General features: G+C 40.5%; 1 protein-coding gene across 1 annotated transcript; it reads left to right on the forward strand.

Annotated features, from left to right (window-relative positions):
• Nucleotides 1-14,497: 14,497 nt before the first annotated feature.
• On the forward strand, nt 14,498-225,387 carry LOC136857510 (sodium-coupled monocarboxylate transporter 2). The gene is made up of 13 exons (XM_067136219.2): nt 14,498-14,618; nt 45,815-46,030; nt 98,975-99,134; nt 144,561-144,678; nt 146,769-146,836; nt 154,081-154,232; nt 156,140-156,280; nt 159,921-160,029; nt 168,439-168,548; nt 182,163-182,346; nt 212,439-212,525; nt 213,084-213,253; nt 224,486-225,387. Coding segments are annotated over exons 1-13 (1,758 nt in total). The 5' UTR covers nt 14,498-14,616; the 3' UTR covers nt 224,727-225,387.
• The last annotated feature ends 62,971 nt before the right edge of the window (nt 225,388-288,358 follow it).

The raw sequence follows: 288,358 nt of genomic DNA on the forward strand, positions 1-288,358 counted from the left end.
GAAGGGAGAATTTTTGTAAGGAGAAATGATACTTCTAGCATTATACATATCAGAAACATAGATGATGTCTTAGCTCTCTCTTCCCCTTAGGTATTAGGTAAGCTATTTACTTGTAGGTACATGAATAATCCACGTTATTTTTTATGGAAGGTTCTGAATTCCAACTAAGTGAACTACAGGAGATTACTAGCAAAGATGGAACTAGAATTCTATACATCAACTCCCAAAGTATTCGTAATAAGTGGAGTAATTTACTTTATACAGTACAGGAAGCACAATATCCTGAAATCTTTGTAATTGTTGAAACATGGGTTTCCCCTGAGGAAGAAAAATATTTCAATCTGAATGGATATGATGGTCACTTTTGCTCTAGATCTCATAATAGGGGTGGTGGAATTGCCATTTATATAAAGGAACCGTATAAGGCTAACGTATTATTATCTATTAACAGTAATGCCAGTTCATATAGTATATTATTAATCGAGATAAAGGGTTTTGTGAATGACATTCACTTAATAGCAGTATAAAAAACTCATACCAAATTTTTCTAAAATGTTTAGAGTATATTTGGAATAAAGGGGGTAAAATATTTTGTATTACTATAATATAAATAAATTAGAACAGAGTCACATATCTACTGAGCTTCAGAATCTCTGTGGGTGTTATAATCAGAGTTCATGTAACACTCTCTTTCCTACTAGAATTTCATTGACAACTAGTACACTTATAGATCATTTTTATGTAAACAGAGTCTGCAAATATAAATGATCTGAGTGATCACAATTTATTAATTTTGGATATTAATGTTACACCCAAATGAATACACAAAGAAATTATGTAATGCAATCTACAAAATATCATGTCCCATCTATGGAAAAATACATGTCTCAAACGCCATTAAATGAGGAGGATGGCTCGGATATCATAACAAATAAATTAATGACATATTTTGAAGGAAAGTACTGCTTTAGTTAAAAATGAAAGTCCTAATGTAAATAAGAAAGTTAGACCCTTTTGCCCATGGTTTACTTCAGAACTGTTAAATTTAATCAAACAAAAAATATATATTATAAAATTAAAAGACAACAGATGAGATTTAGTATAGGATGTGACTATATTTCACAGTAGTTAATACAAGACTATAAAGACATACGTAACAGGGTTGCTATAATGAAAAGAGATCAAGAAATTAATTATTATATCAATAGGTTAAACAGCACAAATAATCAGTGGAAAGTTATTAATAATATTTTAACAACTAATAACTGTAACAATGAAGAAATACAACACAAAGTAAATGATAAGTTGGTGACTGACTCTAGTCAAATTTCTACTATATTTAATGACTATTTCACTGATATGGGTCTGTCTTTAGCTAAGAATATTCCTCAGTGTAAATACCCTCACCTTGAACCTGGCCCATCAAACTCCTTGATTTTAACCCCTACCAATGAAAATAAAATTGAACAAATAATTAATAATCTTAAAAACAGTTGTAGTGTTGACTGATTTGGTATTAGTAATATTCTTATAAAGAGACTCTCTAAATTTCTTATACCTCACATCACAAAATTAGTTAACAAATCTCTATCAGAGGGTAAAGTGCCAGCCAAACTTAAAATCGCCAGAGTTGTACCAATCTATAAAGGCATGGATAAATTTAATGTAAGTAATTACAGACCAATCTCGGTACTACCTCCTTTATCTAAGATTTTAGAACAAGTGGTTAAAAAAAGATTATTAGATTTTTGTTAGACAATGAATATTTTTAACAATTTCAGTATGGTTTACTACCTCACTCGTGTACCAGTAATGCTGTTGAGAATATTATTATTAAACTACAACAAGCTTTAGACTCAGGTATGTTAGCAGCTGGTTTATTTATAGATCTTAAAAAGGATTTTGACACAGTTGATCATAAAATTCTATTACATAAATTAGAAGTAGCAGGCATTAGAGGTATTGCATTGGATTGGTTTGTTGATTATCTCTCTAATAGGGAGAAGTTTGTTACATGTAATAATACTCAGAGTAATGTAAGGGTGATATCAATTGGTGTGCCTCAGGGTTCTGTGCTGGGGCCTTTATTGTTTCTTATCTTCATTAATGATATTGGTCACCTTAAATTAAATGGAAGACTATCCAGTTTTGCTGATGACACTAATATTTTTTATACAGGCTCTAGCAATCATGAACTTGAACAAAATATGCAGCAGGATATTCGATTACTTGAAACATGGCATAATTCCAACCGATTAACTATAAATCTAACAAAAACAAACTACATATATTTTCATAAACCTTTATATGTACTAAATTTGGATGAAAATCTGCTTTTCTTCAATCACAGAGTAATAAAAGTGCACAGTACTAAATTATAAGGACTGATTATACATGAAAATCCGTCGTGGAGTAATAACGTGGAGACTATTTGTAATAAAATTATCCCTGTGATTGGTATCCTAAGTATATTGCGATATAAGTTCTCTCGTGGGTTGTTGAAGGGTAATTACTATGCTCTTATTGAAAGCCACATCTCTTATATGATACATGGCTGGGTATGCTGTAATAAAGCATTATTTAGAAAGGTAGAGGTCCTTAGGAAGAGAGCACTAAAAATAATTTTCAAACTGCCCATTCTGACACCGATAAAGATCTGTATAAACATTGTAATATATTATCTCTTCCAAACCTCCACATAAAGGCTTCTATAAAATCTATAAAATTCAAAACAAATTGGCCCGCTCAAACACATCAGTAATTACTAATTCACAGATTCATAATTATGAAACAAGAATTATTTATAATATTCCCTACAATCAGATTCATTCCACTAGTTATGGTCAAAATTCTCTTTGACATTTTCTATAATTATGTATAACTCGCTTCCAAATAATATAAAAATGTTACCAACTTTATCTATCTTTAAGAGTAATGTAATTAAATACTTGAAGTAGTATGGTAAGTATGGTTAGAAAGCTTTGTCCTATCTTATCTATTACATCATGTTAAATTATATACTTACTGTATTTTATTTTGTAGTTACATTGTGAATATAGCTGCCCTTGTAATTTATTTGTATTGCACCAAGAAGAGCCTTTGCTCAGGTGCCTATATTGAAATGAAATATAAAAAAATAAGCCCATGACGACTGAAGATGACCTAAGACTGTCCCAGATGTTTCCGAAGATGAGATTACGCTGTGAACCCAAACACAGCATGTCCTAGCCAGCTGGACATGTGGCAGCAACAATGGAAGCAGGAGGAATGATACGTCATTGCAATTATTCCTTATGTGAGTAATTCAAATAATTTTTTTTTTTTTGTAAAGTGCTATTCTGTATGTTATGTTTCTTTATTGAAATATATATATATGAAGTGCTGTCTTAAGTTTTCCAAAGAAGTGATGTTACGCGAAAAGATAACCAAAGTAATGACGTTAGAGGTTATTAGGTAATCATCTAACTGTATGACAAATCCACTGATGTAGGAAGTGGTTAGCCAGTGATAATTTAATTTTACGTTCGCAATATTGTCAATGCTGAATGAAAATAGGTTAAGTTAGCTTCAATGCAAATATAATGCGACATTGTCGTGAACATTAGGTTTACATTAGGGCATGTACTGTTAAGCTGAGATGAAATGAGAACGAATATAGGATACAATAACATCGTAGCAAGATATATGGAGATATTTTGTGGAATTTTAAAAAGATCGAGAACAGAATGGAATAATCAGACGGATGGCTAATGATGACAGGGTAACGTACGTCAAGCTGAGATGAGTTAATATGTTTATTGTAATGTAGAGTGAGACATGAGATGTGTAATGTGAAATGAGTAATTTATATGTGAAGAATGGTAGAAGGTTATGATGAATAGTGATGGTGATGAATATTGTTTCGTCGTAAATGAAGTTATAGATTATTTTGGCGACGATATTAGGTCAATTTATGTAATTTGAGATAGAGAATGGTTATAATTCGTTCTCAAATGACTGTTAATTCTTCAACAAACCATATATAGTACTAGTTACGATCTAGATAACGTTCCTATGTCGACACCTACCTATTAGATCATCAAATAATTCCAGATAGGAAGAGAAGCACAAATGTAGCCTATATCTATACGATTTTTATAACCACAAATATTCTCATTCAGAAAAGGAAAGCTGGGAAGCTTATTTAATTGCATTAATCGATATCACTGGTAACTTTTATTTATAATTGAAGGCTGATGGTGATTGATAGTCTTCTTAGAAGCTAGATCACTTGATATCCAGCAGAATCTAGTTAAATAATTGTCAGATATGAATGATAGCACAGCAACAGATTACATATAATTACTATGTGGGCACTTAAATTAATTAATTAAATTAATTAATTAAATTAATTTTTGAGATTAATAATTATTTAAATGAACAATTTACGTAAATGGAGTAATGACTTAATGAATTATCTTTCTCCCCATATAAAGTGAAACATAATACCAAGAGCTTTGAAGTGTTTGAAGTGTTTCAGATATTTGAAATATGTGAAATATTTAAAATATTTGTATTTCTTGAGAAAGCATTTCCTTATAACAAATAATTGAGAATGGACTGCTACTGTCAAATGAATCTATCGTGCTACGATGTGATTAGGGAATATTTAAGTAAAAGCAAGTAAGAGTTTTGGAAACATTTTATGCAACGTTTGAGAAATATGATAATGCGATTTTAATTTTATTCATAACTTATTCAACACAAAGAATTTGCGTCAGACACATTTTTATAGCTCCCAATCCAGATTGTAAATATTGTGTACATATTTATTATTTTTTATTTAGTTGTAGGCCTCTAATTTGAAAATGTTTTAAGATTAATTGATGAGACACGGAGTCAGTTGTTTACTATTTATTTCTTCAACATGATATTCAAAATATTTATACCACTTTCCTTATTTTTAATAAATAGTATTATATAAAACTTAATTATTCTTTCAATGACTTCCTAGGATAAGTATTTAGTTTTAAGTGATTGTCAGTTAAGAATTATAGTAAGTTATGCGGAATCTGACCAGATTAAGAACAGGAGACGTCCGTTGCGTAGGTTAGGTTTATCCGACAGAATACCCCGGCGTTTTTCTCTCCATGCGGTACTCATAGCCCGGAAATTCGATTTACTTGGAAACTGATATTGATATTGTATTCGAGCTAGCCTGGAACTTACGCGACTTGTCCTGGACGCGAGAATGGTGCAGTAGGCTATATACCCCGAAACCTTATCAATTTCAGCTGCTTTTCTAGTTTTTTACTTTTGTATCTTACTGTAAATGTCACTGTTATCATAGGTAAATTTTAATACTTCTTTAGTATTAGTCACTTCCCCTAACTGGACATTATCCTTGTAACCAACAATCTTTACATGCTGCTGACTAAATACTTCTGCCTTTTGAAGATTCTCGCATACACACTCCCCTTGTTCATTAATGTTTTCTGGAATGTCCTTCTTGGAACCTGCTTCTGCCTTTAAGTACTTATAAGTACTATTCCATTTATATATATATATATATATATATATAATAAGAGTCTTGTCTGTACATTGCTCAGAATTTGAAAAGAATGGTGTCTCTGTATCGGCCATGTCCACAGTAACAAGGAAATGCAATTTTTACTTTTCCGTAATTTCTGTCTGTCTGTCTGTATGTATGTATGTATGTATGTATGTATGTATGTATGTATGTATGTATGTATGTATGTACACGCATCACTAGAAAACGGCTGAAGAGAATTTAATACAAATCGGTATGCAAAGTCGGAGAATAAGTCGCTACAATCTAGGCTATAAATAATTTTATTTACGCTGAGTGAAATGGTAGTTTAGGGTCAAGCCAAAAATGTATTCTTAAATATTCACTGTATTAGTGGTCCTATCTCACTGAAAATTTGTATGCAACGTCGGAGAACAAGCCACTAAAATCTAGGCTATACATCATTTTATTCACGCTCAGTGAAATGGTACTTTGGTGGAAGGCCTAAAATTTAATTCTCAAATAATTATATTATTAGTGGTCGTATCGATAAATACTACATAATGAAACTCATATAGAATTAAATTTCCGGCCATTTATGTCTTATACATTTTTACCGTACCAGATGTGATAACACAGATATTCATGAATTTGTATTTTTGTTGCTAAGTCCATATCAACGCCGAGCCACGAGAAAATGGGTGAACAGAATTTAATGAAAATCTGTATATAGAGACGGCGAATAAAGAACTACAGTCTAAGCTATAAACAATTTTATTCAAACTGGATTAAATTGTAGTTTAGGGGAAAACGCCTAAAATTGAATCATTAAATACCTATGTTATTGGTCCTATCGAAAAGTACTACATAACAAAAGTTACAGAGAATACAATTTCTGATCATGTATATTTTATTCAGTTTTACCGTACCAACTGTGATATGAGTGGTATTTCAGAGTCGGAAGAAAATTAAATGTGAAGGCCTACAATATCGAAAGCTCCTAACATTGATGAACAGTAATATTACATTGACCATTGTTAGTGGCGGTGTTCTTTATCTCTTATGCTGCCTCTCAACTCCTGCGTACCGAGTATAATAGCCTGACTGATTACTGGCGGAAAATAGCCGGGGAGTTTGAAAACTTTCTTCTTTCGCATGCCATTCCTTTGGTTCATATATTTTCTGATACAGCTGATACGTAACTCACCGGTTCATCATAGTATTCCAGCTGTTCGATCCCTATTCTGATGCACTGTTTTGAACGAGCAGTGTGCATATTCAAGGCAGAGGCCCACTTACTAGTAATAGTATGGCCTGGTCTAGATTAACATTTTAGGCCTATTCCAAATTATAGCACCGCAATTCACTAAATGACTCAAAATTCAACCCTGAAAAGTGCCGTTTCTTACGAAAGGCTTCTTCCTCTTAACATTTATTAAATTCTACATTAATTTTATTCCAAATTAGCAGTGAAGAGGGGGTTTCTACTCTGGCTTGGAGGAGAAATTTGCCTCCAAGTTAGATATATTTTTCCACCGCCATTGTAGTGAATTGATATTTACCGACTCATCGTGTACTCCTAGGAAATAGATTAGTAAAAGGGCATGATTTTTACCCTGGGAGTCTACACTATTTGACCTCCTCCCCACCGAAAAGAAGACGAAGAGTGTTCACGGATCACGGCTGTCTGCGGCTTGGACTGTAATATCGGAAGCTTAGACCTGTTCGTTAAAAGTGAGAAAATGTGTGGTTTGTGATTTGATTGAGTATTTCATACGAAAGCATTGCTTTTAATTGCGCCATTCCTACTGACGTCATTGTAATGTTTGTTCATTTGAGTTGGGAAAACCAGTAAGACAGTCTTTCTGAGGATGTAAAAATGCAGGTGGAGAGTGAGTGTCTACCATTAAAATGAAAGCTTCCCAACCTTATTGTGACTGATGGTATGCAAGCGGGTCTACCATTACAGTGAAAATTCCCTAACTCAGTCTTCATATGAGAAAAGATATTTGGTGACATCGCCGTCGCGTTTCTAGGGTAACGTTAAGAGCTTTGCAATTTAATACATTCTTGCTCACAACGTGTACACTACCTAACCTAGAATTCTGTATCCAATGTAGAATTCCGTAGCGAAGCACGGGTACATCAGCTAGTTTTTTACGAAAATTTGTACGGCCGCCAATTAAGCTTGCCATCATGTTATCCTTAACTGACTTCGCATGCAATGTATCTTCGTTTAAAGGTGGTCATATACACAATTTTTCTGAAATATCACATTTTAAATTTGTTATTCCATTTTGTAGGAAATTCCTTCTAGTTTTTGAAAATGTCTGATTCATAAATATACCATTAATATTTCATGTCAAACTAAATTATTTACTGTGAGAGGGCGTGACCGTTCTGACTGATAGCCTTCATGTCTCGCATATCAGCAGATCTATAAAATGCCTTTCGAGCCTAAATTAAATTTCTCTTTAAATTCCCACTGGTTTCTGTCAAGTAGCATATCGTTCTTCACTTGTTTCATATTAGTGCAGGTGCATCCCACCAGAATGCAACACTTGTCTGCTCCTGATATGCTTGCTAAGTGTCAGAATGGCAAGATACAAAATAATAATGAGTCGTTCAATGGCACCATTTGGCTGCGGTGTCCGAAAACCTCCTATGTTGGTCTCATCACATTAAAACTACCTGTAATTGATGCTATATGTCACTTTAATTGTGGAGGACGAATAGAGCTTCAGGCTATGAAAACAATTAACATAATTCCTGGAAAGTACATGGTAAACTAAGTGAAACGTTCAGACCAACTTTGTATTTCAACATGTGCCAGGAAGTCTACTCCAGAAGGGAAGACGAGAAGGAGGTACCTCAGAGTCCGGACAAAGATAAAGGAAGACCATACAGCTTCCAAGGAAGGGCGTTTGTATATCCCAGGAGGTTTCTGATGTGATAAAAACAGCATGTGAGTGAAAACATGCTAGGTAAGCTTTAAATTCGATTTACTCATTAATTCATTTTCTGACATTTGAAGTCATTCAAAGTGCTTCAACTTTTGTCACAGAAATGGTATCTGAATGATTTTTATTTTAACCTAAAGATAATACATGTATCTATATTCCCTAGCACTGAGAAAACGATATCTGTAAAAATGTAATTTTAACAACTTTTAAACAATTTTGTTAAACAAAATTTGAAGAATCTTCAATTTTACGTTAGTTGTGACTGATTCAAACAAAAGTGGTAGCGAACATTCCCCATGTAATGTAAATTGCTTTTATTCAAAGTTCATGGATTTTGGTTTAAAAAATGTGAGAGATAGACGACTTTAAGTACCCCAGTGTAAATAGCAACAAATATATTTTTATAAACAATTAACATAAAAATAGTGTAAAATGAAGTTCAGAATCTCTTAGTTTGATCATGCTGAAACAACATAAGAATTCAACATTGCTAGAGATTATTCTTTAAAAAAATATTTCTAGTGTATATGACCACCTTAACGTGATTCACCATACACCATGTCCAATATCAAATTTTGATTAGCACAATGTGAATTCTACAGTTTTTCCACTACGGTGATAAAAGGAAACTCACTTTTTATGATGCTTTTAAAATTACTCCCTCGCTTCTGTATGTTGAGACAGTGATTTCATAGATCTAAAATCAATGTAAACTCAACTGCCACCGTGGGATCAAAACCAGTCTAAATACAACTGAAAATCGCACCAGTGTTACCAATAACACAAAACATAGAGTGATGGTTGAGGTGATTATTGTTCTAAGAGGAATTAGAACTTGACAACTATCCGCTAGATAACACTAATCAGAGAGAAAAAATGGAAGGAATCCGACACTTCGAAAAATGAAGGTATCCGCCGAAGAAAGACTAGGGTCACAAAGGGCGTGAAAATGAAAGACTCCCTAGGCCTGAAATGCTCTAATACCATGGGGGTTGGAAAAGAACAAGTGTCGAAATATGTAGGTCACAAAACATTGAAGGTTAAAGGCAAAGAGTATTGAGAAAATTGTAAACGTGGCGCTTTCTGGAGTACATACCTGTACAGTAAACAATGTAGCGTGAGATATATTGGCCAAGCGGAATCACAAAAAAGCGGAACATTTGCGTGTCCCTAATAAAGCTTTCTGGACAGCAGGATATTTTGACAAAAACTGGACTTTCCAGAGAAAAGCGGGACGAATGGACACCCTAAACACACCGTGTATATGTTTATCAAGATAGTATAAACGCTAATTCTTTTGTCGCCACGACAGAAGGATTTTATATTTAGGCTGTTCCAGATTCCTGTTCTAATGTTTATCACCGTGTAGATCATTTGCATAACATGATTGACTGTGGAGTTACAATATCGCTTTTGCTACATCCGCCATCTTCAGCAGAAATCCGTCGGGAGAACATGACGTCCACAAATTTCGATTGTGACCGGTTGTGTGAAATTCGAGGGTTAACTCAACAAATTGTAAATTAACCAAACATCCAACGTACTAAAACTCTCGAGGAAAACAAAAAGAGCAAACAAAGGCAAACGTGGCTAAGATAAAGAATGCGGTTACAGTGACAATTAACTGAAGCTAAAACGGTACGTTTGGAGAAAGATGAATTCAGAAAAGTTTAGTCACAGGCGAGGGAGTAAGAGAGAGAGAGAGAATAATGAATAAATTTGCAGATCTAACATAAGAATGATATCAGACGATGCGGAGGAAATGAGACAGGCTAAGTTAATCATAGGGGACGAGGCAACCATTGTTTCTTATTACGCTCTTTCAACAGATCAGCTACGTATAACGAACAACAAATCACCTTTCGCTAGAAAAGGGATCTTCTTGGTATAGACTTCCGACAATGCCAAGCAGTAATTCCTCACTGTCAAACAACAGCTGCTCCCCAGTGAAGTTTTAAATATTCTACTTTATGGATCAAAATAGGCCTAAAGGTTTAGCTTCACTGAATGGCTCCTACAACACTGAAGCGGAGAATTAGGACAAGTGGCACTATCGAGGTTCAACAAAAATGGATTTCGAAAAACATTCAAGATTCATTAGGTACTTCTTTTCACCCAAGTGAGAGTAAAATACTTTATAAAGTACCAATTTTTGTGCCCAAGAAGCGAGCAAATTAACATGTCCTATCAATAGGTTCTGATTAGTTTGATAGGTGACCAAATAACGTACATTATCATTGACTCCATACAGTATGATGAAGTTAATAAGGCTGGTTTGTGCAATGGAACCAGACTGACTCTACGGAAGCTGAATAAAAAAGTCGTTCATGCTGAAATTTAGACGGGCTCAACTTCAGAAAGATAGTGTTTCATTTCAAGAATAGATTTAGCTCCTGTGAATCCGGGTACACAATTTGTTCTTAAATGGTGGAAATTTCTTCTAAATTTAGATTTGTATGTCATAATGAAAAAGCTACCAGGACAAAATTTAAAGTTTGGATAAATCTCCCCACTCCATTCTTTTGGACAAGTTGTATGTAGCTTTATAAAGAGAACGCAGATCCACTGACGTTGAAGTAAAACTCCAAGCAACAACTGCACCCAATACGATTAGTAAGGAAATACTGTAATGCCTGTTTTGATTACATTCGAATGCCGTGTTAAACTTGGAATTTGCAACTTTTATTTGTGAGATACATTTAGAACATATGATTACTTTACAGTCAGGCTTACGTGTCATAAATATTTCAGTTATTATTCGTGAAAGATAACTTATTACTGTGCAAAATATTGGAAATATTATTTTGTCGATGTAACAAGTTTTACTGCAAAACATTTCACAATTACCTCCTCCAAATTAAAAATTGAACCGGCCTTAATGAATTATCTGATAGATAAGGTTTAATTGTCTACCGGCTTGACCTTAAACACTGATCTCAGTAAATTCTGTTCATCTGCTATCACGTAATCAGCCAACATGCATACTGTAAGTAATAATAATAACTAGTGGACCCGTACTGCTCCACTGCATTACTTAAAAATAGGTCGGCTAACTCGTCTTGATATGCTTGTTCCAGTCATATTGTTTGTTCTGCACTTTTCAATAGTTTTATGATTACTTAATACCGATACATAATAAGTAATGTAGTTGATAACACTTCTTTCCATGCAATATTCCCCGTACTTCGACCATTCGGCCGTATCTAGACCATAACATTTTAAAACGATCTTGCCCGAAATAATGTAACATTACTGGCCGTGACTGAATACTGATTCGGGTAAGTAGATACTTTTTCAAGAGTTTGTTCTTGTGCTTTATTAATGGTCATACAGAAGACTAGTCAACGTGATACCTTCCCGTCTTTACGTACGTACGCTGGTTTCTCTTAGGAGCATGTAAGTTATTAGGAACGTTCTGTCATCTATTGGAAAATGTCAGCAAATTGAAAAGTATCTATCAGAGAATAAATAGTATTCTTCTATAATCACAGGAAGTGTTTACTCTCTGGCTTGTCAGGTAGAAATTAAACATGGCTGCATGCAATGACATTACTAAGGAAGAAAATCACACAATATTGCACTATTAAGGAAAGTGTTAGCCGCTTAGCAACCGCGAAGAATAGAACGTTTTGCGTGTTAGGGTAAGTCTTCGCCTGCAATTATTGGAGTGATCATTTAATGATTTGATTTTAATATTACTAAAAAACTAAAAAAAAAAAGACTTATCAATCACTGGCAGTTCATTCCGGAGAGAATAAAACAGAAATGAATCAAAACGGCCCAGTAATCATAATTTCGTGTGGCTATTTCTAGCCGAGTGCAGCCCTTGTAAAGCAGACTCTCCGATGAGGGTGGACGGCATTTGCCATGTTATTGTGGTGGAGGATAGTGTTATGTGTGGTGTGTAAGTTGCAGGGATGTTGGGGACAGCACAAAAACCCAGCCCCCGGGCCATCGGAATTAACCTATGAAGGTTAAAATTGCCGACGAGGCCAGGAATCGAACCCAGGACCCTCTCAACCGAAGGCCAGTACGCTGACCATTCAGCCAACGTGTCGGACATCGGCCCAGTAGAACGGACGGACAGAATTGCCAAAGCTATTTTTAGTAAACTCGTTTAATATATAGATAATAATAATAATAATAATAATAATAATAATAATAATAATAATAATAATAATAATAATAATAATAATAATAATAATAATAATAATAATAATAATAATAATAATAATAAAGTCAATAATAATAATAATAATAATAATAATAATAATAATAATAATAATAATAATAATCGTATGGCCTCAGCTACCGTGTGCAGAATTTCAATTTGACGCCATCTGGCTGTCTGCTCGTTAATTTCGGCGTTGCATTTTACTCTAGGCTCACTAGATGGCAGACCGAGTAAAACGAAACTCTTTTTGGGCGTCTATGGCTGAGATTTAATTAATTTTGTCGGGTAAACACCAAATGTGTCACCAGAGATCTTTTACATGCCGACATCGTACGACATGGAGAGTCGAATGGACTTTTTTCCGCCCTTCGAAAATCCGACTATCTCTGCCGGGTTTGAAACCGCTGTCTTGGGATCCGGAGGCCGACACTCTACCACCGATCCACGGAGGCAGCTATAATAATAATAATAATAATAATAATAATAATAATAATAATAATAATAATAATAATAATAATAATAATAATTCCTTAGATACTGTGGTGGAGGCCTTCTGAATTGGTGCCTTCTAAGCTGCGTGCCTAGCAAATTTCGACATTCCGATTGTGCTACAATCTATTAAGGAAATAGGAATTCAATTGGAACGGATCCTATCACTGATTTAATTGTCCGGTTCCATGGCTAAATGATTGGCGTGCTGGGCCTTTGGTCATAGGAGTCCAGGGTTCGATTCTCGGCAGGGTCGCCTACGGGCGTCAGATCAAAAGACCTGCACCTGGCGAGCCGAACGTGTCCTTGGACACTACATGCGCTAAAAACCATACACCATTTCCTTTTTTACTGATTGTGAGTTATTGCAATTCTGTCCGGTGGCGTTGCGTGTACCATGTTGCCAGCAACAAGTGGATAGGCGAGACTTTTGACCATCGATCTAAAAGGGACTGCATAATCGGGGATCGGACCCACGGACTTAGGATCATGACCGCCACTCTACCATTGCTCCACCGAGCCAACTAAACAGACAGGCAAACGGAAATTATCGAAATTTAAATATTGAATTTCCTTAATTAGTGTGATTAGCTGTCACCCCCGGAGGGCCGGGTTCGATTCCCGGCTCTGCCACGAAATTTGAAAAGCGGTACGAGGGCTGGAACGGGGTCCACTCAGCCTCTGCAGGTCAACAGAGAAGAGGTGGGTTCGATTCCCACCTCAGCCATCCGGGAAGTGGTTTCCCACTTCTCCTCCAGGCAAATGCCGGGATGCTACCTAACTTAAGGCCACGGCCGCTCCTTCCCTCTTCCTTGTCTATCCCTTCCAATCATCCCATCCCCCACCATGGCCCCTGTTCAGCATAGCAGGTGAGGCTGCCTGGGCGAGGTACTGGTCATCCTCGCCAGTTGTATCCCCCGTCCCAATGTCTCATGCTCCAGGACACTGCCCTTGAGGCGATAGGGGTGGAATCCCTCGCTGAGTCCGAGGGAAAAGCCAAACCTGGAGGGTAAGCAGATTAAGAAGAAGAAGAATTTCCGTAATATTCTGGACATAACAACTCACGCACACAGACATTTTTTTAAAAGAAAATAGCGAAAGTACAATCAAAAGTGTTATTTTATTTAGGTTAATGCTATTTATTTTAGATTAATATAAGAATAAAGAGCAAAGCAGCTGTACCTTACCAGAAAAGTAAACACGGTTGGAGTTTGGTAAACACTCAAACTTATTCGACTAGTATAGAATTATTCTTTCGCATGAATATGTATTCCACATCTGAACAGAGAACCGGCCTTTTCTGGATCTTCATGCTTTTATATTGATCCTGTAACTCGATTATTCAAACAGAAGATAACAATAGTGCGAACACATGCTAAGAACAAGAGCAAGTCACTGATAAGGAGCTGAGGACCTGCAATGCTGTGCAGTTGGGACGTCTCAGGTCCTCCGACAACATCCAGCTCCCAGCAGCCGACAACATGTGAGTACTTCGTTCCATTACAATAAACGTATATTCAAAATACATCCTCACAGATTTTACCTGCTAACAACGGAAATATTTCCACTAACACGGACGCGAGATTTAAGTGACCGCTTAATAAAAATGTCACTCTGGAGGATATCTAAATAAAGGCAGTCAAAGCTAATTTCAAACTTAAAACTTCTCTCTAAACTATTAAAAGTCACATTATAATTTTTTATTGATTTTTAATAGAGATTAGAAGTTGCTATCGAAAGTCGGCGAACTGAATTCTTTACATCGTGAAAAGTAAGCAAAATATTTGTAATTATATATCCTATTTGCGCCTCGAAATACCCTTGTGTGACAACGTTGGGGGAAGAAATACTGACCCACAGCACAGATATCACAGATCGAAGATTCGTTCATACATTACTGAACCTTAAAACATTTCTGGTCAGAGCTCTAAGCTGAAATATTATCCCATCGCGTTTTTTCTGGGCGAAATACGATAAGTTCTTTATACATGATAAGTTAAGAATCCGGGAATCACTACATCCAATGTTATTTTAATGTTTAAAATACTTAGCAGACAAATTAGGAGTCCCCATTCTACGAAAAATGTAAAATTAAGCAATTTCATCAATTGAAGGGCTAAAGATCCAGAAAAGATTTTAAATTGTGAATCATAGACAGCCCTATTATACTAAAAAGGAACAGATTTCGAAAATTACTTCCGGAGTAAATGCAGTTCCAGAAAAGCAGCCTAAAATCCTTTTTTACTCATTTCCTTTTCTATTCAAATCCTAATCAAATTAACTTATTTACCTAATTCTTTGTGTAATGTGTTCCTAGGTTCAGTATCCCGAGGCGTGTTTTAATTTTTTGAACAATGAACGCACCGAATGTAGTAATAAGAGCTTGAGTGAAACACTGCATTGACTCACATTAGCGCTCGCAGTGGTGCTTATGTGAAACAATGCATTGACTCACATTGGCGCTCGTAGTGGTAGGAAAAAAACCACAAACTGCTCATCTAATCGTCCGGTTAACGATGTTTAAGGAAAGGACTGTAATTTTTAGGAATAAATAAGGAAAATCTTCTCATAAGTCAACTTTATTTACCTAAAATCCGTAACTCATATTCCAAGGACGTTTTCAACATTGCATTGCTTGCCTGAAGGCACCACATTGGGAGTAGTACGACCTATAAGTAGTACTTTCATATTAATTGAAATAACGCACTCAAGACATTGCAGTATGTTACTTATCTTGAGTAAATACTGAGTAGGTTAGACACCAACATGGTCTAAATTTTGAGCTTTGTTAATCGCCATACGAATACCATGACGAATAGGTAGCTGCCGTTTGTTGAAAGAAGGAGAATTCTCTGTTTATTGCTGTTTGATTGATGACTGTAATCATAATTGCTCGACATATCCTTTTACCGGTAACTATTTCAAGTCTAGACTGTTGTCAGGCGTATTTCGTAAATATCGTTTCACACCTTAAATACCTTCAGAAGTACTAACATTTCTTAATATAATCACAACAGGTCCGATTTTTAACGCGAGGAAGTGTGAAGACGAACCACTTAATTCTAATTAACTGAATCGGAAACCAAATTAGTCGTTATTCTAGTTGTTTATTGAAGTGCTTGTGCTCACAATTTAAGGACAGGAATTCAAAACTCTGTGGTCTGCCGGTGATATTGTTATTCTACCTGAGTTTGCAGAAGATCTTGCTGAATGATATGGACACAGTTTTGGAATACAAGATGAAAATAAATAAACGTAAAACAAAGTAATTGAGTACAGTCGAATTCATACATTCCAGAAAATACTAGATAAGGAAATGAAGTCTTAAAGGAAGTAGATGAATATTGATACTTGCGATATCCAGCTTCTCGCAATTTAATTTTCAATACGTAACCACCGGTTTGCGCGAGAGTAATAGCATGGTGTACATACACCATGGCTAAAATGCGCTTGTTGGGGTATGATCATTTCAAACGTTATTTCAACACTTTTTGATTTAAATTTGTTCGTATACGGTACTTTTCTGTTTTGTAATCGAATAACTTATTATAACTGTGACTTCAGTATCAGTTACAAAGTAATTAATGAAAAATGTAACCAATTTTAAGTACGAATATCTAAGTGGTGTACGGTTTCGTTTACAGTTCACCAGCTTAGCCATTACAACGGGAGTCAGTCGAGTAATATCTATTATAATGTTCATTTTAGATAATCTTACAATCCCTGTGTTCATATGATGACAAATAAATGCATTAGTTCTACTTGCTATAATTACATTTATATAAGTTATTCTTAGGTTTTACATTCCATTTGAGGGGCCGGAATGTTTATTTCGGCAGGCGGGTTTGTTACGCTCCTGTGTTTTGCACCGCATTTTCGCCGCTGTTGAAACGAACTGACCACCATTCACTGTACTGACATCCACTGTGTCATCCCAGCGCACCTTCAGTAATCTTCGGCGTGTATCAATGGTTCGGCAGTGATAAATTAACACATCTCCGTTTCGTACGCACTTCTGTGTCAGAGGCAGTTTTAATACGATGGTCTGTTGTACCTACCTGTTGAACTACAACCAAACTAAGAGTACATTGGCAGGAAAGTTCAGCCTTAACTTAAACACTACCCACGTTAGGCCCAGATGTTACATATTAAAGGAAAGAGACAGGATGCCATACATACAGAACTAATTTGTATTTCACAAAACATTGCATATCATTCACGATCATCAGCATAATTTATAAATTGTACCACAATGCTAGGGATGGACAGCAATTCTGTGCGGCTAATGCTAATTCTGAAAGTGGAAAGTAGTACAGAAATTTAGGTTCTTGTTCATATGGATAGGAAGTATATTGATCCATTTGTGTTCTGGTGCTGCAGAAGGATATTGCAGATCCCTTGGACAGCCAAGAAGACATATGTATGGGTCACTGCAAAGATCGCACCAGATGTATCACTTGAGGCAATCATTACAAGTTTACAGCTGTCATATTTTGAACACATTATGAGACGCTCTGATTCGTTGTAAAAGGAAGGTGGCGGGGCCTCGGATACGAGCATAGAGACGGATAGACTCCATCAAATCCAACATGAGCATGTCGCTGAAAGATCTGAATTATGTAGCTGAAGACCGAGACATCTGGAGGTAGACCATCCATGCAGTCGCCGCCGAATTATTGGCACCTGATCATCGTCTTATGGATACTGCTGTCGTACAAGCTGCACAGCTCTTGCTACTGGGTTTTTAAATGTTGTGCTAGAGCTTGATGTGGTACGGGGAACGTTAAACCTGAGGAGCGATAGAAAAACATTGCTGTTTTGTGATGATTTAGAGAAAGCATTCGACAGGGTTGACTGGAAGTTATTATTATAAACTCTGAGAACGTTGGGTCTTGATTGAAGGACAGATGTTTGCTTTTTAACCTGTATAAAGCCCAAAGAACAGAAATAAACATCGATGGAATGGCAAGAGAAGGAAGAATAAGAGGAAGAGTTAGGCAAGGCTGTCCATTATCGCCTTATCTGTTTAATATCTTCATAGAATTCGCTATTAGGACAGTAAAAGAAAAAACCAAAGGGATGTATTTTAGTGGTAAACGAATTCATAGTATTCGCATTGCAGATGATATTGAATTGATAGCTGATTCAGAGCACAAAACGACTAGGATGCTCGGTATATTAAACAACACTTTAGATAAGATTAGGCAAAAAATATACACAAAGGAAACGAAAATGACGGTCGTTCAGAAGGAGAAGACTGAATTTAAAACAAACATTAAATTAGGCTGTGCAAAAATAGATCAGATTAAAGAATTTTGTTAACTGGCTAGTGTTATTACCAATGTTCATCTGTGTCTGACAAAAGTCAAATGAAGAATTCCTATGACAAAACAAGTTTTTCAAAGCAGAAAATATCTATTGTTAAATAAGCTCATAGGAAGAAATTTGTTCAAACCTTTGTTTGGAGTGTGCTAACGTACGGTTGTGAAGCCTGGACTTTGGGAAAACAAGCACAATCAAGACAAGAAGCTGCGGAGATGTGGTTCTGTAAAAGACTGACAGGGACGAGTTGAACAGAAAAGAAGACTCATATCCAAATCTTGAATGACGTTAATGTGAAACGAACCTTAATTTATTCAATAGAGCAGAGGAAAGCTAAATTTCTTGCACACGTCCTACGACATGACAACTTTCTCCATATTGTCCTCATACCTTAGGAACATATTCACTCAACTGGGTCACGATGAAAAGGAATGCTGAAGGGCGTGGGATGTGGCTTTGCCTTTAGATAATGGATGGATCGTGTAACAAATTGTTAAGTCATCCATCTACACTAGTGTCCAAAAGTTAAGCATAAGTTACGAGTAAGCAGGGGAACAATAAATAGACAGCAAATCGCACGACATATGCACCTGCCAACCTTATGTGTTCGCACTATATAGGAAAGGAGTGTTCCCTGCTTTGACTAGCGGCGTAACCGCAAGGTAAACACAGCCAGTGCCTGCACCGCATATTCCTTCAGTCGTGCTTACCCTGTTATAGTATGCGCAGTGTAGCTTCGTGGTGAACGTGACAACATAATGGCACAACGACGCCATTTGGGCCCCGTTTTGTACGGTAGAATACTCGGCCGCCAGAACGCAGGTTAGGCACAGACCAAAGTCGCCGTATCCTTGAATGTGCCACAAAGTGTCATTTCCATGCTTTGGAGATGATTTCAAGACACAGGAGATGTTAGTCGTAGGCCAATACCAGTTCGACCAAAGGTAACCACCCCACAGCAGGACCGATATCTGGTCTTAACTGCCCGACGAAATCGGAGTGCACCTGCAAGACAATTGTCGACGAAGCTTGCAGCCGTCTCAGGCATTGCCGTTTCCCCGCAAACTGTTTACCGAAGGCTCAGAACAGCAGGGATGTTTGTCCGACGTCCAGCGCTGTGCGTCCCGCTTAATCCAGCACAGAGATTGGCCCGTTTACTGTGGAACCGTCAACATCGAAACTGGACCATGAACGAATGGAGGCATGTGCTCTTCACAGATGAATCCCGCTTCATTCTGGAGAACGATTCCCTTCGCACATTAATCTGGAGAGAACCGGGTAGCCGATAGAACCCAAGGAACATCGTGAAACGGGACCTGTATGTTGGTGGTGGTGGCACAATGGTGTTGAGCGGCATCATGTTGAATGGCCGTACGGACCTGCACATTTTCATGGGTAGTCCAAGGAACACTGTTAACGCTCGGAGATACAGGGATGAGGTACTGAGACCACATGTTCGACTCTTCAGTGGTGCGGTTGACCCAGACTTCCTCTTAATGGACGATAATGCCCGACCGCTCTGGTGAATGAAATTCTGGCTGGGAAAGACATTCATCGCATGGACTGGCCAGCGAGGTCTGCGGGTGTGAATGCTATGGAACATGCCTGGGATGCATTGGGGAGGCGAATTACATCCCGTCAGCCTCCATCAAGGACCCTACAAGACCTTCGCATTGCCCTTTCGGAAGAAGGGGATCGACTGCCACTCTTGGACCGTCTGATGGAGAGCATGCCACGTGACTGCGAAGCATGTGTGGCCGTTATGGGTAATCGTACACCCTATTAACGGCATATTTTGTTGTGCAAGGCATTGTCAAGATTTTTAGTTGTTGCTAAAAGTGTACCTTAGCTATCAGAACCTTACGGATACTGTTTGTTTGAACAAGTTGTGTGACATATGGTGTGTGATTCAGCTTCCGTTTGTTCAGCAATCCGTCTGACATTCTTATCAGGCGGTATGGCGTCGTTTAGTGATTATGTCTAACTTTTGGACACTAGTGTACCTTACATATTTGAATTTATTCACGTCAAAATACAATAGCAATTTCTCATAGGATACCATGACGAGTACGTGCGTGCTAGTTTTGAGATGTAGGGACCTAAGCTAGTGTTCGGAACTACGACATGACATGACATTTATCTGAATCTTCCAGTGTGGATTCCAAATTCCAGTTCCATAATGACAACTTACGTAAATCCAAATTGCATAACAACAGAAGACAGTAGTCATGGTTTTAAGAAGGGGAGGAAGACGAGCAGGAACAGATACACTCAGTTACGAAGGCTCACCTTTAAGAAATATAAATACTTTTAATATCTCGTAATGATGTTCTAGAAAAATGGGACTACATTTACAGCTCACGTAAAAGAAAGGACCCTGGCAGTAATAATAGCAAGAAAGGGCATCGTAGTCAAATATCGATAAAAACAGCATTTCCGTCAAAAAATTACACCAATCGTGACCTATGGCATTGAAATCATATGAATCTTCCTGAAAAAGAAAGACCTAAAAGAGATAGAAACGGTGAAACAAACACCCTCAAGACTTGTATATGGATTGACTGGAGAACTTCATCATTGAGGTCCTACGACATTGTTTGACTCTTACAATATACATTAATTCAAATCGAGGAAGACAGACATTTGGAGTGACTTTTATACAACGGATGTAATGTGAACAGACAATTGGTGCCAAAGTTGTTTCGATCTCAGGAATACCGTGACTCGAGCAGCGGTCGGTAGTTTCCATCAAAAGCCATGTGTTGTACTCAGTTTCCACGAACTGAACCATGTGCCGATAGTGTGAAGAGTGCCCGAAGAGTTCTTGTTTTCTGACAAAATTATTAAGCGGAAAAGTTTATATTCCTGCACATTGTGTGCTTTTCAATTTAATCATAAAAATTGCAAATAATATTTAAATACTGTAACCAAAACTTGTGTTATAATTTTCCGTATACTCTAAATAACATATCAGCTCGTAATTTACTAATGCAATATTCGATTTCTCTGCTGAACTGCAATGAGGGCGTAGCCGAATGGCAGATTCCATACCTATTATTTTCGTAGTCTTTCCTTAAATTATTTCAAAGAAATTGAAAATTAATCCAACTCGTCGCATGAAATATTATTCCATTTATTAATGCCTCTTCCTATGAATGAAACGTTATCCCAGTATATCCTCTTGAATTCCAAATACATCCTCATATTAAGATCTTTCCCACCTTCAGAAACAACATTCAAGCTCATACGTCTACTAATATCATCCCACGGCGACTCTACATTAGGTCATTACAGACCACTCAACTATTTTACCAAGTGCAATTAATTGAATTTGTGTATATTCTCGGTATTTATTATCATTTACCAGGTGTATGCATAAGTCTTTTCCGATTTCACTAAGAGACGGCACCATCGAACAGTACGCAGACTATGAATTTTGACACATACGTCAGTTTTTCGTCTGACATTAACCTACCAACACACACAATTTCAATCCACCACACACTAGATTCTGTGTTGGATCGTTCAGTGATCATATCCACGCTTGTGCCTGAAAAATAACATTTTCGGCACACACTGCTTTCCTCATTTAATAACTAAAAGGCTTGGAAAGTCATCGTTTGCTGGTAGAAACACATGGTAAACACGCTCCATCGATCATAACATGGTTTCGACAATTTAAACATGGTGATTTCAATGTGGAAGTCAGTGCAAAGACAAGAATTGCAGGTGAAGCCCGGAGAAACCATTAATGCACAACGCTATCGCCAACAAATGACAAATCACTCATTGATCGAAAGACGACCAGAATGGGCTAGAAGACTTCTCAAAATGATTTTGTTACACGACAATGCTTCGTCTCACACAGTAAAATCAGCGAAAGACGCCTTGAAATCGCTTTGATTCAACATTCTTCCGCACCCGCTGTACGACCCCGACCTGGCGCCATCTGACTATCGCCACTTCGTATCAATGGGGCACGCGCTCGCAGAGCAGCACTTCAGGAGTTTCGAGGAAATTGGAAAATAGATCGACGAATGGTTTGCCGCAAAAGACAAGCGACTTTTCTGGCATGGTATAAAATGGGCGAAGTGTCTGGAAGCCGAACTTATGCATACACCTGTTATACGTGTATGTGAATATATCAGGCGTGTGCCATACTTTCTACTTATAAATGTCCCGCATGCACAAGTGATGAATGGGATATCTACTGATTTTTACAGGGGCACTACTACCAGCAGCCGGGTTACGTCAGAATATGAAGAGATAACAACCGTATGGTCGCTCGCAGCATCTTCCGCAGCGCTACCCTTTGCATTAGTAAACTTCATTCTCGACCTCATAGTACTAGGCTGGTGTATGGTGGGTTAGCACTACATTTGCTGGCTGCATATTGGCGATGGCTAGAGTGTTCACCAACGACGAATGCACAGACATCACTTTAACCTATGAAGAACCTGGTCGCAATGCAGCCGAAGCTAGCAGACGGTATGGACAAGAGTTTCCAAACAGACTTCTGCCTTCTTCACACGTATTTAGCCGAACAGTATTAGTGTTTGTTTCGTACAAAAAACTCTTTTATAGAGTGGAATGTCTGCACGTGCATAAATTAATAAATTCAATTTTCTTTTCCGCATCTTTGGCGTATTTACAAATGCACTCTGTTATGGAACGTGTGCAGTGAAATTACTGCTTTTTATTTCACAACATCCGAAATACAGCACGTTGTAGTGCTCCTTCGAAAACAAGAGGTTAGGCATTCCATACAAGACTAGTGCATGCGGGACGTTTGTAAGTAAAAATGGTGGGGCTCGCGGGCCGCCTGGTACATATTTATAGGAATTTCCTTTCGTACAGTTTTCTCGTAATCATTCCATTATATTGTATTACGGTAGTTGATAACAAGAGCTGAGAGATGGAAATGATTCGCAAAATACGCCTTTCTTACTGGAACCACACCTTACGCCATTCTCAGCCTTTGACAAATATTGCCGAAGGTTTCAGAACTCTTTGAAGGGCAGGTGAAGCACTTTGTAACCTGCTAATCTCTCACCTCAAATGAAAGCGACCTAGAGGAAGACCAACGTACACATATCTCAAGTAAATCCAGGAAAATACCGGAATGGGAAATTACATAGCAATGAAAAGGGCTGCAAACAACCGATCAGCTTGGCATGACAATTGGACTGATGATGATGATGATGATGATCAGTAAAATATTATTTCAGTCCGACTCTTTGACTGACTTCCGGGCAGGTCGAAGATGTTAGTGACATATGTCTCCGGTGCTGAGTGTTACACACAATACGCAGCACCACAGAAAGAGGCACAACCCTCCGTTCAGGAAGACAATCCAGCCGCAAAACCTCCAATCCAAACACAGCAGATATCTTTTTACTTACCGTATGGCCTTTAGTACCGTAAGTGTCCGAGAACATGTTCGGCTCGCCTGGTGCAGGTCTTTATATTTGATTCCATGAGCGACCTATGCATCTGGATGTCGGACGGTGATGATGATGGGGTAGGGAAAGCGTGAAATCCGGTGTCGGCAAGTAGCCTACTCCTGTCAAATAACACCAAGGGGTCTGCTAAAGGTTTTACTCTCCATCCGACGGACGAATCACCTTCAACAGTGTCATATATCCTTACTACAGATGAACACGGTGGAGAGGTTTGAAATTTAATCCAGACTTTTGGCACGCAATCTAGTGATAGCACCACCCTCTTCTATCCTGCCAGCCAACATTCTGATGGTCAAATTTGTTTCGACGAGCGGGACTCGAACCCACTAACCATGGTGTCAGGCAATATAGACTTCACACCTTAACAATCATAAGCACCAGGTGGGCTACAGCACATACAACCCAGCGTCTTCTTCAGAAGCCAAAATTAACCAGAATAAGACGAAATTACGGGGTCTGCCTGTCTATGACTTTATGGATCGAGATATTTAGTGCCCGACGTGTTTGTCTCCTGATATTCTATCTCTTCTGGTGTGCACTCAGTCAAACAGCCAAAACTTCAAGGATTGTTTTAAGTCCATTAAATCGATATCCTTTGATAGGCTATTCCAACCAGACCCTCCTTTCAAAGATCTCTAGAGTCAGAACAACGATCCCTCTAAGTAATTTGAGTTTCTCTGTTTGCTTGCTTTTATACTCTTCCGAAACACGCTCTACTAGGAATCATGAGGGGAGAAAGAGAGGAAATAGTTTCGTGTGTTATTTCATGGACTTCTACTGTCAGCAGAAACCACTGAGAGAATAATGAACCAGAGGTAATTTTCCCTAATTCAGTGAAACCACAAAATGGTCGTGTAGTAAATCGCATTGTTACAGACGATACTCATATTACCTCAACAAGCGCAAAGCTCAGGCAATACAAGGTAACAGTGAGGACTCGCGGCCGAGACGTTGAGACTAGAAAGACATCGGGCAGAGCAACTGGAGAGAGAACGTAAAATTCCGAGAAAGATATTGGGGACAGAAAGAGGAGATAAATAAATAAATAATAAATAAATTATTTCGTGTGGCTATTTGTAGCCGAGAGCAGCCCTTGTAAGTCAGATCCTCCGATGGGAGTGGGCAGCATCTGCCATGTTTAGGTAACTGCGTGTTATTGTGGTGGAGGATAGTGTTATGTGTGGTGTGTGAGTTTCAGGGATGTTGGGGACAGCACAAACACACGGCCCCCGGGCCATTGGAATTAACCAATGAAGGTTAAAATCCCCGACCCGTCCGGGAATCGAACCCGGGACCCTCTGAACAGACGGCCAGTACGCTGACCATTCAGCCAACGAGTCGGACGAAAGAGGGGGTGAAAGACAGGAACGAAGATCAAGGGGCCGGGCTGAGTGGCTCAGACGGTTGAGGCGCTGGCTTTTTGACCCCAAATTGGCAGGTTCGATCCCGGCTCAGTCCGGCGATATTTTAAGGTGCTCAAATATGTCAGCCTCGTGTCTATAGATTTACTGGCACGCACAAGAACTCCTGCGGGACTAAATTCCGGCATTTCAGCGTCTCCGAAAACCGCAGAAGTAGTTAGTGGGATGTAAAGCAAGTATCATTAGAATTTATTATCATTAGAAGATCAAGCGATGAACTGTACCGAAACATGAGGACGATCTCCGAATAAATAAGACCCAAAAGAGCAAGATTTGATTGACATGTGATAAGGATGGACACGGATAGTAAGGGAGACAAAGGGTAGGAAATACGGGAACTAAGTGGGTTGTCTGGGGTATGATGGGGATCAAAGTGGACAGGACATAGAACTGGGGAAATAAATATACACCAATCATTATGCCAGAGCTCAGTGACAGAGAATGATACAGGAATAAGGCAGAGAAGCACAAGTGGCGGAGACAAGAGGAGAAGGTACTGAAAATATCAGTTGAAGAACGGGAGAGGAGAGAGGGGATGAAGAGGTTCTGGGAGGAAGAGAAGAAAACCCAAACCATTACAGACCTGCCCGTGGCACTACAAAGGTCATAACGAAAGAAGAAAAGGAAGAGGAAAAAGAAATGAAACATTTTTTTGTTCAACTCTCGCCCACCATACCACCCAAGAGTTTGAATTTGTAACTCAACTAGTACCAGAGAAAAAGGAATTACGGAAGTTGTAAAATAAATTATTATCATTATCTTCTACATATTATGAGAGTTTACTAAATAGCTTTTCCAAATCCATCTGTCCGTTGTACTGGACCGATTTGAAAGGCTTATCGTCGACTTATTTTTAAAACCTCGTATGTTACAATGTTCTTCCTACCCATTATATTCCTTAACACTGGTCACGCCTCCCAGCCACATATTTATATGCAATCCATCACAACCTTTTTCGTAGTGTTCATTTTCCTGTGCACGTGTGTAAAGGAAAATGGACCTTAGCATACCGTATTGTGGGGATGTTGTCTTCATGGCGAATTTAAGCACTCCTACAGTTTAACGTTAAGGTTCATTTTCCTTTGCACATAACCATAGGAAAATGAACACTACGAAAATTGTTCTGAAGGACTGTACATCCATATGTGACTGGGAGGCGTGACGAGTCTTAAGGAAGAAAATGAATAGGAAGTGGATTGGGAGATACGAGGTTTTAGAAGTAAGCCATCGATATAATGTGAATAGAAAATAAAAATGCCTGCAATGTAAAAAACATAAATTTAGTTTATCAAAGCCTAACATATGAATGAAATCAAACACAAAGATGATTGTCTCGTATTTTTGAAACACAAATTTTCGGGGGGAAAAGTTTGGAAGGACCTATTGGTCCATACTCTTCAGACGCTCAACTCACAAGTTAAATTTTTTAAAAAATATACTACATTCGAGTTGAAGGACGTAATGTTTTTCTTGTGGGTTTCAATATTCAGCAGTTGAAGTTGAAGAGAGCATTGTATCGTCAAATGCTATGGTAAGATGTCCTTCACTTACACCCAGTTTATCGAGGAGGCGTTAATATACTTGACTTTACCTTTTTTGAATATATTGCACAATGGTCCTTGTTCCCCTTCAATAAACAACAATTTCGTACCTCTTTTCAGCAGGGTGTGTTTGCACACTACAAAATCACGAGCAAAAGAACAGATACCCGCCACAATCAGTAAGTGGTCACGTGATATGTGTGCGCCGAGCTATTGAGCATGTGGAGTAGCGGCATTTTGGAAATTAAAACATGGAGGAGTTGTGTCACTTTGGAAATTACTACAACTTTTTGATGCCATTGTAATCACAATATACGCCACTTTGAAAATAAATACGTTCCCACATGATAAAATATTATTGTGGGAATACATTTCCATTTAATTACATTCATTTCTATTTAATTCTCTCCAGAATTATCTGCCGGTGAATCAAGAGACATTGATAGGTCAACTTCAAGTAATCATGAAATCAATTCATTAAATGATAACTTCAGTAATTACAGTCGAAGGCAAACCCTAGCCCGCGATACATTCTGTACTTAGCAGGTTGCTAAGCGACTAACACTTTCATTAATATTCTGATATATGTGATTTCCATCCTTAGTATACACTTCCTCTGATTACTGAAGAATTATATTCCCAGCTAGATACTATTTGATTCTCTGACCTTCCCCAGGTTCTGAACAGGCTCAGCAGCTGGCAGGTGGTTCCTAATAACTTACATGCTACTAAGAGAAAACAGTCTACGTACGTACAGATGGAAAGGTATCAAGTCGACTAGTCTTCTGTATGACCATTAATAAAGCGCAGGGACAATCTCTTGAAAGTGGGTAGTCTATTTATCCCAAAACATTATTCAGCCACGGCCAATTGTATGGTGCATTACCTAGGGCAAGATCGTTTGTAAATGTTAAAGTCCAGATACGCCCGAATAGTCGAAGCACGGTGAACACTGCATGGAAGCGAGTGTTATAAACTAAATTACCGGTATTGATAGTTCAGAAAACTATTGAAAAGAGGAGGCAAAACAATAGTACTACGACAGTCATATCAAGACAAGATATCCGACCTACTTATAGCGAATGCAGGTGAGTAGCACGGTTTCACGAATTATTATTATTATTATTATTATTATTATTATTATTATTATTATTATTATTATTATTATTATTATTATATTATTATTATTATTATTATTATACGTTTTCAAAAATGTTGATGCAATTTATGGTTGGAATAATAAGATTGTGTGAACCTGATTTACACATTTTTGCCTCCATTTCTAATGATTATACTAAGTACTAAGTACTAAGTACTTGCCCATTTACATAGTCTACAAATTCCAGTCATTCAACTAAATGGCGTTGCTATCCCATTCTGTAAATCAGTAAAAAGCCTTGGAGTCACTATAAATGAAACTTTAAACTGGGATGAGCATGTCACTAACGCATGCAGGAAAGTTCAGTCATCACTTCATCCCCTTAAGATTCACCAGACCGTATTACCTCTCAACTTAAAAATAAAACTGGTTCAAACATTGATACTTCCCATTTTTAACTATTGTGATGTTATGTTGCTAGACGCTATCAGTGAACAAAATAGGAAATTGCAGAGATCTTTTAAATCCTGCATTAGATTTATTTTTTCATTGAATTTTGCCTCGCATGTATCCTCTTTTTATGCACAACTTTCTTGGTTAAAAGTAGAGCAGCAGAGAAATCACCATGTATCAACCCTTATCTATCGACTCTTTACTGAAAATATACCTGAATATCTCTCCAGTAATTTCCGTTTTCTATCTTCCTTTCATGACCGTGACACGCGATCTGGGTCAACAATTGCAATACCTCCACATCATACATCTGCCTTTAGTAATTCTTTCCTCGTATCGGGCGCTAGAATATGGAATACTTTACCTCCTGAAATTAGAAATTGTTCCTCATTAATCACCTTCAAAAGACAGTCTAAAGATTTATTCTTGAATACGTAGGCTATATCATGTAGTTATGTGTGAATGTGTAAGTGAATGTCTGTAGCAAATAGTTTCCAAAAGTTTACATAAATTACTGTTATATTATATGAATTCCACCTAGAGTAGTTATTGAATTTATTTTTCTAATTATAGACTTAGGATGTAATCTTTTAGTTTTAGTCTATATTAAGTTATATTATATTATATACAGTGTGTTAAGTTTGAATATTAAGTTTGTATTCAGTATTAAGCCGCATAATGTGGTTAAGTGTAAGAGAGGGCCAAGAGACCTAACTTCGCCACAAATAAAGATATCAATAAAAAATAATAAGTAATGTTATATTATTTACAGATACTCTATGTCAATGAAGGATTGCCTGGCCGAGGCGGTAAAGACATGCTCGGTTCGCCCGGAAGGACGTGGGTTCGAATCCCCGAGAAACGAGATTTCCACTTCCGGAAGTGCATATGGCCCTGAGGTTCACTCAATCTACACCAAAAATGAGTACCAGGTTCATTCCTGGGGGCAAAGGCGACCGAGCTAACCACTCTACCCCATCACGTCCCGAGGTTAACAATGGTGGAAGCCTTTACTTTCTACTCCTCCAAGGGCCTTCATGGCCTGTACGGAGGTGACTTTGCTTTTTGCTTTTACTTTGCAATGTCAATACTTGAAATACGTCAAATAAATTCATGTAACTCGCTCATTAGCTCTCTCTTTCACTCCACACGTGCATACTTTATTTCTCTCTCATCCACACTCGGTCCCTTTTGTCTCTTTTTCACTCGCACTCACACATACAGGCACATCTCTCTTTCATCCAATATAAAACATACTCCATTTCACTCTATCCGTTTTGTCAACTCGTTGTTTTCACTTTGCGACAGAACTCAAGAAGGAACAGCTGTTTCATTTCAGCCGGAAAGATGCTCAAAATCCGAGCAAGGCGGCACTAAAATCCCTGTAAGGTAGGCAGCTGTTCTTTTTAAAGTAGGGGACGGGGATACACCTCCTGCTTTATTCGCAGAGCAGCAATGCAGCTGGAAAGGACAGTTCAGATTGACTGGATGCGTATTTACGCAGATATTTAATGGGTGGTAGTTCTGTTCGTTAACTAGTCACCCCGCTCAATTTTGAATATTTCCAGCTTGTTCATATTGTGGGGGCGCTAGGCAGGAGGACTCACCTCAGAGATGTGAAATTTGCAGGATATTACTCTTCGTCTCACTCATCGGTATCTACTGATATTTAAAGTCAATTTTGTGATCAACACTATTTAGTATTATGTGCGTTCACAGATGGGAAACAGAGATTAGCCGAAATATGTCAGTGCTCTTCCTTGTGTGCATGGGGCTAACTGGAGTCTATGAATTGTAGATAAAACGTTTGGAAGATACTTTTTTTGCTATTTGCTTTACGTCGCGCCAACACAGGTAGGTCTTATGGCGACGATTAGATAGGAAAGGCCTAGGAATGGGTAGGAAGCGGCCGTGGCCTTAATTAAGGTACAGCCCCAGCATTTGCCTGGTGTGAAAATGGGAAACCACGGAAAGCCATCTTCAGGGCTGCCAACAGTGGGGTTCGAACCCACTATCTCCCAGATGCAAGCTCACAGCTGTGCGCCCCTAACTGCACGGCCAACTCGCCCGGTTGTTTGGAAGATAAATAAATAAATTCATGATAATACATTATACAACTTCCTTAATGCTCTTTAATATGGAACATCGTAGAGTTACAAATTCCAACTCGTGGAAATTAATTAATTAATTAATTAAATAAATAAATAAATAAATAAATAAATAAATAAATAAATAAATAAATAAATAAATAAATAAATAAATAAATAAATAAATAAATAAATAAATAGTCTGCCTCCGTAGTATAGTGGTTAGCGTGAATAGATGCCACCCCCCGGAAGCCTGGGTTCGATTCTCGGCTCTACCACGAAATTTGTAAAGTGGTACGATGACTGGAACAGAGTCCACTCAGCCTCGGGAGGTCAACTGAGTAGAGAGGGGTTCGATTCGCATCTCAGCCATCCTCGTTTTCCCGTGGTTTACCACTTCTCCTCCAGGCACGTGTGGTAGAAGGGGGTTTCGATTCGCATCTCAGCCTTCCTCGAAGTTTTTCCCTGGTTTCCCACTTCTCCTCCTGCCAAATGCAGGATGGTACCTAATTTAAGGCCACAGCCGTTTCCTTCCCTCTTCCTTGTCTATCACTTCCAATATTCCCATCTTCCCCACAAGGCCCCTGTTCAGCATAAGAGGTGAGGCCACCTGGGCGAGGTACTGGTCCTTCCCTCAATTGTATCCTCCCGACCCAAAGTTTCACGCTCCAGGACACTGGCCTTGAGGCAGTAGAGGTGGGATCCCTCAGAGAGTTCGGGGGAAAAGCCAGCCCTGGAGGGTAACGTGATTAAGAAAGAAATAATAATAATAATAATAATAATAATAATAATAATAATAATAATAATAATAATAATAATTGTTGTATGTCCGGCGCTCCCTTCTCGCTCCGCCAGCCAGCTACACGCGCGCCAAGTGTCATTCTTCTAGCCTCGACGCGCAGCCCTCAGTGCGCGTGCCTGGACAGTCGTGTGTGTACTATAAAGAGGAACTCCCAGCCTGTCCTGATGCCCACTTGCCCCGGTGTCCAGCTCCAGAATACACCCTACGTCGAGCACGGAGGCTACTCCTCTTGAAAATGTGCTTCGGCCAGGTGGACTGAATTTCTGGCAGTACGAGGTCTCACCTCTGGTCACCGCTCCTCTTCCGCTGCCCATATCCAGTCATACTATTACATACCGTTATATTTCCCTAATTAATGCAAACTCCCTTGGTTTCGCCAAGTAAGAATTCTTCCAACATTGAACTTGCTTTTATGAACTCAGCAAGGAAGGACTTTCCAAAACATTTATGTCAGTACTTCTGATAGTTTTCGACTATCGACTTTGCTATCACAAGGACTATCTTTTCGAGATAGTAGTGGATGTAAATACTGCAAACTTGTATATAGTGTACAAAAGATAGACTCTTTCTCAAGATTCCTAATTCATTTTGCTTCAAGTTAAATTTCATTTTATTTGTGTAAATAGTGTATTTTGCATTTGAAGCGAATAATAAAGTTGTGTTTTGTAAATCTCAACCTTGGTTACAATAATAATAATAATAATAATAATAATAATAATAATAATAATAATAATAATAATAATAATAATGAGTTTAACCCAGAATGTTAGGAAACGTGCCACAGAAGTTAACGACGTCCAGGAGAGAACAGTTATGAATTGCACTGGGTATTCAGTTCATTTCACTCTTTTACTTATGCATTAATATGCTCTCGTCCCAATTGGTGGCTATCCGTGACTGGGAGTGGAGAGTGTTTATTTATTCATTCATACACGAACACAATCATGAAATCATTTATCTACAAATTCATATAGAAATTCATTCAATTAATTCAAATGTACGTTGTAATTGTAGGATTCTGTTAAAGTAAGCATAACAATGCTTGCAATAAATTATATTATACTTAATTGCCATCTTGCTCACATAAAGACGAGAGATGGACGAAACCAGTACACGAGTGGAGACCTAGAGTCCAAGGGAAAGATACCGGACTGATGGGGGTAAATACACCGCCACTACTCCTAGAAACTGTGACCAGAAAGGTCCAGTACTGCATGAACCGTATCGAGGAATTTATGTTCTAAGTGATACCTGTGCTGACGGTTAGTATTTCTACCCTCAACATTATCACATAGCGGTATTTCGAGGCGCGGGATGACGATATACGGAAGATAGCTGGAGTTCACTAGCGGAAAATTGCCATAAACAACTACACCTAAGTACCTCGCATTTTCTTGATTTTTATAATTGGCTTAACGTCGCACCGACACAGATCGACATTATAGTGACAATGTGATAGGAAAGGCCAAGGAGTGAGAAGGAAGCGGCCGTGGCCTTCATTGAAGTACAGCCCCAGCATTTGCCTGGTGTTAAAATGGGAAACAACAGGAACAGGCCTACATCTTCAGGCCTGCCAACATTGGGGCTCGAACCCACTAGCTATGATGCAAGCTCATTGTTGCCCGCCCCAAACCGCACGGCCAACTCGAGGGGTCCCAAAAATTTACATGAACGAGGCTTAAATGTGCCACACCATTTCCACAGAATTCACTGATGACAATTTTAATCTCACTGCCTAAACCCGTCTTGGGTACGATGGAGTGTGGTTTGTGCCCTGTATTTTCTGGTATGACCTACAGTAGGTCAGGTTTGTTATTTTCACTTGATTTCGATAAGTGTGAGGATCACGGAGGTATCAACAATGCTGGTACTTCCATGTGTTATACAGCCAGTCTCTGTAAAAGTGTATCTTACTCGGTCAATTGGTGTATGCCTTTCGGTGGGTTTGGCTGACTAGTATGTAACAACATCAGTTAGATAGCTGAGGAAAGCAACGGCAACTACCCCACTCCTTATTTTTCAACTATACGTCTTCAATTATATGTACTTTCACCATCTATGACAGCTGGTGACTGATGCGTTGAGGATGCAGCCTGCCTTCCGGCTGACGATTCAACGTGCAGGTTAATCTCCTACCGTGTCACGACTCCCCCATTAATTACAACAGATTGTCTATCTTACTTCGTTGTACCCACTCAAGTCAGGACTAAGTGATATTGAACGAGAAACGATATTTATGTCGCTGTTACAGCAAAACCTGGAATCTCCCAATGATCTTCCCATCCATTACCTTCCGTGAGACTGGTCACACATCCCAGCTACATATTTATATGTAGTAGCGATTATTTATGTTATAGGAATGGTTTATTTGGTCTATGTTCTTGTTTGACGATAGAACATTGATTGAGAATTAGAAAGGAAGGTACCTCCAAATATTGGCAAAGAAATATACATAAATGTAGAGTAATATTCATTATTCTAAAGTACTAAGCAGCAGTGGTTAGAATAAGTATATCGTCGCTGCCGGGACAAAACCTCCTATGTGAAATAATTTTAGCTTAGAACTTTGGCTGGTAAGGTTCTGTCATCTAAGGGGCAATATTGTGTGCATATTGTCAAGGCATTCTCGCTCTTCATAATGTATGTGCTGCGGGTCAGTATATCTCCAAAACATTATCACATAGGAGGTTTTGTCCCGGCAACGACGATATGTTTCATGAAATTAATGGAATTCAAGAGGTGTTAAAATATCGGGGATAGAACTAGCCTTTGGGTGATTAGGCCGTGTGCGTTTGCAGAGTTTCAGCCATCCTTTTGGGCTCATCAGTTGGATTAGTACGCCCCTCTAAGGCTCTGCTTTTGGCATTCAAAAGCTGTGTTTAGATTTCAGCCCTGATGTACTGAACAACATGAGATGAAAATCGCGTCTTTCGCAACTCATCTGAAAACCTAACCAGTCACCAAACAATCCTCAGTCAAAATGTTCCAGTTCACGAGATACTCCTCTGTAGTGAGGTATAACCTGCTGATTGGTGTGTGTGTCAGACAGGTGAGGGTTCACAGTTCTCTCTCCCTCGTCTCAGTTCTTCTAACAGAGCTACTTTCCACATGAATGACTTAGGGATCGGATAAATAACATTCTTTCAAACGCTCTTCTTAAGGAACCCAGTGCAAGGCGGGCATATGTCTACAGCCCTCCCTGAGCATTCCCTCATTTACTCTCAGATAGTATGTTGACTTCTCCTAGGTAGAGTAAAACTCCCCATCGCTTAAAAAACAGTGAAATAATGTTAATATAACTAATTAAATCAATCCCTTCCTGACGGTTCAAATCATGCAATGACTTAAACCGCTCTTGAACTGAAAGGAATCATTGAAGTGCATGTGTTTATTAAACAAATGTGTTTGATTGAACGTTATCTGTTAGATGCCAAAGTTTTCGGTCTACTTTAGAAACTTATTTCATTTTCCTCCAACAGTTCCAAATCTCTAGTAATTCCATAACATTCATTTCTGTCCATCTCCTCAAGAAATCTCATATCAGCTGTGAGCTTGCATTCGGCAGATAGTGGGTTCGAACCCCACTCTCGGCCGCCTTGAAGATGATTTTCCGTGGTTTCCCATATTTACGCCAGGCAAATGCTGGTGCTCTACCTAGAAGGCCACCGTCACTTCCTTCTCACTGCTAGCCCATTCCTATCCCACAGTCGTCATAAGACCTATCTGTATTGGTGTGACATGAAGCAACTTGTAAGAAAAGAAAATTTGATGTCTCTTGATGTTTTGTTTTGAATTCTCTTTTAATTTTTCTGGTGACGTACTCGTGAGAGCCCCTACGTACAGGCTAGCACTCGATATTGTAGTCAGTGTTATGTAATAGTGGTCCTGAATTCATGATACACCCCATACTCACTAAGAGAGTAGTGCTCTAAATCCAAATTCATTCTCTAAAAGGATTGTTTTAGACAGTGTTTTTCAGTGCGCACCCAAAATGTAGTAGACAGAAAGAAACATTTAAGCATGTATCGAATGTTCGAGTAATAGGTTTATAGGTTATTCATAAACACTTGTTTTAATGAAGGTAGACCTTAGTGACTTATGTGAAAGAAGAGACTAAATGAAGATATATCGGTAGCCATTGAGCCCTGGCTGTTATGTTGGACTATTTCCCCTCAAAACAAGAGACAGTAAAGGTTTCCAACATTTACTTCTTGGCAGGGGCGAAGCGTCAGGGGAGACAGGGTAAACTGCGTGTACCCTTAACATTTTGTGAAATAAATATTATCTAGTTAATTCAATTAATTTTTAGAAGATTCATGACATTATTGTATTTCTCGCTTTATTTATTTACGTCTCCCTTCGGCAATGCTAAGGCTCGCGTTAGTTACACAAAGCACGTAGGCGAAAATTGACGCTGTCCATTCTGTGTATTTTCCCTTTAATTTTCAAAGTTTTCAGGTAGAGCAACACTAGCGCTATCTGTAGGTACTGACTGTGGAACTATGACTTTCCTACAGCGGGATGTCTCCGCCCAGTACACAGACTTACCAGCGTCTCTTCTTGCTCTCATTGGCTAGTACTTGGATCTCTCTTATAAAGGTGCTCTTATTGGCTACCATCTTAGACATGCTTTTAATGTTATTAATTTGAATTTACTTTATTATAAGACACGTCGAAAAATAAATTAACAATATTTAAATACTAAGTATAGTAAACTCACACCTAATAAATGAATAACAGCATCAAAACCCTTCAAGTACGTGCATTTTCTAGCCTGCCAATATTAGTTGCGGTATTATAACACCAACAACTATTGGCTTCCAGTCTTAATATGATACTCCAGAGTACGCATACGGAAAAAAAATGCTTAACTTGATGGTGTATATTCCGTTAAAGTCAGTTTCTAGTGAACGCGCTATGAGTGCATTCAAATTAATTAAAACGTATTTAAGGAATTGGATGACCAACCAGAGGCTGTCTAACTTGGGAACTCTAGCTATAGAGAAGAAATTTCTGTGGAATCTTAGCAAGACGCCTGACTTCAAGACGAGAGTAGTAGTATAATTGGATGGTTCGGGCGCCTCCTCCCGCGGGAAATTTGAATTTTGGCGGGAAATTTGAATTTTGGCGCGAGATTTGAATTTGTAAACAAAGCCACGTGCTTTTTGACAGCTGTCAGCGACAACAACGCATCGCTAACCTCATTGCTGCCATCTTGACGGGCCTAAACCTCAGTGGTACCAACTTAACCTAACTAGCGCGAGGTAAACAAAGCCACGTGTTTTTTGACAGCCACGTGCTTTTTGAGAGACAACAACGCATCGCTAACCTCAGTACTGCCATCTTGACGGGCCTAAACCTTAGTGGTACCAACTTAACCTAACTAGCGTGTGGTTAACAAAGCCACGTGCTTTTTGACGGATACGTGCTTTTTTGACAGCTGTCATCCGCCATCTTTAAACCACAGAGCACTGTGCTGCCCTCTTTATCGTAGTAGATGTAAAATTCGTCACCTGTCATCGGCAGTGCTGCCATCTTGGCGGGCCTAAACCTTAGTGCTACCAACTTAACCTCACTAGCTTGAGATAAACAAAGCCACGTGCAGCTGTCATCCGCCATCTTTAATCCAGAGAGCATCGTGCTGCCCTCTTTAGCTACTTACTTTTGAAATGTGGTACGTCACAGCAGTCATCCGCCATCTTGCATCGCAAACCTCAGTGCTGCACTCTTTAGTTTGAAATGTAGTGGCGGTAAATTCCACGTGCTCTTGTTTGGAAACAAAGCCACGTGCAGCTGTCATCCGCCATCTTTAATCCAGAGAGCACCGTGCTGCCCTCTTTAGCTACTTACCTTTGAAATGTGGTACATCACAGCTGTCATGCGCCATTTTGCATCGCAAACCTCAGTGCTGCACTCTATGTAGTGGCGGCAAATTCCACGTGCTCTTGTTTGGAAACAAAGCCACGTGCAGCTGTCATCCGCCATCTTTAATCCAGAGAGCACCGTGCTGCCCTCTTTAGCTACTTACCTTTGAAATGTGGTACGTCACAGCTGTCATCCGCCACCTTGCATCGCAAACCTCAGTGCTGCACTCTTTAGTTTGAAATGTAGTGACGGCAAATTCCACGTGCTCTTGTTTGGAAACAAACCTATGCGCTTTTTTGTCAGCTATCATCCGCCATCTTTAATCTAGAGAGCACCGTGCTGCCCTCTATGTGGTGGTGGTAAATTCTACACGCTTTACAAACCCATGTGCTTTTCTGACAGCTGTCAACCGCCAGAGAGCACCGTGCTGCCCTCTTTGTACCGGTGACAAATTCCACGTGCTTTTTGACAGCTGTCATCCGCCATCTTGCATCACAAACCTCAGTGCTGTACTCTTTAGCTAGATACCTTTGAAATGTGGTGGCGGCAAATTCTACGTGCTCCTGTTTAGTAAACAAAGCCACGTGCAGCTGTCGTCCGCCATCTTTAATCAATAGAGCACTGTGCTGCGGGCAATTTCGTCAGCTGTCATCCGCCATCTTTAATCCACAGAGCACCGTGCTGCTCTCTGTAGTAGCGGGTAATTTGAAAAGTTCTGTTAGCTGTCATCCGCCATCTTTAATCAAGAGAGCACCGTGCTGCCATGTTTAGCTAGATACCTTTGAACTGTGGTGGCGGCAAATTCCACGTGCTCTTGTTTAGTAAACAAACTCACGCGCTTTTTGTCAGCTGTCATCCGCCATCTTACATCGCAAACCTCAGTGCTACACTCTTTAGTTGAAAAATGGTGGCGGATAATTTAAAAAGAAAAATTCTACAGCAGCCATCTCTCGACGCTAACTGCACAAGATGGTGGCTATACATGACTCCTTAAAGGTGCTTATGCGAGATGATCGCTATACATAGTTTCTTATGAGACGCCCTTGGGATGCTTGCGCAAGATGGCGGTTATACAAGGCTCCTTATGAGACACCCTAGGGATGCTTGCGCAAGATGGTGGTTGCTCTTATGAGGCGGCTTAAGGGTCCTTGCACAAGATGGCTAGAGACGCCCTAAGGATGCTTGCGAAAGATGGCGGACGCAATATGGCGGCTATTCATAGCTCCTTATGAGACAGCCAGTACTCGATACAACATGTGATCAGAACATTGATTGATGTGTTCAGAAAACACAAAATAAGTGATCAAGACTAGAATCGAACACTGTACTCGATGTCGTTAACTTCAACATGTGATCAAAACATTGTTTGATGTGTTCAGAACACTACATAAGTAGAATCGAACGCTGTACAACATGTTAGGAGATACCTTTGTTCTAAGAAGATCAGATTGAAACATAACAAGACTAGAATTGAACACTGCACTCGATACAACATGTGAACAGAACGTTGATTGATGTGTTCAGATCACTAAACAAGTAGAACCGAGCACTGTACAACATGTTAGGGGATACCTTTGTTCTAAGAAAATTAGATTGAAACATAACAAGACTAGAATCGAACACTGCACTCGATGTCGTTAACCTTAACATGTGATCAGAACATTGATTGATGTGTTCAGATCACTAAACAAGTAGAACCGAACACAGTACAACATTTTAGGGGATACCTTTGTTCTAAGAAGATCAGATTGAAACATAACAAGACTAGAATTGAACACTGCACTCGATACAACATGTGATCAGAACATTGATTGATGTGTTCAGATCACTAAACAAGTAGAACCGAACACTGTACAACATGTTAGGGGATACCTTTGTTCTATGAAGATCAGATTGAAACATAACAAGACTAGAATTGAACACTGCACTCGATACAACATGTGATCAGAACATTGATTGATGTGTTCAGATCACTAAACATGTAGAACCGAACACTGTACAACATGTTAGGGGATACCTTTGTTCTAAGAAGATCAGATTGAAACATAACAAGACTAGAATCGAACACTGCACTCGATGTCGTTAACCTTAACATGTGATTCGATACAACATGTTAGGGGATAACTTTGTTCTAAGAAAATTAGATTGAAGCATAGCAAGACTAGAATCGAACACTGTAAGAACATTGTTTGATGTGTTCAGAGCAAAAGTACAACTTCAATGATTTACCTCGTGTAAAACACACACTGTGCACATATCGCATAGCTATCTCGCCTATCACTTGCCTAGTATGAAAATCAAAAACACACTGTGCACATATCGCATAGCTAACTCGGCAACACTTCAAATGATTTGCTTAGTACGAAAATAAAAAATCTATACCGCGTAGCTAACTCGTTCATCACACTGCTAAGACGCTTAGTAATTGCAAATACACTGATATATGTCATACGAAAATCAAGAAAGCATACTGCGTAGCCAACTCGCTCGGGTCACTCGCTTAGTAATTGCAACACGACTAGAACACTGATACACGTTACTCTTTTTCTTTTTCTCGAAACACACACACACACAGATAAGAATGTTCCGAGATACTACATACTTACATGTTAAAAAAAATAGGGGGATGAAAGATCATAAATTATACGTACACATGTTGTCTCCTCCAAGTTGTAAGACGAAATAGACGCAGTACTGCAATTTGCCGCCACCACAGTTCAAAGGTATCTAGCTAAACATGGCAGCACGGTGCTCTCTTGATTAAAGATGGCGGATGACAGCTAACAGAACTTTTCAAATTACCCGCTACAACAGAGAGCAGCACGGTGCTCTGTGGATTAAAGATGGCGGATGACAGCTGACGAAATTGCCCGCAGCACAGTGCTCTATTGATTAAAGATGGCGGACGACAGCTGCACGTGGCTTTGTTTACTAAACAGGAGCACGTAGAATTTGCCGCCACCACATTTCAAAGGTATCTAGCTAAAGAGTACAGCACTGAGGTTTGTGATGCAAGATGGCGGATGACAGCTGTCAAAAAGCACGTGGAATTTGTCACCGGTACAAAGAGGGCAGGACGGTGCTCTCTGCGGTTGACAGCTGTCAGAAAAGCACATGGGTTTGTAAAGCGTGTAGAATTTACCACCACCACATAGAGGGCAGCACGGTGCTCTCTAGATTAAAGATGGCGGATGATAGCTGACAAAAAAGCGCATAGGTTTGTTTCCAAACAAGAGCACGTGGAATTTGCCGTCACTACATTTCAAACTAAAGAGTGCAGCACTGAGGTTTGCGATGCAAGATGGCGGATGACAGTTGTGACGTACCACATTTCAAAGGTAAGTAGCTAAAGAGGACAGCACGGTGCTCTCTGGATTAAAGATGGCGGATGACAGCTGCACGTGGCTTTGTTTCCAAACAAGAGCACGTGGAATTTGCCGCCACTACATAGAGTGCAGCACTGAGGTTTGCGATGCAAGTTGGCGGATGACAGCTGTGACGTACCACATTTCAAAGGTAAGTAGCTAAAGAGGGCAGCACGGTGCTCTCTGGTGGATGACAGCTGCAGGTGGCTTTGTTTCCAAACAAGAGCACGTGGAATTTACCGCCACTACATTTCGAACTAAAGAGTGCAGCACTGAGGTTTACGATGCAAGATGGCGGATGACTGCTGTGACGTACCACATTTCAAAGGTAAGTAGCTTAAGAGGGCAGCACGATGCTCTCTGGATTAAAGATGGCGGATGACAGCTGCACGTGGCTTTGTTTATCTCAAGCTAGTGAGGTTAAGTTGGTAGCACTAAGGTTTAGGCCCGCCAAGATGGCAGCACTGCCGATGACAGGTGACGAATTTTACATCTACTACGATAAAGAGGGCAGCACAGTGCTCTGTGGTTTAAAGACGGCGGATGACAGCTGTCAAAAAAGCACGTGGCCGTCAAAAAGCACGTGGCTTTGTTTACCACACGCTAGTTAGGTTAAGTTGGTACCACTAAGGTTTAGGCCCGTCAAGATGGCAGTACTGAGGTTAGCGATGCGTTGTTGTCAATGACAGCTGTCAAAAAGCACGTGGCTTTGTTTACAAATTCAAATCTCGCGCCAAAATTCAAATCTCCCGCTAAAATTCAAATCTCCCGCCAAAATTCAAATTTCCCGCCAAAACTCAAATTTCCCGCGGGAGGAGGCGCCCGAACCATCCAATTATACTACTGAGAGTAATAGATATATTTGCCGAAATGAAGGACAGGCGGATTAAACTCATTTACAAGAATATTGTTTAAGGTGACTTGTACGAACAACTATTTATTTCTTATTTCTCATATTAAATCTACATAACAATGACATATATTGCCATTTTTATTCTAAAAGTATGCTGTTATTTGACAACTTCCGCGACCTATTTCGTCTATATTTAAAAATAAAGCAAGTGCACTTAGGGTTATTGGTTGTTATGGGGTTTGTCTTATTTTCAGAGCCATTAATATAATACCGAATACAAATGTATTCGTCGAAAACAAAATTTCATATAATAATATGATTAAAACAGTTTAAATAAAAGAAATCTCTCTCTACCCCCTTACTTAGTTCACGCTTCGCCACTGCATCTTGGTTTCATAGAACGTTATGTAGTAAATACGAAAAATAATGGTCTAGTTTTCCGAATAACACGAGTGAATGGTGTGTAATACTGACGGCTCGTTATTGGCTACATTCTTTATTTACATTAGGAGCTCATTCAATGCAAGAGCTTATTCAATCAGTGATGTTTCGAATAACGAATAGCATATTGTTCTACAATATGGTAGCCTATATGTCGCCCAGTGCCCTTTTGTACGCGAATATAGCAGCTATTTCAGTGAGTTATGGCTTATTTGCTGATCGGTATTGAACATTGCATGTATTCATCTGTTAACCTTTACTATTGCTTTGTATATAGTTCACGGATATTCCTATCTTAATCCACCTTCTACTGTATTAGGTACAAAATTCGAAAAGTCTCAGAGCACCGGAATTCAAGTTGATGGTAGTAGGAACAAGACAAAAATAAGGAAGGGAGTAACACAGGGGCTTTCTTTACAACTCTCTTTGCCCATTATTTATATTAAAGAAGCCATTACTGCACGGAGGAAAATTATTACACAGCGTAAGATGTGCGGATGACATCGCTATTATTTACAAACCAGAAATGGACATGAAGATGAAGAAAAGCTTTAGGCAAGTTGAAGTTCAAAACTAAGACAAAACTAATTTCAAGACTAAGACAACGATGGTTGGCAAAACAAATAATAATAATAATAATAATAATAATAATAATAATAATAATAATAATAATAATAATTGCCTAGCGTTTGCGGATGGCCTAGCAATGTTAATCCGAAGCATTTCAACAGCCCAAAATCAGATGAACTTCTGAAAGAAATCTTTTAAAAAGTCAGACATGACCTGAAGTGAACAAACACCAAAATTCATGGAGACAAAATATGGCAAATATAAACCAGTATCACAATTTAAGTATTTTGGTGAAACAATTCATAAAAGTGGACTCTAAACAAAAGGTAATGAAATTAGATGCCTAAAAATGGAAACTCCAAGCACACAAAACTAAGACATTACAATACAGTCATTAAAACAGAATGACTTTATGGGTCAGAGAGGCTAATTTTGAGCAGAAAAGCAGACTTGGAAAACGTTGATGAAAACGAACGCGAAATTATATGGAAAAACCAAGGCCCTAAATTCACCAACAGATGGGAAATCGACCAAATATGAGGCAGACAGGAAATAAAACAATACAGAAATATTCGCAGTGATACTAGAAAACGCAGGCTCAGATCCTATGGACATATTGAAAGAATGCTTCTAGGCAAACTTATTAAACGAATTCTGTGCAAAAAAGAAAACATCCAAAACAGACACAATGAAATGGATTGGCGAAATAAAAACCGATTTGCAACAGGCAGGAATTACACCAGCAGATCTCCTAAACAGATTAATCTTCAGATCCCAAATTCACAAATGGCAAGTTGGCCAAGAGGAAAGACCAAAGAGGATGACTGGAACAACCTGGCCTGAAAATAGAAAGGAAGACCACACTACAGTAAAAGAATGAAAGAAATATCGGAACAAAAGAAGGAAAATGCACGCCTGTAAGTGCTTTGCGTAGTCTTAATGGGATTATTCGCGTATATACATCCTTTATTGAAACACAAAAGGTAAAGGGGATCGCCCGAATGGGGATTAATCTTACTTTATTTATTAAAATACTTTGTTCTCTTGTAACACGTCGTTAGATGATAGTTGGTACACGTTTGATAACATTGTACACATACACATTTGTCACTCGGGCTGTGGAACGTTCTGATTGACCGTATCTTATGGTGGAAACTATAAGTCTCGTTATTATGTGACTTTGATCTTCATTTTCGTTCGTCCATTTTCTGCCCATCATGGTGTCAGTAATGTGAAAGTCTTGCTCGACCTCTCTTCTGTTTTCTTGTCTACAATCTAATAGGTGTGTAGATGGTCCTGTAGCTGGTAATGAAAGTGTCATCCTAAGATCCTCTGTGTAGAAGGATTCTTTCGCTAGCTCGTAAAACTAACCTTGTAGGGGCCATTTTTCCAACTCTTACGGAATATTTTAAGAAGTGCGACTTGACACACTCTGTTCTTTTGAGATTATTGATTGTGAGGTGATCCCATATTATTTCTATACCATGTCACACTGGGTGAGATGGACGTATAGAATAGTGTCAAAGCTGTAACGAGAGATAGGGCTGTTAGATTTCTGATCTAATACATGGATCTGATGGCTTTCGCTAACCTCTCTTGTATATGATAGCTGAATGATCTTCAAGAAGTCTGGAGGGCTATACACAGCTGATTGAATTTGTTCACTACGGTTAGTGCTTCGTTGCATAACTTGACGGTGTCTTTAAGAGTAGATTTTCCGACTTTCCTAAATGTCATTTGAACGTTAATTTCAAACTGATTTTCATTTACCGATTTTTATAGTTTTAACAATATTGTACGTAATTCTAGTTTGTTTGAAGGTCCTAATACCATGTCATCTGCACAGAGTAATAGCGTCGTACTTGGGGTGTCCTGAATTATACTGATAATGTCTGCGTGGCGATATTGAATAAAAGTTGGCTTAAAGGATCTCTCTGCAAAAGTCCGTTTGTCTGCCTGATGGGGCTTGATGCGGTAATGCCATCGTATGTACGCCACAATGTGTTCCGAAAGAGTTGTTATCGGTCGTAATTCATTGGACAAACTTTTGATTTCCTTTCATCATCATCAATGTCTCACTCCAGTCGCCCAGGTGATATTCTGTATTAGTAATTAATAATAAGACTTAGAGAAAGCGAACACGACCGAATTTCGAAGTTCTGCTAGTTTGGAAGTATTATCACTAGGGCTCGGAAGTTGAAGACCTAAAGAACGCCTGTAAGCAGACCTAAAATGTCCAAAAAGGACCCAAAAACGACCTGTAAAGAGACTAAAATATCCATAAAAGACCTAAAACTGACCTGTAAAGAGCACTGATGATGAATGGGTTGCCTAATAACTGATTTTCAAGGGATATTACTGCCTGCAGGTTAATTAGGACAGAATACGAAGAGATAACAACAGGACGTCCGCTAGCGCTATGATCTTCAGCGCTACCCGTCAAATGCCCCTTTTCGAACGCTCATTAGTAATCTGATAGTTTGGTAGAGTTGCTATCAACGTATCGAGAATGCCTGGTGGGTGTTCAGCAACGGCGAATACACAGGCATAATTTTAATCTATGAAGAATCTGATCGGCATGTAGCTGAAGCTCGCAGACGGTTTCGCAGGAGTTCATAAACAGCCGCCTGCCTTCTACACAGAGTTTGCAGTTAATGGATCGTTCAAGGCACATACAAGCAAGCTTGTGGTACAGTGGATTGTCTATACGTGTATAAATTAATGAGTTATTCAGCTTTATTTTCTGCATCTTTAGCGAGTTTATAAATGCACCCTGTTTGAGAGCGGGTGTAGTCAAATGACTGGTATTTGTTGCACATTCGAAATATAGCACGTTGCAGCGCTCCTTTGTAAACAAGCGATAAGGCATCCCGTTCATCATCAGTGCATGCGAGACACTTATTAGCAGAAAGTATGGGGCTGGAGGGTCGGCGGGAATTTAACTCCTTTGCAATATGTTGTCGTAAGTGCAGCTCGTCAGCTTCGCAGGGTCCTGAGTTCAATTTCTTGCTGGATCTTGTATGATTAATTTATTTAGCTCGGTGACAGTGTGCTTGTCTTCTTCTCAATAATCTTCTCTTCGCATAACACACCACCAAAGAAACACAAAGTACTGAATAGCTTCTCTGCGTGATTTTGGCGTTAGGACGTGCATACGACCTTAAGCAAGACCAAGACCACTTGTGTAACAGACTTTGAATACAGGACTCCACCATATTTGATATCAGAAGAAAAGAAAGGTTATAGCTCTTTTATTACATCATGTGGCGAAGACGTGAAGGAAATCAAGATAAAGAAAAACAGTAAAACAATAAACGTGCTCCTTTTGCATCGTAACTGTATACTGTATTATATGACATACATATGCAGGACCTGAATGTGAAATATTACTATTCCAGGACCATCAACGCTACACTTGAAGGCCTCCTGGCGACGGGGTCTATACACTTCGGCTGGCTGGACTACACCGTGTTCGCACTCATGCTGGTGGTTTCTGTGGTGGTAGGGACCTGGTTTGGGGTGTGTGGTAAGAAGGACAACATAGCGGCCGTCGACTACCTCATGGGAGGGAAGTCGATGAACATCTTCCCTGTCGGCGTGTCCCTGGCTGCCAGGTAAGCTCCTCACTTTATCCTCACACTAAATTCACTGTTCACAAGTACTGCGAGATGAAACAGAACCAACACACAGGCGAAACCCTACGTCGGAACTAGCCTCGCGATATCAGGAACAATATAATGGGCAATTCATTTTCTCAACTACAGTATAGTGACATATCTAACGTTTACATTTTTTAATGAATTTTTACCAGTTTTTGTGAGGTATATATTCTCTGATACAGTAATGTCGCCAACTTTCAACATTGTACCCATAAAACATTTCGTAGATTTTTTTTTACTTTTACTTCATTAGCGTCATTAAAACAGTTCCTGGCATCATGCATTTTCCATTTCGCACCAAATTTTACAAAAACTTTCTGGATAGTTACGCTTGCAAGTACTAGTGTCTAAGTTTGTTGTTTGACAAATATATTGTCATGTAGAATTTTTTTTATGTAATGTTTGTTTTTTAACATATGTACTCACAACATTGCGAAGGTCAGAAATAATTTCGAATCACCTTTCACCGTAAAGTGGACATTATCTTTAATGCACCAACTATCTGACAACTCCTGCGTAAAATTTCACCTACATGAGAAGAAAATTGTATGTTAAGTGAAGAAAACATTAAGATTTTTCTAAGCCATAAACTGCAAACTAAAAATCTTCGTAGCCATAAGACCTATCTGTGTCGGTGCGACGTAAAGCCCCTAGCAAAAAAAAACTTAAAATCTATGCAAATTCACTCACTTTAGAATAGTGCGCCCTACAGACTTCTTTCTTCTCTCCTTCAGTGATATTTTCATCACCTTCTTCTCTTTTCTCGGCTCTTTGCTTTCACCTGAGCTCTTTCTCCTGCTTTGTTGGGGTGTGTCCAGTACACAATGGCACAAATAAATGCCAGCACAGCGCCATTTGAAGGAGACGCTGTGGATGTTAAGAATGCCGGCATTTAATTTAATCAGGGTTCATTTCATTGTTCTAAACTCAGTTTCGATATTTTTCTTGAAATTCCTGAAATTTCACTATAGTGTCTCTTTACCACCCATATCTGACTGTCCTAGAGCACAACGTGAAGTTGGTGGATGTTGGTTATAACCATCACTCGTCACATTCCGTGCACAGCATGAAAATAATAATTTCACTGATTGTCAGCTCTGAACTCTTCAGGTGTGTAGAGTATTCCCAGACTTGCTCTGACCCAGGGTTTTTCCCCAGACCAGTGGTTCTGAAACTGAGGTACGCGAGCATCAGAGAATAAGTGAACAAAATGTTAAATCTATATATATATAAAATACGTTTATTATCTGACAATTGGTCATAATATTTGTATCGGTTGTGGCCACAGTAAAAAGGATATGCACTTTTAACTTTTCCATAATTTCTGTCTGTCTGTCTTTCTGTATGGATGTACAACATCACGAAAAAACGGCTGAAGAGAAATTAATAAACGTCGGTATGTAAAGTCGGAGAATGAGCCACTACAATCTAGGCTATAAATAATTTTATTCACGCTGAGCGAAATAGTAGTTTATGGGAAGGCCTAAAATTTAATTCTGAAATATTTATGATATTAGTGGTTCTATCGATGAATTCTGCATCCGATCCGATCATTTATGTCTTATACATTTTTACTGTACCAGCTATGACAACAGAGATATTCATGAATTTGTATTTTTGTTGCTAAGTCCATATCTACGTCGCGCTACGGGAAAATAGGTATAAAGAATTTATTGAAATTCAGTATACGTGGTCGGGGAATAAAAAACTACGGTCTAAGCTATAAACAATTGTGAACAATTGAGTACCGACTGGATGAAATGGCAGTTTAGGGGAAGGCACCTAAAATTTAATTTTTAAGTACCTATGTTATTGGTCGTATCGAAAAGTTCTACATAACAACAGTAAGAAAATACAATTCCCGATCATTTATGTTTTATTCAGTTTTACTGTACCGAATATGATAATAGTGGCATTTCAGAGTCGGAAGAAAACTAAATGTGAAGGTCTACACTATCGATAGCGAATAGAATTGACCAACTCTGAAATGTGCCGTTTCTTAAGAAAAGCTTCTTCCTCTTCACTTTTATTAAATTCTACATTCATTTTATTCCAAACTAGTAGTTAAGTTGACCATTGTTTGTTGTGATGTTCTTTGTCTCTTATACTGCTACTCATCTCTGATATACGAGATTAGTGCTGCGTACCGAGTATAACAGCCTGTCTGAATACTGGCGGGAAATAGCAGGGGAGTTAGACAACTTTCTTCTCTAGCATACCATGCCTCTGCATACCATGCCTCTGGTCCATACATTTTCAGATACTGCTGGTACGTAACACACTGGTTCATCATAGTATTTGAGCTATTCGACACCTACTCTGACGCGCTGATTGGATTGTTCAGTGTGCACAATTAACGGAATAATGGCGAGGCTCATTTATGACCTGAACTAGAATTGCAATTTCGATCGATTCCAAATTATAGCACCACAGTTCACTAAATAACTCAAAATTCAACTCTGAAATGTGCCGTTTCTTAAGAAAAGCTTCTTCCTCTTCACTTTTATTAAATTCTATATTCATTTTATTCCAAACTAGCAGTTACCCGCGGATTCCCTCGCATAGAGTTCGTAATTTGTTCAAAATCGTTCCTCGGTACTGTACTAAGACATTACATGAAAATCTCTAAAGAATGCATTAAACTCACCGAAAAATTGCGTTTCATTTACCCCAGAAACTTCTAGTAAATTTTACGAAAAAAAGTACGTGTTTCATTATTTTTAAACGAGATTCGAAATACCAATTTTCAAGTCTGCAACATCCTTAGCTTTCTTTCAGATATAAGTATCAAACCCTTGGTGGTCCATAAAGGATACCTACCTTCCTTACCTATCAACGATTAGCATGAGATCTGTCTCTTGGGTCGTTTCGGGCTTTTCGTCACTTGCTGAGGTGAGGTGAGATTTTATATTATTGAATCTAGCTACTCGAATGAAAGGTCTATTCAAGAAATGTTTTGTGTTTATTAAAGCGATAATTTTTGAAATCAATATATAATTTGGACTCATCTTGTCCAATTAACACCACAATAATTACAACACAGAGGAGCAGAATACTCATTTGAGCCTTTGACTTGACTGCCTGATGGACATCCTTACTAGAAACCGTTGTCACAAATTATGAATGAAGGAAGGAAAGTCTGGAAATCCTCAAATTCGGCTTCCATGTGAGACTGTATGTACCATCTTAATGATTCGTGATGGTCCAGCCCTCGTAACACGAACTCTGGACTCTGGGTATAATTAAGGCAGTCCAATCTGTGTTGTGCCACACAGTGGTTGTACGGCATGGACCCATAATTGAATCGATGGGTCCTGCGACTATGTCATGGACCGACATCTAAATTTCTAACTTTAAAGTCATTGTGGATGATGACCGCAAGGAAAATGATGCTACAGTGGCATATGGCCTTAATCTAAGTCGCTGAGGTTGATGACCCCAGGACCATCCAAGTTTCTAAGCTGAAGGCTAAACACGATTAAGTTACATCGGTTGATGACCAAAGTTCCCACTTTAATCCAGCACATTTAATGCTCAATCAATCAAAGTCAAATAATACAACAACAACAACAACAACAACAACAACGCTCACAATACTTTGTGGCAATAAAATCCATTACCTTCGGATATGTCCCCTTAAGCGTTACGTTAATATTTGAACTTTCCCAGAAAAATAAACTAAGATTACCAGAATGAACCCTCAAGTTATTCACTTGGTTTTAAGTTATTTCACAAATACGGTTTCCACTGAGTTTAATAATTTAATAAGTTTAAATGATTTTATGAATCTTAATTAACAACAAATTCTATCTCCGAGGACGAATGGTTTCTTTCACAAGTCCCTACTCAAATTCTGACGTAATTAATTTTAATTCATGTATCATGTTCATCGTCTTTTGTTATCGTGCAGCTGGAAGGAAATTTATATAATTTATTTCCAGTATTATACCTTGTTTCATGACATCACATTTTAAGTTTAATCTAATACTAGCAATTATTAATACTTGGATAACCCTAATAATTAAGTACAAAACAAAAATCTGCATAAGTAATTCGTCGTAAAATGTAAGCCAATTTCTATGTCATATCCAATCTTGACATTTCCGTAAAGCTTTGTGCACCCCTCAAAAATAAATCAATCACTACTACCGTCCTTCTATTTTGGACACCCTAGAATTGGCTAACTTCGCTCATTATAGTCTAAGTTCGTGGTTTCAAATATACATTCAGATCTCGGATAATAAAATTACTCTTATCTAATAACCTACACGTTACTCCAGGGTCGGAGGCAATGTAGATTAGTGTCGATTGCCACGCGGGGGTAGCGGCTTCGGGGGGCCCCCAGAAAAATAAAAAGACAGGCAGGTTGTTAGCAGCTGTCCAAATACTAGCTTACATCCCTAGACTGTGCTTACACCAAGAGTCGGGCACGGAGTCACGCCTCTTGAAAATGTGCACAGAACTGGTGGACTAACGCTAGTCAGGAGGTTTCACCTCCAGCCTCACCCTATCTGCTTTGCATGGCTCTATCACTTGATACATTTTCTTTATTGATATCAGTTATATCGAATTGCAAACTTCTATAGCTTTCTGCTAGGACTCTTCTCATGATCAACTTAGGCAGTCAATTATAGGGATATTGATTTACATTGTGTTCTGATTACGAGAAAATTATTGTACATATTAGGTTAGATTTGTATATATGTATCATTTTTCCACGACATGCTCAAACTTATTCAGATTACGGAATTAATGTATATTCAGCAAAAGAAGCAAGTTAGAGGAACTTTTATTTTCTACAGAGTAAAAAATCTTCAACACTAAACATTTTATTTGTGTTGTACAAATCTACTTCTTTGTACACAACACCTATCACTTACAATTTTCGCAGCCCCCACAAGGCCCCTATTGAGCATAGCAGGTGTGGCCGCCTGGGCGAAACACTGGTCCTCCAGCCCAAATATCTCACACTCCAGAACACTGCCCTTGAGGCGGTAGGGATGGGATCCCTCACTGAGTTTGGGGAAAAGCCAACCCTAGGGGGTAAACGGAATAAATATATAAAAACCTCCCAACATTATATAATTTTAAGTCTTGAAGGAACAATGCAGTGTTGGTGAGTTAGAGGTAATTGATAAGACTCACGATTCCTACGCAGTGACATTGATGCTGTCCTGACACTCATATTCACTTAACGTCAGCTTGATAAATTTCATCACTTGTCTGCAGAGATCGTGGGTCATTGGATGCAGAGTGGGTCTCGGCCCTCAAGCGGCTATGGCTGGTTCATGGTCCAACAGTTTTGCATTCTGACCGGCCGACCGAGCAGAGCTATACCGTGGCTCTACGCCTTTGCATTCGGTAGACGGGACAGGGCTGGACCTCACGGCTGGCCCCAACCGTCGGTTGTCCTGAGAATGGTTTTCCGTCATTTCCCATTCTGCACTAAGGCGAATGCCGCGACAGTTCCTAGTATAGGCCAAGGCCGCCAACCTCCTCACCTTCTCCGAGCATCTTTTTTCACCGTAACACATCTCCTGGCCGGAGATATGGCGTTACCGTCTAAGAGGCCCCCGCTGAAACGAGTACGCATATCTATTTAAGAAGGAGCGTGACTGAGTTCAAATTACTTAATTTTAACTGACGTAAAACGTAGCCCGTGTAAAAACTGCAGTGAGGCTGAAGAGGTGTTCAAGAGTTGTTCTCGTACAGTTCCACGAAAAGTCTTCTCCTTGGTGGTTCTTTCCCAACTACTTAGGGTCAGCATAGAGTATGTGAACAATCGTGGTTGGAAGGCAGGATTATCGTTTCATATTAATGTTAAATAAGCACAGTTTTTTACGGCAAGAAGCCTTTCCTGACGCCAGCCACGTGTTGAAGAACGTGTTCATTATTGCGTGATATGTTGTATGTGTATTAAGATGGACAAACACATCCAGTCCCCGAGCTTGTGGAATTAACCACATCTAGCCCAACAGGAATCGAACCCGTGTCCCTCTCAACCCAACGCGAATGCGCTGATTCTTGATCCTTCAGCTAAGGAGCCTGACTATTATTATTATTATTATTATTATTATTATTATTATTATTAGTAGTAGTAGTAGTAGTAGTAGTAATAGTAGTAGTAGTAGTAGTAGTAGTAGTAGTAGTAGTAGTGAATTCTCCCAATAGAATATTGAAAGACGTTAAGCAAATAACTCAACAGATTCTTCTGTGGATTCTTCTTGTTGTTTCGTCTAGTTCCATGGCTAAATTGTTAGCGTGCTGGCCTATGGTCACAGGGGTCCCGGGTTCGATTCTCGGCAGGGTCGGGAATTTTAACCGTCATTGGTTAATTTCGCTGGCTCGGGGCCTGGGTGTATGTGTCGTCTTCATCATCTTTTCATCCTCATCACGACGCGCAGGTCGCCTACGGGAGTCAAATCAAAAGACATGCACCTGGCGAGCCGAACATGTTCTCAGACACTCCCGGCACTAAAAGCCATACGTTATTTCATTTCTTTCTTGTTGTTTCAATAGCCTTTCATTCTTTCCGAGAAAGCTTGTTTACGTTCTTCCGACCACTTTGGCCTCTGCTATTTTTATTGTGGTTGTTCTGATATAGCTTCCCAGTTGTTTTCTTTGTGCGTAATGAAGTCACTTTCTAGAATGCCTGTTCAATGTTTGCATTTTTGAGGTCCTTTCGAAGTTAGTTAAGCCAGAGTGTTGAGTTCTTAAGTAAGGTTACATAATCTATTATCGTTGTTGTAATAATAATAATAATAATAATAATAATAATAATAATAATAATAATAATAATAATAATAATAATAATAATAATAATAATAATAATAATAATAATAATAATAATTGTACCGGGTGGTACACCTTCACGCCGCTAATTCAAACTTTGCGCCAGTTGAAACTCCTCTACTGGAGGAAGTCTGAACTTTATCTACTGTGTTAATTCTCAAGTTTCCCAGAAGATGTCCCTACTTGTAAATTTTGAAGTTTCTGAACTGGGTCGTTTTCGATGTATTTTTGTTTTGCCTGTAGTAAGAAGTGTGGACATTCTCTTCCAGATGGCACTACTGAAGGACTACAATTATGCCCCCTAGTGCGAAATGAAAGAACTGTGTTTTTGGAGAAATTTTTAATTCATAAGTTTGTTCTTTGTTAAATTTCTTTCAGTTATTGTTTAAGTTGGCAATATTAACACTTTCTTTCCGCCAGTTTTGAATTCGACCAATAAGGAATTTCTGTAATTAATTTTCCACCAATAATGTGTTTCTTCTTCTTAGAGTGTAGGGGTTTTCGTTGTTAGCCAATAAAATGATTGTGGGCGGGTGTCCTCATTCCTGAAACGCCTCGAACTTTCCACGAGGGTATATAAACTGCTGATTTTCGGGTCTCCGCGCCACTTCAGTAACATCTATCAGTGTGTAAAGTACGTAGCAGGGGGCGGGAAGCGCCTCTTTTTTCGGGCAGCAGTTCAACCACCAGGTAATGGCCTTCTAATAACTTCTTTTCTTGCTATCTCAGCAGAGTAACTCTCGGGGCAGGTCCGAAGTCTTTTACCATGTAACCTTCCTCTAAAATGTAAAGACACTTGGTATCAAGTCTATCTTTTTAAACTACATATTGGGATAGAGAGTGCTTAACCCTCTCGAGCTCCCACTCATATTGCTTTGAGGTGAACTTATTTTCACAACCGTTTCTCCCCTTCTAATGTAATGTAAATCGTTTTCTTATATAAGTCACCTCTTTAGGATGGGATTAGCCCTTGCGTTAGAGGCCTAGCGCCAAGTAGGTTTTAAATAAAGTGTATTAGGAGTGCAAGAACGCCTCCTCTCAAGTTGGTATTTTAGAGGCCATGTAATTGACCTGTTTCTTTTCTTAATAGACCTCAGTAGGTTGGGTATTTTTACCCCTGTTTTCATATACTTGGAGGACAGCTTGAAAGTAGAGTTTGGTGTGGCCTTTGATAGGCTTGAACTTAAGAGCGAGTCTCTCTTTCTTAAAATTTGTTTCTGCGTGCCTCAAGGAGGCTTTACTGTGTAATTGTGAGCAAGAGCTCCTGGGCATGATTGGGGTCTTCTGCCCCTTTGTTGAATCTTGTATATAGTAAAGTTGGACTCATTGCTCAAGAATTATGTGTCTGGCTCTCGGAGCCCAAATCCTGTAACACTGTAATTGTACATTTTCGATTGGTTGTTTGCTACTCTGTACCTGCACCTCTTGTTATTTCTTGATTTTGCAAAGAAAATATAACCTTGTTAAATTAACTTTAATTTCGTATTTTGAGACCTGTTCACCCCAGCACCTTCTTTCACCTCTGCACATCCACAATACTCCGTAACAGGTGGTAGCAGAGCGTGGTTGAATGGGTCTCAATTTAGCCCCTTTTGACGGCTAAACATTGCTTTGCTTTCGAACTCTAACAATTTTCTCAGTTGCTGGAATTTTTTGATTTTCCTTTTGCAAAATTGTTCTATCATCATGTCCGGCCCTCGCGAGGTTCTTCATCCTTTCTATTTGCGTAAAGAGGAATTAATTTACGAACTAACTCTTAGAAACGTTCAATCTGGAGGCCCGGTTGCAGTCGACTCCTATAAGCTAAAAGATTCCCTTGATTTACCTATTACCATCCCGACTTTGGGAGAAAGAGAGATTGACGATGCTCTCTCCACGATTAATGACAATACTACTGAGCTAGCATCTGTAGTTAGTTTTTTGAAGTAAGTGATCCATCTCCTAATCAACTCAAAAGAGTACAGGCTAGGTTGTACCACTTTTATAATAGGGTATCTGATCTATTGTCTCTGAAGTTAAATGACCTTCAGGGTAAGAAAGCTAGTGCCCCTGCTGAAAACTTGTCCGAAATGTCTAGTAAAGTTAGTCAGTTGTTATCTGGACCTGCCATCCCTAAAGTCGACCAACCTATGGTAGTAAATATTGTTAGTGGGGAGGATTCCTCGAAAGACGAAGGAAGTAGTACTGAGGCGACAACCCAATGTACATCTGCCCCATCAGAAAATATGTCAGATCGTCGCAAGTCCATTCCACCCTTTGTGTTAAATAATGCTCCTTCCGAATCTGCTTCTCCGTCACTTAGGCCCCTTCCTACTACGTCTCAGGGTTTCAGCAGTTTGCCGCATCCATTAGCAATGTCGCTTAGAGGTATTTCTAAGTTTTCGGTTAACTCTACAAGTGACGTAATTTCATTCTTAAGGTTTTTAGTTGAGTTTCAGGATCATGCCCTCGATTTTTCTCTTTCTGCTTGTCAAATTTTGCAAATCATCTATCCCTATGCAATTGGTGTTCTCTCAGACAAAATAGTAAGAGCCATTGCCGAACAATCATCTATTGAAGACTTCCACGCCCACTTACTAGCTAACTTCATTCCGGCTAGGGCAAGGTCCTCACTTATTCAGAAGTACTATTATCGTGTACAGCGGTTGGATGAAAACTTGGCAGATTTCATACAAGACATTAAGTTCTATACCAGGGTGTTTGCTCTTCATTTTCCTGAAGATCAGATTGTACAGGCTATTGTAGAAGGTATTTCACCACCTTACCGATCATACTTGTGTTTTGCGTCGCGTCCGCAAACTTTCGCTGAGCTAGAAGCTATGGCTGTATCGGCTGAAGGAGTTAGATACGCCGATTCCTTGCGTGTTGCGAAAGAACCCCCTCCTTCTTTTAGTAATCCTCAGCCTCCACCTCGCCGACCAGTCACACCCCGTAAATGTTATGCTTGCGGGTCGGCTGACCATCTTCGGAACAAGTGCCCATCAATCAAGTCTAGTGGGACAAGGAATGGAGCAGGGTCATCTCAAGGCTGTTTTAAATGCGGCGCGTTCTCCCATATTGCTAAGAACTGCCCTAATACCAACAGCACCCCCTCTTGCTCAACTTCGGGTGCAACTTCTAACAACAATCAAAAGTGACTAGTGGCTTCGGCTGAGTCGACTAATCCATCTTCCCGAGGCTCAGCCCCTGGTAAACAGGTCGAAAATTTAGAGAAAATTCAGTCTCCAAATTTATCTTTTGAATGCCCCAAAGAATGTCTTAGGATTGCGCCGGACTCCCCCGCACCCGTACCTTTTCTCAAAATTGAGTTAAATAATGAACCTGTAACAGCTCTTTTAGATTCAGGCAGTGTTTGTTCAATTATTTCGGCTCAATGGTATTCGAAATTGAAATCTATTTGTAAACTTCCTGACTATTGCTCATCTCCTGTTCAATATGTTTCGGATAATTCTTCTCCATTAGAAATTTTAGGTTCCTTAAAAGACAAAATTCGTATTTTTAACTTTACTTGGAAAGTTGAATTGTTTGTGGCCAAGCGCTTGTCTTGCCCCATTATATTGGGAGCTGACTTCATTTCTCACACTGGTCTTGTGCTCGATCTTCAGAGTAAGTCGTGCACATTCAAATTTGCCTCTAATTGTAAAATCCCTTTGTTAAAGTGTAGCTCTGTATCATGTTCATCTATTTCGCCTCCCCAGGATGAGATGTTGTTAGACCTTAGTCATCTACCTGAGGAGCAGGCTGATAGTATTCGTAAGTTGTGTCAGTCGTTTCCAGAGGTGTTCTCTGATACTCTTGGTGTCACTGACCTTATTGAATACAAAATTGAGGTCACGGATTCGATTCCTGTCCGTTTTCCACCTGATAGGCTATCTCCACCTAAAATGAAGGCTCTGAAAGAAATCATTGATGAAATGTTAAAGGATGGTATTATTCGGCCCTCTAAGTCAGCGTATTCTTCACCTATTTTTCTAGTCCCGAAACCCCAAGGTGGCTTCAGGCCGGTCATTGACAATAGGGCTCTTAATCGGAAGGTGGTTTTACAATCTGTGCCCCTTTCTGACCTTCATTCTTGTTTTTCATGGTTTCGTAAAGCTAAATTCTTCACCATCTTGGATTTGAATCAGGCCTATAATCAAATTCCCCAGGCTGAAGAGTCTAAACACCTTACAGCGTTTGCCACGGATTGGAATTTGTATGAATACAACCGTGTGCCTTTCGGGCTCTCCACGGGAGCAGCTGTACTCACTAGACTGCTAGATAGGGTCTTCTCCGACATCAAATTCGAGTACTTGTATCACTATCCTGATGATGTCGTCGTATTTTCGGAGACTTTTGAAGAACATATAGATCATCTGCGAGAAGTTCTCAATCGCCTTCGTAAGGCTGGGTTAACTGTGAAGTTGTCCAAGGTCGCCTTCGCTAAGCCTTCAATGTCATTCCTAGGGCATATTGTCTCGCCCGATGGTGTTGCAGTCGATCATTCTAGAACACAGGCCGTCCGTGATTTTAAACCTCCCAAGGACATCAAATGGATCGCCAGGTTCATTGGTATGGTGAATTTCTTCAGGAAGTTTATCCCTAACTTCGCTAATAGAGCGGCGCCCTTGAACCTTCTCCGTAGGAAAGGCATCAAATTTGAGTGAGGACCTTCTCAATAAGCCGCTTTTGAAGATCTTAAATTAGCTCTCTGTAATGCCCCTGTTCTGGCTATGCCCGATTTCTCCAAAAATTTCATCGTCCAAACCGACGCGTCGTCGTCGGCGGTAGCTGCAGTCCTTCTTCAAGAGACTGAATTAGGGAGGCGACCCATCGCCTATGCCTCTAGGATTCTATCGGCTCAAGAAGCCAAGTATTCCATCTATGAGCTCGAAGGTTTGACAGTCTTATTTGCCTTAGAAAAGTTCCGTCTCTATCTGGAACATGTTAAATTCGACTTGGAGACGGATAATCAAGCCCTAAGCTGGGTCTTAGGTAGGCCGCGTCGTACTGGTCGTATAGCCCGTTGGGCCATCCGAATTTCCCTTCCAATTTGACGTTAGGCATATCAGAGGTACCGGTACTGAAAATGTTGTTGCAGACGGACTCAGCCGTATGTTTTCCAACGACGTCGAGATCCATGAACCGGTCGATAGTTCATCACCTCCCGAGTCCATACTATCTGAGGTTAATGCCATCTTAACAGATGCTCCCATGCTCTTTAGGGACATTGAGAAATACCAACGTGAAGATCCGACGCTGGCTCCGATAATGGAAACCCTTTCTTCTGGGGAACATGTTGTCCCTTATGTACTGAGGAATGGTGTTTTATGTTGCCCTTCGAGGCATGATAAGATGATGAAAGTTGTCGTTCCAGCTGTTCTTGTACCTATGATCTTCAAGTACTATCATGAGACCCCATTAGGGGGGCATCTAGGCATCTTTAAAACTCGTGAAAAGATTCGTGAAAGGTTCATCTGGAAGGGTATGGACGGTGAAATTCGTGAACTAGTAAAGGCTTTTAAATCCTGCTTGATTAGTAAACCCACCATGTCTACCAAGGTAGGCCTTTTGTCTTCTCATCAAGCGTCGCGCCCAATGGAACGCCTGTATATTGATTATGTAGGACCCTTCCCCCAGTCAAAGGGAAATGCTAACAAGTTCATCTTTGTATGTGTAGATGGTTTTACAAGATTTTCCTGGTTATTTACGACTAAGCTGGCTACCGCTCAGTCCACCATTACTTGTCTAAATTCAATCTTTGCTTCTTTTGGTCCGCGTAAATATATTGTGTCTGACAATGCTAAGGCTTTCACATCTAATTTATTTCGTAAATTTTGTTTTGATCTGTCCATATCTCATGTGACAACGTCTGTTTATTATCCTCAACCATCTCTGGCTGAACGGGTTAATCGTAACCTGAGGTCCGCGCTTATTGCCTATCATCATGAAGATCATTCTAGGTGGGACACGTCCCTGCATTGGTTAGCTTTTGCTTTGAACTCGGCTGTTCATGAATCACATAAATTTACTCCAGCTTCGTTGATGTTCAAGTTTGTTCCCAACACGCCGCTCTCTAACCTCTGGTCTCTGAGTGACATTCTAAATGAGACAATAGATCCAGATAACATTAAGGATCTTTGGAAGAAGGCTAAAGCCAATCTTAAAGTGTCTCATGAAAAGCTTAGGGAAAGATATGATCGTGGACGGAGACCCACCAATTTGAAGGTAGGCGACCAAGTGATGGTCAAGAATTTTGTTCCCGCGGGCAAGCTTGCCTGTCACAGGTGAAACCGGTGTAATTTCTGTGCTAACTTGCTTCATATAATTTTGAAAGAAATACGAAGGTTATATTTTTGTTTGAGGGGTTTCACTTTTAAGGCCTTCTGCCCTTGGAAGCTGTCTCCCTGTATATAATCATTTTTGTAAACCTTCCCCGACCAATTAAACTGCCATCCTGTCCTTGCCATGGCCATTACCACGCTCCCGTCTCCTGCTCAACAACACACAGTGGCTTTTAAATGAAATAAATATTTCTACGCCGCTGGCCCCTCAGCTCCACCACAATGAATGTACCCTAAAATCATTCTGGTCCAACAAAATTCTGCCGCCGAGCTTTAATATTTCAGTGCTCCCGCAGCAGCCCGGCGCCGTACCGCCACTGAGGTGGGGTAAGGGCCCGCCCTTCTCCAGTGAGGCCAACCAGTGTACGGCGAGCCGGAGTCCTCCTCCCGGCCAAGGCTGATGTGCGGCGCACAACCTGCAACTCGCCCGCGACCTGTATGTTCGCCGCGGGTGCGGCGTGCTTCAACTCCACTACTCCTCTCATAGTGCGGGCGAGCGGTATCTCAGGGTACTTGAGGGGTCCGAGCGGCCTCCTCTGGACACAAGCAGCAGCGGCCGGTCTGGCCGTCTAACTTAATCAACCTTGAATATATATTTAATCAGCTACATGGACATTTAATATCAACATTACTACTATTTTTGAATTCAACGACTATATCTGGTGGACTTAGAAAATTTTTCTCAACTTTCAAGAATTAAAGGTTTTTCCTTCTGAATTCAACTTCTACAAGCACAAAGACATTACATCAATAGTAACCAAAAAAATTTTGAAACTGGATCCAATCATTTTAAGAAAACTTTTTGGTAAATACTTCCGCAATTAACTTCTATATCAACATCATAACTTGGACCTTATTTTGAAACAAAAGTTTATGTTCTTCTGTGTTATCCCTTGGAGGAACTTTTGGGGGGAGAGGTCTGTACCGGGTGTAACACCTCCACGCCGCTAATTGAAACTTTGCGCCAGTTGAAACTCCTCTACTGGAGGAAGTCTGAACTTTATCTACTGTGTTAATTCTCAAGTTTCCCAGAAGATGTCCCTACTTGTAAATTTTGAAGTTTCTGAACTGGGTCGTTTTCGATGTATTTTTGTTTTGCCTGTAGTAAAAAGTGTGGACATTCTCTTCCAGATGGCACTACTGAAAGACTACAATTATGCACCCTAGTGCGAAGTGAAAGAACTGAGTTTTTGGAGAAATTTTTAATTCATAAGTTTGTTCTTTGTTAAATTTCTTTCAGTTATTGTTTAAGTTGGCAATATTAACACTTTCTTTCCGCCAGTTTTGAATTCGACCAATAAGGAATTTCTGTAATTAATTTTCCACCAATAATGTGTTTCTTCTTCTTAGAGTGTAGGGGTTTTCGTTGTTAGCCAATAAAATGATTGTGGGCGAGTGTCCTCATTCCTGAAACGCCTCGAACTTTCCACGAGGGTATATAAACTGCTGATTTTCGGGTCTCCGCGCCACTTCAGTAACATCTATCAGTGTGTAAAGTACGTAGCAGGGGGCGGGAAGCGTCTCTTTCTTCGGGCAGCAGTTCAACCACCAGGTAATGGCCTTCTAATAACTTATTTTCTTGCTAGCTCAGCAGTTTAACTCTCGGGGTAGGTCCGAAACCTTTTACCATGTAACCTTCCTCTAAAATGTAAAGACACTTGCTATCAATTCTATCTTTTTAAACTACATATTGGGATAGAGTGTGCTTAACCCTCTCGAGCTCCCACTCATATTGCTTTGAGGTGAAGTTATTTTCACAACCGTCTCTCCCCTTCTAATGTAATGTAAATCGTTTTCTTATATAAGTCACCTCTTTAGGATGGGATTAGCCCTTGCATTAGAGGCCTAGCGCCAAGTAGGTTTTAAATAAAGTGTATTAGGAGTGCAAGAACGCCTCCTCTCAAGTTGGTATTTTAGAGGCCATGTAATTGACCTGTTTCTTTTCTTAATAGACCTCAGTAGGTTGGGTATTTTTACCCCTGTTTTCATATACTTGGAGGACAGCTTGAAAGTAGAGTTTGGTGTGGCCTTTGATAGGCTTGAACTTAAGAGCGAGTCGCTCTTTCTTAAAATTTGTTTCTGCGTGCCTCAAGGAGGCTTTACTGTGTAATTGTGAGCAAGAGCTCCTGGGCATGATTGGGGTCTTCTGCCCCTTTGTTGAATCTTGTATATAGTAAAGTTGGACTCATTGCTCAAGAATTATGTGTCTGGCTCTCGGAGCCCAAATCCTGTAACACTGTAATTGTACATTTTCGATTGGTTGCTTGCTACTCTGTACCTGCCAATCTTGTTATTTCTTGATTTTGCAAAGAAAATATAACCTTGTTAAATTAACTTTAATTTCGTCTTTTGAGACCTGTTCACCCCAGCACCTTCTTTCACCTCTGCACATCCACAATACTCCGTAATAATAATAATAATAATAATAATAATAATAATAATCACAGAAGATGTCATCTGGGATCGCAAGGCTTTTGGGAATCTGGTTGCAAAGCACACGTTCACGGAAAAGGCTAAAGGAACCACAGGGAAACAATGGACGGAAGAACGCAAGAAACAGCATAGCGAGTTCATGAAGAGATTTTGGGAGAAGAAGAAAGGAAAACCATCATCAAGCTAACAAGTTCCAACGCGCTCTGTATTCGGGCATAACAAAGAAATAATAATAATTATATTAGTAATAATAATAATAATAATAATAATGTTATCTGCTTTACGTCCCACTAACTACTTTTACTGTTTTCAGGGACGCCTAGGTGCCGGTAAATCTATAGACACGAGGCTGACATATTTCAGCACCTTAAAATACCACCGGACTGAGCCAGGATTGAACCTGCCAATTTGGGAGCTTCGTGCTGAGAAACCAACCAACCAACCAACCTCTACAAAATATCCGATAACGGAATTAACCGTACCTCACCTCGTCTGAGATCGATCAATCAATCAATCAATCAATCAATCAATCAATCAATCAATCAATCAATCAATCAATCAATCAATCAATCAATCAATCAATCAATCAATCAATCAATCAATCAATCAATCAATCAATCAATCAATCAATCAATCAATCAATCAATCAATCATTTACGGCTGTCGTCCATGTGGCAGATAGCTAGCAAAGGTTTATGTAGCTTTTTCTTAAATATTTTCAAAGAACTTGGAAATTTATCGAACATTTCCTTTGATAATAATTTGTTTCAAATCCTTGTATGAATATTTGCCCTAATTTGATCTCTTGAATTCCAAATTTATATTCATATGTCATCTTTCCTGCGTTTAAAAGCTCCGCTAGGCTTACTCGTCCACTAATATCATACCATGCCATCTCTCCACTGATAGTTCGAAACACAGCATCAGCGACACTATCCAGGTATTTTGTTTCCGAAAGGAACGAAAATAAAACGTGCGCAGTTACAAAAGTTTTCTGATATAGCTATATGGGCTCTCACAATACGTAACAAAACTCGCTTAGTTTCGAGAAAGAAGATATGAATATCGTCACTGTTACAACAAAATCTCGTACCTCACAATGCTCTTCTTAACCATTATTTCTCTTAACCCTTTAAACATAGTCGTCACAAGAAGTAACCTCCATTTTAGTGTTCATTTTTGCGCAACCTGCATAGTGGTTTCACTTCATTGCCATCTGGCTGCACTCACTGATCATGGGCAAAAGTAGGAAAATGAAGGTCAAAATCCTCGACCTGGCCGGGGATCAAAGCCAGGACCCTCTGAACCTAAGGCCAGTACGCTGACCATTCAGCCAACAAGTCGGACATGTATAGAGTAATGATAGGTCTGATGTTATTATTCTTGCTGTTTTGTAATATAACAATTTTAGGTGAGTTTAATTGCTTTGATTGTCGGTTATAGTAAATGTAGAACACATTCAAATGGCAAGAGTATGTTATTACTCTGTGACTTTTTCTGGTATCTGTACGATCATGTGTAAGTATTTTATGTATTTATTTAGCGTATGATAACACATCACATTGCATATAAATACAGTAGTAATACATAATAGTTACAGTTCGAAGTATTTACAGATTCAAATTATTTACATAGTCAACTCACAAGGGTGAGAGCAGAAAAAATTCTCTAAGTTTTCCCCGGTAAGCGGTAAGAGGGCACTGCTCCATCATGTGCCGAACTGTTTGCTTCACAGCACCACAACTGCACGCTGCCGAATTAAGTATTACCCATTTATGGAGGGAGTCGGCACATCTGCCAAGGCCAGTGCGAATCCTGTTGATGGTTGTCCAGGCCTCCCGTGGAAGGTCAAAATCCTCTGGTTTGCTTTTCAGCCGTGGTATATTGTGATATTCTGATGGAAGACTGGATATCCGTACTTGCTTCTAGGCCTGGAGCAGATTAAAGTTAGCGTCTGCTAGGTTTCTGGCTGTTCTAACAGGTGGGTGTCTAGATTTTGGCCTGTTAATAAGAGCATTATTCATTTCACCATGAATTGGCAACTGACTGTCGTTAGTTATTTTCTTATAATCTCGTAGGAGAGCATTTTCCTGACGGAGGTGAGGTGGTGGAATATAGGATAGAACAGGTAACCAGAAAGTGGTAGTAGATCTCTGCGGCAGAGTACACAAGACCAAGAGCTGAAGACCGGAGGGTAGATGCTAATGATCCCCAGGTGGTTCCACACAGCTTCTGTAAGATGTTGTTCCTTGATCGTAACTTAGCAGCCGTATTCTGAAGATGTTTCTTGCAGGGCAGATTTCTGTCAAGAGTAATCCCTAGATGTTGTGGATATGTTTTGTGGGCAATACAAGTGTTCTCAAACTGAACATTCAGTTCACGATTAGCCATTTTGTTACTAAGGTGAAGTAGTTTCAATGCGAAACCGGTATGGGAGTAGATGTTTGTAATCATTTAATATAATCTACATTTATTTTTCATGCAGTATGGCACTAGAAGGCATATTATTCTTCAGTATAGCACAAGAAACGATCCACACCGCAACAAATGGGTTTGCAGCTCGTTTATACTTGCAATTTGTCTCAGTGAGGAGAAGAATTGCTTTCTTGCATATTACACCAAGCACAGTTTACGAACAGATAAGGATGAAGCTGATTTATGTTTCTAGTTCTCATTATTCCCAACAAAACACCAGACTAACGAGGCTAACAACAGACATAATAGCAACAATAAATGCACCCTCTTTTCTGAATATGTATAAGTAAAATGTGTAAAATGACATGCATAACAAAGGTAACAGCGTTATAATCTGATACGTGATAAATGCCTGTACGGTATAGTGGTTTCGCCTTGTCACCACCACTTTTTAGACCTCATTGACCCAATTTTTCAGAATTAGAGTATTTTTGGTGGTTCCTTATCCACCAGAGGTGTTTTTGCTGACAAATGTATTTGGTGTTCTTTTTTTTTAGAATTTGCTTTACGTCGCACCGACACAGATGGCGACGATGGGGTAGGAAAGGCCGACGAGTGGGAAAGAAATGGCCGTGGCCTGAATTAAGGTTCAGCCCCAGCATTTGCCTGGTGTGAAAATGGGATACCACGGAAAGCCATCTTCAAGGCTGCCGACAGTAGGATTCGAACGCACTATCTCCCGGATGCAAGCTCACAGCCGCGCGCTCATAACCGAACGGCCAACTCACCCGGTTTTTATGTTGTTAATCCAAATTGAGTGCTTCAAAGGGTTAAAAATGGTCACACCTTCCAGCCACACATTCTATGCAGTCCATCAGAACAATTTTCCTTGAGTTCATTTTTCTATGGTGAAGTGTGAAGAAGAATGAGCCTTAAATACATCAAACTGTAGGAGTGGGAAATACGTCATGCAAACATACAATCCTACAGTGCGGTACAGTAAGCTTCAGTTTCCTTTAGGGGTAAACGTAGGGAAATGAACACAACGAAAATTATTCTGATGGACTGAATGTCCATATGTGGCTGGGAAGAAAATAAGGAAAATAATGAGTAAGAAGAGTATTGGGAGATGCGAGGTTTTGCTGTAACGGCGACGAAATTTTCTATACACCGGCTTGTACCTGGATTGAACACAATACGCTCACTTGTCTGTTCCTTCCCTTATTCATCAAATGCCACTCTGTCAGGATTTAACTCCCAGTGGAACATGGATGAGGAGGAATCTGACCATAGAGCGCGAATAAATTGCTGTTAAATGCAGTGAACGTTGAAATTCCCATTCGATTCAATTAAGCGATCAGATATTGTCGAGAAGGCAGAAAACATGACGGGGTGACCACATACAATATGCAATCTCTCGGACACACGCGACACGGGATGGTGATGTGATGAAACTGTAGAGGACACTCTCATCAACAAGCACTGGGCCACTTGCAGACTTCAGATCTCTGGTGAAGGATTTCAAACCTACCTCCTAAATAATCAGACGAAGACACTTACGTGATTAAGGGTGATCAAGTGACAGAGGGCGTTATAGAAGTGACGGCAATCAAAGCATAGTTTAAGTTCAAACTGTTATCATATTTTATCCAAATCACCAGCTGACGTGCCCGTGCTTCGCTACAGAATGACCACGCCGCAGACAGCCGTGAACACTCCTCTGCCGTACACACGGCTCACTCCAGCCAGCACCTCAGAGTGGGGATTGAATAGCTGGAATACTATGATCAACCAGTGTGTTACGTACCAGTAGTTATCAGAAAATTTATGAACCATAAGAATGCCATATTAGGATAAGAAAGTTATCTAACTCCCCAGCTATTTCCCGCCGATATTTACGTAGGGTGTTTTACTCGGTACGGACCAGTAACCCCATCTATCGGAGATGAATGGTAGGGAAAGAGACAAAGCATATCACTGCAAACAATCGCCAACGTGATGTTATTCTTGATCAATTTTATGAGCTTTAAATATTGTAGGCCTTCACATTTAGCTTTATTTCGGCTCTGTGATATTATCGTATCTAATGCAAATGGAGTCTTTCATTCTTTCATGACTCCCTCGATCGTTATACTTAAAGGGCGTTCATTTACGATTTTTCTCACTTTGATAATCATCTTCACAATTTTTCTTGTCGATATGGACCAATGATCACAAGGGTTTACAACTTAACCCAATTTGTTCCGGCTGTTCCAAAAATGGAACATTTCTTAAAAGCTGTTGTGTAGGTATACTGGATCATTTTGTGGGAATATTTTACTTCACAACGTTTGAGTTAGCAAGATTGTATTGCGTTGAGCGATAATCAAGTGTTTCTGAGCTGTTTGTTTACAGATGTGTGCTTTTAAACATGGCTTCCACATCAGCAGCGTGCTTCATAAACATGAAACACATTCTCGTCAATGTAGTTGTGGAAATTGAAAGACTACAGTTGTAGTTAACCGAACATAACATTAAAACTGTATTAATCAAGTTGTTAATAACTTTCCTGAGCTGTAACAATGTCAAGTTCCATTTTTGGAACAGCGGGCACGAATGACATGGGGTTTTATCATTGCTAGATTGTTCCACTGTTGACACTAAGGACATGAGTATTATTGATGTTTAGAGTTGTTATAAATTTCTTTCTATTTTGTCATCCAGAAATATTGGGATTCACACTATTCTTTTCTGTTTTGCTCTAGACTGTCACTTTTTTTTTTTTGCTAGTGGTTTTACGTCGCACCGACACAGATAGGTCTTATGCCGACGATGGGAGAGGAAAGACGTAGGAGTTGAAAGGAAGCGGCCGTGGCCATAATTAAGGTACAGCCCCAGCATTTGCCTGGTGTGAAAATGGAAAACCACGGAAAACCATCTTTAGGGCTGCAGACAGTGGGATTCGAACCGACTCTCTTCCGGATGCAAGCTCACAGCCGCGTGCCGCTAACTGCATGGCCAACTCGCCCGATAGACTGTCCGTTCATGATATACAAGAATGTCTGAATGAAATGGAGACTGAAGCTGTCATTTTGGACGCAGATGTGTTTACTGGGCCGCCGGAGAATTAGGGTCAGATGAAGATAGTGGGGATGTAGCTGCTCAAGATATTGATAACTTATCGGGCAACCAGCTACGTTGTCACGCGGAGGCAACTGTAGAGAGAATCATAGACCTAGAAGTTGTAGATATACATTTAGGTTCGGATGAGTGTAACAGTGAACAGGCTAAATCAGAAGAAAAGTGTGTCTATTTTGACGTACGCAGTTCAAATACAAGTCAAGGAGTCAGTACAGGAAACGCAAGGCCAAATATTGGAGTTTGTATAGGTGGGTCCGTAGTTCTGGACATGGTGTCATTATTAGCGAAGGACATCAGCTATAATATTTACTTTGACAACTACTTCACCTCAATCAAACTTTTGGAGGAACTCTAGAAAAATGGACAAGACGGGCTGAGTGGCTCAGATGGTCGAAGCGCTGGCCTTCTGACCCCAACTTGGCAGGTTCGATCCTGGCTCAGTCCGGTGGTATTTGAAGATGCTCAAATACGTCAGCCTCGTGTCGGTAGATTTAGTGGCACGTAAAGAAACTCCTGCGGGTCTAAATTCTGGCACCTCGGTGTCTTCGAAAATCGTAAAAGTAGTTAGTGGGACGTAAAGCCAAAAACATTATTATTAGAAAAATGGACATATTGGTACGGGAAACGTTCGTCAAAACAGGTTAGGGGGAGTTGGGCTGATGAATGTTAAAGAGTTAACCAAGAGGGGAAGAGGATCACACGATTAGTTAACCGACGCTGAAGGTGGGATTACCCTTATCCAGTACAATGACAACGACATTGTTTAGTAGGCTCGACTCAGGCAGGAGAGTTAGTCTTCTTGGAACAGCAGAAAGGTGGAACAGATCACTCAAGAGAAAAAGTGATGTTCCTCAGCCGGCAACAACAGTGAACTACAGCACGTACATGGGTGGCGTTGATCGCATCAACGAAAATGTTGGGGTCATTAGTCTCCATAAGGATGAAGAAATGGTACCGGCCATTGTTTGCATTTCCTCTAAATGTGTCTGCAAATAATGCTTGGTTGATTTATCGCTCTTCCAGAAAGTATGAAGTCCAACCACTTGATTGATGGCATTTACTAGGATAGCTGTACCATATGTACAAAAATGTAGTTCGAGAGCTTCTTTAGGCCGATAACCAAAGCAGGTCTGCCCAATAAACACAAGCGTTTCAGATGAAGTGCGTTTCACAAAAAAAAAAAAAAAAAAAAAAAAAAAAAAAAGATCACGCAGTAGCTTCCAGATGCGCACAGTGTATGGAAAACACCACAAAAATGTGCACGAAATGTGGCGTAGCACTTCATGTCAACTATTTTGCAGCATTCCATGGCATGTGAGACAAAGACTAAAAACAGAATGAAGGGAAAAGACTTCACCGCTGTAGTACAGTTTTTATCATGTGAACCTTCCTTACTAAAGACAGCAGAGCTTGTGTGTTTGTTTCTTTGTTTCCATGCTGATTGCAGTATTTCCTGTGTTTAAATGGTAAATAAAGTGTGTTTTTTACTTTATTTAGTCTTCAATTGAGGGCCAATAAATGCAAATGCATGAAAACTCACGTAACTGCAAAATTCGTTGTTGAAGAAACACACTACCCGTTCATGCCCGCTGTTCCATTAATGGAAAAAGGTACCGGTACTTAGAAATTTCGTAAGATAATTTTAACACAATTACTGCAGTTTTGGGATCCTCTATGTGCAAACGCGTAATAAATTATTAAAAAGATAAAAAGTAAAATAATTTGGGAACAAATAGGTTTTAAGACAATCATGACAAAAACCACCCCCAGTTAACACGACTGAACAATAGTTCCATGTTAACAATTCTCGGCGTTGATATGAACATAGCAACAAAATTTCAAATTCATGAATAACTCTGTTACAATAACCAGTACGTTAAAAATATGTGATTGATGGGAAGTTTAATTCTATACAACTTTCGATATGTAGCATTTATTGATAGGACCACTAATAACGTAGACATTTGAGAATTCAATTTTAGGCCTTCCCCTAAACTACCATTTCATTCAGTGTGAATAACATTCATTATAGCCTACATTGTAGTGGCTCATTCCCTGACTTTAGATACCGATTTTCATTAAATTCTGCTCAGCTATTTTGTAGTGATGCCCAGACAGACAGAAATGAAGGAAAATTAAAAAGTGCATTTCCCTGTTACTGTGGGCAGAACAGATATTAAAATACCATTTTTGTTACATTTTGAGCAATGTACAGACAAGACTCTTATTTTTATATATAGATTATTTCAAGTGTCTAACAAATTCAGGAGTGCAACAATTCATAGATAGTTCTTTTACTTGCCGACATCGCACGACATGGACTTTTTCCGCTCTTTAAAATTCAGACTACCTATGCCGGGTTTAAACCCGCTATCTTGGGATCCGGAGGTCGAGACTCTACCACTGATCGAAAGAGGCAGCTTTATTCTCACTGTCACGAACTGTAACTTGCAATCACAATCACAGTCAAAATCACAATCACAATCACTCAGTGATGTATTCGCCTCCACTCTCTATGACCTTCTGCCAACATTCAGGTCGCAGTTGAATACCCCGCCTGTAGAACTGTTTTGGTTTTGACTGGAAGAATTCTCTTAGCCATTGGACAAGAGAAGCTGTCAGGTAACAGCTGCCCCTGAATGTGGTTAGAAAGAGAGCGGAAACGATGGAAATCTTAGGGGGCAAGTTCAGGGTATTAGCGAGGATGAGGAAGAGATTCCCAGCCAACTTCAGCAATCACACCTTTGGTCAATTGCGCTGTATGCGGACGAGCGTTATCAAGGAGCAATAAGACTTGTTGGCTTTGTCTTTTGTTGTCAATAGCAACGGCAAGCCGTCTTAGCTGGTCACTATACACAGCAGAGGTAGTTATTGCGTTTTTCGGAAGAAGTTCAAGGTGAAGAATGCCATCTTTGTTTCACCAAACACATAACATGATTTTCTGTGGATGGACACTCTCCTTGGCATGGGATTTTTTTTTGATGGGCTGAGCCACTCTTTCCTTTTCTTCGTGTTGACATACAGGCAACAATGTTCGAAAGGAATGCTTCGTACCTATCACAAGCCAACCGGCGCCGGGCAAGCAATGACGAACAGATGTTTACTCGTTGATTTTTGTTACTGTCACTTAGCACATGAGGTACCCATATACCCAATTTATGTATTTTACACATCGAATGCAAATGACGTATCACATTCAAAAACTGGCACCATTTTCCGCCTTGTTTGACGAGGATTCTCATGAAGCAACCCATTCAAGCGATTTTCGTCAAAATCTGAAGGTCTTTCAGAATGTGGATCATCAGAAAAGTCAAACCGTCCTACCCAAAAGTGGGAAAACCATTCTTGTGCTGTTATTGAGCAATTGCTTCATTCCCGTACACTTCAAAAATGGTTCTCGCAGCTCCTGCTGCACTGGATCCTCGGTTAAACTCAAAGAGTAAAATGTGTCGGAAATGCTCACGTTTCTCAACTTGACATTCCATATCCGTTTATCTGAAGTATACACAAATCGGCCTAATACGTTCACAATCAATAAAGCCTGTGTTTCACAACACAACATCTCCAAAAACAGTTAAAACAACGAAATAATGATAAGAAAGCCCTTCACACATTGTTGTCAACCCAAAGGATACCACACGAATTAATGCATCGATGCTATATTTTGGTCAAACAAGACGGATTACAATGACACTTGAGTGAAGGATCAATTGATATAATATCAAGAATTAAATAGTAATATTCATTCAAAATCGGCGTGAGATACTGACACGTAGTGAATGGGATAATCGATTCATTTTACTGAAGCAAGTAATTTGATTCCATTCACGTTACTAAGTCGATATAGTGATCCGATTCACGGCACATTAAGTTCACCGTCCCTATTACACATGTGTAGTGTGAACTGATACGACAGCAGCAATAGCATTCAATGCTCGCTGCTGCCATATGGTCTTTATTCTATGAACTGCTTTCGTATGCGTCATCCAGCTTTCAGATTCAAGTTTCTACTACAACCAGTTCTTCGCATCAAGTTCTCATGTTACGAAGCATAAATTACACAGAATTGGTGTATTAAAATATATGTACACACAATCATCAATGATCTGCATTTAGGGCTGTCACACAGATAGCAAATTTCCTATGAATTGTTTGCCTAGTATTTTCTTAAATGATTTCAAAGAACTTGGAAATATCACTGTATTCTCGGTTTTCTCATTGAACATCATTTTCGTTAAGTTATTGCATCAGTCGGCTTATTTACTGACTGTCCACGTACATCAGTGTTCTCGTGATTCGATTATTGAAATTTTGTGCAATGATGCAACATACGAATTGAGAGAATTTTCAGCTGTTCTTCCCTTCATAAAACACTTTTGAACGGTCGTGAGCTTGACTTATGGTCATAGGGTAGGCTAGAGAACTGATCAACTCAGAATGTCAACTGATCATTACAGAATGTCAACTGAATTATAATACGAATATTCATTAAACTAATGAATAGAACCTACTTACTAGCTACTTTGGAATTATTACTACCCTTTTAACACTGCAGCCAACGGCCGTAGCCGTGTTGAATCACCGGATCCCGTGGGCGTGGTCAGGAGTTGGATGGGTTGCCACGCGCTGTTGGTGGGGGGTGAGGGAATGAAGAAGCGGAAAGGAACTGGCCACCATACCGCACGTAAACTCCGGCTCAGGAACACCTCTGTGAAGGCTCGGACCTGCCTTCGGGCAGTATAAACCTTACCTTTAACATTACAAATAAATCAAACTGTTATTTGAACCTCCTTGCAAGAAGAGGACAGTGAATGCATGTGATTATTATTGTCAAACGAGCTGACAGCGGGAGTCCGTTATAGCATACGACTCTGTCAGTGTGCTATGGCTCTGTATGTCTATCCCGTAGTGGAAGTTCGGCTCCCCGCCAATGTCCACTGTGCTGATAATGAACCATGTGCGCGCTGTGTCTCACTGATCCGTGAATGCGCCACTCAGCACTGTCTGCTGCGAGTCAGCTGAATCGTGTGCCGTGAGCTCGCCGTTGCTGCGATTCGATTCACTCGGACAGTTGAATGAATAGATGCACTGATTCGAATTACACATTCTGCGGGAAACACCACTGACAAGATACTTGATGATAAACATCATCGTAATAATCATTTTTACGACTGATCAGCTGCCACCAAGGCTGCAGAAACCATAGCAGTCGTTTACCTAGTATTTTCTAAAATGAGTTCATACATATATACCCTCATGATTATAGAATATTCTGCCTTTCAGCGTTCAGTCTCTAAGCCACTGTGCACTTATTAAACGCCTCCACAATCCTCTGTTTATAATTATTTCTGTGGCCGCGGTTTGTTTCACACCTTCTATCATTAAATCATTAGAAATTGAGTCTAACCATCAACATTGTTTTGGTTTCCCTCTGAAGATGATTTTCCGTGGTTTCCCATTTTCACACCAGGCAAATGCTGGGGCTGTACCTTAATTAAGGCCATGGCCGCTTCCTTCCAACTCCTAGGCCTTTCCTATCCCATCGTCGCCATAATACCTATCTGCGTCGGTGCGACGTAAAGCCACTAGGAAAAATCTGTCTCCCTGTAATTCTCTAACCCTTCATAGCAGAATTCATTAATCTTCTAACCTGTCCTCCTTCATTCGCCTCTAATAACCCCTAAACTGAATCAGTTTATGCGTACAGCTTAATCCATCGAGTTCATTCCTAATTTTGATGATGACTTGGTGTTTGCATCGAACAGGACAAATAATAGCCAATGTCGGATTAAGTTCAATTTTTGTCTGTTCAGCATCAAAGGAGAATGAATTGGTGGATTCTCTCTAAACTTGGAATTTAAATTTAGTATAAGGGGGAGTAGGAACTTAGATAACTTTTGTTCAATAAAATCGCAGGCTGGGGCTTCAGAGAGGGCCTTAAACATGAAACTTGATGTATCTGTTTTACGCTTCATTTTACAGGAAATTTGGTCATGAGAAAACTTGTTTACAATATTATCGTCATATTTTTGTTTTCTGTACATTTTACTGATTAACTCAAAATCAAATAAACATCAGTGCCAGTCGTGTGGAACATTAAGTCAACAAAACCCGCTAAGTAGCTCTGTAAAGAGAATTGTAATCCAAATCATGCTGGAAACGTTTAATGACTTTGTACATACGTCCGTAGTCTAAATTATTATTATTATTATTATTATTATTATTATTATTATTATTATTATTATTATTATTATTATTATTATTATTATTGAAAATCCATAGCCTGCTTCCAGTCTTTCGACCGGGTCAGCAGTGGAATGAATGAACACCCCATCTGGCGGCGAGGATAGTAATTATGCCGGCTGCCGAAGCCTGTCACACTCCTCTGGGGCAATAATTAATGGATGACAGATGTAGTGAAGTGATATTGGAGAGTGTTGCTGGAATGAAGGATGACTGGGGAAACCGGAGTACCCGGAGGAAAACCTGCCCACCTCCACTTTGTCCAGCACAAATCACACGTGGAGTGACCGGGATTTGAACCACGGAACCCAGTGGTGAGAGACCGCTGCCTGCCACTTGAGCATCGGAGGCTATTATTATTATTATTATTATTATTATTATTATTATTATTATTATTATTATTATTATTATTATTATTATTATTATTAATGTATTTATTTATTTTCCTTAAATTTTACATGTACATTCTAGGAGAGGTAGATAGAGAAAGGGCAAGCTTACATGGAAGTGTCTCCATCCCCACCTGTATGTTAACTTAAACTCTACCAAATATTTACATATGTGAAGATAATTTTAAATTTACGTATTTACACTCCAAACACTGTAATCTTAGAATAATAATTATCTTCATTTATGCTATGCATATTACAGTAAGAAGACTCAGATATATTTACCTTCACTCGTACCCCTGTATAAAAACTCATTCAAAAGCACTCCCATACCCACACACACATTGGCCCACATTCAACACTGCTTGCACATGTCATTCTTGAATATATAATTTATACAAGCTATAGACATCAAATATGGGTTGCTGTATAAACATACATTTTCTTTAGTGCGTGGAGGAAGTGAGGAAGAGGAAGCAGTTTTACTTCAGATTGTAGAAGATTCCAGAGACGAGCAGACTGTGCGTAAAAGCCTTTTAAATATGGAGTTGTTTTGGCGAGGGGAGGAACAAGAGTAACTCCTTCGCCTCTCATAACAGAGCAGTAATTACGATTCCGGCGATGGAAAGGGGAGAGGTGTGTACTGTCTGTCAGGGATTTTTTAAAGAAGGCTACAAGTGTTTGTTTACTTAACGAGTTCACAGGTGGCAATGAGGAAAATCAAGCAGTCCAGTAATGCACAAGGTTGAAACCGAAATGACCACAGAGATTGGGTAAACGAGTAGCTAGTTTTTTGCTAGTTGCTTTACGTCGCACCGACACAGATAGGTCTTATGGCAACGAAGGCATAGGAAAGGCCCAGGAGTTGGAAGGAAGCGGACGTGGTCTTAATTAAGGTACAGCCCCAGCATTTTCCTGGAGTGAAAACGGGAAACAACGGAAAACCATCTTCAGGGCTGCCGACAGTGGGATTCCAACCCACTATCTCCCGTATGCAAGCTCACAGCCGCGTGCTTCTAACCGCACGGCCAACCCGCCCGGTAAACGAGTAGCTAATGTCACGGCCAGCCGCATCATAATCTCAAGAACAAGTTGTAGGGTGGATAAAATGTCATCCTGCACCTGCTAACTGATTGTGCCATCAACGACAGGCACTACAGATAGTAAATAACAAAAGATTTGAGGTAAATTATTCTACCAGCAACGTGTCTGTGCCTATTCTCTCCGTCACCAACTCACACGGATTGTGTGAGCTCTGTAACCACGAGCCCCAGAGGCTCTGAACTTTGGAGCGTGGGTTGGCGACCACGGGGCCCTCAGCTGAGTCCTGGCATTGCTTCCAGGCTTGTGCCAGGCTCCTCACTTTCATCTATCCTATCCGACCTCTCTTGGTCAAGTGTTGTTCTCTTCCGACAACGACACTATTAGGTTTGCGAGGGCTAGGGAGTCCTGCATGTTCACGCCCTTCGTGGCCCCTGTCTTCCTTTGGCCGACATCTTCATTCTTCGAAGTGTCGGATCCCTTCCATTTTTCCCTCTGATTAGTGTTATATAGAGAATGGTTGCCTAGTTGTACTTCCTCTTAAAACAATAATCATCACCACCACCACCACCACCTTTAACCACGAGATCTTCGTCCAGGCTGCCCTGGTCGTTCTACCGGTAGTTTCACCGTTACTAGTGATGCCACAGTTACTTCTTTTGCTCAAAGTACGCACACTTACCACTGTAGACGCCTGTCTCGTCTTGTCAAGGAAGTGGTGGCATTCCACATATGAATCTTCGCTTTTATGGCGACAAATCATTGTTTAAATTCTACTGACAACATTCAGCAGCACACAAAGAACATTGGTGCACTAGAGAATGGTATCAACTTGGTCTGGAATCTTCCTGTCAAAGACTACACCAGTTGGAAATTGAAAGCATGTACTGCTGAAACAGTGACCTGTAAAGGGTTAAATTTCTATTTCTATTTCATCCTGTGAAGGTTTTTCCAGAGTTCAATGTTACACTAGGAAGATATTCTATTAAATCGAGTGGCCGATCTACCCCTTATTATTTAGCATTACGAAACCCTTCCAACATGTTTCTCCTTGAGGCAAATGTGCTTGTGGGCCAGCAATGTTCATCAGCATGGAACTAGGAAATGAAAAACGTATATCCACCGATTTCCCAGTCCAATCCTACGGACAATTGTGTAAACAGGCGAGTTATTGCATCCACAAATATCGCATGTAGCCGCAATACGATCGAATTACTAGATTATGTACGTGGTCTATACGGGTAGAAAGTTAAATGAACATCGTAAACTACGACTGAAAGCTTTCGCAAAGATCGAATTTTCGAGGTGGGAAGGCCGTAGTTTAGTAATACGCACAGCTAGCAAGATCTACTTTGTCTTGGTGACTGAATCGGTAATATAACATCTGAGTATCGGAACTGGAGTGTTTGGAGTCCAGCCCTCGACAGTTTTCTTTGAACGACAGAATGTGCCCTATTATGACAGGAACACTACAGTCACTCGCATAAGTATTCGTCCGCGTTCGTCATGTTAGGGCAATAGCCCACAGCACCAATACAATAAAGAAGTTAAATGTAAACAAGTAATATTATGTTTTATTTGCCATCTGAACAGTTGAGGACAAAATTTATAGAACCCTAAGCGCTGGCATTTGGAATAAATAAAAAAACAATCGCACTGCTTGCAGGAAAGTCGCGTTGCAAAAGTATTCATCCACAATAAGAACTCAAGGAATGTTCAGTCATTGCCTAAGTATCAGAAGCGCGTCGAACGTCCTTTGGAATCAATCACGGCTTGAAGGCGTTTCACCATGGATGTCACCAGTTTTTCTGTCACTTCCGGACCTATTTTGTGCCATTCTTCCATGAAGGATTGCTTCAGAGCTTCTTTATTGGGAATACGCTGCTTGCTCAATTCACACTTTAATTTCGCCCATAAATGCTCTATGGAGTTTAAAGTCTGGGGACTGGGGTGGTGTCTGCAGCACATGAGGTGTATTGTAGAGTAGCCATTCCCGAACAACCCGAGCAGTGTGCTTAGGGTCATTATCTTGCTGGAAGAAGTATCCACTACTAAGACCTAATTTTGCTACGCTGAGTGGTAAGTGTTGCTTTAATATATTCAAATATACCATCTTATCCATCCGTTCAGGTATTATACGGCAGTTGCCTACCCCAGCCGCCGACATACACCCCCATAACATTATGGAACCTCCTCCATATTTTACGGTTGGTTGCAGATTTTGACTTTGGAGCTCGGCGTTCTTCTTTCTCCATACACGTCGCTTTCCAGAGCAATTAAATAAACAGAATTTGCTCTCGTCCGTAAACAACACGCGTTTCCAAAATGCTGGTGGCTTCATAACGTACTGTTTGGCCAACGCCAGCCTCTTCTTACGGTTCACCTCACTTATCCAGGGCTTCTTCCAACTTTTACGCCTCTGCAAACCAGCCCTGTGTAACACACGTCGTACGGTGTCGGTACTGATGTTCTTCCCAGTGGAGGTTTGTACTTCTGTTCGAAGCACAGGTGCAGACACATGGGGATTTTTCTGGACGGTGCGTATAATGCTTCGCTCTTCGCGTGCTGTCAGCTTCCTTGGCCGCCCAGGTCTTGCTCTGTTGAGTACAGTTGCACTGGTCTTATATCGCTGAATGATACTTGCGACTGTAGTTCGCGGTATTCCGGTTTTTTCAGCAATTACTCGTTGTGAATGACCAAGTTGGTGGAGTTGAATAATTCGTTGGCGTTCAACAACAGTTCGTTCCCTTATCTTACCCATTATACTCAAGGCACGCACTAGATGTTAACTCACCGACACTGTCCGTATCACTGATGGACTGAGCTTGGTGATGTGTCTCATTTCCTCAATGCTGGGTTCGTTCTACAAGACAGTGCACAAGGTGGACGAATACTTTTACGTTGCCATTTCCTAGCCCAACCACACTCATTATCATTTACTAACTAGTATTGACGTGCAAGATGTATATTCTGCCGGTATTATTGTACGTATATATTGCATATGCACTGCGTATTTGTTTCTGAACGTACCCGAAGCCTTGTAATGCTTTTTTGATGTTCAGTATATGAACAGGACAGATGGACGAATACTTATGCGAGTGACTGTATGTTTATCCACACCTGCCAGGTCGCATCACAGCACGTATTCACTTACCATGTACTCCAGAATTGACTACATTGATATGTTGCTAACATATGGAGAAACAACTCGGAACGCATTCGAGTCGCAACGCCTGTATCACGAAAGGTTTCCTGAAGGAAGATTTCTGACTACCATGGCCGACCATACCGACTCCGAAATGTTGAACAACAATAGTCCATTATGAAGTGTAACGTAATTTTAAATATTAATGCACTGACATCTACAATAAACACTTCATACATTTCACAAATAACAGTAAAATACCATACTTGGTGGTCAACTGGGGCGATTGCCAAGATACTTCCTGTTAAAGGTGCTCCTATAACGCCTTGCCAAGTGAGATGCTGTTTTACGCTGTCTGGAATAATCATAATATTCGTACGCGGACACTTGCACGACACACTAACAATAGTCAGTTGTATGTTATGCGAATATTGCTCATCATTACATTTCACCCGTATCATCTGCAGTTAAAACAGCAGTTGCGCGGACGTGATTTCGATACTCGAGTGACATATCGTCAATGGGCATTAAGCAGTGTGGCCAATGATGCAGCATTTTGTAACAGTTCTGTTTTCATATGAATAACGACTTCACATCAACGGCACTGTGAACTGACACATAATGAATCTCGACTGATTAAGACAGGGCGTATTTCAAGTGCAGTGGGGAGTACATGTCTTATGGGGGATCTTAACCTAGTACCTAATCGGACTATATTTCTTTGCAAGCCATATGAAGAAAGCATACTGCCTTGATTTTCTTCAAAATGAACTCCCAGAGTTGCCGGAGAACGTGCCATTGCTCAACCGATTACCAATGTGATTTCAACAGGATAATTTCCCACCTTACGGGTCAATAGTCGTCCGTTCCCTGACCCACCGTATCATACTATTTTTACTTCTTCGAGTGAGGTCACTTAAAGCGGGTAATGTGTGCACAGGGGTCTGAAAATCCTGGTCGCCCTCGGCAACTGATCACCGAGGCATGCCAAGCTGGTATACCACATATGTTACTGATTATTTTTCCAATTTGTTTTGCGTCGCATAGACACAGATAAGTCTTATGGCGACGATGGGATCGGAAAGGCTTAGGAATGGGAAGGAAGCGAACGTGGCCTTAATTAACGTACAGCCTCAGCCCCTGCCTTGTGTGAAAATGAGAAACCACGGAAAACCACATACAGGGCTGCCGACATTGGGGTTCGAACCCACTATCACCCGGATGCAAGCTTACAGCTCTGCTCCCCTAACCGCATGGCCAATTCACCCAGTCACATATTACAGCGAGCAAGAATATCTCTAGAATATCGTGCTGAAATCTATAGAAACGTAGGTAGTCAACGTTTCAAGCAATGTCTGTCTGCTTCCTACCTACACACCACCATTTCGTAGTCCAACTTGGCTACGTAACATCGGATTAAAACTGTCCTTACCGAGCTCGATAGCTGCAGTCGCTTAATTGCGGCCAGTACCCAGTATTCGGGAGATAATAGGTTCGAACCCCCACTGTCGGCAGCCCTGAAGATGGTTTTCCACGGTTTCACATGTTCACACCAGGCAAATGCTGGGGCTGTACGTAATTAAAGCCACAGACGCTTCCTTACCACTCCTAGCTCCTTCCTGCCCCATCGTCGCCATAAGACCTGTCTGTATCGGTGCGACGTAAAGCAACTTGCAAAAAAAAAAAAAAAAATAAAAAAAAAAAGTCCTTTTCGAGACTAAATGAAAATACACTCGTCGGAGCAAGTATGTGGTGGCCATATCACATCCACTGTAAACGGTGAAGAAAACAGTGTATCAAGTGTATCAGGCAGGCAATTGAAGCAGTCTTCTGGCAGCTTGGTTCCACAGTAGCAGTGATGCATGGTTTAGCCCCGTTAGCTACGAAGATGTAGAGATTGACTAGCATATTTGGAATCTTTTCGTAGTCCTTATAGACACACCCTGTTCAAACTTCTTGTAGCGATGTTCGCTGCTGTGTTCGTTTCAACCATTCATTATAATTTATGTCATTAAAATAACATTGGCGCTAATGATTTAATCTACATCCGCGAACATGAACTCAGTGGTATGTAGGGTCATTTTCCAATGTTATTGCTTGGCTATGATTTCCGAGTCCACTGAGTTGCGTATTCCTAAATAAAATAAGGGGTGGACGGGACACTCGGTGTATTTCATCTACAGAGCGTCCTTCAAAGTAGATTCCAATATTTACAAAGCAGGCAGCACGCAAGAAACGAAGGAAGAAAGGTCCTATAAACATTGGTTACAAACCCAATAAGTTCGGAGTTACGGTCCAGTACAACTACTATCAATTATCATGATGTTACAATGATTTACAGAGGGTCGTATGCAAAATAAAATGGAAATACGTTCCTATGTAAACACTAGTCCTAAACGACTACAAATGTGGTTCATGCATGATAAGGCAGCGGTCCATTTTCATCTTAGGTTTTGGTGCCACCTATTATGGATCTTTCATAGGCAATGGTTGGTCGAGGAGGGCCAATACCTTGGCCTTCACGTTCGCCTGATATTTAAGGACTAAGGTGTATGCGGTCCCCAAATATGATATATAAGGCGTGATCAAAACGTTTCCGTTTGGGGGCGTTGCTGTGGCGGACATGCAACGTAGCGCGACTGCGATGCGGTTATATAAGCACGGACATGTGGGCAAAGGGATTGGTGTGGCAGTCGTGTCGTGCCGAGGTGCGTGCGTTAAATGCGACCACGTGAACTGTGGTGACGTTATTGCCAAATCCATCTAAACAGGACCAACGTACTGTTATTCTGTTCTTGGGTGCCGAAGGACAAACACCGGTGTACATCCATCGGAGAATGGAGACTGTGTATGCGGCAGCCTGTTTGTCGAAAACCACCGTTGTGGAATAGTGCACCAAGTTCCGTGCGCATCGCGTTCCGCCACATGATGCCGGTCGATCTGGTAGGCCAGCCTCATCCATTACGTACACCTTTAGGACACCCGCCCTATAGTCCTGATCTCTCCCCATGTGATTATCACGCCCTCATCCCCCTCAAAAAGGCTTTGAAAGGACGGCGCTTCCTGTCTGACGGGCATGTGCAGCAGACGCTCACAGACTTCTTCACGCAGCAGGATGCGGTGTTTCGCTACGCGGGGATCTTCAACTGCTGCGTTGGCGGGATAAGTGCCTCAATGCTCACAACGAGTTTCTCTGTTTGGCATCAGATTCAGGACTGTGCGGCCCTCGAACGGAAACTTATTGATCGTCCCTCATAGATACACTCGGAGAACGCCTGTTTAATGCCTGTGATGCACTTCGGCAACAGCCAGGGGTGTGATTCCATGCGACGTAGAGTGGAAGGTGTGTTGCAGTGGATGCCCGTCACATGTTGTGAGGAGTAGATCAAAGACATTCTGATCATTGATGGTAGTGGTAAAAGACCATAACCCCGGAGATATTGGGTTTGCGACCGATGTTTATAGGAAAATTTTTCTTCGTTTCATGTGTGCTGCCTTCTCTGTGAGCATTCGAAACTTTTAAAATGACATTCTGTATGCATTAATATATAGACATTTATAAATGGTTAGTTTAGATCTCAATTAATGTAACTCAATTGACGTTCGAGTATTTTCAAATACCTACATGACGTAACATCGCTTTGCCAGAAAATGGTTGTCATTCACAGAATGGCTCTGCGGGCTCCTTTATTCAGCTAGCGCTACATGCCACATTAACTAAACTCAATAGCACTCATAATCTACTCATTAAACACGAATCTACAAATGAAATGGCTCGTGATACATCCGTTTTAAAATACTGAGACCTGGAGATGGAAGTAATTACTCTTAAGTATCATCGGACAAAGGGTCTACGTTATCAGTAGAATTGTGCATAGCTACGTCTGTCACGATACTGCTGTGTAACGAATGGACTCTATTTTATGGGAATAGTTTCTGAAACGGGGTCTGTAATCCCGTGGATTATGGAAATTCCACCGCGCACCTGCCGAGCGAGGAACACGAACAGACAAGAGTGTATTCGTTACCTCTACAAAGTCTCCGTAAATCTAGTTGTGTTCATAAGAACTTCATGGCATTTCAGAACCTATACGTGAGAATAAAGGTTTTAAATTGCTGACTATTGTTTAAAGAGGAAATACAATTAAGAAATCAGCCTGTCTTTATGTTAGTTGTTCGATCATTCGAAGAACGAAGCCATTGTGTCAAGATAGAAAAATTCCAGAAAAGAACAGTCCCTAGACCTCGCAATCCTAATACTGTACCGCCGGATTTGGAAGAGAACAAGAGTTGACCAAGGTGGCTCGGACAAGATAATTAGTCCCCAAACTAAGCGAGCACCTCGGGACTTCCTTTTAGTTGCCTGTTATGACAAGTAGAGGGTACCTCGGCCATCCATTCCGTTTGGGAGTGGGACGTGGGTCATCAATAATCCATATTTTCGTTCTGAATTTGTTAATATCCTTTCCTCAATCCAAACTTAGAATTTGTGGACCACTTTCACCTCCCATTCAGCGTAAAACCCTGTTCTCAATAAAAATCAGTACTGTTCTTTAAAAGCTGAGGAGCTGAAAGGAGTATTTACCTCCAAATGTTCGAGGGAAAATATTTTCTTTGTGAGACCTCATTTCAGTGGGGTAATGCATTAGTCTGCGTTTTACTGTTAGCGCTATTAACTTACAGGAAGAAAGTTTTGATTACCTTACATCAAAATTATACCCGAAGTTTTGGAAGAAAGATTAGTTTTTAAAAGTGAAATTTTGCTATTTACGTCTTTGTTGATAAACTAACAGGTAAATTCCCCTTGCGGGCCAATGGCACAGAGTCGGCCTGTGGATTACAAGATCGCTGGTTAAAACCCAGCAGCGATACTCTAACCCTGAAGTGCGAGGAAATGTCTTTTTACAAGTTGATTTTCAATTTGATTTACGTCGCACTGACACAGACAGGTCTTGTGGCAACGATGGGATAGGAATGTCCTAGGTGTGGGAAGGAAGCGCCCGTGGCCTTAATTGAGGCATAGCCTCATCATTTGCCTGGTGTGAAACTGAGATACCAAGGAAAACCAGTTTCAAGTCTACCGACAGTGGGGTTCTGACCCACTATCTCCTGAATGCAAGCTCGCACCTGCATCACCCTAACCGCACGGCCAACTCGACGGGTGGTAAAATGTCTATTCGACACTCCATGTTGTACGATGCCGGCAAGTGAAAGATCTCTAGTGAGACATTTTGTGTTTAATTGACAAAATTAAAAGTCAGCCATACTGATTTACTTTACCATATGCTACAGCAGAAAGAAACCTCAAAATTGACACGCAGGCAACCTAGATGGGGTGAAATAAAAATACATGCACAAAGTAACTGAGGTCGTACGATTATTTTTAACCAAGGGAGATACTCTTTTATCAGCAATTGTATAACCACATTTTGTGTCTTTATTATGCTTTTTCCCTGTGACATCCTTGACAGTTTTCAGGAGGGTAATAAAGTTAAAATAAAATAAATCATAGTTAATGCCAAAGGGTGGGCGAAGTTTGTTCGTCTTACAGTTTCAGTGAGGTGAATCCAGAAAATGAACCTTAAAACAAAGAGTTTTCACGTCCTGATATTTACCTCATCTTTTGGTTACCATCATACATCTTCCCTCCCCTGCCAACCATGTGACCTTGCCGCGGTAGGGAGGCTTGCGCATCATAATGAAGCAGATAGCCGAGCCATAGGTGGGTATCTGTCGAAAGGGAGGTCGCAGCTTTTCGGAAGTTGTAAGGGTGGCAGCTTGGATGACTGACTGCTATGGCTTTGTAATAATACTCAACATGAGGTATCTATGTTGATACTGCTGAAAGCAATGGAAAACTACTGCAGTAACTAACTCCCGAGGAAATGTAGCACTTTCTGTATGAAAGATGCACTGATGGTGGCTTCTTCCCGAATAACATATTCCTGAGGTAAAATAGTCCCCCATTCGTATCTCCGGGAGGGGACTACACGAGACGTGGCAATCATCAGGAAGATGGATACTCACATTCCTGCGAGTCGGAGTGTGAAATATTCAAAGTGTGAATCGTTGTGGTAGGTTAGAGAATCTGAAACGGGAGATGTATAAAGTTAAATGTAGTTTGTATCAGCGAAGTACGTCTCAGGAAGAGTAGGATTTTGGGTCAGGCAACTGCAGAATTATGAAGAGATAGATGATTTAATACAATGTGTAAAAGATGACGAGAATCTAATTGTGATGGGAGACTGGAATGCAGTGGTAGGCAAGGAAGATAAGGCAATACAGTAGGAAAATTCGTATTGGGACAAAGGAAAGGCAGAGAAAGTCGGCTAGTTGCATTCTGCCCTTGTTGTAATGTAGTCCTTGCCAATACTTGGTTCAAACACCACAAACGACGGCTGTATACGTGCATGAGACATGAATACACTGGAATAGACTTCATTATGATTGGGCAGAAATTCAGAAACCAGGTGTTGGATTGCAAAACTTTCCCAGGAACAGACGTGGACACTGACCACAACTTGTTGGTCATGAAGTGCCATCTGAAGTTGAAGAAATTGAAGAAAGGAAGGAATACGAGAAGACGGGATCAAGACAAGTTGAAAGAAAAGAGTGTGAGGGATTGTTTCAAGGAACATGTTACACAAGGACTAAATGAGAAGGCTGAAGGAAATACAGTAGAGGAGGAATGGTGATAATGATGATGCTTGTTCTTTTAAGGGGCCTAACATCGAAGGTCATCGGCCCCAAAGGAAGAATGGACAGTCTTAAAGAATGGGGTCTCTACGGTTTCTGAAGAAATGTTAGGAAGAAGGAAAAGATCAACTAAGGATCAAAGGATAACTCAGGGGATACTAAACCTGACTGATGAACCATGAAAGTACACGAATGCATGAAATGAAGAGGGCTGAAAAGAAAAGAGTAGTAGTGAGTCCGAGGGAAATACCAATCGATTAAACGGAATAACGAAGAAACAAAAACAAAGTGAATATTTAAAATTGGTATAGCTTAAGGAATGATAATTGAAATAAACTCGTGAGGTCAGCTTCCGATTCCCGCCGTTGGTGTAACACATAGCATTAATAAGAAACAAAACAGCGCAGCTAACGTACAAACTCAGTGGTTCTAGATCACGTAACAGACTTGCAGTAATACGAGTAGTTTTCTCCTACTTACAAATTAGTTGTTATACTTTATTTATTTATTTATTTATTTATTTATTTATTTATTTATTTATTTATTTATTTATTTATTTATTTATTTATTTATTTATTTATTTATTTATTTATTGACTTTAGCAGTGAAGAAGTTAGCGCTCATGGCCCTCTCTTACACTTAACCACATAATTAATTTACAGATAATACACATACAAAAGAAATGTACTGTTCTATCATAAAATCAAAGATAAGCTAAACATTACAGATTTGGACAACATATAATGAAGAAAGAAAGCAGTGTTCAACAAATAAAATAGAATAAAATTCGGAGCGTAAAGATAATTAGATAGAAACAAAGTCATAATGAAAAAGTAAGATACAAAATGGAAAAATAAGCAATGCATAAAGAGAACACAATAAGTAATAAAGTACTGTAAATGGAAATATAAGTTTGGCCATAAAAATGATCTATGTACATGAGTAAGAAGCTAAATATTATGTACATTACACTATAATAATAATAATAATAATAATAATAATAATAATAATAATAATAATAATAATAATAATAATAATAATAATAATAATAATAATAATAATACATTATCATTATAGACTGTTATGTCTTTCAGCGTCCAGTCTGCAAGCCTCTGTGAATTTACTAAACGTCGCCACAAGCCTCGATTTGCAACTAGTGTTGTGGCCACATTTAGTTCTACACATATTAAATCGTTAGAAACCGAGCCAAATCGTCGTCTTGTTCTCCCTCTACTTCTCTTACTTTCCATAGCAGAGTTCATTATACTCCTAGGTAACCTATGCTCCTCCATTCGCCTCACAAGACCCCACCACCGAAGCCGGTTTATGCGTACAGTTCATCTATCGAGCTCATTCCTAAATTAGCCTTTATCTCTTCATTCCGAGTACCCTCCTGCCATTGTTCCCACCTGTTTGAACCAGCAATCATTCTTGCTACTTTCATGCCTGTTACTTATAACTTATGAATAAGATATCCTGAGTCCACCGAGATTTCGCTCCCGAAAAGCAAAGTTGGTCTGAAAACAGACCTATGTAAAGAGAGTTTTGTCTGGGAGCTGACTTCCTTCTTACAGAATACTGCTGATCGCAACTGAGAGCTCACTGCATTAGCTTTACTACACCTTGATTCAATCTCACTTACTATATTACCATCCTGGGAGAACACACAACCTAAATACTTGAAATTATCGACCTGTTCTAGCTTTGGATCACCAATCTGACATTCAATTCTGTTGAATTTCATACCTACTGACATCAATTTAGTCTTCGAGAGGCTAATTTTCATACCATGCTCATTGCACCTGTTTTCAAGTTCCAAGATATTAGACTGCAGGCTTTCGGCACAGTCTGCCATTAAGACCAAGTCGTCAGCATAGGCCAAACTGCTTACTACATTTCCACCTAACTGAATCCCTCCCTGACATTTTACACCTTTCAGCAGATGATCCATGTAAACTACGAACAGCAAAGGTGAAAGATTACAGCCTTGTCTAACCCCTGTAAGTACTCTAAACCAAGAACTCATTCTACCATCAATTCTCACTGAAGCCCAATTGTCCACATAAATGCCTTGATTGATTTTAATAATCTACATTTAATTCCATAGTCCCCCAGTATAGTGAACACCTTTTCCCTCGGTACCCTGTCATTTGCTTTCTCTAGATCTACGAAACATAAACACAACTGCCTATTCCTCTCGCAGCATTTTTCAATTACCTGCCGCATACTGAAAATCTGATCCTGACAGCCTCTCTTTGGTCTGAAACCACACTGGTTTTCATCCAACTTCCTCTCAACGACTGATCGCACCCTGCCTTCCAAGATGCCAGTGAATACTTTGCCTGGTATACTAATGAATGAGGTACCTCGATAGTTGTTACAATCCTTCCTGTTCCCTTGCTTATAGATAGGTGCAATTACTGCTTTTGTCCAGGTACCTTACCAACACCCCACGCTAATTTTTACTATTCTATGAAGCCATTTCATCCCTGCCTTCCCACTATACTTCACCACTTCAGGTCTAATTTCATCTATTCCTGCTGCCTTATGAAAATGGAGTTTATTTACCATCCTTTCCACTGCCTCAAGCATAATTTCACCAACATCATTTTCCTCCTCCCCATGAGCTTGGCTGTTTGCAACACCATCAGGATGATTTCGTTTTACATTGAGAAGATGTTCAAAATATTCCCTCCACCTCTCCAGTGATTCCCTGGGATCTATTATGAGTTCACCTGAATTACTCAAAACACTGTTCATTTCCTTTTTCCCTCCCTTCCTAGGATTCTTTATTACTCTCCAGAAAGGTTTCACTGCTGCTTGACCTAGTCTTTTCAGGTTATTACCAAAATCTTCCCATGACTTAACAAATAATAATAACCACAACCACACAACCTATCATACGTCATCATACACACGAAACAAACAGCGGTATTCAACAGGTAATCTCCACATGCTGTCTTAAATTTCGATATTGAGTTAGAGTTCCTGGCAGCAGCTGGGAGTGAATTCCAAAGTCGTGACACAGCCACAACGAAAGATCTGTTATATATTGAAGAGTGGTTGACGGGAATAGCGAGGGAAGTGCCAGATCTAGTGTTAAAATTATGGAATGGGGATAATAAATGGAATTTTGAAGAGATGTATTTGGGTAAATTTTCCTTCTGATTTCGATATATCAACGTAAGTACTTGGAATTTCCGTCGCCTGTCGGGTTTTAGCCAGGAAAGAAATGTGTAGCTAGGGGTTATGTGAGCATCGTAACTCAAGTTAAAAACAAATCGAAGACTAGAGTTCAATGCTCATTGAAGTTTCATAGTTTATTCACGGGTCGCATCAATGAGGACAATGTCGCAGTAGTCAAGTATAGGTAGTATCAAAGTTTGGAGTAGTTTTATCTTTACGTCTTGTGCCAAAATGTCCTTATGTCGTTTCAGAGGGTGTAGCGTCGCGTACATCTTGCTACATGTGTTTCTTATGTATGCAGACCAGTCAAGAGTTTCAGTCAGGGGCATACCTAGGTTCTTCACTTCCTTACTGAAGGGGATTACCGTGGTATTTAATGTCACCGGAGGAATAACATAATTTTTATACATGATGTTTAATAATTTCTGAGAACCGATAATGATTGTTTGAGTTTTCTGGGGGTTGAGGAGGAGAGAGTTTTCACTGGCGTACACACTGAGTTGTTGAAGGTCGGAGTTAAAATCTCTTATTGCATTCGATATATCATTTATATTACCGTGGCAGTAAATTTGGAGATCGTCGGCAAAGAGGTGATATCTATTATACTTTATTTTAGAGGAGAAGTCATTTATACAGAGGACAAACAAAAGGGGACCAAGAACAGAACCTTGGGGGGGGGGGTTCCTGCCTTCCGGAGTCGCCACTGAGAAGCAGTATCTTGTACTGTAACACGTTGCATGCGATCTGTAAGATATGCGGTGAAAAATTTTAAAGCAACATTATGGAAAAACGATTTGAGCTTCATCAGCAATGTCTGGATGTTTATCGTGTCAAAAGCACTGCTGAAGTCAAGGAGTGTGAGTATTGTCACTTGTCTTTAGTCCATTGCTTGTGTGATGTCCTCAATCACTTTGAGTAAGGCAGTGGCTGTGCTAAGGCCGTTTTTGAAGCCAGATTGCAGCGGGTCAAGAAGAGAGTGAGCTTGAAGGTATTCCAGTATTTGCGCATGTACCGACCGTTCTAACGCTTTGGAGAAAGCAGGAAGAATCGAACTGGGACGGTAATCGGATAGGAGTTTCGAACCTGGAGTTTTAGGAAGTGGAATTACATTGGCGTACTTCCAAATTGTCGGTAATGTGCCGTTTTTGAGACAGTAATTAAAAATATGGGTGAGAATGGGTAGAATAGCGCCAATGATATTATGTATGAAAGTAATAAGAATTTCATCGACACCGCTTGCTTTGGATTTAATAGAATATTTCTTAACCTCATTAGTGCTGACGATACGAAAGGCAAAGTAGAGGCGATTTTGTGGGACAGGTGCTGGGACGATATTTACGTGTGGTCTGTTAAGTGGATTAGACTGAGCTCTCTCTTCCGTGAAATACTCATTTAAATCGTCGAGTGGAATGTCAGGTACCTGAAGCTGTTCATGTGTTTTTTCTATGCCCATGGCTCGGAGATGCCTCCAGGCACTAGCCGTGTTTAGGTTACTTACTGATTCACGAACATATTTAAATTTAAGATTACGGATGATTTGTTTAGCTTTATTCCTAATTATTCTATACGGTTCATAGTCATTTGGGTCCTGAGTACGTTTGTAATGTCGGTAAAGAGCATCACGTTGAGATATCATATTTCTAACTGCAGGGGTTAGCCATGGATTTGGTTTGCGGGATATTCTGTTCTGTCTTTTCGGTGCATGTTTGTTGTATAGATTGTGTATTAAACGAATTAAATGTATTTATTTTTTCAACGTCAGATTTAAAATACTATTCCACGGAAGATTGTGGGTATCGTGTTTTAATTCATAGATGTCAATATTCTTCATATTCCTGCACGTTATATACCTAGGTTTATATTTTGGAACGCGAGAGCTAATTTCCTAAGATTTCTAGGCAACTTTTGAAGTTTTATTGAGTCTAATAGACATTTAATGCAATCCCCAACTCGCAATTGTCAGATTCATGAATAGCCGTGTCTTGATCTAAATGTTTTATAGTGGATTCGAACACCACTGTCGGCAGCCATGAAGATGCTTTTCCGTGGTTTCCATTTTCACACCAGGCAAGTGCTGGTGCTGTACCTTAAGTAAGGCCACTTCCTTCCCACTCCTAGGCTTTTCTTATCCCATCGTTGCCATAAGACCTACCTGGGTCGGTCCGACGTAAAGCAAATTGTAAAAGTAAGCGTTTTTTTTAATGTAGCGCACTTGCTGTTATTCTCTCTGTGTTCTCAGTCTGTCAAAAAAGTAATTGATTTGTAAAGTATAATGATTAAAACACATTTTTCTTCTAGCACATAACAGCAATCAAATAGGCAATTAATTGGTAACCGGTCCCACGGTCTAGGAGAACTGAGTCTGACTCTTACGGAGAGACCACGGGTTCGATTCTCGGCCAACATTTAGGATTTTTACCTCGATCTGAGTGGTGGTTCGAGGTCCTCTTATTCTACATGAGAAAAATTGAAGAAATATAACATTTATGTCAAAACCTGAATTAGCAAGCCATGGCCGGACCACGTGACCTGGATTCAGTCACACATGTATCGTTGGTTGTAACGCACGCGAGTGCGGTTAAGGAAACACAGTTAACTGTATCTATTGTGGTAATAATGAACTTTGATTAATTTATATATTTATAAGTAGCGAAGTTAAGGCTTTTGGCCCACTCTACACTGAACCACCTTCAATGTTAAACGTTAGATTGTCTTTTCTTACAAATGCATAAGGTGATTATAATGATGTCGATGAGGATAGGATGGGGAGTAGCTTTTAGCGAACAATCTGCTGAGAAGAAAGGGGGTATATGATGACAAATTGACATAATTTTTTCTGTAACTAGTTGACAATGGGTAATAATGATGATTCTAATACTATTTAAAAACAAGCACGTACGATATGACATAATAATACACCATTGGTTGTAGAGTTAAGAAAATAATACTCCACGTGGCTTAGTGCATCTTAATACTAGTAACTTATGAATTTATGTGAATACTCAAGTACTACGTCATTCATTCTCACATTCACTCGTGCATTGATACAACCTGGCTACACACTTAGGAGGAAATCCCGGCAAAAACTGAAAGTGGCTAATGTCGTGCAGCTCCTAACACTCAGGGCTGCGTTCACAAAATACGACTCCGAGTAGAGTTGGAGTAGAGCAGAGCATCGCGGAGTAACATTTTTTTTTGTTAGGGGCTTTACGTCGCACCGACACAGATAGGTCTTATGGCGACGATGGGATAGGAAAGGCCTAGGAGTTGGAAGGAAGCGGCCGTGGCCTTAATTAAGGTACAGCCCCAGCATTTGCCTGGTGTGAAAATGGGAAACCACGGAAAACCTTCTTCAGGGCTGCCGATAGTGGGATTCGAACCTACTATCTCCCGGATGCAAGCTCACAGCCGCGCGCCTCTACGCGCACGGCCAACTCGCCCGGTGCGAAGTAACTGTTAAGGTTGTTAATAATAATAATAATAATCGTATGGCCTCAGCTACCGTGTGCAGACATTTCGATTTGACGCCATCTGGCTGTCTGCTCGTCAATTTCGACGTTCCGTTTTACTCTAGGTCCGCTAGATGGCAGACAGAGTAAACCGGATCTCTCTTGGGCGTCTATGGCTGAGATTTTATTAATTTTGTCGGGTAAATACCAAATGTATCACCAGAGATCTTTTACATGCCGATATCGTACGACATGGAGTGTCGAATGGACTTTTCTCCGCCCTTCAAAAATCCGACTATCTCTGCCGGGTTTGAACCCGCTATCTTGGGATCCGGAGGCCGACACTCTACCACGGATCCACAGAGGCAGCTGCTATTAAGGTTAATTCTGAGTAATGGTATTTTGTGAGCGCTTGGAGTGAATACAGAGTAACAGAACATATGTGAAGGACAGGAACAAAGTGATTGAAATTGAAGACGGTGAGCGTTGTCTTTAGGATGTACGAGATGAGAATGGAATAAAACGAGATTTAGTCCAGCAGCTTTATTTTAATTGAGGAATGCCATCTTGGGAAGAGATTTCAACTCTAGTTCGAACACTGTACTTTTTAGTTTACTTCCTTCTCTACTTATTAACGGATATGACCTTCAATTAAGAAATAACGCCAAGTAAACACACATAAAAAAGAAACATGAATAACTAAGAAAATATTTTTTCCCCCAAAATTAAAATATTAAAGCTTCTCGATTAATTTGTCCATTTTTCTCACTGAAAATACGTATGGCATCTTTCCGCACCTCGATTAATTCTTTGTGCCTTCTTTCCTTTCCTTTCTCTCTTTGGGCACTTAATTGTGAAAATGTGAAAGCACTGACTATAATTTCGCTTTCTTTTTTGGAGGCAGCTTGGACGCCTTATTGAGGTTTGGATAGTCAGTATTATCCATACTTTCATCTTCACCATTGGAATCTAACACTCCGACTATTTTATCACGAGACAAATTAATGTTAGCACCCCTGCTTGAAGAATCCAATGCCACAGGAACGACACTGGGTTTACTCCCAAATAATTCGTGGAACTGATCAAAATAATCGAATTTAAATTTTGAAGCTCCAGACTGCGTAGATTTCATATTGTCCACTTTAGCATGTTACCTCTTCTGTAAGTTTTTGAATTTAAATTCACACAGTTTTGGTGAAAACTTAAATACTTCTGACATTAACTGAGCGGCAATTTTATTCCACACGAAGTCATTTCGCACAGCAGAGGATGCGAACGATTCCATGGTATCCATCTAACAGCAATAAGACCGCAGTGTGTGACCAACGACTATGATCTGCTTTAAGGTCTTCAGTCACTTCAGTTACTTCAGATAAAGTCTCATTCAGGTCATCTAAAATAAACAAAGTTACATATGCATTTACCAAATAAACCTTAGAAATTGAGGTTAATAAATCAGCTGATCATTCATAACATGGGTATTCTTATAAGAATGTAACCATGTTATTTCCGCCTATTAATCAAATTGTTACCTACTTTCCCTGTTTTGGAGTAAATGTCTCCTTCTTCAAACAGTACATAACGTCCTTCTTTGTCAACAACTATATAATAATTGGAATTAGTATTCATTACCATGTCACTTTACTCGTACTTGTGTTTTAAATTTTTCACCGCCACCAATGAATGCATTACTGCGCACGTCGAGTTGAATCTACCTACCTATTTATGCGCAGTAGAAAGAGTATACTCTGAGTTAACTCGAATGGATTTTCTGAACACCTTGTAGATTTAACTCTTTGTTTTTGTGAACGAATAGAGTTGGAGTTGGAGAGTCGTATTTTGTGAACGCAACCCAAGGGGAGGGAATTACATAACCTGGCACCAGACACTTGGAATGAACGGATGTACACAGATGTGTGATTTATGGGTATAAGATCGAGTGTAATGCTGATGCTGGAGGAGGAGTAGCTGAGATCTGAGGTAAGATACTGCGGGGTTGCTTCATTTAAAAGTTATAAGATGAGTGTAGCAATGTGTAAATATCTCATTTGCTTTGTCTTTAATCAGCCAAATGTCTCGTAATAGGTGTGAGATGTGTGGTATACTTAAATGTAAAAATAAAGTGGTTGCAAGATTTAATTGCTTTGCTGCGATTTCTTTGCTTGTTACTCGGTAACGTCGACTAATACAATATCGCAACAGTTGAGTAAGGGTTAATGTTTTCCTTACGTGTTCATAGTATCACCGTTAGGCTCCATGGCTAAATAGTTAGCGTACTGTCCTTCGGTCCCCGGTTCGATTCCCGGCTGAGTCAAGGTTTTAAAATTTGCTGATTAATTCTGATAGCTCGAGGACTGGGTCTGTGTGTGTTTGTGCGCCATCTTGAATATTTTAATTCATAATATAAAGCACCCCATCCTCACAAACGCGCAGGTCGCCTGTAAAGCGTAGACTCGAAAGACCTGCACAACGCGTGTCCGGAGGACAACGCTATTAATTACTGTCACCATTTCACAACCATTGCCTGGTTTACGCAACATAAAATATATTGTACACATATGCGCATGGTTAAAACAGTTTTGATAGAATCTGAGGATGTTCTTGTAGAAAGAAACACGTCATTCTTTGTTCATTGAATGTGTGCTCTTACCGGTATGTTATATGAATTATATATCAATATCAATCAACACTAATATGCATTTAGGGCAGTCGCCCAGGCAGCAGATCCCCTGTCTATTGTATTTCTAGCCTTTTCTTTAATTATTGCAAATAATTTGGAAATTTATTAAACATCGTCCTTGGTAAACTATTCCAATCTCTACCTGTGAACGAATATTCCCCCATTTCGTTCTCTTGAATTACAACTTTATCTTCATATTGTTATCTTTCCTACTTTTAAAGACACCAGTCAACCTTATTCGTCTACTAATGTCATTCCACTCCATCTCTCGACAGACAGCTCGGGACATACCACTTAGTCGAGCAGCTCGACTCCTTTCTCTCAAGTCTTCCGAGCCCAAACTTTGCAACATTTCGTAATGCTACTATTTTGTCGGATGTCCCACAGAACAAATCGAACTGCTTTTCTTTGTTTTGTTTTTTCAGGTCTCGAACTAAGTAATCCTGGTGAGGGTCCCATACACCGGAACTATACTCTAGTTGGGGATCTTCTCCAGTCTAATTATCCGTGTTGGACAGACTGAAAGGCTGATTAACTGTATCGACACCGAAGAAAGAATGATTTCCAACTTAATACGAAATTGAGGAGCAATCCCGCGAAGCGACAGCGTACCGGGATGGCGCACCGCAGTCCTTCGAGCTCGCACCGATCTCTGGACATTTGGGGCGGTAGCACCACCGTTTCTATTGGTTTATTAAAAAAATACACATAACAAACAATACATATTTTTTCTGCCCTCAATTTACCGTTTCATTTGTGGTTACGCTTCTGTTATTATTGTGGACAAGCAAAACGTCATGTCAAACAGAAAGGGCGGAATGTACACATATTCCATCCTCGCATCTAGCTTGCAGATTGCTCCCACTATGCGTCTGCTACAGGATTCCACAGGTAGTCGCTCACACTCCATATCGTATGATATCGGCCTATATAAGGTTTCCGGTCACAGATTCGATCGTTACGTAACAAAATGTATTAAAACTCATTCTGCGAGAGAGATTAGGTTTTCTCTATCATCAGGTAACGTTAAACAGAACTGTGAAAACATGGCGTTCAATCGAAATGCCTGCACACGGTAGCTTAGGCAATTAAATTATTATTATTATTATTATTATTATTATTATTATTATTATTATTATTATTATTTCTTTCTTTATTAATCCGTTTTCCCGCCAGGGTTTGTGTCCCTCGGACTCAGGAGTGATTCCACATCTACCGCCTCATGGATAGTGTCCTGGAACGTGATACTTTTTGTTGGGGGAATACAACTGGAGAGGAGGACCAGTACCGTGCTCACGCGGCCTCACCTGCTATACTGAAATGGGGTCTTGTGCCGGGGGGGGGGGGATATATGAAGGGATAGACAAGGAAGTGGGAATGAAGCGGCCGTGGCCTTAAGTTAGTTATCATCCAGGCATTTGCCTGGAGGAGAAGTAGGAAATCACGGAAATCCACTCCGAGGATGGCTGAGGCAGGGATCGAAATCCCCTCTACTCAGTTAAGCCCCCGAGGCTGAGTGGATTCCGTTCAAGCCCTAGCACCACTTTTCAAATTTCGTAGCAGAGTCGGGAATCGACTCTGGTCTCTGGAGGTGGGAGCTAATCGCACAATCACTACACCAGAGAGGCAGTTCTTCTTCTTCTTCTTATTATTATTATTGCACCAGGGCTACACCATCTCCACGCGCCTTCTCTACGACCATCTATATCAACGGTCATGAACATTTAAACTTCCAAAAACTTTCTTTTTCGATGGAAACAGCTCTGCCATCTATTTATTAATGAGATCTGGAGGACTAAAAACAAACTAACTGCCAGAGTAATTTTGGTTTTCGGAGTTCGTAAAACTTCTTTTATAGGATTGCTTTTTTCATGCACCGTCCGACTCATTCGTTGAATGGTCAGCGTTGAGGCCTTCGGTTGAGAGTGTCCCGGGTTCGATTTCTGGCCGGGTCGGTGATTTTAATCGTGTTTGATTAATTCTTCTGGCTTGGGGACTGGGTGTTTGTGTTTTGTCGAACACTTTCATCTCCATATTCAGACAACACACTACACTACCTACCACCACAGAAACACGCAATAGTGATTACATCCTTCCATATAATGTTGGCGTCAGGAAGGGCATCGGGCCGCAAACCAGGGCCAAATCCATCTGCGACCCCACATGTGTGGGTAAAGCGGTAAAATAATAATGATAAGAAAAAGTTTTTTATGTACCGAAATTGTCAACACTTCAACTGCCTCTTCCACCATTGTAATTTACCTAGCACATGCTTGCAACTATCTTCTATAGCCAATTTAATCCGGATGTGTGTATGGAAATGCAGCCTATCAGATTATTGTAGTTTAATTTCATCTAGAAAGAATAATTATCTACTATCTGTATAAAAATCAGTCCGCAGTGATAAGAATCTAGGGCTTTGAAAGAGGAGCAGCAATCCGGAAAGGAGTGATTAAGAGAAGGATTGTAACTTTTAGGAATAAATAAACAATATATTCTCATACTTTATTATATTAATAAATAGCATGCATATGAAGTAAGGAGGAAAACGGTGTTCGCTGTACTGGGAGACTATAGGAATAACGGTAGATTATTAAACATCTTTACAATTGGGCTGCAATGAGAATTGGTGGTATTAACTATAATATTTTGCAATGCTCTACTTTACAATGAAAGAAAGAAGTAGAATTGGTTCTGAAAATATTTATACTTTTGGGGATGAGTTTCACTTCATTTTCCTCACATTTCTAAATAAAAAAGTATGTTCATCTGTAAACAGAAAAAAATAACTCGTTTCACACAATGTCAAGTGATGTCGAGCGTTAAGATGGTATTGAGAACTTACGTACAATGAATTGTATGAACTACGCTCTCTACTTATCCTATGGTAACCATAATATACGGCCAGGATCCTCACACCGCCCCTTCACACTCACTACCAATGGGCTGTAGAATAAATTACCTGGTTTCATAATAAATTCGCGTGCTCGTATAAAATTGAAGATGGATAGGGTGAGGTTTCAATATATTGATTTGATTATTACTCTTGTTATTTCCATAGCTGTAATTATTTTTAAATTACATGTTGTTCATTTTATAGACTGTGGTGTACTATTATTTCTATTTTTTTCTATTATACTGAGTGGCCAAAAGTCACAGGAAGGGGTACCCCATTACGGAATGTGCCGTGTATGACCCCCGAGCGTTGAGGCTAGCTGCGGCGTAGCTGAGCAATCACTCACAGGTACCAGTGTCCTGAAGACGACAACACGTCGCGAGTTAACCGACTTTGAACGTGGGATGATCATCGGCGCACAGTGCATGGGTCATAGTATTACGGAGATTACACGCGAATTTTTTTTTACAACTAGCTTTACGTCGCACCGACACAGATAGATCTTATGGCGACGATGGGACAGGATAGGGAAAGAAGCGGCCGTGGCCTTAATTAAGGTACAGCTCCATAAGTTCCCTGGTATGAAAATGGGAAACCACAGGAAAACCATCTTCAGGGCTGCCGAGAGTGGGTTTCGAACACACTATCTCCCGAATACTGGATATTGGTAGCACATCAGCGACTTCAGCTATCGAGCTCGGTCAGACAGAATGTTACCACCCGCGTAAACCGCCGCACTGGAAGACTACAGGTGTTTAACGAACGGACATCACGTTGCATCCGTAGAACCATACTGGGTGCTCGACTGTCTACTATGAGTCAGATCACCGTCCAGTTGAATGTTGGGAGTCAGGAACCCATTTCTACCAGGATTGTAAGCCAAATGCACCGCATAGGCTTTACCAGCCGACGGCAAACTCATGTCCGTTTGCTGTCAACTCGACACAGAGCTCAACGACACGCATGTGGCCGCGAACATCGGCAGTGGACCATGGAACAGTGGCGGCGTGTGGTACGGTCCGATGAATCCCTATTCCAGTTGTATTGAGCTGATGGCAGCGTGAGAGTATGGCGTATGCTCTATGAAGCTATGGATCCTGCGTGTCAACAAGGTTGTGTCCAGGCGGGAGGAGGCTCAGTTCTGGTCTGGCCGGCGTTCACATGGTCGCTATTAGGCCCCATTGCGCGGCTGCAGGGAGCGCTGACAGGTGGTTGTTATGTGGACATTCTTTCAGACCATCTGAATCACTTGGCTGTAGAGTACCCTGATGGAGGTGCCATGTTTCAACAGGGCAATGCGCCATGTCACCGTTCTGTGGCGGCGCGCAAGTGGTTGGAGGAGCACTGCAGTGAAGTTACGACCATGGATTGGCCCTCCGGCTCCCCCGATCTTAATCCGGTCCAGCATTTATGGGACGCTGTCGATGCTGGTGTACGCTCCATGAACACCGTACCAACTACACAAGACCAATTGTGGGTGGCAGTGAAAGATGCGTGGGTGCAGATCCCTCCAGAACGATTCTACCACCTTGTAGAGTCAACGCTTCGCCGTATTGCTGCCGTTTTGAGGGCTCGCGGAGGAGCAACTCCTTATTAATATCACATTCAGAGGCTTCCTGCGACTCTTGGCCACTCAGTGCATAAATAATATCTTGTTTTACATTTTTCTAGAGAAACATTGCTGTAATTGGGGCGATTTCTTGTTAGTTTTATTAGTTGTAGGCATATAACATTTTAAACTTTAATGTTTTAAATTGTAAATGCAATGATTAAGTGTTAGAATTACTGAGTACCGGGAGAGTTGTCCGTACGGTTAGGGGCGCGTAGCTGTGAGCTTGCATCCGGGAGAAAGTGGGTTCGAAACCCACTGTTGGTAGCCCTGAAGATATTTCTCAGTGGTTTCCCATTTTCACACTAGGACAATGCTCGGGCTGTACCTTAACTAAGGCCACGGTCGCTTCCTTCCCACTCCTAGGCATTTTCTATCCCTTAGTCACCATAAGACCTATCTGCGTCGGTGCCACGTAAAGCCAATTGTAAAAAAAAAAAAAAACTACTGAGTGTCACAACAGTGTGGTTCTCTCTTTCCAGTCATATATCCGGCATTACTCTGATGGGCGCTCCTGCTGATCTCTACATGTACGGGATACACTACATGCTGGTCTTCCTGGCGGCTATATCCATGGGAGTGATGATCAATTACATCTATCTGCCCGTCTTCTACTGTTTGCAGCTTACGTCGACCTATGAGGTATGTGCATATATCCTTCCACTAATACTTCATTGCATTTTCGGCCCCTTAGTTTGGCCTTAGCATTCCTTACAACTTGTGGGCCCTTGTAGAACTTTTTCAGTTATGAACAACTTATATTCATCTCCAGGACCAGCACGAGAATCTTTTCCGTCATGGTTACTATATTTTCAAATAGATTAGTTTTGAGGAGTGTCCGTGGCTCAGACGGCAGCGCGTCGGCTTCTCACCGCTGGATACCGTGGTTCAAATCCCGGTCACTCCATTTGAGATTTGTGCTGGTCAAAGCGGAGGCGGGACAGGTTTTTCTCCGGGTACTCCGGTTTTCCCTGACATTTTTCACTCCAGCAACACTCTCCATTCTCATTTCATAGCATCTATCACTCATTAATATAAATTACTTTGGGAGTGGCGACCCCATCGTAATAACAGTCTATATCTGATTCATTCATTACATCCCTGACCGGCTCAAAGACTGGAAAACAGGTTATAGGTTTTCATTTTTTCATTTTTCATCAGTTTTAACAATGAAGTGCGCAATTTATCAGGCTACTTCTTTCAATAAATGTTTTTTAATTCCAAATGTATATATAGGCCTAATCATGTATTATTTTACATATTCATCACTACAAACTCAAAATGTATTTATTTATTATTTATTTATTTATTTATTTATTTATTTATTTATTTATTTATTTATTTATTTATTTATTTATTTATTTTGCTGTTTTATACCGTTACTTATGCGTTACATATACGTTTATCGTACTGTGCCGAGCAATAAATTCTTGTCTTCGTTTCACTTTCAATCTTTAATTTCCCTCGTTGTTTAATTTGCCTTTATGTTTTGTTGTTAATTGTTGTGTCACTACAGTAATTTTCTTATTTAATTTTTTTTTGCATTTATATCATTAGATGATTTTTCCTCATTGTCTTTCCATTTATTTTTTATGTTTACCTTGTGCTACTCCATTGTAAATATATTTTTTATTGCGAAACTGTGTAATTCGGCTTGATGCTGTTTTGATTTCCCAAATACATATGCTTATTACTTAGAAAAACAGACACCTATTTGATAATATACAATTTTACAGGACTGTCCGACTCGTTGGCTGAATGGTCAGCTTACTGGCCTTCGGTTTAGAGGGTCCCGGGTTCGATTCCCGGCCGAGTCGGGGATTTTAACCTCCATTATACCTCGCTCAGGTGGCCTTACCTGCTATGATGAAAAACAGAGCCTTGTTGGGAATGGGAAGAATGGAAGTGTTAGGCAAGATAGAGGGAAGGAAGTGGCTGTGGCCTTATACTGAAGTGGGAAACTACGGAAAACTACTTCGAGGATGGCTGAGGTGGGAATCGAACCCCCCTCTGCTCAATTGACCTCCCGAGGCTAAGTCGTCGTACCACTTTTCAATTTCGTGGCACAACGAGGAGTCAAACCAGGGCCTCCGGTGGTTGCAGCTATTCACACTAAATACATCGCAGAAGCCGACACATTTCATGTTTACCCGACGAAATCCATTAAAACTCAGTCATAGTAGACGCCCAAGAGAGATTCGGTTTACTCTGCCATCTAGTATGCCTAGAGTAAAACGGAACATGGAAATTGACAAGCAGACAGCCAGATGGCGTCAAATTGAAATGTCTGCAAATGGTAGCTGAGGCCATGCGATTATTATTATTATTATTATTATTATTATTATTATTATTATTATTATTATTATTATTATTATTATTATTATTATTATTATTTCCGCGGAGAAGAAAGGGGAGAGAATCTTGAGGGGGTGAATTGCGGGACAAGGACAAACAGAAAATTTACATTAATTGCAGTTGTGAAGGCACCTTCAACAATTCACCGAAAATGGAGCCGTTCTTCTGGCATTTACACATATTAGTTCCGGATATTTACCATATTAGGAGCTGGAAGGCTCAAGAATTTTTGCAACAGTATGATGAAATAAATACAACTCGTTTTGAGCAGGACAGTAAAAATAATCGACTTGCACGTCTTCAGAAAATAGCTAAGGGTGATATAACACATTTTGTAATTTATAGTTAAAAACAGAAGTCTTAGCTTTCCGAACGTTTACAATGCACAGGGTTTCTAAACATTTTGCTCTTTTGTAGGCTATTAAAATGTACCCATGACGTCGGTCATCATCACAGAAGAAAGCAGTCGTTCATTGCCGTAAAAATTACCTATACACTACCGATATGAATATTACCCTCAAAAAAGGAATAGGGATGACTTACAAAGGCATATAGCTCATACTACTCAACCGAAGAAATATAAAATAAGGTTTAAATTTAAAAGGCCGAAAGTACAGTGACATAGAGGCGTAAATCTAAGCATTCCAAATTCATTTAAGAAGCAAGATTACTAAGTTAGCGTCCATCCATTTGATACAGAGGCTAATCTCATACTACCGGGTGACTAAGTATTAGAAGGTTTAGGCCTGAAGCCGAAAAACAGAAAGGAAACATGGCCGCCAATTGCGGGAGCCCACCGGCTCTCGTAGCCACCCGATCCGCGCCAGCAGTCAAGTGAGTTAACCCGTGAAGTCAATCGACCAATCATAGCACACCTGACCGACCAAGCAACCAACCAGAGCCCACAGTCTGTCAGCAGCCAAGAAAACCATCGTCGGGCCTAAACCAAGATTCTATGCTACTACCACTTCCAAGCCAAGTCTCAGTAGCAGAGTAGAGGTTCAACGTCAATTTAGCTGGCATCCTACCAAATTCCAGCTCCAAGTACGCTGGAAAGGCAATTTGTCACGTCGGCCCGGTGCCCTGAGTTTGTGACTTGTCAGTGGCGTTAACCACTCAAAAATCTAGCCCTGTCACGTCTCAGGCCCCGGGTTCCGCTTTGGTCGATCCGCCAAGTACGTTTGACCCTTCTGGTGTTTCAAGCGCACCCCTCCAACCCCTTTCCAGGTCACCATGGGGAAATACCCAGGTACCCGTGGAACATTATCAAATGTCCCCGTGTGGTAAGCCCCATATGCGCACACTAGGTCATCGAGGGGAACACCAAGGTACCCATGACCAATTTCCCTAACTCATGGTGGCGGTTCAAATCAAGACCCTAATCAGAACCCTCTCCCTCCTCCCGCCTCCCACCGTCAGCGCCACCTCGGTGTATCGAGTAGCCGAGACCCTGTCGTCAAGACCACATACCAATCATGCACCTCATCCCCTCACCCGCCAAGTAAGTTCTCACTTCCACAACCAGTCTACTGCCTAGCCTACGACCTATACAGACTAGTAACCACAGAAACACCAGAACGCAGGACCACTGAGGCGGGACGCACACAACGAAGCTGCCAATCACAGATGCTATATTCCAAATCCACAAACAACGTATCGACCACCTGATACGCAAGAATTCCATATAGCCTATCCTTGAAAATACAGCGGCAGGGCCTCAAATTGCTACAGTTAAGCAACATTGACCACACAGGTCTACTACCTGTCACTGAACCGTACTCATTTATTAAATATTGAACACCTCAGCGGTGGTCACACACACCGCGAAGCTGACGCTTCGTGAGGCTCGAAACCGAATTTTTCCGAAACGGAAATCACTTTCAAATTACATTTATTATTATTATTATTATTATTATTATTATTATTATTATTATTATTATTATTATTATTATTATCATTATCAAACAAACTATACTTATTAATCTTATACTTATCTTCTGAATAATCCAGGTGAGGACCGCAAAAGCGAAACCGGTACTGGAAATCAATCAAACTGATTGGCCCACTTGCAAAATTTAGATGGTTGGAAACGTAGTCACCTTACAAAGATTTAGAGGAAGGGTAGTGACGGTAAACCTCGTTCTTCCTAACATTTCAACTTTTTCCGAAGGGGAAATAAAAAATATAAAGGCGAAATGTTACATTTGTTTTTGAAATAGAAAGTCCTACATATCATTTGTGAACAGTGCCGGCGACCTAGCAGTTACATACTAAAGGGACGTACACATATTCCCTTGCTTCACACGCAGTAGTTATATTAAGGAAAATGGCTGCCATACCTTTTTTTTTACGATGTTATGATGCCGCAACCCCCACCTCTTTACCTCCCGAAGGAGATTTCGTCTCTCCTTAGTTCGTAGAATTTTTTTGCTAGTGGCTTTACGTCGCACCGACACAGATAGGTCATATGGCGACGATGGGATCGGAACGGCCAAGGAGTTGGAAGGAAGCGTGGTCTTAATTAAGGTACAGCCCCAGCATTAGCCTGGTGTGAAAATGGAAAACCACGGGAAACCATCTTTAGGGCGGCCGACAGTGGGATTCGAACCCACTATCTCACGGATGCAAACTTACATCTGCGTGCCCAAAACACACGGCTAACTCGCCTGGTAGTTCGTCGTACACGCACTTAAGTTGCCGGAAGACCAGACAGAGTATCTTCAAAGCTCGCGTCTTATATAACAGTTCAGGCAGAACCATCTACGTTTTTAGTGAAAACTCTTTTGATTGGATTAAATGAAATTCATATCAGACATTTCGATAGGTGATTTAGCCTGACATGACACCTCTAGAGAAGTGAATTAACTAAATTCCAGTTTAGGTAACTTCAGATAATTAAATTAAACAATGGAAGATCAACAATATGAACAACATCTAAATGCAAACATTCTCCCCGTCAAGTAATGGCATCTGAACTCTACTGTGTATTAGTTGACCATTTGACTTCAGAGACATCTAGTTCTCAAATGGAAAAGCTGCTATGATTTCATCAGAACATGGGTTTTTCTAGAGAGGGATGCGCAGTCGGAGAGCACAAAAATTAATTCGCTCGGAAGCCTTACACACGGCAAAATTATTATTATTATTATTATTATTATTATTATTATTTAGGACAATAGAAGAAACGGTAAGACATTATTTAGGAAGGCAAGACTCACTAGAAAATATAGTTGATAACTTTTCAAAAACATTTTCAGAACAGCTAGATAAGGTAGTACATGAATGTAGGGTACAACGAAGACCATTACCTAATACAGAGAGACTTTCATCATTTTACCTACCACTAGCAAGTACAGCAGATATAGCAAACATAATTGAAGGAATGGACATAAATAAATCACCAGGCATGGATAAATTAACAGTTAAACATCTGAAAGATAACATAGACACAATAACACCAGTAATACAGAAGCTAGTCAATAAAATAATAGAGACAGGTATTTTCCCAAAGGATCTGAAGACTGCCATAGTGAGACCTATTTACAAGCAAGGTTCACATTTACAGTATGAAAACTATAGACAGATATCTATTCTTCAAACTATAGGTAAAGTAGTTGAAAGATACATTGCTGATCACCTAATTTCTTATTTAGAAAAATTTAAAATAATAGATGAACATCAATTTGCTTATCAAAAACACAAGGGTACAAGTAATCTTCTTGAGGAATTCTCCAATTTGATCAATGGGAAGCTAAATCAAGGTATGCACGTTTTAGCTATGTTTATTGATTTCTCAAAGGCATTTGATTCAATTTCCCATGAAAAAATTATTGCAGCCTTAAGCAAAATTGGGGTAAGAGGAACACCACTAAAAGTTTTTGAAAGTTATCTGACTGACCGAACGTATAGGGTAAAAATTGATAATATATATGGAGAAATAACTACTATTAAAAGAGGTGTTCCACAAGGAAGTATCTTAGGACCCATTTTGTACATTATTTTTGTCAATGATATAAGCTCATGTTTTAAAAACTGTAAATATTTCATGTATGCAGATGATAAACTAATTGTATCAGTACATAAAAACCCAAAAGTGGCAGAGAAGCATTTACAAATGGAGTACAACTACTTTCAAGAATGGTGCCATGATAAGGGTCTAATAATTAACACTTCAAAAACAAAAGTCTTGTACATTACTACACCAAAAATGCAAAGAGAAAACATTAAAATAACAGGCCATTCAGTTCAGTGCATTCATGATGGTGAACAAAAATCATGCAATTGTGACTATGTAATAGGAAGTTGATAACATGAAATATTTAGGTATAATAATAGATAGATATTTTTCATGGAAGCAACATATTAATAAGTTGTGTGAAAGACTGAGGCTAAGCTTGTTCAAAATGCAAATGGTTAAGTATATAATACCTCATGATAGCTTAAAAATGGTTTATCATTCACTTGTTGAGTCACTTATATCATATGGTGTAAGTGTATGGGGATCAGCTTCTGTTACAGACATAAACATGGTACAAATGTTACAAAATCGTATTGTCAAAGCATTCTTTTGGTATGAAAACACAGGAATATTTAGCTTAAGTGAGGATATATTAACAGGGATGTACCAGAAGGAAAGGTTCTTGAGAGTTAAACAACTTTATATATACAAAATACTTAAAGAAAATTACTGGAAGCCTCAATATAGAATTGTAAATGAACATACACATGGAACAAGACTGAGGCATATAAGTTCTTTTCAGGTCATGAGGTACTACAACAAATATGGATCCAGAACACTGCAAGTTGTAGTTCCTAAATTTTTGAACAAGTTGCCCTCAGAATTGACACACTTGAAAACCAAATATCAACTAAAAAAACATGTGAAACTATGGATCATAGATAATAATATTACAGTTTAAATATTTGGTTATGAATGGAAAATGTACCAAAGACTTATCTATTTTGAGTGATACTTTCAGGGATTAAGAAAAACTCACACCACAGGACAAAATTACAATACTAATGTAAATATACATACTTTATTAATGTTGTAAACAGTAAGGATTGCAACAATGTATACAAATGTGAAACAACTACACCGGCAGATAAGCACATCAAGTGCTTTGCAGGTGTAAATTATTGCAAAGATAATGTATAATATCCTACTGCATATTTGCAAATGTATTTTAGATAAGTTATAAATAAATAAATAAATAAATAAATAAATAAATAAATAAATAAATAAATAAATAAATAAATAAATAAATAAAATAAATTATTATTATTATTATTATTATTATTATTATTATTATTATTATTATTATTATTATTATTATTATTATTATTATTATCTCCAGGCAAGGCAAGCTTATCAATTCGAATATTTCTCGTGAAATGACAGAGACATCTTCTGGACAGCGATGTCTCCACGGAGACTCATTAAACAGTCATTTTCCCTCGACAGTTAATCAACATCGAGTCGGGCTGATGTACAACCCGGATGGTTGATTTCCTACGTACAATCAGGAAAGAAAAAATTGGAGTTTGGCGCATCGTGTAAATGTGACTCTAGCTGACACAGATAGCTTCTTCTTTTCGCCCTACTGCACGAGATAACTATTGTCTATATTGTCCATGTGTGTATGTTGTGTAATCGCAGCAGAAGTATCAACCCTCAAGGACCAGTGGCTACCCAAGACACCGTGTGCCAACATTGTGGAAGAATCTGTGGTTCCAGAATTGGATTATACAGCCATCAAGGAACTCATTAGATTTGAATCTCACTTTAGGAAGACAATCATACTTGTTAACGAGTGATGTGTATGTATGTTCAGTCTGCAGCTCTAAGGCTGGTTGGATCATCAACAGCTCTGCCTTCAGTTGTCATAGATGGCCTAGGCATCACTGGAGAGGCGTACTAGGGAAATGAAGAGTGAGGTAGTTTCCCGTTGCTTTCTTCACCAAGCCAGAAGTTGCTATTACATATCAGTCTGCCAAGCCCACTGAAATGCATGCACCAACCGACCCTATGAGCAACATTTTCACACCATTCATAGCAGGGACTGGCTGCAGAAGGAATGGCATTATTAGCATCGCTCATACCTTGGTCACTTTCATATTGTCAAAGCCAAGGATAAGACAGAGACAGATCAATGAAAGTAACAAAATTGCTCTAGCCCATACCAGAAGACATAGTGCACTGTAAACACTAGGTCTCGCCAGCAAAGGCATTGATAGCCTAATAATAATAACAATGATAATAGCAAGAAATGAAATGGATTTCGGTGTTTTATTCCTTTAATAAATGCGTGTTGTCAGGTAGCAAAGTATTGTATTCATGCAAACATTTTAAAAGATGTATTTTATACTCACAATTAGATCTTATTTTCACTGTTTCATGAATGAGCACATCATGACAGTAACTGCCAAAGTAAATATTTCACTCATATTTAAAATAGAGGGTGACCCAGAAGTCCGTTATCACTTGATGAGGCAATACTTCACGGATATATTGGATGTAGAGAGGTAATAATTGACGCACATGATTGGCATGACATGAGTTTTTATCGACACCAAAGTAAAGTAAATAAAGCTTCACCACCAGTGCCTATTCTGGTAACGTCAACATGCCGCGATTGCAGACGCATTTGACGCCCTCTCTCAGGACAGTTCCATTCTTAGCGTACATGGATCTCTTGCGGCATCACTCGCGTGCTGCTCTCTAGCGCCATCTGTTGGCCTGTTTGTACATTCGTTGTTGGTGTCAATAAAACCCCATGTCATGTTAAGCATTTGTGGTGATTTGTAGGCCTACCTGACGTGTTGCTGTCCAGCACCATCTGTTGGGCTGTTTGTACATTCGTTATTGGTTTCAATAAAAACCCATATCATGGTAAGCATGTGTGGCCATCTGTAGGCCTACCTGACGTGTTGCTGTCCAGCGCCATCTGTCGGCCTGTTTGTATATTCGTTGTTGGTTTCAATAAAACCCCATGTCATGGTAAGGATGTGTGCCCATTTTGTACCTGACCTGATGATGTCCAGCGCCATGTCTTGGTCATTTCGTGTACTTTACTTTGGTGTGAGTATAATCATGTCATGTCAATCTTGTGTGTCAATTATTAGGCCTACCTCTCTCCCTCCAAATTCCGTGAAGTATTGCCTCATCAATTGTCAACGGACTTTAGGGCCACCCTGAATGTTAAAACATGTAACTTTTAGACTTTCATATAGGTACTCAAACCTCACACCGGGACGTGCTACAGGGTGTATGGAAAGTATATTTTAATCTGAACAGATGTGAGAAAGAGTTGCTTTGTCCTCTTTTGTACGTACCAGTGTAGGAATAACGCTGGGCATTATTGTTGTGTTAATAATAACTGAAAATGTTGCGACTGGTAGAGAAAGGACAAATACGTATGACTCTTCAAGTATTCTAAACAATTTCCATTATTTGATGGCGTGTATGGGGTAACAGACTTACTGCAGGACCCAGATGCCCTTTCTCTCAATTCTGCTTCATCCTAATTCATCCTCTTGCGCCCTGGCCTTTTTATCAATGTGTATTCATCCCTGGCCGATTCTGACACCAACCCTACGACGGTCGTACTGTGTGTAGCTGAAGATGTATATTGTGATGACAAACTTCCAGCCCCCGAGATAGACATTGGTTAAAATCTGGGAATCGAACACCGGGTCCTATGCATTTTATTATTCAGCCACGGAATCGGAGCTCTGGACAAAATCTTCAGTGTTACATTATTGAAATATTTCATTTACTCTTTTGACGTGAATATACGAGGCATGTTTTTTTTAAAGTAAGTACCGTTTTGATATGGAAAAATGTATTGCAATTTTTAAACAATTCTTGTTGTTTTACATGTAATCCTGTTCCTTACACTACTTCTCAACACAAGTTCCAAGCATATTGAGGGACATGTCATATCGTGAAAACGGCTTCTGAATTCCATCCTCATAGAAATCTGCCGCCTGATGTGCCAGCCACTGTAGCACGGTCAGTTTTAGGTCGTCATCATCGTCATGGCGCTGACCTCTTAAATGCTTTTTCAAATGTCGGAACAAGTGCGAGTCACTAAGTCTTCAGTAATGAAAGACGGACAACCACTACCCTTCTCGTCGTGGACATCAGTACGGCCTTCTAAAAAGGCTCTGACTCATTTTCTTACCACTTCTTTTGTCATGTTCTCCATACACTTCACCAATCTGCCGATGAATTTCAACAGCTTTCACGTCTTTTGGATTTAGAAATCATATCACAGCGCGTACTGCACACTCGGCGGGAGGCATGTAGAGTTCTCACAAACGAACGTAAATACGGGCGAATGTTTCCGTAATGTTGTTTGTGGCCAGCGTACAGATGAACGTACTGAGCGCGCACGTTCGGAACGACAACCGAAGTACTGCAGCGGCTATATGTAAAAGCGGTACTTTATTATGAAACATGATTCGGCTTGGGGTCATCCGTTTATTTGTGTAAAGTAAGGCGAAAAAATTTGTGATGGAAATGATGTCACATTAGTCGTTACCGTAGCCCTTGGTCGCCAAAGATGCTGCGGCTACATGTTAAGTTCCTTTGACATATTGTAGATCTCTTTGATATAACACTCAGTTTCGGTTTTTGAAAGACGTATTCATGATCATTAGCTTTTCCAGAAGGCAAACATTTCTCTTCTTTTACGTAGTCAATCCATCTCCTTATATTCGTCCACGTTTGTGGAGAGACAAGGATTAATTACTCTATTAAGTAATTTTTATCTCTCGATTCATCACAAAAGTAGTCATATGCTGTCGAATTTACCCTCATTATTTCCATCTCACCGTGAAAAATTCCCAGCAGAAACTAATTTCTGAACCACATTATCCTCGCTCAGTGGTTTTGATATTGGTGACAACACATTTTCCCCATGTAGTTATTATGATCATCTATGCAAGTAAATAAAATTGAAGTGTCTGTTTGTAATGCCAAAATATCAGTATTTTACTAAGTTTACATTAAAGTATAAAATATACGGTACTTACAATTAAAAATTAATTTTTACCATGTTTGTCTGTCTTTCTGCCTGTTTATTCCGGCTAATCTCCGAAACGGTTGGACCGATTTTGACGGAACTTTCACTGACAGATAGTTGATTGTATAAGGAGTAACGTAGGCTACTTTTAAATTTTCAAAACAATTAGAGGCGGGCGATGGGGGGAGATATAAAATAATAGGCGAAATATCGAATTTATCGTACAGGGACGTGACATAGCTCATTTTAAGCCCCTTGACGCAAAGAACAAAACTCTGTAAGCCGTACGGGCGCGAAAACCCTGTTTTAAGGCTCTAAAACCAACCGTTATGGAGACACTGGCACCACACTAACCCTACTCTAGGAATCTCATAAAGAAACGTAACCATGGCAACGTCAGCTCAATAAATCTACAGCAGCGATATTTGCCACCCAAAATCGGTACACATTTGTAATAGTTACGAAATGTCGGAACAAACAAATACATTCAATAATATTTATGTTTGTGGTACTATCTAGCGACAGTATACTTACACTATAATTTCAAACATGACAAATAATTTATAAGTACATCAGTGATATAAGTATCTAATGAAGTCACTCACACCGCTAGTATGAGTTACTAAAGCCAGTTTCTGATAACCCGTACGAAGAACGGGTACTTCTGCTAGTCATCATTATAAATTATTCTCCATCAACAGCATTACTGGGAAAGCTTCCAGAATTTAGCTTTTGACCTAACATGTGTAGGTTGACTTTTCTTTTGAATAACATGACAGCAAACAACCATCATTTGTAAGGGTGACTATTATGAAATATGTGAGAACTATGATGGAGCAGGAACCTCTCACGCCATCGTCTGAAAATAGCACAGCATTTCCAAGTCTTTTGAAAGGGGTTACTCATCGTGGGCCATATACAGAACAAATCTATGCAATATCGTAAGGTAACTTCACGAGACATTGACAATCTGATTCCTCCAGAAATAAAGGTATCGGAAACAGAAATAAAAGTGCCGCGAAGGGCGTGGAAATAAAACCTCCCCAGCCTCGCATAGTTAATACCATCAGAGTCAGAAAAGAATGAGAACTTATCAACGGACGTGCAGTAGGAAATTTGAAAGTCAGGAGCCAGATATAAGAAATTTGAAACAATGTTACAATCAGGTACCGGAAACGTGCCTCTATGCTCGGAGTCTCTGGGCGTTTCAGTCGTCTTTTACGACTGCGATTCATTTACATTCGTAAGCATCCAGTTGATAAAAAAAAGTTCTAAAATAAATAAGACGTAAGATTTGGTAAGCCATTCATTTCGAAATTTGAGATTAAAATGTCCGCCTCTGTGGAGTAGTGCCTAGTGTGATTAGCTGCCACCTCTGTAGGCCCAGGTTCGATTCCCGGCTCTGCCACGAAATTTGAAAAGTGGTTCGAGGACTGCAACGGTGTTCAGTCAACCTTGGGGGGTCAACTGACATGAGTAGGCTTCAATCCCCACCTGAGATATCCTCGGAGTGGTTTTCGGTGGTTTCCGACTTCTTCTCCAGGCAAATACCGCGATGGTACCTAATTGAAGGACATGGTCGCTTCCTTCCCTCTTCCTTGTCTATCCCATCCCCCATAAGGCCCTTGTTCAGAAAAGCAGGTGAGGCCACCTGGGCGAGGTACAGGTCATGCTTTTTAGTTGTATCCCTGGCCAACTCAACTGTCTCACCCTCCAGAATACTGCCCTTGAGGCGGTTGAAGTGGGGTCCCTCGCTGAGTCCGAGAGAAAAAGCAACTCTGGAGCGTGAACGGATTAATAAAAAAAATCTATTGGAAACAGCAACACAGCCATCTATACAAGAACTGAACTGTGGTAGACGTTCAGTTCTTGATCTCAACACCACACAACATTAGATGTAGTGTTACGAACAGCTCATGAAGTCAATTGGAGAATTGAAACATCAGCAAAGAGCAACGAATCCAATGTAATGAATATGCATAATAATCAGCTATAGATAACGCAGACTGCATTTTTATATTCTGTTGTAATCACGATACAGTACTGTACATTAATAATTCAGTTCGTACTAATAACAAACAATACTGTTAATTTGCAGTTCAGTGAAGCATACTGATACTGTCATATCAATTAAGTTTGTTTGTTTATATTCGCAATTTATAACAAACTCTCAGGGAAGTAGGTCATGTGCTTGAAAATATTGAATAGAAACCTTTATTTCCATGCCAGAAACGCGGTCTAAGGATAGCGTGCTCGGTCTCACCCAGAAGCCGCGGGTTGGATTCCCGGCGAGGTGAGGATATTTGCCTACACCTGGGTGTTGATTCAAAGACCAATCAGCCTATATGATTAAAATTAGGGTGCTATCTGACGGTGAGATGGAGAACAAGGTCTAAAAAACAAAGAATAACGACCAGAATAATTTCATCGCATTCACTCTAGGTCACCTTGTAATTTGCAGGCCTTTGGATTGAGCAGCGATTGCTTGGTAGGCCAAGGCCCATCAGGGCTTTGTGGGGGAGGTCTTCCATAGTAGCTTGTCACTCTGAAATGACACTTTATTCTTTGATCATTTTGTTCGCTGTGTAACTTACTATGAACACCATGGAGAAGAATCGGTCTTCGAGATCACTGTAGTGCTGGCTGTCCATTGGCAAGGTCGTGCCTCTCCATAGAACTTGCAATACCTGCAGTGCTTCGGTAGAACGTAACGCCTGTTCTTGTCAAGGGGAAGTAAAATAAGCGACTCTTAAAGTCAATGACAAACTAAAGCGATATGAAACATAGGAAGCCGTACGTTTCTCTGAATACAGCGTTCACTAACTATCATACGAGGGCTGTAAATAATGTACTGACAACGTAGTCCAGACACTCGCAGGAGATTGGACATGCGCAAATAGGATATGAGATCAGTCCGATGGCGCTGATGTCGATGTGTAGTGTGCATTTGATGGGCACCCAGTTGGGAGTGTTGTTGCTGTGTAGCGTAGAAGTGAAAAGTGCCGATTTCAACGCACTAAAGCATGTTTCAAAAGGTGATCAGCGTTTGTGGATTAAAATCGAGGTTGCCCGTGGCAAAAATGCATCAGAATGTTATCGAGGATTACGTGAAGCATGCGGCGAGAATGCATTATCTTGGATGGTTGTACGATGGCTCAAGGCGTTTCGTGCGGATCGGAATGAGAGTGCGGATTTGCACCGCACATCGTGAGTGGTCAGGTACGCGGTATTGCTCACGCAGTGGCGATATGATTGTTCAGATAATTTAAGCTACTTTCAACATTTTCACACCGAGCAAATGCTGGGGCTGTGCCTTAATTAAGGCCACGACCGCTTCCTTCCCAATCCTAGGCCTTTCCTATCCCACCGTCGTCATAAGACCTATCTGTGTCTGTGCGACGTAAAGAAAATGGAAAAAATGTTTCATTCAATGTGAGTAAATTACACAGTGTTCCTATCTCGCAGCGTCCCTTTTGATAGGCAATTAGTCGGCTTTAAAGACTATGATGTCAATTCGCCTTCGTACTCAATAGTAACATAAGCATTAAACTACAGGATCTCTCATCTTCTAGACATATAAAGTAAGAGTTTTGTCTGTACATTGTTCAGAATTTGAAAAGAATGGTATTTCTCTATCGGTCATGTCCATAGTAACTTTTTACTTTTCCGTAATTTCTGTCTGTCTGTCTGTCTGTCTGTCTGTCTGTCTGTCTGTCTGTCTGTCTGTCTGTCTGTACATACGTAACGAGAAAACGACTCAAAAGAATTTAATGAAAATCGGCATGTGAAGTCGGGGGAGGAGCCACTACAATCTAGGCTATAAATAATTTCACTCACGCTGAGTGAAATGGTAGTTTAGGGGAAGGCCTAAAATTGAATTCTCAAGTATTTATATTATTAGTAGTGCTGCGGATAAATACTACATAACTAAAGTCTAATAGAATTAAAATTCCGATCACTTATGCCATACCTTGTTACCGTTCCGGCTTTGATAACACAGATATCCATGAATTTGTATTTTTGTTGCCAAGTCCATATCAACGCCGAGCCACGAAAAAATGGGTTAATAGAACTTAATAAAAGTAGGTATATAGAGTCGGGGAATAAGAAACTACAGTGTAAATTATAAACAATTTTATTCGGTCTGTATGAAATTGTAGTTTAAGGGAAGGCGCCTGCCGGTCAAGTGATGAGAGAAATTCAATGTAATTACCATAGGAGAACGAATACAACGAAAATTGTTCTGAAGGACTGTACATCCATATGTGACTGGGAGGCGGGACCAGTCTTAAGGAAGAAAATGGATAGGAAGTGCATTGGGAGATACGAGGTTTTAGAAGTAAGCTATCGATATTTTCATTTGTAGAAAATCCATGGTGTGGGGAAGGGGTTCTACCACCAGTACCCCCGACCACCTTCTCTACGCCCTTGGTAGAGTTTATGTAAGCGTAGATGTGGGGATGGGGGCACTTCTCCATTTACCACTCCTAGATTGTATTATATAAAATATAAAATATAAAATTTAAGTAAAGTAAAGTAAATAAATAAATAAATAAATAAATAAATAAATAAATAAATAAATAAATAAATAATAAAGTCCCTCAATAAAGCAATAACTTATGAAAAAAGGTCGGCTCTAGACGATAAGTGATGATGAGCGGCGGTGTGTGGTTGTTGCTGCTAAATAAAATGTGACCAGAGTGGTTGGTAAACACTTCTTTCTAAAGTGTGTCTACATTATAGTAACACCGTCAGCAATCTAGGTCTAATTTTCCACAGAACCTAATCCTGGCCTGATCGTACGGTGATCCGATAGTTGTGTCATCCATGCGTATTTTGAAACGTAATGTCACCAGTACACCACCTTTCATGCGGAAACTACTTGTTCAAAGATTCTATTCCCAATCATTGACTATGTTTCAGGCGTATATAACGACTTAGTTTGAATATAAAACTACAGAGAGTCAAAATGCATGTGTTCGTTACGTGACAAATACCAGGCCTGATGAACACACAACAGCCTATTACATACGAACATCTGCAATGGTTGACACTCCATAAACGTCGGGAAATCTTAGTAGCTATTTCTACGCACACAATTCTCAAACTGAAGACATACCCTACCTTTATAACGCTTTTAAAACTATGGAGTCGGTACATAAGAGAGATAATAGTTTTACAAAAACTACCCTTCAAATTCCACTCCATCGTACTACTAAATTGCACAAATCTTTTGTTTGCACTGCAGCACGTAGCTTACCTTTAACGCCTTTGATCTTTACCGTTTCGCAAATAGCACTAACTGTGCTCAACTAAAACAGTCCTTAACGTCTATCTTCTTGGGGGACTACGCAAGGGGCTGAGGTCTTACGTCTAACAATTGGAAACTCTGTTTTAGATTTAGATCCTTTAGTATAAAATTATAAATAGGCTTCATATTTTACTTTCTTACTTATTATATTATGTATGTTTTAATTTTACTGGATTTGGTATCCGTATTTAAATTTTTAAGTTTAACATTAAATTTAATATTTTAATATTATAAATATTTAGCTAGTATGTTCATAAACCTGTTTTAGTATTATGTGAAGACGCTACCCCAAAGGCGCTTTTCAGCCTCAAGTGACGTGTAAATTGTAAATAAATTCAAAATTCAAATTCAAAATATACCAGGAACAGTACCTCCAAGTAGCTCAGTGTACACGTGGTGGACCGTAGTGATAGCGTCTCCTAGTGTCATCATCCATTTTATTTATATAAGATTAAAAATTATGGTTCATGTTACCAGTTCTTCGATAACAAACCGTTTCTATCAGCTATTTTAATTTTAATTTAACTAAATTTAATGGAAATGCATGTACTTGTATTCACAGACATATAATGGAATAAATTAATCATGTTTAATTATACAGCGGAATATTTAAGCGGTTTCATGCCAGTGTGAAGCAGACACAATATTTTACACTACGTGGAGAGGATTGAAATATTCACCTTCAACTCATGTTCCAGCAAACTACTGGGCATACATTGTAAACGGGTTTTTGATATAATTTTCCAGTCCATCGACTCAGTATTATTATTATTATTATTATTATTATTATTATTATTATTATTATTATTATTATTATTATTATTATTATTGTTGTTGTTGTTACCGTGTTTTTGCGGTAGTTATGCGTGAAAGAAGGTGCGGGTTGGTGAACAGGTCTCAAGCTACGAAAGTAAAATTAATTTAAAATTTAACAAGGTTATATTTTCTTTTCAAAAGAAATAACAAGCATGGCAGGTACAGAGTAGCAAGTCAAAAGGTAGTTACAATATTTACAGGATTTGGGCTTCGCGCCCCGACTTTACAATGCTTGGGCAATCAGCCCAACCTTACTTCAAAATAAGAATTAACAGAGGGGCAGAAAACCCCATTCATGCTCAGGAGCACCTGCTCCAATTTACACCGAAAAGCCTCCTCGAGGCATACAACACTCAATTTTCGAAAAAGAGCCACTCGCTCTCAACTTTAAGCCTCTCAAAGGCCACACCAAACTCCACCTTCAAGTTGTCCTCTCTGGACATAGACACAGGGGTAACATACCCAACCTACTGAGGTCTATTAAATGAAAAAGGGTAATTACATGACCTCTAAAATAACAATTTGAGAGGAGGCGATCTGCACTCCTAATGTATTTGTTTCAAAACCTAATTTGGCTCTAGGCCACTGATGCAAGGGCTAATCCCATACTACGGAGGTGACTTTAGAAAAGAAACAAATTTACATAATGTTAAGGAAGAATAGGTTGAGAAAAAAAGTTCACCTCAAAACAATATGAGTGGGAGCTCGAGAGGGTTAAGCACTCTCTATCCCAATATGTAGTTTAAAAGATAGAATAGATACCAGTTTCTTTACATTTTAAGGAAGGTTACATAATGGAAAAACTTCGGACCCGCCCCGAGAGTTAAACTGCTGAGCAAGCAAGAAAAGAAGTAATTAATCGGCCATTACCTGGTTGTTGACCGCTGCCGGAGAAAGAGGCGCTTCCCGCCCCCTGCTATGTACTTTACATACTGAAAGATGGAACAGAAGTGGCACAGAGACCCAAAAATCAGCAGTTTATATCCTCTCGCGGAAAGTTCGAGGCGTTTAGGGGAAGAAAACACCCGCCCACAATCACTTTATTGGGTAGGGTACAGCAACATATCCCAGTTGGGGGAAGATACATCGGATTGGTCAGAAATTAATTAAAGAAATTTGGGATTGGCTAAATACAAAACAAGGGGAAAGAGAGGGGTATACAGCCAACTTAAACAATAACAGAAAGAAATTTAACAAGAAACAAACTTTTGAAATAAAAATTTCTCCAAAAACAGTTCTTTCACTCCGCACTAGGGTGCACTATTGTGCACACCTTAATTGATCTCATTGCCACTAACCAACCTGAATTAGTTCTTCATCACGGTCAAATTAGTGTCCCGGGTATATCGCGACATGATGCTATATTTATGGCCTATTCTATTAAAAGTCCCAAGTTCAAATCGAAAATAATTTCATATAGAGATCTACGAAGAATTGATAAGATTAAACTTTTACAAGACGCAGTTGCAGTGCCATGGCATGACATATTTAAACTTAAAGACATAAATGACAAAGTAACTCTCTTCAATCAACATATGACTGAACTGTATGATAGACACGCCCCTGAAAAGAAGGCTCGAGTTACGCGGAAGCCAGCTCCCTGGTTCTCAGATGAGATTAGAGCACTAATGGCTGAACGCGATGCTACTTATAGACGAGTTAAGAAACATTGCACTCCTGACAATCTACTGAACTATAAGAGGCTGAGAAACGCTACGACCCAACAGATTAGAAATGCGAAACTACGACACGCCCACAGTTTAATTCAACCAAATGTTTCAACAGCTGTGTTGTGGAAATCCATAAAGAGCTTTGGAATTACCAAAGGACGAGACGATGACGAAATAAATATACCCTTGGAAAAACTGAACGATCATTTTTCATCTAACTGCACATTAAATGCAGCGCTGAAACAGGAAGTTCTAGACGGGAATTATGCAAAGACGCGAACAGATAGAGAAAACTTCTACTTCCGTCCAGCAACCCACTCACAAGTCAGGTTTGCTATAAATCGGATAACATCAACGGCAAAAGGAAATGACAGGATAGGAATAGAGATGATAAAAATTATTCTGGATGTGATATTACCTGCACTAATTAACATATTTAACTCTTCCCTTGTAGACAGCACATTTCCCGAAATATGGAAAGCGGGCATTATACGTCCTCTAAAAAAAGTAGCTTCCCCTTCTGAACCATCTGACTACAGAGCCATCTGCATACTTTCTGCTTTATCCAAAGCGCTAGAGTTCATCGCTCATAGACAAATAACAGACTACATGACGACTCACAACTTATTTGACCCACTACAATCTGGTTTTCGTCAAGCACACAGTACTACAACGGCACTACTGAAGGTCACAGAAGACATCCGAGAAGCTATGGACAACAAGGAAGTGACAGTTTTAATACTCTTAGATTTGAGCAAAGCTTTTGACTCTGTTGACATTGACATCTTGCTCTCGAAATTGTATTCCCTCCATTTCTCGGACAGCGCCCTCCTTTGGTTGCACTCCTACCTGCATGGCCGTCGGCAGTGTGTTACAGATAGAATAAACAAATCAACTTGGCGGTCTGTGCAGTCAAGGTCTGTCTAGGGAGGTCAAGTCACGAATGCTACTTATGGAGCCGCCATATTGGGTCTTTAAGCGAGCGTAACCAAAGGCAAGTGTATTCGAATTTAGAGGATTTCGGTACCGTACATTGAAATAAAAACAAAATACCAACTATTTTTCATAAAGAATTTAATTGGGCATCTACTGGGCATGTATATATAACTGTATAACACTTAAATGATATGAATACATTCACAGCTATTTGAATAGGAATATAATTAACAGAGCCTGAAATTATTATTATTATTATTATTTTCCTTTTTTGAGAAACAAGAATCAACAGAAAAGCTCATGTTCTTCTCTTTTACTTCCTTACAACTTGGTCTTACTGTGTTTCTTATTAATATCATCTGTGATACCGGTACGTAATCTTACTGACAGAAACATAGAAATCTGTACAGGCTGTGTCATATTATGATTACCAGTATATGAAATACTGAACTTGAAGTACTGTATTTAAAGTACTAAAGGACGATTGTAATAAATTACCTTCAGCGTTTTCTTTATTAAGAAAGTAATCTCCGATACTGCGTTTCTAAATGTTACCCCAGTATGCTGACAAACACTGAATGCCTCTTGAGTTGAGTGCATTAAATTGTGTATGGTAACTGTTGTTATCCATTCATGTGGTGTTTCTTTGGGTTCTAAGGCAAAAATATTCTGCACATATGCAATAAGAGTGATGTTCTTAGCTACTCTTAACTAGTTTATTGATAACCCATGCAGCTATATAGTACAAAGTGGTGCTGATGATTATTGTTTTAAGAGGAAGTACAACTGGACAACCATCCTCTATAAACACTAATCAGAAGGAAACAAATGGAAGGGCACCAACGCTTCGAAAAGTGAAGGTATCGGCAAAAGAAAGATCAAGGCCACAAAGTGCGTGGAAATGAAAAACTTCCTAGGCCTCGAATGCGCTAATGTCGTCGCGGTCGGAAAAGAACAAGTGTTAACCAGGGGAGGTCGGATGGGCTAGAATAGTGAAAGCAGTGTCAAGACTCAGCTAAGGGCCTCGTAGTCACAACCCAAAACAGATTTCCCCGCGTGGGTGGGGGCAGTAGAACAACACCCACGGTATCCCCTGCCTGTCATAAGAGGCGACTGAAAGGGGTGTCAGGCGCTCCTAACTAAGGAGCGTGGTTTCACGACCACGGGGCTCTTAGCTGAGTCCAAATATTCATGCAAATAATAATAATAATAATAATAATAATAATAATAATAATAATAATAATAATAATGGTTAAGAAAATTAAAGCCATTGGCAGACACAATTCCATAAGAAAAAGAAATTCATTCACTATTAAGTTGAGTTAACCTAGGTTAGGCTATTTTAGGGATTACATTAGGATATTATGTTAGGCTACGGTACATTAAATTACAGTAGTTGGTTAGTGCGAGTGAAGCGAGTGTTGTGATCTTTAAGTATTTGTTCAGCCATATGATGTACTCTATACAGCATTTATGGTGAATGAAATTTAGCTGTAAATAATAACTACAGTACAGTATAAGACTGCTATTATCAATACAATTGTTGTAATGATGGCCAGCTGGACATAAATTATTGGTTTGAAGTGACAGGCCTATTGTTTGTTGTGATTATAATTGGTAAATGTACAGGAACAAGCATTTCAAATATCTGTGAAACATTTCTACGTTGCATGTAGAGTTAGAATGATACTGTCTGTAGTTTACATGAAAAGGAATGGAATGAAATGGCGTTTGGCTTTTAGTGCCAGGAGCGTCTGAGGACAAGTTCGGTTCGCCAGGTGCAGGTCTTTTGATCTGACTCCCATAGGCGATCTGCGCGTCGTGATGAGGATGAAATGAAGATAAAGACGACACATACACCCAGCCCCCGTGCCAGCGAAATTGACCAATTATGGTTAAAATTCCTGAACCCCTGAAAATGTTTTTCCGTGGTTTCCCATTTTCACACCAGGAAAATGCTGGGGTTGTACCTTAATTAAGGCCACGGCCGCTTCCTTCCCATTCCTACGCCTTTCCTATCCCATCGTTGCCATAAGACCTGTCTGTGTCAGTGCGACGTAAAGCAAATATAGCAGCAAAATTCCTGAAACTGCCGGGAATCGATCCTGGGACCCCTAAGGCTAGCATACTAACCATTTAGCCATGGAGCCGGACACATGAAAAGGAAATTTTCATAACCATCAATACTACTAATACACATTTCCTGTTACTTTTCTTGCTTGTTTTGAAAGACAATTCTCTTTCTTTGGGAGGTTTCCTATTATATGTCAAAGACTTAGGTGGATTCGGGACGTTGAAAATTGTTGGGGTGGAATTCCACTTGAGTAGTTTCCGTCCATCTGCCCTCTTTAGTTCAAATTGCGATTCTTCAAAATGATGCAAGAAGAAAATACATAAGACCTATAAATATAAAACATCGTTCATATAAACATACTATTCTTCAGGAATAATACGAATGTATAACTTCACTAACCTCGCACAAGAAGCATTTATCTGTAGGTTGCTATTTGTCACGCCTACAGTTTTGTACCCACTGAGCTCTCTTTTGCTTATCTCTCGGGAAGCGAAACACTCTAATTCCGTCAGTTGTCTTATTTTGACAATTTGGTGCGGCTCAGTACCGTTTTCCTTCAAAATACAAGTAATAACTCACATCATTACATCGGGCACGCCCACATAACAACGATATTTGAGACCCAATATGGCCGCCACCGCAAAGGATTGTGGTAGCGTGACCAGACCTCCCTAGACAGACCTTGGTGCAGTGTGGTGTGCCCCAAGGGTCAGTGTTAGGACCCCTTCTTTTTTCCATTTACATTAATGATGTCTCCCAAAACCTAACGCATTGCAAATACCATATTTACGCTGATGATGTACAAATGTACCTCCATACATCTCCAAATCTAATACTTTCCGCCATAGACAAAATCAATCAGGATCTAACATCATTTTCTTCTTGGTCTTTGAGATGTGGGCTTAGGTTAAACCCAGCTAAAACGCAAGCCATCATCCTTGGATACCCAAAACTACTCACGAAGGTCAATCGACCAGAGATTCCATCTATAAGGTTGTGTAATACTAACATACCATTCACGTCATCAGTAAAAGTCCTAGGCATTACTTTCGATGATGACATGTCATGGAAAACGCATATCACGAACATCACCCAGAAAATATTCTCTGCATTGCACATGCTGCGCGGGTATAAATACTTATTTCCTGAAAAACTAAAAAAAATGTTGGTAGAAAGTCTGGTTTTCCCTCATTTCGACTATTGTGACGCGATTTATAGAGACGCTCGAGGCAAGTTATTGAGCAGATTACAACGTGGTCAAAATGCTTGTGTGAGATACGTCTGTAACCTACGGTACTATGACCACGTAACTCCTTCATATAACCATCTATCTTGGCCCCGACTAGAGATCCGTCGCACTGTGCATTCCCTATGCCATCTCCATAAAATCCTTCATTCTTCACAACCATTTTACCTTACTTCATATTTCAAATACTTATCCTCTTATCACAGTCTTAACACCAGATCCACTAATAATTCCATCCTTGCTTTACCTACCCACAGAACTGCCATCTATGATAAATCATTCACAGTAATTGCCTGCCGTGAGTGGAACCTCCTTCCCGAAAATATCAGGGGGTTAAGCGCTATTCACACTTTCAAGGAAGCACTTTGGAGACATTTTATGCACCAGTAAGGATCATCTGTAAACTTGATGCTGCTACTTACAACCATTCTATTGTTATGGATGTCCTGGTAGAGAGTAAAAAATTTTTATCCGATTTGTCTTTAAAATCAAATGTTATGTACTGCCTTTTTTTTTTTTTTTTTTTTTTTTTTTTTTTACATGTAGGATATTAGTTTTAAGAATTTATCCCTTTTTATGTCTGATTTATTTAATCTTAATTTAATCTTAACTTAATCTTAATTTATTAATTTAATCTTAATTCATTTCATCTTAATGTAATCTCACCATTCTTGTATTATTATTAATTTAATTTGTATTAGACGTAGTTATTGTAATACAATGCAACATATGTATATTTCAGTTCCTGGTTAGATGGAAGAGAAGGCCTGAAGGCCTTAATCTTGCCAGGTAAAATAAAACATTACTAAACTAAACTATTGTTGATCTTCAGTAGTGTCCTCTAGAAGAGAAAGTTCACACTTCATACTACAAGCAAAACAAAAATACGTCGAAAATGACACAGTTCAAAAACTCCAAATTTTCCACGTAGTGACATCTTCTGAGAAACTTGAAAATTAATACCGTCAATAAAGTTCAGACTTCCTCCAGCAGAGGAGTTTCAATTGGCGCACATTTTAAATTAGCGGCGTGGAGGTGTACCGCCCGGTACAATTATTATTATTATTTATTAATTTCCTTAAATTGTACATGTACAATCTAGGGGAGGTAGATGGAGAAAGAATAAGTCCCACATACACGGAAGTACGTCGTCTTCGCATGTATGTTTACATACACTCTACTGAACATTTACATATGTGTAGACGATTTACATATTTAACCGTCAAACACTTACTCTTGGAATAATATTTTTTCTTGATTTATGCTCTACATATTAGAATAAGAAGACCCAGTCATTTATACCCTCATTCATACCCCTATATACACACTTATTCACAAACTTTCTCACACCCGCACGCATACACATCCTACATTCAGCTGTACTTACACAAAACATTCTTGAAATTCTAATTTATACAAATTATGTTCAGTTGGTAATGGTGACTACTGTTTTAAGAGGCAACCATCCTCTATATAACGCTAAACAGAGAAAAGAAAATGGATGGGATCCGACACTTCGAGAAATGAAGGTATCGGCCAAAGAAAGGCAAGCTCCACGAAGGGCGTGAAAATGAAACTCCCTAGCCCCCGGAATCCTAATAGTATCGGGGTCGAAAAAGAACAAGAGTTGATCAATGGAGGTCGGATAGGATAGATGAAAGTGAGGAACCTCGCACAAGTAAGTAGAAGCAATTCCAGGACTCAGTTGAGGGCCCTATGGTCGATAACCCACACTCCCAAGTTGAGAGTCCCTGCGGCCCCTTTTAGTCGCCTCCTACGACAGGCAGGGGATACCGTATGTGTTATTCTACAACCCCACCTACAGGTCAAATGGGTTTCTATTTACATATATATTTCCTTTACTGCACGGAGGAAGTGAGGAAGCGAGAGCAGCTTTACTTCAGATGGTAGAAGATTCCAGAGACGAGCAGACCGTGCGTAAAATCCATTTAAATATGAGGTTGCCCTGGCGAGGGGAGGGACAAGAGTAACTCATTGGTCTCTCTTAACAGAGCGGCAATTAAGCTGCAGGTGGTGGGAAAGGGGAGAGGTGCGTGTTCTCTGTCTGGGATTTCTTAGTAATTCTCCGTCTATTTGTTTGCGCAACGAGTTCACAGGTGGCAATGACCTGGCTGTGTTTAGAGGAATGTGTTTGTTAATTATACGCCCTGCTCCTAGCTGGCTGCCTTCTAATTCCATATTTTACGTTGTCGTTGGGTGCCAGGAAGGAATGCCACAAAGTAGTATGGGCCACACCAGGGAAATATAAGCCGTTTATAGGGCTTTACTTCTTTTTCCCGAGAGATATCTACGGAAAAATCCTAGTAATCTGTAATTGTTATGACAGTGTCGTGACTTGGCTCGAATCCGCAAATTGTATTGGTCGAACCTGGAAAACGTAGTTAGGGTAGGCTGCCATTCAGCACTAGGGAATTTCTATAACCACTTAAGGGGTTGGTACCGTTTAGAGCAGAAGTGTTATGCTATTTAATTACCAATAATCGTATTTCATATCAGCAAAATTTCAGGCACTCCACAACATCGCAATCGCGAACCTCACTAATAACTTGTATTTACATGAACAGTGCGACTGTACCGCTAGAGCTTGGATATACGAGCCAAAATTCAGCTGTAAATTTCATATTTAAAGCATAGAACAAGAACAGAAATACTTCTTCAGATCTTTGCATCTAGAAACAACAGGCACTTATCTCTTCATGGCACCTTACGAGGCATTACTACTAAATGTTGGCATGGAGATGTTCGAATAACGATGGTAGAATGATGTCATACAATTCTTATATAAATTAATCCTGCTCTCGAAGGTACATCACATTTGACAACTTTACAGGAATGAAAAAGAAAGATATTTCTTTATACAATGAAGGTCTGGGATTAATTCGTTCTGTAAATAAAACTTACACTTTCTGCTTCTTAGTTAAACAATAGGTATATTTGCATGTAAATGATACCATAGAAGGACTGCAAGGACAAAACTGCAAACTCCCTGGAGAACGTTTTATATCACATCATGAGTTATGTAATACTTTTGTATTTTAAATACACGACAACTCGAAATATACCAGGTGTATGCATCCGTCTTTCTCGGTTTCACTAAGAGATGGTGCCAGCGAGTAGTACGCAGCGTATGAATTTGACACATACGTCAGCTTGTATGCCTGACGTTATTGCTACTAACACACACAAACTGAGTCCACAAAATACTAGCGTCTGTGTTGTATCGTTCAGTGATCATGTCGAAGTTTGTGTCCGAAAAAGAACATTTGCGGCACGCATTACTTTTATTATTCAATCAAAAGAAAAAGGCTGTAGAAAGTCATCGTTTTCTGATAGAAACATATGGTGAACACGCTCCATCGATTATAACATGTGAAACATGGTTTCGACAGTCTAAACGTGGTGATTTCAGTGTGAAAGATAGTGCGCGCTCTGGTAGACCACAAAGGTGCGAAGACGAGCAATTGCACGCGTTATTGGAGGCCTGCACGTCGTGATGAGGATGGAATGACGATGAAGACGACACATACACCCAGCCCCCATGCCAGTGAAATTAACCAATTATGGTTAAAATTCCCGACCCTGCCGGAAATCGAACCCGGGACCCTTGTGCCCAAAGGCCAACACGCTAACCACTTAGCCATGCAGCCGGACTATTGGACAATGACCAAACTCATCGCTATCGCCAACAAATATTTAATTTCAATCACGCATTGATCGATAAACGACCGGAATGGGCTTGAAGATATGGCAAAGCTCTTCGCATCAATGGAGCACGCGCTCGCAGAGCAGCACTTCAGCAATTTCGAGGAAGTTGGAAAATGGCTCGACGAATGGTTTGCCGCAAAAGACAATCAGTTTTTCTGGCATGGTATTAATAAGAAGCAAAAGTCATCACCGTAGAGGCCATGAAGGCCCTTGGAGGGGTGGAAGGTAAAGGCTTCCACCATTCGTAACCTCGGCACGTGATGGGGTGGAGTGGTTAGCTCTACGCCCGGCCACCTTTGCCCCGAGGAATTAACCAGGTGTAGGCTGAGTGAACCTCAGGGCCATATGCATCTCCGGAAGTGGAAATCTCGTTTGTTAAATTTTACGACTTCCTGACTGGGATTCGAACGCACATCCTTCCGTGCGAACCGAGCACGGCTTTACCCCCTCGCCCAGGCAGCCCCTATGGTATTCATAACTTGCGTGAAAGATAGGCGGAGTGTATAGAAGCCGACGGCGATTAATTGAATAAACAAAAAAAAAAAGGAATTCCCTTTGGAAATTATGTGTTTTCTTTACCACAAAACCTGCAAAACCTTGCGCCTACACATGGCATTAATATACAACGTTTTTTGAGGGCAAGCTTCAGTTGATAGCCCAGTCTTCATATCACTGCTCAGTTTAAAAGTTCCACAAATTGTATCATGGTCAACAGCATCATTTAAGGACACAGTAGTAAGAACTACTCACAATGCTGTTCTTAACAACCGGAACCTAGATTTCAGTACTGATAATGAAGATGATCACAACCGCTGCTTTAAAAGCACATGAACACGAAAGCAGCATGTCATATTGTATTTCCAGATCTAAAAGTACCAAACCCTGCATTTAGGGCTGTCATCCAGATGGCAGATTACCTTGAACTTTCTTAAATTATAATAAAATTTATTTTGCTTGAAGGATTAATTGCTGCAATTTCTCCTGTTGAATTCTAAGTTTACCTTGATGATATGACATTTTCTAGTTTTAAAATATTCACTTAATTTATTTGTCTACTAATGTTATTCCACATTCATTGATAGCTAGGAACATACCACTTAGTCTAGCTGCTCGCCACTTTAATCCCAAGTTTTCCAAGACCAAAGTAGCAACATTTCCGTAACACAACTCCTTTGTCGAAGCCACCCAGAAAAATTTGTGCTGCTTTCATTTGGATCTTTTCCATTTCCCGAATCAGTAAAATGGTGATAGTCCAAAGTACTGGAACTACAAAAGCAAAGCACAGCCATCTCCGTAAAGTATCCATGAAGGCCTTTGGAGTGGTGGAAGGTAAAGTCTTCCACTATTCGTAACCTCGGCACTTGACGGGGTAGAGTGGTTAGCTATACGCCCGGTCGCGTTTGGCCCCAGGAATTAACCTGGTACTCATTTTTGGAATAGGCTGAGTGAACCTCAGGGCCATGTACACCTTCGGAAGTGAAAATGTCGTTTCTTAAATGTTACGACTTCCTGACGGGCATTCGAACCCACGTCCCTTCGGGCGAATCGAGCACACCTTTACCGCCTCGGCCAGGCAGCCCCTGCTGGAACTACACTCCACTCCAGGCATGGTAATATCATTGCTTACTCTCCTTTACATCTTTGCCAAAACCCCCAAATGCCATCATAAACATATAAAGTGACCTATACATTTTTTTACAGTCCCAATTTTGTGAATAGTTCAATGAAGATCTTCCGTTATATTAACACCGGATTCTTGACATGTAGGCCTTCTTCCACCCCATCAACACAGTAAGTATAACTGAAAGGACTTTTCCTTATGATTAAACCTACAACCTGACTTTCACTTAGCTTACCAACATACAGTTCTCTGCTGCCCGTCTCAAAATATTATCGAGGTCTTTTTCCAGCCACTCGCAATGCTGTAACTTATTGATTATCCTACACAGTATAACATAATCTGTCGAAATGTATCTGTGATTCCAGTTCCGTGTACATAAGGAACTGTGCGGACCGCATGAGTAATGCACTCCTTGATGTTATGAGCAAGAGAAAGGATGGGCTAAACGTAATGATGTATTTAGAGATTCTTAATTCTTCTTCTTCTTCTTCTTCTTAACGTGTTTACCCTCCCGGGGCCTGTTTTTCCCTCGGACTCAGCGAGGGATCACACCTCAATCGCCTCAAGGGCAGTGTTCTGGAGCTTCAGACTCTGGATCGGTGATACAACTGGGGAGGATGACCGGTACCTAACCCAGGCGGCCTCACCTGCTATGTTGAACAGGGGCCTTGCGGGGGGATGGCAAGATTGGAAAGGATGATTGTTAATTGTTACGGCTAGATAATCATTGATAGTAGCTCTCGTGTGTGAAAGAATGTTGTAGTATGAAATAAATAAAAGGTGCTGCGTTATACTGGTCCCGTACATAGCCATAAGGTTTCAATAATACAGCCTTGTGGAGCCCCGCCCCCTTAATCACTACAAGATCACATAATGCCTCCCCTACTCTATTCCTCTGAGTTCTATTTTCTAGAAATTTGTCCACCCAATCACTCCCTCGTTTTTTGTATTTCAGTTGCCCTCATTTTCATCAGTAGTCTTCCATGATCCTACAATGTGTCCCCAGAAATATTTTCAATTCCAGTTGATATTCTAGTTTTCAAGGAGCCTCCATGGCTCAGACGGCAGCGCGTCGGCCTCTCACCGCTGGATACCGTGGTTCAAATCCCGGTCACTCCATGTGAGATTTGTGCTGGACAAAGCGGAGGCGGGACAGGTTTTTCTCCTGGTACTCCGGTTTTCCCTGTCATCTTTCATTCCAGCAACACTGTCCGTTATCATTTCATAGCATGTATCACTCATTACTAAATCACCTTGGGAGTGGCGACCCCATTACAATAACAGCCTATATATGTTTCATTCATTACATCCCTGACCCGGTCAATGACTGGAAAACAGGTTGTAGTTTTTTATTTTCATTCTAGTTTTCAACTTCAGTACCTTTTACAATTTTCATCATAAGTATTTTTCAATACTTTGCTAGGTTTGGAAATCTGCTCTACCTGGATATTATCCTTATATCGAAATAACAGGGCGAATCAAAAATTAAGTTACACTAGCTTGCCGGTAGAGCACGTTGTGCGTCGTGACCGTAGCCAGTGCGGACCAAGCCACGGCCGACCTGATGCGTCGCTCTAGACGCATAAGGAGCGCAGCGAGGGATCCAGTCGGCCGTGGCGAGAATCCAGTCCCGGGTGACCAAGCGAGGGTAACTGCATGACGCGTCCCATAGGAAGGTTGGTGTGGTATCCTGTCTTGTTGTGTGTGCAGAGCGGGCTAAGCTCAATGGCGCGTCATCTGGATGTTCACTCCAAATTGGAGGTGCGTGTAACAATAAGATTTCTATGAGCTAAACGGCTCAATTGCACGGATATTCATCGTGAAATCACTGCGTGCATTTTCTCGCCCAGGTATTGTAAAATGGTGCAAGCAATTTGACGCCGGACGCACGGACCTCACCGGCTCCTTGGTGTAGGGGTAGCATGCGTGCCTCTTACCCGGATGCCACGGGTTCGATTCCCGGCCAGAACAGGGATTTTTACCTGGACCTGGGGTCCACTCAGCCTATGTGATTAGCATTGAGGAAAGACGGTGAGATAGCGGCCCCGGTCTAGAAAGCCAAGAATAACAGCCGAGAGGTTTCGTCGTGCTGACCATACGACTCCTCGTAATCTGCAGGCCTTCGGGCTGAGCAGCGGTCGCTTGGTAGGTGAAGGCCCTTCATGAACTGTAGTGCCATGGGGTTTGGGGGGAGGGGCGGTACACACGGACCTCATGGATGAATATCGCGAAGGCAGGCCCGCAACGTCCAGTACCGTTGCAAATGTTAATCATGTGGATGGGATCATGAGAGAGTATAGGCTCATAACAGTACAGGAAATTACCAGCATGCTGAACATCTCGTATGGCAGTGTGTCCTCCATTCTTCACCAGGACCTTGGATTTCGTGAACTGTGTCAAAGATGGAGCCCACGTCTGCTCACCGATGTTCACAAGAAACAACGTTTCCAGTCGTCACTGGCATATTTTCGAAGGTATTCTATGGAGGGCAACGAGTTAGTGCGGCGAATCATCACAGGGGATGAAACACGGGTCTACCATTTCACCGCCGAAGAAAAGGGAACATCGATGGAATGGGTACACATCACATCACAACTAAGAAAGAAGGCCAAGGTCAACCTTCAACAGGAAAGTTAATGGTGACAGTGTTCTTTGATATGGAGTGTGTGGTGCACGTGGAATTTATGCCGAAAGGCACAACAATCAACTTGGATTCCTATTGCCAAACGTTGAACCGGTTGCGTAAGACAAATAAGGAAAAGCGGCCGGAAAAAATGATCACCGGTGTGATATTGTTGCACGATAACGCGACACCTCACATGGCCTGCTAAACGTCCGAACTGCTGCAGCGATTCAATTGGGAGGTAAGGCTACATCCTCCATACTGGCGCCACGCGATTATCATGTGTTCGGTAAGCTGAAAAAGGATTTCGTTGGACTACGATAAGGAGGTGAAAGCAGCTTTCTCCAGGTGGTTACATAGCACTGGAGGTGATTTCTACGCATCCGGAGTCGAACAGTCGGTTGACCGTTCCGAGAAATGTTTAGAGTCTCTTGAGGACTATGTAGAAAATACAACTTACATTGTATGTTGTCGTAGCCGTGTGTAGGTGGTTTCACAAATGACCATAACATTGAAGTGTAACTTTCGTTTTGATTCGCCCTCTTATCTTCACGTACTTGAGAATAAATACTTATTTATACTTTAATTAATCATTCCTGGAACCAGTTTTTGCCTTAAAGAACATACCCTTCCATTTTTACCGAAATTCTTATGACTACAGTTATGCTAGCCATCATTTTACCTTTACCTGGCGGTTTTCATACATTCAGTTTCATAGTAAACTAGTCAATCTATCCTTACTTATTAACACACTTTCATCCGCACCTCTTTCTTAAAATATTCCTTTCTCTGTTATAATATTGTGGTTAATTACTGTTCTTTACCACATTTATAGGTACAAACCAGTTTTTGTGCTCCTCATGTTTTAAACCCATTCCGAGGGCTGTTTATGATTTTTTGTACCGGTCATTTTTATAAAAACTCATTCATGCTCTTGCAATCATCCCCATGGTACAGTGTGTTTTTACAGGCTCCCTTGTAGCCTATTCATTATCCTTTAATTACGGCAAATTCATGTTTGTGATTTGTCCTTTCACTTTCTTTTAACCGTAACAAGAGTGAAATACAGGCATACAGTACAAATATACCACCCTTAATTCATCAACACGAATCCAAGTAGGAACAAATCACTTCACATTAAGGAACTGAAATTCGTGCCGCTATACTAGGCGCAATTTTATCAGAAAGCATTTTATTATGAGACTCAATTGTTTTATGTACGGTTTTAACACCGGTACCGGTATCTATAGCAAAAGTATACAAGTGTACCCAAAATATTTTTCCTCAAACATGGTTTGCAGTGCAATATTATTCATATTTTGGGGATAAATACGTCTTGAAAGTCATGCTTTTATCTTTAAGGCAGTTAAAGAATTTTACTGATCTAGCTTTTATGCTTCCAGAGCAAAGTGTGCAAAAATATTTTCGGAAAGGTAATATTTGCTGGCAACTGAGAAGGAATGGCACTGTGCCGCCATATTTAAACAGCCATTTTTAATACACTATCTGGTCAAGGGTATCCTTACACCTACCTCAAAATGATGACAGTTTGCTGGTAACATACTCTGCAATACTCGACATTTTGCTGGGAAGACTTTCAACTAAATGTCCGAACGTTACCATGGGAATGGCATACCATTGTTCCCATAAAGCCGTAACTAGGGAACGTGGGTGGGGTCTGTAGAGTAAACCCCACGGTATTACCTGCCTGTCGTAAGAGGCGATTGAAAGGTGACTCAGAGACTCTGAAAATGGGAGTGTGGGTTGATGACCACGGGGCCTTTACCTGAGACCTGGCATTACTTCAACTTACTTGTGGCAGGCTCCTCACTTTCATCTGTCCTATCCGACCTCCCTCGGTCAACTCGTATTCTTTTCCGACCCCGACGTTATTAGAGCATTCGAGACCTAGGAAGTCTTTCATTTTCACACCCCTCGTGGCCCTTCTCTTTCTCTGGCCGATATTTCTCTCTGATTGGTGTTGTATAGAGGATGGTTAACTGACTCATCCCCAAGGTGATCAGTCGGTTTAGATCAGCTCTCTGGGTGAGCAAATCTATTTGTAGATTATTTTTATTTTGAACCACTGACTTACAGATACCGCGCTATAACTGGCAAAGTTATTATCTTGGTATAAAAACAATCATCACGAAATTGTCATTCAGAATGTCCTGATTTTCTTCCGTGTTCGTAGTGTAATGCATTTTTACAAGAAGGCCGAGTCCATGCTAAGATGGTGGTGGTGATTATTGTGTTAGGAGGAAGTACAATTAGGCAGCAATTCTCTATTAAGAGTAATCAGAGAGAAAAATTGGAAGGGATCCGACACTTCGAAAAATTAAGATATCGGCCAAAGAAAGACAAGGGCCATGGAGGGCGTGAAATTGAAAGACTCCCTAGGAATCGCAACTTAATACCGTCGGCGTAAAGAAGAAGAGTGAGGTCGGATGAAACATCCCCACGCCATAATTCCACTACCTCCAAACGTGACTGTTGGTATAAACATTCAGATACAGTATATAGCATTCTGTGGTGGTTTCAATTTACATTGGCTGAGTCGACACTAAAAAACAAGAACGCAAAAATTGCGTACTATCGATTGCCATTTTCTGTTAGCTATGTAGTTCTTTTGGATTTCTCGAGAACGAAACATGTCATTCATTGTGATTTTCACAGGTATTTTATAGTGCTATCTATGATAATTGATGCGTTCTACAGGCTGAAAAGTTTTCACTTTACATTGGCTGAGTCGACACTAAAAAGCATTGCTTCTTTCTTTAAAAGGAAAGAAGTGAAGAACCAAAATGTAGATTAACGGTTACTTTTCTCGTCTCGTCAGTTGATCTGAACTGCGAGGTAATCCTCTAATGTTGTTCCGAACGAATGGATATTCTGTTTCAAAATAACTGAAATTCTTAGCGTTGTACGGGAGTAAATACTGTAGATACATCGCGGTAATATTGTATGAGCTGAGTGTAAGTTAGTTATTGTGTAAAGTAACAAATGCGACATTATTAAACATTCCTTTGAGTTCAGTTAATTTTTAAGTTGGAATATGTATCTATATATATAAAATAAGAGTTTTGTCTGTCCATTGCTCAGAATTTGAAAAGAATTGTATTTCTGTATCGGTCATGTCCATAGCAACAAGGAAATGCACTTTTTACTTTTCCGTAATTTCTATCTGTCTGTCTGTCTGTCTGTCTGTCTGTCTGTCTGTATGTATGTACACGCATCACAAGAAAACGGCTGAAGATAATTTAATGAAAATCGGTATGTGAAGTCGGGGGATGAGCCCCTACAATCTAGGCTATAAATCATTTTACTCACGCTGAGTGAAATGGTAGTTTAGGGGAAGGCCTAAAATTTAATCATCAAATATTTTTTTTATTAGTGGTCCTATCGATACATACTACATAACGAAAGTTATATAGAATTAAATTTCCGATCATTTATGTCATACATTGTTGCCGTACCGGCTTTGATAACACAGATATTCAGGAATTTGTATTTTTGTTGCCAAGTCCATATCAACGCCGAGCCACGAGAAAACGGGTTAACAGAATTTAATGCAAGTTGGTATATAGAGTCGGGGAATAAGAAACTACAGTCTAAACTATAAACAGTTTTATGTACCCTGTATGAAATTGTAGTTTAGGGGAAGACGCCTAAAATTTAATTTTTAAATACCTATGTTATTGGTCCTATCGAAAAGTACTACATAACAAAAGTTATAGAAAATACAATTTCCGACCATTTATGTTTTATTCAATTTTACCGTAGCGACTATGATAAGAGTGGTATTTCATAGTGGGAAGAAAACTAAATGTGAAGGCCTACAATATTGAAAGCGCGTAACATTGATCAACAATAACATTACATTGACCATTGTTTGTTGTGGTGGGCTTTGTGTCTTCTGTTGCCACATATCTACGATAGTTTGGATGAAAATTGCCTTACGTCGCACAGACACAGATAGGTCTTATGGCGACGATGGGATAGGAAAGGGCTAGGAGTGTGAAGGAAGCTGCCTTGACCTTAATTAAGATACAGCCCCAGCATTTGCCTGGTGAGAAAATGGGAAGCCACGCAATACTTTCTTCAGGGTTGCCGACAGTGGGATTCGAATCCACTGGATGCAAGCTCACAGCTGCGCGCCCCTAACCACACGGCCAACTTGCCCGGTCGTACCGCGTGTAACAACCTGCCTGAATATTAGCGGGAAGTAGCTGGGGCGTTGGATAACTTTCTTCTTTAGGATGCTATTCCTCTGGTTCATAAATTTTCTGATACTACTGGTACATAACACACTGGTTCATCATAGCATTCGAGCTGTTCAATCCGTACTCTGAGGCACTGATTGGAATGAGCAGTTAGCATATTTAAGAGAATTATGGCAGAGGAGTGATGACGGATGTCTGTGACCTGGTCATTCCAGCTCTGGAACTTTGGACTGTTAGATCGGCACCGTAGTACTGTTCGTTAGAAGTGAGAAAATGTGGTTTCATTTGGTCGAGTATTTTATACGATAATATTGTCCGGCTCCATGGCTAAATGGATAGCGTGCTGGTCTTTGGTCCAGAGGTCCCGGGTTCGATTCCCGGCCGGGTCGGAGATTTTAACTTTAAATGGTTAATTCTCTTGGCTCGGGGACTGGGTGTTCGTGCTGTACACAACATCCCTGCAACTCACACACCACACATAACACTATCCTCCACCACAATAACACGCAGTTACCTACACATGGCAGATGCCGCCCATCCTCTTCGGAGGGTCTGCCTTACAAGGGCTTCACCTGGCTAGAAATAGCCACACGAATTTATTATTATTATTATTATTATTATTATTATTATTATTATTATAACATCGCTACTTTCCTACTGACGTTTTTGTAATGGCCTTTGTTTACTTCAGTTAGAAAAACCACAAGGTCAGTCTTTCTGAGAATCCCGAAGCGAAGCGCGGGTACATCAGCTAGTTTGATATAAATGCAAAATGTTTCAATTGGAAATACAGTACTATATTTTAACGAGGTATTATCATTAGCGAAGTCCATACACGTTTGTTAGGGAACATAGTACGACCTTTAATATTTAAAATTGGCTTTACGTCACACCGACATAGGTAAGTGTAAAGGAAGCGACAGTGACCTTAATTAAGGTACAGCCCAGGCATTTGGCTGGTGTGAAATGGAAAACCACGGAGAACAATCTTCAGGGTTGCCGATAGTGAGGTTCGAATGCAAGTTCATAGCTGCGCGCCCCTAACCGTACGAATGATAATTAAAATGGTAAGTAATGAATAAATAAGTGGATAAATGAACAAGCAAGCAAGAAATAAACTTACTAAAGCCTCAATAAGATAACGATTTAAATGTAAGGCAAGGTAAGGGTGCATTCTGCCGAAAGGCAGGTCCGAACTCCCGCAGAGGTGTTCCTGAGCCGGAGTTTACGTATGGTAGGGTGGCCAGTTCCTTTCCGCTCCTCCATTCCTTTACCCCCACCAACAGCGCGTGGCAACCCATTCAACTCCTGACCACGCCCAATGTTGCTTAACTTCGGAGATCTCACGATATCCGGTGTTTCAACACGGCTACGGTCGTTGACGTTTACATTTAATAAACAAGAAAATGTATACATCAGTGATATTCAGGTTCTATTTTGAAAGTTATGAAGGTGATAAATTCAACGGGTTGCTATTGAATTTACAAATAATTACCCATCCTTTACTATAAATAATGTAAGGCCTTCACTGGCCCCGCGGTGTAGGGGTAGCGTGCCTGTGTAGTACTGGAGGGCCCGGGTTCGATTCCCGACCAGGTCAGGCATTTTTATCTGGATCTGAGGACTTGGTCGAGGTCCACTCAGCCGACGTGATGAGAATAACTCTCAATTATTGAGGAGCTATCTGACGGGGAGATAGCGGCTCCTGTCCACAAGGCCAAGAATAAAGGCCGAGAGGACTCTTCGTGCTGACCACACGATACGTCGTAATCTGCAGGCTTCCGAGCTGAGCAGCGGTCGCTTGGTAGGCCAAGGCCCTTCAGGGTTATAGTGCCATAGGGTTAGGTTAATGTAACGGATTCTTAACATTCCAAGCATTTAAAAGTATTTTCATATATTCTACTGCTAGGTACATTCAAGATTTCAGTCACTAGTGAATAGATCATTCTCCAGGTAATCCAGTTACCGACTACAGACATGTTTGACTAACGTATCAGCCTTGGTAAAGCAAATCTCATGAAGATCGGGCTGAGGGGGAAGCAGACCGACGTTATCATTGAAACCATTCGGCCGGCGACAGTCCATAAATTCCTACTTAGGACATTCCAATATGATTCAAACTAAATAATTTGTCTTCATGATAGTATTAATTAAGATAAAATATATACTGATTATCTTACAGGTAGTCTATTCCCCGCTAATTTTATGCACCTTTGGCTTCGTTCTGCCACTTGCCGTATTTGCGCTACGAAGCATTATTTGTGGGTAACGCGGCACCACCGCCTGAATATCGTAATTGGAAGTGAACTTCTCAGGGCGCACTGCGTAGTCACCCAGGACAAAATCAGGTAAATATGGATGACGAAGCAGGATGGTGTACCTTAGAGCATCCACGGTAGCACTGGTCACGTATTGTCACAGTTCCGAGAGTTGGAGCTGCTCCCCCGCATACTACTGCTAATCTTGCGTGACAGTCCGTGATGGTCTTTTCGCACCTTGATTGAGCGTTGTCACACATTGGCACGAATTAAGCAGCAAAATCAAAACGAAAAACAAGTAGTGGGTACTCAAATTATAAATGAGTTGCAAACAAGAAGACTGCATGCATTTTGTTTTTAAATCTAATGATTCACCCGGAATGTAATATTTTACGCTTCGAAGCACGCATTCCATAGCAACTGCCAGCTTATCGCTTTTCGGCTGGGTATTTGGCTGATTCTTTACAAGTCCTAGTAATTAACAGACTAGATAGCAGAAATTATGGAGGGTATTGTAGATTTAAACAAATGGTTTAATTCCCTGATAATATTTCATGTGAATGTAACAGAACCCCAGTAAACAAACTTGGGTGTCCACATGGGCAAATTGTATATCGTCTCTGTTCCGCCAAAACGGCGAATGTTACAATGCTCTTCCTATTCATTATTTCCCTTACGACTGATCACGCCTTCCAGCCACATATTGATATTCGGTCCATCAGAACAATTTCCGTTGAATTCATTGTCCTATGTGCGCGTGTAAAGGAAAATGAACCTTACTGTACCATACTGAAGGAAAGTATGTTTGCATGACATTTACCCACTCCTAGAGTGTGATGTATTTAAGGTGCACACACGTCCCACTAACAACTTCTTAAGGTCTTCGGAGACGCCGAGGTGCCGGAATTTAGTCCCGCAGGAGTTCTTTAACGTGCCAGTAAATCTACCGACACGGGGCTGTCGTATTTGAGCACCTTCAAATACCACCGGACTGAGCCAGGATCGAACCTGCCAAGTTGGGGTTAGAAGGCCAGCGCCTTAACCGTCTGAGCCACTCAGCCCGAAACAATCTTAAGGGAAATAATGGATAGGAAGAGCATTGTTAGATTCGCTAATTATGAACACGGATCTGATCTTTCTGTCACAACTAATGTTTGTAACGAGTACAAAATCTGTTACTCCTGCCGTACATACAAGCTGCCGAGACTTCTCGTCAGACGAAGGTAGTACTGTACCTTGCGTTTGATGTTTAATTTCATCATCTCAGAATGTATCTACATAACTACTGTACCGATATGTGAAGGAACTTGGGCAACCCTCTAAGTTGAATTGATAGTTCGAGAACCAAAGTTACGAAACGTAAAATAGTAATTATATTTAATAATTATGTCTTTAAACTGGTCGGTGGTCCCATTAACCTGTACAATTAACGAGCTTTGAATATATCGTTGGTATGCATTGGTGTCTGGAATTGAGAACAATCCGGAAATAGGAACAAGTCTGTCGGTCATTCAAATTTCACGCCATGACGGGCGAGAAGGTATCAAGTCGACTAGCCTCCTGAATGACTATTAATACAGCTGCACCGTGCCCCTCCCTTACCGAGAATAATACCCCAGCATATACACACACATCGGGAGATTATGAGGCGTGAATCGCGACTAGGAAAGGCCAGATAAAAGAGCATTGAACTGGAAATGACCCTCGTTACCAATGCAAATAAATATGGGACTAATACTACTAGCAATGAAATTCAAATAAAGATTAATGAAATTAAAAACAGAAGCAAAGAAATGAAGCAAACACTTTAAATATATAAATAACCAAAGGATACATACATGAGCAGAGTCTGATGAGCTTTAAAGGTAATCACATTTCATTTTCTGCCAATTCAAATATAATCCATACGGGACAATTAGATCGTTCCTTCCGCGAGATTACAATCATCCTTCACGTACGCGTCTTTAAACTCCACAATCTCACAACAATTACCCGACAACGATAAGCTCCACGCATCATGGAGAAGAAAAAGCCCCGAGCAGATAATACAAAGGAATGTAGGTATCGTCATGGCACAGAGGGGGAGCATCTCTGGACCAAAGAAACAATGATCAAAACCCAAAGAGAAACACATGCATGCCCATAGACTAAATATAAGGAAAACAAACATGGCGGCAAGCCGACGACCAAGATAGCCACAAAGCTAAAATAAATAACATCGCACCCCAAACAAACGTAAGGTACAGAAACAAAATCAAAAATGAAAATTGAGCCGAACGATACGTGATCCTTTCGCTCCCCTCACTCGCTAACACACACCCAAACATCCAGACATTGCCGGTATCGGCAACAATATGAGCTCAACTCAAGTTAACGGACGAAATCTAATACAAATACTTATGACTCTCACGGTCATCGACAAAGGTCTCATACTTCTCGGAAGCAGCGGGCACGGCTAAAACAATTCATCAGTGGGATCAGAGAGGATTCCGTAATCATACATAAAATCATCAGGTTACGCACCTCGTACGACACGAATGGAACTTCACTTCGACACGGGGGCGTGCGTTCTTTTGACGGCGTAACACTTTAGAATGCAGTGCACAGAATTAAAATTAATCTGAGACCCAGCTATCAACATAACTCAATCACAATAAAAACAAGCACGCAGCCCATTCACGCAGCAGAGCAGAAGGATGCGTATCAATCAGTTATGAATAAAAGCGAAAAAAATTCACGAGAGAAACGTAGAACCAATATTAAAACAAGAATTACCATACCTGAAATATTAGCCGTCAAAATTAAAGGAAGGATAGTAGTATAGGCTAAGTTTGAACCGACTAAAAACCCATCTGTAGCTTAAAAATGCCAATCCGATCTGCGTGGGCTCCATTTTATATTCTTCTCTCCATAAACAATGCAAAAATTCGATCCACAGATATATGACAACTATCTCGTCGGAAAGAATGATGTCCCGTGTTCAAAGCCGAGAGAGCTGCCCTCTCTAGTGCAATCTTGGAAATAGTTAAGTCAATCAATGAGAAGCCCGAAAAAGGCCATTAACAATGATAGAGAGGTAACTTCTATGAAGCTGCCATTCAAGCATGGCTCACAGCGCATGGAGAAATTCTTGAAAAAATGGGTGTCTGCTTACCCGAACCAATATTCAGAACGGCCAGTTTGAAAATGTTAAAGTCCAGATACGCCCGAATGGTCGTAGCACAGTGAATACAGTTTGGAGAAAAGTGTTGTAAACTATATTACGAATGAATCAATGTACTGGTGTTAAATGTTCATAAAACTATTTAAAAGGGCAGGAAAAATATTACGACTACGACATAGATGTCAAGAAAGGTTATCATAACTATTTATAACGAATGCTGTAGAGAAGCACGGGTCCACTAGTAGATATATAATAGAGTTCGCATTTTCTTCATTAATACCGCACCAGAGGACCGTGTTTACGACTCTGGTACCTTAGTGGACTGTTGGCTGCTTCGGATAACACTACTTCTTTATGTTCTATTACAACATAACCTCATGTACACAGCTCTCATATATTTCAGAACAAGGCACGAAAAACAAAACAAGAAAACTTCAAAGCATAGATCAAACACGGACGATTTGCGACGTGACAAATCAAAATTATTTATGATTAAACACCTTTAATGCAAAATAAGTTATTTCACCTCAGCACATTACCCTTTTCGAAATTTCGTCCGAGCGGCGACGTAAAATATCTCACTCGTAACGTGGAAGATCAATTTTTGTGGCTGTTGCAAGAATAATTATTATCTTTCCCTGCTCGGGCATGTTTCTTACAACCGGCTGCTTTCCCTATGGCAAGCGCTGCGTATGTCGGTTTGTCAAGAACAGAAAATGAGCGGGTTGTCTACACGATTCGAGTCTTGGAGATCATGGATAACATTCTGGAGATAATGGTTTGAAACCTAAGCCCTGAAGGTCGTTTTCTGTCGTTTCCCAATTTCGCATCGAGCTGTACCATGGTCGCTTCCCATTACTAGGCCTGTCCTGTATCATTGTCACCATATGACCTAGGTGATGTAAATTTAATAATAAAAAGGAGGAAAAATCCACAGTTCAGGCAATCAACTCAATGTTGAAGACATCCTAGGGATATGAGCTACGAATGTTAGATAAATATAATATAATAATAAAGTATGGGAATATATTATTTATTCACTCTTAAAAATTACAATCCTTTTCTTAATATACGTTATCTGGTCTATTAGGTTGGCAACTACGATCGCTGTGAGTCAATGTCTTTATAACTACATACCGACATTTTTCAAAAATCGAAAAATATCTGGCGGTATTGAATCATGGAACACATTACTAAAATAATAATGTAAAATAGGTTAATTTGGCTAGGATCTGAATAAGAAATAAAAAAAGTAAGAAACAACCTATTTTAGGCCGTTGTTTTCGTTTATTTTGTTTTATAGAGCTATCCATGACTCACAATTTGAAACCTCTCCGGGTCCTTTATCCCTTATGATTACGGCGTAATTGAGGAAATTGCTTAATTTTACGTTTTTGGTAGTATGTGGACCTCTACTTTGTCTGCTAAGGAATGTTTTCAACATTAAGAAATGAAAGTGTCCTTGTTCTTGTTCCAGGTAGATTGTGTACAAATCTGCCTTAACAATGTAATTCATGGAATCGTTCAGTAAGGCCATTTCGTTATCAGCTTACAGGTCACTGATAAGTGTCAGTACACTTTCGTTCTGCTAATATCTATAAAAAGGTATCCAGTTCTTAAATGTTGAGGCAAAGCCCAATTAATCGATCGAGCATATTGCTTCTTAGAGGAAATTTTTTATCTATTTTAAAGATGTTTTTCAACATCACTAAGAGAATTCCTTCCTTTAAGGAGGTCATAATTTGATTAGTGGTTTGGTTTCTTCGGTAATCCAATTACTTCAAGAAATCTGAGAAGGCGAAAGCTAAGTTGAGAATCAGATCAACAGTAAAGCAATATCCTCAGTTCAATGAGGGTTACATATTCACGTAGCTGCTGGGATGAGGAGACACTTCTCAGAAGGTGTAGTAATGTACTGCAAATGTAAAAGTGCATACTGGAGAACAGTTAGAGAGAGAGAGAGAGAGAGAGAGAGAGAGTCATTCACGTCGACCGTCCATGCACTCAACAAATATCGCCATACTACTATTGAATATACAGTACAGCATGGAGCTCTATTTCACAAGACTACACTAGGGCTGTAGTTAATAATCTCCATACTATTGACTACGAAGGGCGTGTATGCTGGTTGAACCACTCTCCTGGAGAACACAGAAGTGACAAACATTTGTAGTAAATATATTTAGCTGGTTTGTGAACATTTGGTAAGTACACATATTCTTCTTTAAATAGATCCACTAACTAACAGTATTTGCCCTCAACTTGTCAGTTCGTGAAGTGAGGTCTCAGAGACCACTGATGTAAGTTCACCGGACGAAACATTAGTCCCCCTAGTGCATACACACAGATGGATAGTTAAGCCTGTACAGGTGGCGCAGCTAACGAATCCCGTGCTCAACCCCACACGCACTGCTCCTACCTGAGCATGAGGCAGTAGTGATTAGTGGAACATTGATGTTTCAAGCGGGCAGTGTACGTCAACATGTAAGGATGTGACAGAGTGGCAAAGAAAGGCAATCGTGTCTGGCCATGCCCACGGCCATATGGTGCGTGAAGTTGCTAGATTTGTTGGTGTTTCGCAGCGGAGCGTGTCTACAAGAAGTGGTGTACTACACGGGGCAAGGAAACACGACGTCAGAATTGTGGACAGAAGAAGATCCTGACTGAGAGGGACCGGAGACGCGTTTCACGGCTTGTGAATCAAAATCGCTTCCGAACCTAACAGGAATTGCTGCAGTCAGTGAATGAAGGGCCATCAGAATCTGTTAGCGAGAGAACATTGCGAAGGGAACTGCATGCAATAAACATTTGGAGTTGGTCACCTCGCAAGAGGCCATTGTTCACATAGGCATATACATCTGCACGTCTTCAATGTGCTAAAAGTCATCGAACATGGACAGTAGCTGACTGGCGGAACGTAATGTTGTTTGACGAATCACGTTTCTGGCTTTATCCCAATGACGTGCGTCGTCGAGTGTACGGAATGCCAAATGAAGATTTTCATCGTGGATGTGTGCAAGGTCAGGTTCAAGCCGAAGACGGGTCTGAGAATTTTCGGGGGTGGATTGGGCCCGCTCACTGAGGTGACCACTAACATGAGCCAGCGTGTTCATTTAAACAATCTGGATTATCAGATGTTGTCTTTCAGTCAATATCTGAATGATGTGTATGCTATTGCAACCCCTATTTTTGAGGATGGCAACAGCAGAGTTCATTGGGCTGGACGGATATGTGACATATTACAGTCCGACTCGTTGGCTGAACGGTCAGCGTATTGGCCTTCGGTTCAGAGCGTCCCGGGTTCGATTCCCGGCCGGGTCGGGGATTTTAACCTTAATTGGTTAATTCCTACAGTACCGGGGCTGGGTGTATTTGTTGTCTTCATCATCATTTCATGCTCATAATGACGCGCAGGTCGCCTACGGGAGTCAAATAGAAAGACCTGCATCTGGCGAGCCGAACCCGTCCTGAGATATCCCGGCACTAAAAGCCATACGACATTATTATTACCATATTACATCTCAATTGGCCTGAAAAATCACCTGATTTTCAACCACATGGAAGATCTGTAAGACATGTTGGAACAGCAGGTAAAACGCCGACATCAGCATACCCGCAATTTGGTGGAACTGCGTGATCAAATCCTCAGCGAGTGGCTTCACCTGGATGCGACGTACCTGCACAGCCTTGTGGACACACTTCCTAGCTGAATCCCGGCGGTTATCAAGTCCGGAGGTGAAGTTACACGGTATTAAATGATGCTTGTAATGATTTCTCCAGCGGTGACTAATTTCTTGTCCGGCGAGCTTGTATTAGTTACACATAATCGAACGATTCACCTAAAACGCTTGTATGCATAATTCTCTTCGACTAATTTGGGTTAGAAATTGAAATATTTCATGAAAGCAAAGCATACATGTTTTCACTGATCACCAGTTTTCATTCATCTTGAAGAAAGGAACGTTTCAGAAATAGAGTTATATAACCAACACTTAGGACCAAATTTATGTCGCCGGGCTGAGTGGCTCAGACGGTTAAGGCGCTGGCCTTCTGACCCCAACTTGGCAGGTTAGATCCTGGTTCATTCCGGTGTTATTTGAAAGTGCTCAAATACGTCAGCCTCGTGTCGGTAGATTTACTGGCACGTAAAAAGAACTCCTGCGGGACTAAATTCCGGCACCTCGGCGTCTCCGAAAACCGTAAAAGAGTAGTTAGTGGTACGTAAAACAAATAACATTATTACAAATTTATGTCACTGATAAAGTGTTAAACATGGTAGATTGTATGGTTTTGTCAAACATCCATCATGTAAATCGGATACAAAACTTGAGGCAAAATTCTTATGTTTTTGTTCTGCTTCTTTTTACGAATGGCTCACGTGACAATTTAAATCTCCTTCTTCCGTAGAATTCTGTATTGCAGGTGCTATCCTCACTATTCGCAGCCTCATTTCCTTCTTCCTCTTACGACTATCACGGATACCACCCACAGAAAATTCACTCTGAGAAATATTATCACTGTTTGTAATAAAGAAAGCATAAGAGCCAGTTTCAACGACACTCGTATCATCCTCAATCCATGATTGTACAGTGCTTTTAATCCACCTTCACCTACTATAGTTCATCGATAAGGTCCCCAACTCGCATGCATGGTCAATGTGGAAGGTAAACAATCAGGTGTGGTCTGTGATACCGCTCAAAAGTAATTACTGCACTATCAACAGCAACTTCTCAACAGCTACAGCAACAGTGAACTGTGTAGTGACTCAAATTCACACACTAGGGAGGTTGATGAAAGAAAAGACGGGAGCTAACAACTGAAAGGAATGAAATAAAACATGAAAATGTACCCGCGATCTCTATGACCGCACCTCACACGTTTAGAGTTAATGCAATAGAATAGAACACGTGACATTCATGGGTTAAGGGAACTTCTTAAGTTCATAATACGATGTTACAGTAGGAAACCTTCAGTTCCTTTTTCTGTATATTTAACTACACTATGTGGTTTCTTTCAGTACTTGGAGATGAGGTTCAATGCCAGTGCTCGTCGAATGGCGTCTTTCCTCTTCACCTTGTCTCTCATATTCTTCCTTCCCATCTGCATGTACGTGCCATCGTTGGCCTTCAGTCAAGGTAAGTCCCTTTTCTTTTTGTGAGTTGTACTGTTTAATGAATTGGTATTCAGAAATAGAAGTGAAAGGAAAATTTCCATATCCACAAAAGTGCCAGCACTGCACATGTACACAATACGTACGGTAGAATTCTCGCCTCAAGATCAGACATGCAACTCTGAGAGGATGGAAGCAACCAGATTACCTTAGGAATCATTGTTTTCTTTGAGTTCAACCTATTCAATATCCTTCATAGCAATCTCCCTGGAACAACCACATAATTTGAAACGGTCGTTCTATTTGCATGCAACCCGTTCCATGCGGTACCTCTAACACTTCGCGGTTCGTTGCAAAGATGGAGAATACCACTGGCTGCATGGTAGTCGTTAATTCACGCCGCACTACAGTAACGAATCTTGAAGATTGACAAATTGTTCTCCACACAACCTCTTTGTTTTAAAAATAGATGGAGACCACACGATCTAAGATTAGCAAACTGCAGAGAGGGAAGCAAGACTTCACATTCCAGACACTGAAATGTGCTTGTAACAGCATCTGTTTTGTGACATCTTCTGTTATATTGTGATATGATCAGCATTTCTTCCACAGTAGACTACAAAGATGATCCCTCCAACAATGCTTCACCGTTACAGTTCCGAAATGGATGACACACTAAGGTCCAGACTTGAGTATGGCTCAATTATTTTGAACCCATGGACCAGAAGGAATAACTTATCAAACTTATCAAGAGTGCACAAAACACAAGTTATTTTAAATTACCGACTTATAAAATCACAAGAAATTACCCAAAATTCATAAAGGATTCAAGTATACTGAAGGAACATGGTATGAATAGCTTGCTCCACAGATGAAATTGCAAATATTTTACTTTCCTGAATAAAATAATTAATATAAAATTGATGACTTAAGTATCTTGCAATCACTTTCCATGCACCACATAAACTAAGTCGTGCTAGAAATGTAATTTTTCTTTCAAAGTCTAAGACTGAAACGCATAACAACTCCCAAATTAACAGAGCAATGAGACTTTATATTGTTATTCGTCACTACGTTAATATTTTTGGTATGACCGAAGTTGCATTCACTTCTGAATACAATTTAATGGATTATGAAGAAATTAAAAAAAGATAACTAATATAAACTTTGTAAACCATATTAAATTCCGAGTGAAAAGCCTGTTATAATAATTGTTTTAATATTATACTAAATCTTAATCAGTATTAATTACACTGGAATTAATTTTAGGATTAGTCGAGCTACGCATTGGTTTTATTTGTGTTGTTAACATCTAAGTAATAACTGTCGTGGACATTGTAATAGGGACATATGACCTGTTATGTTCAAAATAAATAAATTATTCAAATAAATAAATAAATAAATACATAATAAAGCCAACATGATCATCAGCTTGCTAGGTGAAGGATTACACCGAACGGTTTGAAGTCTTAATGATCTAATGCGATGTCACCCATTGGACTGTCACATAAGGTCAGGTTTCTATGCTCGTGCCCATCTTCAATCGATTGCAATGATATGATTCAGCACGCCGTATATTTGGCTTAAATTATCTGGTATAACATGATTTTCTTCTAACAGTTAAGTGGATTGGCATGAACTTGCGAGTTCTGCAACAAAACTTTGGTATTCCTTTGTGCCGTGCTAATTCTATCACAGTCCAGGATATGTTTCCATAAGTCTCAGCGACCAATACATCTGTGTGAGAGAGCTGTCATTCGCACTCTTCCCGGGCTGGAACCTTCTGCCCAACTTAGCGCTGTACAATACCGTATACAGTAGCACAATTGGCCATCCTGTACATTGTGCTCGCGGAGAGTGGCTATCTACATATAAGAGCGCCATTCAAATTTGTTTCCTCGTATTAGCACATCTGTTACTAATCGACCCACATTGTGAGCACGACTACTTTGAAGTACATTGAGTGTTGGCAAATTTCTTGAAAATAAAATTTATTTGTCATGAATATTTTCAATAAATATTTATATGTATAAAATTTAACACGCACGATATACTTTCTTCAAAGTTAAAATATATTGATTTTTACTGTTTTGTACATTTACAATTTAATTCCAGTGTCTGGAGTAAGTCTGCACCTCATCTCGCCAGTCGTCTGCTTCGTTTGTATCTTTTACACCATGATGGTGAGTATCCGTAAATTATGTATCTAAAGTGTTCGTTTATTACAAACCAATGAAATATGATACGTTTCAAAATTCAAGTAAAAATAATTTTCAGCATGAAATGAAGACTTTTAATTGAAATCATTCAGTTAAGTGCCAATACAGAAGGTCGTTTGGGCTCTCTAGTGACGAGTTTGAAGTCCACTATCGACGCTGTTATCAACTTGAGCACGTCAAAACGGGGAGTGATGATTCAAGTCAGGACTGAGAACGTGTGTTTAGAGTTTCGTGACATTAACTGAAAGGCTGCCGAGGCGGATTGATCTTTACTGGGAGGGCTACATAACAGCCTTTTACGATGCTAAATATAGCTATTCTGCAACACAGGGAATGTGCAAGAAGCATTATTTCTTGATGTAAAATGATGGGATCACTGCTGTATTGAATAAAAGTGGCAAAGACCGACTGGGTTTTATTCCAGAGGGTAAAAACGGGAAAATCCACGACGAGCCACAAGGCGTACACTAGCAGTGGAGAAGGAAGTGACGGCCCTTCTCTCACGTGGTAACCCTGAACCCCAACGGACTATCGCACGTAAGTTTGGAATGTCTTTTTCAACAGTTGACACCATAATCAACAAGGGTCTGCGATTAGAAAAGCGGTGCAAGCGCCGAGTTCACAAGATGTTGCCACGTCACATTTCGGAACGTCGCACTAACGCAAGAAAGCTGTATGACGGCTATCTGGCAGGAGACAGATGGAAAAATGTGGTGACTTTAGACGAAGCATGTGTGTACCTTAGTGTCTGTAACAAGTCCCGCTCGATTTGCTATCACCCTAGAGACAAAATAATTGTCAAGTATTCCATAAAGAATGCCAGGAAAGTTTTAAAAGCGGTTTCATGATAATCGCTTGATACTGATGCAATGGCAAGTTAACCATTCACAGTGAGGCTAATAATGTGAAGGTGAACTCTAAATATTATCAGAAAGAGGTTTTAATACCCATTTACAACACAAATATCGCAGAACGGTATGGGGGGGGGGCGAAAAATCAGGTATGGGTACATCAAGATAAAGCATTCAGCCACAACTCTAGTTCGACTCATCTGTTCTTAGAAAGAATGGAGACGGAAACAGGATTACCCATGGACTTCTGTGCGTTTGTATTGTTAAAAAGTGCCTTGGGATAGAGACGTGCATGCACTATGAATGGCCTCAGGAATGAATGAATTTGAATGAATGAATTTATTGAACTGAACATAACAGGCTTTCGCCCAGTTACAATGTTCCAATAAAATAAACACTCACAGACTATTTATAGCTAGACACTAACTACTTACTACTTAACTACTTCTAAATCTACTTTGTAGCATCCTGCACATGGGCGGATCGCCAGCTCCACATGCAGCACACCACCTAACTAAACTAACTACTTTACTACATGAATATACTACTTAACTACTTCTAAATCTATTTTGTAGCATCTTGCACATGGGCGGATCGCCAGCTCCACATGCAACACACCACCTAACTAAACTAACTACTTTACTACATGAATATATACTAAATCTATCCTAAATCTGTCTGGCCGTGACATCACCCCTGGTGAGGAACTGCTACCACCCTTCCCTGGGATGTCACGACCAGACATGTCTCATGAGGCTCGGAAACCGATACCTCATAGACCCTTTAAGCTGTCAATGTTATTTCCTCACCACTCCTTCCTGTAACAACCCACATGTGAGCGGATTGCCTAGCTCTACATGTAGGCTATCACACCTATATTTCACTGCCGAGACGGATACCATAACTCGGCTCATCTTTCACTGTCTCATTGACAACTTACTTCCCCTAACCTAACACTATTCACTACTTTACTCTACTTTACATGTGCAGACGTACCGAATCAACACTTTAGCTTGAGATAGGTCAGGCCTATCCCCGCCTCTTCCAACTCCACTGTACGTCATCAGCCAAAAACAAATAAACTAACAAAACCAAACTAAAATAAAACCAAAATAAAATAAAACGGGCAGACAAACAACCAACAATCTCATTAGAAGGTAGCCAAAACAAACTAACTAACAAAACCAAAGAAAATAAAACAGGCAGACAAACAACAATACCTAAGGAACAAGGGAACAAAACTGAACAGATATGTAAAACGAAAATAATACTAAACTTATAATTATTGTCGCCCTTAGTTATTAGTGAGTTAAACTCTATAATGTTCGAATGGCCTCAGGAAAACTTGTCAGGAGGAGTGGGAAAAGATAGACATGCGGGAAAACCTGCTGCAATGGAATTACTTGAACATGATCGTTGGTGGAGACATGGCTTTTCATGAGCTAATTACCCTTCAAACATCGTCCCCCAGAGATCCCGAACGACCTTCTGTAGATATATTTTCCTATTGATCCCACTTTATAAATTAAATCGTTCTCCTGAAATGTGCTACAGAGTTTATTGATCGGTGTACTAATCGAGGTGTTCATGGTCATTTTCGAAACGATGGTACAATCAATGGCGGAGAGTTATTTTGATGAACACCACTGTGGTTTGGAGCACAGAGGGTTCTTCGCAGTTTACATAGAACATTTACTGAAAGCCATGGAAAGGCAGCGATGGTTTCGGTTAGGTGGTTTTGCCTATGACGAATGCCGGATTCCAAAGGTAGACATTGCTCAAAGCCTGTAATCTAATAAATTGGAACATATAAAGGCGTGCTGTGAAAATTAGCATTTAACAGACAAAAAGAAGAAACTTAGGGGGAATGAATATCAAATCCCGCATAAACAACTGGAACAGGTAGACGATTTCAATGATTTAGGACGTATATTGCCCCGGGATGGTGATATAATAAGTAAAATTATGCAGTTCACTTGCAAACAAAAATATTCTGTATAACCAAGGACAACTCCCAACGAAACAATGTTTACAGCTCTCTGCTTTCATACCGTCTTCGTTGCAATGGAATTAAAGCTGAATGGAATCAGAATATGTTATTAATAAGTGAACAGGCATGAATGTAGCAAGAATTATTCCTGGTAAAAACAAGTGCGAACAACTGCTGGAGGGAACTCGGAATGACGAGATGATGGATAAGTTAGCAACAAACTCGATGACTGAAGCTTTACGTTCCGTGGCGGGGTCATGTGAGACGAATGGAGGAAGATGGCAAGAAAGGGAAGTAGATGGAGACCAAGATGAGGCTGGTTAGACTCAGATTTTAATTACCTAAAATAAGAAGTGTGGAACTAGAAGAGATCACAGAGCTTATTGCAAATATAGGATAATTGTAGAGATGGTTGATGGTGGTGGTTAATGTTTTAAGGGGAAGTAAAACCTGTTGACTAACTAACACAAGTTTGCAGAGTGAACGCATAATCAAAATGAGCGTATGTATAGCGGCTTAACTCATTGCAAGATTGTGGGGAAGTAATATAAATAGTAAACCCAGAACCTTTACGTTTAAGGGGATAGATAAATAATAGTATTACAATTTAGAGTATGCAAGTACACATCGGGAAGCAAGTCAGAACACAATCGCTGAAACATGCCGTATTCCGAGATCAAATCTTTGTACGAGAAGATTACACAACTGTACAGATATCAGAGTGTATTTATCCACGGTAAAATACAAGCTCACTTTGTTCCATTATATATAAACAGTGGTGTAGTGCCGGGGGTTGTGCGGTAAATGAAACACAGGTATGACAGTTTGTTCAGGTAAAAGAGTGGAGACTAGAGCTCATTTGTCAGGCAGTACACAAGAATGAAACACTTGTTTTCTGGCCGTAATGAGCCTCGGCTTTCTTAATAAGTAGAAAGCAAAGTCGAGGACTATTCTGTCTGTAGATTCATCGTTCATGAAACGAATGACACATTTTACTAATAATGATTTTTAAGTTACATTTATACAGTACACAGTTATGCCTTTCAGCGTTCATTCTGCAAGCCATTGTGAATGCACTAATCGTCGCCACAATCCTCTGTTTGTAACTAGTTTTGTGGTCTCGCTTATTTCTTTACCCCTTATATTTAAATAGTTACAAACCGAGTCTCACACTCTTCATCTTGGTCTCTCTCTGCTTCTGTTACCCTCCACAACAGAGTACAATATTTTCCTACTAACTTATTCTCCTCCATTCGCCCCACATGAGTCAACAGCTTCATCTATCAAGTCCATTTCTAACTTAGCCTTTATCTCATCTTTCGTAGTACCATCCTGCCATCATTCTCACCTGTTTGACAAGCAATCATTCTCGCAACTTTCACGTCTGTTACTTTTAACTTATGAATAAGATATCCTGAGTCCACCCAACTTTGGCTCCCGTAACATTTAGTCTGAAAAAAGACCGATGTAAACATAGTTTCATCCGGAAGATAACTTCCTTCTTACAGAATACTGTTGATCGCAACTGAGAGCTCACTGCCTTGGCTTTACTGCACCTTGATTCAATCTCACTTAATGTACGACAATCCTGGGAGAACATACATCCAAATTATTGAAATTATTCACCTGTTATAGCTTTTTATCCCCAATAGTACATTAAGTTTTCTTGGATTTATTACCTACAGACAACATTTTAGTCTTGGAAAGGGTAATTTTCGTACCATATTCATTCCAGTAACTTTCAAGTTCCAAGACGGGCTTCCGGCACAATCTGCCATTAAGTCCAAGTCGGCAGTATAGGCCAGACTGCTTACTATATTTCAACTTTACTTAACCTTTCCCTGTCACTTTATACCTATCAGCAGATGATCCATGTAAACCACGAACAACAAAAGTGAAAGTCACAACCCTGTCGAACCCCTGTAAGTACCTTGATCCAAAAATTCATTCTACTATCATCCTCACTTCAGCCAAATTGTCAGCATAAATGCCTTTGAATGACTTTAAAAATCTACCTTAATCCTATAGTCTCCCATTTCGGCAAACATCTTTTCCCTCGGTACTCTGCTATATGTCTTCTCTAGATCTACGAAACAATAGCATAACTGTCTACTCCTCTAGTAGCATTTATCAGTTACCTGGTGCATATTGGAAATCAGACCCCGACATCCTCTCTGTGGTCTTAAATTGCGCTAGTTTTCGTCCAGCCTCCTCTCAAAAACTGATCGCACCCTCCCTTCGAAGACTCCAGTGAACACTTTGCCTAGTATACTGATCAATGAGATATCTCGACAGTTGCTGCAATCCTTCCTGTTCGCTTGTTTATACATAGGTTCAATTACTCCTTTTCTTCAATTAGGAGGTATCTTACTAACATTCCATTCTAATTTACTCTATGAAGCCATTTCGTCCCTGCCTTCCAGCTACATTTCACAATTTCATGTCTAATTTATCATCCTTTCCACTTAATCAATCGTAAGTTCACCAACATCGTTGTCCTCCCCCCCCTCCCCCCCATGAGTTCGGTTGCTCGCGACGTCATAAGGAAGATTTCCTTTTACGTTGAGAAGGTTCTAAAATATTCTTTCCACCTCTCCAGTGATTTCCTGGGACCTATGATGAGATGATTTACCCAAAACCGTATTCATTTCCTTTTTCCTTACCCTTTCGAAGATTCTTTATTACCGTGCAGAAAGGTTTCACTGCTGCCTGATTTAGCCTATACAAAAATCTTCCCATACCTTCTTCTTGGATTTCCATGACAATTTGTTTCGCTCTGTTTATTTCATCGACATACAATTTTCTGCCTGCACCAGTCCTTGATTGGAGCCATTTCTGATACGCCTTCTTTTTACGTTTACAAGCTGTTTTCATTTGATCATTCCACGAGGATATTCGTTGTTTCCCCATCTTTAAACACAGTTGATTTTAGACATTCTCTTTCTGTTTCCACTATAGCATCCCTGTATGCCAACCATTCTTTCCTATATTCTGAACCTGCTTACTGTCCATTATATGGAACTTTTCTCTAATCCTGTCCATATACCTTTGCCTAATTTGCTCGTCCTGGAGATTTTCTACCATTATTCGTCTTCAGACATATTTCACTTTCTTTATGCTAGGCCTTGAGATACTTAATTCACTACGTATCAGATAGTGGTCATTAACATCAAAAAATTCCCGGAAAATCCTCACATTCCTGGCAGATTTCCTGAATTCATAGTCGGTTAAGATATAGCCTGTTTTTGATCTGGTGCCTCTATCCTCCCATGTGTAGCGATAAATAGCCTTATGCATACTAGCACTGAAGCCCAGCAAACGGTTCCCATTCGTATTAGCTTCCATATCTTACCCATATTTGCTAATCACCCTTTAGTATCCTTCAGTTATATTTCCAACTCTCGCAATTATATCACCCATTATCACTATCCTATACTTGATGATGACTCTGACTACGATGTCATTCAATGTTTCATAAAACTTGTCAACTTCATCTTCAACTGTATCCTCACATGGTGAACATACTGACACATTTCTCGTCCTAATTTCTCCAACTGCAAAATCTACCCATATCATTCCCTCATATACATGCCTAGCAGAAACTATGCTGCATGCAATGGTATTTATGATGAACAGCCCTGCCCTACACTCGGCCCTTCCCTTTCTAACACCCGTCAAGTACACTTTATAATGTACTATCTCTTCCCCGTCATCTCCCTTTGCCCGAGTATCATTCACTCCTAGCACATCCAGATGCATTCTCTTTGTTGACTCAGCCAGTTCTACTTTCTTTCTTTTTTCTTTCTTCCTTCCACAAGCCCCATTAGTATTGACAGCCCCCCATCAAATTCCATTTCTTTCGCCAAGTTATTTTCAAGGAGTCCTTCGTCTGTCAAATGGGACTGGGACACCGTTACCGCCATAGGTCGTTCTGAGCGTGGTCGGTGAAAATTATGTGAAGCAGGATGCTACCCTAACTTAAACATAGTCGAAGCGAGGATCTCTCTTCTAGCGGGCTAGGGACCACTAGTGGATTGCATAGTCCTAGCCACCTGAGCACGAGGAGGGCCATGACTAAGACTATTTCCGAGATCCCCGCTCCCTTTCCATAGCAACTGGTATCTCGACTCTCAGGACCACTTACTAGGCCATTCAGCCGTTGATCATGGTCCACAAACTATGACGTGACTACAATAACCCACACCATGAACCGAATGCCGTTTGACAAGGAATTTATTTTAGTCTATTCTTACCTGTGGTATTCAACTATTCATTGACTATGAAGTGGGATCATTCTCCCAGAAATATTTTCGCAATACTTGTCAACACATTGTGGTGAAATAATTTGTGTTGACTTTGGCCCTTAGGGAGGACTCAAAGCCGTCGTGTGGACTGACTTCCTCCAAGCTTTCGTCATGGTTGGATCGCTCATTGCCGTAACAATTCTCGGCACCATAAATGTCGGAGGGCTTGGAAGTATCTGGGAGAAGAATCTGGAGAGTGGTCGTCTGGATGTCTCGTGAGTACTGTTACTGCCAAGTGTGTGCACCTCAGTAATTGTTAAGGGGTATGAACGCAGTAATGAAAGGATATCTGCTAACTTAAGCTAGTTAATAAAGAACTCCTCAATTAGTGATTCTCTTATACTAGTGGAGTGGCCGCGTGTGGTCAAGCTTTGCATTGGGCAGATGAGTAGGTTCTAACCCAATTGTCGGACTGTCCCGAGAATGGTTTTAGGTAGTTTCTCATTTTCACTTCCAGACGAACGCCGGGAGAATGACATGAATGGTATATTAGTATTACATAACCTTATAGATGGAATCTCTGGTCGGTTAACCTTCGCGAGTAGTTTCGGGTATCCAAGATGATGGCTTGCGTTTTGGCTGGGTTTAACGTAAGACCACACCTAAAAGACCAAGAAGAAAACGATGTCATATTCCAATTGATTTTGTCTATGGCCGAAAATGTTAAATGTAAAGATGTACGGAGGTAAATTTCTACATCATCAGAGTAAATATGGTATTTGCAGTGCGTTAGGTTTCGGGAGACATCATTAATGTATATAGAAAAAAGAAGGGGTCCTAACACCAACCCTTGGGGCACACCACACTGCACGGACCGCCAAGTTGATTTGTTTGTCCTATCTCTAACACATTGACGACGACCATGCAGGTAGGAATGAAACCAAAGGAGGACACTGTCCGAGAAATGGAGGGAATACGGTTTCGAGAGCAAAATGTCAATGCCAACAGAGACAAAAGCTTTGCTCAAAGTATTAATACTGTCACTTCCTTGCTTCTCGAATGTCTTCTGTGACCTTCAGTAGTACTGTTGTAGTACGGTACTGTATGATTGACGAAAAACAGATTGAAGGTGACCAAGTAAGTTGTAAGTCCTCACGTAGTCTGTTATTTGTCTACGAGCGATGAACTCTAGCGCTTTGGATAAAGCAGAAAATATGGAGATGTGTCTGTAGTCAGAACGTTCATAAGGGGAAGCTACTTTATTCAGGGGACGTATAATGCCCGCTTTCCATGCTTCGGGAAATGTGTTTTCTACAAAGCAAGAGTTAAATATGTTAATTAGTGCAGATAATATCACATCTATAATGAGTTTTGTCATCCCTATTCCTATACTGTCATTTACTTTCGCCGTTGATGTTATCGCATGTATAGCAAACCTTATTTGTGAGTGGGCTGCTAGACGGAAGTAGAAGTTTCCTCTATCCATTCGCGTCTTCCCGTCTAGAACTTCCTGTTTCAGGGCTGCATTTAATGCGCAGATATATGAAAAATAGTCGTCTAGTTTTTCCACGGGTATATTCATTTCGTCGTCGTCTCGTCCTTTAGAAATGCCGAAGCTCTTTATGGATTTCCACAACACAGCTGATGAAAAATTTGGTTGAATTAATCTGTGAGCGTGTCGTTGTTTCGGGTTGATGGAAAGAAAAATGTTAAGACACGTTTAGTGTTTGGGCAGAACGCGTATATCGCCAAGAGTGTCTGACTTACGACTAAGTTAAATGTATCAGTTGACAGAAAAAAAAGGAGGCTACCTCTTGCAGAACGAAATGAAAATCTGAAACGTAGTTTTCCTGAAATAGCACTTCAAAGTCTCAAAGCCACAAAACCCTGCGGCCGTTACAATTGTAACAGCCTACCGCCAACATTTCTGCAAAGCGCACAGGAAGAAAATGAACAAGTTGCACAAAGTAGTTATCAGGATATAACTTCAGAAATGAAATTTATACTTGCAAGATTTGTGATAAAACTGTCATAGAAACTAATTCCATGTTTCACCTTCAACTGTCTGATAGTTACCAAAGGCTGATATGTATAATGTACCTGATATTTTATTTCATCTGTATAAGAACTTCATGTGAAAGATGATGTTGATGAAGAATTTTGAATGTGGTCTTACCAACAGGTTCAATCCAACTCCGTTTACCCGCAACACCTTCTGGACGGTGACAGTAGGAGCATCCTTTGGCTGGGTCAGTGGCACAGCAGTGAACCAAGGGACGATGCAGAAGTTTCTCTCTCTACCCACCATCGGGAACGCTCGACGGTAGGTTTAAGCATTTGCTATCATTGTTTCTCATGCACACGTTTTGCAAACTTTTATGTAGGTCAGATAGGTTATCAACTCAAATCACGTAGGCTGAGTGGACCTCGAAACAGCCCTCCGGTCCAGGTAACATTTCCTGATGATCTGCATTTAGGGAAGTCGCCCAGGCAGGAGATCCCTTTCACTCGTTTATCTAGTATTTTCTTAAATAATTTCAAAGAATATAGAAATTTACCTAACACCTTCTTGGTAGATATTTCGAATCTCTGAAACCTCTACCTATAAGCGAACAATTCCCAGTTCCAAATTTATCTTCATATTGTGACTTTTCCTACTACTCCTACACTACTCAATCTCATTCGTCTACTAATGTCATTGCACGCCATCTCTCCACTGACAGCTCGGATCGTAGCACTTATTCGAGCAGCTCTTCTCCTTTGTCCCAAGTCTTCTCAGACCAAACTTTGCAACATTTTCGTAACGTACTCTTTTGTCGGAAATCCACCAGAATAAATCGAGCTGCCTTTCTTTGGATTTTTCCAGTTCGGGATTCAAGTAAACCCGATTAGGGTCCCATATTCTAGAACCATACTCTAATCGCGGTATAACCATGGGTTTGTATGCTCTCTCCTTTACAACCTCACCACAACCCTTAAATACCCTCATAAACTTGTGAAAAGATCTGTAACCTTTATTTACAATCCTGTTTATGAGATTACGCCAATGGAGTTCTTTACTTATATTAACACATACGGATTCCCACGAGAATCCTATCACCAAAATATTTTAAAATGAGCGTACGTTTCCTGTTTGTGAAACTCCCAGCCAAACTTTTCACCCCTTTTACCAATATATCATTTTCTGCTGTCCATATTGATGACGAATTTTTGTGGTCGCTCACAGTCTTGTAACTTATTGACTACTCTATCCAGTATAACATCATCCACAGAAAGTCTTGTCTTTGATTCCAGTTCTTAACCCATATCCACACCAAACCCCATGGCACTACAGCCTTTGGAGGGCCTTAGCCAACCAAGCGACCGCTGCTTAGCCGGATGGCCTGAAGTTTGCGAGGTGTTATGTGGTTAGCACGACGAATCCTCTCGGCCGTTATTCTTGGCTTTCGAGACCGGGGCCGGCATCTCACCGTCAGATAGGCCATCAATTCAAATCACGTAGGCTGAGTGGACCTCGAACCAGCCCTCAGGTTCAGGTAAAATTTCCTGACCTGGCCGCGAGTTGAACCCGGGGCCTCCGGGTAAGAGGCAGGCACGCTACCCCTATACCACGGGACCGGCTACCCATATTACATATAAGAAAATAAAAAACTGCAATAATACCTCCTTGATGAATTCGCCTGTTAATGATTACTTGATCAGATAATTCTTCACCTTCTCTAATTCTTGAGTTTTTTCTAGAAACGTAGCCACCCATTCAGTTACCCTTTTGTCTACTTAAATTGCACTCATTCTTGATACTAGTCTCCCATGGTCTACCCTATCAAATGCCTTAGACAATACAATCTAGAAACAGTCCATTTCACCTCCCAAATCTGTGATATCTGCTATGGAAGAGTTACAAACCATCTTTGAAGTAAACAATGTGCAATGTATAGACAATGACGCAATATGGCTGTATAGGACTTTACAGTCATCGGTAGCCAATCTTGATAGATACACGCTATTACGACATGACAGCACTCCAACCAGGTGGTAGAATAGGAATTCACGTTGGCAATGACTTAAAATATAAGACTATATAGACCTCTTGCCCCTTGTGACCGGAATACATGTTTGTAGAACTCAGCCCAATGAACGATTGATAATAACCATCTAATGTAAGACAGATTGTTGATTTCGAAACGGGTCTAACATATCTCATCCTACGAGGATGTCGTTGTTGTTGGTGACTTCAATACAACACTTTTATTCGGGTATAGGAAAGTTATCCACATACAATAACTTGACACCAGTCTGGAAGAAACTACGGTCATTTGACGTAGGTAAATGTGTAGAAAAAAATCTTTACAACCTTCTCACTTGACGACATAAATATCGATTCAACTCAGTTTAAACCGGTGCCTGCTCCATTCGCCGGTGTTGCTCTTTTCACGTCTTTCTCGTCTTCAACTTAACGTTAACGTTATTACCTTTACGTTCCACTAACTACGTGCACATTTACGGTTTCCGGAGACGCCCAGGTGCCGGATTCTAGTCCCGCAGGGTTCTTGTACGTGTCAGTAACTCTACCGACACGAGGCTGACGTAGACTATTTGAGCACCTTTACTTACCACCAGACTGAGCCAGGATCGAATCTGCCAATTTGGAGTCAGAGGGCCAGCGCCTTAAATGTCTGAGCCACTCACCCCGGCCGTTTTAATTTTGACCTTTCTTGAAAACCCTGGTGGTCTTTCAGTTTCCTCCTGAATGGGTTGCGTTCTAGTATATTTTCATAAGTGGTCCCCATCACCTGTAGGCCCTTTACATCTCCTTGAACCAAGTTGGCTCAGACTGCTCAAATACGAAAAGATGTGGTTCGATAATCGTGTTGGTTTCACTAGCAAGTGGCCATAAAATGCAGTTCTCCTTCTACGCATGACGTCACAGATCTTCTGTACATGAATGTACAGATCATGGTAATGCCGACGTCTATGTTCATCTTTGTCTTTAATTGAGCCAAGATTTTTCTTTAACATCTTTCATTAATTTACAATTTTTCTGTCAGGCCTTTCTTGTTCATAGCAAGGCATTCCAATGCATACGAAACCCCTAGTCTTATGGCGAACGTCTTTGGTCAGTTGATAAGCCATTTTCATTTTATTCATGCGTGATGCGAAAGCTTCGTTTTCAGAGATATTCCGTTCCATCTACTCACCAAGATATTTAAACTTATCAGTGCGTTTGACTACTCCTGATTTACTGTTAGCCCTCTTCGAGCTTGCTTGAGGTTAGTTATGAGTTGCGCTTTCTCCAAAGAGATCTGGAGGCCTGTCTTTTCCGCCTTTGTCTTCTTCTTATTCGTATTCTTATTATTATTGTTATTATTAGTTGTTTTGTTGTTTAATATTGCAGCATTTTAGTCAAATTATGAAACAGTGATTAAATGTAACAAAGGACCCAGAGCTCTAACTTCTCCACCAATAAACAAGATATCTCTCTATCTGTTCCGTGTATGCCGGTGTATGGTGGCTGAAGCAAACTGCGTGCAGAGCCATCCCTGAATTGTATGCCAGAAGCGTTGAAGGCAAATGTGAAACCTTTGAGTGCTGAGTTCCTCAGAAGCTTCTCGATAGCTTCGACGGCTTAGTAGAACCAGTTCTGTTACATGTTCACGATCCCGCTACACCGCTCCTGACCCCAGAAAATTTGGGAAAGGACAGGAAAATTAAAAATATTATCCTTCCTAGATCTAGATATACATACAGTATTTCCAAAGTATAGTGAACCTTATTTTCCAGCTCAGTGTTTACCTGCATTCAATTATAATCACAGATAATATTAATATTTGTGAACAAATAATGAGCATTGTAATTAATATGGATTTAAAATTACCACTGAAATAACAATTACTTCACTAATTACTAATGGTGAGTATTTGTTAAAGTATTATTTCAAAGATAAAAAATAAATTTTGTTTCAGAGCTTTAATTCTCTTCTGTGTTGGCGTGATATTACTGAAGCTTCTCAGCTGCTTCTCCGGTTTCATCATGTACGCGGCATATTATGACTGTGATCCAGTCAAAACTCAGGTATTCAAATCTCAATTACTAATATTTATTTTATATTTAAGGCTACCTTGGTTTGATAAAATACCACTACGTCCATTTTTCGTGTTGGAATGTTGTTATTTTATGCATGTCGTGCACAGAGTGCCCACGCTTTAAATACATTACAGTTCTCGAATGATGTACCCCTAGTCAACCCGAGATCACCAGTGGATATGTCTTCAGAGGAAGCACGCGGAGTGACGCGGTCATAAGGCCAACATATCATACAGAAGGTTGTTCGGGATCTCTGGTGACAAGCTTGAAGGCTGCTGGCGCCTTTGTTATCAGTCTGAGCACGTCAAAACGGGAAATGACGATTCTTGTCAATACTGCGAACGTGTGTGTAGAGTTTCGTGCAATTAGTTGCTACGATGCCGAAGCGTATTGACCCCCTTCTGGGAGGGCTACATAACGGCCATTTCCGATGCTAACTGTAGCAAAAACAGGCAAATCCACGACCAGCGACCAGCCGTACACCAGAAGTGGTAAGGAAAGTGAAGGCCCTTGTCTCAAGTGGTAACTATCGCACGTAAGTTGGGGATGTCTGTTTCAACAGTTAACACCATAATCAACAAGGATCTGCAATTAGAAAAGCAGCATAAGCACCGAGTTCACAAGCCGTTGCCTCGTTACATCTCGGAACGTCGCACTAATGCAAGATATCTGTATGAGGGCTATCTGGCATGAGCAGCTGGAAAAATGTAGTGTCATGACACTAAAAATACGTGTACCTTAGTGATTTTAACAAATCCAGCTCGACTTACTGCTGCCCTAGAAACAAAATAAAAAGTTATCAAAAATTGTATAAAGAATACGAGGAATGTTTTCCAAGGGGCTTCAGGATCATCGCAGGATACTGCTACAATGGCCGTTTAACCATTCGCCGTGTTGCTAATAATGTGAAGGTGAACTCTACATACCAACAGAAAGAGGTTTTAACACCAATTTACAACACATATATACCAGCACTGAATTGGGGGGGGAGGGGGGGGGGAGAAAAATCAGGTATGGGTACATCAAGGTAAAACCATCCAGCCACACATGTCGTTCGACTCGTCTGTTCATAGAGAAAATGGAGATGGAAACTGGAATGTGTGCAATTCCTTTTACCGACATTCCGGTGAAGGACTCTGATGGGTCAAACATGGACTTCTGTTCAATTGGACTCCTTAAAGAGGCGTTAGGGAATGGACGTCCACGTACTAGCAATGGCCTCTGGAAAGCCTGTCAGGAGAAGTGGGATCAGATATCTCTGCAAAAATGTCCACTGCAATGCAAATCACATTATCGGGCTATAGCTAGAAATGCTGGCTTTCCAGTTGAGTATGGTAGTTGGTGGAGATATGGCTTTCCATAAGCAAATTATCGCTCAAACATCGTCACCAGAGATCCCGAACGGTCTTCCGTATAATTTGCAATAATTTATTATCTGGAAGGAAACGGTATCCCAATGCTCCAAATGAGTTGCATCACAGTAAATACGTAACACCGCCGGGTACTATGGAGATAAGCAGATAAGGAAAGAAGTCAGATCATAATTCTAAGTAAATGTCGACTACAAGCGAAGAAAACAGAACTCGATTAAAATTATTAAAGCGTTATACGTCTAACATTTGGAAGTATTGTGAAGTAAGGCAAGACATTCCTGATGGTGCTTTGACACATAGTGGATGATGACCTCGAAATTTTTGGATTAAAATTATTGTTGATGTTGGTTTGGAAATTGCTGATCAAAGCGATTGGGAATATTTGGCACAAATAATATATTATAATTACATCCCGTGAACGGACATCTTCGCGTGATTGTGCATAAAATACATTTTTTGTTGGGTGTACTTTTGAAATTACTAGCAGCATATTTAGAGTAAAATTCGTCACCGCGAAGTTTAAAATGGTTTATTTCATTCATTAACAGTGGCAAAACAGAACTATTGAATATGGTTAAACTATAAATTTTAAATTCACTGCTAAATATATGTTGTGGTTAAATAATTGGTTAGAACGGTCAGATTTAGCCACAAGTAGTTGCACTGATGAGTTCATTTCTCTTCTAGCCACCTGATACCATGGTGAATTCATCATTTTCCAAATGAGCGAACCAAAGCAATTGGACTTCTCGAGGGTACGTGGGGGTGGTAGAATAACACCCGCAGCAGCTTCTGCCTGTCGAAAGAGGTGACTAAAAGGTTCCCACGAGAGCGTGGCTTGATGACGAAGGGACCCTGGGCTGAGTCCTCGCATTGCATTCACTTGCTTTTGACAGACTCCTCACTTTCATCTATACTACCCGACCTCCGTTGGTCAACGCTTGTTCTGTTCCGAACCCGACGGTATTGAAGCATTTGATTCTAGGGCGTCTTTCATTTTCACGCCCTTTGTGGCCGTTGTCTTTCTTTGTTCAATACCATCGTTTTTTTAAGAATCCCATCCCTTAACATTTTTCTAATAATAATGTTATTATTTTTACGTCCCTTAAACTACTTGGACGGTTTTCGGATACGCTGAGCTGCCAGAATTTTGATCCCGCAGGAGTTCTTTTACGTGCCAGTAAATCTACCGACACGAGGCTTACGTATTCTAGCACCTTCCGGTATCACCGGAATGAGCCGGGATCTAACCTGCCAAGTTGGAGTCAGAAAGCCAGCACATCACCCGTCTGAGCCACACAGGCCGGCTTTCTTTTTATCTTTCTCTAAGTGTTATAAAGAGATTAGTTGCCCAGTTGTACTTCCTCTTAAAACAATAATCATCGCCACCATTCTCGAGGAGCCACGCCGTTATTGCAGTGTTAACTAATCGATTATAGGATATGCCACGATAATTTGAAAAATAACGAATTCTTCAGCAGAACTTGATGCGCTCATCGTCAATGTAGTGTGGAATAATTTTGGATGTAATTAAAAATTACAGTAATCATGTCACAGCAACGCGTGCGGTGGCTGTCCATATTTATCAACTAATCTACAGAAAAGGATATGTATTTAAAAGGAAGGAATAATGATGTTTTTAAATTAACGAGCCTAGTTACAGAGATTTCAAACAAAGGACAAGTAACTTCAGTGTTCAATGAATTTTAAAGAAGTATAACATTTTGTCGGTTCGCTAACTGCATGTACGGCGTAGCCGCCAGTACCGACTCAAGAAGTAACCCTGGATGAGGTAGATACGGCTGACGAGTGAACCGATACGCTTTTGACATGGAGTAAAGTGTGTCTGTGCAGTGGTCAGTGTGCTTAGCTGCCATCCCTTGAGGTCCGGGTTAGATTTTCGGCTCTGCCATGCAATTTGGAGAGTGGCTCGAGGGCTGGAACGGGGTCCACTTAGCCTAGGGTGGTCAACTGATTATACGGGGTTTTGATTCCCTCCTCAGATATCGTGGTAATAGTTTTCCGTACTTTCCCACTTCTCCTCCAGGCATTTGCCGGGATAGTGCCTGACTTAAGGTCACGGCCGTTTTCTTCCCTCTTCCTTCTATCCTTCCTTGTCTTCCCATCCCCTACCCCTCGTATACAAGGCCCCTATTCATCACAGCAGGTGAGGTCGCCTGGGCGAGGTATTTGCCCCCCCCCCAGTTGTATCCCCACGACCTTATGTCTCACGCTCCAGGATACTGCACTTGAGGCGGTAGAAGTGGGATCTCTCGCTGTGTCCGAGGGAAAAACCATTCCTGGAGGGTAAACGGATTAAGAAAGAAAGAAGACAAAAAGAAGAGAAAGAAAAAGTGTCTCCCTTTTTCTTCTACCGCTTTAAAAACTCCTGTGTAGTCGCGGGTGCGAACTGTGTCGCACATTTTGATATGTCCCTGCTTTATGGCCGGAAACCCTACCTGACCCCAACCCTATATGAAGGGATGTAACCGGGCGAGTTGGTCGTGCGGTTAAAGGGCGCGCAGCTGTAAGCTTGCACCTGGGAGATGGTGGGTTCGAACCCCACTGTCGGCAGCCCTGTACATGGTTTTCCGTGGTTTCCCAATTTCACACAGGGCACATGCTGGGGATGTGCCTTAATTAAGGCCGTGGACGCTTCCTTACCACTCCTAGGCCTTTCCTATTCCATTGTTGCCATGAGACTTATCTGTGTCGGTGCAACGAAAAGCAAATTGAAGAAAAATATGAAGGGATGTAATCACTATTGCGTTTTTATCTGGTGGTTGCGAGTGTGGTTTGTTGTATGAATATGAAGAGGAGAGTTTTGGAACAAACGCAAACACCCTGTTCAAAAACAATTAATCGAAGGCGATTAAAATCCCCAACCCCGCCGCAATTGAACCCGGGATCCCCTGAACCGAAGACCTCACCGCTGACCATTCAGCCAATGAGTCCGACAAAGGAAGATAAAGTGTGTCTTCTTTGAATTGTATATTGGATTAGATTATGATTTGAGTCAGGAACATGAACTGCTAACAATGGTTAACTGTACTTTAATGTGAGAGTGCAGTTCCTGCGCATGCTCCTCCGTGTGATCACTACTTAGTGGTAACGACTGACCGCACAAGAAATGTTTGTATTCTTTATGTACCATAATTCTGACAAAGGCTGCCTAGCCCACCAGTTAAAGGTGAGTTGGGTGCACCTGAAAGGTAGTGTGTTAGATTTCTCACATTTCCCCGTCTAGAGATCACGTGACTCAGAGTTTCACTCAACCTACATCAAGGTAATTCCTGGGTTAAAGGCGGCTGGTTAGAGTTAACTAGTCTATCCGAGATTACGGTTACTTTGTTAAGAACCTCCATAGGTTAATGAAGATACTGAAACCAACAAACCCCTCACTCCCCTCTGAACTACTATGAACATACAGTATAGTGTCTGCAACTAGCTCAATGAGCCTGAAAACTTCACGTGGTAATCTGCAGTCTTGAGGGAGATGATGCTATGCCTGCATGGGCAGTAGAGTAGAGAACTATACAGCCGGTAATAGGAAGGCGTGTCGGTGTTATCAACTTCAATAAACCTTCCTCGCCACCCATTGTTCTCCTTATCTTGTGGTGTACATCAGCCACTTATAAGGGTTAATCGGGAGGAAATACTGCTCTTTTCTCTGCGAGAGAAGAAGCGTGAAAATTACAATTTGAGTTGTTTTTATCTGTACAACATGAACTGTAGGGGGCAGCAACAGATAACAGGCTGCATTAGCTGCACGCAGTGCGCGCCTGACTCAATCTGTCAAGGCTACCCGCTGCTATATCAGAGGTAATTCACATTACACTGTGATGCGAACAGTAGGTTAAAATAATAACTTGGGGTCTTCAGGATTTGCGAGAGGAAATGGACGAGACAAGCACAGTTGGTGGAAGCATTCCCAGTCGCACTGGTCATCGCTTGCGACAGAAATTGCAAGAAGAAATCCTATAATATACATTGCCTTACGTTTAGAGGGGAGTGAGCACTTTTTGCCGTCCTCTCTGTGGGCACGGGCGGTGGAATAACACCTAAGGTATCCCCTGCCTGCCATATGACGTAACTAAAAGGGACCCAGGGGTTTTTAACTTGCGAGCGTCGGCTGGTCATCACGGGGCCCTTAGCTCCCCTTTTTCTTCTCTCTTATCCGACCTCCCTTGGTCAACTCTTGTTCATTTCAGATTCCGACGCTATTAGAGCACTCGATGCATAGGGAGTCTTTCATTTTCACGCTCATCGTGGCCCTCGTCTTTCTTGTGGCCAATACCTTTCCGCCCCTCTGATTTGTGTTAATAGTGGTTGGTTGCCTTGTTGTAGTTTCTCTTGAGGCTATAACAACCACTACCGCCAATCATGTGTGGACTGAGCGAAATTAAGTGTTCTAAGTGACTGAGAAATTTGAAACCGCCAACATCAATAATCGTAATTCGAGTAATAATAATAACAATAAGAAGAAGAAGAGTCATTAAACCAGAATATCGGTATGGATCGGAAATAGGAGTTTTGAACATAAAGAAGACATCGAAAACCTCTGTGAGAATATAACGTAAATTTGCAAGAAAGAACGTTGGAGCTAAATTCGCAAGATAAGGCAAATACAGACACGGAAACAAACAGTTTCATACACAGACAGTCAGTGTGGCATCGGAAAACTCAAAATGAAATTTTGCCTACTGATGAAAAGGACGAATCCTAGGATACTTACAAAATAAGGAGTCGAATTTATCCTTTAGACGCTCAGGGCCCAAGTAGCTATTCAAGATGTGATATTATCTTAATTATGCCGTGTAAATAAAATATATAAATATGAATAAAGGCAAGGTAACTTTTCAAACGCGTGTTGAGTAAGTTTATATATTTTAATCACAATCTAATTGTATAAAAACATGAGTAAATGATTGTTGAAATAAGAAACTCCAGGAATGACACAAAAAGTTACCGCTATCCAAAACAGCAGGTCTTACTTGACTTCCAGGATTCATACCATTTCTGTATAATAAGCGATCGCAAGTTATTTTCTCTTTACGCAACCATTACTTTTTACGATGAATAACGTCATCTTCATACAGATCGGCAGTATTTACATCAGACGCATATGGCCCTTGCCATTCTTTCACGATGGCAGTATAATAACTTCAACTGAATCAAGGTAGAATCAAGTGTACTGCATTGGATTCTCACTTGCCGTCAACAGTTTTCTGCAACAAAGAAGTGATCTCTCAGATGAAACTACCTTTCCATAGTTCTGAAAACAGCATGAATGTAAAGATAATTTTGCCCTAAATTCAATTCTCTCTTTGAGAAGAATGTTGATCGTGACTGCCAACTCGCAGCATTAAGTTTGCTGAAACTTAATACAGTTTCACTTAATATCCGATAGTTTACGTCGCACATTATAAACAGTTCAAAAAAATTAGGGCAACATGTTTTTGAACGTATGCCGTGCTCCACAAAACAATACCTCACACCCAGGTATATTACGAACTAAACCATTAAGTATTTACCGTTGACGTATACGAAAGAACATCGATGGATTCGCGTTCATTAACACAAAAGTAAATGCCCAAATAAGGGCGAAAACAAAGTGATAACAGCCTCCCAAGGTGGATTTATATCACAGTTGGAGAGCTTCAGTACGGTATATGCCCTCCACGAGCATTTATCACAGCTTGGCACCTACGTGGCACGCTCCGTATAAGTCGACCGAGGTCACGTTGCGTTATCAGGTCCCATCCTTCGATGAGAGCCTGTTTGAGGTCTTGCAGACCTGTGGTGGAACAGGACGCCTACAAACACTTATGTCAAGCTTATCCGACACATGCTCGATGGGATTAAGTCCGGGACTCACTACTGGCCATTCCATCTTCTGAATGTCCAGTTCTCGCAAGACAGCTCTGCTGATCCACGCTACATGAGCATGAGTGCATGAGTACGAATTCAGGGCCAACACCGTATGCAGCAACCACCACATGCTGTAACAGTTTCTGCTCGATGTGCCCCGCAGCGATAAGATTACCACGGACGACGACAACATCCGTACGGCCATCGATACTGATGCCTCCCCACACTATCACAGAACCTTGTCCGAATCGGTCACCATCCTGGACAACATTTTGCATGCACTGCTCCCCATGACGTCTCCATACACGTTGACGTCCATCACGCTGTGTCAGGGGAAATCTGGACTCGTCAGCGAACAACACAGGTCTCCATTGGCGAAGTTGCCAGCTGACGTGGGTACGGGCAAACAGAAGGCGAACTGCGTGATGTTGTTGCGTTAAACGGGGCACTCGAACAGGACGTCTGGGTCGTAAATACATTTCTCTTAACCTGTTTGTTACTGTCTGGTCAGACACCGTGACTCCAGTGACCCTCCTGAGGTCTTGTTGCAGTTCTCTGTCAGTTGCTGAACGAAAACGCAACGTACAGATGGTCAGATATCAGTCAGCCTGTGGGATTTCCATGCGACCACGCCCTTGTCCAACGCTCCTTGTGAACTGTCCTGTCTCATTATAGGGATTCCACAAGCGGTGTATAACTGACGGAGAGACATTGTGATCCACAGCAACACGGCGAAACGTCCATCCCTCCTGGATCAAAGTGACAGCCCTTGCGACTTGAACCTCGTTAATATGTCTCATGGGATGTGCTGGTTTACGTACATCGTGCTCAAATGACCGCAGTAGCCTGTGTAGCTCACCAGGACACACGAACGCACCGCTATTCACTTTGTTTTGAGGGGTCGCCAGACATTTTAATGCATGGCTACACCTACATATGGAGTATAACTTCTATTTGATGTACCCTGAGGTCTCAAAGTAAGCTGTACGACCATTGGAACTCCGTCTATCAAATTAACGTTCACATACCAGACGTTACAAAACATTTTACCGTAATTTTTTTAACTTTGTAGTTACTGGTGTCCACACGTAACATGGAATGTGATTTTTAAGATTACAAGCTAATATTGTTACATTGACGAACTCTGTTACAGGCGATCAAACGCTATGATCAGCTCCTACCACACTTCGTTATGGACACCGCTCAAGACATCCCTGGTCTGCCAGGACTCTTCATCGCTGGAGTGTTCAGTGCGGCCCTGAGGTCAGTGTGCTTATACCTTACAACACTAAAAATTTGATCATATTATTTTCCAACAGGAACGTTTGTCACAATTTTTACAGGAATTTTTTAGTGTTGAACATAGTCACCCTGCTTTTCCATGCACATGGTCCACCGTTTTACAAGCTTTTTGATACACTCTGCATAAAAGGTGTTTGGTTGAGCAGCAAGCCACGTAAGCACCGCTTTCTTCACCTGCTGATCGGAGTCAATGTGCATATAGTTGAACACGTCATCAAGTGTCACTCATCGGTCATATCGCGCACTTGTTCAATATTGGCATCAGTTACGGCTGCAGATGGACGCCCGTACCTTTTTTTCATCCTTCACTCCCTTGCGACTCCTTGAACACTTCAGTCCACTGGTAAACACTTCGCTGTGGATAAACATTATACCCGTATTGCGATGAATGTCTTCTAAGAATTTTCGCTCCTGGTATACCCTCAGACCACAAAAACAACGGTTTACTGAACGCTGTTCTACCTTGGTGCAAACAGAGAGTGGCGCGGCCACCTTTACGTCGCAGCAGCGCAAGCTGCACTGATCTGATAACGCTGAAGCCTACAACGGATGTATAGTAATCGCCACGTAAGGTAATACCCCAGAAAGTAAATATCGCCGCCCGATGCTCTTCTTTTCTCTTTTTTGTAATGGCTGATCACTGCTGCCAACCTGCCTGGTTACATATTAAAATCACCAGACATAACCATAACAAACTAACCTCTATGTAAACACCGATAATGAATGTTTCCCTACCCTAGTAAATGATAAAAGTTAAGATAAAATAAATCAAGATATTCATAATTAAGTCGATTTCCACGCTCAATGAGCTCAATTAAGGAAATAAACACACTTGCACACTCAAATTAATGTCACATATATCTGTCTTTATTTTGATATACAGTAGGCGAACTTTAACCATATTCTTGAAAAGAGGGGCGTGTTAAACGATGTAATTTATTTAATAAGTCTTTGCAGTGTGATTTTCGAAAGTTCCAGACATCCAATGACTTCCCTTTCTTTTGCGCGAACATTTCCTTCTCTCTTCAATACGGTACCGGTAACCAGTAAGGAGAGAGATTATTGGGCATATTTTCAGCCTGCAGGCTGGTTATATCTTCAAGCTTATCAGGAAACATATAGGTATACTAATGTGCCAAGCTCCCTAAACGGAAATTAGGTCAGCTTTCAAGTTCACTGCGGATTTGAAAATAATAATGTTATAAGTTCTACTGCCAAAATTTCGTCCCGCAAGAGTTACTCGTATTTCATGTACCGGTAGATCTAGACATGAGACTGGCGTATTTGAACACTTTCATCATTTCACACAAACTATGTTATTAAATGCATTATCCGAACATGCCACAATTTTACTTACCTGGTATTAGCCAAATAGATTTACAATCACACAGAAAAAGAAAATATGCTTTAAATATTCTCGCAAATGTATCACTAGTGACTTTAACGGCAATGCGGTGGCAACACGCAATTCACGCTAGAACAGTGATTGAACGTTGCCAACGTGCTAGATTAACGGTAAATGTAAGACGTCGTATCGGCAAGTAGGGTCCCTAAACTGTATGGTTACCGACACTGAAAAAGACCCAACAGCAAGAAAAGTAACTATAAATCGATACCTTAATATTACAGGGGAGAAAGGGTAAGGTTGCACCCTTAGGGTACGTCCTTACACGGAGAGGACTATAGACAACGGTGCCATCTAGCGGCTGGTGAGCTCACAACGTCATAAAGCCAATCTAAAGACGATCAGACCAAAATTTCAGATACTTTTTGGGTGGTGTGAATAAAAATTAGCACGCACACTTTACTCGCGAATTTACAGCAGGCAATCGTAATGAGGTGAATGGAAACCGCCCGTGGGTAACAATCACTCACAGTAGACCTGTGACCTTGAGCATACACTCCAGTCGCTCGGGTAGCAGAGTGGGCACTCCACATTTCTAGTGAATAAATATAAAGCAGGCACTCTTTCTGGTAAGCGCCTGATCATGTTTCCTTGAGCTAATTCAGTAGGTGACTCCAAATGATAGTGTCAATTTCAACAGCATGGCAGAATTTATGGTGGTGGTTAATCGGAAAAGAAAATTATATAAACTTCGCGTAGAAACATCTCAACTTGGTTACAAAGTGTTATATAAGTCCAGTAAGAAGCATGATGAATGGTTAACGGAACATTTCCTTGGGCATTCCAAAGACACAAGAGGTGGTGCACTAACAAACGAAGAGAAAATGGAAATCTTCTTGCGTTATGCTGCTGACCCTTGGTTTCAGAGTGGAGTTGGAGAAGACATGTCAGGGCACTGTGTCGAAAATATTTTCGCAAGTTTTGACATGAACAGGAATGAAAGCAGGACTATTAGATAAAATTCCATCAAATTTTGCTTACATGCAGGAAGCAGTCTAAATGGCAAGAACATTTTAGCTTCCCTTATGCTGTTGGAGCTGTAGACTGTACTCATGTACAAATTCAGAAGCCACATGTTCATGGGAATGACTATATTTACAGAAAATGAGTCCCTAGCATTAATGCACGGGCCACTTGCAATGGAAATTGAAGAGTTCAACCAGTGTAGATGTATCACGGCCTGACTCCGTCCATGATTGCCGAATTTGGAGGAACTCCGATGTTTGCAGGGTTATGACGCCTCTGAAGTCGAACGGATGACAACTCCTGCAGATCTGGCTCCTTAGAAAATACATTCAATTGCAAATATACTATTCTTTCATAATTAATTTTTGGTATTTACATTATACCATTTAGCTAAATTCATTATGTCGTAATTTTAAAGCTATGATATCCTACCATTCTGACGGCCGATGGTAGGGTTATTCTCACTCTGCATCAGATTCATCAGCCGCTTATCCCATTATTTTAACGATATGTGTTTGTTTCCAGTACGATTTAATTCTATTTTATATTTCAGTCTTGTTTTCTTGTTTTGTATTTTTCTTACCAACAGTTGTTGGATGGAAATATTTAACTCTAGTAAGTAGTTCACACTGAACTGCATTTATTGCACTTGTTTTCGTGTGCTTGTTATCCGGTAACTGTGACTTTGAGAAAATAATTTTATGTTACTTTAAAATAGAGATAAAAGCGGAGTTGAATTCCATTATGCCTTCTGCCATGTTGAGCACTGGACTATACGGAAGTCATCGAAGTGTTATATACATGGCATGTGCACAACCTTGATCAGTGACACTGAGTGGCTGCTCCTGACACTCGAGTTTGCGCTGTGCTTCCACTCTACATTTCTATTCACCGCAAATGCGAAGTGGAAGCTCATTGGTAGGAAGACACTCAGACACTCAGTGAGCACACGCTCACTCACATGGACTCATTTTTACTCACACCACCCATTGACTAGTCTACGTAAGTTCTAATAACTCTTAATTGTGTCAACAACGTACAAAGCGAAAGAAATGACTTCCTCCTTAATATAATAAGGAGTATTACGGTAAGTACCTAGATGTTAATGTTAGGGAAGATCTTAATTGTGGGTAACCACATTAACAGCGTTATAGATAATGCTTACAGGTCTCTTCTTATGGTTGTTAGGGTATTTAGGGGTTGCAGTAAGAATGTAAAGGAGAGGACATATAAGTCACTAATAAGATCCGAATTTGGATATAATTCTACTGTACAGGAATCTCAGAACTGGAAAACATCCCCAGGAAAGCACCAGGGGGTGCTCTGGGTGACTTACAACAAGAAAGTAGCGTTACGATAATGTTGTGATCTTTGAGCTGGGAAGATTTGGGAGTAAGGAGACGAGCTTTTGGACTAAGTGGAATGTTCTGGGCTGTTAACCTAGAAATGGCGTGGACTCACATTAGTAGATACATCAGCGTGAATCCAATTTTTAAAAGTAGGAAGGATAACGTCACGAAGATAAATCTGGAATTCAAGAGGACAAATATCTGCAAATATTCGTTTACGGAAAGACGATTTAGGAACTGGAATTATTTACCAATGGAAATGTTCGATAAATTTCCAAATTCGGTGAAAGAACTGAAAACAATTCTTGGTAAACAGTTTATGGGAAATCCGTCACCAAAGCGCAACCCAAATTATTTTACAAGTTGTTTCACGTCGCACCGTAACAGTTGAGTGGAAAGGAAGCAGCCGTGGCCTTAATTAAGGTACAACCCCAGCATATGGCTGGTGTGAAAATCATAAACCACGGAAAATACAGATCAATGCTGATTGATTGATTGATTGATTGATTGATTGATTGATTGATTGATTGATTGATTGATTGATTGATTGATTGATTGATTGATTGATCATGTAAGTTTTAGCACTTGCTGTTATTGAATTGAATGTACTTAACGGTTTGGTAGTGGAGGAATGTGAAACGGATGATCATCTGCAGATCCGCTTCGCAAATTATTGACTTTCCCGTGGAGGGTAGGAGAAGCAGGGAGAGATTAAAAAGACGATGACCAGACTCAGATTTGAATGATTTCAAGAACAGAGTTGTGAAGCTAAACGAAGTCATGGTGCTAAGTGTCGTGTAATGGTCACGGAGTCTTACAGGCTGAACGTGACAGGTATAGTGTTCTCTAAAGGAGATACACCACGTGCTTTAGATATAATCAAACCCATCCCCACGGCGCAACAGCCCCAACGGTCCATGGCGTACAAAGCGACGGCTACTCAGCATGGAGGCTTGCAGATTAGGAGGTGTCCTGAGGTCGGCATGGCGAATCCTCTCGGCCGGTATTCGTGGTGTAAGTTGGCTCAAATTAACAGCAGTTTCGGAGATGTAGGTTTTCAGTCCGATCTATCAGTTCTATCAGTCTGATATTTTTTTTTAAACATGTGCAGCGGGATGGTCTGCTGTAACTGAAGACGAATGCTGCAAGTTCTGCAAACGAGTCTTCCTACGACTCACTCACTTTTCATGGGAGGGGTGGTAGTTTTTGATACTATTAATTCTCTTACCGTAGATCACTAGAAAAATCTTCCAGTTACATGTTTTATTAGGTGCGTTACGGTGACGAGGAGCTGGTTGGCATGATTTAGTGTATAGGGAAAGTCGTAAATGTGAGTTTCTTTTATGGTACTGAATATGTGACATGATCTGATAACAGCAGTGGTATTAAGGGAAGGTGTATGATAACAAATGGAAGTGACACACCTTTCACGATGCCCAGGGTTATGTCCTGAGGATTCTCTACACTCATTCATCTGCAGAAAATTTCATAGAGATACTTCGTTCATTACGGAGTAGATTGCGGCCGTATCATTGAAAAATCCCCGAAAAAACCGCACATTCCTAACAGATTTCCTGAATTTGGAGTCTGTTAAGGTAAAGTCTACTATGGATTTGGTGCCCTTACCCCCTCATGTGTAGCTGTGAATTGGCTTAGGTTTGATGAAATTATTCATTACTGGTATTCCTATACCGGCTCAGAAGTCCAGTAAAAGCTTCCCATTCTTATTCACTTCCATATTATTCCCACATTTACCCATCAAACTTTCGTACAATAATAATTGTGCCGGAGGTACACCTCCGTCCTGTTGAACCGCGCGCCTCCTACAAGACCATCTGTGTCATGAAACTTGAACTAGTGTAATACAAGATACTTAGACTTTCAACCATTAGGTGTCTCTACAATCCGCCTAAGTGCCCCTCTGGCGGGATAAAGTACAATGAATCACCGATATCGATAGCTGTAGCTGGTTTCCCATTTTCACACTAGGAAAATGCTGGGGATGTACCTTAGTTAAGGCCACGGCCGCTTTCTAACCACTGCTGGTCCTTTCCTGTCCCATCGTCGCCATAAGACCTATCTGTGTCGGTGCGACGTAAAGCAAATTGCAAATTGCAAAAAAAAAAAGAACAAGGGAAGTACAATGAATTCTAATGGAAAAGTCAATTTTTACGGGTGGCATACCTTAAGTTTGAAAAGATTATTGTCATCTTGTGTCAAGGTTGTCAACACTTCTGACCCCCTCTATCTTCTGTACCTAGCAACCAATCAAACATTCTGTGTGTATTTCCTCTAGCGAATTAAAATTGGGGGTATGTACAAACATCCAGCCTATCTGAATATAGTTCTCGGAACTTCCCCTCGGAAATGCTATAAAAGACGGGCTCTTTAGGCCCGCAGTGTCATCTTCATTGCTCCGGTCTAGTAAGTGCGGCGAGTTATTCGGAGGCAGGGGCTGCAGGGCGGTTTGCGGAAAGTCTAACTACTCAAGGCAGTGGCATAAATTTCTTAACATACTGTATGAGAGCTCAAAGCAGATAGCTAGAAGGGAAGGATTCAAACTTCTTTAATTTTTTGTAAAGAACTAATTTAAGGATTTAATTGTACATTTTCGGCAAGTCTGAGAACTCTGTTCAAATCCCTGTTGCGAAACATGTAAATTAAGGGCACAAAGAGTGATCACCCTTCGTTGATTCCCATTCAACTTGGTATCGGGTGATTAACATTTTCCTAACCTCTAAATTGTTAACACTCTTCGGCATTCAATATTTCTTGTTTAGCCACCCCTCCGCAGTATAGACTTAGCCTCTGCAACTTCGGGCCATAAGCCCATTAGCCCATTAGCCCATTAGCCCATTTAGGATTTTAAGTGTTTTTCCTAAACGAGTGCAAGGGTTTCGCCTCCTAGCGTTTAGTTAATGGTCGATCGTTAAAACTTTTATTTTTACATTGAGGTCATTTAGAATGGGCACTCATTGCCCCTTTTTATTTGACAACCGTTTATGGAGGGGTGTGTAGACTGTTGAGCAGAAAGGACGGTAAACACATATATTTGAAGCTGTCAGGCATAATTTTGTAAGAAACATGTGCCTCTGAGAGGCTGGAATATATATTTCATTTTGGAGCTCAAACTCCTAGACGACGTGAGTGGAGCAATCATGCTCATATAAAATAGTGTCCTAGTTCAAAGCGATCATGCGCGTCCCTTGCATATTTTCCTGTTGATATTCCTCCCTATGTGGTTCTTGTACTTGATTTTTGGACTTATAGTCCGCTGCTGTTAACGGAGCTGACGAGATCATTTGTTATCCTATTTAACTGTTATTTGTTCCAAATATTCTATCAGTCACATTTAAAAAAACTTCAAAATTTAGTACTTCAACTTATGCTCTGGTCATTTCCTTGTCCGCCCATTCCCCCGGCACCTTCTTACTCTCTCTGTTCCACGATATTTCCGTAATAATAATAATAACACTCACTTTTCATCATAAAAATTTAAAGGGTCAACTAGAGACTAATAAAGAAAATCACGAGAAAAATCTAGGGGTCAAGAATTAAAAATGGAATACATTACCCAAACCCAACTCAGAAATATAATTAAAAATATTTGAACTTGCTGATATAATGAGACTTCGACAAATTCTATTTATAAGCCATTTGTAAAGAATGAATAACACCGACTTACTTATCGAATACACATTTTTTTACAAATCAAACTTACGAGATCAAAATGATATAATCAAGCAGAGAAAGATCTCTCTGAATTAGGACCACCAAATCTGCAGGATAGAAATGTAATCTGGAAAATTGTTGACACGAGGGTATTCGAAGAAGACGAGAAGGAACCAGCACGACGTACTTGGTCGGAGGAACAGAAAGAACAAAAATCTATGAAAATGAAAAATTTATTGGGCAAGGATAAAAGCTCAACAAATGTCCCAGCGCGAAGAAGAGGAAGGACAATCAGTATGCGGCAAGAAAAGAATACTGAAATCACAACCATTCTATGAATGTGACCGTACATTTTCTCGTCATTTAGCAATATTCCTAAATGGTTCACATGACCGGAAGACGGATTCTTTCAGCAAGCCTCATGGGATGACGAAGGTATGGGAAATTGAGCGACTTAAAAAGTGCTCATCCAGAAGGTCAAGTAGCTCCATATTGTAGTGTCTATTTTCATTGCAATGGTAGGTTTCTGGTGATATTCAGACCTTTTTGATGTTTGCAATATTTCAATATTAGCCATATACTGTAAATAAAATACCAGTATATTGTAACTGAATGCCCCGTCCTGTTCTCTGACGAATATCTGTGGACGCCACTGGACTGTACAACTGATGATGCTTCTTGTAGTAAATTAATTTAAGTATTCCTTTTAACATGGCATCCATATAACAGATGCCTTGGCCTCACAAGGGAGTTAAGAGACAGCTTAGTGTTTAAATGTTTCCTCCCATTACGCATTACTAATTCCAGTCGTTTAAAAGCATAATTTACAATTACAGTTATTTCATTAAGGAGATTATTATTATTATTATTATTATTATTATTATTATTATTCATAACATTATTATTAACAAATACATACTAGCGGCAGTGGTTACTTACAGTAGTGTGATAATAAAGTAAAACTGAAACATATTTACCAAACAACAACAACAACAACAACAACAACAACAAGTGTAGCCTACAACAAGCAAATAAATGGAAATAAAATATTACGAGAAATACTACTATTTCAACATTCCAAATCCAGCCTCGTCATGAACAAATCATCTCTATGACTTAAAACAACGAATCATTCACGCATCCATTTATAACGGAGACAAAATTAAGAATAAGTACCTTTAGTTTGTACCGGCACAAATCGTTGTCGGTATTCCTTCTTACACTGCATCATTGGGTTTTACTCTTCTTTGGAGCGAAGATTATCTTAGCCCGTACCAGTGACATAGGTCACTTCCATGTGAATCCGTGCAGCGAGTCGGCTTATTTTAAACAAATGGCACTATCTCTGTCCAGTCTGTCACTATGAAGTTTCCATTCCCTTCCTGTGATTCGTATGTGGGTAGATCCTCTGTTTCAGGGCCATATGTGATCCGTCAGTCAGTTCCAGACAGACCCGTGGGTTAGTTTTACTACATGTTAAGAAGTTTGAGTGAACGATACTTCATTCCATTAATGGAACCTTTCGCCTTTAGAGTAGACGTTCCGCTAAACAACAGAAGAAAAAAGGTTGCTGAAGCTTCTGGAGTTTGGATTGAATACAGCACACATTTTACTTCGGGTCAGCCAAATTAATACATATCTATCTGAAGCACGCGGTATATAATTTGGTATGTACGAGGGTAAGTCGATAAGTATAAGCAATTTTTCTCTAATAGTCTTTAGGTTGGCTCTATGGCGTTGTGTGCTCACCAACCGCTAGATGGCACCGTTTTCAACATCCGTGGTAGGTTTCAGCGTTATCAGATCAATACAGTATGCGCTGCTGTGACGTAAATATGACCGCGCCACTCTATGCTTGCACCAAGGAAGAACAGTGTTCCGTAATCCGTTCTTTTGTGGTCTAAAGGTGTAACAGGATCGGAGATTCACAGAAGACTTTCAGCACAATACTATGACAATGTTTCGCCACAGCGGACGCTTCCATTTAATGCTGTGAAGTTTGCTCTCTGGTTCGGAGTGGTGAAGCCATGTTTCATCTGCAGTGATGGTCCGCGAGAAACGTTTCAGTTTCGTTAGCATGACGGTCCATTAGGTGCTGACAGTTTCTCACACGATTGCGCTTCTGCTCTTCATTGGGTTGTTTTGGAACCTGTCTCGAACATACGTTGTGAAAGTTGAGCCTGCTATGCATTATTTCATATGCAGAACCATTGCTAATATCCATATAGTTTGCCACGTCATGTGCAGTTACTTGTCTGTTGTTCAGGATCATATCACGCACTTGTTCAATATTGGCATCAGTTACGGCTGCAGATGGATGCCCGGATCTTTCCTCATCATTCAAGCTCTTGCGACCCCTTTTTAACACGTCAATCTGCTGGTAAACACTTCGCTGCGGCAAAACATTGTCCCCGTATTTTGATGAAAGTCTTCTATGAATATCCACTCCTGTTACACCCTTAGATTAAAAAAAAAACGGATTACAGAACGCTGTTCTTCCTTGGTGCAAACATAGAGTGAAACGACCAACTTTACGTCAAAACTGTGCAAGCTGTATCGATCTGTTAACGCTGAAACCTACCACAGACGTAGACAACGATGCCATCTAGTGGTTGGTGAGCACACAACGCCATAGAGAGAAATCAAATACAATTAGAGCAAAATTGCAGATACTTACTGACACGCCTACGTACAAGGCTCGTAAACGATTTTGATTGTTAAATAATTATGTAATTTATTACGTGATAAAAGGTATAAATAGTAAGATTAGCAAGGGAATTCAAGAAAAGGGCCAGTGGGATACATTAGTTTGTAAGAGCATCGCCTTCTATGATCGCCAAATGTTTGTTTTATCTTGTGTAACATCATATGGATTTTCTTAATCAGTAATAAAAGTATTAAAATGCCCATATGTGGCGACACCGACGTGATCTGAAAATTATCAGCATGTCTCAAGAGAAGACGACCGCACCACAGATGAATGAGGTTAGTATTAAATTGCCCTCGTTCTGGGTTTAAAAGCCTGATGTATGGTTTTGGCAGGTCGAGACACAGTTTTTGACCGCGGGAATAAAGATTGAATCCACGAGATTTGTAATTATCTCTCAGCGCAATTGGAATCCAGATTCATCGAGAACATATGGGATCTATTAAACTGCGGGGAGCAGAACAAATACAGTTCTCGTTAGCCAAAGAAATGCTGTTAATGACCTTTAAGGGAAGTGAAGAACGCTAGATCAAGGAACTTGTCAGTGAGCTACAATTCGACTGTTTGAATCCTAGCCAAATATTGCGAAAAATGAGAGGTTATGGTGGAACGGACATTTCTAACTGAATATCAAAAAAACATAGTGCCCTTCGGTGAATCAGAGCGTACCACGAGGAAGTGGTCAGAACTATAAATCCTGCAAAAATGAAATTCAGCAGCCTATTTCGAGTAGTCTGAAGGGGTCAGAAACAGAATGAATGAAACCCCCATCTTGCAGTCAGGATAGGAATTGTGTAGGATGCCGAAGTCTGTCGCACTCCTCTGGGACCATGATTAATAACTAAAAGATGAAATAAAATGATATTGGAGTGTGTTTCTGGATTTAAAAATTGTAGAAAAAACCGGGGTACTCTGAGAAAAACCTGTCCCGTCTCCGTTTTGTCCAGCACAAATCTCACATGGTGTGACCGGGATTTGGACCATGGAACCCAGTGGTGGGGGGCTGGCGGGCGGCCGTCTGAGCCACAGAGGTTTCACTACAAACCCTCTCGGTGGTAATTCCTTGATTTCTAAATCGGGCCCACAACCTCCTCAATTCATCTCACGTAGACAGCTCGGAGCTGGTACCGAACCTCAGATCTATGTAGAAATACCTGACCTCGTGGGAACTGACTCAGGGAACTCCAGTGGGAGGTAAGCTTGTTACCCTTAGACCGCGGACCCGGAAGATTTATAGCATAATGAATCGAATTCACGTTCAAGTCAAATGATTAGATTTTGTGCCCAGCGGATCGAGGAATGGTAACGCCCGATGGAACCCTGCCTATCATAAGTGTGCTTACTTGAAGTAAACAGTGTCATTCTCCCTTCTTAGTGGTAACTACCATTTTCCGTGCCAGGAGCTAATCTTAATATCGCCTGACCTGGAACCCTACTTTCACAACTGTCATTATGTACGTGATTCAGAGCAAACTTTTGAAATTAACTTTCAGAGAACACAGAAAAATATATTTGAATGTAGTCTGGTACGTTGTTTGTTACAATAGCAGTAGAGCTATTACTATTGTAATATCCAAATCAAAATGATCCCAAAAACATTCTTGTGCTTCATGTTCATCTGTTGTTAAACAAATGCAAGTAATCCTCGCAAAATTTCAAAGGTTAGAGATATTCCAGTTCTCTTCCTAATTAGCTGAAAAATATTATGATACTGTCTTTGAAGTTTTTGGTATTGATTAAGTTCGACTGTTAAGACCCCTTATTGCAGTCAAGTTCTAGAGTATGCCATCTATATCACTTTCTTCTCCTCTCCAGACCGTTTATCCTAATTAATTGGGGTGGGCACGTGTTAGGAAATAGATCCACTTCTACGACCCGGTGACGGTCCTGACATCAAGCATACACTGAGGGATGCATTCTCTGTTGCGTGTGTTTCTGCAGTGCGGCGTGCCATATGCTCATGATTATTAGTGTACCAACGAACGCTAACACTCCGTCTCCGAGCCAGCAAAATTAACTATCACGGTTGAAATTCCAGACCTGAAGGGGAATCTCTTCCAGGAGCTATGAACGAAGACCATAGAGAGTAAGAGAAGCGTTCATCCAAGTAACTGTGCGTATCGTCCCTGTTACGTGACCAACATATCAATTCAGATTATTTTGAATGCTTGTTTATAGTATGGCTTTTAATGCCGGGAGTGTCCGAGGATGTGCTCGGCTCGGCTGGTGCAAGTCTTTCTATTTGACCCTATTGGCGAACTGCGAGTCTGGGTGTGGGATGATGATAATATGGTAGAGAGAGTGTGAAAACGGGACCACAACTTAGCCTACTCCTGTCGAATAACCGAAGGGATCTGTTCAACGCTTTATGTCTCCATCCGACCGACGAATTACCATCACTGGTGTTATGTGCCCTCACTCCATGTGAGCACTGCGGAGAAGTTTGGAATTGAATCGAGGCTTTTTGGCATGCAATCTAGTGAATTCTTATGGGTGGGTATGGTAGAATGACACACAAGGTAACCCCTGCCTGTCGTAAGCGGAGACGAAAAAGTGTCCCAAGGGGCTCTTAACTTCGGAGCGTGAGTTGGAGACCAGGAGGCCGTTAGCTGAGTTCTGACATTCCTTCTACTTACATGTGCCAGCCTCCTCGCTTTCTTCTTTCCTATCCGACCTCCCTTGGTCAACTCCCGTTGTCTTCCGACTCCGACGGTATTAGGTTCCAAGGGCTAAGGAGTTTTACATTTTCACGCCTTCGTGGCCGTTGTCTTCCTTTGGCAGATACCCTTATTTTTCGAAGTGTCGGATCTCTTCCGTTTTTCTCTATTATTATTGTTATACAGAATGGTTGCCTAGTTGAACTTAATGTTAAAACAATAATCACTCATCTGATCACACCGAGCGAGTTGGCCGTGCGGTTAGAGGCGCGCGGCTGAGAGTTTGCATCCGGGAGATAGTGGGTTGGAATCCCACTGTCGGCAGCCCTGAAGATGGTTTTCCGTGGTTTCCCATTTTCACAGCAGGCAAATGCTGGGGCTGTACCTTAATTAAAGCCACCGCCCTTTCTTTCCAACTTCTAGGCCTTTCCTATCCCATCATCGCCATAAGACCTTTCTGTGTCGGTATGACGTAAAGCCAGTAGCAATGCTGCCGGCCAACATCCTGATGGTGGATATTTTTACAACCAACGGTACTCGAACCAGCAAACCATGGTGTCAGACCTTTTAGACTTAACGCCTTTACGATCATAGCCACCACGCGACCTATTTTTAAACAATTTTAAGAAATTGTGTAATGAAATACAACTGTAATATCTAAGAAGTTTGTTATGCTTGAGAATCCATCTCTAAGTTTGTTTGTTATTATAGATTGTTTTTGAAAATGAAATCAATAACTGATCTTCAAATCTAGACCTGGGATACGTTGAACTGAAGAAAATATTTTACCTTACTGATGACTCATTATTATTTTTACAGCTCCATGTCCAGTGCTCTCAACTCCCTCGCCGGAACCATCTTCGAGGACTTTGTCAGTCCTTGTCTGTCCGGTAAAATGTCCGACGAGAAAGTTAACATGATAATGAAGGCCATCGTGGCTGTCATTGGCGCCCTCTGTGTGGCTCTGATCTTTGTGGTGGAGAGGCTGGGATCAGTGCTAGAGGTAGGTTCTCAGTTTAGTAATTCCTCGCCTATGTGGCACCTTCTTGTGTTTGACGAAACAAGTGAATAAGACAGCGAAGACCTTGTTGGTCTGTGATCTTTGTAGTCAAGAGGCTAGGGTCCATGCTGAAGGTAGGTACTGAATTTGGTAATAATTATACTATGGATCTTTCGGCAATAACAGGATAGAATGCTAACTTGTTGTATACACAACTGTGCAACTACCTGCACAACGGTTATGCTACGAGCTTAGCCTAAAAATTATGGGTATGGCCTATAAGAATGTGGGTTAGGCATTTTGTTCCCGTTTCGGCACGCCGTACCGGTGTACAGTTATGTTCCGTTCTTCCGGAACACCGAGTGTCAGTTGTTTCGAAACTTTCTGAAGCGAGACCGAGGCAGTCACTTGCTGTCTCGTCAAAAGTGCCACTATGCACATCCCTTCGTCTACTAGCTGACTGTGTGCCACCACGTGATGGAGTGTTCTTTGTTCTGTGAGTCCCGTTGCACCGCACCGACCACTGGCCTTCGGCACAAGTGAATCACTTAATGCGCTATGTTTTATTTTTAACTGTTCTGTATTAGTGTTTTCATTGAAGCCTAGTAACATATTGTATACCGTACACAAGACGGTAAACGTTTCAGAATGTTGCACTTGAGTTCTGTTTGTGATATTTGTAAACACATCTACTGTCGGAGTAATGGCGACAAGTGTATTTCCGAATGAATGAAAACATTCTTATCCTAAAAGAAACTTTTAAACATGAATTTTTGGGTGAGTATTTTGGACTTCCGACTGATTTTTTACGTGCCGTGAAGCTTTATCCTGGCCCTAATTGCTCAAAATACAGGCCGATTCATTTCAATTGGTAAAAATATCCTTGAAATAATTAATTTTAAGCACCTGAACTGTCAATGGGCCGTGATATCATGTGTATTTCATATTGACTGAAAATATTAACTTAAAGCAGCCTTTAAACGTGATTATTGGACGCGAATTTCAGTGCTCCGACTGTTCCTTCACGTTCCGTGCGTCTGTATGCTGGCTGTAACTATTATACTCACAGCACGTCCGGTACAGGTACATTCCCGCTGACGAGGAGCATGCCATGTTGCCTCAGAAGTTATCTCTTAACCGCTCAGTTACAGTTCCGTGTGGCGTGTGCCAGCACAGTGTACCGAAACACTCCACCTCAAGCTCCTAATGTTTGGCAACAGCTGACTGTTCAGATCTGTCCAACCCTAATCAGAACATCCTGATTTTATATTACTCTCACTACATCGCGGAAGAGCGGGCTGTATTCTAACCTGTTATAGCCTAAAAATCCGACGTGTAGTAACAATATTGCAGTATACAATCATTTAACGTTTCTTAAAACATTTGATATTGCGAGATGTCTTGCAGCTCAGAAACATTGGAACAGAGTTCGTATCTTCTGGTCCGTTATTATTATTTAGCGTTTGGCAACACATTAGAATCTTCTTCTTTTTCTGCCGCTTTTACCACACTTAAGGGGTCGCGGGTGCGAACAGTGTCGCACATGTGGATGTGGTCCTGTTTTACGGCCGAATGCCCTTCCCGACGGCAACCCTATAGGCGTGTTTCTGTGGTGGTTGGTTATGTAGTATGTTATACAATAATTCCTTGGCGGTCAAACTATCAACAGTTGTTGATCTCGTGGCCATAACACTTCTAGTCTTTTGTCCCACCAATAAACGACCCCCGGTTGGACAAGTTGGTAACAATTATTCCTGCCTCAGTGACTGCTGGAATATAGCCAAGGTACTGAAGGGGTGGTTGCAGGAGGAGTTCTGAGCAGCGATCTCCTTCCTCTGAACAGAAAACACGGAGCCTATCGACACTTACACGATGCCATTGTATACAGAAAGAAACCGATGTAGATACGTTCAATATTTCGGAAATGGTACCGTGCACATTTAGAGACTTGTAAATAGACAGCTGTTAGTAAGTGTCACCAGAAGGCCCCGGAATTTTATTTATGTAATATCAAATTATGTACATAAGAAAGTAGTAAACATCAGTGAAATATGTAATTCAACATATAATATTAATGAAACATGCACTAAATTTCAAAAAAAATGTTCGTATATTTCTTTTATTATGACTTGTGGTTATGAAATAGGGGCTGCCTGGCCGAGGCGCTAAAGGCGTGCTCGGTTCGCCCGGAAGGACATAGGTTCGAATCTCCGTCAAGAAGTCGTAAAATTTAAGAAACGAGATTTCCACTACCGAACGTTCATATGGCCCTGCGGTTCACTCAGCCTATACCAAAATTGAGTTGCAGGTTAATTCCTGGGGACGAAGCAGGCCAGGCCAAGCGTACAGCTAATCACTCTAACCCTCACGTACCGAGGTTACGAATAGTGGAAACCTGTCCTTCCACCCCTCCAAGGGCCTTCATGGCCTGTACGGAAATAACATAACTTTGCTTCATGGTTATTAAATGAGACAATAACATTGTTTTAAACACCTCCGTATTTTATGGCGAAGTCGTCGCTGTTGTTCTAGGAAATTTATATCGTCTACTGCTTTATAATTTTGACGGTATTAAATAATCGAATTAAAAGCATAATGGAAATACTTCAAATATTTAAAAATTAATGTTATGCACTGTCACTCTTGGAGTATATTACACAACACATTTCATGTTGCCCTCATGCCCTAAAACTTAAACATGTAAATCTATATATATATATATATATAAAATAAGAGTTTTGTCTGTATATTGCTAAGAATTTAAAAGGAATGGTATTTATATATCGGTCGTGTCCAGATTAACAAGGAAATACACTTTGTCCATTTTCCGTAATGTCTGTCTGTCTGTCTGTCTGTCTGTCTGTCTGTCTGTCTGCCTGTCTGTCTGTCTGTCTGTCTGTCTGTCTGTCTGTCTGTCTGTCTGTCTGTCTGTACACGCATCACTAGAATACGGCTAAAGAGAATTTAATAAAAATCGGTATGGAAAGTCGGGGAATAAGTCGCTACAATCTAGGCTATAAATAATTTTATTCGCGCTGATTGAAATGGTAGTTTAGGGAAAGGCCTGAAACTTAATTCTCAAGTATTCATGTTATTAGTGGCGATATCTTAATGAAAATTGGTGTGCGAAGTCGGGAAATAAGTAGCTACAATCTAGGCTATAAATAATTTTATTCACGCTGAGCGAAATGGTAGTTTAGGGAAGGCCAAAAATTTTATTCTTGAACATTCACATTATTAGTGGTCCTATCTCATGGAAAATTTGTATGCAAAGTCGGAGAACGAGCCACTAAAATCTAGGCTATACATCATTTTATTCACGCTGAGTGAAATTGTACTTTGGGGGAAGGCCTAAAATTTAATTCTCAAACATTTATTTTATCAATGGTCATATTGATAAATACTACATAACGAAAGTCATATAGAATTAAATATCCGACCATTTATGTCTTATAGATTTTTACCGTACCGGCTATGATAACACAGATATTCATGAATTTATATTTTGTTGCTAAGTCCATATCAGCGCCGAGCCACGAGAAAATGGCTTAACAGAAGTTAATGAAAATCAGTATATAGAGTCGGGGAATGAGAAACTATAGTCTAAGCTATAAACAATTTTATTCTCCCTGGTTGAAATTGTAGTTTAGGAGAAGGCGCCTAAAATTTAATTTTTAAATTCCTATGATATTGGTCCTATCGAAAAGTACTACATAACAAAAGTTATAGAGAATACAAATTCCGATCATTTATGTTTTATTCAGTTTTACCGTACCGACTATGATAAGAGTGGTATTTTAGAGTCGGACGAAAACTAAACGTGAAGGCCTACAATATCGAAAGCGCATAACATTGATCAACAATAATATTACATTGAGCATTGTTTGATGTGATATTCTTTGTCTCTTATGCTGCCACTGAATACTGGCGGAAAATAGCCGGGGAGTTAGAAAATGTTCTTCTTTAGTATGCCATTCCTCTGGTTCATACATTTTCTGACACAGCTGGTACGTAACACACTGGTTCATCGTATTATTCCAGTTATTCGATCCCTAATTCGATGCGCTGTTTTGAATGAGCAGTGTGCACACTTAAGGCAGAGGCTCACTTAGTAGCAGAAGTAAGACGTGGTCTAGAATTACAATTTAGGCCTACACCAAATGATAGCACCTTAATTTACTAAATAACTCAAAATTCTACCCCAATAGAGCCGTTTCTTAAGAAAAGCTTCCTCCTCATCACTTTTATTAAATTCTACATTAATTTTATTCCAAATTAGCAGTGAAGAGTGGGTTTCTTCTCTGGATTGGAGGAGAAATTTGCCTCCAAGTCAGATAGATTCTTCCGCCGCCAGTATAGTGAATTGATATTTACCGACACATCGTGTACTCCTAGGAAATAGATTAGTAATAGGGCATTATTTTTGCCCTAGGAGTCTCCACTATACGACCTCCTCCCCGCCAAAAAAGAAAAGACGAAGAGTGTTCACGGATCACGGCTGTCTGTAGCTTGGTCATCCCAACTCTGAAACTTTAGACTGTAATTTCGGGAGCTTAGTTCTGTTCCTTAAAAGTGAGAAAATGTATGGTTTGTGATTTGATCGAGTATTTCATATGGAAGCATTGCTTTTAATTGCGCCATTCCTACTGACGTCACTGTAATATTTGTTCATTTCAGGTGGGAAAACCAGTAAGACAGTCTTCCTGAGGATGTAAAAATGGAGGTGGAGAGTGAGTGTCTACCATTAAAATGAAAGCTTCCCAACCTTATTGTGACTGATGGTATGCAAGCGGGTCTACCATTACAGTGAAAATTCCCTAACTCAGGCTTAATATGAGAAAAGATATTTCGCGACATCGCCGTCGCGTTTCTAGGGTAACTTTAAGAGCTTTGCAATTTAATACATTCTTGCTCACAACGTGTACACTACCTAACCTAGAATTCTGTATACAATGTAGAATTCCATAGCGAAGCACGGGTACATCAGCTAGTAATACTAAATAAAGGTAATTTAGAATCTGTCTTTTAACCCCTATTAAGTGACACACACATTGCGGTATTTTTTATCGTGATCGCAGTGTGTCACCAAGTATCTCGCGTTTTCCATTGCGATGTTTTGGCGCTGGTCCGATAAAATTTTCTTGTAGGCTGAGAAGGACCGTTCAGCATCGCAGAAAGTCACCGTTGCATAAAACTAGGTGGGTGAAATACACCGACTGACAGAGCAAATGCAACACCAAGAAGGAGTGGTCAGAACTTTATGCCAATTGCAGGGTAGACTGACGTCACTGAGGTATGCTCATGATGTGAAATGCGCCGCTGTGCTGCGCACGTAGCGAATGATAAATGGGACACGGCGTTGGCGAATGGCCCACTTCGTACCGTGATTTCTCAGCCGACAGTCATTGTAGAACGTGTTGTCCTGTGCCACAGGACACGTGTATAGCTAAGAATGCCAGGCCGCCGTCAACGGAGTCATTTCCAGCAGACAGACGACTTTACGAGGGGTATGGTGATCGGGCTGAGAAGGGCAGGTTGGTCGCTTCGTCAAATCGCAGCCGATACCCATAGGGATGTGTCCACGGTGCAGCGCCTGTGGCGAAGATGGTTGGCTCAGGGACATGTGGCATGTGCGAGGGGTCCAGGCGCAGCCCGAGTGACGTCAGCACGCGAGGATCGGCACATCCGCCGCCAAGCGGTGGCAGCCCCGCACGCCACGTCAACCGCCATTCTTCAGCATGTGCAAGACACCCTGGCTGTTCCAATATCGACCAGAACAATTTCCCGTCGATTGGTTGAAGGAGGCCTGCACTCCCGGTGTCCGCTCAGAAGACTACCATTGACTCCACAGCATAGACGTGCACGCCTGGCATGGTGTCGGGCTAAAGCGACTTGGATGAGGGCATGGCGGAACGTCGTGTTCTCCGATGAGTCACGCTTCTGTTCTGTCAGTGATAGTCACCGCAGAAGAGTGTGGCGTCGGCGTGGAGAAAGGTCAAATCCGGCAGTAACTGTGGAGCGCCCTACCGCTAGACAACGCGGCATCATGGTTTGGGGCGCTATTGCGTATGATTCCACGTCACCTCTAGTGCGTATTCAAGACACGTTAAATGCCCACCGCTACGTGCAGCATGTGCTGCGGCCGGTGGCACTCCCGTACCTTCAGGGGCTGCCCAATGCTCTGTTTCAGCAGGATAATGCCCGCCCACACACTGCTCGCATCTCCCAACAGGCTCTACGAGGTGTACAGATGCTTCCGTGGCCAGCGTACTCTCCGGATCTCTCACCAATCGAACACGTGTGGGATCTCATTGGACGCCGTTTGCAAACTCTGCCCCAGCCTCGTACGGACGACCAACTGTGGCAAATGGTTGACAGAGAATGGAGAACCATCCCTCAGGACACCATCCGCACTCTTATTGACTCTGTACCTCGACGTGTTTCTGCGTGCATCGCCGCTCGCGGTGGTCCTACATCCTACTGAGTCGATGCCGTGCGCATTGTGTAACCTGCATATCGGTTTGAAATAAACATCAATTATTCGTCCGTGCCGTCTCTGTTTTTTCCCCAACTTTCATCCCTTTCGAACCACTCCTTCTTGGTGTTGCATTTGCTCTGTCAGTCAGTGTATATCACAGAAGCTCCTCTTGTTCACCACTAATCATCTTATAAGCAGAAATTCTGGCCAATGAGAGGCAGGTAGCCATCCCGGATTCTGAGAAAGGGGGTTGAGCTGAGGCACTCCGACCCACTGTATTTCATAGAGAACGGTTAGAAATCCAAATTTAAAGGAATTTTGAAGCCAAATTTAGCAATTTAAATATATCCTACATTGACATAAAAGCTCGAATTGCCTTAGCCAAGAAAAGCTTCAACAAGATGGAGAAACCATTTGGTGGCCCGCTAGAGTAAGATCTGAGGAAGAGACTTGCAGCGGTTACGTATGGAGTAAAGCTCTATATGGTGCTGAAACATGGGCATTAAGAAAGGAAGAACAGGGAAGAGTAGAGAAATTTGAGATGTGGATTTGGACAAGAATTGAAGGAGTAAGCTTGAAAGAGAGAATATCAAATGAGGGAGTTCTGAATAGAGTGGGAGAGTGAGGAGCATGCTATCCGTAATCCAGAAAAGGATGAAAAATTGGATAGGGAATAATCTAAGACATAATAATTTACTACGAGTAGCAATGGAAGGGATGATAAAAGGAAAATTAGGAAGAGGAACGAGACACTATCAGTTATTAGAAATCATTAGAAAAAAGTAAGGAAAATAATGCAGAAGTGATGAAAAGAACACAGGATCGAGAGATATGGAGGTCATAGCCATGATTGGACATGAGGATGGCAGAACAACCTATTATGATGTAATGAATTTGCGAATTATTTTACTATTTCAGCAGTCTGAAAATTAAACGAACTGGCACAATTTTTTATTAATCACCTAGATGTGTACAAAAATGTTAAATTATTCACATACAGTAATACGAAAAATATATCCAATGAAACACAAGTATAACCATATCGGAACCACAATCCGTGGATATCTTTCATTTTCTGTTGTTTGCAAATAAATGAATGGAATATGAAATTGCATAAGAATACAGTCGTCACTCATGGTTCAATAAAATCGCATGTGTTTATGTGAGTGTGCGTATTTACTCGGTCATCCTTAAATAGATCAGTGTCATAAAATAGATAGTGTTTTATTCGTAACATAGTATTTTCCGCCCACTTACATAGTGCGCACTTAAAGTCGGTACTCAAGGACATTGTCACACAATCTGAATCCACCATATCTATGCAATGGAACATCATTTTCGTCAAACATCTGCGAAACAATATAATTTAAGTAACCATACTCACTAGGAGAGTATCAGGCACACATAAACCATATCCCCTTCATAGGGACATAATTACGTTTTCCCTCAAAAGGTTGCTGTTTCAAGCGAAAGTTCCCTTCGCCACGACAATGACGAATGCCCTGGAACACGTTTCGTACATATAGATTTGGATTTAATGCAAAAAAAAAATCTCACAGACATTTTCCTATCTAATAGTCATGGCCGTTAAGGTATGGCAAACACCGTGGTAAGCTGGTTCCACCACAATTCGCTATCAGAATGTTGGCCAGCAGGATAGGAGAGATGATAGTACAGAGTTTACATAGATTTCGTGCCAACTGACTGTTTTGAGTTCTAAACCTCTCCGCTGTATTCATATGGAGTGAGATTGAGATTCGTCTGTCGGATGGCGACATTAAGCTATGAGCAGACCTCTTCTACAGGAAGAGTTTACAGCTCGTCGGCGGATCAGAGTGGGTTTCACCCCACAAGTGGCCACTTCTGGTCCGTAGTCCGACAGCTCTGCACTCCGACCGACCTACCGAGAAGAGGAAGGGTGACACTGCTCTGCCCTGGTTCTACGCCTCTGCATTCGGGAGTCGGAGAGGGACTGGTCCCCACCGTCGGCTGTCCTGAGAATGGCTTTCCGTTGTTTTCCATTCTCTTGCACCTAAGCCAGTGCCGGGACAGTTCTTGGTACAGGGTACGGCCGACAACTCTCTCATCTTCAACATACATCTCTTTCCCAGATATAAATCTCCTGGTCTGAGAGACGTCGTCATCGTCTAAAAGACCCGCCTCCCCCTTCAGGGGAAGAATGAAAACATTTCGTAGTAGTAACAGACCTCACCTGCAGCCACACGGCAGCACATTATATTATCCTCCGTTCCAATACAAAAAACTTCTATATTATGTATATAATATCTATACATGTTTCAGCCTATCTGAAGGCCATTCTCAGTGGGAGATCGAATATTGCATTTATACAAACAAATAAAATGTGTGGAATTAAAAGATAATGGACATGATTAACATATTAATAACATAATAAAAACATATTGAGGTAGAAAATCCTCTCGTCTAAAAACTCGTTTGGTTGACATAAACATTGCTGATCCTCTTTAAAAGTGGAAATCTGTGTTGCGCAGCTATGTCGGTTTATCCTGATCCAGCATTTCAGGGGGTTGAATGTAGGAAACGCTATGGTATGTAGTGTAGTAAGGAAGAGGACTGTTATGTGTTTAAATTCCAATTAACTACATTTTTATAGTTTACAAGGAAGTCGAGGTAACGAAATTTCGTCCCAGAGTAGTTCATTGTATACCGCTAAACCGAACGACACAAGGTTGATATCGATGGCTTACTTCTAAAACCTCGTATCTCCCAATGCACTTCCTATCCATTTTCTTCCTTAAGACTGGTCACGCCTCTCAGCCACACATGGATTTACAGTCCATCAGAACTATTTTCGTTGTGTTCGTTCTCCTATGGTAATGTGTAAAGAAAAATGAACCTTAAATACGTTAAACTGTAGGAGTGTTTAAATTCGCCATGAAAACAACATCCCTACAATACGGTATGGTAAGGTCCATTTTCCTTTACACATTTGCACAGGAAAATGAACACTACGAAAAAGGTTCTGATGGATTGCATATAAATATGTGGCTGGGAGACGTGACCAGTGTTACGGAATATAATGGGTAGGAAGAACATTGTAACATACGAGGTTTTAGAAGTAAGCCGACGATATACTGAACTGGAACTGAACCCGCAAATTTTGGTGCAGATGACAGGTTCTTCCGTCGTCTGAGACACTCTCGCTCGCTGGTTGCAGGTTATACACTGCACACATTTCGATACAATTTACTGTGTTCATCAATTTGGACAATTTAACAAATTCCACACGTGTGAGGCGCGGATGTAGTAACTATTCACGGGAATAAAATTAACATGTTAAGAATTGCCGATGACATAGGATTAATTGCAGAAAGTGAGGAAGATTTATAAATGATTCTTCATATGATCAATAACATACTGAAAAAATAATATAACATGAAAATAAATATAAAACAAATATTTTAGTATGCATGAAGACGAAGTACAGAGATAAAATTGTAAAACGAAATATTACATTAACTGTCTGAATTTACATACTTAGGAAGTAACATCACGAGTGATGGGAAAAATTGTCGAGAGATAATGAGTAGGATTGCTCAAGATATACTTCTTTTTCACAAGAACATCTGCACACGTACTGTATGTGACCATAAGGATCCTGAATTTTGCAAAAAAAAAAAAAAAAAGCTAGCAGGTGTAGTGTCACAACTTGCAGGAAATAAGCTATTGGTACGCAGAAATAAAAGGCTGCTTGGACCTTTCGGAATGCAACACATTAATCACACAAAGTGGCCTAGACTGACAATTGAATCGTTTATTTCAGAAACCACCTAAGTGACACTTTTATCAAAATTGAGTATTTGACGGGATTGTACTATTCGGAGATAAATACATTGTTTTTAGCAGAAAAAACATATTCCGTACAAGCAATGCTGTTAGGCAGCTGTGTAAATAATCTGTTTATTTCAAAAAGAACCTAAGCGCCGTCGCTTAGGTAAATTCATTCCTCCACTCATGACGGTTGGTGGCCCTGCTAGGATAACCTGTTTAGTGACTCACACAGAATGACACAGTTGTGCGTTTATTATTGAATCTCTGCGACAGAGGTCAGTTTGAGACGATTACGCATAACTTCCCAGTCTTTTTCGCCTTGTGAGAGGGATTTTGGAAGTATTAAACGGCTCTTGAGGAAAGTGGTCAGAATTTATACTCTAGATGAGTATGCTGAGCTAGGCAAATGTGTTAGGACGTTTTACCGTTCATCATCTTACCTCGGACGATGTCTTAGGTTTTAAACATTGGTGGCCTATATCGTACAGTAAAATAACAAACTGTGATGAAACATCAGGCAGGGAAGTACCAAGAGAACGTAAGAAGCCATTCAAGGTTTCTAGTTACAAACAGTTTCTGTACTATAAAGATACTTCATGACAAGTTGTGGCAAAGGCGTTTATTGGAGGATTTTCATCTACTTACGCACGACTGAAAACTGACAGCCCACCTGAGCTACCTTCCGAGAAGGCTTATCCTTTGGGAAAGGTATGCTGATTACAATAATATTATTAAAGGGTTATAAAATTATTGAGCAAGTAAAACATTTTGTAGCCTATAATAACTTTATAAACTTTCAATGGGTTCTGCACAACGCAATTTTTGGTTTTAGGTTCCAATCAACAAAAGGAAAGTAGAAGACTTGAAAACATTAATGGACTACACCGTTGGTTAAGAATATTTTTATGACAGCATCATTCAGAGGCCAACAACTGAGAGAGAACCTGTTGAGGATATGCCAGAGGCTGAATAAAGCCAGAAATCGTTTTACTGTTCTAATTTGAATTTTGTGGTTCATTAACTGATGTCTGTTAAATTTTGTATGAATAGAACGGTGTTATTTACGTAACCTTTCATCTTAAAACTTGCATAGATTAATCAATTAGCTGTTTTTTATAATTGCTACAAACATTAACAGGAAAAATTGTTTATTTCAGAAACAACCTAAGTGTAATGTTTAAAAAATGTTTATGGCATTTAAACAAATTTTAAACTTATTTCTTGTTTACTACACTTTTCTAGCACATTAAAGTTTAATTTAAAAAATCTAGAAGGAGATCAGACTTCAACTTATACACCCATACAGTTATTTTCATTTTCCCAACAGTTTGAAAAAGTGCACTTAGGTGGTTTCTGCAATTAGCGATTCAATTATGAAACATGGTGCAGAATGTTTAAAGGGTCCTTGTTAACGTATATTTTGATGTTGATGAGTATATTTCCGGGGATCCCGAACCCTTCCAAGATATTCCAAGTGTTCTTTTTGTACCTCCCCTGTTACCAAAAAGTAATTCTTTAACTGGCAAATTCTCAAGTCGGATGTTGTAATATTTTCTTAAGTATGGAAAGCATGGTTCATAAATATATTTCTTTTCTTTGTCAACCTCAATCGCCTGCTCAATGTATCTTTCAAAACGAATAATGGGATCCAATACTAAAGCAGTGTGCGTTCTGGATGAATAGCGATGATGTCGGGCTCTTCTATTCGATCCCGTAGAACATGTCCATGAACGTGCATCTTCATTCCCCTTAATGGTGAAGCTAGAACTGATCTAACATTGTGAGGGCGATTACTCCTGTGAAGACCTATGTATTGAGTGTTGCTTTATATGGACGTGAAACTTGGACGTTAGGTGAAAGGGAAAAGAGACCACTTTCATTTGAAGCATAGTGCTATAAGAGATTACTGAAAACTGGTTGTAGAGAAATGGTCACGAATGACGGGGTGTTCAGAAGAGCAGGTGGGAGAATGTGTTTTATTAAACAAATAAAAAGATGGCGGGATCAACTAATACACTTCGACATGACTCAAATAATAGGTGATATGAAATGCGATTCCTACTACGAACTGAAACGGAAAGAAGAGAAACATGAAGAATGGAGACCTGTTGCCAACCAGAGAGAGAATCAAAACATCGTTTTGTAAAATGTGAGTCTCCATTCTGAGAGCACTGTATGTCTACAGTCAAAGATCCCTAATGTGCTGGTGCTTGCAAGTTAAAGCCTGTTGCAGGCCAGTACACTTATAGTGTGAGTGGGGAGATCTTCACACAGGTGTTCTCCATGAGAGACGGCTAGTAATGCGCAGGCCCCGATTTACAAATGGGCGGACTGGGCATTTGCCCAGGGCGCCAGTTTTTGAGGGGCGGCGGCCAGCGGATCGAATAATTATGGCCTGCGTGAATTACGTCTTAAATTCATTACACTCAAATTACTTTTACTTTCCACAAATTATTCCAATTATTTTTATTAGCCTGTATAAAACAGTTTAAACTATTCTAGTTTTAAAACCTGAATTTAATCTGTATATTTACATTTAATGAAAAAAATCAAATGCATTATTTAACTCATGCGGTTGCTGGGTAGGCAATTGCAGTTGGTGGCTTGGCAACTGTGTTGTTCTAGGAAGCCACTGCCCTGTTTGTCATTGGCTCGTGACAGTTCGTGTGCGTATTGTTGTTTACATCCGCTCACCATCAACCTGATAATCTCACCTAGCCAACTCATTGTCTCGTGTAATTATTACATGTTTTTCAGTACTTAAGCAAGAGTAAAAAGTTAAATGGTGATGAATACAAAAAACGCGCTGTTAAAAAGTAGAGTGATGAACTTGAACTTCTAAAAGTACCTAAAATGGGAAATTTCTTTACTTTGGCTCGTTCAACTCCAACCTCGGAATCGGAATGCCAAGTTGACTTAATAAAACCTTCGACTTCTTCATCGGTTCCATTTATCATTACACAAGAAGACTTACAAGGCCTAGATGCACAGACTGATCAGCCCTGTGTTAATATTAAATTGAACGATGAGGTTGAAGTTGTCCATCAGCTGTTTGGAACTATTTCACAATCACAACCTGAGGTAACCTTACCTAATTCATTTTCTATAGATGATCCTGCTACTTGGAGTGTCAAGTTAAATTCAGTAGTTGACGTAATGGTGGATTTTTGAAATCTCTGCGAACTTACAATGATGGTAAAATAACATTGTCTCGAAATATGTTTAAGAATACTCTTCCTAAGGGAGACGTTGTTTTAAGAGATTGGTTATTGTATTCACAGTCAACTGGGAAAGTATTCTGTATTCAATGCTGTTTATTTCAACCAGACAATGAAAAATACATTTTTCTACCGGTTTTAATGACTGGAAACACAGCTACGAACTACTGAAACATTATGAACATTCTCATGATCACAGGCCTAATGTTCCTACGTACATCACCAGACAAAAACAGTTAATGCAGGTTGATAAAATTCTGTTTACACTGTATGAAGAAGAGGTAAACTACTGGCGATATTCTCAAGAATAGTTTCTGTTGTACGATTTTTGGCATTTACGTGTTTACCTTTCCAAGGAACAATGAGCATTTAGGATGAACTTCATATGGTTTGTATCTTGGACGCCTCGAGTTGATCAGTGAATATGACCCTTTCCTTGCCAAGCATATCGGAAAATATGGTAACAGAGGTCAAGGGCACATCTCATACCTGTCTTCTCAAATATGTACTGAATTTATTTAAGTTATGGGGTGTTGTGTGCTTAAAACTGTAGTTGATGAAGTAAAAGAAGATAGGGACTACTCTCCCATCGTAGATTCGACGCCTAATTGCTATCACACTGACCAGTTTGCTATTGTTTTACGATATCGATGGCTTTCTTTAAAAACCTCGTAAGCCCGAATACTCTTCCTATCCATTATATTCCTTAAGACTGGTCACGCCTCCCAGTCCCATATTTATATGCAGCACAAAAGAATAATTTTCGTTATGGTCATTTTCCTCTGCCAATTTGTAAAGGAAAATGAACCTTAAGTACATTATACTGTACGAGTGTGTAAATTTGCCATGCAATCAACATCCCTACAATACGGTACGATAAGGTCTATTTTCCTTTAGACACCAGCAAAGGAAAATGAACACAGCGAAAATTATTCTGATTGACTGCATATAAATATACCTCCGGGAGGCGTGACCAGTCTTAAGAAATATAATGGGTAGGAAGAACATTTGGACATACGAGGTTTTAAAAGAAAGCCATCGATATGTACCTCAAATAGAGTCGAAGCCTGTAGAACGACTTACTAAGCTTCTGTCTGAAATATCACATACATCTGCTGGACTAGAAAAAGCTGTAGTTGACTGTTTTGAGAGTTTCGAAATCAACATCAAGGATTGTAGGGGCGAATGTTATGATAATGCTTCCAATATGTCAGGAGCTTACTCAGGTCTTCAGTCCCGAATAAAGCAGCAAAGTCCCCTTGCTGAATACATACCGTGTGCAGCACATTCATTAAATCTTATTGGTTCGGCTGCCGCAGAATGCTGCACTGCCACAGTGGTTTTCTTGGCCTTCGTCCAGGAGTTGTACAATTACTTTTCTGTGTCAACGTACAGGAGGAATATTTTGAAGCAATTCTTGGCAAAACACGGTACGCCAGTGGTAAAATCTTTATCAGAAACCAGATGGTCTGCAAGAGCAGACTCTGTCAGAGCTTTGTTAAAAGGTTATGAAGAAATACGACAATCGTTGAGGCAGTTATCTGAAGACTCCAGTGTAAAACCTGTTTGTAGACTTGACGCACAAAACATTGAAACTAAATTTCAGAATTTCTAGACCACTTTTCTGTTAGTTGTATGGAATGACATTTTGGAATGTGTTGACAAGTGTTCTAAAAACTTGCCGTATGAAAATCTTATTCTTGAAGGAGGAGTAAAAGAATGAAAACCCTGGAAGGATTCATCAAAAGCGAAAAGGGATGAGTTTGACATTTATGAGCAATCTGCTTTGAAAATAGGTGGATGTGATGATCCAAGCTACTCAAGTGTAAGAGAACGAAACATTCGTATCTGCAGATGAAACACGTGGCATTGAAGGAGACCTAGATGCAAGACCAAATTTCAAAAATAATGTGTTCCTTAAAATAATGGACGTGGTTATAGGAAACTTAGCAAGAAGGAAAGAAGCATATGAAATCGTAGCTTCTCTACTACTGACTTGCTCATCCGAATCATCAGAAGTGAAGAACGCTGCTTTAAAACTTAGTTCACTGTACCCTGAAGAATCGGTCAACATTTTGTAAATGAGTGTGTACACTTTCAAATATATGTTGAAATCGAGGGATTCCAAAACTTACTTAAAGTGTATTCTTACATTAAACAAAACAATTTGTCAAGTATTTTTCTCAACCTTGAAATTGCAGTTAGGATGTTATTGACCTTATCAATAACCGACTGTACTCCAGAAAGGGACTTTTTAGTTTTAAGCAGAGTAAAAAAAGCCAAGAGGGCAACTCTTTTTAATGAAAACTTAAGCTCATTAGTCTTTATGTGCACTGAAAAGATTTAACTTTGAAAACCAACTTTGATGAAATTGTTCAAGAGTTTGCCAGGAAAAATCAAGTAAAAAATATTTTATGTAAAGTAGTATTATATACAAGGGGCTGCCTGGCCGAGGCGGTAAAGGCGTGCTCGGAACGCCCGGAAGGACGTGGGTTCGATTCCCCGTCAGGAAGTCGTAATATTTAAGAAACGAGATTTCCACTTCTGGAGATGCACATAGCCCTGAGGTTCACTCAGCCTACACCAAAAATGAGTACCAGGACAATTACTGGGGGCAAAGGCGGCCTAGCCTAGAGCTAACCACTCTACCCCATCAAGTGCCGAGGTTACGGATAGTTGAAGCCTTTACCTTCCACCCCTCAAGGGCCTTCATGGTCTGTACGGAGATAAATTTGCTTTGCTTTCTTTGCCAGTATTATATACAAGTAGCCTATAAAGAAAACTTATATTTTTAAATGTGATCGAAATAAACTACAATAAATTAATGATAATGTACATGTGTCTTATTTCTAAAGTAATTTACTTACACACAAACTATCAAACTGAACCAACGGCTTTTTAAATAAAAATAAAAACAGCCTGATTCTTATTTGGCTGTTGACTCTATTTAGCTTGATAAATTTAATTATGAGAACTATATTTGCATAATGTGCTGTTTTAAAAGTCATAATCTTGATAACTTTAATCTTTAATTTGTAAATAATAATTTTTTTGAGGAACAGAAAAACGAGCGGGAGGGGGGGGGGGGCGGCGGGCGGCTAAATATTGTTTGCCCAGGGCGCTAACTACTTGAAATCGGGGCCTGGTAATGCGGCTTTTGGCACGTGGGGAATAGACAAGCTGGATCGTGCACAACTGAAAGTACAGATCTGAATACTACTGTGGCTGCACAGAACATGTTGAAGAGTCTGAGAGTGGAGGAATGGAAGAATGAGAAAACATAATGGTATTATTATTGTTATATTATTATTATTATTATTATTATTATTATTATTATTATTATTATTATTATTATTATTATGTTATCGGTTACTTTTGGCTTAATAGGGACCACAGGGCTCGTCTTAATCATTGGCCTTCTACTTATTATTGGCCCAGTAAGCTTTCATTTTCTGGCTGTGTGCCTGCTTTCTCCTATCCGCCCACTTAGGACTAGTGGTCCCTGAACTCGTTTTGCTTGAGAGGGACAGTGGGAGGACTCCCTGCAGGATCGCCTGTTCGTACCGAGATCGGTTCTCTGTAGTCTCTAATGTGATCTGTAGTTCCTATAGGTCTAATTTTACTGAGGTGATCCACTTGGTCCTGGAAGCCTTTCCCCAAATTGTCACTGTGAGGATTCTGTTAGTGAGCCTGGAGGGTTTAGGCGGGTCAGTCACCGCTTCCTCATACACGTGATTATGTCTTCCTGATGTTCGTAGAGCTCGTTGTTGAATTTGATCATGTAGGTGCCTTCCTCCTCTTTTATGGGTCCTAGAATCATCCTCAAGATCTTCCTCTCTTTACATTCTAGTTTTCTGAGTGGGCCCTTTCGATTAATCAAGAGGCACTCGGAGGTGTAAAGATGGTCTTACTACTGAGTTGTAATGCTTCAGCTTTAGGTTTTTGGAGAGGTACTTGGAGGTGTAGATGCTTTTACAGGAATGACAGTCCCTCTGTAACTTGGTGCACCTCGTGTCTATGGTCAAAGTTTTGCTCTCGATTGCTGAGATCCATTCTCCTAAGTAAAGGAATGCAGGAACTTCATTATAATTATTATTACTTTTCACATCGTTACGCCCAACACAGGAGCACGCTTGAACATATTTAGCTGATGATTTTGCTTTCTTCTCTTCCCAAAATCTCCTCATCCTCTCACTGTAGTACTTGTTACGTTCTTCTGTCCAGGTTTTATTAGTTCCAGCTTTGGCTCCGCGAAACAATGATTATTAATCAGTGTTCTGAAAGCAGATCGGTTCTTCACAGTTTCCAGGTTGATGTTGATTTCCTGAATATCTGATTATATTTCATTTCATTTCCTGACTTTCAGTGTGAGGGAAAGATTTAGAATTACTTTGGTCAGTCTATCATTCTTCATTCTTAGAATGTGACCATAGAAATTCATTACCCTTTTCCTGATAATATCTGAGGTTTTTACAGTATGGCGATAAATTTCATGAGATTTCCTTCTGTCCAGACAGGGCCGAAAATTTTCCGTAAAATTTTACATTACTGCTTTTCTAAATCTATTACGAGTGATCTACCGCCAATGATTAAGGCTTACGATGCGTACCTCTCCAAGAACCTAAGGTATTATTACTGTATGATAATGTCTTAGTTTTGTTTTCCGAGACAATGATTTCTTGTTATATGTGTTCCAAATTATTCGATATGCTCTCTGTAATTTAGTAATTCTCTCTTTATTTGCTTCACGATTTAATCCAGAAGGTTGAATGAATTCTCCAAGGCCTTTGAACTTATTTACTTGATAAATGTGTCCAAATTTAGTCATCATGGCTTGCCTATCGAGAAACCGAGAGGCTCCTTCCATGTACTGTTTGATTTTCATATGATATTTGAAGTCCCGATTTGGCTGCAATTTCATGTACGTTTTCGGGGGAGTGGATTGCTTCTTGCCTATTCATAGAAGGAATTTCCAGGTTGTCTGCAAAAGCTAGACACCACACGTTAATTCTGTTTTTCAGTTGTCTGCCAAGAGCTATTCCTTTAACTTTTTTTCCCCAAATTCTGATTACATTTTCTAGAACTAGACTGAACAAGAGAGGTGACAGTCCATCTCCTTGTCGAACCCTTGTGTTGATATCAAAAGGCGCAGGTACTTCTCCTCAGAATTTAACTTTGGAAGTAGTGACACTTAATGTTTGTCTGATCAACTTTCTTGTTTTTATGTCTACTTTAAATTCTTCGTGTATTTTGGATAGTGTCTGTCGGTCTATGCTTTTCTATAATCTACGAAGGTGATCACTGCGCATATGTAAGAATGTATTGAGATTGAGTATTTGTTCTGTGCATTATCTGCCCTTTCTGAAACCTGTCTCGTATTCCCCAACGAGGTGATCTGTTTGTGTTTCAAATCTCCTCAGTACAACTTTGAAGAAAATTTTTTAGGTAACTGATACCAAGGAGATACCTCTATAGTTGTTGATGTCAGTTATTTTACCTTTTTTGTGCATCGGGTGAATTAGCGCACATTTCCAGTCCTCGGGAATCTTTTCCATGATCCAGATATCGCTGAGAATAACATGAAGTTTCGAGGGAAAAATTTCGCCACCAATTTTACACATTTCAGCAATTATACCGTGCTCACCTGTAGCTTTGTTATTTTTCAGTTCACTGGTAATTTGTTTGATTTCTTCTAATCTAGGTGGTTCTGAATCTGGAAATGGTGTGGGTTTTTCAAGGGTGAGTTTTTCTCCAGGGGATTCACAGTTTAAAAGTTTCTTAAAATGGATTGCTAACAGTTTGCAGTTTTCCTGGTTATTTGTTTCTAGAGTTTCATCCGGACGTTTGAAACAAAGGATAGGTACCTGGAAAATCGATATTTCTTGTCTGAAAGTTCTATAAAAGTTTCGTGTGTTATTATTTGTGAATTCCAGATCAATTTCTGCCTATCTCGTGTGAATATATTTGCACGTCTCACATCTGATGATTTTTTAAGGTTTGTTTCTGTATCTTAATTAATTTGTTCCAAGTTCTTCTAGCTTTATGGGAATTCCAATCTATCCAGGCTCTCGTTATAATTTCTATGGCCTAGTAGCAGATTTCATTCCACCGTCTATGTTTGAGTTTCCTGGGAGGGATACCTATACTTTTGGAAGCTTCTACAAGTGCTTCTTTGAGTTCTAACCAGTTGGATTGATTCTGGTTGGAGATATTTGCAATAAAGGAGCCAAAGCTTTCTTTAAGATGTTCTCGGGTCGATTCTCAGTTTCCTGATTGTTCTAATTTTGGGTCTGTTAGGTTGAAATTTTAATTTAACTAGAGATAAGTGGTGATCAGAGTCAATAACTTCTTTCTTGCCTTTAACATTCATAATTTCCCTTTGAATGTTCTTAGAAATCGCTACATGATTTAATTGGAATTCGGATAAATGGAAGTTAGGGGATTTCGAAGTCGTTTTATTTCTCGGTAGTGATGATGATGCTTGTTGTTTAAAGGGGCCTAACATCGAAGGTCATCGTCCCTTTCTCGGTAGTGGCAGGAAATGAGTTGATACACATTTTAAATCAAAACTCTCGCAGAAGCCAATTAATATTTTTCCGTTTCTATTGATTCTCTGGTGAGCTGGATAGAGTCCCACGATGGTTTTGAACTTCTTTTCCTTGCCAACATGCGCAATAAAATCTCCCAAAATGATTTTGACAAGATGCTTCGGAATTTTCGCTGTAGCTTCTTCTAGTTGTTCCCAGAAGTCGTCTACTTTCTTTGGATCTTTCTGATTGTAGTTGTTTGTAGGTGCATGTGCACTCATTAGTGTATAGGCTTTGTTTCCTGACTTAATTGAGGATATTGAAATTCTTTCAGAAAGAGACGTGATACTGAGTTTGTAAGATTTCTCCTCACTGCAAACGCAGTGTCAAACTGTTCTGGCTTGCTAGGGAGGGAGATTGATGATTTACGCTTGTAAATTCTGTAAATGTCTGAATTGAAATGATTTTCATCAGTATATCTGATTTCTTGGACGGCTAAAATTTGGACGTTGAATTTATCTAGTATGTTTGTTAGTTGTTTTAGCTTTCCCGTCTTCAGAAGAGTATTGATGTTTAAGGTGCCAAAGAAATGTTTGTGCTTTGGGAAGCTCCGATCCATTCCCGTACGATGTTCTCGTTTCCCTGGAATACGATGACCGAGAAAGACTAGTATGTAAACTAGGGCCTGCGGTAGTAGTGTCCTGAACTGACGTTTCCATCATGCTAGTAAGTTGAAGAATATGGGAAGATTGACCTTCGTCAACCTCATTGTTACAACTAAGGAGTAGAGGCTTAGAAGTTGCCTCATGATGATTTCTGGATATACCTGTTTGTGGTTTGCGAGAGGTATTTTATTTCCCTCAGACCCTCCTGACAAGTCCGGCGAACCACCGATCTGCTACCTAGGACGCGCCCGATGGAGTAACAGGAAAAGCCTCACGAATATTATAATGATTATTACTTCTGGCTGTTAAAACCAGATGCAGTCTCCGTAAGGTAGACTCCCAGAAGAGGGTTGCCAGGTGGAGGGGTAGTGTTGTGAGTGATGTGTCAGTTACAGGATGTTGGAGACAGTATAAGGACACAGCCATCAAGCTACAAAAATCGAACCGACGCGGCTAAAATCTCTGGCACCTCTGTATCAAAAGCCACCACTGCCAGAGCGATAGGTACCTTTTATGTAAGTTTCGTTTACCCGAGCACAGTCGTTCGAGTGAAAAGTGTATAATGTCTCCATTAAGGACAGGTAGCGATGATTGGTGGTGATTATTGCTTTAACAGGAAGTACACCTAGGCGAAAATCCCCTATGTAACACTAATCAGAGAGAAAAAATGGAAGGGATTCGACACTTCGAAAAATGAAGATGTCGGCCAAAGAAAGACAGGGTCACGAAGGGCGTGAAAATGTGAGGACTCCCTAGGCCTCGACTGCTCTAATACCGTCGGGGTCGGGAAAGGACTAGAGTAGACCAAGGGAGCTCGAATATGAAGGATGAAAGTGAGCAGCCTGGCACAAGTAAGTAGGATCAATGCCAGGACTCAGCTGAGAAACCCGTTGTCACCAACCCACTGTGCCAAGTTGAGAGCCCATGGGGCCTCTTTCAGTAGCATCTTACGACATGAAGGGGATACCGTGGGTGTTATTATACCGCCCCCACCCAAGGGGGATTCATTAAGTACAGTGATTTCGCTACTTTATTAATAGTTAATGTGTTAAAACATAGTCACTTTAAACTTTATCAGCTGTTCTACTTTAAGACCATATTACAGAGCTAATTTATGGTGCAGGATCCTATCTGTGTTATCATGTACATGTATATGTAGAGCTTCAGGCTGCTATCAGACTCTGTCAGGTGCGTTCGCCTACCTAATGAACAAGCTTCATTTAATTTGATTGTGATTTTAACAGAAAAATTGCACAGATTTCAAGGAGACCATCACTGTACGAACTAATTTGATTTCACAACACAAAGATTTTGTTTATAGGTGTAAAGGGTCCTTGATTTATATAAAGGTTAACATTCAACTAAGTAATCAATACTAGTATGTCACTTGTAGTGAAACAAACGTTTTTTTGCTATTTGCTTTACGCCGCACTGACACAGATAGGTCTTATAGCAACGATGGGATAGGAAAGGGCTAGGGGTGGGAAAGAAGCGGCCGTGGCCTTAATTAAGGTACAGCCCCAGCATTTGCCTGGTGTGAAAATGGGAAACCACAGAAAACCATCTTTAGGGCTGCCGACAGTGGGGTTAAAACCCATTATCTCCCGGATGCAAAATCACAGCTGTGAGCTCCTAGCCACACGGCCAACTCGCCCGGTGACAAATTTTCTAACATGGACGCAAAATTACTGAAGATCGTTCGGGATCTCTGGGGGCGATGTTTGAAGGGTAATTCGTTTATGAAAATCCATGTCCCCACCAACGATCGTGCACAATTTGGAAAGGCACCTTTTCTAGCTCTAGCCCGACAACGTAATTTTCATTGCAGCAGTCATTTTCACATGTCTATCTTATCTCACTCCTCCTGACAGGCTTTCCAGACGACGTCTATTTCCTAAGACACTTTTTAGGAGTCCAAATACACAGAAGTACATTGTTGACGCTGCGGGTGCCTTCACCAGAATGCCAGTAACAGGAATTGGACAGATTCCAATTTCCACCTCCAACCTGTCTAACAACACACGAGTCGAACGAGAGTGTGGATGGATGCTTTATCTTGACGTACCCATACCGGATTTTTCGCCCTCCCATACAGTGCTGGGATATCAGTGATGTAAATAGTCTTGAAACCTCTTGCTGATAATATGTAGAGTTCACCTTCACTTTATTGGCGACACTGCGAATGGTTAACTTGCCGAAGTAACAGTATCCAACGGTGGTAATGAAACGCCTTGGAAAACTTTCCTGGTATTCTTTATGCAAAAGTTTGATTCTATTGTCTCTAGGGCGGCAGTACATCGAGAAGGGTTTGTTACAGTCAACAAGATACACATATGCTTCATCTAATGTCACCACCTTTTTCCATCTGTCCCCTGCCAGACAACACGCATACGGCTTTCTTGCATTAGTGCGACGTTCCGAAATGTGACGAAGCAACAGCTTGTGAACTCGGCGCTTATGCCGCTTTTCTAATTGCAGGTCGTTGTTAATTATCGTGTTAACTGTTGAAACAGACATTGCGAAAGAGGGGGTGAGGAAAGTTATCATCTGACAAAACGGCCTTCAATTCCCTCACGACTTCAAGTGTACGGCTGGTGGCAGGTCGTGAATTTGCCTGCTGTTTTCTCCTCTGGAATTAATCCTAGGTGGCATTTCCTTTTTTTACTCAATACAGCACTGAACTCGTTCCTTGATATCAAGAAATCACAAATTTTTCACATTAATTGGATTGCAGAATAGCTATAATTATAATTGGAAATGACCTTGTTTTGTAGACCTCCAAGTATGGGCCAGTTCACTTCGGTATCGTTGCAGCTAATGTCACGACACTCTACACACACGTTCTCAGTACCGACGTGAATCATCACTCCTGTTTCGACGTGCTTAATTTGACAACAGCGTCGCCAGCGGCCTTCGAACTCGTCACCGGCGATCCCGAACGACCTTCTGTTTACTATAAAAAATGTATTACTATATACACAAATCTCTTACATGTAGGAGTTCATTGCTGAAATTTGTCATGTGAATTGTTTAAATACCCAAAGTTCGTCATCATTGATATTGAATTACATATCATCGCTGTTACACCAATATCTCGTATTTCCCAATGCTCTTCCTGTTCATAATTCAGGTTTTATGATGCTCAGTGTCAACCTACTTTTGCGTATAGAATTTGCCTGATAACAATTATCATTATCATTGTCAAGTCATTGGATCTTTGGTCATTGGATCGTGATCTATATCCGAAGGTTGTGCATTGTTGTTGAATTCATAGCTGATGCTGCAACTCCCATCAGCAAGCGGAGTTCCCTACTGTTGTAACGGTTTCATATACCTGGTTTCCCGTCAGTGCCGTACTTTTAAATGTCCTGGATGCACTGACGATAAATGGAATGTCTGCTAAATGATTTTCACAGTGGCTCTACTTCCAGCAAGCAGGTTACGTCAGAATATGAAAAGATTACAACCGGACGGTCACTCGCAGTATGTTCCTCAGCGCTACCCGTCTAAAGCAACCCCTTGCGTTAGTAAGCCTTGTTTCCGACCGCGTAGTATTAGGATGGTATATAGTGCAGCATCCTGAATAAGTTGAACAATCAAAAGAATGAATGCGTGAGACCTGTGCTGGAGTGACGCCGGAAATAATGAGACATGCGCATGCATACACAGCGGGACGTGTTCAGCACTGCATGTATCATCAGGGACATATTTTTAGCATATCTATTACGAGTAGTTGTAGAAGGAAACGTTCTGGTAGATCGAAAGGATAGTTTAATTTCCTGAGCTTTAAAGCTATAATATGAGGGCCATTCAAAAAGAAATAGCCGGAGATTATAAAATGAAAACCTGTACCGTTATTTCAAAAATATTGTCCAGCACTGTTGAGGCACTTGTCCCGCTGCGGTGAATGGCCCTCTCTTAAAATTCCTAGGGATGAGTTGTGAACCAGTTCCGCACGTACAGCTGGACGTCGTCATCCGAGGTAAATCGTTTGCCTCTCAGAGCCTTCTTTAGCTCATCTTGGAATTTTTGGGTCGCAGCAACCCTGCGTGCTTCCACTGAGATTGTCGTTTTGACTCGGATTCGAAGTGATAACACCATAAATATCTCGTCTCCAGCGACCAATCGTGACAGGAACTGGCATAGCGCAGGATATGTTCAAAATAGTGGTCACTTCGACATGTTTCCTGCTCTGGTTGAATACTGTGAGGCACCCATTGGGAGCACGTTTAGCGAAATTTCAATATGTCTTTAATGATGGCGTGCACATTTGCGACGTTCACTTCGACCTCTGCTGTAATGTCTGCTACCGTAACTCGCCGGTCTTGCATAATGAGGGCATCCACCTGGTGGAAAATGGCATGAGTAATGCAGTGTGGCGTTCCAGACCGTGCATCATTGGCCAACAACATCAGTCCTTCCCTGAATCGCTTCTGCCATGCCTTGACACTTGCAATGGACATGCTGTGTGCTCTACGTACTTTTGTGCCATTCTTCGAAGAATGTTCGTTTCCTTCACACTTTCTGCTGTCAGGAAACGATCTACACCCCTTTGCTCTTCTTTTGAAGCCTCCACATCACTGTTTACAGCACGACTGGGTGCACTGGACAGTCAATGCCTGCCCGTGCTCGTTCTGTCGTCACGTGGTGTGCACCCATGTTCCCCCACCGGCAAATTTGGGACCTCAGAGCTCTTATAGGGACCGCTTCTTCTTCCCCAGGGAATTTCATTACGATCATTTCAGCGGTGTTCATTTTATAGCCTCCGGCTTATTTCTTTTTGACTGACCATCATAACATGCATTAGTTTTTGTTTCATACAAACAACTTATTTATAGAGTGGAATGTCCGCATGCGTAAAAATTAATACGTTATTAAATTTTATTTTCTGTAACTTTGGCGTATTTACAAATGCAACATCCGAAATACAGCACGTTGTAGCGATCCTTTGGAAACAAGTGACGAGGCATCACATCCATCACTAGTGAATGTGGGACATTTGTAAGTAGAAAGTACGGCGCTCGCGGGCCGTCTGGTACATGCCAGGCCATGTACCCGCCTATTTACCCATAGGCACGTGATGCATTTACAGTATGTAAATAACCACTTCTGAATGATTGTACTGTATCTCATCGTACTATATCAGCAATCACGGATCGGACCCGTACTGAAACTCCGTCCACATATTGTTGACATGCCGTCTCCCATTTATCAGCCATAATCACTAAAGGGACAACACTGCTTACGACCATAATTCCCCTTGACAATCAACATTCAGTCTTTTCGATGTGGAGCTCATTCGTTTCACTTTCTCCTGGTGAAATTGACATTGTCTGAACGGTCTTGATCATAGGTATCTAATCTCAAATTCTAAGAGCATTTTTTAGATTTTTCTAATAGATGAAAATAAATTAGGAGTACTACCAACACTTTCATCACCACTTACGAATAATAAGTGCAAGTGCCGTTACCTTTAACAGTACCTTTGAATAACATACGATTTTTATCGTTCTGGCATTTTTATTCTGATTTGAACTGGTATCTAGATGGGGTGCTGTGAGCGTATCTACCTCAAGACTAATTCACAAGGCTTCTGAAAAATTGCTGACTGCAGTTAAAAACAACGGTTAATGAATTGCGTGAAACACATAATAATCATGGTAAATAATAATATTTCAAGAGATAACCTTCGCAGACGCTTTGGCTGTCTCGTTGTAGGCACCCAAGTCAACGACTTGTACATGAACGACGTACGGTACGCAGACAAAATGGTCCTGTTAGCCACCAACCCGAGAGATCTGCACCGTGTGAGAACTGCGAGAGAAACTTCCGGATTTGAATTAAATACTGAGAAGATCAGAGAAGGCAGGCGCGTTCACATAAATTGCAAGAGTTGATTACCTTCTTTTTTTTTTACCTGGGAAGCAGTTTCAGCGCACAGCGGGACTCCAATGCAGATATCAAAGCCCTAATAGAAATTGCCAGGTAGAACTTCATTAAAATGAGACCCATGATGTGCTGCAATGACCTATCAACCAAATTGCGTACCACCAAGTGTTGTGTTCTGCTGTGCGGAACAAATAATGCAAGCAAATGAGAGGAGAAGAGACGCGTTTGAAATGTGAACCTATAGAAGGCTGCTCAGAATACCTTGGATAGACATCGTGAAAAACATCCTAATTCTGTAGGGGATCGGTCACGATAAAAAGTCAAAAAAATCGCCAGGAAGCCAATAGTAGAATGTTTCGGACTCGTCTTGCTATAAGAAGAGAAATGTCGCATACTGTAACTCATCAAAAAGGAATATACACTGACTGACAGAGCAAATGCAACACCAAGAAGGAGTGGTTCGAAAGGGATGAAAGTTGGGGAAAAACAGAGACGGCACGGACGAATAATTGATGTTTATTTCAAACCGATATGCAGGTTACACAATGCGCACGGCATCGACTCAGAAGGATGTAGGACCACCGCGAGCGGCGATGCACGCAGAAACACGTCGAGGTACAGAGTCAATAAGAGTGCGGGTGGTGTCCTGAGGGATGGTTCTCCATTCTCTGTCAACCATTTGCCACAGTTGGTCGTCCGTACGAGGCTGGGGCAGAGTTTGCAAACGGCGTCCAATGAGATCCCACACGTGTTCGATTGGTGAGAGATCCGGAGAGTACGCTGGCCACGGAAGCATCTGTACACCTCGTAGAGCCTGTTGGGAGATGCGAGCAGTGTGTGGGCGGGCATTATCCTGCTGAAACAGAGCATTGGGCAGCCCCTGAAGGTACCGGAGTGCCACCGGCCGCAGCACATGCTGCACGTAGCGGTGGGCATTTAACGTGCCTTGAATACGCACTAAAGGTGACGTGGAATCATACGCAATAGCGCCCCAAACCATGATACCGCGTTGTCTAGCGGTAGGGCGCTCCACAGTTACTGCCGGATTTGACCTTTCTCCACGCCGACGCCACATTCGTCTGCGGTGACTATCACTGACAGAACAGAAGCGTGACTCATCGGAGAACACGACGTTCCGCCATTCCCTCATCCAAGTCGCTCTAGCCCAGCACCATGCCAGGCGTGCACGTCTATGCTGTGGAGTCAATGGTAGTCTTCTGAGCGGACGCCGGGAGTGCAGGCCTCCTTCAACCAATCGACGGGAAATTGTTCTGGTCGATATTGGAACAGCCAGGGTGTCTTACACATGCTGAAGAATGGCGGTTGACGTGGCGTGCGGGGCTGCCACCGTTTGGCGGCGGATGCGCCGATCCTCGCGTGCTGACATCACTCGGGCTGCGCCTGGACCCCTCGCCCCTCGCACGTGCCACATGTCCCTGCGCCAACCATCTTCGCCACAGGCGCTGCACCGTGGACACATCCCTATGGGTATCGGCTGCGATTTGACGAAGCGACCAACCTGCCCTTCTCAGCCCGATCACCATACCCCTCGTAAAGTCGTCTGTCTGCTGGAAATGCCTCCGTTGACGGCGGCCTGGCATTCTTAGCTATACACGTGTCCTGTGGCACACGACAACACGTTCTAAAATGACTGACGGCTGAGAAATCACGGTACGAAGTGGGCCATTCGCCAACGCCGTGTCCCATTTATCGTTCGCTACGTGCGCAGCACAGCGGCGCATTTCACATCATGAGCATACCTCAGTGACGTCAGTCTACCCTGCAATTGGCATAAAGTTCTGACCACTCCTTCTTGGTGTTGCATTTGCTCTGTCAGTCAGTGTATTTGCAAAAAGAGTGATGGACGCTGAAAACCCTCCGTCAGTTGTTAGAACTGCCATCTGACGAGCTGTTTCGAAGTCTAGAATTTGCCTGAGAATCCCCATCGTGCAGACTGGATAAGTCACGAGAAGAAGATGAAGATGTTCTAAGTCGGCAGATTTCAAATTCTGCTCTGTGAATTCAAACTGGATTATCTTAGCCTCGTAGGGTATTTTAGGAGTTAAGTGACTGGACAGAACACGCGAGGTCGTAAAAGGATGTAATTCGGCCTACGTTGCCATCATCTCACCCCAAAGTCTCCGTAATATATGTCAGGAGAAGATTGGTCCTGACTGTAGGTAGGTACCTTCTAAACCAACGTTGTGAGATATGTAGGGAATGCTATTTAAGTTACGATATATGCAATTTAATGTCCACGAAGTCTAACATTAAACTCATTTGTAAATTTCTGTTTTAGGCATTGAGGATACTTTAATATTCTTCCGATGATCTATTAATCATACTAATATTTTTATTCATTGTGCTTCAGACATGCATAAACCTAATGATATGAAACAAATATAATATTACATTAAATAAAACAAATATCAAATTAAAATGATATTATCTTCTATAAAATTCCTTGTAAAATAAACTCATTAATGAAATAAAAATAGAATTTTCTTCAGTAGAATATCATTACAAATGTTGATTTATATATTCACATAGTGAAACAAAGTATTTAATACATTCAAATTAATATTATTTACTATCGGATTTAGACCTGTATTAATACTGTAAATATACATTATGGTTGTGATGTTATCGGAGATGATAATGATACTGGGTTAGGTGTATTACTAGAAACTATAGATAGAACTGAATTTATGAACTTAACAATAAGAGGCAGCAAAGTTTGGTTTTCATTTGGAATAGGAAACAATGATCAGTTATCTATCACTTTTTATTCCAATTGAAGGGACAGTTTCGAGAACGTCTTCATTGGATTTCTGTGGAGCACCAAATATTTCAAATGAGTTCCTGCGAGAATATTACTCAGGACCTGATAATGGAATGTCGATACTTTTCAGCTGAGCTCTGATATCAGCGTTCACGACCAGAATTGCCTCCACTTGATCACTAATGCTCCTTATAAGGTCATATTTCTCAACAATAGACTTAGTGTTGCTGTCTGTTTATTCACGGCAGAGATATATGTACTTCAATAGCCCTTCATTTGCTAAGATATGAGTTCTCTTACTTCACTTCGTAGCTCTAATAACAACTTTACCACGTCCTCAATAGAAAATACATTCCTTTTTATTCATAACTGCCCCACAACACTTGCCATTGTTCATTTCACTACATTTTTCACATAGTCCACGCTGTACTTTCTTCTTCTTGTCCATCTCCTTATCACACACATCGTAGGTTGCAGTGTTCCTGTGTTTCGTTGCTCCAGAAAGAAATTATTCATAATAAATGAAACTGTAGTTTTTAAATAGTTCTAGTTACATTTAAACGTTTACACTTGCACTATTTCACATTTACATTTATTGCACAGGATAGTTATCGTTACGTTACACATTATATTACACAATGTTCATGAGCCGAGCATCTCACTACTCTTACTCTGCCGCCATCTTGTACGTACTACGTATTGATGATAACCTGCTTATTTTTCCAGCTTGGCTACAGTATGGGAGGAATTACCTCAGGAGCTCTGCTGGGGCTCTTCTCCTTGGGAATATTATTTCCTTGGGCCAATGTTAAGGTAAGATTTCTTACTTGCATCAGTGACCATGATACATTCGGAATACATCATCATACCGCCTGTGATGATGTGATGATATGATCCCATTCTTAAAACGTGTCGCATTGATTTCCATGCAAAATATATCAAAATTGGTATGTCTAACGGGTCATATTTTCTTTGTGTTAAATCTATGTTAAATTTCCTCCAATTACTACATTATATAAGGTTTTTAAGATATCATATCGTCGTTGCGCCGGGAAATTCTGCACGGTATGTTACCGGGGAGAAATACTGACCCGCAACACATGTATCACTTAGAACGCAAACTGATATACTGTAGTTCGTGCTATAAAGGACCTTTCTGGTCAGAGTTCTAATCTGAAATTTTACCACACAGCGCTGTTTCTAGGCACAACGACGAAATAGATATTGCAATAGTTGGTGTGAAGGGTATGTGCAGACCTAGATCTATATATACCTTCATAGACCCGTTATATCAGTTTCTCTTTGAATTTGACCTCTTTTTCAGCACCTGTGGTCATTTTCCTCAAGTCTACTTTTGGCGTCTAATTGCAGGGTGCACTAGCTGGCAGCATCAGCAGCATGGCCCTGCTCATGTGGATAGTGTTTGGTACTCAGCACAATGCCGCCTTGGGAAGACTTAAGCACCCTTTGATGCCCATGTCAGTCTCCGGCTGTGGATTTAACGTGACAGACACACCAACAACTCCTCTACCTGATGTTGAGTAAGTCTAATTCATGGTTAACGTAGTGTAACATGCCCTCGCAGATACTGGTGATATTTTAGCGTTCAGTAAACACAGAGTTCATTCGCCGCTCACGTCAAAAGTGAGTACTAGGATTACGGTTCCACAATGCTAGTTACATGTTGTATTGCATTGAATATTATTATTATTATTATTATTATTATTATTATTATTATTATTATTATTATTATTATTATTATTATTATTATTATTATTATTGGTAGTATTAGTAGTATAAGCAGTAGTAGTAATAATAATAGTGAATTCTCCAAATATCGGAAGATGTTAATCAAATAATTCGTTCAATTCTTCTGTGGGTTCTTCTTCTTGTTCCAATATGCTTTCGTTCTTTCCGAGAAGGCTTCTTTACGTTCTTCCGACCACTTTGGTCTGTATTTTTTGTTGTTGTGGTTGCTCTGATGTAGCTTCCCAATTGTTCACTTTGTGTCTAAAGCTCTTTCTGGAATGAATATTGAATTTTCACGACCGCATTGTAATCGAAACAGACTTTCAACGTATTAGGTCGTGTTACGTACATGTAGTACCTGTTGAAGAGTTGTTAAGTACAGAACAAAAATGGCCAGCCGGACACCAGTGGGATCCGAACGTCAATCTCCAATAGCGCCTTAGAATTTCTTCTTTCCACTTTTTGATGCTTCTGCGCTCAAGCTATACAACAGCTATCTGAGTTTAATTTGACAAAGAGTGGATATTTTCCTTTTTAATCTCACACATTCAATTCTACGTGAATGTCTGTTCAACTTATGTTTGCATTTTTGAAGTCCTCTCGATGTTCGTTAAGCCAGGGTGTTGAGTTCATAAGGACGTTACATAATTTACTTTCCGTTTTTGTCAATCGATTTTCTGGTAATCAGTGAATTGACCGATAAATTTCCATCTTCTTCTCCTAATGTCAGTTTCGATATTTCAGAACTTTTCTGTTGTTTTGAATTAATGTAACCTGTAACCGTCTTGCGTGTATCTTTCTCCTAAGATTTTCCTAAAGATATTCCTCTCTTCTTTTCTGATTTCTTCATGTTATTGTTTTCTGTTAAGTGCCAGTGTATATTATTGTTATTTTAGTGAAATAAATACTTCACTTCCAGCTATGTTCCTTCTTCATCTCCGCACTCATTTGTTTCACCCGTTCCGATCTCTGTTTCCGGAGCTGTTCCGTGTGATGTCGCTGCTTCCTTTTTCTTCCTTGTCCAGCTCTCAAGATTACGTTTTGAATTTTGGCCTAAATGACTTTCTATTGTGTATATCCTTAATTTCCATGTTTGCTTCCTTGAGGTCATTGAATGTCTATGTAAACCATGATGGTTGTACTTTAAAATTCCAATTTTATTAAAAAGAGTTTTTCAGTCTGTTATTATTCATTCCGTTCAAATGCCCGAAAAAAAGCAATCTTGTTTTGCATATGCTGTCTACTATATTCTCCACATATATGATTTCCTTGTTAGATCGTGGCCTGTGTTATTCTGCTTCAGTTATCCTTGCGTCAAGCCTGCTTCTAATCAGTTTTCTTTCTATGTTATGACTTTGTTTATCTCAATTTTCTATATTAGTTTTAGTGTTTCGGGTTCATACACCCATCACTATTTTAAAATTATTCGTAACGTAAAACAATATTTTTAGTTTATGTTTATGATATACAAAGAATATCTAGCATGTTTTTTGTAACACTAATCAGTGTCATCATCGCCCAGAACACTTGTTAGTGGACGTTTAAATGTCCCGATGAAACTGTGCCAATCAGGTATATAGTGTATACATTTCGCGACATCATCTAGTTTCTTCCGGGAGCTTTCCCACCATATATATATTGCGAAAGTAGGTTCAGATTTTCTCCTCTAAACCGTCTAAAACTTTCAGTAAGTGGGCCGTCAATGAACTCCTCAGCTATAATATGTCCTTGTTCCTCTAATTTGAAATTCAGGTGTTTATACCTATGTATTATGAATGATTTTTCTGAGCGTTAAGTAAGCTCTTAGACGTCTCCTTATAATGAGTAAGCTGTCTTTGTAGTCCTTACCTTCTTCATTTAAGAACTACGTGAACACAAAATAAATGGGCTATGTTTCTTTTTGCCTCTATGATAATTTTTACATATTCTTCTCCGTCACAAAATGAAATTGATTACAGGAACTTTAGGGATGTTTTCGTTTTCAAACTCACTCTGAACTTCAATCTCCAATAGCGCCTTAGAAATTCTTCTTTCCATTTTTTGATGCTTCTGCGCTCAAGCTACACAACAGCTATCTGAGTTTAATTTGACTAAGAATGGATATTTTCCTTTTTAATCTCACACATTCAATTCTACGTGAAGAAAACATTCACGGTAACGAAACCAGACATGCACACTATAATTTAAAAAATACAGTGTAGTGATATAATTATTAAAATCACAGAAATTATTTCGAAATTAGCATGGATAACTTAAAATTCGTCCTTTGTATATTAGATGCTTACACTCGCAAATTCACTCAAAATTTACTAAATAATCTCTTGCAATAATTAGTAAACCGTGTTAGTTAGACGCACACACACAACCGAGATAGCGTAAATATTTCCAGTGCCTTAACTCTACGACTTAGAGCAGGCTGAGAGGTACTCTGACTTGCTACTAGTGAAAGACAAGCAGATGTACCCGAGCCTCGGTATGCAATTCTACATTGTATACGGAATTCCTGGTGAGGTAGTATACACGTAGTGAGTACGAATTTATCAAACTGCGTAGCCGCAAGCGTTATCCCAGGAACATGACGTCGTTTCCTATGTGAACACTGGTTTAGAGAGATTTAATTGTAATGAAAGGCCATCTCGCCTACTGCTAGCCCCAGTCAAGATGAGCAGTGTTTATTATAATGGCAGACACTCACACTCCCCCTGCTATTTTACTGTATATCCTCAGAAATAATGTACTTGCAGTTTTCCGAAACTCTTCAAGGACATACTAAAGTAAAGAAACCCAACATGACAAAAATATTAACGCAATAAAGCGGTTCTTTTAACACCTCTCTACGTAAGTTCAAAGGAAGAGTTATTAATTTTTTCAATATATATGTATGGAATAATTGACCTGTGAAGAGATATCGTATATGACAGCTCTTTAATGAAAAATATATTTAAAGGATGTATCGCTAAAATTTAAAACTACTATTATTAGTTCGTGTCAGAGCGTTGGTACAATACAAATATACAAAACATAATGTACACTTAAAATTACGCAACGTACATGCCACTTTACAGATATAATTTGTGCGGTCACACCGAACCAATCCAATAATCAGCGACTGCAGTTTCCTATTTGGTCGCTTGATCAAGGTCTTGAAGTGTAACTTACATTTGACAGGGTATATTTGACAGTTATACATGTGTGGGGTGATTTCTTTTTACCTGCAGTCACAAATTTCTGTCTTTATTCAAAATACCCATACCTCTTGAAGCTGTCCCTAGCTCTTCAACACCACAACTCAAACGACTAAGTGACCTCGAAGTAGCCCAGTTAACCTGATGTCCAGGAGGTGGAGATTCATGAGGTACCATGCACTCCGGAAGGCGTTGTTTTCTACTTCGCCACAGGTCTCGGCGCTCTGTTGCTGGTGATTTGTTTAAAGTGGTAGAGACATTGAAGAAGCTCTTCCTTGATTTTAATCTTTTAGGAGCAGGTCAAATTCCAAATGGAGGGTGACTCCTGTTGTCCTCTCATATCTTGCAGCCACTTTCCACCGAATATCAGAAGTAGCGATCCTAGCCAGGCAGTGTCCTAGGTACGGACTGCTTCCACGCATCCTGTAACTACTCTGCAGGTTTCATTCAGGGCTACATCCACCTGCTTTTTATGAGCCGAACCGAACCTCATAGGTCTTTGGCCGTAGATAAACTGAGAGCCAAAGCAGATGTCCTCAACACTGTTTGATGTGCGCCCCACTTGGCCGAGCAAAGAGAAAGGTTGTTCCCTTTTTCCCAATATTCGTTCACTGTGTCCTGTATGTTACGCCCCTGCCCAGGGTGCGTCCAATGTACTTTAGTAAAAAGGAATACTCCAGTCGTGTCCCCTCCCAGTCCACAATCAATTGCCTGTTAGCTTCCCGATTGCTAAGACACGCTGAAAACAAATTGAAATAACAACTTCGAGAATGTAAGAAAACAGAAAGGCTGTGACTGAGCGAGAGGTAAAACGGCTTCTGTTATAATATTTCAGTGTAGAACCTTGCAGTGAACCTCCATGCAATGACAGCTGACCGAGTGTGTTTGTGTTTTTATTTTGTCGCACGCTCAATCTATTCATGTTCCATGCCAATCAAAGGCATTTAAAATTAGACTCATACTCAGCGCTAGTGTACGTTTCTCAAATTGATGTCGAGTCAGTTGTATATGGTTTGTACTTGGAAAATGAAGAAAGTAAAGGAGAGACGACAGCGTGAGTACGCGACGTGAATATTTGCAACTTTCCTCGAATTAAATGGCGAAGCTCCCACCATTTTGTGGCTTATTTTATTCATTCAAAGTAAGGACGTTACACTTCCATGTTTGGCCTCCTTGAGATAAGCTCACCGGACAAAGAATCATTCACTCCTGGAGAAATTATTACAGGCATCATGTGTTATTCTGCCTCTGCACTTGATAACCACCTGATCCGGTTAGGAAACGAGTCCACAAGATTGTGCAGGTACATCGAATGCAGGTTAAGTCACTCACTGAGAATTTGGTCACGAAATTCCACTAAATTTCGAGGATTCTGATGTCGGAACTTCACCCTTGTTTCAACGTGTCCCACAGATTTTCGATGGGGTTCAATTCAGGCCAGTCGAGATGTAATAAGGTGGAGGAATATTCATAAAGCCAGTCACATATGCGTCCAGTCCGATGAACTTTGCTGTCTTCATCTTGAAAATTCGGATATCAAAAGCATACTCACCATGCAGATGTTGAATAAAATCCAAAAACTGATCATCCAAAATGTTTAAATAAACATGCTGGTTAATGTTAGCCATTACCTGAGTGAGCGGACCAAATCCACGATACGAAAAACTCCCCCGAAATATCACAGACCCACTCCCGGCGTGAACCTCACCTCACACAGACACACAGGATGAAATGCTTCATTTGGCCTTCAGTGCACTCGAAGACGTGTGTCATCGGAATACAGGCAAATACATGATTCGTCAGACAACATTACGTTCCGCCACTCAGCTACTGTCCACGTTCGATTATTATTGCCCATTGAGGGCAGCTATATGTGCAAGGAGATAAAAGACTCCAAATGTCCATTACATGCAGTTCTCGTCGCTATTTTCTCTCGCTAGCAGGTTGACTGCAGTATTTCCTGTCGCGTATGGACAGGATTCACAGGACGTGAAACGCGTCTTCGGCCCCCCTCAGTCAGGATCTTTTTCGAACAATAATATTCTGACGTCGAGTTTTGTGGCCACGTGAAGTATGCCACTGTTTGTAAATACGCTGAAAAGTGCGCTGCGAAATACCAACAAACTCAGCAACTTCACGCACCGTATGGGCATGGACAAGGGCAAAGACGATGGCCCCTTTTGGCCACTCTGTCACATGTTTATATCTATCCCTGTTGACGGACACCGTCCGCCTGGAACATCAATGTCTCGCTGATCGCTACTGCCTTACACTCACCTAGAGGCAGTGCGCGTGCGGTTGAGCACGGGGCACGTTCGCTCCGACATCTGTACAAGCTTAAATATCCATCCGAGAGTGCGGACTAGGATGACTGGTATTTTGACCGGTGAGCTTATAGTGTGAAAGTAAAACACATAGAAGCATCATTTTCTGGAATACTTTTAGAATTACGGAAGATTCCCTTACAAACGTTTTCTAGGATATCGAACTTTAAGTACACTGATTGAATTCATTATTTAATAGGACTAACTGTTCAGGTTGCTTATTCCCTTTAAATGTCCCAGGTGTATGTCTCACTTTTGACTTGCTTCACGTTTCAGTTCCTTGCTCGCCCCCCTTAACATACACTGTAATAGTAAGTAGCCTACATGCTAACGAATGGTTCCAGTTGTATGTGTGCCAAATTTGAGCATGGGCCATCAAATAGCTTTCACGTGAAATGAACTAAGACAAAGATTCCAAGGTAATTGTATGCGCCACGACAACAAACCATTATTTGAGATACGAAGAAAATAAATATTTTTTCTGGTAATTAAAATTTCAAGTACATTTGATCCGCAACATTTTTCAATATGACTTAATTTTTGCAGCGTATTCAAATGTGAGGGTCCCGAGCGTACGTTTCCTTCTGATTTGGTCCACATTTCCTTTTGCTGTATAGTCGTCTTAGAACATAGCTTACATGTTAACCAAAGGTATCAGCCTTCAACTTGCCCAGTTATAGCGCCATACGTCAAGTACTTTTTAAGTGAAGAAACACACAGGCAAACACACAAACTTTCAGATTTATTGTTCCTGCCATTTTTCCTTCAGTCATGGTTGTCGCCGCATCTCTTTGATATTCCGGGATGACGCATAGTCTATATTACAAACAGTTATATTATATTTCAAATGTTGAAAGAATTTTAAATTCGGTTCAGTATTTCCTGAGATCAATCGTTACATGCAATGAAACTCACAGCCTCTCTTTATATAGGTATAATATATCGTCCCTGTTCTGCCAAAACGGTGAATGTTACAATGCTCTTCCTATCCATTATTTCCCTTAAGACTGGTCACAACTTCCAGCCACATATTGATATTCTGTCTATCAGAACAATTTCCGTTGACTTCATATTCATATGTGCGTGTGTAAAGGAAAATGAACCTTACTGTACCATAGTGCAGGAATGTATGTTTGCATGACATTTAGCCACCCACGGGCCAACACCGTATGCAGCAACCACCATATACTCTTTCAATGTCTGCTCGATGTACCCCGTAGCGGTAAGATTACCACGTACGGCTATCAATACTGATGTCTCCCCACACCATCATAGAACAATGTCCGAATCGATCGCCTTCCTGGGCAACATTTGGCATGTACTGCTCACCATGGTGTCCCCATACACGTTGATGTCCATCACGCTGTGTCAGGGGAAATCTGGTCTCGTCTGTGAACAATACAGGTCTCCATTGGCGAAGTTGCTAGTTGATGTTTGAACGGGCAAACCTAAGGTGAGCTACGCGATGTTGCTGCGTTAAACGGGGCACTCAAATAGCACCTATGGGTCGTAAGGACACTTCTCTTAACCTGTTTCTTAGTGTATGGTCAGACACTGTGACTCCAGTGACCTTCTTGATGTCTTGTTTGCAGTTCTCTGGCAGTTGCTGAAGAACGCCGCAAGGCAGAGATGGTCAGATATCGGTCATCCTGTGGGGTTGTCATGCGTCCACGACTTTGTCCAACCCTCCTTGTGAACTGGCCTGTCTTATTGTAGCGATTGCTCAAGCGTTGGATAACTGACTGGAGACATTGAGATCCACAGCAACACGACGAAAAGTGACGGCCCTTGCGACTTGAAGCTCGTTAAGATGTCTCATGGGATGTCCTGGTTGACGTACAACGTGCTCAAATGACCGCAGTAGTCTGTGTAGCTCACAACGACACACGAACGCACCGCTATTCACTTTGTTTCGAGGGGTCACCTGACGCCTACAGATGGAGTATAACTTCGATTTGACATATCCTGAGTAGCTAAGGTCTCAAATCATGCTGTACAATCTAACAAATTAACGTTCACATACCAGACGTTTTAAAACATGTTCCCCTAATTTTTTGAGCTGTCTATAACATATTCATGGATATAAACTCCCAGTAGTAAATTTACTACATATTTCACTTTCTCTTCTCGTTTCATAACTAATAATAATAATAATAATAATAATAATAATAATAGCGTCCGGAGACTTAAAACACAGCGCCCTCAGCTGATTCCTTGCATTCCTTTCACTTACTTCTGTCGGGCTCCTCACTTTGAACTGTCCTATCCGACCTACCTTGGTCAACTCTTGTTATTTTTCGTACCCCGAAGGCATTAGAGCACTCGAGGCCTAAGAAGTCTTTCATGTTCACGCCCTTCGTGCCCTTGCCTTTCTTTGGCCAATAACTTCATTTTTTGAAGTGTCGGTCCCTTCCATGATTTTACTCTGATTAGTGCTTTATAGAGAATGGTTGCCTCATTTTGCTTCCTCTTAAAACAATAATCACCACCACCACATGCCTTCGGAGAGGCCTGGTGCAGGTCTTTCGATTTGACGCCGTATGGGCAACCTGCGCGTTTGTATGGATGGAGGCCCTATCTAAGACGAAATCTAATGCTGAGAACGCCACAAACACCCAACCCCGAGTCATAGGAATTAGCTATTGGAAGTTAAAATCCCCGGTCTGACCGGGAATGGAAACAGGGACCGCTTGAACTAAACGACAACATGCTAACCACTTAGCTATGGAGCTGGACGTTTCATAACTCGCGCTGACACTTGTTATTCCTCTTCACCATTCATCTCCGTATAACTATTCCTTTACTCTGTCCGGTTCCAGACTTTGGTACGTTTTACCAATCAGAGTCATGTCATTGACTGACTAGATCATTCAAAAGATCTTGCCAAGATTACCTTTTAAAAGCTACTGACTGGTGTGTAGCTGAGCGTGTGAATGACGAAGGGCTGTGAGCGTTTCTCTTGGATGCTAGACCTAATTGATAGGTGTGTAATATGTAAGGTAGGGGCCCCATATTTCATTCCCTTAGCAGACTTGGACTTGGAGGAATTCAGGAATATTATGGACAAAGATAGAAATCGGTATATATGCATATTATTGAATATATTATCCGCTTACGGGCAAGTTACAATAAGGCGGTTATAACGTCAATATTTGACAAACATAAACACCATAAAAACTAAACCACCAAAAATATGTTCGTAATTTCGTCCCGCAACAAATTTATGAAGGGTACAATTCTTTTTTATATATTTTTCTTCTCTGAACTTTCAAAACACTTTCCCTGTAATGAATTATTTGAAGGCCATTTATAAAAAAGACGTTTTCTTGGTATTATTTTTAACATAGTCTTTCAGCGTTCCTCTTGGGATTTAAACCCTTTAGTTGCACGTTTGTCACCCATTATATTCCCTCACTGCCTTAATAGCCTTTTTATAGCCTCCTTATCCAACTGCTTGCGTTTTCCCGTCTCAAAATATCAATAAACTTCATGAGTAACAAATAAAATGAAGGGGGACTCAATTACGAACTTTCCCTTATTTGTTATAAACCACCCCACTGTAGCGATTATATGCCAGGAAATACATCACACGACTAAAATACAGTCCAGTATTTCATACACATATCAGTGTTCACTCTAGGAATAACAAGTTCTTAATTTGAAAATGCTGCACTAACTCAGCTCAGCATGAAAGATGAATCCTCCTTGTACACGGAGACCAAACGTGGTGCACACAACCAACTCTCAAACCAAGACAACGGGATGAGACTACGCGTGTGTGCGTGGAAGGAATTTGGCTCCACTGCCTTATAGTTACTACCGTATGTATTTGAACAACAGTATTTCTTATTTATATCAGCTCACGTCAATTTCTCTCCTTGTGGACACCTAAATCTCCACATCAACGCTGCATTATTTTGCCAGCGCCAATAAAGCACATAGGCCTGACACCGCGAAGGAAGTCGGCCTTCCCTTCAATATGCTCATCAGCATCACCGAAGATCCTTCTATACCTACCTACGTTGAACGCCTGGAAGCGCCTCATCGCCACCGGAGTGACCATTCGTCACCGTTTCTACCAAGTGGAGCCTGCTCCCAAACCCATACTCACTCAGCTCTCCGCCGACCCAACTATACTGTCCGTAGTAAACGCTTCTCCACTTCAGACCTCGCAACAGCTGACACCGCTCTCCTCTTCCTCTCACCACACAACTACCACTACCTCGACCTTTACGACGTCAGCCGTTACCCCCTCCCATAATCCCATCACTACAATAACGACATGCCATCCATCGCCCATTATGCTATCATCCCCTCGTCTTTCCATCCGTCCCAAGCAATCTCATCTCCAGCCACTCCCTGAAACCCCCTTGGATTTCACTGCAGCAGCGCCACCATTGCCTCCACAATCTTTCCAAGACAACGCCGCAGCCGCCGCCGATCTACCATCAACACTTCACACCATGTATAGTTGCGTGCTCCGCGGAGTAGATCCTGCCCTCTCATCTCGCACAATTCTTCACCAAATTCTCGCAGAAAGCATCCCTATCCGTCGAGTTTTTTCGGATTTAGAATGCATCTGGCCCGACATATATGGTCCGTGTCCAACTCCCGACAGTTGAAGATACTATTCTACGGTTTGTTAAAAGTGGCGCATACACCTACAACCATTGCTACAGAGTGGAGCCTTCAATTCCCACCCTCCCTCCTCCAACCAGTTCGACATTTCCCCAACAACACTCCTCGTCGCCCCCGGCCAGCCCCATCTTTTCAACCTGTTTCACCAGTTCCCATACCTAGTTTCCTTCCCCTCACACCTTCGACGCTATGCCTCCTCAGATACCTCATCTCTTCTCTCTGCAATCTTACTACAACCTTGCACATTCTAACCACCCATCTCCAACCTAGAACCCTCGTATAAACTCCAGATCTGATGTACATCTTATATAACTTTTTCTCTCTTTTCAATAAAGCTTAATAAAATAATAAAATACTTAGGCATAGGCAACATTCCTCTCCCATCTCCTTCTTCACATCCTTTACCCACCTCCTTCTTCTATCACATCTCCCCAACCCACCCACATACCTTGGCCAGAGAGAGGGAGTAACCCTCCATGTGGCCCGCCCCGCCCCGCCCCGCCCCTTCAGGATGGAGAATGACAATTGTAGATAGAGATTATTTATTTAATGCGAAGTATAGTATAGCGTACTATTTAAATTCATTTTTACGCGTGGGAGTATTAGTATTACGCAACTCTGTAAGATTATAGATTAATGTATCTTTGGAAACAGTTGTAAAATATGGTTAATTGCAAGAGAGGCACAGTCACCCTAACTTCGAGACTTGAATCATGCCATAATAACTAAGGAAGTAAATAAATATGCACATGACTATGACATCAACATTGTACAACTTTTGACAATGTTATCCGTGTTGCCTTTAACATGTACGTCCTCAAAAATAATGTATTTCCACGGTAAATGCCTTTTTAAGCTGTGTGTTATTTGTTTCTAGACACAACAATGACGACGTCTTCTGGCTCTACCGCGTCTCCTACATGTACTACACGCTCATTGGGACGTGCACAGTATTCATTGTTGGGCTGGCTGTCAGTTTTGCCACAGGACCGCGCCGTCCAGAAGACTTGGACAGCAGACTGTTCGCTCCCTTTGTGAAGCGGTGGGTTGAGAAGAGACAGCAAAATATCGCGATGCCCACGGAGAAAGAACTGCTCAACATGGAAAGGACTTCGTGAAGTAGATCTCCCTGACAGTAGCAGTTAAAATTAACAACTTTACTACTTCACAAAACTGCTGGATGATTCTTGATTCTTGTTGAACCATGCTCAAATGCCACATCATAAGGAAAGATGGTGAAGGATGTAAACCCCCTATATCTAAATCTTCAACTTGACAGGAGGCGGGGTAAATTGTATCTTACATATTATGAAACACGAGTTTAAATAAACTTCTTTGACGAAGTAATGAGAGAGGAATTCATAGTTACAAAATCAGTGAATAAGTTGTTGTGATTGCGAACATCTCTTTATGTTGATATAGGGAGTTTGTGTCCACGCCTTCAATTTTTGATACAGTAATGCATATACCATTGTAAAGTTGTATCCTGACAGAGACCTGGAACACTGTATTTTGTATTCGTATGTACCTTGTTATTCACTCACTCATCTGCATATACTTAATTGAGTTTAGTTTTGTATTGACCCTTGTTTATTGCACTTCACTTCATGAAGAAATTAGTGTACAGTTTGCAAACAAATATAATATCGAGTTTTCTACAGTCATTTCACTCATTTCAAGTTTCTTGATTCAAATTTCATTCTGTCACAGATAACACAATACTAATAAGTTTTCGGGAGATGATATCAGAGAGCTGAATAAAGTCATATTCAAACAATACTACTTCATAAGAATCTTTATCTACACCTGTTATCACATTCAAAAAAGTAGAGCGAACTGAATTCCTTTAACAATTCCTTCTTTATTCCCAAAAAAGTAACAAAATTTATACGTAATACTACTTGCAAATTGTAAGAGGAGATTCTATATATCTACGTAGCTGTACGGGAGTACCCGTAACTAAGGGAAATTGAAATGATTTCTCTCTTTCTTTCTTTCTTTCTTTCTTTCTTTCTTTCTTTCTTTCTTTCTTTCTTTCTTTCTTTCTTAATCCATTTACCCTCCACGTTTGGTTCTCCCGTCGGACTCAGTGAAGGATCCCACCTCTACCACCTCAATGCCAGTGTCCTGGAGCGTGAGACTTTTGGGTCGGGGAGATACAACTATAGAAGGGGACCTGTACTTCGCCCAGGCGGCCTCACCTGCTGTGATGAACAGGAGCCTTGTGGAGGATTGGAAGGGATAAGCACAGAATAGGGAAGGAAGCGGCCGTGAGTACCATACTGATATTTGCCTGGAGGAGAAATGGGAAAATATGGTAAATCACTTCGAGGATGGCTCAGTTGTGAATCGAAATCCCCTCTGCTCAGTTGGCCTAGCGAGGTTGAGTGAACCTCGTTCCAGGATTCTTTTCGAATTTCATTGCAGAGCAGGGAATCGAATTCGGTCCTCCGAGCGTGCCAGCTAAGCATATTAACCACCACACCACAGAGGCGGAAAAATTGGTTTCTTCTGGTTATTAACCTTGAATACTTCTAAATGTACGGGGATTTGAATAAAATGTACTCCATTAGACTTCTGTAATGTAACAAAATTTATAATATTCAGTCCAAGTATTAAATAATGACTGAAATTTAATAAAAACACTAACATTTTGTATTTCCGGCACAATTAACACATACAAAAGCATTGAGCTACGTATTTTCTTCAGGGTAGGAGACCTTCTCAGTACACGCAACTCTTCAGAACCATTGAACCTAGTTCGCAGTATCACTATTAATCACCCTCCAACCATAGAAAATTAATAGTTAATCTCAAAATACTTATACTCACTTTTTCTCCTTCCACAGTGTCCCTCCAATGATCTGCTCTCCCAACTCTATGTCACCGGCCTAACTTTCTCCTCTGCCGACGTCATCCACTCAGTCCAACCAGTCTCATTCTCACACTACCTCTAAAAGTAAAAAACCAACATGTCTACCCTCAACAATCCACCAATGCAAGACACCATGGAAACCTATATCTGTCACCAACAGCCCACAGTAACTAAGAATATAACGTTGTCATGCCTATTAAGTCCCAATAAATGTAATACTGTGTTATGATGACCGAAGTCTGCCTTACTGTTCCATAACCCATTAGAAATAAAACACACTTATTACACTTCATACGAAATTGATTTGGATATTAATAATTATCTTCTCACAAGGAAACATCGCCAATGGTTAAATCGTCGATCGCGATGAAACTTGGAAAACACATTGAGGTACATGTAAAAACGATGTCGGCATAAATATTGGGCGCCAACGTTCATTAGGGCGTTAACTACGGGGCCTAAAAGTTACGACATTTCATCCGCGCGATCAGCGATGAAAACCTGCTGGCCAATGCTAAGCCTGCACACTGCGTGCTTGGAGACACGCCTCTGCACCTCCTCCCCTCCACGCTCCAATTAGTTCGCCACCGCACGTTTCCCTTCACCCCTCGACAGCACGTTTTCTTAGCTCTAAAAGATAACCGGTGCTACACTTACCTCATATTTCTCCTTTGTAATTTCCACGTTGTATTAGTCAGTTTACGTTTTCTGAAATGTTTATAGAAACGTTTGCACCTGGCGAGTTGGCCGTGCAGTTAGAGGCGCACGACTGTGAGCTTGCATCCGGGAGATTGTGGGTTCGAATCCCACTGTCGGCAGCCCTGAAGATGGTTTTGCGTGGTTTACCATTTTCACACCAGGCAAATGCAAATGCTGTGTTTGTACCTTAATTTAGACCACGGCAGCTTCCTTCCGACTCCTCGGCCATTCCTATCCCATCGTCGGCATAAAGCCTATCTGTGTCGGTGCGACGTAAAGCAATTAGCAAAAGAAAAGAAGTATAGTGCCTGTTGTTAATTGTGTTTTGTTTCGGTTTCCTTTTCACTATTTTTTACTGTTTCGAATAAACCAAAGATTGCTTTTATTTACTATCAGTTACTGGCGGGGAGTTTGCCCGATGTAATGTATACGGAGTCATTTATTGTGCTGCCTTGTAATTGTTTGTTGTTGTACCAGTTCGTACAATAGCCATTTAACTTTTTGCGTATATAACTGCCATTATACCCAAAAGACTGGAGTGTGATACTTTAATATCGGTACTTGTTGAATACATAGACCTCCGTCAGCTATAACGCAAAAATACCGGTACAGTAAGGCTACAGGTCTGCCTGTGATTACTGTATATCTACTACATATATAAATGCACATCTTTTTTTATTTTTCAAGGCTTTTCTTATTACATCAAACTTTACTACATTCCATGTCATACTCATGTCAAAGTTGCCTATGCATTAAATTTATTTATATTCGACAACCATTGCTGCAATTGAAATGTGTTGTGCCTGCCACTGCAAAACATAAATAAATCGTTCAGTACAAACACAAATAAAAACATTCTACCTATATTCCTTATACCAGAGTACGCAATACGGAAAATACCAGTAGTTTCAAACTCGGAGTTTATAATTGTTGTTGTTGTCGTCCGCGATGTCGTTTCGTTATGACACAACTGATAGCGTAGGTACACAAAATGGGTGGGAGGGAAGGAGACATAAAAAGAAGATCTGGACCTATAACCAGGTTTTGGTATCCCGAGGTACCGAATGAGATCCTCTACCCGGGCACGTAATTTCTTTACATAAGAAGGTATTTAACGTTGTTTAAAGGTGGGAGATTTATTTAGTGGTGGGCGATTTAATTTAATTAATTCCATACGTATGTCAAATCTAAAGGACACTAACGACAGCTTTAAGGCGTTTTAGAAGTTAATAATTTAAGCGTAGGTAGGGCGCAGTACCCCATCCCACGTTTGACCACGCCCGTAGTTGTACCCACGAAAGTGACAACTCACCGGAATTAGCAGGAATGAAAATGTGACATTTGAATAAAATACGGTATATTTGTGTGGGTTATTTATTATCATTATGTGTGAAACAGAACGTTATTTAAAGGATTTCAATAATTATAGTACGAAAAGAAGCAAAGTATAGAGCCGGTCCCGTTGAACAGCTAAGCAGCCGGCAAGTGCGGGGAGAAGGGTAACGTGCGGCTGCGAACCAATTGGAGCGGGAGGGGAGGACGTGCAGAGGCGTGTCTCCAGGTACGCAGTGTGCTGGCTTAGCATTGGCCAGCAGGTATTCATCACTGATCGCGCGGAATTTGAAATGTCGCAACTTATAGGCCCCGTAGTTAACGCCGCAATGAATGTTGGCACCCAAAATTGATGCCGACATCGTTTTTACGTGTACCTCAATGTGTTTTCCAAGTTTCATCGCGATCGGCGACTTGACCATTGCCGATGTTCCCTTGTCAGAGACTGTCAGAAAGAGAGGCACTGTTATCGAGAATCAAAGTGGTGAACTTGGCATATAAACTAACTATATGATATAGAGATATAGAGCAGGTCAAAACTCAGACACTACCGGACAGTGATCCCCCCGCAGGCTGTATATGCAACTGAATGTTTGAACCTGATAAAAGCAGGATTGGTCAAGAAGTAGGAACTAGTGGAGAGAAAGATTCCAGGAAAAGGAAAAAAGGCAGAGGATACAGACAGAAAGGAAACTAATAATTATATCTCAAGAAGGAAAAGATCTCAGATACCATCCGGATGAGGAGATCCATGTTCTTCGGACATACCTACAGGGTGAACCCGTGAAGACTGGCCGATCAGGTAAAAGTAATTTTTGAGATGAGGAAAACTACGATGCGCTGATATCAGGAGGTGAAAAAGGACCTGAGAGAACTGGGAGTAGGCCTACAAGGAACGGAAACAAGGCGACAAAGACGTCTCAAGAAAAGTTCCGCCCCGTACCCAAGCGCCATGGACAGAAGAAAGGAGATTGCAGAGTGGAAGAATGAGGGAGAAATGGACGAGGATTAAAGCCCAGAAACAGATGAAACTGAATTCGAATTAACGTGGTCCATAGTCGCCCCAAGGTGTTAGGGGTAGCGTGCGTGCCTCTTACTCGGAGGACCCGGGTTCCATTCCCGGCCAGGTGAGGGATTTTTACCTGGATCTGAAGACTGGTTCGAAGTCCACTCAGCCTCCGTGATTAGAATTGAGAAGCTATCTGACGGTTAGATAGCGGCCCCGGCCTAGAAACCACGAATAAGAGCCTAGAGGATTAGTCGTGCTGACCACACGACACCTCGTAATCTGCTGGCCTTCAGGCTGAGCAGCGGTCGCTTGGTAGGCAAAGGTCCAACAGGGCTCTAGTGCTATGGGTTATGTTAGGTTAGTTATAGTCGACCAAAACGAAAGAAGAAAATAAAAGTGACATTTTACTGCGATTTAATATGCGAATTAGAGCATAGGAATATCATCCATTTCCACAGGTAAGTCTAATGTTGAGCTGGACATCATATTTGTACTCAACAAGTATGAAGTAGTTGTAAACAAGGAACGTTATTTTTACTACCCGAACATTTTCACGTCCAGTACAATCTTCACTATTACTATTCCACTTTGAGCTCTAGATATTATCATGTTGTTGATATGGTTGCAATACAATGTTTAGTTTGCTCACAAATTAATGGCAGCTGGTAAAAGGAAGCCTTGTCTACAGGAGAACAATGGTAATTTAACTCTGAGTTGCATGATAACTATCTCCGTCTGAGTAGGAAGATACTGTATTGGAAATATGAATTATATTTCATGAAATGATCAGAAATCAATTTCAACTTTCGTCATGATCAGTGAATGTAGAACGAATCACTACGCTGGTTATAAATGTTGACTCTACCTAAGCGAAAAATGAACTTCTTTGTTGTGGTAAACCACTCATTGCAAACATAATCTGGTGATCATATTTGCCTTTAAGGAGGCGTTACACATGTGATCGTCCTGAAGGAGATCAACAAATTGTTTGAGTATACATACGAGAATTCAATCCTCAAGGAAAAAAAAAAAGTGATAGGCTATCACTATTGCAAGGGCCGAAAGGTTTAGAGCGTTTCCCAGGCTTACTTATTAGAGACATTTGTCATTTCAATTATTTCTGTAACACGTTTTTGCCGAATCCTAATCAAAACTTTCTTTCCCATTATTAAACTTGTTATTCTATACAACTGACCATGACATATTCACAACTATAGCTAACCTCCAACTGAGCGCGCGAGTCAACACAGTGCAATCTTATAACGGAGTACCGGTCGACTTGGCTGTGCGGTTAGAGTCGCGCAACTGTGAGCTTGCATCTCGGAGATAGTGGGTTCGAACCACACTGCCGGCAGCCCTGAATATGGTTTTCTGTGGTTTCCCATTTTCACACCAGCCAAATGCTGGGGCTGTACCTTAATTAACGCCAAGGCCGCTTCCTTCCCACCGAGCAGCTGGATAGCTACAGTCGCTTAAGTGCGGCCAGTATCCAGTATTCGGGAAATAGTAGGTTCGAACCCCACTGTCTGCAGCCCTGAAAATTGTTTTCCGTGGTTTCCCATTTTCACACCAAGCAACTGCTGGGTCTGTATCTTAATTAAGGCCACGGCCGCTTCCTTACCACTCTTCCCGCCCTTCCCTGTCCCATCGTCGCCATAAGACCTATTTGAGTCGGTGCGACGTAAAGCAACTAGCAAAAAAAGCTTCCTTCCCACTCCTAGGCCTTACCTATCCCATCGGTGCCCTATGACTTATCTGTGTCGGTGTGACCTAAATTAACACAATTTTTTCTTTACCTTGAAGCGCTATTTAATAAAAACTGCCTCCCGGATCGTAATTTTATTGCAAGAGTTAGCCTCCTATTTTATCTGTCAATTCAGACATTAAACATAATGGTAAGTTAAATAGTCTGGGCGATATACACGTTCCACCCAAACACTAAAAGCGCCTTAAAACTTTTCTTTGCATGCATCCCTTGTCTCGGACCTTAAGTCTACGTTAACAGAAGTTATTCAGCATTTATTGAGCTCTGACGATGTAACATGTAAAGCACAACGCCGGTGAAGAAACAATACCTCGTATGTCATAACGCACTTCCAGAGACTGGTCACGCCTCCCAGCCACATATGGACATGCAGTCCATCACAACAATTCTCGTTGTGTTAATTTTCCTGTGCAGACTTTTAAAGCAAAATTAACCGTACCATACCGTACTGTAGGAATGTACGTTTGTGGTACGTATTTACGCACTGCTACCTTTTGTAAGGTTCATTTTGCTTTATATTCAGGCAATGAACACAACGGAAATGGTTCTGAGGGACTGCATATCCATATGTGACTGGGAGGCGTGACCAGTCTTAAGGGACATAATGCATAGGGAGTGGATCCATCTCCCGAGAATAAAACTGAGTTGCACTCCTTAACCGCGACACACCAGTTTTTACGAGAACATTGTTGGCAGAGGACGGAACGGGGAGAACAAAGGAAGAGTAATGATGCACACAAGTGTCCAGAATGTAGAGGAAAGTCAGCGAAGGCCAGGATTCCCAGGAGATGAATAGTCGGTTGTTGACATTGAAAGAGCTCAAAGGTGCAACGCGGAGAGCAGTGACTATGGTAAGTTGCATGTCCTCGCTGTCCACTTGTCTATTCGATAGGTTCCCATTATCTTCAACGCTTGTGTTTCTTCCTGCTACTGCTGTGTATTCTTCTCTACATTTTATACCGCGTTCTCTGATGTTCCCCAGTCTCCTGTGGCTGTCAGTGTCTTTGTCTGTTTCTATACATTCTCTTCAAGCCTTCTTCCTTATCGTTCAATATCACTATATAGTCTGCGAAGTAGGCAGTCCACTTGGGCTCTGTTATCGTTCCTTGACTCATGTGTACTAATATTCTCAACTTAATGTTTCGTGAAGAGAGATATATTTATTAAGGAACTAATAAATGGTCCGCCCTGCAATGAGAATGACCATTCAGATCCGGAGTATATTCTGGTTATAATTTCAATAGAATTTAAAAGCATCAAAAAGTGGAAATTTATAATTGTTAATGCTGTAATTGTCTTCTTTTTTCCCAAGGGGTTGGGCGAGAATTCTTAATCACATTCTCAGGTATAGATGGAAATGAATGATTTGTGAATTGTCCATCAGAATCTTTATTACCATTTTTTTCTATATCGCAGAATGGAACTTTCAAATTTTGTAGTAAGGACAATGTCTGACTAGGGAGGGTGCCTCTTGCTCCGAATAGCAGGCCTCTAACAATCCACCGATCGACTGGTATCTTGTAAATGGGTGAGTCGAATAAAAACAAGCTATAACACACATTCCGCGTGAAAGATGGCAGCACTCTTGTTACGAATCGATACTACCATCACTGTGGTAGGAAAACTGCACAGTGACAACTCACAGTTGTAGGGTTATGTCTGTGCTGGTGCCCGGACTGGTCTAGTGTGTTCGTCCAGCTGTAGAAATGGAGGCAAGCAAAGAAGAGCGGAGAAGTGCGGTTCGCTTTCTGGTGACGGCATCCCTATGAAGATACTTTGCAGAAACTGTGACGCGCCATAAAATCAAAACTCCCTGAAATGCTGTCGGACGGAGTCGATCTGTTGCATGATAACGTTCGCCCGCGTACTTCCAATCTGGCGAAGGCTACGCTTCACTGATTTGGTTGAGGACCACTTCAGCATCCTCCGCACACTCAGGATTTTTCATCTTGTGACTTTCACATTTTTGGTGACCAGATGAAGGATATTCGTTGATGTCGGTTTCATTCGGACGAGGAAGTGCAAGAATGTGTGCGGTTGTGGGTCCGTCAGCGACCTACCTATTTCTACAAAACTGGAATTCATCGTCTCGTCTCCCAGTGGGATCAATGTATTAAAGTATTTAGTAATTACTTTGGAGTAAAACCAGTCAATGGTTTTCGCTTTTCATTTGACTGCCCGTTACACTTTGCTGACAGATAAGGCAAGCACGGTACATAAATAGCTTGCTTTTCTAGGTCCACATCCGGAGCCTGAATTAAGTCTCTTTGGAAGATAATGGTGGGATCTAAGACCATTGCTTTCCTGTCCTTTCTGCCGATGGCTATGGTGTCAGTCCTCCGATCAGAGTCATCGGTAGAGATGCAGTGTAATACTCGCTCATCTCCCATCCACGCTGTCTCAATGTCTGAGTAATCGACGTCCTTACATGGTGGTGGCGATGGTTGCGCATTAGGTAATTTTTTTTTCAAGTTGCTTTACGTCGCACCGACACAGATAGGTATCTTGGCGACGATGGGATAGGAAAGGCCTAGGAGTTGGGAGGAACTGGCCGTGGCCTTAATTAAGGTACAGCCCCAGCATTTGCCTGGTGTGAAAATGGGAAACCACGGAAAACCATCTTCAGGGCTTCCTACAGTGAGATTCGAACCCACTATCTCCCGGATGCAAGCTCACAGCCGTGTGCTCCTAACCCGCACGGCCAGCTCGCTCAGTGCACGGGCAGAATCCCAGTGCATGTCCAAGGGTTACGTCTCGTTGTAGTCATTTTGGTGACAACGGCTTGGGCTGAATGGGCAACCGAGTACCGATCTCACTGCGGTGAGGCTAAATGCCTTTACGTATTCAAAAGAGATCAGAGGTGATTTATGAGTTATCCAGAAGTTCCCTCGGGCAGTCTGAATGTAACACCACTCCCTCTCCTTTATGTGCTAACTGGAACCACAACTGAAATGATCGATTTCTCATAATTTCACGTAGTTGTTTTACGTCAAGCTTTGGGGGAAGACTTTCTTTAAGTGACTACTAAGAGAATATTCAAACGTTTTACCAAACAACGTTCATTTACCAGAACATCAGTTTTAACATGTGTTGAAACATCCTGTGAATTAACTGATAGTTTCATAAACTCATTCAACTAGTCAAAATAACTGGAATAAAAACAAAATCACCAGACGGGGCTGCAATAATTCTACGTTAGTGGAGCTGTGATAAATTAACACTTGTTTTAAACTGATTCACATTCATTGGAGAGTTTGTTATCTTGTTACACAGAAATTGTGTCAAAACAAATCCGCACAGCCGTTATGTCCGCACTAAAACAGAGTTTATTCCGCGGAATTCTTCGCTATAAATCACTTTAATGGTGATCAACCGGCCAGTTAAAGAAGTTAATCAACTTCCCCATAATTCCTACTAACTCCTCACTCGAATACCAGGCTATAAACCATTTTTAAATCGACCATTAATAAAAGGTGATCAAATTATTTATTTTAATCCCCAAATATGTACGATAGAGGAGATTTAAAGAGCGGGACTTGTAAATAACAACCATTGCATCGTTGGAATTTAATTCAATGTCACTAAAATCCCCTACAACCAGCATCAAAACTGACAGACCGAGGAGTTTGCCTAGGTGGTGCTTGCGAGAGACCATGGGTTCGAAGCTAAGTCAGCATCCTTAAAGACGGTTTCCAGGGGATATCCAATTTTCGCACTGACAAACAGTGCTCTAAGTTATTGAATTCCATATCTCTCACTTCAGTGTTGCTGAGAATCAGTGTTGGTTATTATGACAGTAATAATAATAATTTTTATCTATGTATTAAAAGTGTTTACTAAAACGGCTTTGGCAGATCCGTTCCTCCGTTCTAGTGGACCGATTAGCTTCGTTTCTATTTGATTCTCTCCGGATTTATGTGCCTGTGAATCATGATATATTATTAGGTCTCTAAGTTCAGCCAACTTTGAGTAATCATAAAATCAAATCACTAGATGACCACTCCAATAATTGCAGGTGGAGGCTTACCGTAGCCCGCAATACATTGTGTACTTAACGGGTTGCTAAGGGATTCATTAATATTAATATTCCGAGGCATGTGGTTTTCATCCTTAGTAATGTCGTTTCATGCAGACATGTTTTATTACTACCGTCAAGCCAAAAAGACCAAGTCGTCAGCATAGGACAGACTGTTAACTACATTTCCACCTACCTGAATACCTCCTTGCCACTTTGTACGTTTCAGCAGGTGATCCATGTAAACCACCAACAGCAAAGATGAAAGATTACAGCCGTAAGTAACCTGAACCAAGAACTCATTCTACCATCAATTCTGACTGAAGCCTAATTGTCAACATAAATGCTTATGATTGATTTTAATAATCTACACTTATTTCCATAGTCCCCCAGTATGGCGAACAACATTTCCCTCAGTACCCTGTCATATGCTTTCTCCAGTGTCTTAGGTTGGACTACGTTTATTAATTTTATTAGTTATTTATTTATTTATTACTATTTTGAACATGTATTCGGGGCTGAACGCCTGTTATGTTCATTAATAAATACTAATACTAATATGCTTTCTCCAGATCTACGAAACATAAACATAACCGTCCATTCGTCTCGTAGCATTTTACTATTGCCTGGCGCATAATGAAAATCTGATCCTGACAGCCTCTCTGTGGTCTTAAACCACGCAGGTTTTCATCCAACTTCCTCTCAACCACTGACTGCACCCTCCTATCCAAGACGCCAGTGAATAGTTTGCCTGGCGTACTAATCAATGAGATACCACGACATTGGTTGCAATTCTTCCTGTTCCCTTGTTTATAAATAGGTGCAATTACTGCTTTGTCTAATCTGGAGGTACCTTACCAACACTCATCGCTAATCTTACTACTCTATGAAGGCATTTCTTCCCTGCCTATCCACTATACTTCACCATTTCAGGTCTAATTTCATCTATTCCTGCTGCTTTATGACATCGATGTTTATTTTCCACACTTTCCACTTCCTCAAGCGCAAATTCACCAACATAATTTTCCTCCTCCCCATTATCTCACTTGTTTGCGATACCACCAGGAAGATTTCCTTTTATATTGAGAAGATTTACAAAATATTCCCTCCACCTGTCCAGCAATTCCCTGGGACCTATTATGACTTCATCTGAATGACTTAAAATATCTTTTCAATCCCTTCCTAAGATTCTTTGTTACTGTCCAGAAAGGTTTCTCTGCTGTTTGACCTAGCCTTTTACAATTTATTAGCAAAATCTTCCCACGACTTGTTTGCGCATTCAACAACCACATGTTTCGTTCTGTTTCTTTCATCTACGTACTATTCACTGTTTGCATCAGCCCTTGTTTGTAGCCATTTCTGATTAGCGTTCTTTTTACTTTTATAAGCTGCTCTCACTTCTCCATTCGCCCAAGATGTTCGCGTTTTCCCATCTGTAAACACCGTTGTCCCTAGGCATTTCTTCGATGTTTCTACTACAGCATCCCTGTATGCCATCCATTCTATTTCTATATACTGAACCTGCTTACTGTCCACTGCTCGGTACTTCTCACTAATTATATCCATGTTCTTCTCTCTAATTTCCTTGTTCTGGAGATTTTCTACCCTTATTCGTTTGCAGACAGATTTCACTTTGTCCTAGGCCTGGATATACTTAGTTCACTGCAGATCCATTATTGGTCTGTGCAATTGAAAAATCCCCGGAAAACTCATACATTCCTAACAGATTTTCTGATTTCGTGGTCAGTTCAAATACACTGACTGACAGAGCAAATGCAACACCAAGAAGGAGTGGTTCGAAAGGGATGAAAGTTGGGGAAAAAACAGAGACGGCACGGACGAATAATTGATGTTTATTTCAAACCGATATGCGGGTTACACAATGCTCACGGCATCGACTCAGTGGGATGTAGGACCACCGCGAGCGGCGATGCACGCAGAAACACGTCGAGGTACAGAGTCAATAAGAGTGCGGATGGTGTCCTGAGGGATGGTTCTCCATTCTCTGTCAACCATTTGCCACAGTTGGTCGTCCGTACGAGGCTGGGGCAGAGTTTGCAAACGGCGTCCAATGAGATCCCACACGTGTTCGATTGGTGAGAGATCCGGAGAGTACGCTGGCCACGGAAGCATCTGTACACCTCGTAGAGCCTGTTGGGAGATGCGAGCAGTGTGTGGGCGGGCATTATCCTGCTGAAACAGAGCATTGGGCAGCCCCTAAAGGTACGGGAGTGCCACCGGCCGCAGCACATGCTGCACGTAGCGGTGGGCATTTAACGTGCCTTGAATACGCACTAGAGGTGACGTGGAATCATACGCAATAGCGCCCCAAACCATGATGCCGCGTTGTCTAGCGGTAGGGCGCTCCACAGTTACTGCCGGATTTGACCTTTCTCCACGCCGACGCCACACTCGTCTGCGGTGACTATCACTGACAGAACAGAAGCGTGACTCATCGGAGAACACGACGTTCCGCCATTCCCTCATCCAAGTCGCTCTAGCCCGGCACCATGCCAGGTGTGCACGTCTATGCTGTGGAGTCAATGGTAGTCTTCTGAGCGGACGCCGGGAGTGCAGGCCTCCTTCAACCAATCGACGGGAAATTGTTCTGTGTCTTGCACATGCTGAAGAATGGCGGTTGACGTGGCGTGCGGGGCTGCCACCGTTTGGCGGCGGATGCGCCGATCCTCGCGTGCTGACGTCACTCGGGCTGCGCCTGGACCCCTCGCACGTGCCACATGTCCCTGCGCCAACCATCTTCGCCACAGGCGCTGCACCGTGGACACATCCCTATGGGTATCGGCTGCGATTTGACGAAGCGACCAACCTGCCCTTCTCAGCCCGATCACCATACCCCTCGTAAAGTCGTCTGTCTGCTGGAAATGCCTCCGTTGACGGCGGCCTGGCATTCTTAGCTATACACGTGTCCTGTGGCACACGACAACACGTTCTACAATGACTGTCGGCTGAGAAATCACTGTACGAAGTGGGGCATTCGCCAACGCCGTGTCCCATTTATCGTTCGCTACGTGCGCAGCACAGTGGCGCATTTCACATCATGAGCATACCTCAGTGACGTCAGTCTACGCTGCAATTGGCATAAAGTTCTGACCACTCTTTCTTGGTGTTGCATTTGCTCTGTCAGTCAGTGTATAATCTATTATGGATCTGGTTCTTCTACCCTATCATGTGTAGTGTTGAGTAGTCTTATGCTTAAAGAATGTATTCCTAACTGCTAAACTCATACTAGCACAGAATTCCAGCAAACGCTTCCCATTCCAATTAGCTTCCGCATCTTCCCCACATTTACCAATCACCATTTCGTATTTTGCCGTTTCATTGTTCTGAGAGCAATTACGCGGGGTCGAACTGCATGCGATTACCGCTAATGAAATTAAATAGTATACGTAAGATGTTAAAACATCAAGGAAATATGGAAATGCACGGAACAGTTACGATAAAATTCCTAGTGGCCGTGAGCGAGACAAAGTAATGGTCGAATTGTTAACGCAAACACTTAGAAAAATAAAATCGAATTGAATGGACAATGAAAGAAAAAGCGCACGCAAGTTAGCTGGAAGAAGAGCGATTCGGAAGGAAATGATTCAAGGTTATAATATCAACTAAAGAAGAAAGAGGTATTATATGCTTATACGTGTAAAATACGTATAATTTTAATATTAACATGAAAAGAATTTCGTTGAATACAGAAAACACGGCATGACTCACCTAGTCAATTCATAAGAAAATGGAATTGAACAGGCCTTGCCTTATAAGAAGAAAAAATCGACTAGAATACACAATTTTAGCAAAACAAATACAACTAGCAATTACAATTGAGATAAATACTTAAAGCTAAAGCAGACATATTGGTAGTCTGCATAGAATTAAAAAACATATATATCTGTCTAAGCCGATACGTAAGACCATTATCATACAAGAAGGCTTTGCATTTGTCAATACTTTGCATTTGTCAATATGTTTTCACTAAACTCTTCTATGATTTCCTTTTTTCCTATTGCGCAAGACACCTACGTCATGGACCTGTAAAGAATAATATTGGAGAGCTGTCCGGACGAAACCCAGCCGATTTGATGGGAAAAGCAGAGCTCGATTCCCGAGGAAATCTCGATGACTGGTGGCGGAACAACGAGGCTGATCAATGCAACTGATGGCTAAACAGAATTAACGCAATCCCGACAGGCGGAGAAAAATATAAGTTTCAGAATAATATCAATTGAATTCCATAGTTTTCATGAGTTGTAGATTGTTTGTATTTTGATTACCATGTGATAGATCGTTTATATCTTGGAGACATATCAATCTATGCTATTTTCTCGTGACTGACCCAATATTGTGTCGTTCTAAGGAAGGAATTAGGCAGTCTTCTGAAGAAAATAAGATCATATCCAATTAGGGAAGAGTGATTTCTACGATATCAATCAGTTATAGTATAGTGAAATATTTTAAGAATAGAATGCCGCACGAATTCAGGGGAAATGTAGGATATCGTACACTGACTGACAGAGCAAATGCAACACCAAGAAGGAGTGGTCAGAACTTTATGCCAATTACAGGGTAGACTGACGTCACTGAGGTATGCTCATGATGTGAAATGCGCCGCTGTGCTGCGCACGTAGCGAACGATAAATGGGACACGGCGTTGGCGAATGGCCCACTTCGTACCGTGATTTCTCAGCCGACAGTCATTGTAGAACGTGTTGTCGTGTGCCACAGGACACGTGTATAGCTAAGAATGCCAGGCCACCGTCAACGGAGGCATTTCCAGCAGACAGACGACTTTACGAGGGGTATGGTGATCGGGCTGAGAAGGGCAGGTTGGTCGCTTCGTCAAATCGCAGCCGATACCCATAGGGATGTGTCCACGGTGCAGCGCCTGTGGCGAAGATGGTTGGCGCAGGGACATGTGGCACGTGCGAGGGGTCCAGGCGCAGCCCGAGTGACGTCAGCACGCGAGGATCGGCGCATCCGCCGCCAAGCGGTGGCAGCCCCGCACGCCACGTCAACCGCCATTCTTCAGCATGTGCAAGACACCCTGGCTGTTCCAATATCGATCGACCAGAACAATTTCCCGTCGATTGGTTGAAGGAGGCCTGCACTCCCGGCGTCCGCTCAGAAGACTACCATTGACTCCACAGCATAGACGTGCACGCCTGGCATGGTGCCGGGCTAGAGCGACTTGGATGAGGGAATGGCGGAACGTCGTGTTCTCCGATGAGTCACGCTTCTGTTCTGTCAGTGATAGTCACCGCAGACGAGTGTGGCGTCGGCGTGGAGAAAGGTCAAATCCGGCAGTAACTGTGGAGCGCCCTACCGCTAGACAACGCGGCATCATGGTTTGGGGCGCTATTGCGTATGATTCCACGTCACCTCTAGTGCGTATTCAAGGCACGTTAAATGCCCACCGCTACGTGCAGCATGTGCTGCGGCCGGTGGCACTCCCGTACCTTTAGGGGCTGCCCAATGCTCTGTTTCAGCAGGATAATGCCCGCCCACACACTGCTCGCATCTCCCAACAGGCTCTACGAGGTGTACAGATGCTTCCGTGGCCAGCGTACTCTCCGGATCTCTCACCAATCGAACACGTGTGGGATCTCATTGGACGCAGTTTGCAAACTCTGCCCCAGCCTCGTACGGACGACCAACTGTGGCAAATGGTTGACAGAGAATGGAGAACCATTCCCTCAGGACACCATCCGCACTCTTATTGACTCTGTACCTCGACGTGTTTCTGCGTGCATCGCCGCTCGGGGTGGTCCTACATCCTACTGAGTCGATGCCGTGCGCATTGTGTAACCTGCATATCGGTTTGAAATAAACATCAATTATTCGTTCGTGCCGTCTCTGTTTTTTCCCCAACTTTCATCCCTTTCGAACCACTCCTTCTTGGTGTTGCATTTGCTCTGTCAGTCAGTGTATTTGTTGCCACAAATGAGCGAGATAAGGTTAGATATGGGTATGCAGATAGACGGAAGACATGTTGATATTGAAAATGTAAACATTCATCAGGAGATTTATTTATTTTACAGATGAAGAGAATTTTTGCGTCGATGTTGGTTATATAAGATTAATATTGAAATGTGTTACGTTAGATATGAAGTGAAATACGAGAATAGATATATGAGATGATGTTAAATGAAGATAGGAAGGAAGGACTTGAGAAAAGATGTTAATGCTGCAAGGATATAATTGAAATTAAGGAAATATGAGAAGAGAAAGGATATAATATTGGCGCAGACGCGGATTATTAATATTTATTGAAGAAATTAAGATGTTTCGTTGGTAGATAATCCATACCACATAATAAATGGCAGCATGATACGATACTTATGAATAATATGGCAGGAATTGATCATCAAATTTGTAAATAACGTATTTCTTTTATTTTCTTGGGTAATGTTAGACAAATATGAAGCGGCTATCCATTTCAATGACGATTATATTAATTCTTACGACTACTAATGATTATACACAAATAACTTTGAAGACTGTAATCAGCATCAATTGATTATTTTGGGATTTTCGCGCAGATACTTTACAATTTTACATCACATTTCCTTTACATGAATTCATATTAGTAAATAAGGTATAATTTAATATCACTTATAGTTAGTTGGAATATTACATATTTAGAGTTAAGGTAGCCCAATTTATGATACCCAGTACCACTATTGAACGTTTGGTGGAGACGTCCATCAATATTTTTTGGGGGATCGAAGAAATGCGTACTTGCGTATCTGCATCATCTGGAATCCACGCAAAAATAAAAAAGGATTAAAAATTAAATTTAATTTCGATATTTACCCTCATATGCCTACGGACGCTGGCTGGAGTTTTCTTCGACACCAATCATCTTGGACGCGGGAGTTGGTGCAGTATCCTTCAGTTCTATGTCCAAATCTCGCGTTGAAATCGCCCATTTACACTATCATATACTTGCTGTTCACCCTGACTACGATGTCACTCAACGCTTCATAAAACTTGTCAACTTCATCCTCATCTGCACCCTCACATGGTGAATACACTGAGACAATTTTCGCCCTAATTTGTCTAACTGCCAAATCTACTAACTTCATTCGCTCATTTACGTGCCTAACAGAAACTATGTTGCGTGCAATAGTATTGCTGATGAAAAACTTACTCCACACTCCGCCCTTCCATTTTAACACCCATCAAGTACACTTTATAACCTCCTATCTCTTCCTCGTTATCTCCCCTTTTCTTTTCCGCACATCTTCAGGCCCACCGTTTCCAATAATATCCAATGTTTCGCTGCACACACGAACTCAGTTTAACAGCAATGTCTAGATGCCTCTATTTAACTCCATAAGTTAGAACCTTTTCGTTCCAGGTGTTCCTCGCCAGTTGAAATGGCATTTCCATTTTCCTTTCCCGCTCCTCAATGGCATTCTTTTCCGATCCAAATTCTTTTAGTGTTTCTCTCAAATACGCAAAGCTCTTAAATCTCCTTTTTAAAAATATCCTAACTTCAACAGCTAAGGGGCCTGTTTAATTTACGTCATGAACGCAGTCTTCTCAAAAGAAATTTGAAGCCCAGTCTTCTTTGCTTTCATCGGGAGTTCTTCAATACTTCGCTTAGCTTATTATTATTATTATTATTATTATTATTATTATTATTATTATTATTATTATTATTATTAATCGATCCTTTCTTGCTCTTAGCCAAAGGTTCCGTTGCTTGGCCAGTTACCTGTCGCGTGCAACTTTCACTATCGCAGACTTCTTTATAAGTGTTTTTCTTTCCTGTACCTCTCCCTACTTGACACCTGCTAGGTCATTTTGCAACTATGAAAGCATCTCCGGCTGTATTTTCCATTTTTCTTTCAGAAGGAGGGTTATCCTTTCCAATCGCTCTTGATTCACTCTTTTGATGTATCCATAAAAGCCAGTAACCTTTTCTTCTTCGTCGTCATAATATTTTCGATATTTACTAGTGTCGCCCGTTCGATCTCTAGCAGAAAGTATCTTTGTCTTAATGAGTTTACTGCACCCTGGCATTTCTGAAGGAGTTTTCATTCTCTACTTTTCAAGGACTGAGTATGCCACCCTTGTCAGTATGTGCACGCCATAAAAGTACTCCATTCAGACCACTATGGAGTAATATCTTAATTTGCCTTGAAATGGGATGGACTTAGACTTGTCACAGTCCTTCAGTTAACGCTCCTTGTTAATGCCTTCTTTCTATTTATTAATGTTTTTCTCAAAAGTTAGCCTCTAGCATAATTCTAGATATTATTGAGTTGTATAACTTAACTATTTTTAAAATACAAACATACATTTTCATTATAGACAGTCATACCTTTCAGCGTTCAGTCTGCATACTTCTATGAATTTACTAAACGCCGCCACAATCCTCTATTTGTAACTAACACTTTGGCCTCGTTTAGTTCTAGATTTATTATCCTTAAATCGATAGAAACTGAGTCTAACCATCGTCGTTTTGGTCTCCCTCTAGTCCTCTTTCCCTCTATAACAGAGTCCATTATTCTCCTAGGTAACCTACCTTCCTCCATTCTCCTCATATGACCCCAACACCGTAGCCTGTTTATGCGTACAGCTTCATCCCTCAAGTTAATTCCTAATTTAGCCTTTATCTTACCATTCCGAGTACCCTACTGCCATTCTCGCTACATTCATGTCTGTTACTTCTAACTTATGAATAACATATCCTGAGTCCACCCTGCTTACGTTCCCGTAAGCCAAAGTTGGTCTGAAAACAGACCGATTTAGAGATAGTTTCGTCCAGGAGCTGACCTCCTTCTTAGTGATGATGATGCTTGTTGTTTTAAGGGGCCTAACATCGAAGGTCATCGGCCCCTCCTCCTTCTAAGTGAATACTGTTGATAGCAACTGCTGACATCAATGTAGTCTTAGAAAGGCTAATTTTCATACGATACTCATTGAACCTGTTTTAAAAGTTCCAAGATTTTAGACTGCAGGTTTATGTACAATGTGCCATTAAGACCAATTTTGTATGTATTTCAAATATTTACCCTTTTAAAGGTACAGTCAATGTTTCCACCTGTACAATACTAGAATTTTTTGTTTGTTTAATTAGCAATTAACAAATGTCGGGACATGTCGTTTCCGTTCTAGGAATATTCAACCACGACAGAATATTCCACCTGTCTCATAACCTAACCAAGAATAATTAACAATACGTCATCATGCCAACAAGAAAGGCTTGACCATCGAACTCGAATGGAACTATAACGTGTGTTAAAAAAATTGATCTTCTATTTAATAGAACTACGAAAGCAATTGTCTTTCGGGATTTTATGAACATTGTTAAAATTTTATTATGAATTTTAACTTGACGTATTCAGTAAGCCGAATCGTATTTTAATGTATACTTGTCTTTACCTATTTTACTTATCATACAAGTATATAGGCTGACGATGTCTACCAAGAAGGACGAAACATGTTCCGACATTTGTCAATTGCTAATTAAACAACAAAACTAGTATTGTAAAGGTGCAACCTTTGACTGTACCTTTAAGAAAGTATGCTGACGTCAATACGGGATTTGCAATGAAATTAATTTTATGCAGTTTCAATTGTTTAATTAATTTAAATTTTCTGACAGTACTGTACAGTTCTGAGAACAATACTGTTTATAGATAAGGAGGAAAAGAAATTTCGGTATGGTTAATTTAATACTGGCCGAGTTGTCCGTGCGGTATGGGGCGCGCAGCTGTGAGCTTGCAAACGAGAGATAGAGGGTTCGAACCCCACTGTCGGCAGCCCTGAAGATGGTTTTCCGTGGTTTCACATTTTCACAGCCTAGTCTACCATTGTCGCCTTACGACCTATTTGTGTCGGTGCGACGTAAAGCCAATTGTAATATTAATTCATTCTCCTACTTCCTTCTCCTCTTCTTCTTCTCCTTCTTCTTCTCTTCTACTAATTTAATATTATGAAAACAACGCTTTCATTTCCCGCTTAAAGATTAACTGACGATTTTTAAACAATTCCGACTAAAACAGACCTCTTTTCAAAACTTTCGCAACATTTTTAGTTAATCAAATATGCGCGTTTCTTTATTTCTGTAAACTACTTCTCACTATTTTAATATAGTTCATCTTATCATAATTTCTTTGTGAAAATTCCGAAATAAGCTCATGTCTGTTTTTGGAATACCACATCCCGCCTCCCTGTTGAACTGAATACCGTGTCGAAACTGCGTTTGCATGTGACTACTTCAGATAGAATAATGGAACATGTTTAATTGCGTATTTATACTACACAAAATTTATTATTGACACATCATTTGAAAACCTTTCATGGGAATAAATTACTTTTTATTTCAAATCATTGTGACTCACAAAAGTTTTTAAATTAACCATACGGGTAAATAATAAAATATTTGTATACACTGCCCCCTCTTCATTTGTAAATAATACATTTCACACATTTCATGAATGCTTTGTTATGACTACACGTGTATGAGTGACACGAATTGTAAAGTAAACACGCCATTTGCTGAATGCGTCTATTGAAATATTTTGTGAAGCCATTCAATGAAATGTTTTGTTAAGTATTTGAGATATTTTACATGCTCATAAACACACCACGGAATAGGACTGTGCCAGATCTCTCACTGTAGGGAACAAAATGGTGTCCACCTCTCCAAATATAGAACTTGCCACCAAACACTGAAGTGATCAATTAATTCAACTAAATCGGATTGTTAGTTTCCAGTAGGAAAAAGAAATCAGAAGGCAAAGAACAGTGGTCAGTCTTCGGGAACCCACACCTAATACAGTGTTGCCAGCTGGGAGGCGGTCTAACAACATATTGAGATTATGAACATTGGATTCAATTTTTGTTTGTTGTTACTAGTTGCTTTACGTCGCACCGACACAGATAGGTCTTATGGCGGCGATGAGACAGGAATGGTCTACAAGCTGGAAGGAAGATTGTGGCCTTAATTAAGGTACAGCCCCAGCATATGTCTGGTGTAAAAATGGGAAATCACGGAAAACAATCTTCACACCTGCCGACTGCGGGGTTCGAACGCTCTATCTCCCGAATTCCAGCTGAAAGCTGCGCTCCCCTAACCGAACGGCCAACTCGCTCGGTGAAATATGAGCACGAGATTGTCTGACGAGGACATTACTGCGAAGAAGAACCGGCCAACTTACAAATCTAAACGGCGAATTTCGTTGCTATTCTGGCGAAAGGTTATATCTCACAATGGACTACCTATCCATTATTTTCCTTAAGACTGGTCACGCCTCCCAGCCGCATATGGGCATGCTGTCCATCAGAACAATTATTTTTGTGTTCGTCGTTTTCGTATGGCAACGTCTAAATGAAAACGAACCTTAAATACATTACATTATACTGTCGGAGTGCGTAAGAAAGTCATGTAAATCATACTTTCGTACTGTACCATTACGTTACATTTTGACGTCAGTTGGCATGAAAATAAATCGGAAGAAACATGGCGCAGATCAGCTTCAAGCGTTAAGAATGCACGGAATAACTTTTGGTGACAAGTTGACCGCAATTAGGAGGCAGTGCCTGGCGAGATGGAAAGGAAACTCTATGAGAAATGAACCATTATACGTAAAAAAATAATAATAATTGAAAAACGGTATATTATTATCTACTTTGGCAAGAAGATTTTTCGTCGTAAACGGACTGTGAATTGCAATTACCTGACCAGAAGATTAGCTGACATAATCAATATAACCATAATAGGAGCCATACGAAGGAAGAATCCAGAAACAAACTACTGGAAAATACGTAAAAACGGCAGGGAAACACGCATAATAGATTTCAAATACTGTACGGAAGAAGAGGTGTTGGAATACGGCATTCGTAAATAAGGCCTACACTGACTTAATAAACGGCCAAATTTTCATCAAATTATACGTATAGCCCATTTATAAGATTTAAAGAACATTATTCAGACAACATAAACAAACCGAGGAAGAGCCAGTTTATGAAAATAAAATTGAATCTGAGCAGTATCTTTAGAGGAAAGGAAATATAAATACAGTTAGACAAAGTCCTTGGAAAGGCTCTATATACTGAAAATTAAGATGTATTCTGTCAATTTAATAATGTCTTTTCGTTGCATGGAAATTGGACACGGAATGGAGCTGGCTTAAAGCGATGGAGGAGGGCTAACCAGATCATCGTAAGCTAAAGCCTGAAGACCTAGAGATCCAGCATGACGTGATCCAGTGCAAGGCTAGACGTTCCGAGATGCCGTGAGCAGGAAGAAGAAAGCAGCGTCAGACCTAGGATGGCATGAGATAAGTGACATTTTGAGAAATTTAACTATAAAGTATTTCATTTAGTGTAGTATAATTGTAGGAATGCTGTAGTGCCAAATATATGACCTGTTTGTGCCATTGTGTGAATTCTAAGGCACATGCCGGAGAAAATAACCACAGATACGTATTATTTATGTGTAGTAATATACTGCCGTGCTCATAAGTTTGATATGAGGTTAATGTGAGCAGTATCGGGAAGAGAATTATGATGTTTTTGAACCTATATGCTTACGAGAACGTCGTATTCAAGCTAGGCGAGGCTGAGATATGAAAGTGAAGTGCAGTATAATAATAATAAACCTAGGCTACCCAATGACCAGATTGAATAACGAGGCCGATATCGTCCACATTTACGATGAGTTGAAATAAACAGTAGCAGCTTGCGGTGTTTTGAGTAGATATTAAGGTAAAAGAAATGTTTTACTGCGACGTGGTAGACACTATGAAGAAGCTGAATAGAGATATTGATTGTATGCGGAGGAATCGCAGTAATTTAAAGCATAAATGTAATATGTTGTTGGAGATTTGAGATGTTGAATAGGTATTGTGTAAGTAAATGATTGAAGGAAATAGGTGCGAATTTATGCTTAGCTACAGTTATGTTGCGATTGAAAATGAGGCAAGCAGTGGAATTAAGGCCTAGATACGTGAATATATTAAGTGTAGCAGTGAGATTAAATGATCTATTGGTCGAACTTATATGGAATATGGAGATAGATTGATCGTAATTTACATGTATTTGAAGTACATATGGAAAAGAAATATAGTCGCCTAGTAATATATTTGTCTCACATAGTGAATATACAGCACTGGAGCACGCGTTAACCTGAAAATGGTAAAATTAGTAGGCAGTCGAAGGAACCATTTTAATTGAAAATACACATAATAATTAATTGCTCGGTACGATTCTGGCAGGTTATGACGGTTGAAGAACATGGAGATGGCACTCGTAAATTAAGATATTTAATTTTATTTTGGCACACATTTTTAATATATAAGGATGTTGGAATTAATATTTATGGTTAGGATTAATTTTTTTTTAGATACTTAAAATGGCATTTTGAAGCCATAATTGGAAAGAGTTACTTATCTCATGCCATAAACAAGTCAATACGCAATTCCCAAACCAATCCCAAAGAATATTGCAAAAAGACCTAAAGGAAAGAAAGACCACTCCCTCCTTTAATAAAGAGTAAATCTCAATTGTCCCCATGATGAAATAAAATGATGAAATGTGGTCACACAGCAAAAATAATAATTGCCCAAATGAATTAAAGAGACCTGCCTAATTTTAATTATGTTAATTCGTCAATGTTAGTTGTCAAGAAAAATAATATGTGATTTTCGAGTTTACTTTCCTCTATTACCAAAGATGATCATTATTTTTGTTAATTATAATATTGGCATGCTAATGAATTAGTTTTAAGATTATTTTAGCGTTTATTTTCAAACGTAGAGATAGGAAGAGTAGTTATAGGATATATTTAGACTGGTATTTCGGAATCATGATATTCAGAGGCTCATATTGATTCTACGGTAGGATTTTGGTGAAAATGAGTAACATATTGAAGTATACAACCTCTTCAACGGAACTTACGAAGGTAAATAGTATTTTTGAATATACATAGATGTTTTTACCCTGAGATATTGACGTAATATGGACATGCAACCACCGCACTTGATTGGTATATCCATCCCCGATTTCGGATAGTTAATTAGCAACATTTAAGTGGAAATATTGCACGGGCAACATCACATTAAATTAGTACTACAACTTGAGGTGAAGTATAAGGAAGTACAGCGCGATGGTGATACGTATATTTTTATCAGTCCAACCTGGAACTTGGTAAGAATCAAGTCCCCACACCGCTGGCTGCGCAGAAGCGTGTGACTGGGGAAGACATGTCCATGCGCGTACCGCCATGTTGCGGGCGCTCCTCAGCTTGACGCGGAGGTCGTATGGAACTCATGCTTTAACTTACATTTCGCACACATGAAAACATTCGCCTTATAAAATTAATGACAGCCTACACCGACTACCGTGTACACACGCAATAAATATGCATAATATCAAGATTGTGTAATATTAAACTATACTTCTGTATAAAAACTGAACAATATACACTTTGGATAGCCTATAAGTGGCGCACCTAAAAAAGGAAACCTTTAGCAGACTAAATAAGAAGACTGAAAAATACACTACCGGTACCTCGAAAATGATCATGTCGCTCACTTTAAAATAAGGGTCATGTTTGTAAACGATATGTTTGAACATTGTACGCATGGCAGGAAGGCCAGACTCAAAGGACGAAAATCACGTGGTGATCTGTCTCCTGAGAAACCTAGGATCAACAATTATTTAGCTTTATTGAAAATATGAAGACATGTTCAAAAAGCGGTCTACAACTTAAGTATGATTACACATCATGAGATAAAAATTACCTGTCTCTCAGTAGACTGGAGAACACATACATTAAATATTTATACTCTCCTGTACCGATAACAATAATCTTCAATATCAACAAAAAGAAAACCTGTGAAATAAAATATTTCTGTGAAAGGTACATAGCTTATGATTCCTCTCAGATAAGTCATTACAGCAAATTTTACTCAATTATCTGAACAGATTGCTTAAAAAGTACATGACTGCAGAAACCTTTCTAAAACAATCAGATACATGTATTTTTTATTTTCTGAATATGAAATGCCTGCTCTGCGGTGCAGGGGTAGCGTGTCTACTTCTTACCCGGAGGCTCCGGGTTCAATCGCCGGCCAGGTCAGAGATTTGTACCTGGATCTTTGTGCTGGTTCGAGGTCCACTCAGCATACGTGATTACAATTGCTGAGCTATCTGACGGTGACACGCGGCTGAGAGGATTCACCGTGCTGACCACATGACACCTCGTAATCTGGAGGCCTTCAAGCTGAGCAGCGGTCGCTTGGTAGGGCATTGCCTTTCGGCCTATTGAGCCATGGGGTTTGGTTTGGTTTGCATATGAAATAACGTAATTGGATGAGTAGAAGTTAAATTATCATGTTTGTGTGATTTGGATTTAGGCAAATGCTGCTTGACATTCGTTACACTGATGCTAGTCTTCTATTGTGTATTTCTTAAAATGAAATTAATGTCTATGGTTAGTTTGAGTTTCTCTGCGTGGTTTAGGCTTAAGTTTAATTTTTTATAATTTGCTTTACGTCGCACCGGTACAGATAGGTCTTATGGTGACGATGGGATAGGAAAGGGCTAGGAATGGGAAGGAAGCGCCTGTGACCTTAATTAAAAGTACAGCCCCAGCATTTGCCTGGTGTGAAAATGGGAAACCACGGAAAACCATCTTCAGGGCTGCCGAAAGTGGGGTTCGAACCCACTATATCCCGGATGCAAGCTCACAGCTGCGCGGTCCTAACCGCACGGTCAACTCGCCCGGTTAGGCTTAAGTAAGAACGTTTCTTAAATATTACTGCTTTTACAAACTCATTCTGAATTAACATTCTCTGAGCACATAAAAATTGAAAGTGCGTTCTACTTTTTCTCTAATATGAGCACCATGATTTACTCCAGAAAAAAAATAAAATAAAATTGAAAGTAAAGCACTTACAAACAAAAAAGATTAATATCATAGTGAAAAGTTAATTTGATTAGCGTTTTGTAATGCAGACTAGAATTGACAAGATTGTAGTGAGCTTTGTTTATATTGTCAGATTTTTCTGGAATAGCTTATTAACAATTGTATTGTAGCAAGTGGGAAAAATTGGAGCATTTAAGACATACGATACAAATAAAGTATTTTTCAGATAATTGATAATTTGAAGCAATACCTTACCCTAATATTAGAAGGTTTTTTCAAGTTGTATCAATCATATCTTACGGATTCTAGGCCCAGGTTTATCAAATTTGTAATACCGCTACACAGTTTGTATGAAAAATATGCAGTCTTTTTCAGAACAGCTTTTTAAGTTCTAAACAATTATCCCCGATGGATTGGAAAACCGCAAACAAGAAAAAGAAGCCTAAATATTCTAAATTTCATGTCCATGCTTTCTCTGAATCAACCACCCTATAACCTGTTTAGTTCTCGATTATGGTAAATGAAAGTTACTTTTTAACAGTTCAATTCCTACTCACATGTGAAAAGAAATACCAGATCGCTTCTGATAGCAGTCTGTACAAATGAAGGCTGCACACGAATTCACCCTCGTGAATATCTTTCCATTCCAGAGGTAATGCCTAACTTTAGGCCTAATATTGCCGATCAATTTAACTAACGTAATGTATCAGCTCCCACAGTCCTTGAAAATATTCGACAATATATTATCACTCCGTCACATATAATACTAAACCAGATCCACTTACAGGCATGATTCAAATCGAAAACATGCAAGGGTCTGTAAACATTATCACGTGCTAGCCATGCATTCGAAGCTGAAGCGCCCGCAACATGGCGATGCGCGAAAGTGTTCAATATTCCGCTTAGCATCAGCGCGCTCTGTGAGTCTAGATAAGTAATATTAAAGTCTTTGGTAAGAATTAGGACTACGAGGCCACCAATAGGTAGCATTAAATTTGTTGCCCATACATGGGGCAAAGTGAAGAGAAAAATACTGTCGTCGCAGGTTGCAGTACAGTGCGGTACGGTAAGGTTCATTTTCCTTTACACTTAGCCTAGGGAGATGAACAAAACGAACATTGTTCTGATGGACTAAATATCCATATGAAGCTGCGAGGCGTGACAAGTCGTAAGGAAGAACCTTTGGGAGATATGACGATATGGTATATAGAAATCAGAAATTACTTAAATTATTATTATTATTATTAATTATTATTATTATTATTATTATTATTATTATTATTATTATTATTATTATTATTATTATTATTATTATTATTATTATTATTGTACCGGGCGGTACACCTCCACGCCGTTTATTTAAAATTTGCGCCAGTTGAAACTCCTCTGCTGGAGGAAGTCTGAACTTTATCTACGGTATTAATTTTCTACTTTCTCAGAAGATGTCACTACCTGGAAATTTTGGAGTTTTTGAACTGTGTCATTTTCGACGTATTTTTGTTTTGCTTGTAGTAAGAAGTGTGAACTTTCTCTTCTAGAGGACACTACTGAAGATCAACAATAGTGCACCCTAGTGCGGAGTGAAAGAACTGGTTTTTTTTTTTTTGGAGAAAATTTAATTTCAAAAGTTTGTTCTTTGCTAAATTTCCTTCAGTCATTGTTTAAGTTGGCAATATTAACCCTTTCTTTCCCCTTGTTTTGAATTTAGCCAATCCCGAATTTCTTAAATTAATTTTCCACCAATGATGTGTTTCTTCTTCATCTTGTGTAGGGGTTTTCTTTAACCACCAATAAAAGATTGTGGGCGGGTGTTTTCCTTCCTAAAACGCCTCGAACTTTCCGCGAGAGTATATAAACTGCTGATTTTAGGGTCTCTGCGCCACTTCTGTTCCATCTTTTCGTGTGTAAAGTACATAGCAGGGGCGGGAAGCGCCTCTTTCTTCGGCGGCAGTCAACAACCAGGTAATGGCCGATTAATTACTTCTTTTCTTGCTTGCTCAGCAGTTTAACTCTCGGGGCGGGTCCGAAGTTTTTCCATTATGTAACCTTCCTTAAAATGTAAATAAACTTGTATCTATTCTATCTTTTAAACTACATATTGGGATAGAGAGTGCTTAACCCTCTCGAGCTCCCACTCATATTGTTTTGAGGTGAACTTCTTTTATCAACCTATTCTTCCTTAACATTATGCAAATTTGTTTCTTTCTAAAGTCACCTCTTTAGTATGGAATTAGCCCTTGCATCAGTGGCCTAGAGCCAAATTAGGTTTTGAAACAAATGCATTAGGAGTGCCGATCGCCTCCTCTCAAATTGTTATTTTAGAGGTCATGTAATTAACCTTCTTCTCATTTAATAGACCTCAGTAGGTTGGGTATTTTACCCCTGTGTATATGTCCTTAGAGGACAGCTTGAAGGTGGAATTAGGTGTGGCCTTTGACAGACCTGAATTTTGAGAGCAAGTTGCTCTTTCTTGAAAATTTTGTTTTCTGCGCGCCTGAAGGAGACCTTACTGTGTAATTTGGAGCAAGTGCTCCGAGGCATGAATGGGGTTTTCTTCCCCTCTGTTGAAACTTGTGTTTGGGGTAAAACTGGGCTAATTGCTCAAGAATTATGAGGTTGGGGCTCGAAGCCCAAATTCTGTAAATATTGTAACTACATTTTGTTGACTTGCTACTCTGTACCTGCCATGCTTGTTATTTCTTTAGTTTGAAAAGAAAATATAACCTTGTTAAATTTTAAATTAATTATACTTTCGTAGCTTGAGACCTGTTCACCACCCCGCACCTTCTTTCACCTCTAACTACCACAAAAACACGGTAACAAGTGGTAGCAGAGCGTGGTTGAATGGGTCTCAATTTAGCCCCTTTTGACGGCTAAACATTGTTTTGTTCCGGACTCTAACCATTTTCTCAGTTGCTGGAATTTTTTGAGTTTTTTCAAAATTTGTTCTGTCATCATGCCCGGCCCTCGCAATTCTCCATCTTAACTATTTGCGCAAAGAGGAGTTGATCTATGAGTTAACTATCAGAAATGTGCAATCTGGAGGCACGGTTGCAGTAGACACAAATAAGCTTAGAGAGTCCCTTGATTTGCCCATTTCCATCCCCACCTTGGGAGAGAAAGAAATTGACGACTCTCTTTCCACGATCGTCGAGAATATTACTGGGCTAGCATCTGTAGTTAGTTTTTTTGATGAAAATGATCCTTCTCCTAATCAAATCAAGCGTGTGCAAGCCAGGCTGTTTCATTTTTCAAATAGAGTTAACGATCTGTTGTCTCTAAAGTTGAATGACGTTCAGAAGAAGGAAGCTAGTACGCTGCTTGAAAATATTTCTGAATTATCTAGCAAGGTCACTCAATTGTTAACTGGGGAGGTTCCTCCCAAAAGCGATCTACCCACCACAGTGAATGTAGGTAGCGAGGAAGAGCCTCCTAAGGGAGAAGTAAATAGGAAAACAACCTCTGCTCCATTGGACGAGTCTGAACGCCGTAACTCATTAAATAATGTACGTTCTGAATTAACTTCCTTGCCACTGAAACCTTTACCTACTATGTCACCCGGGTTCAGCAGTTTGCCTCATCCATTGGCAATGTTGCTCAGAGGTATCTCTAAGTTCCGTTAATACCACCAGTGAAGTAATTTCCTTTTTAAGATTTTTAGTTGAATTTCAGGATCATGCCCTTGTGTTTTCTCTTTCTCCATGTCAAATTTTGCAAATCATCTATCCCTATGCAATTGGTATTCTCTCTGACAAAATAGTAAGAGCCATTGCCGAGCAATCATCTATTGAGGATTTCCACGCCCACTTCCTAGCTAACTTCATCCCGGCTAGGGCCAGGTCCTCCCTTATTCAGAAGTACTATTATCCTGTACAGCGTTTGGATGAAAACTTGGCAGACTTTATCCAAGATATTAAATTCTATACTAGGGTGTTTGCTTTTCATTTTCCTGAAGACCAGATTGTACAGGCTATTGTAGAAGGAATTTCACCATCCTATAGGTCATATTTGTGTTTCGCGGCGTGCCCGCAAACCTTCTCGGAACTTGAAGCATTGGCCGTTTCAGCGGAAGGGGTTAGATACGCCGATTCCTTGCGTGTCGCGAAAGAACCCCCACCTTCCTTTAGTAATACTCGGCCTCCACCTCGCCGATCAGTCACTCCTCGTAAATGTTACGCTTGCGGGTCGCCTGACCATCTGCGGAACAAGTGTCCATTGATCAAATCTAGTAGGGCAAATAATGGAGTTGGTTCATCACAAGGCTGTTTTAAATGTGGGGCTTTCTCACATATCGCCAAGAATTGCCCAAATTCAAATAGCACCCCCCCCTGCTCAACTTCCGGTGTAAATTCCACCAATGCCAATAATAAAAAATGACTAGTGGCTTCGGCTGAGTCGACTAATCCTTCTTCCCGAGGCTCAGCCCCTGGTAAACAGGTCGAAAATTCAGGGAACGATCAGTCTTCAAATTCATCTTTTGAATGCCCTAAAGAGTGTCTTAGGATTGCGGCGGATACCCCCGCACCGGTCCCCTTTCTCAAAATTGAGGTAAATAACGAACCTGTAACAGCTCTATTAGATTCTGGCAGTGTTTGTTCTATTATTTCGGCCGAATGGTATGCAAAATTGAAATCTGTTTGTAAACTACCTGACTATGACTCATCTCCTGTTCAATATGTTTCGGCTAATTCATCCCCATTAGAAATTCTAGGTTCTTTACAGGTCAAAATTCGTATTTTTAAATTTACATGGAAAATCAAATTGTTTGTGGCCAAGCACTTGTCTTGCCTCATTATATTGGGAGCTGACTTCATTTCCTACACTGGTCTTGTGCTCGATCTCCAGAGTAGGTCGTGCTCTTTCAAATTTGCGTCTAATTGTAAAATCCCATTATTGAAATGTAATTCTGTATCATGTTCATCTATTTCGCCTACCCAGGATGAGATGTTGTGAGACCTTAGACATCTACCTGAGGAGCAGGCTGATAGTATTCGTAAGTTGTGTCAGTCGTTTCCAGAGGTGTTCTCTGATACTCTTGGTGTTACTGATCTTATCGAATACAAAATTGAGGTCACGGATTCAATTCCTGTCCGTTTTCCACCTTATAAGGCTATCTCCCCCTAAAATGAAGGCTCTGAAAGAAATCATCGATCAGATGTTGAAGGATGGTATTATTAGGCCCTCTAAGTCGGCGTATTCGTCGCCTATTTTTCTAGTCCCGAAACCCCAGGGGGGCTTCAGGCCTGTCATTGATTATAGGACTCTCAATCGGAAGGTGGTGTTACAACCTGTGCCCCTTCCCGACCTTCATTCTTGTTTTTCATGGTTCCGTAAGGCCAAGTTCTTCACCATCTTTGACTTGAATCAGGCCTACAATCAAATTCCTCTAGCCGAAGAGTCTAAACATCTTACAGCGTTTGCCACGGACTGGAATTTATACAAATACAACCGCGTGCCTTTTGGGCTCCCCACGGGAGCAGCTGTACTCACTAGGCTGCTAGATAGGGTCTTCTCCGACATCAAATTTGAGTACTTGTACCACTACTTGGATGATGTCGTATTTTCAGAGACTTTTGAAGAACATCTAGATCATCTGCGAGAAGTTCTCGATCGCCTTCGTAAGGCTGGGTTAACTGTCAAGTTGTCCAAGGTTGCCTTTGCTAAGCCCTCTATGTCATTCCTAGGGCATATTGTGTCACCTGATGGTGTTGCAGTCGATCATTCGAGAACACAGGCCATCCGTGATTTTAAACCCCCTAAGGACATCAAAGGTATCGCCAGGTTCATTGGAATGGTGAATTTCTTCAGGAAGTTCATTCCTAACTTTGCTAATAGAGCGGCGCCCTTGAACCTTCTTCGTAGGAAAGGCATCAAATTCGAATGGGGACCTTCTCAACAAGTCGCTTTTGAAGATCTTAAATTAGCTCTCTGTAATGCCCCTGTCCTTGCTATGCCTGATTTCTCAAAGAAATTCATAGTCCAAACCGACGCGTCGTCGTCAGCAGTAGCTGCAGTCTTTCTTCAAGAGACTGAACTAGGGAGGCGACCCATCGCCTACGCATCTAGGACCTTGTCGGCTCAAGAAGCCAAGTATTCTATCTATGAGCTCGAAGGTTTGGCAGTCTTATTTGCCTTAGAAAAGTTCCGTCTCTATCTTGAACATGTCAAATTCGACCTGGAGACAGATAATCAAGCCTTAAGCTGGGTCTTAGGTAGGCCGCGTCGTACTGGCCGTATAGCCCGTTGGGCCATCCGTATTTCTGCCTTCCAATTCGATGTCAGGCATATCCGAGGCACCCAAAATGTTGTTGCTGATGGACTCAGCCGTATGTTTTCCAACGACGTCGAGACCCATGAACCGGTCGACAGTTCATCACCTTCCGAGTCCATACTATCTGATGTTAATGCCATCTTAACAGATGCTCCCATGCTCTTTAGGGATATCGAGAAATACCAACGTGAAGATCCTACGCTGGCTCCGATAATGGAAACCCTTTCTTCTGGGGAACATGTCGTCCCTTATGTTCTGAGGAATGGTGTTTTATGTTGCCCTTCGAGGCATGATAAGATGATGAAGGTTGTCGTTCCAGCTGTTCTTGTACCTATGATCTTCAAGTACTATCATGAGACCCCATTAGGAGGACATCTAGGCATCTTTAAAACTCGTGAGAAGATTCGTGAAATGTTCATCTGGAAGGGGATGGACGGTGAAGTCCGTGAACTAGTAAAAGCTTGTAAATCCTGCTTGCTTAGTAAACCCACCATGTCCACCAAGGTAGGCCTTTTGTCTTCTCATCAAGCGTCGCGCCCCATGGAACGCCTGTATATTGATTATGTAGGACCCTTCCCCCAGTCTAAGGGAAATGCTAACAAGTTTATCTTTGTATGCGTAGATGGCTTTACTAGATTTTCCTGGTTATTTCCGACTAAGCTGGCTACCGCTCAGTCCACCATTACTTGCCTAAATACTATTTTTGCTTCTTTTGGTCCGTGCCAATATATTGTGTCTGATAATGCTAAGGCGTTCACATCAAATCTTTTTCGTAAATTCTGTTTTGACTTGTCCATCTCTCATGTAACTACTTCTGCTTATTACCCTCAACCATCTCTGGCTGAACGGGTTAATCGTAATCTCAGGTCCGCGCTTATTGCCTATCATCATGAAGATCATTCCAGGTGGGACACGTCCCTGCATTGGTTAGCTTTTGCTTTGAATTCGGCGGTTCATGAATCTCACAAGTTTACTCCAGCTTCTTTGATGTTCAAGTTCGTTCCCAACAAGCCGCTCTCTAACCTCTGGTCTCTGAGTGACATTCTACCCGAGACAATAGATCCGGATAATATTAAAGATCTTTGGAAGAAGGCTAAAGCCAATCTTAAAGTATCTCATGAAAAGGTTAGGGAAAGATATGATCGTGGACGGAGACCCACCCATTTGAAGGTAGGTGACCAGGTGATGGTCAAGAATTTTGTTCCCGCGGGCAAGCTTGCCCCCAGATTTCATGGGCCGTGTATCATTCTAGATTTCCTTACGCCGGTCACATTATTATTAAGCAATCCAGCCACCGAGAGGATATTTAGGGTTCACCTGTCACAGGTGAAACCGGTGTAATTTCTGGGTTAACTTGCTTCATATAATCGTGAAAGGAATATGAAGGTTATATTTTTTTTTGAGTTTTCACCTTTAAGGCATTCTGCCCTTTCTATAATATTTTGTTTCATATGTAAGTTTTTTGTAAACCTTCCCCGCACGGTTAAACTGCCATCCTATCCTTGCCACGGCCATTACCACGCTCCCGTCTCCTGCTCCACTACACACAGTGGCTCGCATCTGAAATGAATTTCTGCACGCCGCTGGCCCCTCAACCTCTCCACAAAGCCTGTGCCCACAAAAAATGATGATGGTCCAACAATTCTGCCGCCTAGCTTTAATGTTTCAGTGCCCCCGCAGCAGCGCGGCGCCGTGCTGCGACTGGGATAGAGGAAGGGCCCCCTCTTCCCCAGCGAGGACCACATGTGCACGGCGAGCCGGAGCCCTCCTCCCGGCCAAGGCTGATGTGCGGCGCACGACCTGCTACTGGCCCGCTGCCTGTATACGTTCACCGCGGGCGCGGCGTGCTTCAACACCTCTACTCCTCTCATAGTGCGGGCGAGCGGTATCTCAGGGTACTTGAGGGGTCCGAGCGGCCTCCTCTGGACACAAGCTGCAGCAGCCGGTCTGGCCATCCAATTTAATTAACTACATGGACAATTACTATCAGCAATCACTATACCTGAGAATTCAACAACAATATCTGGTGGACTTAGAAAATTTTTCCTCAACTTTAAAACTAAAGTTTTCCTTCTCAATTCAACCTTCTACAAACATTAAGACAGTACTTCCGCTGTTACTACAAGAATTTTTGAAACTGAATCAAACTAAATTTCAGCCATTTCGATAAATGCTTCTGCAATCAATCTTCATATCCACATCATAACTTGGACCTTGTTGTCAAACAAATTTCATGTGTCACCCCTGGAGGAACCTTTGGGGGGGGAGGTCTGTACCGGGCGGTACACCTCCACGCCGCTTATTTAAAATTTGCGCCAGTTGAAACTCCTCTGCTGGAGGAAGTCTGAACTTTATCTACGGTATTAATTTTCTACTTTCTCAGAAGATGTCACTACCTGGAAATTTTGGAGTTTTTGAACTGTGTCATTTTCGACGTATTTTTGTTTTGCTTGTAGTAAGAAGTGTGAACTTTCTCTTCTAGAGGACACTACTGAAGATCAACAATAGTGCACCCTAGTGCGGAGTGAAAGAACTGTTTTTTTTTTTTTTGGAGAAAATTTAATTTCAAAAGTTTGTTCTTTGCTAAATTTCCTTCAGTCATTGTTTAAGTTGGCAATATTAACCCTTTCTTTCCCCTTGTTTTGAATTTAGCCAATCCCGAATTTCTTAAATTAATTTTCCACCAATGATGTGTTTCTTCTTCATCTTGTGTAGGGGTTTTCTTTAACCACCAATAAAAGATTGTGGGCGGGTGTTTTCCTTCCTAAAACGCCTCGAACTTTCCGCGAGAGTATATAAACTGCTGATTTTAGGGTCTCTGCGCCACTTCTGTTCCATCTTTTCGTGTGTAAAGTACATAGCAGGGGGCGGGAAGCGCCTCTTTCTTCGGCGGCAGTCAACAACCAGGTAATGGCCGATTAATTACTTCTTTTCTTGCTTGCTCAGCAGTTTAAAATGTAAAGAAACTTGTATCTATTCTATCTTTTAAACTACATATTGGGATAGAGAGTGCTTAACCCTCTCGAGCTCCCACTCATATTGTTTTGAGGTGAACTTCTTTTATCAACCTATTCTTCCTTAACATTATGTAAATTTGTTTCTTTCTAAAGTCACCTCTTTAGTATGGGATTAGCCCTTGCATCAGTGGCCTAGAGCCAAATTAGGTTTTGAAACAAATGCATTAGGAGTGCCGATCGCCTCCTCTCAAATTGTTATTTTAGAGGTCATGTAATTAACCTTCTTCTCATTTAATAGACCTCAGTAGGTTGGGTATTTTACCCCTGTCTATATGTCCTTAGAGGACAGCTTGAAGGTGGAATTAGGTGTGGCCTTTGACAGACCTGAATTTTGAGAGCAAGTTGCTCTTTCTTGAAAATTTTGTTTTCTGTGCGCCTCAAGGAGGCCTTACTGTGTAATTTGGAGCAAGTGCTCCTAGGCATGAATGGGGTTTTCTTCCCCTCTGTTGAAACTTGTGTTTGGGGTAAAACTGGGCTAATTGCTCAAGAATTATGAGGTTGGGGCTCGAAGCCCAAATCCTGTAAATATTGTAACTACATTTTGTTGACTTGCTACTCTGTACCTGCCATGCTTGTTATTTCTTTAGTTTGAAAAGAAAATATAACCTTGTTAAATTTTAAATTAATTTTACTTTCGTAGCTTGAGACCTGTTCACCACCCCGCACCTTCTTTCACCTCTAACTACCACAAAAACACGGTAACAATTATTATTATTATTATTATTATTATTATTATTATTATTATTATTATTATTATTATTAACATATACATCGCAATTCTATGAAAAGAAAATATTACAGGAAATACACTAGTTTAACATTCTAAATCCAGCATCATCATATACAAATTCACAGGTACCTTAAATATTTCCAAATTTTTGACCATGGCTTACAGTAGACTGAGCGGCCCAATTACTAACTGTTAACTTAGCATTGTAAATACAGCACGTCCATGTTAAAATTCAAACATACCTGCAATAATTCAGATGACTACAATTTAAAGTAGGTTGAACGGCGCATTAAAATATGACACCATCATATAGATATTTACGGAATGCAGGAGTGTATTCTTGAATCACCTTACATTTTTGTGTAAAGGCTTTAAGACAGCTGCAGGTAATCCATTCCAATCACCAATTCCCCGATTTACATAGTTAGTTTTCCGCGATGTATATTTTACTTAATGCGGACGATCTGTCCTACTTATATAACAGGGCCTTTCTAGTCGACTGTTCATCTCTCCCCAAACTCAGTTATTAGTGTAGACATTACACATGGCACATAACCGTGTTTGTTTCCTTATAGTCCCCAGTGTCTCCCATCCAAATTTTTGTATCTTACCTGCTATCCTTTTTCTAGGATTGAATTTGTTAAGAACGAATCCACAAATTTAATAGCTAGTGTCGTTTGCGCCAGAAGGGAAACGGATTCTGCTTGTAAATAGTAACCGCCAGCCAACATTTGAATCCAGGAGCAAGATGACCAGTGTGTCTGTGATTGGAGAGATAATAGGTGAACGACAATCAACGTAACATTCCCTTCCTGGTGGAAGCCAAGAGAGTCATTGCAGACATTACAGTGAAACTGAAATTTTTTCTCACGTCTTGCACGTCACATGTATCTATCCACAGTCAGTCAGAGAAAACGATTTATTTAGTTCTTCTTCCCGGTTGAACCGTGTTACAGTACATTCCGTGCAGTTTGCTGACGTTTCGAATACATTGCAGTATTCTTCGTCAAAGGCGACTTAAATATCCCTACTCGATCCGAAGTAATCAATCTCCCAGGCAGCTACTAGTTTATTACCCTAACTTCACAAGGAATAAGGACTTCTTCTTCTTCTTCTACTACTTCTTTCTCTTTTTCTTCTTCTTCTTCTTAATCCATTTAACGTCCAGAATTGGTTTTACCTCTGTACTCAGCGAGGGATCGCACCTCTACCACCTCAAAGGCAGTGTCCTGGAACGTGAGCGTGAGACACACAGGGGTCGCTTGATCCGAACAGGGGCCTTGTGTGGGGGAGATGGGAAGAATTCGGCTCTGGCCTTAAGACGGGCACCATCCCGGCATTTACCTGGAGGAGAAGTTGGAAACTACGAAAAACAACTTCGAGGATGGCTGAGGCGAGAATCGGGCACCCCCTTCAGTCATTTTTCCTCCCGAGGCTGAGTGGACTCCGTTCCCGTCCTCGTACCACTTTTCAAATTTCGTGGCAGAGCCGGGAATAGAATCCGGCCCTCCGGGGATGGCAGCTAATCACACTAACCACTACACCACAGAGGCGGACTTCATCTAACACTCACAGTCCTAAACAACTTTAAAAACTAGAGACTATCTCAATAAACTTCTCAGTTCGTGCAAAACTAGAACAGTGGCTTACGGCTACTCATCTGGTATTATTCCAGCTCACCTGGAGTTCGACTTCATCCGCCCTCAATGAGTGTTATAGAGAGCAGCGTATTAGTCCTGTCTCTGGGGTGTAATTGTAACTTGTAATGTATAAAATATGTGTACATGTTTGATTTCTTTAAAACTCAAAGCGCACCACATTTTGGATGGTGCTGTATTTCATTTAAACAAGTTTATATGCGATCATTTACATATTGATCCTTCATAACATATTTTAATTAATGGAGCCATTACGCAAATCAGATTCAGTTTAATAGCACGCAGTAACATTGGTTTGTGAGTACACAGTCACAGTGGCTCAGTTGTGATATCACCCACTGCTGTTAAGATTCTTCTCAAGCGAAAGGAGCGGTAAGATTACACCTACGGTATCCCCTGCCTGACATAAGAGGTGACAAATTTGGATGATTTCAAATCAAATCAAATCAAATCAAATCAAATCAAATCAAATCAAATCAAATCAAATCAAATCAAATCAAATCAAATCAAATCAAATCAAATCAAATCAAATCAAATCAAATCAAATCAAATCAAATCAAATCAAATCAAATCAAATCAAATCAAATCAAATCAAATCAAATCAAATCAAATCAAATCAAATCAAATCAAATCAAATCAAATCAAATCAAATCAAATCAAATCAAATCAAATCAAATCAAATCAAATCAAATCAAATCAAATCAAATCAAATCAAATCAAATCAAATCAAACCAAATCAAATCAAATCAAATCAAATCAAATCAAATCAAATCAAATCAAATCAAATCAAATCAAATCAAATCAAATCAAATCAAATCAAATCAAATCAAATCAAATCAAATCAAATCAAATCAAATCAAATCAAATCAAATCAAATCAAATCAAATCAAATCAAATCAAACTCTATTTATATTCAAATGAGGTGTCTACGTCGGTGGCAAATGATACACAAGAATACATTACTACCAGGTACTAAATTTTGAATGTTAAAGAAAAGAAAATTTCATAAAATACAATTTACACTAACAATGTTTCTATTAAATACGCAGAGCATGTGCACCATGGACCATCCATGGTCACCTGTAGGCCGAAACCAACTCTTAACTGCCGACCCCACTCAGCTATTAATGGAAAGCATCACTTCACTAAATGTGAACGACAACAAGGATTTACTCACGATGGAGACGTCGTTAAGGTACATGAGAGACACCCTCCGTGAAGAAATTTCCGACATCAGCATGTTTACAGTCATTTTACCGGGTCAGGAAACGAATGAAGCCCCATCATGCGGCGAAGATAGGAGCTGTGCCGGCTGCCGAACCCTGTCGTACTCCTCTGCAGCAACGATTAATGTATAACAGATAAAATGAAATGATGTTGCAGAGTGTCCCTGGAATGAAAGCTGACAAGGAAAACCGGAGTACACGGTGAAAAACCTGTCACGCCTCTACTTTGTCTAGCACAAATCTCGCATGGAGTGACCGGGATTTGAAGTACGGAACTCAGCGGTGAGAGGCCGGCGCGCTGGCGGCTGAGCCACGGAGGCTCTTAGTTCTTCATGGCACAATTTCTCTAAATTCCAAATTCCTTTCACAATGACGACATCGTATACCTCGCACTTTCACGTAATTCGTTTACAAGTGGGTTAATTTGTGTAAAATTAGTATTCCGTACGCCATCACCAATTTGACACCGCTCGTAGCTCCCCCTGTTGTTTTAAGGAACAACCAGTGCCTCGCGCAGGGAAATCGCTTATTTGTGGAAGAGCATAGTTTATCACTGAATTTCGCGACAAGTTTTGGCAAGTAACATGTAAGCGCGAATCTCTGTTTTACAATATTGCGTTTACAGTACTGCAAATGATAGCCCGCCTGGTGGCCATGATAAGTTAAGTCTGACAACATGGTAGCGAATTCGAGATAATCATCATCATCATCATCATCTGGAGCAGTTTCCAGACACAGGCTGGGTCTGCTTGGAAGATAAGCGTCTCCATCCACCACTTCTCTTCTCTGACTGTCGTCCTGTTCCCTCCTCTTGCTTCAATGCTCTTTTTTACACCTTTCAGCCATCTGTCCCTCGGTTTTTTCTCTAGGTGACTTTCCCATCAACTCCATTTGTATTCTTTGTATCATCTCTTTCCCATCCTCATAAAATGTCGATACCACTGCATCCTAGATTTTTCTATCTTTTCCTGCAGGGGTACCTCGTTTAAAATTTCCCGAACTCTCTCATCTCTTACTTTGTCCATTCTCCTTTGAAACTTCATTTCCACTGCTTGTATTCTACTTTTATCCCTTTCCTTCATCACCCAAGTTTCTGATCATACGTCGAAACTGGCAGAGAATAAGTCTTGTAGATAATTCCTTTACATTTCTGTTCGATATCAATCCTCCCACACTCTTAAAGAATCCCTCAGGACACCTCCCTATTTCATTTCGGGGTCGCTGGTTGAAATTTTTTTACCACCAGGGTATAAAATTTCTAATCACTTCATTACGTGCCAATAACCACTCCACCGTGCTCATACGAAATAAGGACACACAGTACGGCGTCGTAGATGGTGATTCGTCCATCACCTGATCTAGTTGGTCAACAATATTACGTTTATTAACTGGTTCATATCACAATGATTATTGCATTGAAGTGTATCTAAATCAAATTAAACTTACTGTCTTTGCTGCATTTTGCAAAACTTTTGTGCTACCTAAACCAACCATGAAAACTAGGCGAAGCAGGAAAACATATGTTAACATTTTCTCTGCGTCTCATGAACCTCCTTTCACGTGGAAAGAAATTATTCCATGGTTTTCAGGCACATTCATCTGCTAGAAGCATATCGATGCCTAAGAAGCAATACCTAGTATTAGTATCTCCCAATAGTCTTCCTATCCATTAGTGTCCTTAACACTGGTCACACCTCACAGCCACATACTGAAGTGCAGTCCATCAGGACAATATTCGTTGTGTTTATTTTCATATGGAAAGTGTAAAGGAAAAGAAAATGAACCTTACCGTACTGTGGGAATGTATGTTTGCATGACATATTTAAACACTCCTACATTTTAATGTAATTAAGATTCATTTTCGTTTACACACACGCATAAGAAAATGCTTATCCATATGCGGCTGGCAGGCGTGATCAGTCTTAAGGAAAGTAATGGTTATGAAGAGTATTGTTACACACGTGGTATTAGAATTGTCACGTGGCAAATATTATTATTTTTATTCCATGATCTTGATTTCCGATGGTTCGGAAAGTAAATCAAATAATTATATGGTATGTTTACAAGCAGAACATAAATGTTCGTCTTTTTGGCATTTCACATTATCCCACGTTCATTCTTCCACTCTAATACTAGTGATATCCAATAAGTTTCTTTTAATATTACTATACGTCGCACCGACATGGATAGGTCTTATGGCGACGATGGGATAAGAAATGGCTGGGAGTGGGAGGGAGTTAACCGTGGCCTTAAATAAGGTGCAGAGTCGGAATTTTCCTGGTGTGAAAATGGGAAACCACGGAAAACCATATTCAAGTTTGCCGACGGCGAGGTTCGAACCCACTATCTCCTAAATGCAAGCCCGCAGCTTAGCGACGCTAAACACACGGCTAACTCGCACGGTTATCCATTCAGTCGTACGAGGGTAGTTTTTTTAATGAATCCTCTAATTTTTATTTCTTGCCATTTCTCAAGACAGGAATTTAAATCAGATAAAGTAAATAATTTCAGCTGTTCCAGGAAGAACATTGACTAGTAATCGCTGTCGTTTCCAAGTTTGTGAACAAATTCAAACCCTGGGTTACTGTTCTAAAGGCGAACAGATGAGGAATTCGGTTTGGTCTCTGATAGCATCATCTTTAGGAAAGGAAAAACTTGAAATCTATGAAGAGGTTCATTATTTGGTGGAAGATGGCAGCAATAAACAAGTGGTTATCATAATATCTAATAGGCCTCGACAGATAGCCCTGGCTCTTGACCCAAACATTCGATCTGTAAAGAACGTTCAACAGGCTATAGAAATTCACGATGAGAAGCGAGCCATTTCACCCATGTATTGCTCACTTGAATGAGGGATGTAGCGCAATTGATTATGTATGGGAGGTAAGGGATCTCCCTTTCGGTATCCGTGGGACATATTTTCTTCGGATCAAGAAGCTTCTACATCGACTGGGTTTGTGTGATCAGGGGCATAAGTGCGGAATTTTGAAGGATTATATTCGTATATATTAAACAATAATTTCCCTCTCTCTCTGTTCCTCTCTTTCTCGATATATCAATATATATATGTATATTGAAACAGGAACGCCCGTACATCAGTTTTTCGGAGAGCATGAGAAACGACAAGGCGTGTACGGCCCATGCTAAGAGAGTGAGAGAGAAGGGTAGTGAAAAAAAAACCGTTATGATTAAAGTGGATCCTTCAGTTTATTCAATAGATATGCAAAGAATTATGTCACCTTTTACAGTTGAATCGTGGGGTTGTCCTTGAAGGCGTGGAGGGGACGTCGTCCTGCGGCGTCTGCGTCGTCTTGCGGTCGGCGTCGGCGTTGTCTTCCGTCGTTGGTGTTTTCTCTGTATTAGTGTTGATGGCGACTCGAACCTGAGGCAGGAACGGGGAAATGTGGAGCTTCCGCATCGGACGTCATGGGACTCTGGTGTGACACCTTTCTAAGGCGAAGCACACCGAAATAGTTCCCACAGTCAATGATGTTGAACGCGCTTTAGCAACAAGGATAAAGTCAGAGTCACAGTTCCATGAGAATAAGATAGAAGGAATTATCGTATTTGGAATAATAAACACACGAAAACAATCTAGTACCTTCCGAGGTGCAGTGATCAAGCACTGCACAAAGAAAATTAAATTCACCGGGTACAGTCTCTGCACTGTACACCATGAGCACAATATTCACACACTTGTTGAAATAAACGACAGTCCAAGTTCTGTTACGTAGTAATTTTCAGAAGATTATCACTGACACTGAAGATCATACGTGATTCTGAACAGGTTATGATGGGAATTGGCATGGTCCCTCGGAAAGAAATGACGATACGGTATTCCACAAGTTAATACTGTCTTTAAGAGGGAATGTCGGCACAGTTTTATTACGAACACAGTTCCGAAAAATGGATAGACAGTTTTTAAATGAAATGAAGGCTGGCACAGTTTTATTACGAACACAGTTCCGAAAAATGGATAGACACAGTCTTTAAATGAAATGAAGGCTGGCACAGTTTTATGTTAGAAACGTTATCACTGTTTTCACACAGTCTTTAAATGAAATCAAGGCCGGCACAGTTTATGCTAAAAACATTATCGCTGTTTTCACACAGTCTTTAAATGAAATCAAGGCTGGCACAGTTTATGCTAGAAACACTATCGCTGTTTTCACAGTCTTTAAATGAAATCAAGGCTGGCACAGTTTATGCTAGAAACATTATCGCTGTTTTCACACAGTCTTTAAATGAAATCAAGGCTGGCACAGTTTATGCTAGAAACATTCATAGTCCACAAACGAAATATAATCGCCCAGTCGTAAAGACTGATAAAACGAAATTACGTTTTTGTTCATGCACAAAGTTCAAGCCTACGGAGAAGGCTTCCAACACTAACGTTTCCGAACTAAAGTACACAGCCGGACCGAGTGACGAATTATATCGCGACGTGCTTACTTGCACCCACACACTGAGCTCACGGCTTACTGCCGACTCCTCTCACACTCTCTGCCCACGGCACACTGCAGCTGCACACTGCACACACTGCACACTCTCTGATGTACCCCAGGCTGGCGATTCGCTTATATTGCCGAAGGTCGGTGGGCGTGGCTACACATGTGGGCCCCAAGAAAATTTTATATCTTGACCATCTTTACACCGATTGAAATGAAATTTCGGCTAGCAGCGTTCATTATTCCTGCCTGCAAGGTGACGTTATTGAAATATTGATATCACATTTTGTTCATGCTGCAATGCTATGGAACACGAAAGAACCTTCTGCGTGACGTCGCTTGACCTTGGCCGGTGTTCTGGAACAGCGCGAGCTTGCTTGCAGTTCAAACAATGCCTGTGCGCTCGGCGCAAGTTTTAAATGCTTACGGCCGGGTGTTAGCGAGTTCCACTTAATAAATGAATGAAACGTGAATGCTCGTAGGGTATTCCCGTTTCAATATATACCAGGTGGCTCGCGAGCGCCTTACTAACTACTTACAAATGTCCCGCATGCACTAGTGATGCTGGGATGGCTGGTCACTTATTTCCGAAGGAGCGCAACAACGTGCTCTATTTCCGATGCTGTGAAACAAATAGCAGTCATTTTACTGCACACGTTCCATAACAGGGCATATTTGTAAATACGCCAAAGATGCAAAAAGAAAATGTAATATCTTATTAATTTATACACGTGTAGACATTCCACTCTGAAAATAGTTGTTTTTATGGAACAAATATTAATACGTGTGTAGAAGTCAGACGTCTGTTGGGAGTTTCCGCTGCATTCCCACTACATTCTCCACAGATTAAAATGATATCTGTGTATTCCTCGTTGCTGAACACATTAGCCATTGCAGATATGCAGACAGTAGATGTAGTGCTGCTATACACTAGTCCATACACCAGCCTAGTGCTATGCGGTCGTAAACCAGGTTTATGAAACCAAGGAGTTGCCTTAGATGGGTAGCGCTGAGGAACATGCTGCGAGCGACCGTCCGGTTATCTCCGCTGACATACACAGCAGGGACGTGGCCGCTTCGGGCCGGCTTCGCACTGCGAGCATGACCATATATGGTAATGTTCCGATCCATCTATAAAAAGTATATTTGGAGTTAAGATACAATTATTTTCGCAACGCCAGCGTTGAGACTATAATAGCAGCTGCAAACTGTCAAATTCTCGAGAAAATCTACCATGTATTTTAGGAGTTATGAGGTGTATAATATTCACCTTTCGAGAGGCTTCATCGGCTCAAGGTGTAAATGCAATGCGATCTACGAGACAGGGAGACAATGATACTCCACCGTCTCTGTGATATGGGCGACGGGTGGAGCTCTACAAGTGCGGCAGACCGAAGCTGTGTCCAGCCGGGACTCGGTATTTCGGTGAGACGATAATCTGAAACTCTAGTGCCCGGTTCCAGTAGTACATAGTATTTTTCTTCAAGAGTCATATTAGGATTTGTATTTTCTTTACTAACTGCGGCGTTCCAAGGGAACATAAGAGTTTTCCAAGTGTTACTATTTCTCCAAGTGTTATAAGTTTTCCAAGTGTCACATTGAACTTTTGTTGTCATAACAGACTGTGGGAACATAAGAATATTTCCGACTTCCACATCTGAACTTGAGTTTTCGTAACAAACTGTGAGAACATAGAATATTAATGTCATATTTGAACTTGTGTTTTCTTCTCGTGAGGTGCCACATTTAAGCTTATAGTTTCTACTTCGTAATAATTATTCACAGACCGCGTTAAACATTCTTCACGTTTAGTTAAACTTCAATAATTATTTATAAACAGTGTTGAACATTTTTCGAGTGCCATTAAACTTGTTTAATAACAAACATGCTAATAGGTCCTGAACTTTCCCGTTCAGAGCTGTGTTCCAATCATCAAAATGACGAAGCCAGTCAGTTAGGAAAAGTGAAAATACAGGTTAGTGACCTAATAGAATATTTCAGACTGTCGTGCCAATATCAGTGGATTTACGTGTCGAACTTGACATTGTAAAATTGTACATCATTTTCCGAAGTATCAGTTCAGCTCACGTGCAAGGTGTGATCAGTTACTCAGTTCAATATATTGTTTTCTTTTAGTGTCAATTTCATGAAACTTGTACATATGTGATTCAACGTGGTATTTGAGCAAAAGATTCAGGTGTCAATTTAATTAAAATTTGACGTATCCCACTTAAAATGAATCAATACAGTATTTAAAGCTAAAATTAATTTATTTGGTAGTGATACAAGTGAGATGAGTACCATGCGATGGACTTGTGTACTCGTCACACCTCACCTGTCAGTATTCCCGTGAGAGATTGAACCCCGCAATATGTGCACCTGGAAATTCTAGAACTTCCAGATATTCCAGAAATTTGATACATTATAGAACACCGAGAACTTCCCGTCAAGGAAGAGAGAGGTCCTTATCCAGACCGAGCCCAGTAATCGTCCCGGAGTCTGGAGGTTCCACCCTGCTACAAAGCATCAACTCAACTTGTGTAAAAGGTGATATGAATTTGTTTCAAATGAATAATTAAACCAGATTTTCAAAAGAATATAAATTCAATGAACTAATACCCCTCTCTGTACCAACTCCAACGCTTACGCACAACCCCTTATAAATATTCCACGCTATTCAGATAAAGGCCTTTTCCTGGTAAAATATATATATTATATATAAAAATGAATGTTTGCTTGGTCGTATTCTGTAGACTCAAAAACTACTGCACCGATTTCGCTGAAAATTTCATTCTTGTTCTTATTAGTCTACTCCTGAGAGGATTATGGAAGTGGTTTGACATGTTAAGTCCTCACCAATCCCTATATTTAGGCCCCTTGGCACATTAGGCTAATATAGGCGAAATATCGAATCTGTCGTATAAGAGTGAGACAAAGCTCATTTGAAGACTCGCGATGCGAGGAACAAACCTAGGTATGTACCTACGGGACCCGAAAACCACATTTAAAGGCCCTAAAACCAACCATTTTCGATATATTGTCACCTCACTACCCCGGCTCTTGGAATCGGCTGAAGAAGTGACCCGACGTAACAATGGCAACGTTAAATTAAGGATTCTAGATTATCGAAAAAGGCCAATATTAGTGTCGGTCCACAGTGTTCAGGGTCGCTGAGACGAACCATGATAACATTGTAGTTGTAGCACCACGAGCGATACGGTTACTGGATCCAGATCACCGTACTCCTATCACTACGCTGTCGTAGATAAGTGCCTTTTGTAGAATGTCTCGTTTACAGGAATACGATCAGACGTGTTCTTTCAGACAATTTCATAATGCTCGTTTCACTAACTTTTATTCGTCAGACACATTATTCATCTCTCAGTACCGGACGAGTTGGCCGTGCGGTTAGGGGCGCACAGCTGTGAGCTTGCATCCGGGAGATAGTGGGTTCGAATCCCACTGTCGGCAGCTATGAAGATAGTTTTCCGTGGTTTCCCATTTTCACACCAGGCTGTACCTTAATTAAGGCCAAGGCCTCTTCCTTCCAACTCCTAGCCCATTCCTCTCCCATCGTCGCCATATGACCTACTGTATCTGTGTCGGTGCGACGTAAAGCAAATAACAAAAAGAAAAAATATCTCTCAGCGGCATGGTGCGTGAGAAGGGGTGGAAAAGAATAACAGCCAAAATAACCTATATAATGAAAAATACCAATATTAGTGTCTATCCATAGTTTCCGGGGTAGCTGAGATGAACTGTGGCAAATTTATAGATGTAGCACCACGATACTCACTTCCCGATTCAAGTTCAGAAGTACAATGATCTTCACTATACCTTTTCTTGTTACGTCTTCTTGGTAATGAGGGGGGAGGAGATATACATTGACTGTATCCAGGTTAGATGTGTCAAACAGTACAAACTCAGTCGATGGTTGATGACGACAAATAGTACGAATGCAAAGTTGAGTATAAATCTGCCTGTACGTTGAACCAGAGAATAAGCCACTAGGCGAAAAGACGCGTGCAATAGAGGCCACAGGCAAGTCATTACGTGGCAAGCATAAAGTATGGTCAAGCTCCAGGGAAAATAGAGCGAAGCATAAATCAGAAATCAAAACCTCAACATATCAGCAGAATTAGCCCAGGGTTTGCTGGGCTAGAAGGTATGACGCGGTAAGCACATAATAAGCGGGGAAAGAGGGGAAGTAGGGATAGCTAAGGTAGCTCAGACAACAAAGTTCAAATTACAAAATGTATTGATAACACCAACAGAAGAAAGTATTTTACAATAAGGGATTTTCACAAATACCAAGACTAAATTATTATAATAGCTTTACTTTCAACCATAAAATAGAATTCGAAAAGTTTTATGGAGCACATCGTGACTAGAGTTTTACAATATTGCTTTGGCAATACAAAGAAGAATTTAAGGAAAAAAACGATCATTAGACCATTAACTAGACGTAGGTGCAATTACGTAGATACAAATAACATGTCCACATCAGGAAATGCTTATGAGATCGTGACTAGACTTCTTTGAAGACAGTATAATTTTATCGACTTTTAAGAAGGGATCAAAGTAGCAATTTTTTACACGTTAGAAGAATAGGTACAATAGTTACACACCAACATTCATAATTAATAAAACGCGAAGGCCACTTTTACAAATTTAGAATCACCAAAATTATGAAAAAGAAAAAGATATTAGAGGGACAGGAACGGAAAAGACAGGGAATGAGAAAAGTAATGTTAACCGTGACAAGAAAAGAGAGAAACATAGGAATGGCGAGGGTAAGAGATTGGTAAAAATCAGGCTGCTATAATTCAAAATTATTCTAACACATGCACACAGGTCGTATATAAAGGTTCCGTATCAGTCAGTCTTTCACTTGATTCAACCTTGAAACGTTGGCCCAAGCTATGAGTCCATTAAGCAAGATTTATAACTAAGTCTTGACGATTTGAAGTTGATGAAATAAACAGTAAGAAGTGCTCTGAATGGGCCAGAGTTCAAAATATATATTAAGGCCTGAGGGGCACAGTTAGAGAAGAATAGTCCAAAGTGTCTAGAATAACATAATAAAACTCTGCTTACCGAGCATAGCGAAAATAATAAAGATGTCACGTTGAAGAAAGGAAACAAATATAAAAGATCGCTACGGGCCAGCAGTGCGAAACATTTTCTGCTCCCACCGCTGAAGTTAACAGAATGCCTGACTTTAGGTTGCAAGCAGCGGCGACTTTTATACGGGAGAGAAGCGTAGCCGAGAACATGCGAGGACATCGTGACGTAGTAGAATGGAGGCCAGGATGGCTGAGCAGCGAACAGTCGCAGGTGAGGCGTGTGAGCAGACAGTGCAAGATGGGTCGAGTTGGAACATACACAGCAGAGAGCCGGCGAAGTAGGCATAGGGTAAGACCGAACATCAACGTAGTGGTTATGATTAGGGAGCTCGTAACATCCTATGGCAAAAATATATGAAAATACGTATATAGTACCGTCTGAGTTGTGATTTTGTACATCATTAAATGGTCCTCCCACACATTATTCGCACTTTATCTCACACATACAAAATATAATAATAATAATAATAATAATAATAATAATAATAATAATAATAATAATAATAATAATAATAATAATTATTATTATTATTATTATTATTATTATTATTATTATTATTATTATTATTATTATTATTATAATTATTATTATTACTATCGATGTCGATCAATGCTACTCTGACTCATTTCCTTTAATTCCATATGGACGACGAAATTTCTCCAGCTTGTTCTATCTACCGCCAATGCTTCCACCTCCCTCCATGTCTTGTTAACTCCAGCAATCTCCTTATCTATGGTTCTCTTCCAGGTAATCCTCGGTCTTCCTTGCCTGCGACTGCCTTGTGGATTCCAGCTCAATGCCTGCCTTGTGATACTCTTCTTGTGGTCTTCTCAGGGTGTGCCCAATCCATCTCCATTTTCTTCTCATTATCTGTTCCTGTATGTGACTTTGACTTGTGGCCTCCCAAAGGTCTTTGTTTGAGATAGTTTTAGGCCACCATATTCTCATAATGTACCTCAAACACCGATTTATAAAAGTCTCTAACCTTGTGGTAATGTCTTTGGTCACTTTCCAGGTCTCACTTCCATACAGTAACACAGATTTAACATTTGAGTTGAATATCCTTAGCTTCGTTTTTATACGAATATGCGAGGATCTCCATATTTGTCGTAACTGTGCAAAAGTTCTTTTAGCTTTATTTATACGACTCACCACATCTCTAAAATCACATCCATCCTGGCTTACCATGCTTCCTAAGTAGCAAAATTCCTCGCCCTTTCTATATCCATTCCATCTAGATTCAAGTTGCAATTGTTACGATGGTTTGTGCGCATTTCTTTAGTCTTTTTGATCAATGCTATATTTAATGGAAATTTTCCAGTGCAAACAGTAATTTTTCTATTTCTCAAGTGAATCAACGGACGATATTTTGGATTATCATCTATAATTGCACTAACACCATAATTGCTCAGACTGCTTGAGTTTCGTGAGGCCATTTTAGAGTCATCCCAATGTAAACACAGCGGTTGGTATACGTTTTGCAGAATGCTTGCCTAAACTCGCTGATAATAATATTCAGAAAGCCATGGTTTCTCTAAAGTCTAGTTATTGCACTATAATCGCAAAGTACTTAAATTCTTCCGATATAAATTGACTTTCGGTAGGCCACGCCTTCCCATTGTAAACACAGCTGTCATGCGCGACAGATTCGAACATTATTCACCAACATTTTAACCACTTGTTCGCCATTCAATTTGTGGGAAAATTTACGAGAGGATTTGAGCGAAAACATTTTGTATCAAGCTCTGATCGAAATCGAAGACATGTGCTTAACCATCAACAAAAATGAACTCATTCAGCTTGGCATGATTGCACCACAACGTTCTGCATTCCAACTTTTTGATCGCGATTTAGTAAGAGAACAGCAGTAAAATACTTATGATCCGCGTGTAGTTGTTGAAGCAAACGAACAACTCTTCCTTGCGGAACAAAAATTGATCTACGACGCAATTGTAAATGTCGTGTCAAATGGCAGATGTGGTCTGTTTTTCCTTGATGCGCCTGGCGGCACTGGTAAAACGTTTTTAATCGGATCAATTTTGACTCACGTTCGATATGAAAATGGAATTGCTTTGGCTCTTGCTTCATCAGGCATTGCGGCTACATTATTAGATGTAGACGAACAGGGAATTCGGTGCTCAAATTGACATGGGATATGCATTTATCGCAAGCTTCAATATATAACATTTCAAAAGGATCTGCCATGGCTAAAGTTCTTCAAATTTGTAAGGTCTTGGATGAATGCATCATGGATCATAAGAAATCATTGTAAGCACCTGAACGAACTGTTAAATATTTACAATCAAATGCACAACCATTCGCTGACGCTCTAATTTTACATGCACGTACATTTGCAGCGCGATGCGTCGGCAGACACATTTTAAAAACAGCTACTGGACATTGGTGAAGGAAAAGTACCAGGTGATGCTACCATGAAATTTATATCATTTCCATTGAACTTTTGCGTCATTATGCCAACCATCGAGCACCCCATTCAGAAAGTTTTTCCGAAAATTGCCACCAATTAAATGGCATTGCTTGGCGCCAAGAAACCACCGACGTCAATGCAATCAAGCATGCAATTCAAGAAGCAATTCCAGGCGATTCTGTTACCTACAAATCGATTGACAGCGTCATGAATTCGGCGAAGTTGTAAATTATCCAATCGAGTTTTTAAATTCGTTGTATCTTCCTGGTGTGCCACCGGAAAAATTGTCACCAAAAGTCGGAGTCCAAATAATTCTCTTGTGGAACGTTAATCCACCCCGATTGTATAACGGAACAAGACTCGCTGTTAAGAAACTGATGCCGAATGTCATCAAGGCAACTGTTCTTAACAGTCCCATCGTTCCCACCGAAATGCCTTTTGATTTCAAACGACTGCAGTTCCCAATTCGACATGCATTCTCAATGACCATCAACAAGGCACAAGGCCACTCACTTCAAGTGTGGGGGGTTGAACCTAGAAAATCCATGTTTCTCAAATGGCAAGCTGTACATTGGATGCTCACGAGTCAGAGAGCTAAGAAATTTATTTGGTTTTGCTGAAGAATGGAAAACGAAAATATTGACTATCTCAAAGCAATTGAATGAAAGTCAAGAAAATAGAATAAATACAATTTATACTTCTCCTTTATACAGTACATCATTCAATTTCAATAAATATATCCATTGTCGATAAATACATATCATTCATTCTATCATTCTGAATTAAAAAAGATAACTACGAAAGGCGTACTATATTGCTTTACACTTAATCTTTTGTACGTCTGGGTATGGTTCACATTTCACTTTTGAAAGTGGTGACGTGTAACTAGTGTCTTGTTCCACCATTAGGTAGCAGCAAACGAATGCAGTCGTCATAGCCATTTCATAACAACGCTATCAGCGTAGGAGCGGACAATATGGAAAGCAACCGTCAGGGACAGCGCTATACGACTTGGTTCCTATGGAAAGAAGGCGTGACCACTGCAGAAATTCATCGGCGATTGGTGGCAATCTGTGGAGAACATGCGCCGCCAGGGAAAACAGTTTACAGCTGGGAGGAAGCTTGGAAAACCGGGCGCACATCGGTGGACAAGGGAAGTGTTCTGGAAGGAATGTGGCAGTGTCAACACCAGCCAACACTGCCCGGGTCGAACAGGCCATCCAGAATAAACTCATAAAATTTACGGAAACGGAAGCAGCGACAGAAATTAGCCGAAACACACTGCAGCGGATCGTGCTAGGCTACTTACAGTCGGGGAAAGTGTTATCTTCGTGGGAGCCTGCGGAAGAAAAGTAGAGGCGTGTGGACGTGTACAGAGAACATTTGCAACGCTATGTTCAAAATGCAGCTGACTTCATGGCTAGGCTTACGACTGGTGATGAGATATGGCTCCATATTTCCAAAATTGTTTCTTCTGCGGCAGCAAAGCGCCAGGTAATATAGCTAGTATATATATATATATATTTCACAATAACATCGGCATACGTACTGCGTGTGACCATTAGTATCTTGAATTTTACACAAAATGCTAGTAGACGTAATGTTACAACTCGGGAAAAGTAAACTATTCTTATGCACAATCGATGCATTGGAAGCCTAGGGGCTGTCCACCGCCAAAGAAATGTCGAACAGTGCCATCAGTTGGCAAGAGAATGGCGACAGTGTTCTGGGATACAAGGGGCATCATCCTCATTGACTGGCTGGAATTTTGGGCCACGATTAACAGTGCAGCATATGTGGCAACCCTTAAGCGCTTACGTTATGCCATTCAAACTAAGTGGCCAGGAAAATGGGCTAAAGGTGTGCTTCTGAAAAATGACAATATCCGGCCTCACACTAGCTGAGCGACCACCGCTGCCATTGATGAAATGGGGTTCTCGGTGCTGCCACACCCACCATACTCCACGACTTGGCACCAAGTGATTATCACCTGTTCGTGAACATGAAGAAACCTCTCCGTGGTCGCCGTTTTGCGGATATCGGAGAACTGGACACAGTTGTCAAGACATGGGTACGCAGCACTCCGACAGAATTGTTTCATGAAGGTCTGGAGAGATTGACACATCGATGGCAAAAGTGCCATATAGTACGCCCTTCGTGTTTCAAATTTCAAACGATATTTCCAAAATTGTTTCTTCTGAGGCAGCTACGTGCCAGGTAATACAGCTAGTATATATATATTTCACAATAACATCGGCATACATACTGTGTGTGACCAATAGTGTCCTGAATTTTACAGAAAATGCTAGTAGACGTAATGTTACAACTCGGGAAAAGTAAACTATTCATATGCACAAATAAAAACCTGCTTGGTGTTTACGGAAAACAACACATTCATCGCAGAAAATGGCCTAGATTAACAATTATGAAACATAAAGGGACAGATACCAAGCACGTGTCCTAAAGGTCATCCTAGACGTCTACGGTCACCCAACTTTCTCGGATGAATGAAACGTAGGAAACTAACATCCGTATTGAAATGTACTTGCTGGGGTTGGCTCCAGAACCCTTCGGCATACTGATTCGAGCGACCTTCATTGTACTGTTATCCAGGCTAAACTGTGGCCAGAACAGGAAAAATGATGGGTGACTGTTCCTGTGAACTCTATCACCAACTGATACGTATACTACATATTTTATTACACACATCATTAGTGAACCAATGCAGTATAGCCCGAGTTAATTGCATAGGCCTATAACAAAAATACAAGGCCAAATCAATAATTATCTGCAATCTTTCTCTAATTGTCTTTAGGTTGGCTCTATGGCGTTGTGGGCTCACCAGCCGCTAGAAGGTACCGTTGTCTACGTCAGTGGTAGGTTTGAGCGTTATCAGATGAGAGCAGCTTGCACTGTTGCGACGTAAAGATGGCCGCGACATTCTCTATTTGCGCCAAGGAAGAACAGCGTACCGTAATCCGTTTTTTTTTCTTCTAGTCTGAGTGTGCACCAGGAGCGGAAATTAATAGAACAGTCGCTCGTCTGTTATTCAGGATCCTATCACGCACTTTTTCAATATTGGCATCAGTTACGGATCTTCCATCATCGTACACGCTCGTGTGACCCCCTTTGAACTGTTCAATCCACTGGCAAACTATTCGCTGCGACAAAACATTGCTCCCGTATTGTACTGAAACTCTTCTATGAATTTCCTAGGCATTAATGGATTATATGGGAGACATGAACATTATTTGCAATGTTCAGTATTCTATCCGTTTTACGTTATAAACATCATACGTTCATTTGAATGAAGCTATCATATGTGATACAGTCTACATTATGAGGATTGTTGCGAATTATGATTACCTGGGCATACCTTAAGATTTTTGAATGATAATCCCCTCAAGTTGTCGCTGAGTATCGTCTTGTACAGAGAAAAACCTCTTTCGACAACACATGATGTAATGTGACTACACTTTAGTAGTGTGAAATCACTTCGAAAAATTTCCTGAAAATCAGCCGACAAAGAACTAAAGAATTGCATCTGCTTCCGCGAAAAGGTTAGTCCGGTTTCTAGGAATTGACCCAACCAGCAAACAATAGCTCTTACCTGCTAGAAACATTCCATACACTAATTTTCAAAGATTCTTCAATAGAAGTATATTCAAATCTATCCCCAAAGGTAATTTCTAGAGTTTACTCTGATTTTTATAAGACGAATTTCAAATTCAAATTAACAAAGTATGTCATTAAAATAAGATTTTTTCAAAATATGCTAAAAAACTTAAAAAAGTCTAAATATGAATTTTTGTGACCAATCATGCCTTTGCTGGCAGGACCTAGTGTTTACAGTGCACTATGTCTTCTGGTATAGGCTATAGCAATTTTGTTACTTTCATAGACCTGTCTCAGTCCTATTCTTGGCTTTGACAATATGAAAGTGACTGAGGTATGAGCGATGCTAGTAATGCCAATCCTTATGCATCCAGTCCCTGCTATGAATGGTGTGAAAACGTTGCTCATAGGGTCGGTTGGTGTATGCATTTCAGTTGGCTTGGCAGACTGATATGTAATAGCAACTCTGGCTCGGTGAGTAAAGCAACGGGAAACTACCTCACACCTCATTTCCCTAGTACGCCTTTTCAGTGATGGCTAGGCCATCTATGACAGCTGATGGCAGAGCTGTTGAGGATCCCACCAGCGGCATTGCTGACGGACTGAACATACATACATACATACATATGACCAATGAAACCTGTTTAATTTTCATTATCATGCTTAGAAACTTGCTGAAAATACAAGACTACATGATATAATGTTAAGGAAAATCTATGACTTTTCACAGAAATCCGCCCTTAACTCTAACAGTGTAAAGTATTAGGTGCACCTTTTAACAGGTGGATGTGGTGGTGGTGTTTATTGTTTTAAGATGAAGTACAACTGGCAACTATCCTCTGTTAACACTAACCAGAAGGAAAAATTTGATGGGGTCGGACACTTTGAAAAAGGAAAGTTTGGGACAAAGGAAGAAAAGGGCTACCAAGGGCGTGAAGATAAGAACAGTTAACCAAGGGAGGTCAGATACGATAGATGAAAGCGAGGAGCTTCGCACAAGTAAGGGCTGCATGGTTGCCAAAGCACGCTCCAATTTAAGAGCCCCAGAGAATAATGTTTATCATATCCGCCCAGGCAGTAGAACGACATTTTGTTAGAAAATAGATAAGAAATAAAAAAGAAGGGAAGATTCACCAATTTCCCCTCTCAGTTTCAAATCATTTCTGTTTTACAACCACGAAATATTTTGTTGATTTCTGTTTCGTTCTTTCTTCCAAGTTTTGACTATACATAACTTTTCCTTGACTCGGATTGAGTAACGATGTTATCAGATCGTTTGGAGCTAATCCGAGATTAGGTGGACGTCCAGATCTCATTGTGCTCGAGAGACATTCATCCCCCGGACAAAGAACAAGGAATGAACTGGGCTCTATTACAAGAGATTGAGAGAGACATTCTGTGTTAATTAAGGTTTCTTGCCCCGGGATAACTCGGCAAGTGTTTGATGATGAGCCTATCTCCTTTAAAGCGCGTCTGTTCTGTTTGTTCCGTAATTACGGCAGAAAATCAAATTAATCTGTCACTATATTTTCCGTCAACACATTAGCCTCTCACAACATGCATTTGGTAGGACAATTAAACAAGTAGTAGTGAGATGTTTTCAATTATGAACCACTAACAGCTCCTTCATCAGCACAGACGAAGTAGTTAAGGAAGAGGATATTTTCAGCTCAATGTCCACCAGTACTCAATGTAACACAGCAGACAACGTCAGCACTCATCATGCAATACACAGTTATATTGAAAGGTGTATATTCTTGTACTTCTAATTAATTACTTCCTCACAGGTATGATTTTATTAACGATTTGCTTCTGACTAAGACGGCTGAGATTCGATTATTATTATTATTATTATTATTATTATTATTATTATTATTATTATTATTAAATATATACTCGTATTTTAAAAGTTTATTAAAAACAGCTTTGTTCCTTCCTTCCGGTCATTCTACTGGACCGATTTGCTTCATTCTTCTGTTACTGTCTCCGTAATTAACTGCCGATGAATCCCCTAACTTCAACCAAAATTGAGTAATTCTAATATCAAATCACTAAATGACCACTGCAATAACTGCAGGGGAAGGCTAACCCTAGCTCGCTACACATTCTGCACTTAGCGGGTTGCTAAGCGACTAACACTTCTATATATATAAAAGCAAGTCGGGCTGGAGCGATGTATATATAAATATTTAAAAATGAAGAAAGACGTGAATTAATGAGGCACTTCCAGAAATCTCAGAAATTTGAAACTTGGTACGAGGGAAAATGATGACCCCAGGATCCCTAGAAAAATCGGAAATTCTCAAAATTCCCTGAAGGGGGTACGCTGGGGGGGCTCAAATTTTGGGCTCAGTATAAGAACACAGTCGTATAGTATATCCAAAACGATAACCTATAGGTTTCGTGGGCTTAAAAATTTTCGGGAATTTCCTCATTTTTATCCCCCATCCCCCCAAATCAAGATGGCGGCACAACCTGCGAGACGAGGTAGACAATTGAAATTTGGTGAAATTATAGCTTTTGGTCCCTAACCGACGGGAAAATTCCAAGATGTTCAAATTTTTCACTTTTTACCCCCAAGGATATCGAAATATGGAGGCAATTTTAATGACTGTGCAGACATTCCTTCTGAGCTATTTTTTGGCTAAACGGTAAGTCGTATCACAAAACGGATGGCACAATGTCCCTTCAATTCGGAGTGATCTACAACTTTGGTCCTGTGACATTTTGTCGTATCTCTCTCCCTTATACGTTAAATTTGGCCGTATTTCTGGATTGTTCGTAAATTTGGTGATTTTTACAAGTATATTTTATTGTTTGACACACTTATAAGAATGATAGGATCATCACGTTGTGTGCGCACATTGGCACGATTAAGGGACATATGTGTACCAAATTTCATGATTCTAGCTTATACATAAGTAGGCAAAATGTAATGTAAAATGTTAAAAATGCACCCAAATTTCACAGTATTCAAAATTTGAACTCAATTTACCCCCTTAATATGGGAGATACGAGGAAATGATTTAGAAACAAACATGTAGAGCGATAAATGAGGCGTCTGATGGCGCAAACCGTTTCTTAATATCATAAACCGTTTAGGAGATATGAATCTCGAAGTGGAAGTCTGCACTTTTCAACGTGCTCGTGCTTATCCGTCATCTATATAAATAAAATCGTAACGACCGTGTGTCTGTACATTGATTATTTTGGCGAAATTTCGGTACAGTTATCCGTTTCAGGTGTAATAATGACCATCTGCATCATTTTTAGCTTTGGTGTCTGTTTGTCTGTTTGTTTGTCCTTCTATAACTTGAAAACTACTGGATATATTTCCACCAAACTTCATATTTACAATCCACATGTCCTTGGGTAGGTTTTAGCGCAAACTGTGTGTCTGTACACTGATTATTTTGGCGAAATTTCCGTACAGTTATCCGTTTTAGGTGTAATAATGACCATCTGCATCATTTTTAGCTTTGGTGTCTGTTTGTCTGTTTGTTTGTCTGTTAGTCTCTTTGTCTGTTTGTCTGTCCTTCTATAACTTGAAAACTACTAAATATATATTTCCACCAAACTTCATATTTAGAATCCACCTCTCCTTGTAAGGTTTTAGCGCAAATATCGTTTCTAAATCCCTGAACTGAGTGGGGATTTTTACGAAACCGAAACCGTGATTTTGCACTCCCTCAAAGTATACACAACCGAACTTAATGGAAATCAACCTGCCTTAATGAAAATTAATTTTTAAACCTTTTTTTTCTCATGTGCATCATTTCGATAACAGGATTTAGTAAGGGAGATATCATTAACGGACCGTTTTTCGGTACAAATCCCAGCGGACTTAACGCAAGAGCGTGTGCGTGTAAAGCGTACTTCTTACAACTTGAAAACTAACAAGATATTTGAACCAAATTTTATATATAGCATCCATCCGTCCAAGGGTAGGTTTCCTTGGTGTCTGTTAGTTAGTTAGTTAGTTAGTTAGTTAGTTTGTTTGTTTGGTCTGTTTGTCTTTCTCTAACTTGAAAACTACTGGATATATTTCCACCAAACTTCATATTTAGAATTCACCTATCCTTTGGGGAGGTTTTAGGGCAAATATTGTTTCTAAATCCCTGAACTAATTGGGGGTTTATACGAAACCGAAACCGTGATTTTGCACTCCCTCAAAATACACACAACCAAACTTAATGGAAATCTACCTGCCTTAATGGAAATTAATTTCTAAACCTTTTCTTCTCATGTGCATCATTTCAATCACTTACAGGAAAGATAGTATGATCAAACTCTACACGAACATTGGCCCACCCAGTACCCATATGTGAGCCAAATGCTATGTCACATAATTATCCGAAAAGTAATGCAATGTAAGATAATCTTACACAAATTTCAACCTATTCAACGTTTCTGATTCAATCTGACCCATGAATAGATTAGATGCGAGAAAATATCATAGGACCAGCCATTTAGATCGCTAAATACTGCGCCTTACGGTACAATCCTTTGTCGATATGACGTACCGTTTAGCAGCAGTTTTACTGTAAATGAAGGTCTGCAATATTGTAAACATTCATATACTTTCGTATGTCCATCTGTATATATTCATTGATGTCGATTTGTAGCGATCGAGAAAGGATGTGTCTGCTATTGTAATCAGTACTCCCTACACCGACTTTGACTGCTGGCAGTAGGAATGGGGTCCTTCTCCAACTCCTGTGTAACTGGCATTAGTAAGGAGGGCCTACCATTTTAATGAATAATTCACTTTTCGATTTGTCTTGCAGAAGGCAAGGGATCATGCAGTTTTGTTCGAAAGTCCCCTACTCTATTGTGTTTGGCTCTAGGCCAGGGTGCCCGCCATTATAAACAAATGTTCCAATCTAAAATTTGACTAGCATTAGGCATAGTGGCCTGCTATTTTAATGGAAACTCACTAATTCCGTGTGACTGGCAGTAAGCTGGCTAGCAGCAGTAAAAAGGGACTGTCATTATAATGATAACTGCACAACTCAATTTTGACTGGTGGTAGGGAAGTTGCCTGGTATTATAATAAAAACTCCTCAACTGTAACCTGTTTGAAAGTAGGAAATGGGTCTGCCATTGTAACTAAAACTCCCCAAATCGATTGTGACCGCGCAGTAGGCATTGGGGCCTGTAATTATAATGTAAACTTGCCAACTCGATTGTGAATGGCAGTAGGCAAGTGAGCCTGGCGTTATCATCACAACTCCGCAACCCTCACTTTACATTGGAAACAACGTATGTGGACCTCCCCATGCTATTTCTCGGATAAGGCTAAGAGACATGCAATTTTAAAACAATCTCATTTGCTGCACGCGCAGTATTTACGTCGATATCCGTATACAATGTAGAATACCGTTGCGAAGCACGGGTACATTTGCTAGTTCATTAATATTGCCATTGTACCCGCAACTTCGCCCGTGTTTATTAATTCAAAAGTTAGATGTTTTTATACCATTTATTTTAAAGGAAAATAGCATTAGGCCCATATATATTAACACACATCGTATTAAAATACATTTAATGAATTACATAACTTTTAATTATGTTTTTATTTTCAGTGTTTAAGATACTGGCTTAGTGGATGGGAAAGATTATATATATATATATATATATATCATCCCTGTTCTGCCAAAACGACGAATGTAACAATGCTCTTCCTATCCATTATTTCCCTTGACACTGGTCACGCCTTCCAGCTATATATTGATATGTGGTCCATCAGAACAATTTTCGTTGAGTTCATTTTCCTATGCGCGTGTGTAAAGAAAAATGAACCTTAAATACATCACCCTCTAGGAGTGAGTAAATGTCATGCAAACATACATTCCTTCAGTATGGTACAGTAAGGTTCATTTTCCTTTACACACACATAGGAAAATGAACTCAACGGAAATTGTTCAGATGGACCGAATATCAATATGTGGCTGGAAGGCGTGACCACAGTCTTAAGGGAAATAATGGATAGGGAGAGCATTGTAACATTCGCCGTTTTGGCGGAACAGGGAAGATATATATATTGCTATTTGATTTACGTCGCATCGACACAGATAGGTTTTATGGCGACGACGGGACAGGAAAGGCCTAGGAATTGGAAGGAAGCGGCCATGGCTTTAGTTAAGGTACAGCCCCAGCATTTGCCTGGTGTGAAAATGGGAAACCATGGGAAACCATCTTCAGGACTGTCGACAGTGGGGCTCGAACCCACTGTCTCCCGATGACTGGAGACTGGCCGCACTTAAGCGACTGCAGCTATCGAGCTCGGTAAAGATTATATTAAAACATTATAAAAGACAATATCGTATAAAAACAAACTAACTTTTCCATATAGAGCTTCCGGACCAGCTGAGATGTATAGTGTGTTTGCCTTTACAACTCTTTTGTAAGTTGTGTTACGTCGCACCGACACAGATAGTTCTTATGGCGACGATGGGACAGGAAAGGGCTAGGAGTAGGAAGGAAGTGGCAGGCCTTAATTAAGGTACAGCAACAGCATTTGCCTGGTATCAAATAGGTAAACTACGGAAAAAACATCTTCAGAGCTTCCAACACTGGGGTTCGAACCCACTATCTCCCGAATACTGGATACAGGCCGCACCTAAGCGACTGCAGCTATCGAGCTCGGTCTTTACAACTCTTGAAGAACCCACGTGCAGTTGACAGTGGAAGAAGCACCGTTTCCGGAGACTGAATCCTACAACTGTAAGTGATTGTCCTTGTGCTTTGTTGATGCATATAGCGAAACTCAAAGAAACGGCGAACTGCAAACGTCTAAATATGAACGGTATATCCGAAGTGGTTATTTGAATCCCCGGAATAAATACCACATTGCCCGTGGCATTTCCGTCCATGATGGTGTCTTCATAATATTCGGCATCACTTTCTTGACTGAGAGTCGTATTCCGTTGCAGAGGGAAGGAGGATACACATTCCTGAGAATTATAATCGATGCCACAATTTTCTACTCCAAGATGTTCGAGGATACTCCCGGTGACTCGAAGTTGTTCAGAAGCTTTGTCGTGTAGTTGACAGCCTTATCTGTATTACATGTCGTGCCGATGGACTTGTACATTTGCAGAACACCGACGAATTCTTGTAAAAGTTGCTTGTTGACGACGATGGCTTTGACACAGCCATGCGTGAAAATTTTAAGTGAATGAAATGAATATCGGGTAAATTTTGAGCTTTACCCATAAAATAAATAATTGAAACGAAGAATAGTAACAAAATAATTAATGAAGGCTTGGTTTGAACTTTAACGTTTCATCTAAGAATACGCCTCTGTTAACAATTTCAAATCTCTGCTTGCCATAGATTTGGCTGGGCCTCGCACACGTACACAAGGAAAACATTTCCGGATATTACCTACTGAATGTGGTTGTTCGTAACGGGGACCGAAAATGGATTCCTACGCGATGGACTTAAAATGGTTCCTTGACATTTATTGCCTACATTATTTACGTTGTCTAGCGACAGTTAATCTATGAATTTAATCCCGGTTACCGCACGATAGATTACTATTATTAATTATAAAAATATTTTCGTTCATTTTTCGAGAAATGAAAGATATTTCCTGTACTACTGAGACGATTTGGAAGATTTTGTTACAAACTGCAACTTTTAGCTTCCTCTGGTTTAAGAGCCTGAATTTTGTGAAACATACACGTTAGCGTTCTATATATACATTCTGATATATGCGATTTTCGTCCTTAGTAATCTGACTGCACGCAGCCATGTTTGATTACTACGATACCTGTCAAGTCGGAGAGTACACACTTGCTCTAATCACCGAAGAATACTATTATCTTCTAGAAACTCTTTGATTCTCTGACCTTCCCCAGCTTCTAAATATACTCAACAGATGGCAGAACGTTTCTAACTACTTACATGCTGCTTATCGAAAACATCGACGTACGCATACACCGGAAGGTATAAAGTTGACTAGCTTTTGTATGACTATTAACAAAGCGCAGGACAAACTTCTGAAAAAGCGGGTGTCTACTTACCCAAACTAGTAATCAGTCACAATGTTGCACAATCACGGGTAAGATCGTTTGCAATTATTACGATACAGATACGCCCGAATGGCAGAACAACAATTACAATTGTATGGAAAGAAGTGTTATAAACTACATTGCGAATGAATTTGTTATCATGTACCGATATTAAATGTTCATAAAGTTATTCAATATGGTAGGCAAAACAATATGACTGCTACAGGCAGGGTATTCTAACGTCCTTACCCACAGGGAATTAGCGACAGTCCGACTGCGGTGTGCAGGGTGATGGAGGAGTGCTACCATCTGTACGTCGTGCCGCGCGAATAGCTATCAGTGTCGCTCTGCATCCCATTCCGGTAGCAAGTCATGTTTTGATTTTTTGCTAGTTGCTTTACGTCGCAGCGACAGACAGAGTTTTTATGGCGACGATGGGACAGGAAAGGGCTAGGAGTGGGAAGGAAGTGGCCGTGGCCTTAACTAATGGGAAACCACGGAAAACGTTTTTCAGGGCTGCCGACAGTGGAGTTCAAACCTACTATCTCCCGAATACTGGGTACTGGCCGCAGTTAAGCGACTGCAACTATAAAGCTCGGTGCAGGTCATGTTAGGTTTG

This window comes from Anabrus simplex, chromosome 1 (assembly GCF_040414725.1).
Source record: "Anabrus simplex isolate iqAnaSimp1 chromosome 1, ASM4041472v1, whole genome shotgun sequence".
NCBI classification, from domain to species: Eukaryota; Metazoa; Arthropoda; class Insecta; order Orthoptera; family Tettigoniidae; genus Anabrus; species Anabrus simplex.

Bases quoted from the DNA above. Each gene is read 5' to 3' on its own strand.
- LOC136857510 (XM_067136219.2), top strand. The intron at 144,679-146,768 runs GTAAGTCCCTTT...ATTTAATTCCAG, and splicing joins ATCGTTGGCCTTCAGTCAAG to TGTCTGGAGTAAGTCTGCAC. The intron at 168,549-182,162 runs GTCAGTGTGCTT...TTATTTTTACAG, and splicing joins GTGTTCAGTGCGGCCCTGAG to CTCCATGTCCAGTGCTCTCA.